General features: G+C 32.6%; 9 protein-coding genes across 18 annotated transcripts; 3 read left to right on the top strand and 6 right to left on the bottom strand.

Annotated features, from left to right (window-relative positions):
- Window positions 1-29724: 29724 nt before the first annotated feature.
- On the bottom strand, window positions 29725-30459 carry LOC139526178 (probable serine/threonine-protein kinase nek1). Its single transcript, XM_071321303.1, has one exon. It carries the CDS (start codon window positions 30457-30459, stop codon window positions 29725-29727), a length of 735 nt encoding a protein of 244 aa, XP_071177404.1.
- Window positions 30460-48515: 18056 nt separating this feature from the next.
- Window positions 48516-76658, bottom strand: LOC139527061 (TRPL translocation defect protein 14-like). The gene is made up of 12 exons (XM_071322324.1): window positions 76492-76658; window positions 66122-66189; window positions 64553-64590; window positions 63617-63654; window positions 62722-62850; window positions 60334-60533; window positions 59751-59828; window positions 58432-58527; window positions 53289-53385; window positions 52494-52585; window positions 51406-51521; window positions 48516-49897 (listed from the first exon to the last, which is right to left on the bottom strand). Exons 1-12 carry the CDS (start codon window positions 76631-76633, stop codon window positions 49711-49713), a joined length of 1281 nt encoding a protein of 426 aa, XP_071178425.1. The 5' UTR covers window positions 76634-76658; the 3' UTR covers window positions 48516-49710.
- Window positions 76659-86820: 10162 nt separating this feature from the next.
- Window positions 86821-116634, top strand: LOC139527059 (E3 ubiquitin-protein ligase TRIM37-like). Of its 4 annotated transcripts, none has more exons than XR_011665251.1 (23): window positions 86821-87166; window positions 90456-90557; window positions 91136-91176; window positions 91707-91829; window positions 93485-93575; window positions 93769-93891; window positions 94654-94777; window positions 95191-95383; window positions 96096-96228; window positions 97135-97211; window positions 99156-99386; window positions 100463-100526; window positions 101125-101343; window positions 102015-102127; window positions 102689-102808; window positions 104191-104273; window positions 106375-106614; window positions 107276-107488; window positions 110279-110438; window positions 111188-111270; window positions 112069-112291; window positions 112713-113048; window positions 113344-116634. XR_011665251.1 is itself a non-coding variant. In XM_071322319.1 (22 exons), the coding sequence occupies exons 1-22, from the start codon at window positions 87119-87121 to the stop codon at window positions 112744-112746; spliced, it is 2838 nt and encodes a 945-aa protein (XP_071178420.1). In that variant the 5' UTR covers window positions 86972-87118; the 3' UTR covers window positions 112747-116634. The 4 variants fall into 4 exon arrangements, 2 of the variants coding, with proteins under 2 accessions (XP_071178420.1, XP_071178422.1); XR_011665252.1 differs by having other exon boundaries at window positions 86987-87166; window positions 107279-107488; XM_071322319.1 differs by having other exon boundaries at window positions 86972-87166; window positions 112713-116634.
- Window positions 116635-120903: 4269 nt separating this feature from the next.
- On the bottom strand, window positions 120904-150322 carry LOC139526177 (uncharacterized). The gene is made up of 8 exons (XM_071321302.1): window positions 149923-150322; window positions 137244-137398; window positions 135316-135515; window positions 134371-134559; window positions 132997-133140; window positions 130960-131053; window positions 124634-125525; window positions 120904-123907 (listed from the first exon to the last, which is right to left on the bottom strand). The coding sequence occupies exons 1-8, from the start codon at window positions 150108-150110 to the stop codon at window positions 123223-123225; spliced, it is 2547 nt and encodes an 848-aa protein (XP_071177403.1). The 5' UTR covers window positions 150111-150322; the 3' UTR covers window positions 120904-123222.
- A 54-nt stretch (window positions 150323-150376) lies between these two features.
- On the top strand, window positions 150377-183002 carry LOC139527060 (uncharacterized). Of its 2 annotated transcripts, none has more exons than XM_071322322.1 (3): window positions 150377-150554; window positions 151759-151833; window positions 181032-183002. In XM_071322322.1, exon 3 carries the CDS (start codon window positions 181049-181051, stop codon window positions 182909-182911), a length of 1863 nt encoding a protein of 620 aa, XP_071178423.1. In that variant the 5' UTR covers window positions 150377-150554; window positions 151759-151833; window positions 181032-181048; the 3' UTR covers window positions 182912-183002. The 2 variants fall into 2 exon arrangements, with proteins under 2 accessions (XP_071178423.1, XP_071178424.1); XM_071322323.1 differs by lacking the exon at window positions 181032-183002 and adding an exon at window positions 165235-169920.
- On the bottom strand, window positions 154618-155178 carry LOC139526176 (zinc finger BED domain-containing protein 4-like). The gene has a single exon (XM_071321301.1). The coding sequence runs from the start codon at window positions 155176-155178 to the stop codon at window positions 154618-154620; it is 561 nt and encodes a 186-aa protein (XP_071177402.1).
- An 11247-nt stretch (window positions 183003-194249) lies between the features above and the next one.
- Window positions 194250-215799, top strand: LOC139527058 (DNA repair protein RAD51 homolog 3-like). 2 transcript variants are annotated; one of them, XM_071322317.1, is made up of 9 exons: window positions 194250-194347; window positions 198768-198835; window positions 206576-206708; window positions 207498-207726; window positions 212348-212514; window positions 213211-213344; window positions 213648-213779; window positions 214637-214828; window positions 215354-215799. In XM_071322317.1, the coding sequence occupies exons 3-9, from the start codon at window positions 206585-206587 to the stop codon at window positions 215444-215446; spliced, it is 1071 nt and encodes a 356-aa protein (XP_071178418.1). In that variant the 5' UTR covers window positions 194250-194347; window positions 198768-198835; window positions 206576-206584; the 3' UTR covers window positions 215447-215799. The 2 variants fall into 2 exon arrangements, with proteins under 2 accessions (XP_071178418.1, XP_071178419.1); XM_071322318.1 differs by having other exon boundaries at window positions 194253-194343.
- A 1505-nt stretch (window positions 215800-217304) lies between these two features.
- On the bottom strand, window positions 217305-232605 carry LOC139527057 (cilia- and flagella-associated protein 119-like). Of its 2 annotated transcripts, XM_071322315.1 has the most exons (10): window positions 232523-232576; window positions 228770-228801; window positions 228325-228390; window positions 226568-226737; window positions 224689-224759; window positions 222927-223043; window positions 221436-221496; window positions 219956-220006; window positions 218441-218542; window positions 217305-217584 (listed from the first exon to the last, which is right to left on the bottom strand). In XM_071322315.1, the coding sequence occupies exons 1-10, from the start codon at window positions 232559-232561 to the stop codon at window positions 217391-217393; spliced, it is 903 nt and encodes a 300-aa protein (XP_071178416.1). In that variant the 5' UTR covers window positions 232562-232576; the 3' UTR covers window positions 217305-217390. The 2 variants fall into 2 exon arrangements, with proteins under 2 accessions (XP_071178416.1, XP_071178417.1); XM_071322316.1 differs by lacking the exon at window positions 219956-220006 and having other exon boundaries at window positions 232523-232605.
- Window positions 232606-236415: 3810 nt separating this feature from the next.
- On the bottom strand, window positions 236416-256072 carry LOC139527056 (RNA-binding protein cabeza-like). Of its 4 annotated transcripts, XM_071322310.1 has the most exons (17): window positions 255980-256072; window positions 251853-251883; window positions 251184-251274; window positions 250271-250394; window positions 249210-249281; window positions 248709-248768; window positions 248140-248409; window positions 247706-247769; window positions 244818-244855; window positions 241495-241518; window positions 240968-241077; window positions 240375-240504; window positions 239731-239829; window positions 238986-239030; window positions 238384-238465; window positions 237450-237755; window positions 236416-236614 (listed from the first exon to the last, which is right to left on the bottom strand). In XM_071322310.1, the coding sequence occupies exons 1-17, from the start codon at window positions 255993-255995 to the stop codon at window positions 236572-236574; spliced, it is 1605 nt and encodes a 534-aa protein (XP_071178411.1). In that variant the 5' UTR covers window positions 255996-256072; the 3' UTR covers window positions 236416-236571. The 4 variants fall into 4 exon arrangements, with proteins under 4 accessions (XP_071178411.1, XP_071178413.1, XP_071178414.1 ...); XM_071322312.1 differs by lacking the exon at window positions 238986-239030; XM_071322313.1 differs by lacking the exon at window positions 249210-249281.
- Between the last annotated feature and the right edge of the window lie 10518 nt (window positions 256073-266590).

The raw sequence follows: 266590 nt of genomic DNA, 5'->3' as shown, positions 1-266590 counted from the left end.
TGTGGTAGATAACATAGAACATTTTACCAAAATAATTGTTGAGAAAGCTGCGGTGAAAAAATTAAAAGGTTCTTTGCTATTGTCGTCATCTCTTAGAAAACTTTTAAGGAATTTTGTCTTGACCCTGGACTCATACGCGTATTCCATTTCCCCTCTTGCTTCGTGTAGCATTCTTCAAAACTATCTATGTATGTATCCCAGACTACATCCACTCTTGTTACAGTTTCCTAATGTTTTCTAATGTAAGGACAGAAGACCAAATCAGCATAAGCGTCAAAGGTACAATATTTTAATGCATGGTTTATTCATATTCACAATAGCTACTCCGTCAATAACTAAAACATCCATCTCTGAATCATCCCTTCGCGTTGTTGTCAATGGTCCTAAATCTAAATACTTACTTAGAAGATTCGATTTGGTTCCGACTGAAATACTTCTTCGCTCATGAAAATTATAGAAATCCGCTAGCATGAAACCAGAATGTGCCATTGCGTCTAGGAACCAAATTGATTATTCTTATGGAGTGTTTACAACCATTTACAATGACGACATATGATGTTCCTGATGTGGATGTTTTAGTTATTGACGGAGCTGCACTTGTGAATGTGCTTATATCAATAGCATCTTGTACCTTTGACGATTATGCTGATTTGGTATTCTGTCCTTACATTAGGAAACACCTCGAAATGTTAAAAAGAGTGAATGTAGTCGTGAATGCATACATCGACAATAGTTTGAAGGCTACTGAAAAAGCAAGAGGGGAAAGGAAATACACAGACTAGTCCAGGGTCAAAACAAATTCCTAAAAATTGGCAAAATTTCTTAGAGATGACGACAATAAGAAAGAGCTTTTCAGTTTTCTCAGCAGCTTACTGGATAATATTCTAAGGAAAAGGTAGATGTAGCAACAAATGCTCACGATGTTCTATTTCATCCACCACGTTATGTATCAAGTTATGCAGCATGTTCACATAAAGAGGCCGACACTAGAATCATGGTGCCTGTGAATGATGCAGTGTAACTCGGGCTTAAACTGATCCTGATTTGAACAGTCGATACTGATGTTGCTGTCATTTCTGTCATTTTGCTATCCCGTTACCTATAGCGGAAAGAAGTGTCAGATATATATCTTTCAATGACCTTTCAAATGCATTACGCATCGAGCGATCACATACAATTCCTCTGTTCCATGCCTTTACCAGTTGTGATACAGTATTTTCGTTTGCTGGAAAGGTCAAAAGACTGTGTGGGAAGACATGGATGGCATTTGAAGATGTGACATTATCATTTAGAATGACGATTGATCACCCAACATCATCATATATGGATTTGATAATGTCATTTATAGAACTATACGTGGTTTTGATATACGAGCGATGCACCAGATGGGGCTAACGAAGCAAGAAAAACATTTTTTTTTGCGCAAAAAGGACCATTAATTGGCTATTCTGCTGACTTGGTCTAGTCTTTTCCAGCATGTAAATTTGCTATATACCAAGGCGATGTGTGTATGGGGAGCAAGCCTGAAAGTAGTTCCTGAGCTAACTAGTCCAGACTCTTATGGATTGTGAAGAGACAAAGATGGTCAATTGGAACAATTTTGAACAGCTCGTTCTGATACCTCGTCATCTTGTCAGGATCCTGTACATTGTGGATGTAAGAAAGGGTGCAGTGGTCGTTGTAAACGTGGGAAATCGGTTCTACTGTGCCTTAGGTAGTGATTGTAAATAGACATATATTAACATGTATATTTGTAATTCTAAAGATCTTTTTATATAATAGTGCTTTAGTGACTTATTCTTCTTAAATCAATCTATCCAAAACTCTACATCGAGGATACAGATTGATAACTCATCTCTGAAATTAACGCAATCTTATTGTATACCGGAAGTGTTAACTTAGTATTAAAATATTTTAAACATAATAGTGAATTAGTTGTATGAGTATAACGTAAGGCAAAAGATAAACAACCGGCATATAAACTACTTTTTTTACATTTTGAAAAACTTGAGTATCTAATTAAAAATTTGATATTTCTATGTTCGCCATATTGGATATTACCAGAAGTAGGGGTTTTAAAGACACATGTCCTATCTATCGTAATCATGATGAGCACCAACAAATGGTTCCTGCACAATGTAATGATAATAGCAATACATTAAAACACATTTTAATTACCCTCCCTAAAAAATACGCTTATTTTAGTACAGTGTCCGCCATATTGGATTTTACCGGAAGTAGGGTTTTAAGAGACATATATTCTATACAATGTACCCAACATTAGCACAAAAAAATGTTTGTGCCGAATATTATGATAGTATCATGATTATAACACATTTTCACATACTAGTACTAGCCTTAGATATCGGGATGATTTAAATATAATGTCCGTCATATTAGATTCTACCGAAAGTGAGAATTTTTTTCAAATGCCTCCCTATCTGAAATAAAAGAGTAAAAGTTGAGAAAGGTTCTCAAAGTTTCATGCTTGTAGCAGGATGTGCACAGGATTTTCCTCAAAGCTGCCGTACTAATTGTCTCTATAGTCAAGTAGGTCTTGATACTTCAATCTCTTTCTTTGGTTGGCATCTTCTATTCGTTCTTCCCATGGCACGGTTAGTTTCGCAGGATTTCCTGTTTTGTTGAGGCTGACCAAATGACGATTCAGGTCTCTGATTTGGAATTGCAATCTGTGCCGGGAATTGTAACTTCTGCTTGAGATCCACCAACATTTGCCAATCAGTTGTTGTTCCCAGTAGACCACTTCCTTCCTCACTCTTCTTCAGATCTGTCTTTTCTCTCCTTCCTTAGCAAAATTGACAAAGGTAAGGCCTTCCTTGTTTTTTCTTGGCTTCCTGGTGTTTCCCTCTAAGGTATCTCTTTTCCCGTCAGGTAAATGGTATCTTTCCAGCATCAACTCAACTAACTTGTGTGGTACTGTCCAATATGCATTCGCTAAATCTAACCAGACAACTACGAGCTCTTCCTTTGAATCTTTCGCTTCTCGAATTATCTGTGATAATACTCTAGTGTGGTCAATACAGCCTGACTCACCTGGTACACCTCCTTTCTGTACTGCAATGTCAATGTAGTTATTGCTCAGCATGTAGTTGGTCATCCTTTTGTCAAGAAAAGCAAGAAATATCTGTCCTTCCACATTTTACTGTGAGATTGTTCTAAACTGTTTCAGTGTCTCTTACATCTATTCCTGTGATATAAAGCACCCTTCTGCCTTGTGCTAACTCTCTGCAAGTTGACCTCTTCTTCAAAAACGTCTTGCATTTGAGGATTATGCCAGGCAATGGGCTAAGCACGAGAAGGAAGACGTAGACACTCTTTCCGAATGGATTAAGGCAGTGAGGTCGTTGATACAAATCAGAATTAAGAAACTGAATGGGTCTATCAATGCCCATGCTACGTCAATCTTTAAAGACCCAAATGATGCAAAAAACCTATCCTACCTCCATGACAAATATGTTGTTGTCCCCGCAGATAAAGCCCCAAACAACATCGTTTTTGTATGTAAAACTCATTACATTAACTGCTTGATAAACGAATTAGGTATTGACAATTCACTTGGAAACTCAACATATACCCTCACGACACTTACCAAAGAGGAAATCCTGGATAATCATAGGTCTGTTCTGTGTTCCTTTGGGATTTCAACCAAAGATGAAGAACTGGATCTGCCATCACTGTATTGGATACCTAAACTACATAAGTGTCCTTACAAACAACGGTATATTGCTGGGTCTTCCAAGTGCTCTTTCTAAATTATTAACATCTATTTTATCAGCAATCAAAGACGGGATTCAAAGTTATTGTGAAACTGCCTATTCTAGAGGGGGCCTGAATCAGATGTGGATACTTAAAAATTCCAAAGATCTTTTAGAGTACATACAATCTAACTCTCTTTCATCTTGTAACAGTATTAAAACATTTGACTTTTCTACTCTGTACACTAGTATTCCACATTCCAAACTAAAAGACAAATTGAAAGAGTTGGTATTGCTTTGCTTCGTAAAAAAGAATGGCCAACGTAGATACAAGTATCTTGTCTTAGGGAGGGATAAATCCTACTTTGTAAAGGATCACTCTGATTCGAACAAAAAATTCTCTGAAACCGATAATATCAAGATGCTTGATTTCTTGATTGACAACATATTTGTTACGTTCGGAGGACGTGTTTTTCAACAGACTGTCGGCATTCCAATGGGAACAAACTGTGCCCCTCTACTTGCCGACTTGTTTCTTTATTATTATGAGGCTGACTTCATGCAGGAACTTCTTAGGAAGAAAGATAAGAAGTTAGCAATATCCTTTAACTCTACTTTTCGCTATATAGATGATGTTCTTTCACTAAATAATTCAAAATTTGGTGACTATGTAGAACGCATCTATCCAATCGAGCTAGAGATAAAGGATACTACAGATACAGTTAAGTCGGTCTCATATGTTGACTTACATCTAGAAATTGACAATGAGGGTCGGTTGAAAACAAAACTTTACGACAAAAGAGATTATTTCAGCTTTCCAATTGTGAACTTTCCATTTCTAAGTAGCAACATTCCAGCAGCACCTGCATACGGGGTATATATCTCCCAATTGATACGATATTCCTGTGCTTGCATTTCCTATCATGATTTTCTTGATAGAGGGTTGCTGCTCACAAGGAAGCTATTAAACCAAGAGTTCCAAATGGTGAAGTTGAAATCATCCCTTCGTAAATTTTACGGACGCCATCACGAGTAGGTTGACCGTTATGGAATAACCGTTTCACAAATGATATCGGATATGTTCCTTACGTCGTAACTACAATCCCCTTCCCTTTCCTGAATGTGACCTACCGAATTAGACTATTTACCGGATTTGTTATCACATAAGCAACACGACGGGTGCCGCATGTAGAGCAGGATCTGCTTACCCTTCCGGAGCACCTGAGATCACCCCTAGTTTTTTGGTGGGGTTCGTGTTGTTTATTCTTTAGTTTTCTATGTTGTGTCGTGTGAGCTGTTGTTTGTTTGTCTTTTTCATTTTTAGCCATGGCGTTGTCAGTTTGTTTTAGATTTATGAGTTTGACTGTCCCTTTGGTATCTTTCGTCCCTCTTTTGCAATTCTCTGACAGTTCATGTATACTTTATGTGGTACTCCGTTTCGACCTGGTGCTGATACTGCTCTTCCTACGTCTTTCAAATTTGGTGGTGTTTCGTCAAAAGCCTGCTCTGGATCTTCCGGGTGTATTAGTTGTTCTATCTCCGGTAGGTCTTCCCCTTAGATATTCTTCTATGTTGTCCTCCTCATTGTATAACACATGGTGGCTGTGGTCGCCATTGTTTTTTATCCTGAACCACCTCCTCCGACTCACCAGGCTGCCCTGTGCGTATTGTTATGCTCTGATTTGGCTTGCATTTCATCTTTTTCATATGTATCTTCAGACCACGTTGATTCTTGCAAACTTTCCCACAGATGCATACATTTCCGTTGTTCAAATTCGTAGTCCTTGTCAAAGTACCAAAATAAAATTCCAAAACTGCATATATTAGATAGCGAAAGGGCCTTGGTGGCCGAGTGGTCTAAATAATTCTTCTTCTGTACTATAAGCCGGTCAACACCGAGGTTTCAAGTTTGAGTTCTACACAAGGCAGGAGCGTGATACTCTAATTTAAATAGACTAGGTTTGACAATTGTCTTGCCAAATGTCTATGGTCCAATATGGGAATTCTAGCATCCCAATGAACGTTCACCGTCCCGAAAATACTAATAATGCTGCAGATAAGAGTACTTCTTATCATATTGTGGAAATGAATAATTATTGAATAATAATTTAATTGAACAGTGTTTCAAATTTAAAAAAAATATTCACTAGAATGTTCTTAATACTCGTTAATGCATTCTTTTTTTATTCGACGTTCTCTTTGTGTGATTTAAAAAAGAGAATAGAAGACAGAAAGTGAAGCAAAGGACAATATAAAAAAGAGACAACAAAATGGGTTAAAAATTTAGAAAAAAATATAGAGTAAAAGGTGAGCTACTATAAATAAATTCATCATAGATACCAGGATACAATTTTGTATTTACGCCGACGCGCGTTTCGTCTACCTAAGACGCATCAGTGACGCTCGAATCCAAGTTTTTAAAAAAAATATATAAAAAGAGAGAAAATTGATTTATAAAATTATGGAAAAAAATAATAATAAATAACGAACGACTGTCTAGGCCATGCTAGACCCTCGTATTAACTATCTCCGAAGGAATCGTTCAGTTGTTATTCTTTAAAAAGCAATATTTTTATTGTTCTCGCAGTGTCGGAAGAATTCTAATGACAACGACCAGAGATAGTTAGACATTGTTTAGTGTTCAATGAGAACAACGAATAACCCTAGTCTGAGATCCTGACACAATAATCTCAATACCGTAAGTGGACTTCCTGTTCCTTATATCTCATAAATTCGACTTCGTTATCAATAACTTGACAATTTCCCTTATAAAGTCAATTGGTGAATACAATCATTTCGCATCTCTATATTCTTATATATGATAAATTCATTTCATTCTATTAACGAAGACACATTTTCATATAAGTAATGCTGGTATTGTAATATGAACAGTGTTCTAACGGATGTTTGGCGTGTCTTGCCAGTCTTGGAATAAAACCAAGCGTAAACAAGTGTTAACCTTGGCCGATTCCAAAAATATCTTTGTTTGACAATCAAACGCAATTAACTGGAACATGTTTTATTAAACTTGAAACATATGAAATATCCTGTGCATTTGTATTGCAATCTATAATTATTTTGACATTCATAATTAGTAAAAACACGTGTTGGCTAAGTAAGAAATAAACGAAATATTCTCGTTATGATTGCAATGATAAATATCAAAGTTGTGCTAAATTATTCATTGCATTTTTTCGATCATTTCGTGCACCATCAAAAAGACACATATGTCAATGTGAACAGGTCATCTTTTTCATTTTTAGTGTTATGTGTTTAAGTTATGAAATTGGCAATTGTACCGAGACTGTGGTTGCTAATCACCCAGACAAAGCTGATCTTTAAAAATGGCTCTTTATGTCTGGATGCTCAAAAGTATGCCATCTATTTATAAAATGTTTGAACTGAAATTCATTAATGCCATTTCGGGGGAACCGAAAAAGATACTTTAGAGAAGTATTATTATTGTCTTACGCTACTTAATGTAATTAAAAAAAAACATTTCAGACAAAACAGTATTTATAACTTACTTAAGATATATTATTAGTTTTGTGCATTGGACACTTCCAAATCATCTCATCGTAGATACCAAGATTGAAATTTTGTATATGCACCAGTCGCGCGTTTCGTCTACAAAAGACGTATCAGTGACGCTCCAATCAAAATAAGTTCAAAAGGCCAAAAAACAGTACGAAGTTGAAGAGCATTGAGGACCAAAAATTCCTAAAAGTTTTGCCAAATACAGCTCAGGTAATATAGTCCTGAGGTAGAAAATACTGAGTATTTCAAAAATTTGAAGTTTTGTAAACCATTAATTTATAGGTCCAAACCATTGTTAACTATATCGCAGTTATTCATCACTGACATGTTAAATATCGTTTATAATCGCAAAATAACCGTTTGAAAAAGATACCAAGGAGACATTCAAAACTCATTACTCGAGATAAAAAAAAAATGACAACACTTGATAAAAGTCATGAATCCGAAACACGACAGGTGCCACTTGTGGAGCAGAATCTTCTCACCCTTCAGGAGCACCTAAGATCACCCCAAGTTTTAGTCGGGTATCTTTAGTTTTCTATGTTGTGTCTTCTGTACTATTATATAAAATATTAATGTATATTTGTCTTTTTATTTAGCCATGGCGTTATCATTTTATTGAAATCAAAGAATGAACAAGAACCGAAACAGTTGAAAAGCTTTATGATAAAAAGCCATGACTAAAAGCAGAGACGAAAAAAGACAAACAAGCTTACAAAACACTACACAGAAAACTAAAAAGTGTTTTATTGTAAATCGACCAATTCACCGACTTTCGACCAACAGGTATTTTAACCGAAATTCTGTTGTGGAATGTTTCGTTATACAAATTACACAATTGAATTATCTCTGTGAATGAAAGTCTCATTTTCCAAATTTTGTAACTTAAAATACCAGGATGAAAAGGAAATTAATAGAGACTTTATCAACATGAAAGCATCAACAGATATACCGCATTCCTTACAATATAAAACAGCATGTTTGCATTTAGAAAATGCTCATAAAAAGAAAATGGTATGCAAGAATCACACTGCTTTTTGACTTTAAAATTTAAGAATATACCTCTCGAATCTTATCATCAAAGCAGAAGAAAAAGAAACTTCTGTGCAATTAAAAACCATATTTCGACAAAAAAAAGTGAAATCCAAATAACCCTTAAAGTTTATAGAATAGTTGACCAGTTAAAACAATGTCAAAATATTTTAAATTTGAAGCATTTCAAAAACCTGAACGGATGTTGGCAATACAATACTTATTTATGGAAGGTTTTGCTAGGATAACAAAAGGATTCAAACTAAAATGAAACTATTGGACTAAACATAATCTGAAATATTTGAAAACAATAAAAGTTCAAGACCTCTTTAAATTTATGTTTTTTATTAAGAAAAATTATAAATGAATTACTATATTATATCTCGTTTAAAATACAAATATGTATTAACCTAGAACTAGAACCAAATTCTTTAAATTGTTTCACTGTTTGAACTTGATTTTATTTTCCTTTAGATATCTCAAAGTATTTCTTTCTTTTTCCTAGGTATAACTTGATATTTATGGCATTTTGCCGCATCACACTTAAATCTACAGGAGAAAAACCATGCCATTGTTTGTCGTAATATGATTTCACATCATTACCAAACCAGTAATTTTTCATGCCGAACAAAAAACAATGGTATTTGTTTTGTTATAAGTCTTCTGTGTGACAATGAAATATTGATGGATTTATTTCGTTTATTTTACCACTTATTATTTCAGATCTATCAATGTTTGTGAGAATAACGCATTCTCTTAGCAGGTATCTTATTCAATTAGTGCCTCTTAGGGAAAAGGAATCTAAAAACCAAACAAAATCCATAACATGAATACCAGAACAGTCTAGGGTGTATGATTAAAGCACACAAAGCGAGATAACTATAACAAAATGTAAAAAAAAAATACAAAAGATAATTATAGATTATCGTTGATCATCTCAACGAGATTGATTTTCTCGATTGAGCTGGTACAGCGAAAGTGAGAAAAGCAATCGAGTTGAGATGACCAATGATAATCTGTTTATCGCTATTTTACCTATGACGGCGTTGTCAATTTCAATGTCAATTTCGTTAGCAACGCCACGTGGCCTCCTTATCTTCTAGCGACAATTTTTCCATCTCAAGCGAGAAGCATGATATGAAAATTATCACCAAAAAATGACCAAAAGAAAAATGCCCAAAATAGCGATAATATGTTTATAATAAGTCTACAGGAAAAGGAAATATCTCTAAGATAGGCTATGCAATATCTGTCACAAGTGTTTCCATTAGAATTCAAATACGTTATTGCTCCATGAAATATGTTTGTACGCTGAAAATTTTATTAGTTCTTTGTTATTCATTGTTTAACGTCTAAAAACCTGTGTCCAGTTTAGGTGTACATGTATTGAACCTCTTTATTAGGTAATATTTTGTGTTTTTGATAGTCAAATTTCATTGACGGTGATATTAATTGTGTTATACATGTTATACACAAGTTCTTCGTTTTATTTGTTGTTAAATATAGAAGCCTGAAAGGAGGTAGAATCATGCATTTATTGCATTGAAGATACGTCAATGTGAATAAAAAGACATCATAACGAATAAAAGTTATTAAAACTGAAAACGATAGTATCAAACTATATTCAAAGCAAAGGCAATGAGACATATGTTCAGAAAATCAGAAAAAAATATATTAACATTTACAGACAGTAAACATCAAATATTCCGGCTATCTGCAGTACTTTGATCTTGTTTTTTTAATCTGACGCAATGCATATTCTAGCAGCGCCGGTATACGGATTATATATCTCCCAATTGATAAGATATTACCGCGCTTGTATTTCCTATCATGATTTCCTTGATGAGGGTATCTGCTCACAAGAAAGCTATTAAACCAAGAGTTCCAAATGTTGAAGTTGAAATCATCCCTTCGTAAATTTTACGGACGTCTTCACGAATTGGTTGACCGTTATGGAATAACTGTTACACTGATGATATAGGATATGTTTCTGACGTCGTAACTACAATCCGCTTTCTTTTTCATGAATGTGACATACCGAATTAGACTATTTATCGGCTGTGTAATTGCATCAGCAACACGACGGGTGTCACATGTGGAGCAGGATCTGCTTAACCTTCCGGATCACCCCCAGTTGTTGGTGGGTTCGTGTTGCTCAGTCTTGAGTTTTTTTATGTTTTGTCTTCAGTACTATTATTTGTCTGTTTGTCTTTTTTATTTGTTGCCATGGCGTTGTCAGTTTATTTTTGATTTATGAATTTGACTGTTTATCTGGTATCTTTCGCCCTTCTTTTAAGGAAGTGAGATGATGATATTTAAGATTTTGTTATATTTACCATGTTATTGTGTCTTTAATTAAAACTGCAAACGTCTTAGAATAAATAACGCAGCATTTATTATATAATAATTTACAGATAATTGATATGAAATATACAAATTACAGACAAAACAAATCTTAATAGTAGAATAATCATTTTACCATACGAATTGTAATTTCAAACATCGTTTTAAGTTTAGACAAGATAGACAAAAAGTTATACATTCTATTAATAATAATGATTACTGCAGCATATTGTATTTTCTAAGTAAGCTCAAATCACTAGTTATGAAGTGGTCTTGAGAATTACGACCAATTGCAAATATCCACAAATTGTAAAGCTGAATGTATGGAGTGGAGTGTATTTTATTTTTTATATCTTTTGGGAAAAGAGGGCATGGTGTCATGAGGCAGCAATTTTACTATAACAACCCGGTTTCTGATACCTAAAATATATAAGTGTCTTGCAGGGATTCCTGGACGTGTAAAGTATTGACACTTTCCTAAAACTGAGTAAGATTTGTAAAATACACCAATTACAACCAGACCTACGTATGCTCTCTTCGGTATTGGTTAATCATATGTAGTTTCCATTCCACAGTCAAGACTTGGAGTGTAGGTACAAAGATAAGTATAATAGAAATGAATTTGTTTTCTGTCATTGCAATGTCAGTTTGATAACAACTTATGGATTTTTTTATTTATTTTTTTTTGTATCTTTTGTATCTCCTTGGATAAGTGCGTTCATGATGCAGATAATTTCAAGCACCTTTAATGATGGCACAAAGATAGATATAATACGTTTATATCTACAAAATTAAACAAAAACAGTAACAAAATGCTATAATAATAAATAGAGCAATGGTCAATTTTATAATGAACTCAAAATGCATTAACCAATAATACCAAATTTAGTGTGTTCCTGTGGCAAGATAAGCTATCTTGGCCGTTTTTGTTCATTCAAAGAAGTATACATAAACAGAGTGGTGTAAGACGTTGATAATTATTTACACCACTAGGTCGATGCCACTGCTGGTGGACGTTTTGTCCTCGAGGGTATCACCAGCCCAGTAGTCAGTACTTCTGTGTTGACATGAATATCAATGATATGATAATTTTTATGAATTTTCAGTTACAAAACTTTAAATTTTTCGAAAAACTAAGGATTTTCTTATCCCAGAAATAGATTACCTTCGCCGTATTTAGCACAACCTTTTGGAATTTTGGGTCTTCAATGCTCTTCAAGTTTTTACTTGTTTGCTTTTACAACTATTTTGATCTGAGCGTCACTGGTGAGTCTTATGTTGACGAAAAGCGCGTCTGGCGTATAAAATTATAATCCTGGTACCTTTGATAACTACTAGTTAAACGTTTATTTGTCTTAATCTTTATGTTCGTATTCTCGACGAATTTCATTGTTGGTGGTTGATTTGATAAAATGTACTGTTCAATATTTTTAGAAATTTCGGTTATATCATTACATTTTTTTTCAGAATGTCGGCCCAAGACTCTGTCAATTTGTAAAAAGAATAAGAACCGGAATTTCATTTGGTTTTTTTTTCAACTTAAACGGTAATATACGGACCTCACACGATTCATAGACATTATATTTGAAATTATCTTGACAAATTTGCCAATCATCATTTCTGGTATTTAGGTAAGTAAAAGCAAATTGTGTTTTAAGTGTTCAACGTCTTCTATTTCAATTATAAGATTATAACAAAGAGAGAAGCTACCTTGGAATTACGTCATATGAATGACATAATTCAATCATTTTATAAAGCAATTACAGATAAATTGTTTGTGTAATACGGTCAACGAAAATATTGATTTATCAGCCTTCCTTGGTGATATCGCTAGCAGTCACGGTTGCAGAAGCTTCATCCAACCCATAATATTTATGACGTCATGTCACATAAAAACATCTACTTGGGGTATATAATAAAGCATATATGATATGGCTTTTTCAATATTATACGCCGTATCAACCCTCAATCAATAATAATCCATCGAACAGAGCTTTTGGAATAATATTGATGTCTCGTTTTTGATACGGATGTGATATTGAAAAAGCCATATGATATTCTCTATTTATTCAATCAATTTTGTTCTTCGTTATCAAATCTTATGTAATATAATGCAGATTGAAAAGCCATTTTATACAGTCTCGATGAAAATAAAAGGATACCCAAATCTTTGATAATTTTACGACATCAAAAGGCCTAACACCATGTATACTGAAGCTTACGAAAAGTTCCGACATTTAAAAGTATCGAACATCCTTTTCGCTCATTATCCATCATAAGACATATTATAAAAATATGAGAAGGAAAATGTGATTCGAAACCTGCTCTCTATATAAATTACCAGTTACCGCTGTAGATATTAAACTAGCAAATAAACTCATCAAAGATACCAGGATTAAGATTTGTTTTTACGCTATACCCGCGTTTCGTCTACAAAAGACTCATCAGTGACGCTAAAATCCAAAAAAGTTTAAAAGGATAAATAAAGTACGACGTTGAAGAACATTGTCAACCAAAATTCCAAAAAGTTTTGCCAAATACAGCTAAGGTAATCTATTCTTGAGGTAGAACAGCCTTAGTATCTTAGAAATTTAAAAGTTTTGTGAATAGTTAATCTATAAATATGACCATATCAATGACATCAGCACAGAAGTGCTGCCTACTGGGCTGGTGATACCCTCGGGGAATTTAAACTACACTAGCACGTTGCAATTGACAGTTAATTGTAAACAAATGGTGTCTTAAGTATGTTTTTGCACGTATAACACAGAAAAACTAGAAAAGGATTGTGAAGGGCAACAAAGTGTTGTCATACTTCAAGAACTGTGATTTTATTACATTTGGGTGATTTTAATTTGCATGTTAAGACATGGGAATGATCAATATTTACATGATAATAAATTATCAGTTATGAGTTCTATGTGCTCATGTCGTTTGTCTGAGTCCTCTACTCACTAACAAGGAGGCGGAGATAGAGTTTCGAGCAGAATAATTTGATATCAAGAGAGATGTGTTTGAATTGTCAACTATCAGATATAGATATGAACCTCGAGCACTGACGAGATATTCTTCGGATCACTTAATAATAATTAATTGTTCATAGTTTAATGCTCGAGATTTTGATGTGTTTTGTCATTTGATTTTGTCATGTGATTATGGACTTTCCGATTGGATTCTCCTATGAGTATTTTTGTGATTTTACTTTTTATATGCAAATTAATTATTTTTTCATTTACATGCGTTACCAGTTAAATAAATACTCGCTAAAAAGTTATGCGTAAAGAAGATCAACTTCACAAATTTGCGCAATGATATGAGACAACTCTCCCTAAGAGACGAAATGACACAGAAATTAAAATATATAAAGACTATTTAGATGAGAAGTAAATATCTAATCATCCATTACTTGTCTTATTTTATTGAAAGACATTTGGGTTTATTTAATAAACAAATCCCTTTTTAAGATAATCTTGAAAATTATGATCATGTTTCAGTCTTTAAAATGTTTCTTTTTGGCATTATTTTCAATTCTCCATCCAACAATCTGGAATTTTTTAGTTTGTTGATTTCTCATCTTTTGCATCACATTTTTAAAATGTAATAAATTTTTGAAATCTTAGTTTGTTGTATTACTTATGTGGCTATATGTTTAAAAAACTTCAAAGGTAAAAAAAAAACATTAATACAGCTAGCATTATATAATTACTTGAAGGTAATTAATAGTTGATGTACAAAACCAAGACGAAACGGAACTTTTATTGAAGTAAAATATTTGTTTCAACTATATTTCGTACATCGTTTTCTTTTGAAGAAACAAATTAATTCGTTCTATTTATAATTATACTTATACTTCGTAAATTATATTATATTTCTGTGTTAGATGAACAGATATGAACAGGTAACTAGTTTGTGTATGACACAGTATGTCATCTGTGAACAATATCGTATAATGATTGCTTAGAGTGTAACAGACTTCTGCCATGTCAAATATTTTGCTAGTCACCATTTAAGATGTTTGTATGTGTTTTTTCTTCTTATGATAGCTTTTGCATAATATGCAACAAACGTATCTTTAAAGAGTATTAACGCCTATCAAAGGTCAACTGATTTTTTTTTTACTTTCTAAGAAATCATATATTTCAAAATGATTTTTAAGGAAATTAGTAGTCTTGAGAACTAAGAACAATTACATTTTTTTTAAACATTCAAAAAAGAGATACTCCAGCTTCCCTATTGTGAACTTTCCATTTCTATGTAGCAACTTTCCATTAGCGCCTGTATACGTAGTATATATCTCCCGATTGTTACGAGAATCCCGAGCTTGTATTTATTATTATAATTTCCTTGATAGAGGGTTGCTGCTAACAAGGAAGCTATTAAACCAAGAGTTCAAAATGGTTTGTAATAACATGAGCAACACGACGGGTGCCACATGTGGAGCAGGATCTGCTTACCCTTCCAGATCACCTGAGATCACCCCCAGTTTTTGCTGGGGTTAAAACTTTGTGTTGCTTAGTCTTTAGTTTTTTAAGTTGTGTCTTGTGTACTATTATTTTTCTGTTTGTTCTTTTCTTTCTTAGTCATGGCGTTGTCAGTTTATTTTTGATCTGTGAGTTCTGGTATCTTTTGCAACCTTTTTTTGTCTTTGGTCGTTTTTTTATCTCTTTTACAAAAAATATGGTATGTTGGAAAAAGTCAGCAATTGTTCTAAAAGATGCCGATTTTATAGATTGTTGCAAAGGTTCTTTAACGTGAACAATCTATGGCACTCCACTTTCGCAAGCTTAGAGTTATTTGACACTATCTCGATGTTATGGGGATGCATATCTATAAATTCGGTACAGCCAAGAGAGGCTCTCATCAGCATCAGTTTTGTTGTTGAGCGGGAGAAGTTAATATATTATGTATCTACAACTAGCCTTGGTGTATATGCCACAAACATAATTCGGCAGAGTAAAGGAAATGAATTGTGTTTGAAAAACATAAAGAAAAATATTATATGTACCTGTTCCGAACCGGAATCATGGCATTTAATTGTTTTCAACGGTTACTATTTGTTATAATTGTTTTTCAATTTTTAATGTGATATAAATCAGGTCGTTGTTTGATTTCTCTGTAAGATAATTTAATATTTTTCATTAGGAGACATTTATTCATGGCTGAATAATGATGGCCGAACGGTGACAAGTTAATGTATACATCATTGTCCGATGGTATATACAGTTATCTCATTGGCTATCTATGTTCTTTTCGTCTTTTTAGCTTTAATACAGAGCAATATAAAAACATATATTAAAAGGATAGTTATCATCATTACAAAAGGGACAGATATTTTACGCAGCCCAAAAAAAACGAAGAAAACATACGAACGCTACTTACAAGAGAGATCGGAATTTAAGCCGTAAGGTTATAAAGTTCTCAATACTCAACATTTTCCCTAATGTATTGAAATGCAAATCCTACTGTAAAAAAAGAAAAGACTGTTAAAAAAAATATGGTTTAAAAGACCAAAACATAGATGTCATAAAACGTAGCAATCCATTAATGCTTTTGGTGACGGTGTTATTTGGGACTAAATTATCATTCTTCTATCGCATGATACATAATCACTTCATATAGCGTATCAGCGTATTTTATAGGAGTAAAACGACAGGTGTCATATGGGGAATAGGATCTGCGTAACCGGCACAACTGAGATCATCCTGGGCTTTTAGGTGATGTTTGTATTCCCCAGCCTTCAGTTTTCTATGTTGTGTTTTGTACAAAAACACACTTGTTGTTTACACTTATATAGATAGTATACATTTATATTGAACACAAAAATAGTAGCAAGATGCGATAAAAAAAATTATGGTCACCTTCATCATATGTAATGTTTTTTTCAATGGCCAAAACATGTCAAAATTGTAATTTAAGAATGAAAATAATTATTCCTACACACGTACTGCTTATTTAGCCTCACAATAGTATATTCTTGTAACTAGCTTTGGACATATTGTCCGTATATCGTTCCTTCAAAGTAGTATACATTTATCGTGTTTTGATCGTTTTTGTTTTATTTACAATTATATTCACGACGAATTTTTTCGTTGATGGTTGATCTGATATGAAGTACTGTTCAATATGTTTTTTATTTTCGTTATATCATCGTTTTGTCACAAAATGACGGCAGAAAACCGCAGTTTCAATTGTCATTTCAACTTTAGCAACAAAATACTGACCACACACGATTCCTAAACATTATATTTGAAATTATCAAAGCGAAATTGTCAACAATTATTAATGGTATCTAAAAGCAAATTTTGTTAATTGTTTGGCATCTTTTATTTCGACTATACAGCTGTGTTAAAGAGAAAATCTACCTAAGAATTACGTAATATGAATTACATAATTTAATATATTTTATCAATGTTGCTCTCAATTACCAAATCTTATGTAATATGAAAGGCAGATTGAAAAGACATTTTTCTTGATGAACATAAAAGCATACCAAAATCATTGATATTTTTACGACATCAAAATGCATTTCAACATTTAAAATTAACGACATGAAAATTCATTAAGGTTTATGACTCTTCTGTAGCCATTTTGTACGATTTTTTCAAACTTTAATTGTATCAATAAAATTGAGAATGGAAATGGGGAATGTGTCAAAGAGACAACAACCCGCCCAAATAAAAAACAACAGCAGAGGGTCACCAACAGGTCTTCAATATAGCGAGAAATTCCCGCACCCGGAGGCGTCCTTCAGCTGGCCCCTAAACAAATATATACTAGTCCAGTGATAATGAACGCCATACTTATTTCCAAATTGTACACAAGAAACTAAAATTAAAATAATACAAGACTAACAAAGGCCAGAGGCTCCTGACTTGGGACAGACGCAAAAATGCGGCGGGGTTAAACATGTTTGTGAGATCTCAACCCTCCTCCTATACCTCTAACCAATGTAGTAAAGTAAACGCATAACAATACGCACATTAAAATTCAGTTCAAGAGAAATCCGAGTCTGATGTCAGAAGATGTAACCAAAGAAAATAAACAAAATGACAATAATACATAAAACTAGATATAACAAATAATAGAGATAGACCATTTTGTACATAAACCAAGGGGAAACTTGATGCAAGCATTATTATTTACTGTTTCATTTTATTTAATAGAAAAGGAGTACTTTGTGGCAAATATACCAAGATTTATAGAAAATTCACAGCCTTTAATACAGAGATTTTGTTATAAAATTGGAAATATAGATTACTAATACTCACTTGCTTTTCTATGATGTGCTAGGGTTTATTTTTTACAAAAAAGTTCTAACCAACCTGTAAATTCCAAAATACCTCGTGTTGAGTCACTAAAGTCGAGAGGACCCTAAAAGGTGTACTTGGTTTGGTCCATATTTTATTTGTTTTAACCAATAACTAAATTTATAAACTTGTTTTAAGGAAATCAATGATGGCACTGCATGCAATAACAGTATATATATCAGTCATCAAATTGCCAAATATGAGAGTACAAGGATAAAGGCTGTGGATTTTCTATGAAATTTCCATATGTTTAGCATTGAATCAACACAAGGGTACATAATCCTTAAGCAGAAATCAAACTACTTTTCTGACTTTGAAAAATACAGAATATCTTTTTAGCTCTCATCAATCCTTATACATGTTAGAAAAAGAAAAGAAGGAAAATGTGAATAAAAACCTGCTCTCTCTTTACATTTTAAAAATCAATAAATCCCATAAATGTGCACCAGTTCAGTTAGCTAAAACCTAAAAATCTGTTCGACATCAATACCTCAACTACCCCAAAGAAAATACACAGTCTATGGAAGAAGCGAATCGATAAAAACTGATATTATATTGATTCACTTATAGGGTCTTTGCATCGGAACTAAACACATTTATTCAAAAACCAGTTGTTGGCATGACACGGGTTATGTTCTTCTCATATATGTTATGATGGTATGATACTAAACCCCTAACGGGAAGGATTGTGCCTGATGTTCATATGATGAAATCATAATCTTTCAGTCAATTTAATTGAAGTCTGGAGCTGGCATGTCAGTTAACTGCTAGCAGTCTGTTGTTATTTATGTATTATTGTCATTTTGTTTATTTTCTTTGGTTACATCTTCTGACATCAGACTCGGACTTCTCTTGAACTGAATGTTAATGTGCGTATTGTTACGTGTTTACTTTTCTACATTGGCTAGAGGTATAGGAGGAGGGTTGAGATCTCACAAACATGTTTAACCCCGCCGCATTTTTGCGCCTGTCCCAAGTCAGGAGCCTCTGGCCTTTGTTAGTCTTGTATTATTTTAATTTTAGTTTCTTGTGTACAATTTGGAAATTAGTATGGCGTTCATTACACTGAACCAGTATATATTTGTTTAGGGGCCAGCTGAAGGACGCCTCCGGGTGCGGGAATTTCTCGCTACATTGAAGACCTGTTGATGACCTTCTGCTGTTGTTTTTTTCTATGGTCGGGTTGTTGTCTCTTTGGCACATTCCCCATTTCCATTCTCAATTTTATTAATCGATAAAAACTTTTCTTATATCAACGTGTGATATTGTCTTATATCAACGAGTTGCATTGTGGGAAATTTCAGACGAATGTTAGCCTTTGTACGAAGAAAGGCAGATTTCTCGGTATAAAGTAATGACTCTATTCTTTAAACAGGGTGACATTTAACACGACATACGTCTGTTGTATAATTTCCATGAATTATTTTATGTAATAATTAGTTATCAAAGGTACCAGGATTATAATGTACTACGCCAGACGCGCGTTTCGTCTACATAAGACTCATCAGTGACGCTCATATCAAAATATTTATAAAGACAAATATGTACGAAGTTGAAGAGCATTGAGGGTCCAAAATTCCAAAAGGTTGTGCCAAATACGGCTAAGGTAATCTATTCCTTGGATAAGAAAATCCTTAGTTTTTCAATAAATTTAAAGTTTTGTAAACAGGAAATTTATAAAAATGACCACATTATTGATATTCATGTCAACACCGAAGTGCTGACTACTGGGCTGGTGATACCCTCGGGGACGACGCGTCCACCAGCAGTGGCATCGACCCAGTGGTGTAAATAGTTATCAAAAGTACCAGGATTATAATTTAGTACGCCAGACGCGCGTTTCGTCTACATAAGACTCATCAGTGACGCTCATATCAAAATATTTATAAAGCCAAATATGTACGAAGTTGAAGAGCATTGAGGGTCCAAAAATCCAAAAATTTGTGCCAAATACGGCTAAGGTAATCTATTCCTGGGATAAGAAAATCCTTAGTTTTTCAATAAATTCAAAGTTTTGTAAACAGGAAATTTTATAAAAATGAGCACATTATTGATATTCACAAGCAAGGTGTATTTAAACGAGAAAATTGAATTGTTGAATAAATGAAACATAAATGCACGATTTGTCCTTTGTAGATGTGCACATTCAATAAATATCATGTAGCAAATTCAATGGAATACAATTGAGACGAATTCAATTGTTTGCTAAGCCAAAATCACCTATAAGTCAAAGATACTGCTATATTTCATTATATCAATACGATGTTTGTCTTATATCATAGCGATGTTTTTAAAATATCAAAAAATTATGAATGCGATACTTTTCTAATATAACTGCTTTAGTTTTCTAATATAAAATGAATACGATGACACGTCACAATGCATGTCAAGAAAACATAATTCATAAACTTAGTTCATGACGACGGACCGGCTTAATGTTTGAGGATCAATATCACTTGATAGTTGAAAGTGTTAACAACCTGTTCAGTCTATTGTTTTCAATCACATGGTTTAACCGACTAATTTTATTTGAAGTGATGATGCAATGGCGGAATTTAAATGCAGTTGTAAATAGTCTACCGACCTATTAGATTCTAATATATGTTCAGCGGTGGATCACGGGTAAGGGTCCGGGGATGGAAACCCCTTTTTTGGCCGATCATTGCATTTGAATGGGGACATATTGTTGGATCTCCCTTTATCCTGGGTTTGGAACCCCCTTTTGAAAACGACTGGATCCACCCTTTAGGTCACACTGCTATAGCCTATCCACATGGGTAATATCGAAATAGACAAAAAATGTCATTACTTAAAAGAAAAAAAAACATTCAATCAAACAATCCATTGCAATCCAATACAGCTCCAAATAACAATGAATATTCAAAAGGTAAAGTAAATATTCCAAACAAATCAAAATGTACAAATGTTGATGTCCCGAACTTTGAAGATACCAACTGAGTAGCCTCAGACTATAAATTGAACGACTTCAGATACAACGAAACTAAAAAACTTGTCAAACAGAAAATGTGTTTATTATTAACATAGAAAAAAAATATTGACAAGGAAAACAGTTCTTTTTGGGATATCAAAGACTTTTCCCGTTGGTAAATCGATATCTCTATGAACATAACCAGCTCGCCGCATGGACGCTCTTTTACATCGCGATGACCGTGAGGGCATTCCGATGTATTGTTGCCACAGAGATTTTACTTTTGTTTTTTATTAGTACCCGATTGTACAAATACACGAACATTTCTTAGTGCAAAATAACAATCCGTATCTATTCTATATTTATAAATATAGATCGTTCAGTGCTGTTTGTTTGGTAATTTTATTGACGTAATCGTTCTTGTACCATCATAACTGTCGTTCCTGTTAAAGCTTTAGAAGTGTGCTAGTTCATTGCACTTAACAAAAGATTCAGCACCTAAATGACGTTTTTGGAGGACTGGAAAGCAGTTATTTATAAGGGGAACTTTTAAAGATTTATAGATATAAGAAGATGGTACATGAGTTCGAATGAGACAACTTTCCATCAAAGTAAAAATGTGTTTCAAGTAAACCATTATAGATCAAAGTAGGGCCTTAAACACGGAGCCTTGACTCACAGCGAAAATAAGAACATAAGAACAAAAAAAAAATACTAGTGTTAAACCATTCAAACAGGAAAACCAACGGTCTAATTTGAATAAAAAATGAGATTTAAAAGTACAGGTCAGATTTTGTCGAATCAATCTGAACGAGGACAATATGATTCATCTTTGTCACAAGTTAGTTTCATTGTTATCAATAAAGAAAGTCTTCCATGCGTGCGTTGCGAGCATATCAGATATATATTATTTTGGTGCGTTCATTATAAAATTTGCTAAATGTTATATATGTGAACAATAATTTTGATACTTAGCTATTTGATTACGACATTGTTTATTAAACCCAAACGGTACTGGCATTTTAAAATTTTTAAAATGGTGGATTGAACCTGATTTTATAGTGCTAAACCTCTCACGTCTATGACAGTCTCATCAAATTCTGTCATATTTACAACGATGCGTGAACAAAACAGACATAATAGGTAAAATTGTCAAAATATAGGTACAGCAGTCAAATATTAATACTAATAAGTACTAATATTGATATAACAAAAACACCGCTATGATATTTTAAAAGTATCGCATTGATATTAGAAATAATAGCATTTGTATATTTATGTATATAAGAAAAACACATCACTTCAAATTTTACACGACCATAAACGTCAGCTTCTAATTAACTTCTGAATGTATATTTAGACTCCATTGTTGTTTATATTTGAACAATAAGTTTTAAAGTTAGTAATTTCTTAATTTTTCGTTGCCAAAAAACAACATTTTCCGCATGGAATGTCTGCATATTTACAATTGATATTAGACAATATCGCTACGTGGTATAAGAAAAGTTTTTATCGATTCGCTTCTTCCATAGACTGATACATGTAGTAAAATCCCTCTTAATTCAGCTTCGTCGGTCAAGCTAAAGTGTAATCTCTGTAAAGAAGCACATATTGATTCCTTCAATAGAATTGCTAAAAGAATGAAACATTAAATTACAATTTGTTTTTAATTTGTTTTAATTTTAATTGAAAGAAATTCAAATTCACTAAATGATTCAACCGAAACCCTTTTATGGGGGAGGGGGGTAAATATTTTACTAATTTTGATTAATTTTGTCATATTTATGTCATCACTAACATTTCTTCTTCCCACCCACAATCTGAAATTCTTTATTTTGTTTATATTTCAGCTGTTGCATCGAATATTTCAAATGAAATATAATGAGAAAGTCTTAAAGTTTGTTGTATCACCATGCCACTGCATGTTCAAATAAACTTCAAACGTCAACAACCATTAATACAGCTATCATTATATAATAACCTACTGATGATTATCATTTGGTATACAAAAAAAAGTAAAATCACAAAAATACTGAACTCCGATGAAAATTCAAAACGGAAATTCCCTCAACAAATTGCAAAATCAAAAGCTCAATATACATCAAACAACTGTCATATTCCTGACGAAAAACACACGCAACAGACGCTTTATTGGAGTAAAATGGTTATTATAACTTCATTTTGTAGATAGTGTTCTTTTGAAATAAATATACACAAAGGTTGTCCGTTCTTTTTATAATTAAGATATGAACTAGGTAAATGTTTTTGTGTACATGTATCACCAGTATGGATACATTTAAATTTAGGCAAATATCAAATATTGATTGCTGAGAATGATGGATTTGTTTTCGCTTAATTGTTGCATGGCTAATGTATAGCGATATACTTCTGTTCCCTTTGTAAACTTCAATCGGTTTTGACAATCACTGTTATGTTACTTGCTGGTTACTTAACCATGTTAACGTTCAGTGAAAATATTTTCAGCAAATTTATACAAATATATTTCGACCAATACGACAGGTCAACTTTGAACTTCCAATAAAACTAGAGGCTCCAATGAGCATACAGCATGTGTAACCTGGAATCATGTTCGCCTCAACAATAACCACGCGTGATCATTGTACAATAGAATATAATTTCTTTCTTTTTTCATGTTATGCAGATTTGTTTTTAATGTACAATTTCTCCCTATCTACTATTATAAACAACTACGTAAAAATCATATTTCCACAATTCTATCTGTGTTTAGTCTTGTTGATAATATTGACTGTTGCCAGTTTCTCTTTATCTTCAATAGTGTTCTGTAGCAAAAAGCGGAAAGTCCTCTTTTTATTAAGATTCAGAGTGGTCATTGTTGAGGCGCACATGGATTCAGGTGACACATACTGTAAGATCATTGTAAATCTACTATATTGTTGGCCTAACATCCCGACATTAGGGAATAAAATGTCGTTTACTGGCAATAACTCCCAGCAACAGTCTACTAAAGATTTGTTGCAAATTGTGTATATCAACATTTCGCTTTTTTTTTTATCGTTATTACTATAATCATGATACGGGCAATAACTCATATAAGGAGTCATCCCATAATTCAGTCAATCGTAAACATGGTAAATATTGTCTTGCCAATCATTTTTTTTTTTTCTAATTTAGAGATTCTCCATATACATAAGTGTTTTCAAGATGATACATAACACTTGCATTGCATTCGTCTATGTAATATTTTTATCAATGACGGGCATGTTATTTGGTAGCCGATATTTTCAAAGACTACGTTTTAATTATATAATTACCTTAATGGGTACATGCACAGTAGTTTCAGGGGACAGCTTTGTTAAAATTAACGGACGACGGACACAAAGTGATGCCAATATGTAACAGATGACGTACGTTAAGTGATCGGTAACGCTCACCTGGCTGTGTGTGCCAGGTGAGTTCAAATCAAGCGAACAATTGACATAATGCGGCACAAATTACGAATCATAGAAAATATATCAAACCTTAAATACCATGTTAGATTTTTTTCCTTGATGAAATCAATAAATTTTTGGATATATTTTATCAACTAAAACACCAATATGTTTAAACTAAAAGTTTAGTTTAAAATCAGGGCTGGGTAGCATTTTAAAGAATAATACTGTAGATAGAATTTCAGACAAATCAGACAGTAATTTTAAGCAGTGTTAAGGCAGTTTGGTCAATATGAACGCGTTTTGACGAAATATTTCTGAAATATATAAGAAATGCAATTGATAGTAGATCATTTTGCAAGGGCTTCTTCTCTTTTTATTACCATGATAAAAATCGATGTTGATTTAATGCAGAGAAAATTCTAGCTAAGCCGATAGCTACTACTGTTGTAAAATAAAGGAACGCATTAGAGGAAACATGGCTTGTATTCCAATTTTTATGCAATGAAGTCACGTACAGGTTGGTTATAGTGCAATTCGAAGTGAATAAAATATTTGCAAGTTAAATGATATCATACAGTTCTATGTACTCATCGCCACAAACATACAGTGTCTTTCCAGATTCATCCAGCCATATGTCAGAGAGATTTTTAATATTCACGCACTCCGAAAGTACCATTTTTATTTGTTCACCGTTTTCAGAAATGACATTAATCGAACCGGTTTCACCTCCAGCAAATATTAATCCCCGGGCACTCAGTGCCAAGCTATTGGTTTTCTTCATTTCGGTATCTTAACAAGAAAATAATTCTGTCCCGTCGACAGAAATACAGCTTACATGAAAATCTTTAGTGGTATACCTGAAGTATTTTCTATTTGGATCCACTGCCAATGCATTCAGCCCGGAACAGTCTGTGTTCGTTTGAAAACACGTGGTCAATGGTTTTGAAGATGAATCCGAAAATTTCCGCAATTCAGTACCAACGATTGCGTAAAAGTTTCCAGCATACATACAAACACCGCCAGTTGATGGAGGATTTCCTTTTATTACCTTCTTTGTGTGGAAACTATTGTCATACAAAACACGTAACAAACAGTTATTGTAAGAAGAGACAAGAAACGAATTATCAGTTGGGTTATATGAAATTCTTTTAGGATCATGACACACTTTATATTTTTGCGTTACTTTTCCCTCATCAAGGTTAAATTCTACTAACTTATATGGTGTGGTACATAAAACTAAACTTTTACTCGAAATGCATACACCTCCTGTTATTTTGTACCCATAGAGATGTATTGTTCGCTTTTTTGATAAATGAATATCTATACTAGAATCAAGAGATTGTAACCCAATTAATGATCTGTTTATTGTCTCCGTTATGGCAATCCTTCCAATACAATCTCGTTGGCTTATTTGTCTCAATATTTCGTCAACGATGAACTGAACTTCAACGTTGCCGCTTACCTTAAGTTGCGTAATTGCTTCCCTCATTTTAAACTCAATTTCGGACTTAGATTTTTCCAGATGAACAAATACCTGGACTGAAGACACATATTTGTTAACAAGATCCGTTGTCCTGTTGATGCTTTGGATGTTCTCAAACAAAGAACTTGAAAACTCGATGTTTGATTGTTGCTTTAATTTTATATCGTCTTGTTGCAGTGCGAGTTCTGTCTTGAAAGAAACTAACAGTTCATCAAGCCTATCTTTCATAGATTGAACATTCTGTGTAGCTGTGTTTTCAATTTCGATAAATGATTCCATAAGTTTTTCTTTATCTCGTTTGCTTTCTTGTAACACCTTGTCTGTAGCATTTTCCTTTATTGTTAAATCCTTTTGAAATTCTTCCAACGCATCTTTATTTATTGAGGGAACTTCTTCTATCGCTTGAACATTGTCACACTTCCTATGTTTTAGTGTTAAACAAAGGACGCACAAAATCTGTTTGTGATCAACGCAATAAGCTTCCACGTGCTAGATTTATGAACTGGACACGAATCCGAAATAACACTTAGATCAATGTCCTGTTTATCCATGCTTATTTGACTGATCTGAACGACGTTATGATCAGCAGAAAATTTCATAACCTTATGTTACTTAATGCATTGTTCACAAAAAGAATCCCTGCAGTCTTGACACCAAAATTTTGCCTCTGACCTTATATTTTGTCGCGAACAAGTGTCACATTCATTTTCATTATCTTTCTTTCCAGATTCCTCCATTGAAGAACTTATCTGAATATCAGGCAGCAATGATACCCACCGCGATAAAGGTATTTCTTGTTTGATCAAAAATATAACTGCTCTACATATGGGACACGAATAATTTGAAGTTTTGAAATCTCCACTGAGTTCTGTCGATGAAAATAATTCATTGATACAAAGTTCACAAAATGTGTGTGGACAAGGTAAACGTTTCAGTATACCTGTACCAGATTAGTTAGGTATAACTAAAAATAGAAATAACACCTGAAAACCAGAAACTGGATCATTGCAAATGTTTTACTCAATCTTCATTTTTTTTATAATTAGTGTTGGGGCATATTGGCCATCGAATTAAATTGTTATTGTCAGTAAAAAAAGACAAAAGATAGACGGTGAAAGAATAAGACTACAAAATAAAAACGGTTTGGTGTCATCCACAAAATGTGAATGCTCAAATCCACAGAAATGATTGTATGCATTTTAGAAATGAAAAAAATCTGACCTGTAACGATTTTGAATTCTCGGCAACGAATTATCGGCAATGAAGTTTTATATGCAAAATTAAACACATTTCAGCATTGAAAGTTTTGATAACGGCTCGAAAAAAATAGAATCAAGGACGTTCTTCGCTCGTCATGATTATTTATATAACCTTATACCATAAAATAAAACGTGCACTAACCACATAAATCTGCAGAACAGCTAAAGAGAAACCAAAAAGCACTACACAAATACCAATTGAAAATATAGAATCATCTATGTAAAACAAACTGTATGATAAACAAACGAGCCTCAAAAATCAGAATGTATGAAATAAGAACTCACCGAAATGTATTGCAATAAAATGTTTTTAATTTATTTGAACACATCATGTTATTTCAAAAGAAGCCAGAAACAAAATTAGTTCTCTCCAATTATGATAGATATAAGTCTAGCATATTCTACACTCACTGTGAGTGGAAGAGCCTATTTGTAATGTAGGAAAAGGCTCTGGGCAGTTTCAACCATAACATACATATCTCAAAATCCTAAATGACTGAATAAAGGTATGATACATGTTGTTTTTCACATAGGAGAGGGAAGTCTTAACCTTCAAATTCAGACGTGCAGCTGGGGTTTGATAAACACCTCCCAATATATAGTTATGCCAAAATCCCTTCGTAAGAATATATTTCAGAAGAAAATCAAATCCCATTTAAGTTTCTATGATGAGTTTATTTTTAACCAGTGGGTCGATGCCACTGCTGTTGGAGATTTATTTCCCCGAGGGTATCACCAGCCCAGTAGTCAGCACTTCTGTGTTGATTTGGGTTATCATTGATATGGTCATAATTATAAATTAACTGTTAACAAAATTTAGAATTTTTGAAATACTAAGGCTTTTCTACCTCAGAAATACATTACCTTAGTTGTATTTGGCAAAACTTTCAGGAGTTTTTGGTCCTCAATGCTCTTCAACTTCGTATTTTATTTGGCCTTTTAACATTTTTTTATTCGAGTGTCGCTTATGAGTCTTTTGTAGACGAAACGCTCGTCTGGGGTAAACATAAAATGTCAATCCTGGTTAGATATATTTAACTATTACGACATCATATTTCAATGAGATGCTAGCAACATAAAATCTGAGACTTATTTTATGATATGAAAAGATCAAAACAATTTTTTTACAGACGATGAACATGTATGACCCGTTTAGAAATAAACATTGATATAATGCCACCGTGAAATTGCGCCCCATTGATATATCTAACCAAAAAAAAAGTACCAGTAGCACGTCTGTGTATACCTTTATAAAGGAAGAGATAGACCCCCTTACAACCCTAACCCCAATATTGTAGCATCAGTAGTTTCAGAGAACATTTATGTAAATATTAAAGGGTGAAGGATGATGATGTTTGATAACTATAACAAACAATGGACTACAAGTGATTAAAATAGCTCACTTGTCCCTTCTTTCAAGCTTATAAAGTAAAATTGCAAAATACCGAGCTCCTAGTAATATTCAAAGCGGAAAGTCCCTAATCATATGGGAAAATCAAAAGCTCCAAAACAAAACCAATAGATAACTGTCATATTCCTGGCTATTGGTACTTTACGGAACGGAACGGAACGGAACGGAATTTCATTTAAGGTATCCAAAGGGGGCATTTATCAAAATTTCGAAAAATCTTTAAAACAAAACAAACTTTAAAATTTCTGTGTTTTACGGTTTTCCATATACAAATAACACAAATGTATACTTAATCTCATCTTCACAGGTGAAATGTGTAATAATGTATAACATCGGGAAATATTCTGTAGATGAATATGTCGGATTGTCCTGATAAATTATCATGGAATTAACGCATTTGCAAATCATGCATTATGATATCTAGACTGACCTCACGTCGTCCTTGATTAGAGACAGTGATCAAGTTGAATCTGATTTAAACTTTTTAATTTATTTTTCCGTTCCGTTCCGTTCCGCAAAGTACCAATTGCTCTGAGGAATTGGTATTTAACGGAAAAAACGGAAACAGACATCTTTAATGTAATTAAAGCAGTATGATAAACAAAATTGTCTGACACCTCTTTTTGCATGAGTGGTATGTGTTTTAGGTAGCATTTTCGACTTGATCAAAAATAAAAAATTTAACACAAAGGCAGGTTACACAAAAAGTCTTTCTCCTTCCATCGGTAATTATATTTTAAAAAAGAGGCCTTCAACAGCCCGTTCCTATGATGATTAGAGACAGTGATCAAGTTGAATCTGATTTAAACTTTTTAATTTATTTTTCCGTTCCGTTCCGTTCCGCAAAGTACCAATTGCTCTGAGGAATTGGTATTTAACGGAATCAACGGAAACAGACATCTATAATGTAATAAAAGCAGTATGATAAAAACAAGTCAGACCCTTCTTTTTTGAATGAGTGGTAAGTGTTTTAGATAGCATTTCGACTTGATCAATATTTAAATAAACAGCTGCGCCATGAGCGCATGATACGCCCGTCGTCTTGTGAAAAAACATAAATCTTTTTTGAATAACACAGGGTTGTACAGGATGTCATGCTTAGTATATCCTGACTCATTCCTTATTCCCGCTCAATAGGAAGATTATACAAGATGTATTTGGAAACCCGACGCAACGTTAGCCTGTTAAGTTTTAAGCAATAGAGATACAGCGTAACATGTGAAAAAAACCCTCTTTTTTTACAAAAAACTCAATAACTCGAAAATATAAAAATGAATCATCACCAAAACAGCACTTACAACACTTCTGTCGCTGGTCTATCGTTGCCACTTTCGATCTCCTTACAATATTCAAAGTGATATGGATACTTGAGATCAGGATTGAGAAGAGTAAACGATATCATGGAATATGACCATATATCCATTTGCTTTAGGTCCTGTAAATCTCGAAGTTTGGTCCCGTCATGAAAAAATATTTCTGGTGCCATGAACACAGGCGTACCTCTAAATACGTTGTTCGTTCTTGTGTGTACCAAAGTTGCTGTCTGAATTAGCTTTGCTCGACTTTCCCCGAATTCTGTCAGCTTTGCAACAACCGGTTTATTCAACCATAAGGTACTTATATCTTTGTTATCTTTGCAATAGTGCTGATTGGAAACCAGTATATTTTCTGGCTTAAGATCTCTGTGTACTATATTGTTATCGTGAAGGTAGGAGAGACCACTACAAACATCTGTTGCAACAAATTGGTGGAGATGTTCAAATCCTTCACGGTCATAGTTATCAATACATTTTAAGAGGTCTCTAAGGGAATGGGTCACAAATTCTTGACCAAATGGTTCAAAATTAAAGGCCAAATATTCCATAATGATGCCATGATTTCCAATTTCGGTTTCTTTATATATAGAATTAAATTTGACAATGTTTTGGTGGTTTAAATTGTTCATGACTCTTGCCTCTTTCAAGAACAATTTTTTACTGTCGGCATCATCCACAATGAGCTCTTTTAGTACATAATCTTTGCCTTGCATTTGGCACAAAGAAATGTGCCCGTAACTTCCACGTCCAATTGTCTTTAGCCTTTTTACATCACTTGGCTTACAGAGCGGCAAACCATCTGTCAAATTTTTATCAAAAATTACAGCAGTCCTTTTTCGAGGGGGAAGCAGCTTGGGTAATTTGAAAGCCGTAATGAATTGCTATCTGCAAATAACCTAAAAAAATTAAATACAATATATCAATTGATGCTTTTAGAGTTCTAGGGATTCCAATGTCTGACCGTACATTTTAAATAAAAACAAGGTTTCCCTCTAAATTGGCGCGTGTACAGATTTTCGTTATAGAGCGGTAAATATACAAATGTGCCACTAGTGCATGATATGCCAATCCAAAATAGAGACTTGAAAAATGCTACCGTGGTTGCCATGTGTAATTAAGTATATTTAATGAACACATTTATCATTGTTTGTCATGTTCCTAACTTGATAAAGGATCAGAGTCTACATATTCTGTATATATTGTTTCCATTTCATCTTTTCTGAACAAGTGAACTTGTCTTTCTTCCTAAGAAGTTCCTGCATGAAGTCAGCCTCATAATAATAAAGAAACAAGTCGGCGAGTAGAGGGGCACAGTTTGTTCCCATTGGAATGCCGACAGTCTGTTGAAAAACACGTCCTCCGAACGTAACAAATACTAGATAACTAGTTAAGATAGCCCTATTATCGACTTCGAAGTAACCGTCTTTGATTTCTAAGAGAATATTAGTATTTGCGGCAAAATCGGTATTAAAACTAAAGTCGTCTACTGTATGTGTTTAAAAGAATGCTAAAAATATAATATGATTCGTTTTTTGTTGCAGACTCTACATCGACTGTCAAGTAAAGCCCTGTTTAATGCTCCTTTCTGGCAAAGATAATAAACGAATATTCAAGTTAATAAATTCTATTCTTCAAAAACACATCTACATGGAATGGTAACAATAAATCAAGAGAACAAATCAACTAACATATCATACAAATACGGAATGCAATCCGCAATACGAAAAACCCCATAACTGGTTAAGGCGAGATAACTCTCTTAAAAGGATGTTATCATTACCAAACGTCTTGACCATAACAAACTGACATATAACACCTGTTCATTGATAATTTGTATTATTCTATGTATTTTTTGTGATTTTGTCCCATGTACATTTTACTTCATAACTCTTTATTAACATACTGTTTGTAGATTTTTTTTACTGATATGTAATAATACGTATCAGTATTACCACCGTAGGTATAGTGTCCGGTTGAGATCGGGTTTTTTCGAGTGATTTGATCGGGTTTTTTCGAGAGCGTCCAGGTTTTTTCGAGAGATTATGACTAAAAATGTAAACAAACAGACATGTTTTCCTTTAACACGTAAAATAAATGCTTAAACTAAATTTACAAGATCAAACAAGTTAAATAAGTATTTGTGATGAAAGGATGTTGCCAACCATACATACTTTGCAGTTAAAAAAGTTTGATTTGGCCTAATAATGCTTTTATGCCAAAATATAGAAAAAAGCAATTTCTATACACATACCAATACAAATTTCAAAGAGCATGCACACATGATGTCTTTATATCCTTACATTTACATATGCTATAACAAAAGTTTTAGTTATTGTAATTAAAAGGCAATTTCAAGGGTATATTCATTTCCATCTGTCCAAGTTTTTTCGAGAGCAGTTCGGGTTTTTTCGAGAACAGTTCAGGTTTTTTCGAGAGATAAACCAATTTCTTACGGTTTAAAATGTGCTATTCAAGTACATTTGAGTTTACAAACGAATGAAAAGTCATCGGTTCTTTCAAAGTTTATAACTAATGCATTACAGCAGTTTGATAATGTTGCATAAGCACATACATTTCATAAAAAAAAAACATAATTTATTTCTATATATTGTTGTTTTGCATTATGAATTGCATGGACACCGGTATGCTTTATACCTATTATATTATTTGGATTAATCAAATCTACCTATGTCTATAGAAAAAAATGTTCACATCATGCATGCTCACTGTATTCAAAGGACACTGGTTAACGTATGGTTAGATCAATCAAACATATTGCCATCCATGTTATTGAAATGACGGAACTAAGCTAGCATGCTGATGTCCAGATAAACATATTGCATAGATCCAAATATACGTATATCGATATGGAATTTATGTGATTTAAAAAATCTGCATTTTAGAGTGCCATGGATTTTAAGCTGAAACTATTCGTAATTTGAACAATCGTTTTGTGGGCACGGTCAAATTTGATTGATATTTAAGTACGCATTGCTTTTGCGCCAATTCTTAAAAGTTGTAGTTTTTCATTTGCGCCAAAAAATAAATATTGCTTCTGCGCCATTGTGCAGGTAAACTAATTAAAAAGTGAAAATATAGAAAATTTAAACAATATCTACGGACACACCAGCTGTCGTCAGGAGATAGGAGAAAAAAACAGAATAAATACGGAATGCACCTCTAGAACCGAAATTTCCCGCTGATATTATAGTAAGACCTTTGCCTATAGATTTTGTAACAGAACAGACTTTTAGTTTTTATAAATACTTTGATTAACAGCAGTTATTATTGTGGTTTTATGACTTTTACTGGCATGAAAATACGGATTTTTTGTGTTATTAAATTTGCTGTTACAAAATGTTAAAAAATATTATAAATTAAGGAATGTATCTCCCTCGTGCAAAGCTCTGATTCCTTTCAAGGATTTGGCTATACTTTTTTGGAACTTTTGGATTATAGCTCTACATCTTTTATATAAGCTTTGGATTTTACATATTTTGGACACGAGCATCACTGAAGAGACATTATTTGTCGAAATGCGCATCTGGTGCAGAAAAATTGGTACCGTTAATGTTATTACTACCACTGGGTCGATGCCTCTGCTGGTGGACTGTTAGTCCCCGAGGGTATCACCAGCCCAGTAGCCAGTACTCCGGTACTGGCATGAAAATACGGATTTTTTGTGTTATTAAATTTGCTGTTACAAAATGTTAAAAAATATTATAAATTAAGGAATGTATCTCCCTCGTGCAAAGCTCTGATTCCTTTCAAGGATTTGGCTATACTTTTTTGGAACTTTTGGATTATAGCTCTACATCTTTTATATAAGCTTTGGATTTTACATATTTTGGACACGAGCATCACTGAAGAGACATTATTTGTCGAAATGCGCATCTGGTGCAGAAAAATTGGTACCGTTAATGTTATTACTACCACTGGGTCGATGCCTCTGCTGGTGGACTGTTAGTCCCCGAGGGTATCACCAGCCCAGTAGCCAGTACTCCGGTACTGGCATGAAAATACGGATTTTTTGTGTTATTAAATTTGCTGTTACAAAATGTTAAAAAATATTATAAATTAAGGAATGTATCTCCCTCGTGCAAAGCTCTGATTCCTTTCAAGGATTTGGCTATACTTTTTTGGAACTTTTGGATTATAGCTCTACATCTTTTATATAAGCTTTGGATTTTACATATTTTGGACACGAGCATCACTGAAGAGACATTATTTGTCGAAATGCGCATCTGGTGCAGAAAAATTGGTACCGTTAATGTTATTACTACCACTGGGTCGATGCCTCTGCTGGTGGACTGTTAGTCCCCGAGGGTATCACCAGCCCAGTAGCCAGTACTCCGGTACTGGCATGAAAATACGGATTTTTTGTGTTATTTAATTTGCTGTTACAAAATGTTAAAAAATATTATAAATTAAGGAATGTATCTCCCTCGTGCAAAGCTCTGATTCCTTTCAAGGATTTGGCTATACTTTTTTGGAACTTTTGGATTATAGCTCTACATCTTTTATATAAGCTTTGGATTTTACATATTTTGGACACGAGCATCACTGAAGAGACATTATTTGTCGAAATGCGCATCTGGTGCAGAAAAATTGGTACCGTTAATGTTATTACTACCACTGGGTCGATGCCTCTGCTGGTGGACTGTTAGTCCCCGAGGGTATCACCAGCCCAGTAGCCAGTACTCCGGTACTGGCATGAAAATACGGATTTTTTGTGTTATTAAATTTGCTGTTACAAAATGTTAAAAAATATTATAAATTAAGGAATGTATCTCCCTCGTGCAAAGCTCTGATTCCTTTCAAGGATTTGGCTATACTTTTTTGGAACTTTTGGATTATAGCTCTACATCTTTTATATAAGCTTTGGATTTTACATATTTTGGACACGAGCATCACTGAAGAGACATTATTTGTCGAAATGCGCATCTGGTGCAGAAAAATTGGTACCGTTAATGTTATTACTACCACTGGGTCGATGCCTCTGCTGGTGGACTGTTAGTCCCCGAGGGTATCACCAGCCCAGTAGCCAGTACTCCGGTACTGGCATGAAAATACGGATTTTTTGTGTTATTTAATTTGCTGTTACAAAATGTTAAAAAATATTATAAATTAAGGAATGTATCTCCCTCGTGCAAAGCTCTGATTCCTTTCAAGGATTTGGCTATACTTTTTTGGAACTTTTGGATTATAGCTCTACATCTTTTATATAAGCTTTGGATTTTACATATTTTGGACACGAGCATCACTGAAGAGACATTATTTGTCGAAATGCGCATCTGGTGCAGAAAAATTGGTACCGTTAATGTTATTACTACCACTGGGTCGATGCCTCTGCTGGTGGACTGTTAGTCCCCGAGGGTATCACCAGCCCAGTAGCCAGTACTCCGGTACTGGCATGAAAATGCGGATTTTTTGTGTTATTAAATTTGCTGTTACAAAATGTTAAAAAATATTATATATTAAGGAATGTATCTCCCTCGTGCAAAGCTCTGATTCCTTTCAAGGATTTGGCTATACTTTTTTGGAACTTTTGGATTATAGCTCTACATCTTTTATATAAGCTTTGGATTTTACATATTTTGGACACGAGCATCACTGAAGAGACATTATTTGTCGAAATGCGCATCTGGTGCAGAAAAATTGGTACCGTTAATGTTATTAAGGAGTTACCATTTTTTATAGTGCTTTGATAAATCCGAAAATGTTTTAACAATTTGCAAACATTTTTTTATTATAGTGTAAACCAGTGTTTAGTGCTCATATTTTTATGAAGATATATTTTAAACATATGTTTTAATATTTATGAGACCTTGTTTCTAATATAAAATTGAGAATGGAAATGGGGATCACTGTTTCTAATCATCTTCGGAAGGCCCCTTTTTTAATTTATAATTACCAATGGAAGTAGAAAGACCTTTTGTCTAACCTGTCTTTGTGTTATTTTTTATACGTCCGTCAATTTTGACGGGACGTATTATGGTTTACAAATGTCCAGTGTCCGTCCGTCCGTCCGTCCGTCCGTCTGTCCGTCTGTCCGGTGTAAACATGTCGCACCGTAACTTGAGAACGACTTATCCAAATTTCATGAAACTTAACATAGTTGTTTCTTATGATGGTCAAATGATCTGTATACTTTTTTGTGAAAATAAGATTACAACTTTTTGAGTTACGGCACTTTGTAACTAAAACAGGGGTGTGTTTTTTTCACATGTCGCACCGTATCTCAAAAACGATTCTTGATTATGGCTTAAAACTTTAAATACTTCTTAGTTATATTAATCTTAATATCTGTATACTTTTTGGTGATGATTCAAATTTCATTTTTGAGTTATTGAGTATTTTGTAAAAAAAAAAAGGGGGGGGTTTACATGTCGCACCATATCTCAAAAACGATTTATGATTATTGCTTAAAACTTTACACACTTCTTTGTTATATTAATCTAAAGATCTGTATACTTTTTGGTGATGATTCATTTTTATATTTTCGAGTTATTGAGTTTTTTGTAAAAAAAGAGGTTTTTTTTTCACATGTTGCGCTGTATCTCTATTGCTTAAAACTTAACAGGCTAATGTTGCGTCGGGTTTCCAAATACATCTTGTACAATCTTCCTATTGAGCGGGAATAAGGAATGAGTCAGGATATACTAAGCATGACATCCTGTACAACCCTGTGTTATTCAAAAAAGATTTATGTTTTTTCACAAGACGACGGGCGTATCATGCGCTCATGGCGCAGCTGTTTATTTAAATATTGATCAAGTCGAAATGCTATCTAAAACACTTACCACTCATTCAAAAAAGAAGGGTCTGACTTGTTTTTATCATACTGCTTTTATTACATTATAGATGTCTGTTTCCGTTGATTCCGTTAAATACCAATTCCTCAGAGCAATTGGTACTTTGCGGAACGGAACGGAACGGAAAAATAAATTTAAAAGTTTAAATCAGATTCAACTTGATCACTGTCTCTTATCATCGTCGGAACGGGCTGTTGAAGGCCTCTTTTTTAAAATATAATTACCGATGGAAGGAGAAAGACTTTTTGTGTAACCTGCCTTTGTGTTAAATTTTTTATTATTGATCAAATCGAAAATGCTATCTAAAACACATACCACTCATGCAAAAAGAGGTGTCAGACAATTTTTTTTATCATACTGCTTTAATTACTTTAAAGATGTCTGTTTCCGTTTTTTCCGTTAAATACCAATTCCTCAGAGCAATTGGTACTTTGCGGAACGGAACGGAACGGAAAAATAAATTAAAAAGTTTAAATCAGATTCAACTTGATCACTGTCTCTAATCATCGTCGGAACGGGCTGTTGAAGGCCTCTTTTTTAAAATATAATTACCGATGGAAGGAGAAAGACTTTTTGTGTAACCTGCCTTTGTGTTAAATTTTTTATTATTGATCAAGTCGAAAATGCTATCTAAAACACATACCACTCATGCAAAAAGAGGTGTCAGACAATTTTTTTTATCATACTGCTTTAATTACATTAAACATGTCTGTTTCCGTTTTTTCCGTTAAATACCAATTCCTCAGAGCAATTGGTACTTTGCGGAACGGAACGGAACGGAAAAATATATTTAAAAGTTTAAATCAGATTCAACTTGATCACTGTCTCTAATCATCGTCGGAACGGGCTGTTGAAGGCCTCTTTTCTAAAATATAATAACCGATGGAAGGAGAAAGACTTTTTGTGTAACCTGCCTTTGTGTTAAATTTTTTATTATTGATCAAGTCGAAAATGCTATCTAAAACACATACCACTCATGCAAAAAGAGGTGTCAGACAATTTTTTTTATCATACTGCTTTAATTACTTTAAAGATGTCTGTTTCCGTTTTTTCCGTTAAATACCAATTCCTCAGAGCAATTGGTACTTTGCGGAACGGAACGGAACGGAAAAATAAATTAAAAAGTTTAAATCAGATTCAACTTGATCACTGTCTCTAATCATCGTCGGAACGGGCTGTTGAAGGCCTCTTTTCTAAAATATAATAACCGATGAAAGGAGAAAGACTTCTTGTGTAACCTGCCTTTGTGTTAAATTTTTTATTATTGATCAAGTCGAAAATGCTATCTAAAACACATACCACTCATGCAAAAAGAGGTGTCAGACAATTTTTTTTATCGTACTGCTTTAATTACATTAAAGATGTCTGTTTCCGTTTTTTCCGTTAAATACCAATTCCTCAGAGCAATTGGTACTTTGCGGAATGGAACGGAACGGAAAAATAAATTAAAAAGTTTAAATCAGATTCAACTTGATCACTGTCTCTAATCATCGTCGGAACGGGCTGTTGAAGGCCTCTTTTTTAAAATATAATTACCGATGGAAGGAGAAAGACTTTTTGTGTAACCTGCCTTTGTGTTAAATTTTTTATTATTGATCATGTCGAAAATGCTATCTAAAACACATACCACTCATGCAAAAAGAGGTGTCAGACAATTTTTTTTATCATACTGCTTTAATTACATTAAAGATGTCTGTTTCCGTTTTTTCCGTTAAATACCAATTCGTCAGAGCAATTGGTACTTTGCGGAACGGAACGGAACGGAAAAATAAATTAAAAAGTTTAAATCAGATTCAACTTGATCACTGTCTCTAATCAAGGACTACGTGAGGTCAGTCTAGATATCATAATGCATGACTTGCAAATGCATTAATTTCATGATAATTTATCAGGACAATCCGACATATTCATCTACAGAATATTTCCCGATGTTATACATTATTACACATTTCACCTGTGAAGATGAGATTAAGTATACATTTGTGTTATTTGTATATGGAAAACCGTAAAACACAGAAATTTTAAAGTTTGTTTTGTTTTAAAGATTTTTCGAAATTTTGATAAATTCCCCCTTTGGATACCTTAAATGAAATTCCGTTCCGTTCCGTTCCGTTCCGTTCCGTTCCGTTCCGTTCCGTTCCGTAAAGTACCAATAGCCATATTCCTGACTTGGTACCAGAATTTTCTGGTATGATGATTCATAGTTTTTTTACCCTGTTGGGCCTTTTTGGATATTGGACATTCAAATTAATAGCTGTTTGGCTTGAATAGTTTATTGCACTGAACAAAAGGGCAAAGTTATGTATTATATATTAATCTTGTGATAGTAGCAAGTTTCAGTGGCAAGACTGATGTATAACAAGAATATGTTTAATGTACATAGATGCCCCACCCATCATTATCATTTTCTATGTTCATTGGACTGTGAAATTGGGGTTAGAACTATAAAATTGGCACAAAATTAGAAAGATCCTATTATAGGGGACATGTTTACTAAGTTTTAAATTGATTGGACTTCAAATTAATCAAAAACTACCTTGACCAAAAACTTGAAGCAGTACAGATTGACGAACTGACGAAGATACAAAACGAAGGTACAGACCAGAAATCATCATGCCCCTCTACTGAAGTAGGTGGGGCATAAAAATAATATTTTTTTCATTGTTATCAAGTTTTATTGATACAGATATATAATTGACTCACATCATGTATTCAAAAGTTTACACAACAAATAATGTATCAACAATTAACATATTAGGAACAGAAATTATCATTCAAATAAATAATCTTGTTATTGAAACACACAGCACACAGAATAACTCTAAAGGTAAGGTTCAATTTCACTATTTTAGGAATTTCTAAAAAATAGCATCTAGTTTTAAGCTTGGCCATTAAAAAACACTCAATATTATTAGATTATCAGATATTTGTGGTTTAATGCAATCAAAAACTAGTTGTATCTGTGTGTCTGACTAATAAACCATTAAACCTTTATCTAATAGATTCATATATCATGGTTAGCACTCTGTAAAATGAAAGACAACTCTAAACCTGAACAAAAAAGAATCAATTTTATAAGACAAACCTCATTAAAACAATACTATTCACAGAATAAGAAAAACTTTCAACATGCATTGACAGGATGAAACAATTGAAACTTGGTATACATGATTAAAGCAATGGATTTTGTAACCTATAAAAATACATTCTTTGGTTCATTTTATTATGGAAAAAACTTGCTTTTGGTAAAAGCTGTTTAATTTGATATCACTTCAATAAGCTTATTCAAATTTTAAAGTATTTCCCTCTGTTTACAATTTAACACCATTGCATGTCTATGCCTTTGTACGATTATAAATATCTTTCTATTTTTTAAATTCATGTAATTAATATAACAACTCATTATTGAAACAAGAAAGTGTCCATAATAAAATGGATGCCCCACTTGCACTATAATTTTCTATGTTCTGTGGACCGTAAATTTGGAGTCAAAACTATAATTTTGCATCATAATTAGAAAGATCATATTACAGGTACATATGTAATAAGTTTCAAGATGATTGAAATTCAACTTCTTTAAAAAAATGCCTGACACACACACAGATGGACGCACAAATACACACAGATCAAAAACATAATGCCCCTCTACTATCTTAGGTCGGGCATAAGTACAATATACCTTTAGTTTTCAGATTTAATGAACTTTGAGTGCATAAGTGATAACTCTATACAGAAATGATTAGTGGGATTAATTTGAATAGAAAATAAAATCTCAACTTATGAGTAATTTTTCAATCTGATAAAAACTCAGACCAGGTGTCAATGTTTCACCTTGGGCTGTTGCAAATATAAACGCATGGGCCAAAGACTCTAGAGTTAGTAAATTGTGAGCAAATGCATTTTCTTCAAAAAATAAGAGTTATATAAGCATTGTTATATCCTTGTATAGAGAAAAGTTTGTACACATGATCATATTTTTTTTATTTTATGTCCTTGTCAGTGGAAATGAGAATAATGAGATACAAAATAATTCAGAGATTTCAATTTGACTGGACGGACAGTAATACAGATTTTTTTCCATATAAAGTTTAAATTCTTCCTTTGGTAAATTATATTAAATTTAATAAATTTATTTTCACCTCTTCAGTAGCATTTAAATCAAAATTGAATTTCATAATCAATGTAACAGCCAATCAATTTGGAGTAAGGTTTAGAATATTTTACGGTATCTAATTTGTCAAATTTTTATGTCCCTATGTTTGTATCATTGCTGCATGCAGAGACAATCACAATGTTGACAGGTTAAATTAAATCTGATTTGATGAATCTGATGTTTCCACATTCTCATACATATAAGTCATATAAACCAATAGGTCTGATATTAATCTCTTTGACAACTATAAAAACATAAGACTCATTGAAGTGATTGTTTTATGAAATCAAATACAAAATATGAACATTTACACTTATCTTAATTTTCTACTTTGGTTATAAAATACTTAACAGTTTCTCTAACTCGTATAAAATCTTTATTAAATTTATATTTGACAAGTCTACAGTTTTTCTTGCTGAAATCCACAAACTTAAACACAACATCAGCAGATACTCAAATGAAATTATCTGGAAATTCAGGAGTTATGTGACATAACTACAAAGCTTGAAATCTGATTGTTTGTTATAATATTTTACTAGAACTCAGCATGTCAAGGTTTGGCAATAACTTCTTTCAAAATATTGTCTGTAGCCAAAGATTTGCAAAAATATATGACATCATTTTCATTCTGAATTTACAGTGTGTGTTTTGTGGAGTATTTTATATACATGAACACTATGGTAATAAATTATGTTGATTCACATATATATACAAATATATAATTTTACAATTATTCTATTCAGATATGAAATTCATTCAGGAGATAATCTAGAAATATACAAGCATTTAATAAAATAATTTCATGCAACTATAATGCCTCTTTGAAAAAAGTTTTCAGATCAAATACAAAACTTCCATGCAAATTTTGATAAAATATATAGTAACTTTTTTACCTTTCTTTATTAATTGATTGACCAATCAAATTGATATTCAAATAAATGGAGAATGTTTTCATTGGATACAGATGATGACCCTGCTTGCAGAAAACGTAATAAAGGGACATAACTAGCTATAGAGACTGAAATATTCTACAATAAATTCTCATGCCTGCTATTGGTGCATATAAGACGTGTATATCTAGTTCGGTAACTTTGTTATAAAATCACTAAAAGAGGAAAAACAGGTGTCAAATAGTCATACCTAATCCTTTAAAAAGATTTATAAACTAAGGATCATAACACAATCGGAGATTTCAGTCAATAAAAAACATACATACAATCCAGTACAATTCATATTTCCATAGAATGTAAGTGATACACAAAACTATTAAAAGTTACCGATATATAACAAATAAGGCTGCCTTAGAAACATTATATAATAAGGGTTGTCTGATTGCCCAGTACATGATACTTAGGAAAAGCAATTTGAAATTGGATGAATGGTTGGATGCACACAGAAACCAACGAGTGTGAAATTCATTCGACGATAAAAAAAAAAAAAGTAGTTCCTTCCTTAAAGTCTTATCACTTATGACTTTAAATGTTACAGCCATTTGTTGAATCTGATCAAATAAGTGATAGCTTCTATAAATCTACATTAAATTAAAAAAAAAATGTTCTACACCGGGATGTTATTTAGGACATTGTAATAAAATTGACAATAGATGACTAGGATGTAGGATCCCTTTTAATATAAGGTTTTTGGAACGGAATTGTAGAGGAAGCTGTCAATTTTAAGAAGCAGGATGACATTTTGGGTTGTCGAGATTGACTTTTATTTTTGTGGGAATTTGGGATCTACACCTATCGAACTCAGGAAGTAATGATTAATTTTTCAGAATCCAGGTAACAATGCTTTATCATCTGGAATTTGGGATGACTCATCCCCTCAATCTTATTAATTTTTTACCTCCTTATTCCCGTCAAGATGAAGCAACTCTGCCAATTAATACTTTCATTTCAAAATTATATAACTTTGAAATGAAATCTAAACATTTAATGATATGAAAATTGACTGATTTGAGACTCTTTTATAGTTATGATATGTGAAGACTTGTCTTATAATGTGAAATAAATGAATAAAAAATTCAAGCACAAAAATGAAAGCAGAAAACAATTCAACAGCAGCAAATGATGAAAATGTAAATAAAAAAGTTATAAATAGACAACATGTGACCTTAGTTCCCACATCATAAAATTAGACAAAGCAATAAAAACAATTTCTTGCTTATAGTTTTCTCTTTGCTAACTAAATGTCAATTTTAATTATTGATTTTTCCCTCCTTATTTTGTTGGAAAAAGTAAACCCTCATATTATACCAACATAGATTTTTCCAGATTTTTTGTTTTTCCTATTTGAACCTTGGAGTCATCTAATAATAACTTTGTATCTTTTCTTCTTTATTCCATTACTTCATGGGAGATATATTTTTTTTTCATTGGTTAATACAATAATCCAAACTGTTTGATATTATCTCTCATGATAGACAGTATCAGGGCCTGTGAATTAGAATTTTGATAAAATGTGTCTTTTTAATAACATATTCATAAAAATGCTAACAGCTGTTCCATTAAATGTGCATAATTGGTGTGTAAATGGTTATTTCATAAAAATTTACATAAATTCCAAATACACAAAAGGATTGAAAGTACATGTTGGTTCTGAAATAAATCTTTGAATGTTTGTGTTTATGCATGGCGTATTAAAATTAATTTCATTTAAGGGGGTTCGCGGGTCTAAATCATTTATATAGGATTTCTCTATATTTTTCTATAAATGAACTTTATCTTATAGTTAATAGAACTAGAGGCTCTAAAGAGCCTGTGTCGCTCACCTTGGTCTATGTGCATATTAAACAAAGGACACAAATGGATTCATGACAAAATTGTATTTTGGTGATGGTGATGTGTTTGAAGTTCTTACTTTACTGAACGATTTTGCTTCTTACAATTATATCTATAATGAACTTTGCCCATTAGTAACAGAGAACTATATTTGGTAAAAATTTACATATATTTACCAAATTAATGAAAATTGTTAAAAATTGACTATAAAGGGCAATAACTCCTTAAGGGGTCAATTGACCATTTAGGTCATGTTGACTTATTTGTAGATCTTACTTTGCTGAACATTATTGCTGTTTACAGTTTATCGCTATCTATAATAGTATTCAAGATAACCAAAAACGGCAAAATTTCCTTAAAAATTACCAATTGGAGGGCAGCAACCCAACAACCAGTTGTCCAATTCATCTGAAAAATTCAGGGCAGATAGATATTGACTTGATTAACAATTTAACTTCTTGTCAGATTTGCTCTAGATGCTTTGAATTCATAGTTATAAGCCAAAAACTGCATTTTACCCCTATGTTCTATTTTTAGCCGTGGCGGCCATCTTGGTTGAATGGCCAGGTCATCGGACACATTTTTCAAACTAGATACCCCAAAGATGATTGTGGCCTAGTAGTTTCAGTGGAGATTTTGTAAAAGATTACTTAGATTTATGAAAAATGGTTAAAGATTGACTATAAAGGGCAATAACTCCTAAAGGGGTCAACTGACCATTTTGGTCATGTTGACTTATTTGTAGATCTTACTTTGCTGAACATTATTGCTGTTTACAATTTATCTCTATCTATAATAATATTCAAGATAATAACCAAAAACAGCAAAATTTCCTCAAAATTACCAATTCAGGGGCAGCAACCCAACAACCGATTGACCGATTCATCTGAAAATTTCAGGGCAGATAGATCTTGACCTGATAAACATTTTTATCCCTGTCAGATTTCCTCAAAATGCTTTGGTTTTTGAGTTATAAGCCAAAAACTGCATTTTACCCCTATGTTCTATTTTTAGCGGTGGCGGCCATCTTGGTTGGTTGACCAGGTCACGCCACACATTTTTTAAACTAGATACCCCAAAGATGATTGTGGCCAAGTTTGGATTAATTTGGCCCAGTAGTTTCAGAGGAGAAGATTTTTGTAAAAGATAAATTTAATTTATGAAAAACGGTTAAAATTGACTATAAAGGGCAATAACTCCTAAACGGGTCAACTGACCATTTTGGTCATGTTGACTTATTTGTAGATCTTACTTTGCTGAACATTATTGCTGTTTACAATTTATCTCTATCTATAATAATATTCAAGATAATAACCAAAAACAGCAAAATTTCCTCAAAATTACCAATTCAGGGACAGCAACCCAACAACCGATTGACTGATTCATCTGAAAATTTCAGGGCAGATAGATCTTGACCTGATAAACATTTTTATCCCGTCAGATTTCCTCAAAATGCTTTGATTTTTGAGTTATAAGCCAAAAACTGCATTTTACCCCTTTGTTCTATTTTTAGCCGTGGCGGCCATCTTGGTTGGTTGACCAGGTCACGCCACACATTTTTTAAACTAGATACCCCAAAGATGATTGTGGCCAAGTTTGGATTAATTTGGCCCAGTAGTTTCAGAGGAGAAGATTTTTGTAAAAGATTACTTTAATTAACGAAAAATGGTTAAAAATTGACTATAAAGGGCAATAACTCCTAAACGGGTCAACTGACCATTTTGGTCATGTTGACTTATTTGTAGATCTTACTTTGCTGAACATTATTGCTGTTTACAGTTTATCTCTATCTATAATAATATTCAAGATAATAACCAAAAACAGCAAAATTTCCTCAAAATTACCAATTCAGGGGCAGCAACCCAACAACCGATTGACCGATTCATCTGAAAATTTCAGGGCAGATAGATCTTGACCTGATAAACATTTTTACCCACGTCAGATTTGCTCTAAATGCTTTGGTTTTTGAGTTATAAGCCAAAAACTGCATTTTACCCCTATGTTCTATTTTTAGCCGTGGCGGCCATCTTGGTTGGTTGACCGGGTCACGCCACACATTTTTTAAACTAGATACCCCAATGATGATTGTGGCCAAGTTTGGTTTGATTTGGCCCCGTAGTTTCAGAGGAGAAGATTTTTGTAAAAGTTAACGACGACGGACGACGACGACGACGGACGACGGACGACAACGGACGACGGACGCCAAGTGATGAGAAAAGCTCACTTGGCCCTTCGGGCCAGGTGAGCTAAAAATAAAATAAAAAAGTGGGGTCACCGTTCATTTGCTCTCACAATCTGCCTTCGAAAGAAGCATACATTTTTGTAAAGGTGGTTGAAGTAATAGGAGAAATATAGGTAATATCGAAATAAAAAAAGAAATTTATTACAGAAATCGCTCAAATTTTACAATAACTTAGTTTAAGTACAGCTTATATGGAAATTATATTAAAAAATATATGTCACCGATGAGTTAAACAAGATATTTCAATTTTAAAGCCAAAACTAGAGGCTCTCAAGAGCCTGTGTCGCTCACCTTGGTCTATGTGCATATTAAACAATGGACACAGATAAATTCATGACATAAATGTGTTTTGGTGATGGTGATGTGTTTGTAGATCTTACTTTACTGAACATTCTTGTTGCTACAATTATCTCAATCTATAATGAACATGGCCCAGTAATTACAGTGGAAAATATTTTCTAAAAATTTACAAAAATTTATGAAAAATGCTAAAAATTAACTATAAAGGGCAATAACTCCTTAAGGGGTCGATTGACTATTTTGGTCATGAAAACTTATTTGCAGATCTTGTTTTGCTGAACATTATTGCTGTTTACAGTTTATCTCTATCTATAATAATATTCAAGATAATAACAAAAAACGGCAAAATTTCCTTAAAATTACCAACTCAGGGCAGTAACCTAACAACAGGTTATCCGATCCATGTGAAAATATCAGGGCAAATAGATCTTGACCTGATAGACAATTTAACACATGTCAGATTTTCTCTAAATGCTTCGGCTTTTGAGTTATAAGCCAAAAACTGCATTTTTAGCCGTGGCAGCCATTTTGGTTGGATGGCCGGGTCACCGGACACATTTTTTTCAATAAGATACCCCAAAGATGATTGTAGCCAAGTTTGGTTCAATTTGGCCCAGTAGTTTCAGAGGAGAAGATTTTTGTAAAAGATTTCTAAGATTTACGAAAAATGGTTAAAAATTGACTATAAAGGTCAATAACTCCGGTCCTATAGGGGTCAACTGACCACTTTGGTCATGTTGACTTATTTGTAAATCTAACTTTGCTGAACATTATTGCTGTTTATAGTTTATCTCTATCTATAATAATATTCAAGATAATAACCAAAAACAGCAAAAATTCCCTAAAATTACCAATTCAGGGGCAGCAACCCAACAATGGGTTGTCGGATTCATCTGAAAATTTGAGGGCAGAAAGATCTTGACCTGATAAACAATTTTACACCCAAGTCAGATTTGCTCTAAATGCTTTGGTTTTTGAGTTATAAGCCAAAAACTGCATTTTACCCCTATGTTCTATTTTTAGCAATGGCGGCCATCTTTGTTGGTTGGGCTGGTCACGCCACACATTTTTTAAACTAGATACCCCAATGATGATTGTGGCCAAGTTTGGTTTAATTTGGCCCAGTAGTTTTAGAGGAGAAGATTTTTGTAAAAGATTACTAAGATTTACGAAAAAATTGTTAAAATTTGACTATAAAGGGCAATAACTCCTAAAGGGGTCAACTGACCATTTCGTTCGTGTTGACATATTTGTAAATCTTACTTTGCTGAACATTATTGCTGTATACAGTTTATCTCTATCTAAAATAATATTCAAGATAATAACCAAAAACAGCAAAATTTCCTTAAAAATACCAATTCAGGGGCAGCAACCCAACAACAGGTTGTCTGATTCATCTGAAAATTTCAGGACAGATAGATCTTGACCTGATTAACACTTTTAACCCACGTCAGATTTGCTCTAAATGCTTTCGTTTTTGAGTTATAAGCCAAAAACTGCATTTTACCCCTATGTTCTATTTTTAGCCATGGCAGCCATCTTGGTTGGTTGGCCGGGTCACGCCACACATTTTTTAAACTAGATACCCCAAAGATGATTTTGGCCAAGCTTGGATTAATTTGGCCCAGTAGTTTCAGAGGAGAAGATTTTTGTAAAAGATTTCTAAGATTTACGAAAAACGGTTAAAAATTGACTATAAAGGTCAATAACTCCTAAAGGGGTCAACTGACCATTTTGGTCATTTTGACTTATTTGTAAATCTAACTTTGCTGAACATTATTGCTGTTTACAGTTTATCTCTATCTATAATAATATTCAAGATAATAACCAAAAACAGCAAAAAATCCCTAAAATTACCGATTCAGGGGCAGCAACCCAACAACAGGTTGTCGGATTCATCTGAAAATTTGAGGGCAGAAAGATCTTGACCTGATAAACAATTTTACCCCATGTCAGATTTGCTCTAAATGCTTTGGTTTTTGAGTTATAAGCCAAAAACTGCATTTTACCCCTATGTTCTATTTTTAGCCATGGCGGCCATCTTGGTTGGTCGGCCGGGTTACGCCACACATTTTTTAAACTAGATACCCCAATGATGATTGTGGCCAAGTTTGGTTTAATTTGGCCCAGTAGTTTCAGAGGAGAAGATTTTTGTAAAAGTTAACGACGACGACGACGACGGACGACGGACGACGGACGACGGACGACGGACGACGGACGCCAAGTGATGGGAAAAGCTCACTTGGCCCTTCGGGCCAGGTGAGCTAAAAAGGCATTTTTCCACCAAAGGGAGATAATTTGGAACTTTTTGAATGATGTATACATTTTAAATGTCATCTGGGGCCAACACGAATTGATTGTTTTGATTGATTTTTGTACCATATGATAAAGTAACAACTACAAAAGGTAATAAATAAAATTTGTAGTGAAAAACAAATGTTTATTTTTTCTGAAATTTTTATACCCTCGAGCCTCCTTAAACTAATATAAAGCCCAAAAAATATTAGATGATTGATTACTTTCAACAACATGCATTGTTAAATTTACAGTTTAAAAATATAATTTCAAACGAACATAAATTTATGAAAAATTCGACAACAAATAATTCTAAAACTACTGCCCTATGAATGATCTTGTAACAAAACGTAACCTTTGTTCAAACAACACAATGATAACAGAGTCTTAGGGATACATGTCACACACAATTAAAATACTGACATATGAATGATACTTGTTCAAATGCTCATTCCTGAAACTTTATGGACGAAATGCTGTTAACATTTATCTGCTTACTGTAAATTCAGAAATTATTGCGTGCGTTTATTATTGCAATTTTGTCATTTTAGACTTAAATGCGATTTTAATTTTTACAATTTTGAGAAAAATCCTGGCTAATTCATATAAAATATTTCAAAATGCGAGTTTAAATTATCGCGTTTACAACTCTGTCACAATTTTCGCAATAATAAAAACCTCCCATTAATTTCTGAATTTACAGTATTAGCAAATTGTAATTACAAAGTATTAATGAAGTTAAATTTTTGGCATGGTACCCCACAGCTTAAATTTTGGTGATCAATATATAAAGTTTTATAAAAGAAATAGAAGTTATAGTAGCCAACACTCAATTTTAGAGGCCATTGGCGAGTCAAACCCTGCTTATTTCAGACCCTGATCAAATGCAAAATAAATTGCACCATATGAAAAACAAGTAACCTGGTTAATTCTTAAACATTCATGTACAAGTCTGTCATACAATCTTCCTGTTTACAAAAGCATCCAGGAATACAGGGGCATTAAAATAATAAAAGCATTGAACAAATCCTTCAGCTTAATGGGAAAGCTCTTAATCAGATCATTTTTAACACCCAAAAAGTTTAGAAAACATACAGAACAAAAGCATTGGAAAGCTAAACTCTATTTTTGGAGGGAACCAAATTGGCCTGGATGTTTTTCTTCTGAACTGTTTGGGAATGAACAAATTTAAACTTAACAAAAATTTGGTAGAAATATATTCCTAGATTTGGTCTTATCTTACAACTTAGTCTTTTATGTCCATTTTGTTAAAGCACCTGGACATAAAAGAACAAAACCAATTTAAAACATATGTTGATATGAGAGACTGAACATTGACAAGATGATTAAAAATATACAAAGACAATCTGAGGATTTTACACGTCTCTACTATCGATTGAAGCATCACTTTTGGTTCGGTCCATTTCTTCTTTTATTGATAAATTAAACATGGAATATTTAGAATTTCCAGTCACTTCCTGTTCAATCTGTAGAAAATCTGGAACTTTTAAGTCATCTCCCTCAAGGGTTGTGTATGTTTCTAGAAGGATCAGTCCTTTACACCTGTAAATAATTACATTAGATTTATGTTTCATTATGATACAGTTATTTTGATTGGCTAACAGCAATTTAAGGTCCTTCTGAAATCAACATTCATTACACAATGGAGATGACACAAGGTCCCACAATAAAATGCACAGGTAAATTAAGGAAAAACTTGATAGAAATTGTGTTTTCATGATCCTAGCTAAAAAAAAAATGTAATTATAAGTATTGAGTGCTTATTTTTGTAACTTCATAGGGGTGTAAAAGCGTTGAATGTGCGTACATTTTTAGGTAGAAGAAGCGCTTCATACAAAATGTACTTCGGTCAACGCTTTTACACCCCAATGAAGTTATAAAAAAGCATTTAATTCTTAAATAAAATATATGCAACTTTATTCATATTTTTATTTTTTAACATTTATTAATTTGATTTCAATCACAAAAGCACAGAAATCATTAGAAATTTTTATTTACTGTGGATTCAATTATTTCAGTGGATTAAAAAAATGGTATATTCATGGATATTTCATTTATAAACTTGTTTTTCCAACGTTGGCATATATGCCTGTATTTAATTTGTACATGTTTGAACATTCATATTTGTTGTTTAACTTTACCCATGAAATATATGAGTATTGGTATTCTAAGATTAATATTGTACACACAGTACTTGTTAGAAATTCTGTATTTGCTTCAATAGTAAAGACAAAACTTATGAAAAAGTATATTGTAAAATTATTGGGAGAAAATTTATATTAAGAGACACTTAATATATGAGCAATACTCCTAGGTATATCTTAAAACTGAAACTAGTTTTCCTTTATGACAGAAAGTAAGTACTAACAAATATTAAATGATTGCAGAAACTAAAATAAGTCTAGTGGTTAATTATCTTCAATCAAATTGAGGAACCATATTGTTCATGAGCGGGTAAATTTGTACCTCTAAATCAGAAAAAAAATATTCAAGTATTCAGTTCTTTTACAGTCTGAAAATAAACTTTATCTTACTTCTTGCTTGTATTATAGCAGTCTCCAATGATTGAATATTTAAATCCTGGAGTAAAATTATGTATGGGTTTTGTTCATAGTAGTTGAAGGCTTCAAGGTAAGCTAGTTGCTTACATTTACATTATTTGACCTCTGGTAGATGATTCTCATTGGCAATCATACCACATCTTTTCTTTTATATATATAAACACCACTTCTTAAATAACTTTCAGGAAACATTATTATTACCAGGTAACACTGGCACTTAAAGTGGTACCTAACACGACAGGTAGATAACTCTGTGAAAATCAGCTAAATGTTTTAATCACACTGTATTGTAGAGGGAATATTAAGATTCTCAATTATTAAAATTAGTGTTTGTCAAAATGCTATAAAACCAACTAAATTTTTTAAAATTTTTACATTTTTGTCAAAGGGTTAAAGTAAACATTTTGTCAAAATTGTATGAAAATTAAACGAGCCAAATTAATATTAGTCAAGGTGTTTGGTACCACCCTAAATTATTTGTTCACTCACCCTGGAGGGCATGGATCTTCATACTCGTCTAGATGGAAGTAATGGTTGTTCCACAGGAAACATGTCCTTTTCTTATATATTGAGTAATGTCTATAATCTCTTTGGGCTAATAAAATCTATAAATACAATTCTAAATCACAACAAATGAAGAAACTAATACAGGGCTATTCCATTTAAATGTATGTAGGACGGTAGCAAAGGAAGTTTAAGAATTGAATGTGGGTCAGGAGTCTTTTTTAAGTATGTGTCTATCAATATAATGTAAAATTATCCAAACTGGTTATTGGTTGTAGGGATATTTTTAAAGTCCCTTCCTACCCTCCCACATACATTTTAATGGAATAGCCCTCACTACATATATGATGAAGAAGATGCATCCACAAAAGTTCTTATGACTCAACAAATAAATAAAGTATTATGGGTTTTACCGGTACTCATTGTTGAAGACCATACGGTGACTTTTTCATACATTATAGTCAAACAGAGGGACAGGACACTTTGTTTCTTGCATATGTTTTTCACTCTTTTTATGTTATAATGTTAATTCTAATGATGAACCTACCAGAAATAAGACTTCATAATCAAATAGGTACCAAGAAAACATTTAAACCATAAGTCAGGAATCTGTTGTTCAGTGGTTGTCGATTGTTGATGTGGTTCATAAGTGTTTCTCGTTTCTTGTTTTTTATATAGATTAGACCAATGGTTTTCCTGTTTGAATAGTTTAACACTTTTTGGGGGCCTTTATAGCTTGCTGTTTTTGGTGTGAGCCAAGGCTCTGTGTTGAAGACGTATTTTGACCTATAATGGTTTTCTTTTATAAATTATGACTTGGATGGAGAGTTGTCTTATTGGCATTCATACCACATCTTCTTATATCTAGGGCTGTTCTACAAACAAACGCATGAGGTACATGGACAGCACTTATTTAAGACCTTGACCACTCAAAAAATAATGTTTTCATCAGTTTTCAAATTATTCTTATAAAATTTGAAAAAAATGCAACCCCCATATATTTAATCTATTTGAGTGCTTCCCATCCCCATTACAAAATATATAAATGATATATATGATTATAAACATCAGACCTCGTAATCTCTACTATTAATGGCCATCCTGAGTTCTACACTTTCTTCATTAATCTCCGGCCGGCGGATAGTATGTGTATATGTCCATTGACCTGAAACACAAATGTTAATATTTACTTTCATTTCAAAATATTTATGATTACACATTTTTTCTTCAACTAAAGGATGTACTAAGGTCATATTTAGGAATTTTTGTCATAAGTTCAAACTCCTTTGGTTTTTTCCCTACAATACAGGGTAAAATATTTTGTTCCATAACTTTTGGTATTTGACTTGTAGTATGTATTTTAAATTCTAGATTATTTGAATTTCACCTAAGTACATCCTTAACCCTTTCCTCCATGGATTTTTTTTCTCTCACATACTTGATTCGCATAGGATTTTTTTATTAAAAAAAAAATAAGGTTTAAAGTTATAATACATTGTGAAAAACAAATATTTCATCAATGAAATTCAAGTCAGAAATTCTCATGAATATATATCCTTTTCATATTGGATACAAACTTTTTTAAGTCTGATGCAGACATTTTGTAGTCAAAGTGTTTCAACTGAGGTACTACACAGGCGTCAAAAGGCGTCATTATGGAGTAAAGGGGATGGCGTCAAAAAGCGTCATTATGGAGGAAAGGGTTAAGATATATGCAATCTTCAAATCTTCTATATTTCATTCAGATGACCTTCCATGCTTTCTGTTTTAATTCAAGAGTACCCAACAGAAATTATTCCTTTCTTTCCTAAATTGTTCACCTTGAAAGATTTATTATATTTTCTCAGCAAAGATAAAAATATACTGACCATTTTGTCCCCTCTTGCGTATTCTGGCCTGCATTTTACGACTAGGTGTGACAAGGTAGTCATGGGTTACCATAAATTTCTGATGGGGAGGGAATATCTAAAATAGAATCAATATACATGTACCATGTTAAATATATTAACTTCAATAATTTAAAAATATAAGTCAGGGGGCCTGTAATTCAGTGGTTGTGATTGGTTGCTGTCTGTCATTTTTTTTCTTTTTCTCTTTTTCATAAAACAAGCTGTGGTATGGGGTTCGCTCATTGTTGAAGGCCATACTGTGACGAATAGTTGTTCATTTCTGTGTCATTTGGTCTCTTGTGGAGCTTTGTCTCATTGGCAATCATACCACATCTTTTTTATATATTGGTCATCTTGATTTTTTTAATTTTTTCATCATGCCTGGCCCTTTCATAGCTTACTATAGGGTATGGGTTTTGTTCGTAGTTGAAGGATGACAATGACCTACAGTTGCTTATATTCTCATGTGTGGGGTGTCTGGTGGATACTTGTCTCAATTGCAATCGTAACCCCTTCATTTTTTTCTTTTTCTTTTCTTTTTCTGTTTAAAGAAATAATTTAAAACCCATGTCAAATAACACCTAAAACACTTCTAAAGGTTCTGATTAGACTTGTAGTCATTCTAACTGGTTTTATTGATTGATAGTTGCTTAATTATCCATGGTTTAATATAACATATATATGATTTAGGACTGTCACATTAAACCTGCTTTGTTCAAGATTTTCAACAAGAAAAACATACTGATGTAATACTGTAAATTGAGAAATAATTGAGAGTAATGGTGATTATCACAATAATAAGAAGTGGCATTCTGATATCTGATACATATATATCAATGCAGGTTTAACCTGCAATCTGAATAATTTATCTGTCCTCCAAAAATAGCAATTATAATAATAAATAATAACGTTGATGACTTTGCAGTCACATAAAAAAATGATGTCTATAAGCTGATAGACAAAAGCACTGTCAGCCAATCAGAAGATGCATTACATCCCAAATTAAATTATTAGTTTATGAATTTACAGTACACCTTCAATAGATATCTTCTGTATTTCTAACTTAAGGTGGTAACTAACACTTTGACTGAAATAAATTTGGCTTGTTTAATTTTCATTAAATTTTGACAAAATATTTACTTGGACCCTTTTTAAAAAAAATATAAAAATTTCAAAAACTTTGAACCACACATTCTCTCGTTAAAATTTCATTGGATACATAACAGTTTGACAAACACTAATTTTTATAATTGAGAAGCTTAATATTTCCTTATCAATACAATGTGATTAAAACGTTTATATGATTTTACAGAGTTATCTCCCTGTGGTGTTAGGTACCACCTTAAAGACATGCATACTTACAGTCCAATCCAGTACACCAGTGACAAGGATTTCATACTTACAGTCCAATCTAGTACACCAATGACAAGGTTTTCATACTTACAGTCCAATCTAGTACACCAATGACAAGGATTTCATACTTACAGTCCAATCCAGTACACCAATGACAAGGATTTCATACTTACAGTCCAATCCAGTACACCAGTGACAAGGAATTCATACTTACAGTCCAATCCAGTACACCAGTGACAAGGATTTCATACTTACAGTCCAATCCAGTACACCAGTGACAAGGATTTCATACTTACTGTCCAATCCAGTACACCAGTGACAAGGAACTTCCTCTTTTTACTGTTGGTACTGAGTCGATCACCGGTATCTATACCCAATCTGTTACACACAGCCTAAATTAGATATACTTACAGTCCAATCCAGTACACCAGTGACAAGGAACCACTTCTTTTACTGTTGGTACTGAGTCGATCACCGGTATCTATACCCAATCTGTTACACACAGCCTAAATTAGATATACTTACTGTCCAATCCAGTACACCAGTGACAAGGAACTTCCTCTTTTTACTGTTGGTACTGAGTCGATCACCGGTATCTATACCCAATCTGTTACACACAGCCTAAATTAGATATACTTACAGTCCAATCCAGTACACCAGTGACAAGGAACTTCCTCTTTTTACTGTTGGTACTGAGTCGATCACCGGTATCTATACCCAATCTGTTACACACAGCCTAAATTAGATATACTTACAGTCCAATCCAGTACACCAGTGACAAGGAACCACTTCTTTTACTGTTGGTACTGAGTCGATCACCGGTATCTATACCCAATCTGTTACACACAGCCTAAATTAGATATACTTACTGTCCAATCCAGTACACCAGTGACAAGGAACTTCCTCTTTTTACTGTTGGTACTGAGTCGATCACCGGTATCTATACCCAATCTGTTACACACAGCCTAAATTAGATATACTTACAGTCCAATCCAGTACACCAGTGACAAGGAACTTCCTCTTTTTACTATTGGTACTGAGTCGATCACCGGTATCTATACCCAATCTGTTACACACAGCCTAAATTAGATATACTTACAGTCCAATCCAGTACACAAGTGACAAGGAACTTCCTCTTTTTACTGTTGGTACTGAGTCGATCACCGGTATCTATACCCAATCTGTTACACACAGCCTAAATTAGATATACTTACAGTCCAATCCAGTACACCAGTGACAAGGAACTTCCTCTTTTTACTGTTGGTACTGAGTCGATCACCTTACAGTCCAATCCAGTACACCAGTGACAAGGAACTTCCTCTTTTTACTGTTGGTACTGAGTCGATCACCGGTATCTATACCCAATCTGTTACACACAGCCTAAATTAGATATACTTACAGTCCAATCCAGTACACCAGTGACAAGGAACTTCCTCTTTTTACTGTTGGTACTGAGTCGATCACCGGTATCTATACCCAATCTGTTACACACAGCCTAAATTAGATATACTTACTGTCCAATCCAGTACACCAGTGACAAGGAACTTCCTCTTTTTACTGTTGGTACTGAGTCGATCACCGGTATCTATACCCAATCTGTTACACACAGCCTAAATTAGATATACTTACTGTCCAATCCAGTACACCAGTGACAAGGAACTTCCTCTTTTTACTGTTGGTACTGAGTCGATCACCGGTATCTATACCCAATCTGTTACACACAGCCTAAATTAGATATACTTACAGTCCAATCCAGTACACCAGTGACAAGGAACTTCCTCTTTTTACTGTTGGTACTGAGTCGATCACCGGTATCTATACCCAATCTGTTACACACAGCCTAAATTAGATATACTTACAGTCCAATCCAGTACACCAGTGACAAGGAACTTCCTCTTTTTACTGTTGGTACTGAGTCGATCACCGGTATCTATACCCAATCTGTTACACACAGCCTAAATTAGATATACTTACTGTCCAATCCAGTACACCAGTGACAAGGAACTTCCTCTTTTTACTATTGGTACTGAGTCGATCACCGGTATCTATACCCAATCTGTTACACACAGCCTAAATTAGATATACTTACAGTCCAATCCAGTACACCAGTGACAAGGAACTTCCTCTTTTTACTGTTGGTACTGAGTCGATCACCGGTATCTATACCCAATCTGTTACACACAGCCTAAATTAGATATACTTACAGTCCAATCCAGTACACCAGTGACAAGGAACTTCCTCTTTTTACTGTTGGTACTGAGTCGATCACCGGTATCTATACCCAATCTGTTACACACAGCCTAAATTAGATATACTTACAGTCCAATCCAGTACACCAGTGACAAGGAACTTCCTCTTTTTACTATTGGTACTGAGTCGATCACCGGTATCTATACCCAATCTGTTACACACAGCCTAAATTAGATATACTTACAGTCCAATCCAGTACACCAGTGACAAGGAACTTCCTCTTTTTACTATTGGTACTGAGTCGATCACCGGTATCTATACCCAATCTGTTACACACAGCCTAAATTAGATATACTTACAGTCCAATCCAGTACACAAGTGACAAGGAACTTCCTCTTTTTACTGTTGGTACTGAGTCGATCACCGGTATCTATACCCAATCTGTTACACACAGCCTAAATTAGATATACTTACAGTCCAATCCAGTACACAAGTGACAAGGAACTTCCTCTTTTTACTGTTGGTACTGAGTCGATCACCGGTATCTATACCCAATCTGTTACACACAGCCTAAATTAGATATACTTACAGTCCAATCCAGTACACCAGTGACAAGGAACTTCCTCTTTTTACTGTTGGTACTGAGTCGATCACCGGTATCTATACCCAATCTGTTACACACAGCCTAAATTAGATATACTTACAGTCCAATCCAGTACACCAGTGACAAGGAACTTCCTCTTTTTACTATTGGTACTGAGTCGATCACCGGTATCTATACCCAATCTGTTACACACAGCCTAAATTAGATATACTTACAGTCCAATCCAGTACACCAGTGACAAGGAACTTCCTCTTTTTACTGTTGGTACTGAGTCGATCACCTTACAGTCCAATCCAGTACACCAGTGACAAGGAACTTCCTCTTTTTACTGTTGGTACTGAGTCGATCACCGGTATCTATACCCAATCTGTTACACACAGCCTAAATTAGATATACTTACAGTCCAATCCAGTACACCAGTGACAAGGAACTTCCTCTTTTTACTGTTGGTACTGAGTCGATCACCGGTATCTATACCCAATCTGTTACACACAGCCTAAATTAGATATACTTACTGTCCAATCCAGTACACCAGTGACAAGGAACTTCCTCTTTTTACTGTTGGTACTGAGTCGATCACCGGTATCTATACCCAATCTGTTACACACAGCCTAAATTAGATATACTTACTGTCCAATCCAGTACACCAGTGACAAGGAACTTCCTCTTTTTACTGTTGGTACTGAGTCGATCACCGGTATCTATACCCAATCTGTTACACACAGCCTAAATTAGATATACTTACAGTCCAATCCAGTACACCAGTGACAAGGAACTTCCTCTTTTTACTGTTGGTACTGAGTCGATCACCGGTATCTATACCCAATCTGTTACACACAGCCTAAATTAGATATACTTACAGTCCAATCCAGTACACCAGTGACAAGGAACTTCCTCTTTTTACTGTTGGTACTGAGTCGATCACCGGTATCTATACCCAATCTGTTACACACAGCCTAAATTAGATATACTTACTGTCCAATCCAGTACACCAGTGACAAGGAACTTCCTCTTTTTACTATTGGTACTGAGTCGATCACTGGTATCTATACCCAATCTGTTACACACAGCCTAAATTAGATATACTTACAGTCCAATCCAGTACACCAGTGACAAGGAACTTCCTCTTTTTACTATTGGTACTGAGTCGATCACCGGTATCTATCCCCAATCTGTTACACACAGCCTAAATGAGACATTTTAATTTTTTCATATTTTTAAATGCAACTATTCTAAACCTATACTTTTTTAACATGTTTAATGAACAAATCATTATTTATAATTGCTATAATATCGTCAAGCGGGTTATTTTCGGGGGGTGTAGAATTTCAGGATTTTCTTTGAATAAGGAACACAAAATATTTTGCCTGATTCAAAAATTGTATCACATCATTGCATGTGTACTCTTAAATTGGTGGAATTCATTTAAGCCATTTGTTCTATCCATGAAAATAAGCCAAAATGTACACCCCAGAAAATAACCCACTATACAGTATAACATGTATAAGACATTCACCTAACATATCATACTGAAAGTAGTCAATCTAGCCATAAAATATTCATTACTTTTAAAATATGTCACATGTATCTTGTCTTCGACTACATTTTTTCATTTTTAAATACATAATAATATATAATAACAGTATTTTGATATACAAATTTTAATGAAATCTTTGTATCAAAGAAAAGATTAAAGTAAAGTTTACACTAATGTACACTGTGGATTCATCATTTTCATGGGTACCATTTTTTTGTGGATACTTAATAAATCTACGGTATTTACAATTATGTCTCTTTGGAATGTACTGCAAAAGATATGGTTTAATTTTTCTTAATAAAAATCCCATCACACAATTGCAACTAGATGTTTCGGAATGACATGAATGGCACCTTCTCATAAAGTTTTAAAAATCTGCAATTTCAATAACACATGTTGACACAAACATGCATGGATTGCATCCAGCTCTCAAGACTAAATACTAGTTTGATGAAAATTTTTCTTGATCAATGTGATCAAATATCAAACCATCTGCAAACAGGAAATGGATGTATTGCTGATCTAACAAGATGAGTTTCAAGAAACGACAGGAAAATCAGCATACAGGGAATGAAACATAACCTTGATCTGTAACTCATCATGGTAGACTCATTGTCATTTTGCTTAGTTTCTTTTGTTACTTACTCTGATATGGGACTCATACTTTTTGTAAACTTATTTTTACTGTCAGATTGCTGTGTGTTTGTTTATTCTACATCAGTCAGACAACCTCACATCCTTTCATTTTTATACTTACTGAGATCATTCTCATTACTTTCCCTTCAAATCCAGTCGTATTGTCTATCACATCATAATACGGATGTCCTACCCATGCCTACAAACAAAACAAAATCAAATTTAAAAATATCTATTTAAAACACATTTTTTCTTCTTTTCTTTTGAGTTTTAATTTTTTCAACATAAAAATCCAGAAACCAGAAACTACTGTTCATAAAATTGAGAATGGAAATGGGGAATATGTCAAAGTGACGACAACCAACCAACAAGCAGACAACATGTATGTTTTCCTGTGAATCATTAGACTACTAGTTTTGATATCTTTTTTAATGTAATTTCTTATACTTCATTGTTTAAAAAAAAATTCATGTAATTCAGAAATTTGTGTGTGGATATATCATTTAGATATATTACAAAAATGCTGAAAGAGGCATTAAACAACAAACAAACCTAGCCAGCTATCTATATGGGTTTTTCTCATTGTTGAAACCTGTACGCTTGCCTCTAATTGCCAACATCCACTTCATTTAAATAGGGTGGATAGTTGTCTTATTGACAATCATACGGTGACACCACATCTATTTAATTTGATATAAACGTACCCCAGCTGTGATTTGGTCTAGTTCTATTGCTTGGTTTATACTCTCGTGTCTAGTCTGATGACCAGCTACAGTGTAAAACATCTCCGCCCCTCGTGCTGCTGATACCATGTGGATAACTTGATTGTATCGATTATCTCTTAACTGGATTTCATTCCAATTGTTGTCAGCTTTCATCTGCGCCCAGTCTTCTGTTGGTAAATCTAACAATATCAAATAATATTGACACTTCATTATTAACTTTAACTTTCACTTTCATTTTAACGTCGTCGATCCAACAATTGTGAAGTAACATCATGTTAACCTTTATGTAACCCCATATAAACCTAATTTTAAGTACTTCAGCCTTTCTTTCATTTAATTGTTCTAAAGACGCCACTATAGTTGGGCTTATTTAAATACATGTTGATACTTAAGGTCACGCATTTTTTTTCTAAAACTTTCCCAGGAAGAGCATGCCAAGCCCTGGCCTAGGAAGATGTCCGACAAAAAGTGAAACTATTAATTTTGAATAAGATATTTCACAGATTTCTAACCAGTTGACTAATTGTCCTTTTTTGACACATTTCACGTTTCTTATATTTTTTTATATTATAAAGATATTTTGCAATCACATTTACATTTCGTGGTATATTCAAACATACTAATAGATGAATAAAAAAACACATTTTTTAAAAGCATGTTTTAAGCTTCAGAGATGCTTGTCATCATCTAACCATAATATTGCCTTTAAGACACATATTATAGTTATATAACAGTGCAATACAGGGAATGTTTTGTAGGAAAAGTTTTTCGGTCAGGATTCTTCTAAAAAAAACTCATATAAATTTACGAAATATATTCTTGGTGTGAACAGAAAGTCCAGTAACATTGCTGTGGGAGAGCTTGCTAGCTGATTTTCCTATTTATTTTACTATTACTTGATCAATATTAAAACATTGTTTACGACTGTGAGGTTTGAAAGAAGGATTATTATTTGATGCAATCATACCTTGTAAACAATTACGTATTTCTTATGTAAAAACATGATACTGACTCTAATATAGATTATATTCCAATAGAGATTAAGTTACCAAATGTGGACTAACCACTTGCTTCTTTGTGTAAGTTTTTAAAAAAAATCTATAGGAAAGTTAGTCGACATTTTGGAATAGACTGAAGGATACTTCAAACAATTTCTCAGAAAAAGGGGAGTAAAGTTCTTTTTTTTTCTATAAAAAAAATGTTTTAAAAAAGGCAGATTTTAAAACTTCAGGTTTTTTAAAACGGAAATAAGCATTCATTCTTTAAAAGTGAGACAGACATTTAAAAAAAAAACATATAGAAAGATCTGAGTGTCTTTGTTTAAATTGCTCACTTGGTAAAGTTGAAGATGAGCTTAATTTCAAGTTTGTTAGAATACCCACTTTGGGAATATTTATTTCAATAAATTGTTAACAATTTTTATAATTCTAAATGCTTCAATAATCTTCTAAATTTTTATGGCTCTTGACCGAAGAAAAATTAAAATGGTGTTGTTATTTTGGCGACTATTATTATTTCAGGAAGATGATGATCGGGTATGAATATTGACACTAACTGATGTCAAATAAATGATTTTGGAATGGCTGTGTTATATAATGTAAAAAAATTTGTTATCCAATATATATTCTATTTTGGCTCTGATTCCGACAAATGCTAATATACTGACACATGTACACTGTGATTTTAATTGTTGTAATTACCAATAAGTCAGTCAAATGTACATAATTGTATGCCCTTTATGGGCTCTATAATTTGGGAAATAAAAATATTCGAATTTTTACTATTTTTATTTTTTTTGAAGTAAACTTTGAAAAAAAATGTGTCGTAGGTAAAACTATTGCTGACAAAATAGGGTTTTCAAGAATGAAATATAAGTGTCAGGAGAGGGTCAGAATGCAGGATTTTGCACCATTTATCAAAAAATTTCCGGGGGCCTTAAGCGGCCCCAGGACCCCTGCCGAAATACCGCCTCTACAAGGCAGGATGATTCGCTTCGCGAATCATACATATTCTGCCGTACCAATAGAAAATTCAGCGCTACGCCTCTGAAACTATACCACCCTATGTCCTGATTTTCATTTTGAAGATCGTCTTCAGGACTGTTTTCATATTCATTTTCAATTTTTAATTTTAGAAAAACAAGTTCATTCTCCTAGAAGTAACATACTTTCCATGAAATTTACCGTTGACGTTGTCTCATCGAAAAGTCGCCGGGTGCAATTTTAACTTAGCAAAATCTGGTCAAAGGGACGTACTTCGTACAAAACGTAGCAATATTTCGCGGAATCCGCTAGACGGCGTTCATTTACTGTTACTTGACCTTAAGTTATTTAGTGTTCCTAGAATATAAGCCTGATGTTTACTTACACGCTGACGCGTCCATTATCCCTCTATCACAGATCACTAAACAATTCTGTGGACATGTGTTGGCAAGTTCAAAATATGTGTCTTCTATCTGTTTCATGGTCCTGATTAAGTTTTCTTGGAATCTGTATGCTGGAAATAAATAAAGTTGTAAATTTCAAAAACAAGCTGTGGTATGATTACAAAGGATAGAACCACCCACCAATAACCAAAAGAAAAGATTGTAAACAATTATAGATCATCATACAGCCTTCAACAAAGAGCAAAACCCATGATATAAAGTAAGCTATAAAAGGGCACAGCATGACAAAACCAGAAACAATTTAAAGTGAAAGTGTGGTAATTTTTGTGAATTTTCATCCATATATATTTTACATGCTTCTTTCCTAGAGAATTATTTTGTGTATTTTAATGTACAAAACATGCTATGACATAGTTTACAATTTTAAGCTATCTTACAGGTACGTTGACCCAGATCCTAATTGACTTGTGATTTGAAAGTTTTCCCAGGGAGGTTGTAGCTTCTGTCACCAATAAAAACTGGCCATCACAGTATAATGAAAGTGGTATAATATACCAACAATACAGGAATAAGGCAATGTCAATGTTGTCACTAAATTGACATAAAGAAGAAGGTATACAACCACTTTCTTAGGCCATCAAATTGTTTAATTTAAAAGACTAGATGTATTATAAATCTATCCAATAACATCCGGCTGATATATATCCACCATAAGTCAGCCAGATTTCACTATTTATATTTTTGAGTGTGTTGTCGTACTTAAACGTCGTATTGTAACTAATATTTCAAAGTATTGAAACTACATTCTGAATAGTGATGACCACATCAAGTCAACATGGATAGGACATGGAATTATAAGACAATATTTCCACTTACCTTCTAGTTTGGACAGATTTGTAAACTTGACACCACCACTGGAAGAAAACCATTACAATGATTAGTCTCATATTAATTTTAGAATGACTGTAAATTTCTTCTTTATGTTAAATATACAAATAAAAACTTAACTCTCCATCTTACATTCATAACAGTATAATTGCACTGGAGCTTAAGGTGGTACCCAACACTTTCACTAAAATTAATCTGGCCCGTTTAATTTTCATAAAATTTTGTCAAAGTATTTACTTTTACCCTTTAACAAAAATGTATATAAAAATTTCAAAAAGTTTTAACCAACTGTTTTGTCAGAAAAATTACACTGGTTATATAGCAGTTTGACAAACACCTATTTTGATCATTGAGAAGCTTAATATTCCTTTTACAACACAATGTAATTAAAACGTTTAGCTGACTTTACAGAGTTATCTCCCTGTAGTGTTAGGTACCACCTTAAAATAAATAATTGAGTAGATTGGCTGACAAACCCTTATTTGACATACTGTCAGTGTGGATTCATTAATATTTGTTGGATACCAGTTTTCGTGAATTTCGTGGGTACAAGGAAACCATGAATTTAAATTTTGAATGAACTACAAATTTTCTAAAGGAATGTATGCAGACTTTGCGAAAACCACGAAATTATATATCCACGAATATGCAAGTTTTCCTCAAACCACTAAAATTTGTACCGATGAAAATAAATGAATCCATCGTATAAACATGTACATCAATCAATTCACTTAAGAAATAATTCCTTCATATCATGCATGCTCTTACCTCTTTTTGACATGGGTATGCATTAATTTGTCATTATCATTATGCTGAGCATTAGCATTAATCTCAGAGAACATTCCATAATTTTAATCATCTTTTATGTTTTTAAAAGCAAGATAAAAATAATGGATTTTAAAATTAATAAGTAGTAATAAGTACCTCATTAAAACCAAAGCTGTTTCTGGTGCTCTGTAAACCTGTAGGCAAACAAAATATTGATGTTAAGTCTAATATTGTCATTATTTTGTAAGAAATTTAGTTGCAAACATATATTTGGTGTCTTTATGGTTGTGTATTTTTTCAATTATTTCAACTTGGCCAAACTGGTTGATTGATTTGCTTAGAGTTCCATATATATCTTGACAAAGTCAAAGTGAATTGGCAAACAAAATTACAAGTTGGAAATTTGTATATGATTATTATCAGGAATTATTTTGGGTATAACAAAGCAATTCTGAAAGTTTGTATTTTGACATGCTTGACATGACAATATTACAAATTTATGATAATGTTCTGCCATTTAACAAGTACATTTTGATAACATGACCTACAAGGCTACAAACCGAGATTTTTTGGGAGACCACATGTTATTTTTGTATGTAATAATTCATACATGTTGTATGTTATTTCTGAAATAGTGTGGTTCATTATGGAATAAAAGTTTATGTGACAAATGACAAAACATGTACATTTCAGGATATACATAATGTTTATTAAACTTGAGGTGAAACAACTAGACAGGGTTAAACAAATAAAATATGATACCAATGCTCTAATCAGACAGATTCTGAATCAAATTTATTCTGTTTTTGAGGTGTTTTTTAAATTTTTCTTTGACATTTCAATTAGGTTCCAGTTGAACCAATTCTAAAGCAGTTTAATTTCAGAGGTAGCTCCAGGCTTTTCAAAAGTAAAAGGCATTGATGGAAATTTGCAGGGCCCGGGGAAAAGATACCTTTAATTTCAATATAAATAAAACCTTAACATTACAATGACAAATATAAAATGATAAAACTGTATTTTTTTTAAATTTACATTAGAGTCAAAATATTACTTATATATAGAAAATACTTTATAATATAACTAATCGCCGTATTTGAATATCAAAAATAAGACAACGCGTGACCAAACGACGCATGGATTAAACGAGTGCACAGCATATATATTCTTTTTATTACATTGGCAAATAGCTTTTTTTTATGAAATTAATGTAGAAAATGTAAGGAACTATATCTTTTTCCTACGCATTGACAATTTGTTTTGATCCGACGTTCTCGACGTCTTGACAACGCCTATTGTTGTATGACGTCAGAGAGTGAAATAACCACGTTTATTTCACATGTGAAATTATCGATTTTTATTGAACTGGGAAATCAATGTAATATATTGCAACCAATGTAATAAATTTAAATAATTAGCTTTAATTCACCTTTTAAGGCTATGGGGTATGGATATTCAACACAATTGTATATAATCTAAAAGGTTTTAATTTTCAATGTTTTGTTCTGATCTCCCACTTTTTTTATCAAGTCTATCTTGTCTTTTTTACTATTTTTTTTTATTACAAAATATTCATATTTGCTTTCAAATCTACAATGAAAAGATAACTTACCTTTTACTTTCTATAACTTTTCTGGATATTTTAGCATTGAATTTGAACATTAAAATATATTTTTGTTTTCCAGTGGCAAATATCTCTTGCATTTTCAGAAACAAGTAAAAACATACCTTCCATCCTAAACTTTCAAAGAATGTACTAAGTCTGGCCTGGCCGGTTGTTTTGCCTCCACAAGGACCTACAAATATAAAGCAAATGAAAAATTATATATTTTGCTACATCTTCATTTTATCAAAAGACACAATTGCTTTAAATTTCTTCCTTTCTAATAAAATTAAAAACTCATATTGTCAATATTGCAAACAAATACTGGCATGACTGGTCTGCTGTTTTTTTCCATAATACCATGTGAAATTACATGTATGTATCTGCAGCTTTCAATTATTGGTGGTGGAATGGAAGAAAGAAATGACAAATAGGATAATACAGCAAGCTTGACCATTGAGTTTCATGCACTTGAAACAGAAAGGACAAGAATGTGTTCATAGTATATAACTTTGATGTCATTTTCAATGTTCAAAGGACTGTGAAATTGGGGTCAAAACTTTAATTTGGCATTAAAATCAGAAAAATCATATCACAGTAATTAACATGCGTTATTATAAAAAAGTTTCAAGTTGATTGGACTTCATATAAAAAACTACCTAGACCTAAAACTTTAACCTGAAGTGGGGACAGGTGGACAAATGAACAGACAGACCAATGATCAAATGGATGGAAGAACAGATGGACGAAAGGCACACAGCTGAAAAGATAATGCACCTAAGTGTCATTATGTGCATGAATATCAATTAATTAAGGTAAGCATGCAATATAGCATGCTCTACACAAATTGTTTTAAAGGGGGGAGTGTTGTATTAACCTCCGGTTCCAGTATAGCCAAGTGTCTGATTATCAGCTCACTTTACATAACTCCCCATTTTTGGCAAATTAGAACAAATTTATAAGATACATTGACAAAATGATGAAACTTTATTAACACTTGCATTTTTTTAGAATTCAGCTAGGTTGAAAAAGTCAGGGGTTAAAAAATCCACTAGCCCGACGCCCGGGACTAGATCATTTACGCCTCGGGCAATTAAAATGTGTAATCCGATATGCCCGACGGACTAGTAACAAAAAATTCTTGACGTTTCCAAAATAGAAAGTGAAAAATCCCTTCATCACTATTCTATGTTAGCCATTTCGATTCAATTAAGTCATCCGGGATTCCAATAATTTGAATTGGTTTGTACAGGTCCTGTTGTACATATATATATATATATATTTTAGAAATAGAACAAATAACTCTGGCTTGTCTGGGTGGCCTGGTATCATGTGTTGATTGCAATTCTCGTACTTTAAATATCGATTTCTCATACCATGGATTGGGGTATTGTACATTGCTTATCGTGCCGAGATTTTCAATAAACGGTATTTGGGGGTATGATGTATTGATTGGTATTGACCTGTCTTGTTGCACAGCTCTTGAGCACGAAACCATGCAACAAAATATTTCTTAATATTTTAGTACAGGAACCCCAGGAACTTCGTCAGTTTCAAAACAAAAAACGGTAGATGAAGGGAGTAACGAGGCTGAAAATTCATCCCCCAAAATGCTAAATACGAGTCGACAGTGAAAAACCGCGGAAAAAAAAATAATAGTGTCCAGGACAGCAGGGCTGTCAAGTCTTTAGCGCGAGACTCACACATGTTCATGCTTATTTGGCGGCATTTTCCTTTGATCTATTGTTTTTTCTCTTTGATCTTTACAATTTGGCCAAAAAATCACGAATTCACTTTCTGAAAAGTTGGCAGAACTGGGACACAATGATTCCCCTGGCAAGGATGGCTGTTGCTGATGAAAAAAAAAAAAACAGACAATGCTCTGTGAATATTGCGGTTAGTTGCCCAAAGCGTGCCAATAAAAAGTCTGCTTTGAATGTGGGAACAACTAAGTTGTGTTAAGCACCAAAAGAATAAATAACAGAACAAAAAATATTAAATACAGTGTATAATGTCTCCTTCAAAACAAAGGACATCCACTTTGTATTATGCAGCAAACTCTTGAATTTTACGGCATACTAGGGCTAGCAGGTCAGTTTTGATGGACTAGCAGTTCTTCCAACAGGGCTAGTAAAATCCTGCTGCCAATAAGTCCTGGGCTAGTTAGCTGTAACAAAATTTTTTAACCCCTGAAAGTACTTTCATTCTATAGAGAATAGAGCACATATACTGTTTTATCTATTTATAAAACAAGATATGTATAACATTTACTCATTAAGAGAAATTCTGGAATAAAATGTAACCACTGTATTTCAAGGGAGACAATCAAATTGATAGAAAAATAAAGCTGTTTTCACATAAAAATGTCTTTTTGTCATGTACATGATGTATATATAATACTTATATATTTTTATAGGTCATTTATATATAGATATATTACCGAAGTAACACAAGAGGCTGCCAAACTGTCAGAGAACCAGGTTTTTAAACCAAATAAGGGCCATAACTCATTAATGACAGAAGTGAAATTTGTCAATATCATACTACTTAACCTGCATTTTGTTGTCAGTTGCAACATATTAATATGTGAAAAGCATTGACTGAAAGGTTCTCAACTTATAACACCAAAATGACTTATCAAGCTATTTTTCAACAAATCAAGAACTTATTTAATTTAAGGTAGCACAATACAAAGATTTTTCATACCCAATCAGACATCTTAAAACTGATGTAATTCAACTCATCTTTCTTTAAATTTTATAAATGAGGTACCAAAAGAAAGAAGAAGGCTTAATCTTTCAAATTGTGATAATTTCATTATGAAATAATTATTACATAATTAATTGTTATGTAATTAGTTGCCATTCTGTGATGTCCATACTTGAATGAATTTAGCTTCTTTGTTCTTCATAGCATCCTAATTTTTTTTATAGATTCTTGCACAACACAGTTTGACCTCCAAAACTGTGTCTCAGATTTTTCCTATTGTATTTCATTCTCTCATAAATCTTCAATGAAGTTTGCAACATCAATTCATTAGAGACCACTAAATTCAATTGGGTATAAAATTTGTTCTATTGATGTTTTTGGAAATCTGAGACACAGTTTTGGAGGTCAAGCTGTGTAGTACAAGAATCTATAAAATATTTTGGGATGCTATGAAGAACAACCAGATGCTCCGCAGGGCGTAGCTTTATACGACCGCAGAGGTTGAACCCTGAACGGTTGGGGCAAGTATGGACACAACATTCAAGCTGGATTCAGCTCTAAATTTGGATTGTGATTAAATAGTTGACACAGCATAGGTTTCTGACACAGAATGAATGTGTTCTAATGAACTTAAAATTTTTGTTTTCTCTTAGAGCAATTCACTATGCTGTTGAATATTAATCCTCTCAAAACAAGAATGTGTCCTCAGTACACGAATGCCCCACTCGCACTATCATTTTCCATGTTCAGTGGACCGTGAAATTGGGGTAAAAACTCTAATTTGGCATTAAAATTAGAAAGATCATATCATAGGGGACATGTGTACTAAGTTTGAAGTCGATTGGACTTAAACTTCATCAAAAACTACCTTGACCAAAAACTTTAACCTGAAGCGGGACAGACGGACGGACGAACGGACGGACGAACGAACGAATGGACAGACGGACGGACGGACGGACGGACGCACAGACCAGAAAACATAATGCCCCTCTACTATCGTAGGTGGGGCATAAAAATGTTTGAAGAAATTTTCTTTTTTATTTATGAAATTTCAAATGAGAAAAATTGAACCCAATTTTTTTAATCACATCCCCCTTTCCCTTATTCCAAAACTAATCTCAATTAAAATTTCTAATGGAGTTTGCAACAATAACTACTCATTTAAATACATCATAAAATATTAAGATGTAAAAAAAACTGCTTGTTATCACTGAATGTTATTTATTATAATTTATCAGTTGGCAGGTTGGTAGTAAAAAGTGAATATACATTGTATATATATATAACAAAGATTTAAGTTGATTCTGGACAAAGAAAGATAACTCCAATTAAAAAAAAATCTTGCTATTGCACAATATTTTGCAATTAGATATTTCTTGCTTACTATTCTGGACAAAGAAAGATAACTCTAATTAAAAAAAAAATTGCTATTTCACAATATTGTACAATTAGATATTTCTTGCCATTGCGCAATACTGTGCAATTGAAAAGACTTGCTATTGCACAATACTTAATATAATAATTTTAGATCCTGATTTGGACCAACTTGAAAACTGGGCCCATAATAAAAAAATCTAAGTACATTTTTGGATTCAGCATATCAAAGAACCCCAAGATTTCAATTTTTGTTGAAATCAGACTAAGTTTAATTTTGGACCCTTTGGACTTTAGTGTAGACCAATTTGAAAACAGGACCAAAAATGAAGAATCTACATACACAGTTAGATTTGGTATATCAAAGAACCCCATTTATTCAATTTTTGATGAAATCAAACAAAGTTTAATTTTGGACCCCGATTTGGACCAACTTGAAAACTGGGCCAATAATCAAGAATCTAAGTACATTTTTAGATTCAGCATATCAAAGAACCTAACTGATTCATTTTTTGTCAAAATCAAACTAAGTTTAATTTTGGACCCTTTGGACCTTAATGTAGACCAATTTGAAAACGGGACCAAAAGTTAAGAATCTACATACACAGTCATGACAGTTAGATTCGGCATATCAAAGAACCCCAATTATTCAATTTTGATGAAATCAAACAAAGTTTAATTTTGGACCCTTTGGGCCCCTTATTCTGTTGGGATCAAAACTCCCAAAATCAATACCAACCTTCCTTTTATGGTCATAAACCTTGTGTTTAAATTTCATAGATTTCTATTCACTTATACTAACGTTATGGTGCGAAAACCAAGAAAAATGCTTCTTTGGGTCCCTTTTTGGCCCCTAATTCCTAAACTGTTGGGACCTAAACTCCCAAAATCAATACCAACCTTCCTTTTGTAGTCATTAACATTGTGTTTAAATTTCATTGATTTCTATTTACTTAAACTAAAGTTATTGTGCGAAAACCAAGAATAATGCTTATTTGGGCCCTTTTTTGGCCCCTAATTCCTAAACTGTTGAAACCTAAACTCCCAAAATCAATCCCAACCGTTCTTTTGTGGTCATAAACCTTGTGTCAAAATTTCATAGATTTCTATTAACTTAAACTAAAGTTATAGTGCGAAAACCAAGAAAATGCTTATTTGGGCCCTTTTTGGCCCCTAATTCCTAAAATGTTGGGACCAAAACTCCCAAAATCAATACCAACCTTCCTTTTGTGGTCATAAACCTTGTGTTAAAATTTCATAGATTTCCATTCACTTTTACTAAAGTTAGAGTGCGAAAACTAAAAGTATTCGGACGCCGGACGACGACGCAGACGACGACGCCAACGTGATAGCAATATACGACGAAAATTTTTTCAAATTTTGCGGTCGTATAAAAACGCTAAATTCATTCAAGTGTGGACATCACAATATAGCAACTAATTACATAATAATTAATTATGTAATAATTATGTCATAATGAAATTATCACAATTTGAAAGATTAATCTTTCTTCTTTCTTTTGGTACCTCATTTATAAAATATAAAGAAGGATAAAATGAATTACATCAGTTTTAAGTTGTCTGATTGGGAGTGAAAAAATCTTTGTATTGTGCTACCTTAACTTCTGAACGATCAGCAAAAGTGAAAAAAAGATCAATAACCATCACGAATATCTGTCCACCAATCCAAAACCTAAATCAACAGACATATTTGAATCATAAAAGCTGATTCAACATTTATTAAGGCCTGTTAAATGCATTTTGGATTTACATTCCGAGGTCTTACAATTTTCCAGAGTATGGTTTTGATGAAGGTGTCTTTAGTTTACCTTACAGCAATTGATGTCCGTTTCTTTGTTAAATTCCCCATTAAAACAAGGAATTATTTGAATCTGGAGTAATTTTTTAAATACATTTCTTATCCATTTTCCAGAAATCAAAATTATTCCAATAAAATTTAAATAATTCCTTGTTTAAGAATATATTTTGAAAATGAATTGTATTGATGTAAGATGAATACATTGCTTTCCCAACATTGTCCAAGATACAATACATTGACCAAATCAATATTGCATTAGTTTCATTAAGAGAAATCAAAATTTTGAGAAAGCCTTAGGTAAAATCTGAGGAATCTACATTACTTCAACTCCTGATGTAAATCAATCATTTTGTCAATAGTGCAACCTGATAAGTAGATTGAATTAATATAAGCTATCAACATGATCAACAATTGTTAAAGTTGAGATACTTTTCTCATGTCTTTTCCATGTTTTTGTGCCAGATGTTATTGTCAGTCTTTAACCATAAATTGGTCAACTAAAAAAGTATCTCAACATGCATATGTACAATGTACCAACAACTTAAACAAGGTTGTACAATGCTTTTCTCAACAATTGAGTACAACATCTATATGGTTAGCAACAGAGCAGTACTTCTTGTTAAATTCTTAGTCCTTAAAGAAACTAATGATGACCTTGGGTAGTGACAGACACTTTCCTATTGTTGGGATACCCTAGATATGCCATGTAGATGTCATTTCAAGTTTTATAGTCTTTCAAGCATGCGTCAATTAAAATATACCCAAAATCTCTTTTCATTCATAGGAATCCGGGGGGGGGGGGGGGGGGGGGGGGGGGTGTTACCATGATCAACAGTGTCAGCTATATATATGTGGTGATTTCTGGGATTTTAAACCGGACATGTTGGGAGGTGTGTTCAACTTATATCTAAGTTTGCCAGTTTTTCTGTTGAAGGTCAGCTCGTCATGCTACCCTGGATTCCTACACCAAATAGACAAATGATAGAGCTGGGTCGCAATATTTATTATATAGCAAAGGGTGCTGAAATTGGTTTTACAACTAACAAACAAATTTCTCTTTATTCATACACTTGTTCTTTGTCTCGCATATCTTACAGTCTAATGCTTGTAGAGTAAAACTAAGGTATTCTTTCTTGCTCTGCTTGTTAATTCAAGCTTTGTAATTAACATTGATATCTTCAACCTATATATATATATAGACTTAATTTAATTTGTATATATCATATATTTAAATTTGATTGGACTTAATCCCAATCACAATTGTACAATATACAAACAAAGAAAGCAAGGTAACCAAAGTCTTGCTTTACATGCATTAGGAAATTAGCTGTAATGCACTTACAGCTTTCCAGCTGGAAAATGAAATCTAGACTGAATGGAAATTAATTTGTGTATTGATTTCCAGACCTTAAGATGACTTTCTTTCATCATTATTATCATCAAGTATTGATTAGGTCATGGAGATATATAAACAGATTTATTGACAGAATGTACCTGTAAATATGTTCTCATTATATTTAATAATCTATAAACCTATATCCATCAATTTTTAATAACTGTTTAGGACAAACACAGATTTACAAATTCCCAAACCAGTTTGACATTAGCAAAGGTCCAGCAAAATTTTGTTTGGTTCAAATATAGAAGGTTTCATAAATAACACATCCAAAAAAATTTACTTTTACAGTCTGCTTTGAAATCAAACCTCAGCCATCCAATTTTCTGGTAAGTCTCATGTAAAGAGGGTGCCGTTACAGTCATGCTCATGTACAATGTATATATCTGTTTAGGGGCCAGCTGAAGGACGCCTCCGGCAGCGGGAATTTCTCGCAACATTGAAGACCTGTTGGTGACCTTCTGCTATTGTCTTTTCTATGATTGGGTTGTTGTCTCTTGGACACATTCCCCATTTCCATTCTCAATTCTATTCAGTGATTCCCTATATAATCAACCAATTTTTTCCCAGAAAAAGAGGGGGGGCTGAAAAACACTTAAAATCCACCGCTGAAGTACTAGGCTGACCATGCTTACATATACAGGTACACTTTGGCACTTTAACAAACCAAAGAAAATGAAAATGTGATATATACTGGAGAAATTTTCTTAAAATATAACGTGAGAGTACCCAAATTGCATCTGTTTAGCAAAAATTAGCAACGAAAATCTTACAAGATTTCATAGACTAAACAATTTGTAATTTTTTATTTGATATTATGCACATCTTTCAACATCGGTAAAAATATTTGTTCAAAGTATTTATCAACAGATGGACTGTTTACTGAAAAAGCAAAATGTACAGGAACGTCGCCATGCAGCGTCATCTTTTTAAAATTAGCAAATACAATATGTTACAAGTATCGATTTCTTAAAAATGAAGAGTAAGCATGGACAAATATCCAATTGTTCAAAATATTTGAAGAAATGAAACATAAGCTCTGTTATTCGACTTTTGACGATGCGAATCTAAGGGTAGATGTAATTTGGGTACTCCTCATTACAGAATCATTATATGCATATGCATTGAAAATCAAATTGGTGTGTCAATATAATAAAGAAGGATAGGGCTACAAAATTAACACAAAATGGAAATTTTTGTCTTGATCATAAAAAAACATAGTTGAAAAAACTGTCAAAATAGGTGCAATTTAAGTACCGTCATGTTATGAATTTTTATCCCATTTGGACAATAATTTAATATATATATATATGTCATGTATGAGGAAATGGGTTTTTTGTTGTTGTTGGGTTGTTGTTTTTTTTGGAGGGGGAGGGGGGTCCAGACTCCTTCATTTTATTCATTACTTCTTTTAAACCATTATTAATCTATTCTTTATATTTGAACACCTCGATTAAGCATTAATCTCTTTTCTTTTTTTACCAATTTTCACAGATTCTTTTTTTATTTTGCCCTTAATTCTTTAACTTTTGTCCTTATTCCCTATTCTGTAAACATAGTAAAACCCCTATCCAATGCAACTTGTCATTAATAGTTCGAACTTCATAGCAAAAATTGGCTGTTTATCATTATGATCATGTTTATACTGTAAATAAACAACAGAACTAATGTAAGATAATAGCCTACATAGCTGTCCATATTATATCATAAATGGATAAGATTGCAATTTAACCTTGAATGCTTAATACGATTCACTATTCTATTTTTAAAAATAAGGTTTCAAGGTGAGCTACAGTTTGTATCTATAACTTTTAAGTTATTATGCAACAAATACATATGCAATGTTACTTTTATTATCTTTAACGTGTTTAACAAAGAATAAAGCTGGTTTCTGATCGTTTTACTTTCATCATGTTCATGACACATCAGCATCATGATCAAACACATCTATTAATGTCTAACCTGGTCATATTTTGCACCTGTACCAAGTCTGGCTATCATTATATGCATAAACCATTTTTAATATTTAAAATTTTTTTTCAGAGTAAAGCATGTAAAGAATGTTGGTAGTTTGGGTGGTTATTTTATCATGTTTATGATTCTTTTTAACCTTTTTATGAATTATTAAAAGCACCACTTAAAACATAGTACAACATGGGCATTAGATGTGAAATTGAAAACATTAATTGATCAGTTGAAATAATTGAAGTATTTTTCTTGGCAACAGATCATTTAACACGTTTAAGGTTAAAAGCATAAAAGTTTGAATAATTATCTGTTATTTAATACTAATAGCAATGAGTTTGGTTTGGTTTTGTCAAAATGAGCCCAAAATTGTGTACATTATTTATTGCAAAACAGTTATTTGATCTCATTCAGTTCCATATGCATGCAACCTTTTGATTTTATCTCAGTGTGATGATTGCACTTGTGTAATGTTTGGTTCCTAGTGGTTACTTGGTCTACATGGTCTAAGAAGCTAAAAGCTGGACAGACAGAACAAAAAACTTGCCCAACTGTAATGTTTCTGTCCTGAGCTCAGCTCTGTCATAAAATTGAATGACATATTTTTACTTGCAACTGTATATATAAATTTCACCTGGAGTTGTTTTTTTTTATTGTTATTGACATGTGGCATGATGTGTGCACTCCATAATTTAAAATGTGGCAGGATAGTCAACCATTTGAAGGTGGCCACTGGAATAACGCATGTAGTGATGTACAAGACAACAAATATAACATATATGTGGAACGTGTATTAAAATCTATACAAGAACGGATAACATAGTAACCATGCAAGGATGTCACGTTACATGGATGTTCATATGGCAACACCAAAGTATAATGTTACATTACGAGAGGTAAAGGTCACTTACTGGAAGAAGAAGACTGGTAGGCAATATGCAAGAACAGAATACATGTCTTTGGATAATCTCATACTACAGTAGTGTCCATAATCATGATAATAATTTCAAAATACATAAATAATGTAAACAAGTAAACAAAATGGTTTTAAACACCATAAATAGAGACCCTCATTTGCTACGTATGTAAATAAAAATTTAAAGTTAAATGTAACTGCAAGGTTGCATAGCTAGACTATTTAGCATGCATAATTTCAGACCACGTGCGCGCGAAGGAATAACATAAATATCATGTTTTACAACATTACACAAAAATAAGGACACTGTGACATACCTCCAGTTAACACCACTTTGTAAACTTTGTTTTTATTATGTCCGATGTCTTGAGACATTATTGCAGCCTCCTGGAAACCCTTTGTCAGCTGTAATTGATGTTGACACACATTTGATAGTAGACGACAAGAATAGCGAAACATCAACAATAATTTGAGAACTATATTTTACAGATCCCAAGACCGACAAAACGAATTTGAGAATTGATACTAGTTCTGAAGTTCGCGAAAATTGAATAAGATTTGGAATGGAATGGGAGTGATCGGGAGTGGGAATGGAGAAAATGGAAATTGGAATGGGAAAAATAGAAATGTGAATAGACGTGGGAAATGGGAAATGGAAATGGAAACGAACATTTTGGAAATGGAAATGGGAAATGGGAAATAGGAAATGGGAAATGGGAAATGGGAAATGGGAAATGGGAATTGGAATGTAAATGAAAAGGTAAATAACAACTTATCAAAACATGTTTTTTCATAAAGTTTTTTTTGTGTTGTCATCCAAAACATATTTGGAAGATTCGTCTAAAGTATTAAAATTCTGACAGGTGCTAGAAATATTCCGTGACAGAGCGTTCAATTAAAATTTGACGATTATCTTCAACCATGTACAAATTATGTTAACAGTAGCACTCAGAAATATATCAAGGGTAAGCACTCTGATTCTTAATCTACACATGGACTTCCTGGCTTTTCTTAAAATGAATGATATCTAAATATTCAATTTCCTTTTGAATGCAATCTTTAAATGAAAAGACATAGTCAAACATAACTTGTAGTGTGAATCTTATAATGATTTATTAACCATTTTGTAATTGTTGTAAAAGATTTAATTAAAGTTGAAAAGCTCAATAATTTAAACATTTGACTGTCTGAGAAATAAAAAAAGTTATATAGAAATCGACAGTGTACAATTCCCAAAATCTGGGAAATAATATACTCAGTCTGACAAATGTACAACTCCTAAATCTGGATATAATATACTGACAGTGGAAAATTTCCAACTTGAGCCGGGACATGATACTGGTATATTGACAGTGTACAATTCCCAGTTACAAAACATGTGTTATACATGTTATAGAGTTAAAGTAGTCTTAAATTTAGTTTAGACAGAGTGTTTACTGTTAATTTCGGGACTTTCATACTTATATATTTGTTGTAGGTCTGAAATACAGATCATCTTATTTTAAATTATTTTACAAACAACTCGAATATTGCTTAGTTACAACAGGATTATTCAAGAAACTGTCAAAAATGACATTTTATAATGATTTTTCAGTCATTGGCGCAATTCCACAGAACTAGTCTACTGTGCATTAAGGGCTCTCCTCATTGTTGAACGCCGTACGATGACCTATAGTTGTTAATTTCTGTGTCCAGTGGCGTATCATGGAAAATTCGTCAAGGGATCCATGGAACCCTTTTTCTCGCCTGGGATTACATCCCGCGAAAATAGAATCCATGTATCGGTTCATTACAGGTTTTTAAAAAAATCCACATTTTCTTAAGTATATATAGGAAGATGTGGTATGAGTGCCAATGAGACAACTCTTCATCCAAGTAACAATTTTTTTAAATAAACCATTATAGGTCAAAATACGGCCTTTAACACGGAACCTCACAGCGAACAGCAAGCTATAAGGGGCCCCAAAAATTACCAGTGTAAAACCATTCAAACTGGAAAATATATTTTGTTGATCTGCAATATTAACTTCTATCCAAGTTTTATGATAGTCTCTGAAGGTTTTCAAATTTATCATGTAAAAAATGATAATCCCAGACCGTCTGTTAATTGCGAAAAGATATGTCAACTGAAAAATGAAAATAAAACTTTCTGAATTTTTTTTCAGACTTCTGCCAAAGGTTCATAAAATTCAATGTAGGTCTGACAACGCAATTGATGTGTAATAAACTTTAACCCAGACTTTATCTACTTGTTAATTTTAAATATAAATTCCTTTTTTATCAGTAAAATACGGGAAAATTAAAAGTTTTATTTCATCACTTGGTCTTGATACTCTTTAGAGTCTTTTGTTCACAAAAGCTTCTGTCCAACTTTCGTAAAATTTCACGAAGGTTTGACAAAGTCAATGATATTCGCGACATAAATGGTTTAGGCTCCATAAAATGCAAACCACATATCGAATCTCAGCAGATAATAAAATGCATTAAACCAAAGGAAAGTTAGTAGAATTCATAGTAGATTCAGACTTTGACAGAAAATGAAAAAATATAAAACACGGTACCATTTGATTGAAAAGTGAATGTCATCACTTTTATTCGCAATTAAAAGCTACTGTCTAGAGAAAGATTTACAAGGCTGATGTGCTTTTAACCAGTTCTTTTTTAATCATTTAGATTAAAATATTTTTTCACCAAAATTCAAGTGTACGTCAGGGCGTTTTAACGTAAACGTAGCTACGCGCTTGAGTCTGTCATACAAGTGCATAAGAGGTTTAGCGCTATAAAACCAGGTTCAATCCACCATTTTCTACATTCGAAAATGCCTGTAACATTGGTGCATTCCATACTATGAGTTTGTTAGAGACAAATTGGAGACAAAACTTTATCATATGAAAATTCACCATTTATTCACGGTATCACTTTAATGCGACTGTCATACAAGTGAAAGGATTAGCGCTATAAAACCAGGTTCAGTCCACCATTTTCTACATTCGAAAATGCCTGTAACAAGCTTGGAATATGACAGTTGTTGTCCATTCGTTTGATGTGTTTTGTCATTTGATTTTTATCATTTGATTACGGACCTCTGTCTTTTTTAATACGCTATATATATTACTATATTAATTTAATCTATACATAATTATGACTCGATTTATTTACTCAGTACTTTACAAAATAAGTTGAATCTTTAATATATATAATATATTAAGCTAGCTGTGTGTGCTGACTTCCTTTAAAACATTAGAAATACAAAAATTTAAATTCAGTGTAAGCATTGGCTTTAATCTGGAATCAATATATATAAGATGTGGACGATTTTCCGCAATCCACGGATCCTAAGAAAGGGGTAAATACGACTTTCATTGGTAAGTTTTAAATTGACAACTATTTCGGGGTTTAGACTTTTTGTAAAATTGCGATTTTTTTTTATCTATAATAAGTGACAATTAATTATAAGACTTTGACAAATTTAGTACTTTCAAATCGTTGTATGAAAAAAAAAAATCATAACTGAAAGGGTTATTGAGTTTAGATTAATTACTTTAATTTGAATTTCTTTCCATCAATGATATGCTTAAATAGAGAAAGATAAACCGAGGAAGATGTTATATTACCTAAATTTTAAATGTTGAATAAACAGAAAATACGTTTCTCTTTCCAATCTTTTATTCTCCCCTCCCCCAAATGTCTTTGTATCTACTGTATTAATTTTTAAGACACGTCCATCTAAATGAAGTCTGATAATCTCCTTGTTTTAAAACAAACTTAAATATGACCCCTTTAAATTCGATCCAAAAATATGGGGAATAGATATTGAAAAAGTCGTTATCAATTCCATTGAGTCTAAAACTAATCCAAATCAGATTTCTTTTATTCGGATGTTCTTAGATACATTTCTTTTTTGGCGGAAATGACCAAAAATTGTTTTAACTATCTTTCTGACTTTAAAACACTGATTTAAGATTTATGTTGTACGCAAAATATAATAATTTTTTTATGTTCTAGCTAAGATGAAAAAAAAGGAATGAGAAACCTTTCTTTTTTCCTATTTTGAAACTACGATGTTTGTTCAAAGTTTTTTGTCGTAATTTCAAGGCAGATGTCGGATTCGGGGATGGGGACGAACATGTCGTTCACCATAGGATTGGACAAAGTATCGTGTTTTGCCTTAAAATCGTCAATATTGTTTTAGTCTCGCTACACTCGGTGATATATTTTTTTAATTTGATAGAATAACGCCCCTGTCAAAATCTAGGAACCGCCCCTAAAGGCCAGTAAAAACAGATTTGAACTGTGCGGTATTATCTGAGGTAGTTAATGCACACCTTTGCTGTGCATTATCCAGATTATAGTATAGTAAGAACAAAGAGATTTTGCCCCATGTCATGTGTTAAGTATTTTTTTTGTCAATTCGTCCATATTGAAATATGTTTCTTCTCTGTTGCGGCATATGAAACAAAGGTTTCATATCGAATGTACTAAATTTGGTGTCCGACGTCTGTAAACGTTTCACTCTTTAAACTTTTATTTGGGACCCACGTAAAAGGATCAATAATTTTTATATAAATCTGTTGTTCTTGTCCATTGTTGAAGTATATGATAAAAAGATCATAACATGTAATTTTTCATATCGCATGTATTATCAGCCCTCGGTCAATATCCGTGAGCCCTCGAGCCATGCGAAAACGTTACGGAAAGGCATGTGATAACAATCGAAGCATGTGATAAACTTTTCATATCAGCCCGCTAAGCACCAATTCTAAAATTCGTTGACGAATTGAAAAATACACCTCAATGATACATGTTCAATACATGCGGAAAAATGCCATGTAATAATCTGATATTATCATATACTTAGACTAAATAACATGTTATATTTACTGTATGATAATATCTTTAAATTAACGTAAATTCCATATTTTAGAATTGGTGCTTAGCGGGCTGATATGAAAAGTTTATCACATGCTTCGATTGCTATCACATGCCTTTCCGTAACGTTTTCGCATGGCATTCCGGTGATACTCGGCAAATTCCGGAAAAATACACCTCAATGATACGTTTTCAGTCAAAACCATTAATTTACAAAGAAGAGTACAACTCAATATTTGGATACTTGAAAGTATATTTTGTAAAATAATTAGAAAAAAAAATAAAATAGATAAATAAATAAATGCATTTTCAAAAGTTTCAAACATAATTTAGAAAGTTACTTTAAAAAAAGTTGACTTTTCCAAATAGTGTTCATTATGTTTATTGTTGATTTTTTTTGGTCGATTAGTCCATATTAAAGGTTAATTTATGATTTTTTTTCTTTCTTCTTTTAATTTCTTCTCTGTTGAGACATATGATAGAAATATTTCATATCGAGTGAACTAAATTTGGAATCCGACGTCCGTGAACTTTTCACTCTTTGAACTTCTATTTGGGAACCACGTAAAAGGATCAATATATGATTCTAGCCATGCGGCTCTTGGGCTGATATTGAACCTAGGGCTGATAATACATGCGATATGAAAAATGCCATGTAATAATCTGATAATATGGAAGGGTAAGCATACAGATCCTTCTGGCTATATATAGTATATTGCACCCGTTGTGTTCCTCATGCTAAAACAAACTCGGGTAATAAGCAGGTCCATAATAACTTTAAACTACCGGTAGGTGTGTCAAAGCGACATGAATGGCCCCGCCTCAAAAAGTTAAAAAAATCTGCAATTTCAATAACACATGTGGACACAAACATCATGGTAGTCTCACATATAAAAAATCACCTCAAAATCTGGAGGCGAATAGAAAAAAAGTCCGTATAACTGTGATTTTCAACAATTTTCAAAGTTGTAAACCCTTAATTTTGGCAAAAATTATAGCGGAGTGGAACGAAACTCTAACTTGATCTGTAACTCATCATGGTTATCTCACATACCAAAAATCAGCCTAATATCTGATTTAGCATTTAGAAGAAAAGTCCGTATAACTGTGATTTTCAAAAAATTCTCAAAGTCCAAAGCCCGTCATTTTGGTAAAAATTAGCAGAGCGGAACGAAACTAAAACTTGATCTGTAACTCATCATGGTTAATTCACATACCAAAAAGCAGCCCAATATCTGAAGGCGTTTAGAAACTACAACTCCGTATACTGAATGGTTTGTTGCGGAATTACGGAATTTCGGAATTACGGAATTACGGAATTTCGGAGTAACGAAATTACGGAATTTCGGAATTACGGAATTACGGACAAGGGTAAAACTATATGGCACCGACAACTTCGTTGCGGGGCCATAAAAACACGCTTTAAGCACGTTAGAGACTTGTTTATATCTATTGAAAAAGCTCCCTTTTTATAAGTATTGCGTAGTTATTGACAATTATTCCTGTATCGTCGATTAAGCTTGGAAAAGGATGGCTACGGTTCTAGGTATCACATCACCAATTACTCCCTCCAATTTAGAACGTATCACGGTAAAAGTAGCCCTACTCTGACACAAAATAGTTCATTTGATGTCATTGTTTACTTAAACTAATCAACAAATTGGTAGAAATGAAACTTTTGGTGAAAGAGAATATATCAAGACCATTTGGAGGTAAAATTTACTTGTTTATGAGTTTGCATTCAAAACTGAGGATTAATGCACTCCATAGTATACTAATTTAAGATTTCCAGAAAACCAGGGGTTATTTTTAGTGGTACCTCTATTCGGAAGACCTCTGCTTTCTTATATGATTTTAAACATTTTTTGAAAATTGGCATGTAGAAAGCTGATACATGTACAATTCAGGATATACCTGGCTGGTTTCTATGAAGTTAAATATTTAGAAAGCTGTGAAAATTGCAAAATTTGGTTGAACAGATAGGGACTTTTAATTGGTGGTATGACACCTTCTGTTTGATTAATGTTCCAGTATTTCTAGTTTGCCATGATAATTAATATAAATTCATTAAACGCATAACGACAAGCTAAAACGACTTGGGAGAGATCCGTTTGCGCCAAAAATGCGTCCTTTTGCGCAACAACTTTTTTTCACCAATGCTACGTTTGCGCCACCTGTTTTAAAATTACATGGTATCATTTGCACCAAAAATAAAACATACGATTAGAAGAAAAATGACTTCTCTCCTTCTTTATTTGGACTTGAAACCGGTAGTTTACACGCAGTTTCCCTTTCTGAAGCATACTTTCTTCTTACTGCTGCTGCATGGGTACTACCCCATTTAACGTGTAACTTCACTTTATTGTCCAAAAAACAAACATTAAAGAATGAACTGCATAAAACAGTTCATGATAATTCCTGCATGTGGAATGCTTCTGATCCATTACTGGTACGTCTTGTGGTAGATATAGTTTCAGCCAATACGGAAGGTGGGAACAAAGCACTGTGTCATCTACATATCCAGACATATGTGGCTAAAACATAATCAGCAAAAGCTGCTATTTACTTCTCTTTTTTTTCATATCTTGTATTAATATTCAGCAAAGCAATACGTTTTCTTCGCTCCCTGTACATGGACTGACTAATGCATCTCACGTCATTTCTCTCCAGATGCTCATCCATGTCATCTTAATGAAGAAATATCTCCGAATATATGATACATTTTAAGCCAAAAAACAAAAAAAATAATGAATATTAATCATTAATATTTATTATCATAGATATATGTACAGGTAAATTGGCGCAAATGAGTTCCGAATATTGGCGCAATTGATACATTTGGAAAACAAAATTTGGCGCAAATGATACCCCTGAAAAACAGTAATTGGCGCAAAAGGACTTTGGGGGTTATCATGTGCTCATGGCTGAACTCTTTATTAGAAATGTCAAATATATCAATGTGGTGAAATTTTTATATGCCAATATAAATGTAAATTTTCTTTTGAGATGTCTGTGCAATTATGTACTGATATTTTTCTTCTACATGAATGATCTCATTACTAGTTAGGAAATAGGCAAGTTGCCCACAATTATATATTTTAAATTCCTAAATTTGTGCCTGGGATGGGTTATTGCAAGAATCTACATAAGTAGTGTGCGTGTTTTTGGCACTATATAGCCTGATGGGGGCAGGCTAGGTCTCCATGGAAAAAATGGATAAAACCCAGTTTGCTGCCTACATTTACTACAAATATACGTGCTTCCTATTCTGTTATATGGATTAGAAATTCTTCTTCCATCCAGAAACGAATTGCAGGCATTAGAAACATTCTACAGAAAAACTCTTAAACAAATTCTATCAATTCCAAGTACAACACCGGTTCCAGCAAATTACATCTTGTCAGGAACAAGTCCTCTAGAAAGTAACATCCACAAGAAAGCCTTGGGAATGTACGCCTCCATATGCAGGTCAGAGAATTTAATTGAAAAAGAAATAGCCGACAGACAATTACGTCTAAAGGGTATAAACGACTGCAGCTAATCTCCAAAATAAGACAGCTATTGGCTATATACGAATTACCATCTGGCATTGAGATATTTGACAATCCTCCAACAAAAAAATGCATGGAAAAATAGGGTGTCTAAATCCATAGACTCTTACTGGAAACGATATATTGTAGACCTTGCAAAACTATACAATAGGATACATTATATTGGTGTTAACCAATACTCCATTGGTGCTCCCCATCCAGCATTATCAAGTGTCACAACATCAACTAGAGATGTCGCAAGATTACCAGTGAAGTTAAAACTATTGACTGGAACATACCAACTACAGAGTACAAGAGCAGCTTTCAACCCAGTGATATTGTTTGCCTTAAATTAATGGAGAATAAAGGCTTTTTCCCCTGAAGAAAAATCCCAATTTGAAAAAAAATGGCTTAAAATTATTCCCCAAAAGACAACTGTTTTCCCAAACAGTGCAGTCTCAGTAGTAATTGTGCATGAATTCAAACTGAAAAAAAAACACACTCATTTATACTTTTTTCATGCATACAATTACTACATGTGCAGATTTGAGGGTCTATTTATGTATCCTCACTGCCAAAAAGGGGTCTTATTTCAAAGCAGGGTTTGACTCTTGAAAGGGGGTCTGTAAATTGAAGTTTCAGTCAAATTCATGGTTTATTCTAAATTTCCCAATTTGATGAAAATTTTGCATATTTTCCCAATAAAAAAGGGTAGAGGTAGTTTTGAAAAAAGCCAACAATATCACTGCAACCAGAATCAAACTTGTAGACCCTACATGCCAGGTCTGCAACTTAGATTCAGAAACACTAGAGCACTTTCTCATCAGATGTAATGCTTTATCATCTATACGCATGTATCTTTTCTGCTTGAATATGATAATCTGCTTAAAATGTCTGTGTGTACTAAGTGCTCCGCCAATAATAAAACAGTAGATACACTATGTATTCTGAACCCGAGTGCTGTATTTTGTGGTTGTGGTTGTAAATGTAACTGTAATCAAAAACTAAACCTGCTACACCTTAGCCGTAAACTATGCTTTTCTTTGCACGTAGGCAGAAATAACATTCTGAACGCTTTGCCTGGTAGCAATAGAAAGGGATTAAGGGCAGCCACCCCTCTGTAAATTTCTGTTCCTAAACAACAAAAACATTTTAAATAGAACAATTGTGAATCTATAATCGACTCCAGTTATTGGAGGTGGTCCTATATAGGACGGAACTACTACAAGAGAAGACAAGACAAGACAGGTAGCATCGGGGACTTCTGTACCCAATTTTGTCACATGATGCTAAAACATCACTTTTTTTTTTATTTCAAGTGATTGATAAAAAATCAATATGATAATAAAAATAAGAATTAATAAAAATAGAAAAATCAACCATAAGTTGTGAAACAAAATGTTCGGTCATTCAACGATAGTTTTAAGGATGTACTTTAATAGGTGAGGTTAGGTAAAAATTAAGAAATTAAGAAATTAAAATTGATACTTTAAGCTGGTAGAGCATCAATTAAGGATAAAGATAAGCTAAAAATATTGATAGGTCATGGACCTCCTTTTCGGGATATTTGAGATTTAAAATATGGCGGGAAAAGGCGGACTTTTACCTTACATTTGCTTTGGTATTATTAGGTCTCAAAACAAAAGAAAGAAAATTAAAAATCTTCTAAAATTTTGGTAAATGACCTTTCATGAGCTATTAAGTCTTGTATGAAAAAATAAATGGGTGTTATGGGCAAAATATTTTACATTGTAGTGTATGGAAAAACACCAAGGAGTCCGAACATTTGACACAAATTCCAAAACCTCACCTAAGTACATCCTTAACGACAAATATATGTGACGTATATAATTTTCTGACGTCAGACACGCGAATCAATGAATGTGTTTGTAGATAGATGTTTTTGTGTTCTGTTAAATTGTCCCCTTTTAAAATTGTTACACGATGATGACTGCTGTACCCGTATTTTGACTATTTTATTTATTGTGTCTGTTTTATAGTTCACGCATCATTGGAAATACAACGGAATTTGCACCATTTTCTACATTTGAAAATGCCTGTACCAAGTCAGGAATATGACAGTTCTTGTCCATTTTTTACGTGTTTTGTTATTTGATTTTGCCATGTAATTATGGACTTTCCGAATTGATTTTCCTCTTAGTTCAGTATTTTTGTGATTTTACTTTTTAAAAGTCGGTGTGTTTGATTGAGTAGTCTTTATTTATTTCGTTTTGTAAGGAAAAGTTTGTAAAATGACTTTCTGTCCGAACCTGCGGCTGCAGAAAAAAAATATCGAAAATATGTTAAAATAATGTTATAAGTATAAAAAGTGATAAATTGCTTTTACTTAAAAAAAGAAATGGTTTGTCAAATCAAATGAATTATTTATAGACGTTTTATTCCCAAACACCTTGCAGACATAACTTTGCTGCTGAACACCTGTTGAGAGGAAAAACAAATATTTTGGCACAAAACCATTTGATAAAAAAATGGTCTGATTAAAACACCTTTACGGTCTTTGAGTGAATAGAGACAGCCGTTATAGATGGCCAGTGGAGGAAGAACAGGGAGAAATGACGGCGACACCGTTGAAGTACACGAAACTTATTTTAATTGTCTCTTCCCTATCAAATTATGCAGAAATTTTTGCATAGTCAGACTGTCAGACTTTAGTCTATGTCATGATCATAATCGTACCACTACCAAATTATGTAGTGGACAAGAATCCTAATACTTCCTTAACTTCTGAGTCCTGATGGCCCCAAATAATTTCAAGATTTAATAACTCTTTAAAGGTCCAAATGGAATATTTGGTGTGTTTACATCATGTGTTCATGCACCTTATCGCTGATTGTCTTTCATTACTGGACATTGCAAAGGTTCTGGTAAATTTTATCGTCACTATTATAGAAAATGTCTGCAACAATGGAAATGTGATTGTTGTATTAATAGACCACTTTCGATTTTGTCGGTCACCAGAAAAAAACTCATCAATTATGCGTGCTTTTATGACGTCAATTACCAGATAGAGGGGATCGCCTGTATCCCTGCACTATAAACGTTCATCAAGCGTCTTAGTGATCGTCATTGTGCAGGATAAGCCAAAAATAATATTTGTTCTGTAGGTACTTAATCATCAAAAATTCCCTAATATAAAAAAGAAAGAAGATAAGGTCTGATTGCCAATGAGACAACTCTCTACTAGAGACCAAATGACACAGAAATCAATAACTATAGGTCACCATATTGCAAGTATTGTTTTTTTCTACTTATGATCAAATATGATTTTGTGAATTTTATGAAATAATAATGGTAAATAAAAAAAAAATTTGTGAAAAAATTACTGGTATGGTATTTATTATAAAGAACAGAATAAGGTTAGAAAATGAGGTACTGATTTGTCTTGGTCCGGAAATGTCTCCTGCCTTGCCAAACTGTCTATCAATCATGTCTACTAAATATGTCTCCTATTGTCATGATTATGTCAAACTGTTTATCAGACTTTGAGCTAAACCTGTCGAGGTGACTAACTGTCCTATAAAGTTACCTTATCTACAAAGCGCAGCATTGATTCGGATCAGTAAGACTGGTTTCTGAGAATAGTATACCTTTCACCTGTTAAAAAGTACCTGACAAAGAACCAGTTAAAAATTATCGATTACAAGTAAACATGTTGAAGAAAAAGGTTTTGCATTTGAATAAACGGGATACAGAAACATGTCAAATGAATATTTGTTTTTTTTGTTTTTTGTTAATAATTATACTTAGTTCATCAAAGTTGGATGAAATTTATTTTCTGCAGAATAATTGTACTTGTCCCGACGGACAATACAAGCTTGATACAGCTTTTACTTGTCCAACCTTTTTTCCTTCTGGTACCGGACAATCGGACAAGCATTATTGTCGAGGCCTGAGATTCTCTCTCATGCTATTTTGGTAATGTCGCAAGGGCCTATAAATCTGTGTTATTTTTCTCACTGACAAATACGATTTTGCAGCATCAATAACAAGAAGTTTTGTACCAGTTTTTGTAAATGTTCAATAAAAATTTATGGAGGGCTATGTGCATGAAGTTAAACACTGAAAAAAATTTAATAACCTAAAATTATAAATCAGTGTTTTCCCTAGGCTATTCATGCATTGCGGTACCACTACGCATAAAATTTATCATACCCACAATGCATCCCTTTATGTGTGAAATTTTCATTATCTTATAATATGAAGCGACAAGTGACAAAACTCTACAGGTGTTTCAAACTCACTGGACTGATAATTGATTATAATTAGATGGAACGCTCCGATTTTACAACCACGTTGATTAGATAGAACAACATTCAAGACTTCGATTACATAATAGAAATCGGGAGTTCAAATTGTTTTAATAATAAATATTATAGCCTGATACAGCTTCCAAATATCCTTCCGCGAAAAATAAAAAAATAAACCTTTTGCAGTATAAATTTTACGTTTTGAAGTCATATAAGTCTGACATCGAAATATTTTTATAAATAGACATCATTGGGTTGAAACATGATGTAATTTTGACCTCCGTAGCAGAGTTCAAAATATTTATGGGTCACCTGAGACTACTAACTATAGTAGTCTCAGGGGTCATTGAATATTCACAATTCAGATCGTATTTGTTTTGATGTCAAAAATTATTTTATTTTTCAAACTGATCTTTCAAACTAGTTTTAATCCAGAGGAAAGTAAAAACATTGCTTGACTGTACCTTAAGTTGAATATCTATATCCAAATTAAATTAATTAGTGCTGTAATCCATGATCACAAATTAAATTGAATGCTTTGTTTAGAATTGTTGAAAGCCATGTGCTTTTTGGCTTTTCAGTTACATTTTATTGTTATTTATAGACAGTAAGAATTTCATTTTGGAAATCATTTTGATTAACTGCTAAGATTATTCATGAAAAATTAATAATTTCTTGGGGTGAAACTGATAATACTTTTTATTATTGAAATAATTTACGTAACATCTAGGGGTATGGAAAGGGGGGCTGTTTTTTTTTTTCAATAATATTACATATATATATAAAGTTAACTAGTCTGAAAATACATGGTTAAATGGATTTTAATTCTGAAAAACTCATGTGGTTTTTTTAAATCCTTTATTATTTTCATCATAATAAGAAACAAGCTACATGTATAAGGTATTTCAAACATATATTTTTGGTTTTTATATAAGAACATTCCAGACTATTAATAAGTATGTACCTGCAGTAAAAACAAACCTGGTATAGCCTAAAAAATTCTACAGGACCATTGAAAAAAACTTTTGGATCCAGGCTGGCCTCGGGAGAAAATGTTAAGTATTGTTCCTGACTGTATTGCAGATTTATGCAAAGTTTTCAAACTGACATGCACAATTCATTTCACTAGTGTAATAAAAATAATTCTACAAAACAAGCCGCGCTCCGCGTTGCAAATTCACCTTTTACCCACCATGCATCAAGAATTTTCTAGGGAAAACACTGTAAATGCCATAGTAATAAACCTTTAACCATGCCTTCTGATGTTTTCTGCTCTTTAAGGTCGTTGTCTCTTTGACTACGATGACATTCTCAATTTTTTTACACATTTTTCGATTCTTAATGTTAACCAAATGTACTAATTTGATTGTATTCAAAGAAGTGCATTTGCCATGATTTGGAATTATGATATAAATTTTCTTCAGATTATTAAGTAACAGTAAATATTCTTGTTGATTTGTACTTGTGCTATTTGGCATGAATTAATATGTTCCTTTTTTTATTAGGACAAAGAGTCTAAAACATGTTAAAGAAATTTCTATCTGTAGAACAAACAAAAAGAACAATCTCCTACCTGAATGATTTAAATTTATTGTATGTAACTTTCTATTGTAGAGTTTGGCAGAGGTGTTTAGATGTTTTATTTGTATGGAAAAGTTGAGGGATGCCAGACTGTGTCCACACTGTTCAAAACTCTGTTGTTTTTCTTGTATCAGGGTAAGTAACTCTGTTGTTTTTCATGCAAAAGAATTAACGAAAAACAAATGATATACAACAACAAATGAAAATCACTAAAAATAGTAAAATTGGGAAATCTCCTCCTTGCTGGTCCACTGACCTGTGTGGGACTAAAGAATCTCACAACTTCAAAGGTTTAAGAGGTTGGCAGGTATGCTAAAGTCCAGGCTCATACAGAATGTTGCTGCATTAAATATGTTTCCTGCCACCAAACCCTCTCCCTAGGCATAACCTGGGTCAGTGCTGTAACAGTACAACATAAGAACAAACTATAAATACATTGAAAAGGTATAAACTCATCAAATTAAATGATACAAAAAAAAATCAACAAAAGAGTGAAAGGTTGGTTTTAAAATTCATAGTCTTATCAATTAAATCAGTGAAAACTAATTTGATGAGTGTTATGATTTGTGTATGTGAATTGCCAGGAAAAAGGATAAAAACATTTTAAGTATTTCCAAAAAGTATTATAATAGGTAGTTGTAGAATCTTTGCTACTGTTAACACATTTATTCAAAATATATATAGTAATTATAAATAAGGAATGTTAATTTCAGAGATGGCTTACAGAACAAAGGTCACAGTGTCCACATTGCAGGTAAGAATATATAAGTTTTAGGATATGAGGGTCTGGTTGGAGAATAGAGAATAATGGCCATGAAAAATAAAAGAATAAGCGAAAAATGAACCAAAATTGAAAAGATAAAGAATTGACTCAATTGAGAAGATTGGGGTAGAAAAATATAAAGAATAACTAGGAAAAATAAAAAAATCTGCAATAAAATACTGAATACACAATTATAACCCTATCCATCTTGTGGTGGAAAGGATTTATTTAGGCTGTGCCTTTATCTGATCCCTTTTTCAAACTGGATGGATTTAAATTGAATCAATTGAGAAGAATGGTGTAGAAAAATATAAAGAATAACTGGGAAAAATAAAAAACATTCTGCAGTAAAATACTGATTAAACAATTATTACTCTATCCATCTTATATGGGATAGGATATATTTAGGTTGAGCCTTTGCCAATCCCTTTGTTTAAACCTGATTGATTTAAATTATGAAGCTTGAAATTGAGTTCTATAGTTTCACAACAATTTCAGAACATTTAATTTATATTTTATAGAGCATCACTCCATATCCATGAGCTTGTAAACTGTAGGTGGGCTGAGGAGGTCACAAATCAGTTAGATTCTCTGAAAGAAAGTGCTCCATCACCCAGTAAAAAAGAAGAACCAGAAAAAGACAAGTAAGATTAGAAATAGGAATGTATTTACTCAAATGACAAGACTTTGTTTAAAGACAAATAGTTAATCCATTTCATTGGTAAAGGTCAAATGTGTTTATTGTATGGTTTAGTACCATGTAATTCAAACTTAAACATTTGCAAGTTATATTGTTATGAAACCTTTATCAAATATATTATATCATATTTTTGATAATTTAATGGCACTAGCTACGAGATGTATAAAAAATCTAATATATTTTTTTTGCTCAATCAAAAATGAAATGCAACTAGTGAAGTAATAATTAGCTTTTAGCAGCCAGTATGGTTCAGTTTTGTCAAACTAAGCTAAAAAAAACATTGATTATGAATTATTCACTTGCAAGTGAATAATTCGACCTCATTGAATCCATATTCATATGAACTTCAATTTAACCCCTTAGCTTGAGTTGGATAACACGTGAATTGTATGTGTAAAGTTATTTAAAGGAAAAGAATGTCAACATTGAAAGTGAAACAAAGATAAATCATTTGATTGACTGATTCGATCCACAAAAATTCATTCTTACGCAGGTAAAACGATGATAAACATTTCTTTTTCATCTATAATATGAAATTAGATAGACCTAGAATAATCCAGCAGCGAGTTTGCTTAATTTATTTATATCTATATTTATATTTACATCGCTTACATGGTCATCGCATGACTTTAGAGGTCAACTCGATAATTAATTAGATGGCATCTGGACTAAAATACTCACGAAATGAAGCTACATATTTTCATGCTCGTGCCCTGTTTATCTTTTGTTTTAGACTTTTAATAGTTTGGATAAATGTTTTACATTGTTATACTGTAAATTCAGAACTTATTGTGAGGTTTTTATTACTGCGACAAATGCGACAGAGTTGTAAACATTGCATTTTGAAATATTTTTTATGAACTAAACAGGATGATTCTCAAAATCAGAAAAAATAAAATCGCATTTAAGTCTAAAATGACAAAATCGCAATAATAAATGCATGCAATAATTTCTGAATTTACAGTAAATAAAATATGAGAATTGATTAAAATCAGTGAACATGAATTTGACAGCAAGTGCCCCTTTAGCCCATGTTACAGATCCTGTGTAGAGTTTTCAGTCTTATAGAAACATTGTCTTATAAGTTATATTTATTATAGTCAAATTGTAGGACTCCATTCCTGTAGTCAAAGTTAATAAATTGTTGTCGAAAAATGATAATTCCTGCTCTGAATGTATATATGATTTAAGAAAGTTTTAGGGATATGATTATTGATTGTCCAGGGATATTATTTTTATGGACAAATACATTAAAATTGTCCCCTGGACTAGTGAATCATCAATCCCTGTTGTAAACAAATAACATAGAATACAATCTGTTAGAAAATTCCATTGCTTTTGTTCTGATATTAGTATATTTTATAATGTTGTAAGTAAGTACTCATGAAGTGACCATATGGTGTTATAAAGGTTTTGACTACCAATGCTAGAAAGGACTGACAGATTTTGGTAGTTTGCAATAGAAATAATATGAAGGACCAGCAGATTTTCTTTAAGAACCACCATAATACTTATATAACATTTATCCAAATCTGTGACAATAGAAGTAACGGTTGTTTAGTTTAATGTCAAGGCTAATGAACCAATAATTTTTTGTAGATGTGACGAACACCACGGAGAGAAATTGAGTGTGTACTGTTGGACCTGTAAACAGAGTATATGTCATCAGTGTGCCCTGTGGGGTGGAACCGTAAGTAAAATGATGTTAGACCCCAGTCCAGGCTTCCTTATCTCAGCTACTTTATTTGCATTCACACATATTATTCATGATTTATCAATTATATTCCCCTTTTATCAAAAGAAGTCATCACAGGATAGGATCAAGGTTTATAGACACGATTTCCACTATCATCATAAAATTAAATATTTGTTCTAATTTTCAGCATTCTGGTCACACATTTAAACCTTTAGATGGTGTGTATGATGAGCATGTGAAGAAAATAACAGATGAATTGAACCAGTTAAAGAGAAGACATGTGGAATTGATCAGTCTCGTACAGGATGTGGTTAGTATCATATTAATACAACAGATTCAGTTTTATTTGTGGGATATCGATTTTTTTAATATTTTGTGGATTAGGGTAAACCATGAATATAAAGTTCAATTAATTACACAGTTATTATAGGCTTGTTTGGAAATTTTACAGAACCTTGACAACAAATATCCATTAAAAACTCAATTTTCCTTCAATTCAAGAAAATTGGTATCCACAAAAATAAATCAATACACTATTTAAGAAAATGGAGGAACTCTTACGAAAAGGATATTTTACTTGTATCATTTGTTATGATAAAATTAGAAACTATGATCAAAAGCAAAGGATTTTTTTCTCTTGTATATTTTAAGTTAATAATATAGACTACAACAAAATTAAAAAATAGTACAAATTTGATACTTACTAGGTTTGCATGTAAAATTTCCTTGATAAAAAATGATTCTTGAGGGCAAACACCAAAAAACATATTAAAGCCATGGCAATTATAAAGGGTCCGTAGAGATTAGAAAAATGTTCTAACTAAAGGTAGTCTTTAATAGATTTAAAGAAAAAAACAGCCTTCAACAACAATAAAGATTTATTGAAAGCCGCTTACAACCAATGAATAAATCACTTTGGCAAACCTATGAATTTAAATATCTATCAAATACAACTCTCCCTCAATCTACAAAAATTAGAATTAATTTATAAAATAAATGAATTCATAGTTTGTCAATTTATGTCTATGAAATTGGATTCATAATTTGAATTAAGATATGTTTTATCTTTTAGGAAAGAAATATTGAAAGTGTAAAGACAGCAAAAGATGAAAGAGTGAGAGAGATAAGGAATGCAGTAGAATTAATGATTGCAAGACTAGAATCACAACTTAAATCTAAACTACTTACATTAATGGGTAATTATATAATTATGTGTAGATTCATTATATTTCCTTGAACACCTATTTTCATGGATTCCCTAGATATAGATGAACCACAAAATTAAGTGTTCAAAGAATTACATATTTTCTTTAAGGTTAAAGGTATGATGTCAAATATTGCTACTGTAAATTCTGAAATAATTGTATGTATTTATTAAAGCAATTTTCATAAACTTAAGATTAATAATTGTGAAGTCCTGCATATAGATATATGTATCAGATATATTAAAGAGCGTGTGTGTCTTTTAACAAATTAATAAAAACAATCCAAAGGAAATTTTACTAGCCCTTTGGGTCATAAAAAAAACCAGAAATGAAAAAAAGTTGATGTCGTGTGTTTAAAATACAATATATACCATTTATTTACATATGTCTTTTTGCTACTTTAGGTCAGAGAAGTCACTTAACACAGGAAACAGAATTACTAGAATCATTAATACAGAAAGTCAATCAAAAGTTAACGACATGTGGCAAGAATGAACTGATCAATATTAGTACTGAACTGGTTGAGATGTTCAAAGAGGTCCAGAGAAAACCAATGGCTTCCTTTGTTACTGCTGCAGTCCCTGCAGACTTTACCAGGTAAGTCCAGAGGAAACCCATGGCTTCCTTTGTTACTGCTGCAGTCCCGGAAGACTCTACCAGGTAAGTCCAGAGGAAACCCATGGCTTCCTTTGTTACTGCTGCAGTCCCTGCAGACTTTACCAGGTAAGTCCAGAGGAAACCCATGGCTTCCTTTGTTACTGCTGCAGTCCCGGAAGACTCTACCAGGTAAGTCCAGAGGAAACCCATGGCTTCCTTTGTTACTGCTGCAGTCCCTGCAGACTTTACCAGGTAAGTCCAGAGGAAACCCATGGCTTCCTTTGTTACTGCTGCAGTCCCTGCAGACTTTACCAGGTAAGTCCACAGGAAACCCATGGCTTCCTTTGTAACTGCTGCAGTCCCTGCAGACTTTACCAGGTAAGTCCAGAGGAAACCCATGGCTTCCTTTGTTACTGCTGCAGTCCCTGCAGACTTTACCAGGTAAGTCCAGAGGAAACCCATAGCTTCCTTTGTTACTGCTGCAGTCCCTGCAGACTTTACCAGGTAAGTGATATAAATCAATGGAGACAGGCTTGTCTATCTGAATCAAGCTGGTGCCAGGGGCTGTCTTAAACTTGCAGTGAGGTTAGATTTTTTTGCTTTGTGTTGAAGGCCTCACTGTGACTTTAAGATTAAGAACAGCAATAAATGCACTGTTCCTATGAAATATGCTAAGAAAATTATGCAATGTGTTTTTGAATTTTATTTTCAGTGAGATAGTACCACCATATGACACCAGTACCTTTGTGATGAAGAACTTCAGTGTATTACAACAGAGAGCAGACCCGGTTTATAGTCAGCCATTAAATGTTTCAGGACTCAGTTGGAGACTGAAAGTATATCCAGTAAGTTTTGAGCTGAAATGACACTTAACATCCCATATTGATACAAACATTTGTATGGATTAACACACTTCTCAACATGATCTTTCAGCATTTTGTTGAACTTAAATATTACATGTTATGTGTGTGAATTCTATAAAGTGTGGTTTACAAAGGAAGATGAACCCTACTTTCATAGACAGAAAAATTTAGGTTTCTGATTATGTAATTCTTTCATCCTGACTTTGGAATTTGCAGACTACGACTGAATTGTTGAGCATCAAGAATCATTGAAATTATACTGTTATATTCCAAAATATACATTAGATAAGGCAGAAGGTGACACCTGCTTAAAAATGAACAATCTGTTTCAATAAGATGTGTCAACTTTAGTTATCTAGTGTTTTTGAAGACTCCCTGGATAGACCAATTCCTGTCTGGTCAAGTTTTTATTAACCTACTGCAAATATCATATTTTCTGCAATATTCATGTTATTTCATTATTTGTTATTATTTGTGTAGTTAAAAGTGACATCTTTCAATGCCAATTTACAGATTAATTCTTTATAGGTCTGAAAAGTTGTTATTTATCTTCCAATGATTATTGTAATATAGGGTTATTGCATGAATATTGGGTAATATTTTCCCGAGTAGAATTTTATATTGCACGAGCTTGCGAGTTCAATATATGATCTACGAGGGACAATATTCCCCAATATTCATGCAATAACCCTTTTATTGTAAATCAATACATGTATAATATTTGAAAGTAAAAGTTGGTTTAAAATAAGATTTTGTCGTTGATGACGTCATGAATTTTGAAGATTTATTGCGTTAGTGCAATAATAGAATTTATTGCACGCTAACTTTTGGTTACTTTCTGTGGGAAATATTATATTGCTATGCAATAATATGTTATATTTCCTTTAGGATGGTAATGGTGTAGTAAGAGGTAATTATCTTTCTGTCTTCCTGGAGCTGTCTGCTGGATTATCAGAAACTTCCAAGTAAGTTAACTCATCTCAAATTTTTTATAAACACACAACTTCTTACGTTTTGCTTATGGGTGTGTCAATATTTATTGGGTACGGGATTGGAGGCACCCAAATTAATCAAATATTGGTGATGTTAAAATTTTGTTATTATAAAATCCATACAATTATAAAATTGTCAGTAAAATGCAAATTATTAGTTTGGTTAACGTTGGAGTCTTAGAAAGTGCCTAGATTACCCTCCGTGCATTTAATCCTTGAATAGACCTTATGCTTTGTCTTGATTTTGTTGACCAATGAAATTTTTTTTTTTTTATGATATTTTCAACAGGTACTGTACATTTAAATTTAGAAATTCTTATGTACATTTATTATTGTGATTTTGTCATTTTAGACTTAAATGCGGATTTAATTTTTGTTGAGCCTGCAACTTTTGTTGCAGAAAGCTCGACATAGGGATAGTGATCCGGCGGCGGCGGCGGCTACGGCGGCGGCATTAGCTCACTTCTTAAAAGCTTTATATTTTAGAAGGTGGAAGACCTGGATGCTTCATACTTTGTATATAGATGCTTCATGTTACGAAGTTTCCGTCAGTCACATGTCTAATGTCCTTGACCTCATTTTCATGGTTCAGTGACCACTTGAAAAAAAAGTTCCAAATTTTTTTAATGTTGAATTCTCTCTTATTATAAGTAATAGGATAACTATATTTGATATGTGCGTACCTTGCAAGGTCCTCGTGTCTGTCAGACAGTTTTCACTTGACCTCGACCTCATTTCATGGATCAGTGAACAAGGTTAAGTTTTGGTGGTCAAGTCCATATCTCAGATACTATAAGCAATAGGGCTAGTATATTCGGTGTATGGAAGGACTGTAAGGTGTACATGTCCAACTGGCAGGTGTCATCTGACCTTGACCTCATTTTCATGGTTCAGTGGTTATAGTTAAATTTTTGTGTTTTGGTCTGTTTTTCTCATACCATATGCAATAGGTCTACTATATTTGTTGTATGGAATGATTGTTAAGTGTACATGTCTAGCAGGCAGATGTCATGTGACCTTGACCTAATTTTCATGGTTCAGTGGTCAAAGTTAAGTTTTTGAGTTTTAGTCTTTTTATCTAATGCTATATGCCATAGGTCAACTATATTTGGTGTATGGAAATATTTTATGATCTTTATGTCAGTCGAGCAGGTTTTATTTAACCGTGACCTCATTTTCACGGTTCATTGCACAGTGTTAAGTTTTTGTGTTTTGGTCTATTTTTCTTAAACTATAAGTAATGTGTCAACTATATATGTTGTATAGAAGCATTGTTAGCTGTACCTGTCTGCCTGGCATGGTTCATCTGACCTGGACCTCTTTTTCAAGGTTCATTGGTCTTTGTTTAGTTATCTTGGTTAATGTTAAGTTTATGTGACAGTTGTAATAAAGCTTAGCTTTATACTTAGGACTATCAACATAATATCAATGATTAATATAGAAGGCGAGACATTTCAGCGTGTGCACTCTTGTTACGATTTTGAGAAAATCCTGTTAAATTCATAAAAATCTTTCAAAAATGCGAGTTTGAATTATTGCATTTACAACTCTGTCGCGTTTTTCACAATAGTAAAAACCTCGCAATAATTTCTGAATTTGTGTTACTTAAATACTATATACATATATAATAGTAAACTAAAATTTTAAAATGGAAAATTTTCCAAAGAAATGATGAATACACACAAGCAATTTTAAAAGAATAAAATAAATATTATGTTAATAAATCCTGCACTCTTTCATTTAATTGAAATAATTTGTATTAATGATTTATTTTTCCAATCGAATTTAAAAACAAGGTTACATTAAAAAATTCTGCACTCAGATAGTATGTACTATACCCTAGTAAGTAGCATTGTATAGCCATGTTAAGTATTTTTTATTTACTAAGTTCATTTATTTCCCATATTTTTTTTACAGATATGAATACAGGGTAGAAATGGTCCATCAAGCTAGTCGTGACTCCAGTAAGAATATCGTCAGAGAATTCGCCTCTGATTTTGAAGTAGGTGAATGCTGGGGTTACAACCGCTTTTTCCGTTTAGATCTTCTTGCCAGCGAAGGATACCTTGATACAGACACTGACACTCTCATCCTTCGATTCCAAGTCAGACCACCAACATTTTATCAAAAATGTAGAGATCAACATTGGTAAGTATTTAAGAAATGATTGTTTTGTTTTGATAAACACATAAAAATAATGAATTAGGTATGATCCTCGATTGTAGGAGGTTGTGGGTTTGATCCCTTGCCCTGTCAGATAAAAGGGGGGAAAATTAGTATTTGCTTCTTTACCTCTGAGCAGGCAGCTTTCAAGAGTTAACATTGGTAAGTATATAAGAAATGATTAGTTTGTTTTGCTAAACACATAGAAAGATGAACATGGGAGTATCCCCTCCTTGAATGAGGGAGTTTGTGGATAAAATCCCTGGCCCTGTAAGACAAAAGAGTTGAAAATTGTTATTTGCTTCTTTACCACTGAACAGGATTAGGAGTAGGAGCAAGGATGGGTAGACTCGGAGAGAGAAAAACATGTCCAGGGTTGAGTTCTATATCAAGGCAGCTACGTAGCGGCTATGTAGCTGCTATCAATACCTATTTAGCAGCTAGTCTATAGCTACAGGTTCAATAGTCAAAATCTACGTAGCACTACGTAGCCGCTACTCTATTGAACGCAACCCAGCTCAGATGACTTGTCTTTTAGCTAACAATTACTTTTTGATATTCACATACATCAGCAATTAGACCATAATGTAAACTGGAAATAGATTGTGAAAATAGAATTGAATCAAATAAAGGACATAAACAACAGAAACAATTTCTTAATAAAGTGAACAAAGTAAACAAAACAAAAACATGAAAATTTATATACTGCAAGTACATGAAATAAAGCAGAATGTTATGCTTATCAGATAAATAAAATAATGCTATGTTCCTTTATATGTTAATAAGATTTTAAAGAACTGTAAATTCAGGAATTTTTGCAATGTTTCTATCATTTGCAATGTGTTTAGATAGGGGTCACAAATATAAAAACTCAGATGTTAAAATTATATAGCATTATTTGAATGCAGCATTTTCTGAAATCACAATGTTACAATCATATTTGTTTTAAAATTTTCAACATATCGCAAGAATAAATACACATAAATATTTCTGAATTTACAGTATTCAATGATTCAAAATATAGTTTTATGATAGATATTACATTTTATCCTTTTTATCAGGTATATAAACCAGTTAGAGTTTTACCAGAGCCAGTATATGACACAGTTAAATGATATGCAGGAGGTATATATTATTATTTCTTAGAATTTCACATTGAATTTGAAACTATGTGTTTATTCAGGTGGCTATCTCCACAAATTATGTGACATTTTGACAAAATAAACTGTACTACACATTCACCAGGTGTTGGTTCACTCTCATAAAATTTATGAAACAAAAAAAGTACATTTGCAAGAACAGGATTAACTTTCATATACTAATCACTACTGTTTGATTAATTGTAGCATGTTACAGGCGATTCATAAATATTCATGGGATACCAATTGTTGTCGTGGATTTCATTGGCATAGGTGAACCACAATTTTTAATATTCAAATTTTATATAGGCTTGTATGGAGAATAAGGCAAAACCTCAAAATCTATTAATTATCCATGAAGATATAATTTTTCCTCAATCTACGAAAATATATTAATCCAAAGTATTGGTAATAAGTTATTGAAACTGCAGCTGTTTTCAGGGGAAAAGTTTCACTATCATTTGACAATAGATACTACCAATTAGCAGCAGACACAACTATTTTCTCTGGAAAATTGACTAACATCTATTGCTTGCTTCAGAACAAAATTTGTGCCACTACAATTCTGTGTGATTTATTTATAGAGATTATTATTGATTGAGATGTCAAGGAGGTCCAAAAGGGGAACATCTGCAGAGTCACCATTACCTTTGATAGAGGCCCATGGTGGGGATAATCCTGCTATAAAACACCCCATACTTCACCCCAAACCTCTACACCCAGGCACAGGATCAGAGATAGAAATAGAACATTCTGACAATGATGATGTGACTTCTGATAATGATACAACAGATTCCAATGAGGTAAATATCCTAAAACTTAGAAATTAATGTATAAAACACCCCATACTGCACCCCTAACCACTACATCCAGGCACAGGATCAAAGATAAGAATACAAAATTTGGACAATGACGATGTGACTTCTGATAATGATAAAAAGATTCTAATGAGGTAAATTACAACTGATTCTAATGAAGTAAATTATTTAAAGCTTTTTGAAAATATTTTGTATTTTGAAGAAAGAAAAAAAAAGAGTCCAATAGAAGCATTTAAAAAAACTGGTGTTGCATATAGCTTCGTCCTAAGTTTTATTTGTTGTGTGGTGTATACTTTTGTTTGTTTTTTTCATCATTTTTATGCCCCATTTATGGGCATTATGTTTTCTGGTCTGTGTGTCTGTTCGTTCGTCCGTCTGTCCCGCTCCAGGTTAAAGTTTTTGGTTGAGGTAGTTTTTGATGAAGTTGAAGTCCAATCAATTTGAAACTTAGTACACATGTTCCCTATGATATGATCTTTCTTATTTCAATGCCAGATTAGAGATTTTACCCCATTTTCACGGTCCACTGAACATAGAAAATGATGGTGCGGATGGGGCATCCATGTACTAGGGACACATTCTTGTTCATATTGAATATCCTTTTTGTATCTTTTGCCTCTGTTTTTTTCAAGGTAAATAATTATTATTGTTTACAGGGTTTGAGTGAAGGAGACATTGATGAATTAGAGAACACTCGAATGGTACTTGAAGAACAAATTCTTGCTCCTGCTGAAAATAATGATGAAAATGATATAGATGAAGAAACAATGTAAGTCTTTACATTTCTAGAAAAAATAGCAATACAAACAATTAACACGTTGAAAGAATGTTAGTTTCAATATTTATATGAAACCACAAAAAAAAACTATGACAGTCTAGATTTTGTAGAAATATCAGCAGAGATGATATTGATAAAGTTAAGAAACTTACAGAAAAAATTAATGAAAGACAAAGCAAAAATGAAGGCAAAGAAAGTTTGTAAGATCCTGTATTTAATTAGAATACAATGAAATACAATGATAAAGAATGAAGAGAAAATGAAATTCTTTGTATTCAGAAAAAATACGGATGAAAATTTAATCATAGAATACTGACAAAGATGAATTGATATATAATTTAAAGGAACACAACAACAAAACTTATAAAGAAAAATAGAAAGATATGTTTAAAACTAAGATGAAGTGAAAATGTGATATTTTGAATTAATAGTTATATTAACAGATGACTATTAAAAGGAAAAATTTAACGGTAATTCCTTAATTTGATTGATAATAGAATACTTAACTTCAGAATAATGTCTGATGTCAATTCTTCCAAATATTTGATTTAGGTCTTTAGACAATGATGTTGAAATCAATATGAGATGGGAGGAAAATGATCTGGACAGAATGGGAGGAGCTCATGGAATCAGTCATAAATCTATTTCTAACATTACCGGTGCAGAAAACAAGTAAGTAGTTAAGTCAGGTTCTGGTGAGAATGAGAGCTCATGGAATTAGTCATAAATCTATTTCTAACATTACCGGTGCAGAAAACAAGTAAGTAGTTAAGTCAGGTTCTGGTGAGAATGAGAGCTCATGGAATTAGTCATAAATCTATTTCTAACATTACCGGTGCAGAAAACAAGTAAGTAGTTAAGTCAGGTTCTGGTGAGAATGAGAGCTCATGGAATTAGTCATAAATCTATTTCTAACATTACCGGTGCAGAAAACAAGTAAGTAGTTAAGTCAGGTTCTGGTGAGAATGAGAGCTCATGGAATTAGTCATAAATCTATTTCTAACATTACCGGTGCAGAAAACAAGTAAGTAGTTAAGTCAGGTTCTGGTGAGAATGAGAGCTCATGGAATTAGTCATAAATCTATTTCTAACATTACCGGTGCAGAAAACAAGTAAGTAGTTAAGTCAGGTTCTGGTGAGAATGAGAGCTCATGGAATTAGTCATAAATCTATTTCTAACATTACCGGTGCAGAAAACAAGTAAGTAGTTAAGTCAGGTTCTGGTGAGAATGAGAGCTCATGGAATTAGTCATAAATCTATTTCTAACATTACCGGTGCAGAAAACAAGTAAGTTGTAAATTCAGGTTCTGGAGAAAATATGATCTCATGGAATCAGCCATAAATTTATTTCTAATAGTATTGGTGCATTGTTTATTTATTTAATTTTTAGGGAGAATATTGCTCAAGGAACAAGTTACAAATTTGTTTCAAGACATCTTGATTTCATCATATAATCTTTAGGCAAGAGCTATGACAAGCCCCAAATTGCATCAACTTACGAAGTTAAGGTTATTCTGAACCAAAACAAAACATGTGTTTCAACAAAAAAGACATTTAAAAAAATACTGAGAGACAAAAATATTCTTTGCATTATATTTACTAGTTTAAAAAAAATACTATACAATCAAACCTGCTTATAAGACCACCTGTATTAAGCAAAAACCTGTGTTAAAAGACCATCAATTTTAGATCCCTCTGTAGTACATTTCATATAGATTGAACCTGTATTAAAAGACCACCTGTCTCAAAAGACCACTTTTTTTGCTCTCCCTTAAGTGGTCTCTTAAAACAGGTTTGACTGTAATTAAATCACTGACAGTTTGATATCATTTTGAGACAGGATAGGAGAGGGATGTCATCTGGAATTGACCAGAAAAATAAATTCTAAATCCTGAATCTTAGATAAATGAATATTTTTTTCCAGAATTAATCATTAATTCCTGAGTTAAAATAAGTGTAAATCATGAATTTCTGCAAAAATAAAAGATCAAACTGGACTCCTGAAAAAAATAGTTCTGCCCTACTTGTCTAATATATTTTATTTTTTTATCAGAAATGAGGATGATGAAGCTTTAATAAGACAGCTGTTTAAAGAAAAGGCATCTGATACCAGACCATGGTCAGCAGCATTTGGAGGTAAATATCAATATATTTTAATTTTATTTGTCTTTTTTGTTGATCATTATTGATAGATATGTAGTATTGACACAACATAAATATATCATGCCTGTATACTGGTATACTAGTAGCCTCTGAGCACATGTATTTTCATATTGTTGCAACATAAGAAAACCATGCATTCAACAAGTAATCATTCATGTAGTCAATGCAGATTAAAAACTAGCAAACTGAATATTTATTCACCAAGTTCACAAAAAAACCCACCAGTTGAGTATTAAAATCTGAAAAAAATAGAACAAGGATACATGACTGCTTGTAATAATATTGTTTAGCAAATGTATTATTACATGTATGCATGGAATATCATTTTTGGAAAATGACGCGTCAGCGGCATTGTTCCGATACCATTGACCAGAACAACAGGAAGTCGATTATTGCCTCCGCCTACCGCACTCAGTTTCATATTTACTGTTTTACAATCTAACTGGTATCTGCTTGTATTCTGCTACAGTCGAACACAGTGTTGTAGTCGGACAGGAACCAGTTTACATACTTTATTTTATTTACAACAAAAATGTTGACCTGTCCATAGAGTACAATAAGCAAGAAATAAGAGAACAAGTTCAATTTCGCAGCTATGTGGTTTGTTTACGTTCTGCATCTTTGTTATTGATATTGTAGAGGGCGCTCTCATCATTTTTCAAACTAATAATTTTAACTCATCCATATTAATAAGTTATTTCTATTTAATATCAAATTAAAACTGATAAATATAAAACTAAACCTTTCATTTCAAATTTCTCTTTTCTTTTCAATGCATTTGAAATAAACTGGTTTCTGCTAGATTGAAACGATCCAAACATAGTAAAAAAGACAACCGTAAACCAGCTTAGAAATTGTAAACTACAAAACGTAATCGGTTATTGTTCATTCCGTTTTGGAGTTTCATACCGACTTATATGGTTTGTATAAGCTTAAGATCCTTCAAACATTAATGTGATAGGTATATTAAAGACTGTTTTACAAAAGGATGGAACTGTTTTATTTTCAAAGTCGTGTTATAGTGATATCTGTCATGTACGGATTTCGACTCTCACCAGTTAATTTCTTCTTTTACATGTGCTTTTTAAACTTCCTGTTGAAACATCGCAAGTTTCAATATTGTTTTTTAAGTGAATTAAACATATTTTAACAATCATGAAGCGTTCTAGAATCATTTTCAAGCAGTTTCTACTTCTGTTTGATGATCGAAAACAGGTTTTCTCAAGAAAATACCACAAACGATCTCAGAGGATTTGAAATGTACAAGTCAAATCGGCACCTAGTTAAATCAGCTTCTAGTCAAATCTGCACCTAATTGAAGTCAATTCTGCATCCAATAATATTTGTTATAATATTTTTTATTCAATTAATTAATACCTTTTACCAAGTACATAGTTAATATGTTGTTGTGTATAAAGGTAAACAACGAAGCCCTTACCCAAGCTGTTGTTTTAACAATGAGACAATTAGAAAATAAAATGGAAAACTATGAGTGAGTTCCTTTCAATAAATCAAACTTTCATGCCAAATAATTAGCAAATTTTTGCTTAAATACTGAAAAAAATTCTGGCAACCCTTTCTTATTTTTACTCTCATTGCTTAAAATACTGTTAAAAATATATATTTAACATGGGTGACGAATTGACTATATCAGGTGTCGATTTAACCAGGTGCCGATTTGACCAGGTGCCAATTTAACCAGGTGCCGGTTTGACTAGAATTCTTTGAAATTACTTGAGTTTCATTAGACCTTTGATAACAGTAACAAAAAGATTATTTACCTAAAATTTTGTGGGAGAAGGGGGTTCGGACTATGTACCAGTGAGAAATATACAAGCCTTTCTGCGGTATTTATTTGTACAATTCAGGTAGTCTTGACCTATTCATTTGTCTTAAAAGCCAGTTGTCATCTTCACTTCACACACACATATATATGCTTACGAGACATGTTGCATTGTTAAACTAATTACGGTATGTGAAAATCAAGACTTGCATAAAAAATATTCCAATATTAGAGACAGTGGCGTCATTTTTCCTCTGAGCTTTCAGCTCTTTGATTGTTTTATTTTACTAGATGGTGCTGGTGACAGATTTGGACTTAGTCCTGACTGGTTTGAGAAAGTCCAAGCTGCTCTGCGTAAGAGGAAAGAGGATAAAACTAAGACGAAGAAGAAGACAGCTTTATCTACAGACAATGTATTAGAACATATACATGCTAGATTCTCAGAACTTGCTGCCTCCACACTGGCAGCTGCTAATGCAGCAGTTACTAACGAAACAGAGGCAAGAGCTTTTGTCAAAAGTGAGAAAAATGGTTAGTATTTTATTAGCATCCTTTTACATGAGGCAGAAGTAGAGACATGTCATCAAAATAATCTTTTGACATTTAAAAGTGTTTTTACAATCTGTTAGTTTATAGGTATATGAATAATAGAACAGTTGTTATCTGTAGGAAGTGGTGCATATCCAAATTTGTCACCCTTAAAAGTTATTTCAATTCAGAATGTGTCCTTTGAGAAATAATCTTTTATGGTTGACAATTCTTGATATTTTCCCATTCCATGGGCCATGATTATATTTAATCAATGAAAAATAACAAAAACTTGAACATCATATTTGAAATCTAAAATTTCGTGTAATATACACTTCCATTTTCTGACACCTTTATGAACCAATAACCATGAGTTTTAAAAAATTCTGTTATAAACCTGTATTTATTACACTTTCTCAGACACATGGAATTGTAATAATAATTCTTTATTTGCAAAACAAACAAAAACCAATTTTGGTTATGGCAAATACATGGAAAAAACAAATAAATAGTAGATTTATAGAGCATTTTAAGTTGTTGGTTAATCATTTTAAGAAATGTATTCACTATGATCTTGAGACTGACAAATAACCAAATACACACACAAATCTTACCTGTGTAATTAGCATAAGGGGAGATAACTTATATTTATCATCTGTTGCAGTAGATAAAAAGTTTAAGATGCCCATACAAGTGCCAGATTCTTCCTCTGGTGATAGATCTGAGCTGACCAGAGTAACTCAAGACAAACCCTCCAAAGGGTCCTCGTGTGAAGACAGACTGCCCGTGGTAAAGAGAATAACAGCAACAATGAATAGACTCTCTCTAGACAATACTGCTAAAAAGGAGGAGAAAAAAGCACCGGTTAAATTATCAGGTATATTTATATGAATCCAGCAAGAGTAGTGGTAACTTATCTACTAGTCAAAAGGCTTAGTCTAAGTAGATTGCAGTGAGGGGCTACTCTACTAAGTGTGGCATGCCAACACAATGCTCAAGCTAGGTCGTCTACAAATGATTACTCACTTGGTTTTATCCTAGGAAAGGCTAGGTAAGATTAGATTTCTGTTGATTCATAAATTTCAGTAGATCTAATTTCATAGAGGAAACATACTATTTTTGTGATTTTAAAGAATTCTTCTTACAAGTCTAAAAGAGACTTGTATTTTGTTAAACACTTACATTTATGACTTACCTATAGTCACTCTGTCTGATTTTAACAGTCTGCACGGTAAGCCACTAGTCCGATACCCCAGACTAGTAAAATTTCATTCGGACTAGTAAATCTTTGCAAAACTTTGTTTTGACCAATAAGAAAAATGTTTGAATAATGGTCTTCGGACTAGTAGTTGAAAAAGTTTTTGGTGCAAACTTATACTATAGCAATGATTTCCAGGGAAAAATTTAAGTACCACATATACAAAATATAATCAATCAACAGTGATTGGTAATTGCTTTTGCTTCACATAAAATAAGGCTGTTTTGCCTAGGAAACAAAATTCATTTAAACTAAGAGTCATAATTTAGTCCAATCTGTTATTTGAATGATGAGGACATCAATATAACTAATAGTACTACCAGCATGGATTCTGATTATATCGCTCATAGATGTTTCCAAGGTAGAAAATATCTAGACAACTCTACATTGCTCTTGGCAATGTAACTCTACATTGCTCTTGGCAATGTACAGATTATTAATTTGTACCTCACTCTTAGATGCAAGTATTATGTTCATGATATTGACTCAAGGTCAGGTTTTTCATGTCCAAGGTCATAACAATTAATTTATTAGGATCATAGATGTAGAGGGTATAAGTATGACTTAAAACAAATGACTAATTTAAGATATTAGGAAGTGTAGATATATTATTCCTTATATTTTTTATTAGTGCACTTTATATAAAAGTAATGATTTAAGGACTATATGTGTATTTTGTATTTTGTTTTCATTTCATTGTTAGTCTAATTTAATCTTTCACATTTATAGTTTTTATACGACCGCAAAATTTGAAAAAATTTTCGTCGTATATTGCTATCACGTTGGCGTTGTCGTCTGCGTCGTCATCGTCGTCGTCGTCGTCGTCGTCGTCGTCGTCCGAATACTTTTAGTTTTCGCACTCTAACTTTAGTAAAAGTGAATGGAAATCTATGAAATTTTAACACAAGGTTTATGACCACAAAAGGAAGGTTGGTATTGATTTTGGGAGTTTTGGTCCCAACATTTTAGGAATTAGGGGCCAAAAAGGGCCCAAATAAGCATTTTCTTGGTTTTCGCACTATAACTTTAGTTTAAGTTAATAGAAATCTATGAAATTTTGACACAAGGTTTATGACCACAAAAGAACGGTTGGGATTGATTTTGGGAGTTTTGGTTTCAACAGTTTAGGAATTAGGGGCCAAAAAAGGGCCCAAATAAGCATTATTCTTGGTTTTCGCACAATAACTTTAGTTTAAGTAAATAGAAATCAATGAAATTTAAACACAATGTTAATGACTACAAAAGGAAGGTTGGTATTGATTTTGAGAGTTTAGGTCCCAACAGTTTAGGAATGAGGGGCCAAAAAGGGACCCAAATAAGCATTTTTCTTGGTTTTCGCACCATAACGTTAGTATAAATAAATAGAAATCTATGAAATTTAAACACAAGGTTTATGACCATAAAAGGAAGGTTGGTATTGATTTTGGGAGTTTTGGTCCAAAAGTTTTGGTCCAAAATTAAACTTTGTTTGATTTCATCAAAATTGAATAATTGGGGTTCTTTGATATGCCGAATCTAACTGTCATGACTGTGTATGTAGATTCTTAACTTTTGGTCCCGTTTTCAAATTGGTCTACATTAAGGTCCAAAGGGTCCAAAATAAAACTTAGTTTGATTTTGACAAAAAATGAATCAGTTAGGTTCTTTGATATGCTGAATCTGAAAATGTACTTAGATTCTTGATTATTGGCCCAGTTTTCAAGTTGGTCCAAATCGGGGTCCAAAATTAAACTTTGTTTGATTTCATCAAAAATTGAATGAATGGGGTTCTTTGATATACCAAATCTAACTTTGTATGTAGATTCTTCATTTTTGGTCCTGTTTTCAAATTGGTCTACACTAAAGTCCAAAGGGTCCAAAATTAAACTTAGTCTGATTTTAACAAAAATTGAAATCTTGGGGTTCTTTGATATGCTGAATCCAAAAATGTACTTAGATTTTTTATTATGGGCCCAGTTTTCAAGTTGGTCCAAATCAGGATCTAAAATTATTATATTAAGTATTGTGCAATAGCAAGTCTTTTCAATTGCACAGTATTGCGCAATGGCAAGAAATATCTAATTGCACAATATTGTGAAATAGCAAATTTTTTTTTAATTAGAGTTATCTTTCTTTGTCCAGGATTAATATTCAACAGCATAGTGAATTGCTCTAAGAGAAAACAAAAATTTTAAGTTCATTAGAACACATTCATTCTGTGTCAGAAACCTATGCTGTGTCAACTATTTAATCACAATCCAAATTTAGAGCTGAATCCAGCTTGAATGTTGTGTCCATACTTGCCCCAACCGTTCAGGGTTCAACCTCTGCGGTCGTATAAAGCTACGCACTGCGGAGCATCTGGTTTTAATGGTTGCAGAAAATTATTGTTTTATGCCTTGTCTGAATTATGAGACTTTGCCATTCTAGATGATAAGACTGAAGCAGACATATCATTGGAGCAGCATTCATTATCCAGTACTTTAGACTTGGAGGAGGTGTCATTGTCAGATTCTTCCTTCGAAGTCATGCAAGATCTTCCATCTCAACCATTCCATAGCTGTGTGTCACTCGCTGTTAGTAAAACTAGGTCAGTAACACCAAAAAAGGTCTCATAACAATTTAATAATAGGTCAAAAAGGGTTCATGTTTCTTAAAAACTACCATACTAAAATTAAATAAAGAAAGGGAATTGCATTTTTCAAAAAAGAAGTTGAGTGTCTAACAACTAGTTAAGATTTGCCAAGTTTGCTAACTTGACACTGGAAGTTACTTGTTTTGAGGATTAGAAGACGAACTTTTTTCATATTCAGCTTCATTTGTCTGGTCCCTGTTTCAAAGGCACAGTTTGCATTAGATTAAAAGGAATTGAAAGGAATATTCTCAATTAAATTAAACTGTAAACAACTTCAAACTAATGACAACAATATTTGACATGATTTTGTTGAATGAAAAATTTCTTTAAAAAATTCAAAAGTGAATAAAATTGAGAATGGAAGGAACAATTATAATACAATATTTCACATCACAATCATTCTTTAGTAGTGTATCAATATTCCATTCCAGAAATCTTGCTTTTGATAAAAAGGTGGGCAGGGTATGGATATAGGTATCACTGTCACTGCAAATCATTGCTAGCTTAGAACTTTTAAATGCCATAACTTGAAAGGATATTAATGATACTTAGAATTGTCATTGCACACCCAAGAGGGCATGTCCTGAATTAATTTGGAAGATCTTTTTGCAAGGTCAAGGTCACAAACTTAGTTAAACTTTCCAACAATATTATTGACATTTTTTATCTGAAAAAAATTAAGATTTAAGATTATTGTTTTTCAGTCAAAGTACAGAAGACCTTAATGGAAACAAGAAGAAGAAAGAAGCAAGTGATAAAACATCTTCTGGTGCAACTAAAGAAAAAGGTATACAAGTAGTTTGTAATGAAAAACATTTTGAGTAGCAAAGGAAGAGGGGTATGATCAACTATAGTTGATTCAGGGTTGCTTTTTATAAGGGGGCATTTTAATAAAAATCTTGAAGATGCCAGCAAAATTGTGGTACAATTGGGCAAGTGTTGACACAAAGAGTTTAAATTTGAGCATGCACGAAAGCATATAAGACACCAATCAATGATTTTGTGGAAATTGTGACTTGATTATAATGTTGTCATAAGTAAAATTGAGAATGGAAATGGGGAATGTGTCAAAGAGACAACAACCTGATCATAGAAAAAACAACAGCAGAAGGTCACCAACAGGTCTTCAATGTAGCGAGAAATTCCTGAACCCGGAGGCGTCCTTCAGCTGGCCCCTAAACAAATATATACTAGTTCAGTGATAATGAACGCCATACTAAATACCAAATTGTACACAAGAAACTAAAATTAAAATAATACAAGACTAGCAAAGGCCAGAGGACAGGCGCAAATATGCGGCGGGGTTTAACATGTTTATGAGATCTCAACCCTCCCCCTATACCTCTAGCCAATGTAGAAAAGTAAACGCATAACAATACGCACATTAAAAGTCAGTTCAAGAGAAGTCCGAGTAAGTGTTTGTTCTATGAGTTTTGTTCCAAACAGAGAAAAGATAATTTGTGGGGAACCCCAGCAGTGACACCTGTACCTTGGCTTGGCAGGATGGAAAGTAGAATAGGAAAATGACAAGTTTATGTAACAACACAGTACTACCATTAGCACTACTTTATTTTTGTAATTTTAGGTCTACCGTGGTCATACAGTTTTCTATCAAAGACATCTAACCCAGATAAAGATAAAAAAGAGGTTACTACATCATCATCTTCCACAATGCCACCGACTTCTTCATCATCCACCGTAACATCTTCATCCTCATCTAAAACTACATCTAATTCAGAGAGTAGGTCTGAATCGGCAGAGGAAAATAGTGCCAATAGTAAATCTGACAGTGGCAATACTGATTCCAAGTAAGTCAAATTAATAGTTATCAAAGGTACCAGGATTATAATTTAATATGCCAGACAAGCGTTTCATCTCCATAAGACTCATCTGTGACGCTCCGACCAAATTAGTTGTAAAGCAAATTAACAGAAATCATTGTTGAAATTTTAATTATTTAATCATCAGGGTTGGTTCCTTATAAAAAAATACTCACACTCAAATTTGAACATTTAATTTCGTAGGTACCAATTTTATAAACTGAATTTTCAAATTTTCTATTTGCTGTTTTATTTAAATTATAGTGAGTGTGGAATATTTTTAAAGAATCTACCATTAGCGTGTTCAGTGATCTAGATCTTTTTTCTGGAGTTGGTCAATTATAAAATCTCATTTAATGAAAAATAAAACTTGTTTCATATATTATTATATGGTACATTTTGTTTTCAGACCAGACAGCGGTGATGATTCAGCTTTAGTGTGATGTTAGATATATATACCAGAGGAATTATGGACAGTTTTTCTCTGTAGCTGATGTATTATGCATATTGTGATATAGTATGGATATTTTCTGTGTTTAGCTTTGGACAAAATTTGTATAAAAATATTAATAGATGTTACTGTGGATTCATTTAATTTTGTAGGTACCAACTTTCTCAGATTGAGGAAAACATGCCTTTTCGTGGATATTTATTTTGTGGTTATAGAAATTTTGTTATTCTTTGAACATTTAAATTAGTGGTTCAACCGTACCCATGAAATCCATGAAAATTGATATGAAAATAAGTAATAATTTAATTTTGGATGTAACTCGTCTTCTGATTGGCTGACGTTATTTTGTTATGAGCCTATAGACATAATTTAGTCATGTGATCATGACGTCATCAACGTTTTTTCATGGTTTTCTACAGTTTTAAATGGCATTTAGAATTAAATTATAAGAAATGACTGTAATATTTTTTCTGTCTATTTGAAATAACAAAAAATGTGGTGCACACTGTTAAATAACCTGCTACGTGCGTTATTCAGTGTGCACCACATTTTTTATGTTATTTCTTCATAGACAGAAAAAATATTACAGTCATTCCTTAAATAAAGAATCAACAGTAGTACATGTAGATGTCAGGATGATCATGATTATGGATTTGATAAGAATGTACTAGTTCGTTTTTAAGCCAAACTTATATGAAAATTCTAAGCATGCTAAGGGAAATAATTGTTGTCTTTGAAAATAAATAATTGGATATTTTTTTTTGTTTCGACAAACAGAGAACAGAGAATATAATAAATTTCAAGGTACCTCCCCATAAAAAGAAAAATCAATAAGTGAAAATCTGCCAAAAGAAGCATAAGACAAGATTGACATTTCCGTGGTTCAGGTTGCTTATTGTCAATAAATTAATTTGTCTGGTCCAATCCACATATTAACTGCTTGAAAAATTGTAGTTAAGTGAAAGCATAATTTAGAGGTTAATAACAGAAGACATATTTAACATTTGAATGTAAAATCCAGTTTTGTATGATACTCTCTCCATTTTTCTCTATTCTTTACTTTATATATTTGACTCATATTTTTCTATTCTGTAAATCCTATCCAAACCTTCATATAGTACCGTATAGGGGGTTATTTTGCGGGTGTATATTTATTAGGTATATGACATACTTTGGCGGATTCAAAACTTTTATCAATACCTTTGCATGTGCAGTCGGCAGAATTTATTAGGGCAATTTTGTTCCATCTACGAAAATGAATGAAAATTTACACCCTGCGAAAATAACCCCCTATATGGTATCCTCTAGTGTCCTTCTGTTGGAACAGATTGAGACTTTTAATGTAAGCTTACAAAGCAATGGGTACCCTGTACCTATAATTTCGTCATATAACAACACATTGTATATCTTGCCAAATTGCTACTTACTATGACTCACAGGAAATGTGTTAATTTTTTTACTGGTATTCTAGGTTTTTCGAAGGAATGCATATATATATAAGATATATATTATAAAGCTAACACTTTTTTGTTCTTTATATTTTTCCGTTTCCTTTATATCCTTATTCTTTTTTTTTTTTTCTCAGGGTTGAACAAATGGCTGAAAAGAATATACATTTGTTATCATTAACTGATTTTTCATATTTGTATTATATATTGATTTTACAGATGTACATGTATTATGTTTTTAGTTTTCTATTGGTTATCAATAGTTTAATGAACAATTTACATTACTTTTGTTATCACTTTTTTATTATTTAACATTTCTTCATACTGTGATTTTTTTGTTTTTATGGGTAGCTGTTTTTCCTGGATTGAAGAACAATTTTCATGGGTACCTAAATTTGTGGTTTTGACAAATTCTCCATGCAAATATAAAGGAAATTTGTAATAGTTATTGAAAAATTGACTTGGTTTAATTTTACCAACAAAATCAGCTAAAACAAACCTCTTAATAATAAAAATGAATCTACAGTATAGGAATTAGATCTTGATAATTTTGAAGAAATGGTGTCATATTAAAATCAAAATCAAATCATACTAGACAAGAACATGTTGATGCTATATAAATATATACCGTGCTATGTACTAGACAGACAAACTGATGCAAAATTTTGACATGATAGTAACAATACAATAGTTTGACTCCAAACCAACCAATCTTTGCTCTTTCTGCTGAATACAGCATGCTTCCATTGGCGGATCCAGAAATTTTCTTAAGTGGGGGCCCACTGACTGCCTAAGAGGGACCTGCTTTGGTCATGCTTCAGTTATTCCCTATATAATCAACCAAATTTTTCACAGGAAAAGGGGGACCCTGGGCCCTCCCCCTAAATCTGCCTCTGGCTTCTTGTAACAGCAGCAAATACCAATTTACATGTCATTGGTTTACCAGGCACACTCAAAGGACAGCTTTTATCAGAACTGATTGGGTAATATCTGCTTCCTTCTTCTTTCCTCTATATCTTCCTCCAATAGTTGGAGTACACCAACCTTACTGAATTAAGGTTGGTTAATCCTTATTGAGTGAATACCGAACTATTTAAAAATAACATTATGTACAGTAAAATCCATGCAAAGATTTATTCTTTTTAAGCCTTTGTCGTGCACCCCGGGTTGCGTTTTTGTAATGTTTACAAAACCAGAAGAAAAGAAATGTACTAAGCTAGATTGTCTTTAAGTAAAATGAGTTCCATGTTAGTAATTTTGTAATTGTTTAAAAAACAAAATGTGATATTGTGTTACTAGAAACAGAATGTTTTGCTTATGTCTTAGTAAACCTGAAGGTATCAAAGAGTACATTGTACAGAGGTCAGTAGTGTTAATCATACTTAATTTATAGAAAATAAAAATTACAGCTGATTGCATTGAGTGTGTAAGTAAATCTAATATCTTTGGTTAGCTTGCTTGCTAGCTGAACCGTGAAGTCATTTTTAGGTAAGGTATACTACCCTCCTTAGTAGACTAGTTCGACAGATAAACAATTTATCTGTCTGTAGGACTAGGCTACTTTAAAAGGAGGGTAGTATACTGTACCTAATAATGACCTCACAGTTCAGCTACCTAGCAAGCTATCCAAAAGATATTACCTTTGCCTACACACTCAATGCAATCAGCTGTAAGTAATTTAATAAGATGAACAAAAGAAATGTATTTATTATTGGTGGTGAAGAAAATAAGATCAAATATATTTATTTTTGGTGGTGTTAAACTATGTGATATACAGATTAAAATATGATATTTTCCAGATCTTCTCCAGTATTTCTTGTTTGACCTCAATCTTTTGATCTTGACTCGGGATATATAGAGTCCATAATGACAGAGGGGTCCAAGTAGATCATCTCAGTGATCACTAACCTGTCACCTCTGAGAGTTATAATCCTGGCAAGGTGTATATGACTGATCTTAATTGACAGGGATTGCAAAGTTTTAGTGGATTTACTCCAAAAACAAGCTTTGATTAAAATTAAGGGTGTAAGGAACTTTATTGATACATCAGGATTCAGACCTTCATTTTTACTGGAATTAGAGATTAATTTTTCTGGGTCCAGGCAAAAATGCTTTATTTTATGAGGAATTTGGGATTCAGCACTGATTTTTTCAGGGATTTCATGATGACACCCCCTCCAACCTTTCCTATTTTATATGGTATGGAAAATGACATGTTATAATCAACCATTTTGTGTAGAATGAGTGCTGTGAATGATAATTTACACAGATAGTGCATAAATTTTATGTTTTGAAAGTTTGAATGTAGATAGCTGCTATATGTTTTGGTAAAGTTTTGTATTGTATTTTGTCATACATTTAGTGCTATGTTTTAAACATTGATCAGTTTATTGTGTAATAATTTTTTTCCAGAATAAAATGTGATAAATATTTTTTGTTTTATGTTTTGAAACAAGTGCAAGTTTTTTGTGATATTTAATATTGTGTATTAATATCCTATGGTATCAAGGAAGTTTGCCAGAATTGCAATACTGGAAGCCTATTGATTTTTCAGGAATATTTTTTTTCATATTTAATTTGCCCATTTCACATGATTTTGTTGTGATTTATAATCCTGTTATTGTCTTTTGTTGCACAGACATAGGGATAACATTCAGTCAAAGAATTGGCCTTAATTATTTTTATATAGCCTTATATTTCAGTAGCAAGAAGACCAGGAAGCTTCATACCTTGTGCCTTATGTTTCGAGGTTAACGTCTGTCATATGTACATTGTCAGTGACTGACTGTCATGATTCAGCGACTGCTTAAAACAAAGTTTTTTTGTCATGTGAATTATTCATTTATTATGTGTACTAGAATAACTGTATTTGGCATATGGGATCCTTGCTATGTCTACATGTCCATTATACAGGGTATACATGACCTTGACCTCATTTCATAGATGAGTAATTGGTGTTATGTTTTTTTATGGTTATTTTTGTTTCTAAAATACTATAAGCAATAGGTCAACTATATATTCTGTGTATTGAATGATTGCATGGTGTTCATGTTGTCTGACATGGTTCATCTGATCTTGACCTCTTTTTTATGGTTCATTGGTAAATGTTCAATTTTCCCAATAAGGTCTGTTTCACAGATAATATAAGCAAAAGTTTTTACTATATTTGGTGTAGTATGAAATTCAAGTACTGGTTATCAGGTGGTCTGCATGTTGATATTTTACAATATCAATACATTGTATAGGCAGCAACCTGATAATTGATTTATCAGTCTGTATTTGCGTCTTTTGGAAATGTTTCTTAGTTTCACCAGCAACCGAAAGTTGATTTGATAAGTTTGGGTCAAACTTATTAACGTCGGTTCAACCCTTTATGACGTCTGATGTGTCCGGGTTAAAGTTATTAAGACTGGGTCAACATATTTGACGTCATAAAGCCGTGATGTTGAATAATATTAAGAGCTGAGCAGAGTGATATAGACAGAGGGAAGTTCAATAATGATTTGTATGGCCCTATGCTGTTCAGCACATAAAAAAACAAATATTTGTGATAGTTTATTCCTGATACAAAACTTGGATAATGTAGGAGTATTATAATAAATGCAACAATAATATAATTGATCATAAAGTGATCTTAACAATAACTTAGGTATAAAAATAACCTACTAACTTATACAAGTCACTGTCTTATAGGATCATCTACACAGATGGTTTTCTCCAGATCCGAAGCCTCAGACATAAAACATAACTCAGTGATTGAGTACAAAATTGGCGCTCAAAACACTAAATCTTGTATTTTGATTGGTTAATGTCCGAGTCTGAGCTCAAAAATTCTTGTAACAGCGAGGTGAGATATATAACTGATTATTGCCATGGTCTACATGCATTTATAAAAATTCAAACAAGGGGACTATATATTTTTAAAAATACATGATTTCAATAAAGGGTTATATATCTAACCTGTAGACTTCTTAGTTTATTTATATAGACCATATAAGACAGGGACTTGTATATTTCTATTGAATGATTGATACAAATCTCAAACAAAAAAGGGACATACTTGAACTTGACAGTAAAAAAACTAGCTACAAAAAACTGAAAATAATTATTGGTAAAAAAAAAAAAAAAAGTAACCGTTAACAAGGTTAAGCTGGGGTAATCAATACTGCAAAAAAGTAAATTTTTTGCATTATTTCGTACCATCATTACTCTAAATACAGAAACTTTTGTGATGTTTTTATTATTGTGACTAATTATTCTCCCTTTTTAGTCCATTTTTCATAAATCATAATAAAAAGTACACATAATAGGTTCTAAAAAAAATAGAAAAAAATAACAAGTTTTTTATATCTTAATTTAAACAGAGACAATATGCTTAAATATACGTTGGTATGTTATACTATGTAAAAATAATAATATACAAAAAAGAAAGAACCTATGCTTGGCAAGTGTTTGGTTGGCAAATTTCTGAAGTGGACCCCATGGGTATACAGGGTTGCACCTCCAGTTGTCTTGCCCATTCTTTTCTCCAGCCATCAGAGGCTAAAACAATATTTACAACAAAAATACTAGATTATTTAATGGACACATTTTTGTACTTAAATTTTGTTCATCAGTTTCCTAGCAATCTTCTTAATTTGTTAAAAGGAAAAAATTCCCAAAGCTAATGAATTGGAATCGTACACTTTCAATATATTATTGCGAACCCTATGATAGTTTTCCATAGATTCACCTGCAAGTTACCTGTCGATTTAAACTTTTGGCAGTTCTATTGTCCCATTTAACAAATACAACAGGTATTGTTCTCTGTGTAGTTTGTTCACTCAGACCTTTAAATTTCTTCTAGGAGAAATATATCACTCATTGATTAATTTACCTGACCAAAAAAATATCTTTTTTTTTTTATTGAAATATTTCTATAAACTCACATAAACTGTATGCAATATTGTATTTATTCAATATATCATTACTATATTTTCAATCTGTTCAATATAAAATCTGGTTTAATAATAACAAGTTTATTTCAGACACATTTTTTAGTATTTTCCAATGAATTTGCATGTTTTTTGTTGTTCATTTATAGACTCATGTTTATCATTAATAATATTCAAATTTTATTTATCAATCACACAAAAATATTGAATATTTGATCAAAAATCAACTTTTAATTTTTGAATCAGTATTAAATATTGAACACATTAAAAACGAGTTATTGGTATTGAATAAATACAACATCACATGCAGTTTTGTGAGTCCTTACTTAGTATTGGTATAAGTATTTTTCCATCATTGACAGTTCAATTTTTTGTTCAGGTAAATTAATCAATGAGTGATATATTTCTCCTAGAAGAAATTTAAAGGTCTGAGTGAACAAACTACACAGAGAACAATACCTGTTGTATTTGTTAAATGGGACAATAGAACTGCCAAAAGTTTAAATCGACAGGTAACTTGCAGGTGAATCTATGGAAAACTATCATAGGGTTCGCAATAATAGGCAATTATGACAAACTGAAAATAAATACAGTTTCCTTAACCCATAAGCAGACTTTTTCTCATCAAAACCCCTCAAAAACAAAACAATAAGGCTTACACCATTTTAACCAAAAAAAAATCACAAAGTACATGTGTACTTAGTACAGGTATAGGTACTATATGGTATATAACGCAGATGAAACTAAAAGTGAATAAAATACTTCAAGCCTCCAGAGTTATAACACAGCAATCCTGGCTGTGGCAGTGTTTTCCCTAGAATTTTATTTGAAGAAAGAGGGATCGACTTCAAGGACTAACTGGGAACTTAAAGATGGGGTTTAAATAATGCATAAACATTTGAGGGGAAAACACTTGGAGCCTGTTCAATATCTAGGAAATTCAGGAAATCTAAAAGGCTGAAAATAAATATAACCTTATCCCTAACAAAAAAAACTGAATCCAATACAATAAACCAAACTTATAAAACCATTGCATGTTATGATGTATATGAGAAAATAACAAATTGCACCAAATGAACATATGTTTACACATAAATATTTATACCTGATAATGAATATACAACAAGTGAAACTGCGAGCTACTGCTCACTGATGATACCCCAGCCGCAAGTGGATAATATTAATAGTGTAAAAATATGCAAGTGTTCGGTAAACAGGAAGTTGTCAAGTGATGAATCTGAAAACGCATCACACGGTATAGCTGACTTATATAAATCCTGAAACCAAATTTCAGAAATCCTTGTATTGTAATTCCTGAGAAAAATGTGACAAAAATTTTCAACTTGGCTATCATGTCTAAAATCATACAAGTGTTCGGTAAACAGGAAGTTTTCGAGAGATGAATCTGAAAACGCATCACACGGTATAGCTGACTTATATAAATCCTGAAACCAAATTTCAGAAATCCTTGTATTGTAGTTCCTGAGAAAAATGTAACGAAAATTTTCAACTTGGCTATCATGTGTAAAATCAGACAAGTGTTCGGTAAACAGGAAGTTGTCAAGTGATGAATCTGAAAACGCATCACACGGTATGGCTGACATATATAAATGTTGATACCAAATTACAGAAAGGGTGGATGTGTAGTTCCTGAGAAAAATGTGACGAAAGTTTCATGGGACAAACTGACTGACGGACTGATGGACGGACGGACTGACAGACAGAGGTAAAACAGTATACCCCCCTTTTTTAAAGCGGGGGTATAAAAATAGTAATAATAATTGACAGATTTTACATTTGTACATTTACAGTAAAAATAACACATATCTGGCCTATACATAGGAATCTATGGTTCTTTACACACTATACACAAAAAATAAGATCCTTGAAACACTTTACAAAAAAAATAAAACCCTTGAAACACTATACACAAAAATCTAAATTCTTACACACTTTACACAAAAATCAGGATTCTTGGAACGCTATACACAAAAATAATGATTCTTGAAACACTATACACAAAAATCAAGATTCTTTGCACATTTAAAATAAAAGTCTATGGTTCTTCAACCACTACAAGTATCATATTTGGTTGATTTGTATTATTAAATGTTCAATTTACTTTTTCATGAACTGTAAAAAAGATTGAATTACAGGTATACACATATATGAAACGTGTACACTAAAACATGTACCTTAATCAAGGCGATATGTCTGCTTTGTAAGTAAAACAAGAGATATTCCATCTACTTGAAAAGGCAATTAAATGACTGCAACACGGCTACATGTGAATGGTTACTAAGAGGTATTGCAACCCAAAAAGAAAGATTTCCAAAAATAATTTCAAGAGATCATCATACGGTACTCTGTGACTAAAAGACTAAAAATGGCTATAGCTATTAAGACAAGAGAGCAATCTTAAGGTCTGCAGTATTTTTAGATCATACAAAGTCATTTAATGGGGAAATGGGCTTCCTTTTCTATGTGTAACTTGAAGGAAAATATACTAATCACACTGTATACCATAATATCAACGGAGTTTCATGAGTACATTGTCTGTATTGGAACTTATCAGAAGTAAACACATTAATTGTTGACTGTGATGTTGATGGTTAAAAAAGAACTACCAATATCGTCTTTCTGCAACAACATGAGCAACATTGTTGAAATTGTGACAAAAATAGCTGGCCACTAAACATGTTAAAATATCTTGAAGAGCATTCCATTTTCATACTTTGATGCTAAATTTGACATCCATGAAAAACACCAAAAATAGACTACAATAGGTATTGATTCGATTAAATAGAATATGATTGCCACATTTAAAATTCTTACAAGAACTTTTTTAGTAATCCAATATGATTGTATTACAAAAATGAAAAAATATTCTTCAAATATCTATGGCACATGATGAAAGTTTTATACAATGACACTTATGGATGGCCTTATCTGATTTATGGCTTGTATTAAATCTGTATCAAAAACAAGCTTAAACATGATTAATTTACCATTTAAATTTCAAAACTAAGTTTTGCGTTATAAATGATAACTTGAGAGCAACTCTGATAAATTTCACACAAACACATGACAAATAATGTTTTTCTACCATGGGTCATGGTTTCTGGTCGCTTTTTTTTCCTTCAATGATAAGGAATCCAATAAATCTCTTATTTCAGGTTTTTCTCACACTCTAGAACTGGTAACCATGCCATACTCATTCAAATTTAATGCTTTATATATAAAGTATTGTCAAAACTAGGGTTTTCCACCATGCTATATAAAATTGTGATTAATGAATTATAAATAAATGTTGAAAAAATTAAAATATGAAAATAAATAAATTTCAAATCTTTGGTAATTTGACATTAAAATTGAAATTTTACACTGATTTGGTACGAAGAATAAATACTAATTATATATGAAACTTAATATTCCATTACATTAAACTATCAAATTATGAACACTTCTTTAATGCTTTTGAAATTTCATATCAATATATAGTGAACTACGGGTATAGAAATGTTTTATTATAAAAAAAAATTCATTTCATTTTTCAAATCCATTTTCCTCTCATTTTGATAAAAATGATATAATCTTTACCAGCAAAAAAGTCTATTATTAAAAGTAAAAAAATAAATAAATCATAATATCTACTAAACAAGACTTGCATAAAATAACTGAATATTTAATGATATAAAATTGAGTTCCGTCAAACACCCAATACAATTCTTACTGGATTATTTCGTGATCACATGTAACATACAAAAATACCCCCCCCCCCTCCCCCCTTTATGAATAGTTTGCATACATCAACTATAGATGTTAAAGGTGCACTTCAAGTTTGACATGTTTGATGCACACTTCGACCCCACACAAAAAAGTTGATACACCAATATTTGAAAAATATCTATAGTATACTTCAATTTTCAAATCACATCAAAATCAAATTGCATATATATATATATGTGTTTATATACCAAATAATGCAAAAATACAGTCTGATCAGTAAATATTTAAAAAAAAAAATCACCAAAATATGAAAAAACTTCAGAGAAAAGAATTTAAGTGCTTGAGTTGCATACTTAATTAGCTTTGTCTATCCTGTAGAAGTCTACGATTATCTAAAGGTGTAGGTGGGGCATCAGACATATTTCCGCTGATCATTTTCCCATGTCTTTTAGGTTTCCAGGTAGATGTGAACTTGGTGCTGGAATGTGGATTAGACTGAGCACCATTGACTTTAATTTTAGGCAGCTTTTGAAGAGATGTATCAGATTTGGATACATGGGCAACTGTTCTACTTGGGCTAATGTCCATGAATTGACCCAATGAATAATTTCCAGAATCTGTTTGACGGAAATCTGGAAAGGACCTTGGCGACTTATATTTATCAATTCCTGAAAGGTCAGGTAAAGATTTGCGTACAGTTATTGGTGTTTCGCTTAACTGAGAATGCAGTGAGTATCTTGGAGTGGAAAATGTCGATGTCTTCCCATAATTCATTTTATAATTGTGAACAGTAGGCTTAGTGATGCCTGTGAAATTCCATATAATGGGAGATAACTCTCTCTGTCGTCTGCTACGTTTACTAAATTGTGAAGATTCATGGTGTTCATGGTCTTTCTTTCTCCTTCTGTGGCTGTGATGATTTTTCTTTGGAGAAAAGATAGATTTGTTAAAATATGGTTCAGAATGCTTGGAGGTCACAGTATACCCTGAGTGTAGTGAGCTATGTTCAGAATCAAATACATTTTCCTTTGGATCATCATACCTGTCAACTCACCCGTTTTTTGCGGGTGACACCCGTTATTTTCACCTCTCACCCGGGAGTTTTTCTTTACCCGGCGGGTCCCGGGAATTTCTAACATTACCCGTTTCACCCGGATTTCTGACCGGAATTGTTTCCGGTATTTAGAAGTAATGCGACCTTCGGTTTTATCGGTCTTTTTCAATGTAACCAAAAGTCAAAATGTAGGACTGTTTACCTGAGCTGTGAAATAGCTTCAGGTTATTCCTGTGGAAAAACTAAAACCACCCAAATAGTAAAGAGGGCCCTTTCAGTTGAAAATAACAAAGTGGTAGTTGAAAACAAGCCAAGATTTTTTGTTTTGTCAAAACTTGCTAAAACATTACTGGTTTTGCCAAACAGCAATGCAGACAGTGAGAGGGCATTTTCTTTAGTAAAGAAAATAGCTACAGAGTGTAGGGCTGATCTTAATAAGGATACACTGTGTGCTCTTCTTTCTTGTAAAATGAATACACATTTGCATTGCTATGAACTGAAACCAAGTGCAGTTCTTTTAAAGAATGCCAAGTCTGCTACTATGGAATATAACAATAGTCTGAAATAAACTTGTATACATGTTCTAACTGTTTCATATACATATTGACTATATAAATTATATGTAAACATATTTTTGTTCTTCAATTGAGCCCGCAAAATGTCGTACGCGTTATGACCTGAGATTTTTTTTCTCAATGCAGGTCATGACCTGACTTTTCATTTTCAGAGGTTGACAGGTATGGATCATGGTTTTCTGACCTGGTATAATGATTATTGTTTACTTTTGAGGGCACATGTGTAACCTCTAATTCTACTTTAGAGGGCACACGTGTAACCTCTAATTCTACTTTAGAGGGCACATGTAAAACCTCTACTTCAGTACTGGTAACATCCATTTTTTGGTGATTTTTTAATGGTGATCCAACTATATGATCTCTCAAATCTGTTACAGAAATAGTTTCAAACTGTTGTCGAAATCCCATTATCGTACTATGCTGGGACTCTAATTTCATTGGTGACGGGACATACGGTTGTCTTTGTTTGTCCATAGCCCTATCGATGATAAAAACTGGTTCCTTTCTCATTAATACTGGTTTCTTTAGAAGAGAACCAGCATAAAAGTCAGTAGATATAAATTCTGATTGGTCCATATCAAAAGTCTCGTTACTGTCACGTGGTGCTTTCCCTGAGGTGCTATCTGATTGGTTGTTAGAATTTTTAGACTTAACTGAGTTATTTCCCTTACCATCTGAACTGGGACTGGCATTATCATTTGAATCAGTTTCTCCCTGAGATTCTGATGTGCCGAAATTAAACAATTGAGGTATTTGTGGAGGACTAATATCAGGCTTAAAGAACACAACAGTTACAGTAATATTATCACTAGATCCTAGATCCTTTGCCGTTAAGACAAGATGTTTTGCTAACCCACTCAACTCTCCATTGACCGACTGAACATATTCATATACGATTTCAACCACCTTATCAAAATTGACGACATCCCATAATCCATCGCATGCTAAAATAAGATAGTCTTCTGTCCCATCTAAATCGACAGTGGTCACGTCTGCATCACTGCTGATAAATTTCTTCTGAGCTAAATCTCCTGAAAAATAAAAGAAGCAGGTACATGTAATGAGTGTCCAGATGATTTTACAATTAAGAGGACTATGGGTATATAAAAGCACAGAATAAAAGGTAAAAAATATAAAGAATAGAGAAAAATAAGCCAAAATAATAAAAGGGGGCACTGAAATATAAAGAATAAAATAAAAGGGTAAATATGAATAATTTATAGAGAAAAGTGGTTAAAAAGTTAATGAATAAAGAAATGAAGGACTCTCTTCGAGACTCTCATGTGTAAGTTTCAAAGCTGATTTTGGTGAAATATCTGAAAAATAAAATATATAGAGAATGTGTCCCCATGGAAGCAGATGACCACCCCGCTTGCATACAACATTATAAAGGTACATAACTCATGAACGATAAAAGTGTTGCTACCCATATTTGTACTTGATCTGAGTTTTGTGGTTATTCTGTATAAGTTTCAATACATTTGGATGAGGAAAACTATTGCTATTTTATATTTATCACGAAATTTACACAAAAATTTACCCTAATTACAATTTTAAAATTTCCAAATATAATATCTGATCGATATGCATACACATTAAAATTATAAGTAAAATATTAACAGACACACAAGTCAATCTAATGCTTTTTTTTTTTATACTAAACAAATTGACTGTAACGTTTGCCATTTGTTACTGTTTGTTCTCAAATTATAATAGATAAATATTGAATCATAAAGTATTATTTTGTTTCCATACTCTAGATCAATTCACTATGACCACATGGAAAAGATTGACTTGACTTTATGACATCATAAAGAAAGAACACAATGGTTGTGCAGAACATACAAAAAGGACTTTTTTTTAATATTTCATAATTATCATTTAAACACATTATAGTCTAAATGAAACCTTTTAGTTTGTAAAGACTGATAAAATATAATATCTAAAATATTGAACAAAATCAAATAAAAGAAATAAATGAATCCAAATGTTGTTATTGCTTGATTATATAAAATATTATGCTTTGTTAGTATATTTTTGCATAAAAATCCCAACATTTAGCTAAATGGCAAATGAAGATTTAAAAGCAAATTTAAATGAACAACTCTCCAATCACAAGAATTAGGTTATTGCGACATTAGTTAGCAAAAATTAACACATTGACATTTTTTAGCATTTAGTCAGTTACACAGTGTGAACTATGGTTTGAACTCCCATTTAGTCAGTTACACAGTGTGAACTATGGTTTGAACTCCCATTTAGTCAGTTACACAGTGCGAACTATGGTTTGAACTCCCATTTAGTCAGTTACACAGTGTGAACTATGGTTTGATCTCCCATTCAGTCAGTTACACAGTGTGAACTATGGTTTGAACTCCCATTTAGTCAGTTACACAGTGTGAACTATGGTTTGATCTCCCATTCAGTCAGTTACACAGTGTGAACTATGGTTTGATCTCCCATTTAGTCAGTTACACAGTGTGAACTATGGTTTGATCTCCCATTTAGTCAGTTACACAGTGTGAACTATGGTTTGATCTCCCATTTAGTCAGTTACACAGTGTGAACTATGGTTTGATCTCCCATTTAGTCAGTTACACAGTGTGAACTATGGTTTGATCTCCCATTTAGTCAGTTACACAGTGTGAACTATGGTTTGATCTCCCATTTAGTCAGTTACACAGTGTGAACTATGGTTTGAACTCCCATTTAGTCAGTTACACAGTGTGAACTATGGTTTGATCTCCCATTTAGTCAGTTACACAGTGTGAACTATGGTTTGATCTCCCATTTAGTCAGTTACAGTGTGAACTATGGTTTGATCTCCCATTTAGTCAGTTACACAGTGTGAACTATGGTTTGATCTCCCATTTAGTCAGTTACACAGTGTGAACTATGGTTTGATCTCCCATTTAGTCAGTTACACAGTGTGAACTATGGTTTGATCTCCCATTTAGTCAGTTACACTGTGAACTATGGTTTGATCTCCCATTTAGTCAGTTACACAGTGTGAACTATGGTTTGATCTCCCATTTAGTCAGTTACACTGTGTGAAACATGGTTTGAACTCCCATTTTCATTGTTTTTCTGTTACTCAATCTTTAGTTGTCTGTGTCTATTATAGAGTTTAAGATTTGTTGTTTTTTTCTTTTTTCAATCTGTGGTGTGTTATTGTCTGCTCTGACTTTTTCAAGACTTATCTTATCACATATAACAGTCAATACTGATGGACAGACGTGAGAGAAAATAGTAATATTGAAAAAAGAAATTATATAAAAAAAAGAAGTCTATAAATGCAAATGGACAGGTGTGAGAGAAAAAAGTATCATACAAAAAAAGAAATTATATAAAAAAAAAATTGTCTATAAAGGGATTTAATTCCTAGAAAAAAAGTCATATTGTAACGAAAAAAGTACAGAAATTTCCTTTTGTGTACCAATCAAAACTTATTCAACATTAGTGAAAGTTTAAACATATATTTTATATATATTCCACCACTGCAACAAGTGTGTTACAATATTTCTCCACACCAGACAGTTAAATTTTAAATATTTAAAGCAAGAGGCTTGCCAATTATAAGCTTTTAAAATAATTTAAATCTAACAGTTGAGAGTGGAGAAATATCATAATACAAAACAAATTACACGAGTTATAAATCTATTTCTCTGATGATTTTCATCCTTCCCTTACAAAGATTTGAAGACAGTTTTGTACTTTTGTACTTTTAATGTGGCGTCATCAGGCATTGTCACCTTTTTCATGAAGACACAATTATAGGAAAATTCAGAAGAAACCAAGAAAATTTGACTTCACATTTAAATTTCAACCAATCATTTGCAGAGGAACAGATATTTCATTAGTGAGGAGAAATATTTTTCTCACACTCTGATCAAGAAATGTGAAAATATTACAAAAAATAAAGAAAAAAATCATCTATCACTAAACCTAATTGTGCATGTAAGTGGTATAAAAAAGGACATTTTGGGTTGAAAGTGTACTGTAAATAATGTGATAAAGATTAATATTATATACTAAAGCATGCCTCAGGGTCTTCAAATCATACAAACAAATAATTTCTCAAACAATCACAAGGAAACACACACAAACACTAATGATGTGAAACCAACATTTGGTATCAATTTAAGTGTGCATGAGACATGTTTGCTCAGGAAAGGTACTACCAGTCCTCTTAGGTCCTTATAATGTATTTTTGACAATTTGGGTCTATGGTGCACACAAATATAATAAGAATCATTGTAAATGAATTACATATGTGGTGGATTTTAATCCAGCTACATGATTAATTTATCCCATGTTTACCAAATATTTTCATTTTTTATTTTTATCACAATCTAGTGTTGTCCCATGGAAACTTTGGCTAGTTTGTTTAAAATACCAACATTTTCAACTTTTGCAGTACAATGTATTGGCATAAAGTATTTATCAACCATTCTTATTAAGGTAGCACAATACAAAGATTTTTTTACTTCCAATCACTAACCTTTAAAATGCTGTAACTTTCTTATGAATGCATAGAAAATAATAAAAGAGGTATATATAGATAGATAAAAGATTAATCTTTTAAATGGTTGCAATATTTTTATTATGCAATCATTATGTAATCAATTATTATGTAATTAGTGGCAAAATCTGGGTCAGTTCACTTGAATGAATTTAGCTCTATCATCTCTTTAAGTATACAGAAAATTTTAACGAAATCTTAATCAACACATCATGGGCTTCAAAAGGGTGTCTCAAATTGTTCTTATGGTATTCCATTCTCTCATAAATCTCTAATTAGTGTAAACATCCTAACCACATAAAAGAAGATAATGTTTGATTAGGTGTAAAATTTGTTTTATACATTCTATCTGAAATCTGAGACACCCTTTTGTAGATAATGGCCATAGGAACAACATATAATAAAATCAACCCTCTAGGGATACCTATGCAGAAGCTAATTTCATTTGAAAGTGGAAATTTGGTGAAAAATATTTTAGACACAGTTAACATTATAATTGGTTACATAATTGTTGCATAATGCTAACATTGCATTAATTTGAAAGAGTAATCTGTTAGCTATCCAAAACTACCACTTGTATAAATTTTCAAGCATTATTAAGAAAGTTACAGCATTTTAAAACTTGGGAGTTGGAGTTATAAAATCTTTGTATTGTGCTACCTTAAGAAACAAAATCCAAAATCTTTTGTCATGCTAGTGGAAATTTTATTCGGGTATTAATGTTATTTTATATTTAGGAGTTTTTATTTTTGCAGACTATTTTCTGTTTTTTTTTCTTTTGTCAAAATCTAATAATTAAACTGTTTAACTATGGGTACAGCTAAATAATAAACTACCAAAAGTCCTTTGCAAAATTTAAAATGTCTGATACATTTGTGCTTATACAAAAAGAAAAACATGAAATATAAAATAGTTATTTAGAAGATTTTTTTTTTATAAACATGCAATCCCCCTGTGAGAACATAAGACATGATAGATATGGTTTAGAATGGCTAAATATGAGAAAAATATAAGTGCAAGCAATCTCAATTTAAAACGCTTTGCTGGGGGTAATAATGCAAGCAATATAAATCCTAAACCAGCATCCAGTATACCTAAGGCTCTTGACACGGACAACATGCCGTTAACTCGCCAGACTCCACCCATGTTTAATACATAACCACCAAGATTTTGTATTCTAACACGCTCATCCTGTAAGAAATTTCATAATTAAAAATCACATAATTAAAGTTTTTTAAGGATTCTATTTTCAAAGTGAAAATTTTCTGAACTTTAAACTCATATAGCAAAAGTAATTTAACATGTTTAATATTCACAAAAGCTAACCAGAATTGTTATTTTTTATTTGTTTTGAATTTGAAGCTCATAAGTACCATTTTTTGTCTAAACTACAAAAGTTTAGTTGTTCATTTCCAAATGTTACTTTTTTAAGGATATCTCTAGTGCATACGTGATCCTGCAGGTCTTACTACAAAGTTAAGTTCAGAAAACTTTAACTCAACATTATTTAAGTATGATGAGAAATTTTGACAAGCATTTTTCTTTAATCCTGCTTTGATTTTTGTTTAGACAATCGAAGACATACCGTGGATTCATTATTATACGTGAGATACCAATTTCTGTTGATTTCGTGAGTTAACACAAACAACAAAAGTTTTAATTTTTGAACTAAAAATCTTTATAGACTTGATTGGAATCTTTGGCTAAATCACGAAATCATTCATCCATGAAAATAAAAAAAATCTCAATCCATCAAGATTGGTATCCAAGAAAATAAATGAAAGACAAAAGTATCAAAACAAATTAAAACAAATTTTTCGTAAAAAAAATCTATAGTTACCGTCAAAATTTCTCATTATACAAAAATAAACATCACCTTGATGCAGATCAATTGAAAATTTGCATCAAATGATTTTCTCAATGGAATATAAGTTAAGAGTTACCTATAGCTCTGGATACAGATAAATTTCCATTAACTCGCCATGTACCCATGAACAGTATACAGCCTCCTAAAGCTTCAATACGAGCTTGTTCATCCTAAAATACATCGTTAATATCAAACAGATCATTCTATCTTTCTTTATAGTGATTCATTCTGATACCATTTCTATGTTTTAATGTTGATAAAGGTTCAAATAATTTAAGGAGGCTCGCGGGAATAAGATTTTCAGAAAAAAAAAAAACTTTTATTTTTCATTACAAATTTTGTTTATTACCTTAAGTAGTTGTTACTTTATCATACGGTTCTAAAATCAATCCAAAAAATCAATTCGTGTTGGCCCTAGGTAACTTTTAAAATGTAAAGATCATTGAAAAAGCTCTAAATTATCTCCCTTTGTTGCAAAAATGCCATTTTTTGGCATTAAAATTGAATTATCTTTTTTAACTCTTCGGTGACCTATATTTATTATTGTTGTTTTCAAATAAGCTGTACATAAACTAAATAATTGTAAAATTTAAGCGATTACTGTAATTTTGTTCTTTTTTATTTCGATATTACCGCTTTTTTTCCTATTAGTTCAACAGAAAAAAAGGACATAAACAAAAATGTATGCTTCTTTCGAAGACAGATTGTGAGCGTAAATGAACGGTGACCCCATTTTTTTATTTCATTTTTCTATTAAATATAAGATAAAGTTCATTTATAGAAAAATATAGCAAAATCCTATATTAAATAAAAAATTTGATTTAGACCCGTGAGCCCCCTTAAACTGAGCTGATGGAATATGGACATGTTGAGTAGTTTATGGATTTAACACTTTTTAAAATTTCATGAAGATCCAATGGTGCAAATTTGAGTATCTGTGGCGAGGTAAACTAAGAATTAAGATGTTCAAAGATTTACACATTTTCTATAGACATATGTGCATAATTGGCAAAACCACCCTAAATCATGAAAACACAGGTTTCCTAAATTCATGAATATGACTGAATCCACAGTGTAGATATATTTTTTTAGAAATTAGCAATTTTTAACAATCCAAGTCCTATAACTCTATAAGGACATATCTATCAATTGTTGTTATCAAAAGAAACCTTGTCTTCATACACTATGCAAAACATTGGTAGAGATCCTTTCAAGCAAAAGTAGACTCCGTGAAATTAGGGACGACATCAAAAGATCAATGTAAGATAAAAAACTTAATTCAAATAGTTTGGGGGTGGGGGGGTTGAACGGCTGTAAGATTTGGTTATCCGACATTGATTTTTACATATATCCATATGGGTCAATCAATTTTTCCCAAATTAAGTTAAGAGGGGGGTGGGGGGGGTCAATGAAAAAAATATGTGAATTAAGTTTTTTATCCTTCATTGAACTTTTGATGTCGTCCCTTAAGGACATTGAACTGATATCTTTAATGGAATCAGACTATAATTAACAGTATGACATAACAATGTTCCATGATGCAAGACTAATACAGATTCTATAAGTTTAATACATTTTCCCCACCAAAACTGAACCATCATATATTGATCTCTTCAACATTGAAGGAAATAAATAGGTTTCCTTTTAATTTTTCATTGTAACAACAAAAGTGTTTGACATTGCCAAACAAAAACTTTCACAAACCTCATTCAGTGAACTTTCACCAAAAATAAAAAAGATTTGAAGTAAAGTTCCAGAATTTTCTTAAATATATTGACCTCATGGTCACTAAAAGCCCACGAAGGAAGTATGAACAAAACATACGAAAAGAACCTCTGTTAAGTTTGGATGTATCTATTCAACATTCTTCATATAACTTCCTGTATATGGACTATACTGTAAACCAACTTATTCTTAGGCTATTTAAATTAATAATTTGCAATGTTTTGCCAACTGTTTAAAGTGATAATCCTTTTATTTCCAACCAAAACTAATTGTTAAAGTATTGGAGTGACTTATAATTGTGATTTTGTTTACTATTTCCAAAAATAATTAAAATAAGTTGGTTAACAGTATTTTAAACAAATCTTATATCGTATCCACTAAGTATTACCTCTCTTTCTGGTTTATGTGGATTCATAACTGTGACTGGTCGTCCATTCTTCACAAGAACAGCTTGAGAATCACCCACCCAGGATATATGTAGTTTACTTTCGTCAATAAAAGCTAAAACTCCGGTAGATCCACTCTTTATCCTCTAGAATATAAAAAAGATTGATAAATTGTTGGTGTTTAAGGCCATTGTTTTCTAATCATGGCAGACAGAGAAACACCAAATTTAGCAGGGAATATTATAGAAAAGATTTGATTTAGTAAACAGTATTACTTCCTTTTAAACAATATCAGAATTTAACATTTAATGAAGACAACCATAACATTTTATTCTTATAGAAATAATTCGCATTGTGCATTTTTTTTAAAAATGATAACTTTTTCATATGATAAATTGTTCACTTGTCCAATATTAAAGCGGGTCAGGTTCTAATTTCTTTTTTTTTCAAACCAGTTTTCTCTATTCTTTATTTATTTAATCCATATTACTCTCTATTCTTTATATTTTAGAACCTTATTATTCTATATTCTTTATTTTTTTCCCTATTTATTCCATCCTTTATTTCCTCCCCCCCCCTTATTTTGCACTTTTTACCCATCATTCTCAGTACTACAAACCCCATCTATACCCTCATTAGAGAATCATATTACAGTTAAGTCGGCCTCATATCTTGACTTACATCTAGAAATTGACAATGAGGGTCGGTTGAAAACAAAACTTTACGACAAAAGAGATGATTTCAGCTTTCCAATTGTGAACTTTCCATTTCTAAGTAGCAACATTCCAGCAGCACCTGCATACGGGGTATATATCTCCCAATTGATACGATATTCCCGTGCTTGCATTTCCTATCATGATTTTCTTGATAGAGGGTTGCTGCTCACAAGGAAGCTATTAAACCAAGAGTTCCAAATGGTGAAGTTGAAATCATCCCTTCGTAAATTTTACGGACGCCATCACGAGTTGGTTGACCGTTATGGAATAACCGTATCACAAATGATATCGGATATGTTCCTTACGTCGTAACTACAATCCCCTTCCCTTTCCTGAATGTGACCTACCGAATTAGACTATTTACCGGATTTGTTATCACATAAGCAACACGACTGGTGCCGCATGTGGAGCAGGATCTGCTTACCCTTCCGGAGCACCTGAGATCACCCCTAGTTTTTTGTGGGGTTCGTGTTGTTTATTCTTTAGTTTTCTATGTTGTGTCATGTGTACTATTGTTTTTCTGTTTGTCTTTTTCATTTTTAGCCATGGCGTTGTCAGTTTGTTTTAGATTTATGAGTTTGACTGTCCCTTTGGTATCTTTCGTCCCTCTTTTAAATCATAAATATCCCATCAGTCGATTTAAATACCCTAAATTATTACCTCTCTAACTGCTTTGACAATAAATTTCTCGTCTGTTGATTTGAATGCTGCTTTCATAGCTCCTGCTGGATCTTTGGGGAACGCACTGTTCTGAACAAAATGGTAAGGTACATGGGCAGCAGCGTAGTTAGCAGCCTCAAGACCAGCATGGCCATCGAACACAGCAAAGAACGACTGGCATTCATTATGCTGGAAATATTATAAACACAATGGTAGTAGTAATATCTATTTTAAAAGCTTCCCAAATTTTAATTTACAGGTATGTTAGTATTTTGTATATTTAATGTAAAATGCTTGTTTACATTGTATTCTAATTCTATTTGTGAGATTTATTGTTCTCATTATTTGTGGTCAGGAGCCTCTGATTCAGTGGTTGTCACTTGTTGCTGTATAACATATTTTTATTTAATTCTCACATTGTTTTTTTTTTACATTTATCATGCCATTAGTTTTCTTGTTTCATATTATTGTGGTTTTTCAGATTTTATTTACCAAAAAACCTTCCAATATTTTTTTTAATAATTACTGTCTTGCAGACTTTTGCAGTCAGGAACCTGATATTCAGTAGTTGTCGTTTGTTGATGTTGTTCATAAATGTTTCTTGTTTTTTATATAGATTAGAGACCATTGGTTTTCCCGTTTGAATGGTTTTAAACTAGTTATTTTTGGGACCCTTTATTAGCTTGCATGTTCTGTGTGAGCCAAGGCTTCGCGTTAAAGACCATACTTATAATGCATATGGTTTACTTTTACAAATTATAACTTGGATGGAAATTTGTCTCACTGGCACTCATACCACATCTTCTTATATCTATTTAATGACTACCTACTTTTAAATCAAACAATGTGTTAAGGTCCGGTAGTAAGATGTGTCGATCTTCCATTCTATTTTACCTTCTAGATATATATATATATATAGTAATGAGTCTACTAATGACTACCTACTTTTAAATCAAACAATGTGTTGAGGTCCGGTAGTAAGACGTGTCGATCTTCCATCTTCCGTCGAGTATTCTTGATTTCATGTGTGCATGCATATAATAACTGTTTAGGGGGACATAACTCTGGTAATTCATCTTTCCACAATTTACAAATATCATGTACACAGTCTATGACAACATTACAAACTTTATTGGCATCTAAAACTGTAAAATAAAATAAAATCATGTTATACCGTATTTGGTCGTGTATAGTCCGCACTTTTTTACCTAAAATATGTAGTTTGTACAAGGGGTGCGGATTATACACAACTATAGACGATTTTTGATTTTTATATTTTTTTTATTTTTTCTTTGAACATGTTGAATATCGTTTTTTCTTCATTAATGTATCTGTGTATATTGGAGTATCTGAAGAACCAAACATAGTAGTATGTTTGTGTCTTAGATAGAAAGTTCAAGCTGTTTTCTTATATATATGAAAAGGCTTTTTCAAGTCAAAATATCAATAGCATATGCATATGCCTGTCCTGTGTCAGGAAACTGTTTTCTTATTGTATAGCAGTAAGGTTGCCTATAATTGCTTAAATCATATGAAAGCTAGTGGATAGTTGTCTGTTTGGTAATCATGCCATCTCCTTATTTGTATGCAGGCCTACATGTACATGATATTAAATGTTCTCCTAACATTAAAGAGTGTTTCTCTCATTTTTCACACTTCCAAGATTAACATGTTCAAGTTTTCAAAAAAAAGAATTTAACCCTCGGCACAATATTCTGAAGGTGCCACATTCCATCCCATTCTCTATCATTTAAGATATATAATTGAAGTAAAAAAACCTGGATAGGCCAAGAAAATATATATACTGACCGACTTTAGAAACGCAACACTAGATTATTATTGTGTTATTTTTGAATGAATGTGTCCCCGTCAACAGCGATGACTGCATGTTACAAACGCCAAAATAATTGTCAGAAAGGTCAACAAATTCTGTCTGACATGTTTTGGGTTCTGTTTTTAAACCTTCTGGTTTTGCATTTGTTCAACCCAATAATTGGTTTTGGCAATTATGCGGTTGGAACTGGAGGCTTTTTAAGGTTTTCCTTCAGTCGATTCTTTGGCAATTCAGTTGATGGGAAACATTTATGTCATTAATCTGTACTCGATGGCACTCGGCAATTTGACTAGCAGTTGACGTTGCCGCCGTAAACATGTCTGTCAAATGACGTTGCGTAATCAAATTCTGTTGACGTTTCATTGTCACTAAACATTTATCTGTTCATTGATGGCCAGCAACAAATCTTGTCTACTTGTATCGTTGTCGGAAGGACAGTTAGACGAGTTTCTGAAGTCATACAGTATGGTTGCAGCACGTTTTTGTTTTAATGTTTGCAGTATTCTAAAGGGGTAATTCAGTTTTTTGTTTCTCAGTCTTGGCAAAATGGAGATGCAACATTTTTAAACTGGTTTAAGTAAGGCAAAGGATTGAAAGAACAGTTTCACAAAGCAAAACAACTGAAATGATCTTTCATGGGTCCAAAATTTCGCTTTAAGAAATTCGTGCAACTTCAAAAACTCGGTATGTTCAATAACCACAGGTAAGTCAGATTTTGATTTTTTGGACGGAGAAAGAAGTATGATAAGCATGCAAAGTAGTTGTAAGAAAATCAAACAAAATTTGGTAAAACAAATTAACAAAATGAGTGTTGCGTTTCTAAAGTCGTTCAGTATATATTACATGTTTCCACTAACCAATCAAATAAGAGTAGGTAGGTAGGCAATATCATTTTTTTACAAATATTTTTTACCTGGTTACTACTAGGGAATCAGTCAGACTTTAACAGAGCTTCAAAATAGCATCAAAAGTGTTAGGGTAGGTAGGGTTAGCGGAAACACATGTATTACTTTTGTCCATACACTTATGTTAAACGAACCTATTTCCCTTTCTTCCGCTATAATATCCGACCCGTCATCCTTCACCTCTTCACATGCTTCTGTCTTTGATTCCTGAAGTTCACTGACATCAATATTCCGTACAAGGTTGAGGACAGACCTGGATATTGCTGCAGTCAAAGTGGGGGGACAGTGGCTGAAATATAAAAATATCCACCACTGAAATTCAAATGTTCAACAAAGTACAATAAAATTGAGAATGGAAATGGGGAATGTGTCAAAGAGACAACAACCCGACCAAATAAAAAACAACAACAGCAGAGGGTCACCAACAGGTCTTCAATGTAGCGAGAAATTCCCGCACCCGGAGGCGTCCTTCAGCTGGCCCCTAAACAAATATATACTAGTCCAGTGATAATGAACGCCATACTAATTTCCAAATTGTACACCAGAAAATGTTTTTATATAGGCTTGTAGGATTGCAGATTTGGTCAAAACCATGAAATCAAATATCCACAAAATTGATTTTTTTTCGGAATTTCCTCAATCCAAGATAATTGGTGACCATCAAAATAAATGAATCCATCATAGCTCTGAATGTAAGATAAGTTTACATGAAAAAAAAGAGAAGATGGCTAGAGGGTTCAATTTATTTTCACTGATATTTTAGTATCAACTAACCAAACCCATTAATTTAGCCATGCATACTTAATTGGGATAGTTTTCATCATACATTTTTCAAAGTTATTCCAGATTCAAATAATTCCTCGTTAAGATTAGAGTTCATGAATCAACCTAGGTAACAGAAATGTCTTAGAACTGATGTCACATCCTCTGAATATCATAATTTCTATTGCTTAAGGTCACATCCACCATTTTATTGCTATTCCTTTGAGTCCTGAATATATTGAAATATTTGCAACAGAATATTTCAACGTTCCGTGTCAAATATTGAAATTAGTTTAAAAACAAACAACAATCAATCATACAGGTAGACCTAAAAATCTTTATTTTAAAACTCAAAAGTTGTTACCACCTGTGAATGCTGGTGATTGATGATGAAGTACATGCATCTGACATCAGACTCAGACTTCTCTTGAACTGAATTTTAATGTGGGTATTGTTATGCGTTTACTTTTCTGCATTGGCTAAAGGTATAGGGGGAGGGTTGAGATCTCATAAACATGTTTAATCCCGCCGCATTTTTGCGCCTGTCCCAAGTCAGGAGCCTCTCTGGCCATTGACATTGTTAGTCTTGTATTATATTTAATTTTAGTTTCTTGTGTACAATTTGGAGTTTAGTATGGCGTTCATTATCACTCAACTAGTATACATGTATATATTTGTTTAGGGGCCAGCTGAAGGACACCTCCAGGTGCCGAAATTTCTCACTGCATTGACGACCTGTTGGTTACCTTCTGCTGTTGTCTTCTCTATGGACGGGTTGTTGTCTCTTTGACACATTCCCCATTTCCATTCTCAATTTTATTTCTTCCTCTATAAAAATGCACTAGACTGTACATATATATAATATATGGATGAAGACTCGAAGCAGTGATATTTTCATAACTTGCAAGAGACTTTTTGTCTAGATTGAACCACCCAATATGTGTACTGTATGTACAACTCTAGTATAGCTCTCATCCAGGAATTATCTTAGGGAGCAACCATTTAACTTTAAGGGAGGGGGGAGGGTTTTTTTTTCTTGATCAGAAAATAATTCAATTTTAAATGCAATCATGCAATCAGATTCTTTTTTTTCTAAATTTCTCACTATAAGGTATGGGGGAAATTTGCATTCAGAATTAAAAAAAAACTGTCATCTGCTTGACCAGAATATATATTTTCATCAAATTGGGGATCAGAATATTTTTTTTAGACAAAAAAAACATAACCCCCCTCCCTTGAATATAAATGGTTGTTCCCTTAATGCTACAGCATCTATTAAGTTTAAGAATGCATCAAATATCACAGGACAACAAAACTGAAAACTCTCAATATATGATACCAGACTCAAAATCAAATTGCTTTGGTAAAGTTTTGATTTTCTTACATTCTTTGAATCTTAATTATAAAGAAATCAGTACAAAGTCTGAGAAACTGTTTGGTAGTTTACATATTAACCTTTAAATTCTAGAAGAAAGAAGTTCAAAGAAAATCTTAGCTGTTGTTAACTTAATCATTTAATGTTGGATGTAAAATTAAGTATCTTTGTTTTGACTTATTAATTCACCGATTTAATTAAATCAAATTTCCAGGTTTCATACTGACACCACATGTAGTAGACATCTGCCCAGATTATGTAATTTAACAATGTTTTAAGATAGTATCAAGTTAATACATATTTACTGGCTAAGGATGTAAACTATCAGTGATCCTTTTCACAATAAAACTTATGTCTGGAATTTTCTGTTGTAAACAAATTTTTCAGAGGAATTAAAGAAATCTGGGTTATTAATTGTATATAAGATTTTTGGGGATGTTTCTACGTATATATATTATTGCGAAATTGCTATAGGAAAGGTTTCACAAAATATAAAACTCACATTTTAAATTTTTTAATTTCTATGTTGCATATCTTTAAATCACAGTGTCTAACTCAAATGATTGTTCCAATGGTTTCATGGGTACAAGAGAACAACAAATTTAAATATTCAACGAAATGCAAATTTTCTAAAGGAATGTTATGCAGAATTTAATGCCAATTAAAACCATGAAATTAAATATCAACGATCATGCAAGTTTTCCTCAAACCACGAAAATTGGTTCCTACCAATATAAAATAAATGAATCCACAGTATTCTGATTCCAGTTTTAAATTATCTTTTATGGATTGCAATGTTTAAGGCATCTCTAATTGAGGAAGTGAAGGACTTTTTTCAGTTCTTCAGGATTTTGCCTTTTATTTTTGATGGAATTCAGGATTTACTATTATCTAAGGACTCTGGATTAATGATAAATTTTACAGCATCTAGGAAAAAAGACTTTATTTTTCAGGAAATTCAGAATTTTTTTGTAAAGAACTCACGAGGACAACCCTCCTAACCCCCTTCCTAATTGGACCTACTTATATAATGTGTCTTTTTAAAACTGAAAAAAGAAGGACATATATATGCTTTCTAAATTGCAGTGGCGATTCCAGAACTTTTCATAAGGGGGGGCCACTCCAGTCATGCTTCAGTGATTCCCTATATAATCAACCAAATTTTTCCCACAAAAGGGGCCCCCACCCCCCTGGATCCACCTATGAATTGTGTCTATTAGTTGCTGTGTCAGCCAGTTATTTTCCCCCATTATCGCTTTTTCCCCCTTCTTTTCATAATTGCCACATGATAATGCTTCAGAGACAGAAAATTTGTAAAATGTCATTTTCCCTTTTTATAACCTTGGCCTAAAAACACTTATTTAAGTAAAATATAAGATTGTTTTCCTGTCTATGTTATAATATGAAAGTTTGTTATGAGTACTTCCTTGTAGGAATGAGTTTATCAGATTATTTTGACACTATACTGACGATTTTACAATGATAATTGATTATTATATAACTTGTCGATTTAAAAAAAAAATGTTGACTCTCCTAAAACCAAAACAAAATGATTTAAAATTATTGTGTAGAAATTCCAAAAGAGAACATATTTTACATTCTCTTTTGAAATTTTAAATAAAAATAATTCAAATTCAAACCCTATAAATTAAGTTGTGAAAGATGAGATGAAATGATTTTGATCAGCAATTTCTTCCACATCATTTATTAAACAAAGGTGAAAGATCATTTAACATACTTTCTATTCACAAATTATACATTATCTATTTTTTATGGTAATTTCTTTTTTCAATCAAATAAAGAATGAATTTATGATAAACTCTGATACACATTACATTTTGTATATATTTGATGTCATTAGTAATTTATTTACTGGCAGTATATACTTATTCAGTTATTTTTCTCTGGTTTAATTTTTTCTATACATGTACATGTAGGGAAATTATGGTCTAAATACATACAAAATTTCAAGGTAAAATTTAATAGCACTGACCTAGAAATCAGATATGTGATCTAACTTAGTCATATCCAGAGTCAGACTGTACGATGTTTTCAGAAACATGGGTCTAATCAAACATGATCAGACAACTCAACTGTTATACTGTTATTTCAGAAATTATTGCGATGTTTTTTCATTGCGAAAAATGAGAATTTTAATTTTATGGATTGTAATTGCAAAATTTTAGCCTCACATTTTGAAATCTTGAATATGAATTAAACAGAATTTTTCTCAATATCACAAAAATTAAAATTGTTATTTCAGAAATTATTGCGATGTTTTTTCATTGCGAAAAATGAGAATTTTAATTTTATGGATTGTATTTTCAAAATTTTAGCCTCACATTTTGAAATCTTGAATATGAATTAAACAGAATTTTTCTCAATATCACAAAAATTAAAATTGCGTTTTACATTAAAATGACAAAATTGAAAAAATAAATGCATGAAATAATTTCTGAATTTACAGTATACCGGTATGACATGCTAGATGAAGTTTATATATTTACATGATGAACTTCATTGAAGTTTTCCGGTTTTTTTTCGGATGATCAATTCATTTGAATGGGGACATATGATTGGAACCCCTTTTCAAAATGGCTTGATCAGCCACTGCTCAAGATACCCTTCTTTAACAAAAAATCTTACACACTACAAGAAAAACTAATAAATTTTTAAAATATTTCGCAGACTCATCCTAATTGAGTGGTACAAATGTAATAAAGACTTTTCTTATGAAAACTTGGCTCTGACTGTTCCCATTATTATCTGATACTGGTATAACATACAAATCCTTTCAGCATCAACAGTAACAAACGAGGTGTAGAAAGATCTATCTGTTTCTAATGTTATTATATAATCTCTTCATGCTAATTATAAGATCAGGTATCCACAGAGAAAACATGTCATCAAAAGATCTATTTCTTGTAAGATCTGGAAAATAAATCATGTATCTGTTTTTTGCATGAGAGAACTTTTTTCTTCTGTTAATTATCATATCAGAGATTTTATGTAATGAAGATTATTTTAAGCTTAACCATATGTTTATTCTTTGACTGCTAATAAGTGCAGCAATTACCAAATTTTTCCAAGAGATTCAAGACATGGGGCATGCAAGTTGGTCAATTTGAAGGCTGATTTTTTGTTTTCCCTGATTTTTACATAGATACATGTATAAGAAGATGGTGCATGGTCATAGTGCCAATGAGACAACTTTCCATCCTATTTACAATTAGTGAAAGTAAACCATTATAGGTCAAAGTATGGCCTTCAACACAGAGCCTTGGCTCACACCGAACAGCAAGCTATAAAGGGCTCTAAAAATGACAAGTATAAATAACAGCTATTGACTGTCTTCAAGGCAGATGGATTGAGTCTCTTAGTCTGTCATAAAAAGGTGTTTTTTTCTCTAGATTAAAAATTAAATGCTAACCTTTTTGCTTTCAATGATTATATAAATCTGCGCAACTTGAGCAGCACCATATTTTGCAGCTCTAACCATTGTGCATGTTGTAAAAATATTCTAGCACTGGACTAGTTAGTAGGTCTGTATCATTGGACTCAATGATACTTATTGATTTTGATTTTATGATTGATTGCTAGTTGCTTAATGCCTTATGCCCAGGGGCAAATATTTCCTACATATTCAGAATAAGAATAAATTAACAATAGATATAATCATGATAATAGTCTGGGTGCCTGAGATGAAGGTTAGAGAAATTAAATATGTACACTGCCACTGGAAAGGAGGTATATTGGAAAGGGACATAATTTTTTCCTGGCAACAGGCCACTTATATAATGGACCCCTTAAAGAGTTGTTGCAATGGTTCAAAACATGGAGAGAGAGTCAGAGCTCTGTAATCCCTTAACACAATTAAGGCTTTGAATTTATCTCTTAATCTGACTGTATGGGCGTTTTCATTTGCTATATTAACCGGTGTTCTAGACGTTTTGATAGATTTTTTTGGTGTTTTAACATGTTGCTATATTAGAATGCTGAAGTCTTATTGAAATATTGTAAACCTATTTTGTTGTTTATGGATATGGTTGTCAAACACTGTCAATTAAAACACTGCACCAATACAATTCCATATTACATGTATGTTCTCTTTTAAAACTATGTCAGAATTTTTGATTACACAATACCAGAATATTCCTGTTATTTGTTTTATGTTGATTAAACACTTGTCAAAAAATGAATGCTATGTTTTATTATTGGCTTTGATAACTATTTCTGTGCACATATGTCAAATAATAATCTCAAAATACAATATTTAGTGGGAATTTTCCTACAGCAACATGTTTGTATAAATTTATATATACATGTACATACAAAATGATACATGTAGCGAAATAATATATGATACACTCTATATATCCAAACAAAATCTCCTGGATGTTCATGTAAATTGTATTTCTATTCTAATTTCTGATGGTATGGAAAAGGGGGAGGGGTAATCTTCAATTCTTTAATTTTTTAACTTTTTAGGGTCATCATTTCAATATGTTTTTATTCTTAAACTACTAGTATTTAGACCATTTTTTTCTATTCTACATTTATTTCTACCCTTAGTCATTCTTTCTATTTCAGCACACCATTATTCTCCATTTTTTCCCTCTATTTTACTCATCATGTTCTTTATATATATATATATACAACTCGTCTAAACATCAACCCAACAATGTTAGATCTGTAAATTTGCTTTCGCAAATTTTTGGTTCTTCCCTCGCCGGGATTTGAACCCATGCTACTGTGATATCGTGACATCAAATCGCCTGCACTGCAGCCGTCCCGCTAGACCACACGACCACCTGGGCTCTCTAAAAAGAGCTTTCGCTGGCCATGTGTTACCTTTCCACGTCAGTTTTAATCTAGCGGCGTACTACAGTACATGATATATAAGGCATGAAGATGTTATTGTTACAGATCAGCTAAATTATCTATAGTAAAGGATCCTACAAATTAATGTAAGATACAGTCACAGAAAATAATTATATTCATAAGTACGTCTGAGTCGGTGACAACCCTACAACAGATGTATCCATCGGATCGCCATCAATGATGGTGATACATGGCTGTGTACATAATGTATATACAACTCGTCTAAACATCAACCCAACAATGTTAGATCTGTAAATTTGCTTTCGCAAATTTTTGGTTCTTCCCTCGCCGGGATTCGAACCCATGCTACTGTGATATCGTGACACCAAATTGCCTGCACTGCAGCCGTCCCGCTAGACCACACGACCACCTGGGCTCTCTAAAAAGAGCTTTCGCTGGCCATGTGTTACCTTTCCACGTCAGTTTTAATCTAGCGGCGTACTACAGTACATGATATATAATTGTTAAGATATATTATTTATTCAAATGTTCTCTTATATCCTTGAGGCATCGTCCCCTGGTATCAACTGCATTCAAGTTACCTATGATGCTTCCTTGTTTGCTTTTGATACAGGTAGGAAAGACACATTTACACACATTTTACATGCCTATGGCCCATAAGGTATCGTCCCCTGGTGTCAGCTGCCTTTAGGAAACCATAATGCTTTCCTATTTGCTGCTGACACAGGATGAGTCATGGACATGTTTAATTTCTACTTTCTTTTTGGCTAATTATTATATATTTAATTGATCCAACTTTTTGTGTACTATACATATGTGATATCTATTTTTCTTTTTTTTTCTTTTTGGGCTGCTTGTTTGTTATCTATATCAACCACACTTGTAATAAAATGCATTATTATTAAAAAAAACCAACATACTATAGATTCTTTATCTACGTATTCTTTAAGAACTTAAATAGTTCTCGTTTAACTTTTTTTTTTTTTTATCTCATTGTTTGTATTGTATTATGAAAAAATTATTGATGTTGTAATGTTTATGCCCTTTGGGGCCCATAATTGGAAATAAAAATATCTTATCTTATCTTATCTTATCTTATAAGGCATGAAGATGTTATTGTTACAGATCAGCTAGATTATCTATAGTAAAGGATCCTACAAATTAATGTAAGATACAGTCACAGAAAATAATTATATTCATAAGTACGTCTGAGTCAGTGACAACCCTACAACAGATGTATCCATCGGATCGCCATCAATGATGGTGATACATGGCTGTGTACATAATGTATATACAACTCGTCTAAACATCAACCCAACAATGTGATCTGTAACAATAACATCTTCATGCCTTATATATCATGTACTGTAGTACGCCGCTAGATTAAAACTGACGTGGAAAGGTAACACATGGCCAGCGAAAGCTCTTTTTAGAGAGCCCAGGTGGTCGTGTGGTCTAGCGGGACGGCTGCAGTGCAGGCGATTTGGTGTCACGATATCACAGTAGCATGGGTTCGAATCCCGGCGAGGGAAGAACCAAAAATTTGCGAAAGCAAATTTACAGATCTAACATTGTTGGGTTGATGTTTAGACGAGTTGTATATATATATATATATATATATATATATATATATATATATATATATATATATATATATATATATATATATATATATTATATATATATATATATATATATATATCTAGAATTATTCTGTGGCACTGGATGTTAAGCAACCAACAATCAATCAATCTTCATTCTGTATTGTAATAACCCCCATTTATGCATCCCTGCAGACCCTCACCCAAATAATTACAGTAAATAGCATGAAATAGTATATGCAATACCTTGAATAAGAATCACTAAGGCTTTTGTATTAATCAAAACCAAAAATTATTTTTTTATTAAAAGGCAAATTTATCAATATTATATCTCAATAGATGTCAATGTACAAGGAAACAGTTTGTCAATGAATCTAATTCCAATCTGAACCTAAGGGTTTGGCTGTACACGTATAACAATAAAGAACTCAAATACAATGCAAGTTCTAGTGGTTATAATTTATAAACGAATAACATTTGAGAATCAAGGTACAGGTCAAGTGTCATGGAGTTATATGACAATAATATTTCATATCCTCAATAATCTAATAAATTTTGAGTTTAAAAATACATGTTTATAATCAAAAACATTTTTTTATCTTTGAATCCAGATAATTTTCTATCTATGTAGGCGGAAATATGCTTGATGATACAGATCAGTTCATATACACCAAAGAGGGTTTAACATGGATCATGTTGATACATATGTTTTATTGCCCATGAATATGATGTATCATTAGTATGAAAAAAAATCAATTCGAATACTCAGTCGGAATAGTGCAAAAAAGTATAATTTGTAAAACTAATAATTTTACATGTTTTAATACGAACTATAAAATTGGGATAAACATGATAAAATGTGAAAATTCATGAATGGTTCCGTGTTTTTCCTTTAACCCTAAACTAGAAAATGCCTGTGATCTGTGACCTACAATACGCCTTTCCTTATATTTTTAGGACAATAATATTCTATGATGGAATGCATACATGTATATGTATATATATACCCTTTTTGTTTCAGTACTTAAAATAAAATTAAGTCTTCAATGTTTTATATGTAACTAGTATTAAAATTAAGAAAAGTCTTTTGATACATGTCATGTACATTTGTACATGTGTGTGTGACATAGTGCTCTGACAACAGAGGAATTTACAAAGAGAAGAAGAAGACACTGTACTATTGGTATCAGTACTGTGGATTAATTTATTTTCGTGGATTAAGGAAAACATGCATTTTCATGGGTATTTGATTTCGTGGTTTAGAAAATCTCTGCATATATCTGTATATACAAAGCCTATAGAAAATGTGTGATTCGTTGAACATTTGAATTCATGGTAACCACGAAAACAACCAAAAATTGGTATCCAACCAATAATAATAAATCCACAGTAATCAGTGGCAGATCCAGGGGGAGGGTTCTTGGGTGGGAACCCCTTCTTTTGGACGATCAATGCATTTGATAAGGTCATATAGTTGGAACCCCCCCTTTTTAGAATGGCTGGATCCACCCCTGGTTATATTAAATATAAAATGGGGAAAACAAAAGACCCTAAAATGGTGTAATTTGTAATCAAATAAATATTAAAATGAATTCTTTGATTCGTCATAGACTCCATTTAAATCATGATGGCTAACAAATTAGACTTTAGTACTATAGATTTCGTGTGCAGTACATGTATGTGGACTGATGATGCTTAACAGTGTTTAAGACAGGGATTGATAACAGTCATCTTTTAATGCTTATCATTGCCCTAGCTTTGATCACTTTAGAGATTGATAAAGCTATTGAAGGGCTGATAAGACAGATTCCGATAATATACATAAATATAAATATGATCAGTTAGAGAAGATGTTGAATACCATCTTGATTAAAGAGTTTAAGACCACGCCCAATGCCCTGGCTGCTTTTAATATTTCAAATGGAACAACAGGGTGCAAATTGAAGTTCTTAGTATGTATATGTATGTAAACTTAATGTACAAAAATGATGTACAAGGGTAGGAATGCCCTTTACCGTCAGGCTTCACACTGTCATTTTTGGCTACCATGGCATAAGAATCAAATTTATCATTAGTCAAAATTTTACCCTGATTAGTCAAAATATTCCTATGATGAATTGTCAGAGGGGTCAAATGATTAATTAAACCTTTATTGTTGGAAAAAAAATAACATAGTTCGTCAAAATCTGTTGATTTTTTCCCCTTAAACTTAATTTGCAACCATCAAATCACCAATTGATGCTGTCTGAGCTTAAATTTACAAAACAATACAGTGTATACAAATCATAATTTATTACAAATCGCCCCACTTTTTCACCTACACGGCGATTCTTTTTAAAAGTGGGGCGTGTAGGGGGAAAAAGTGGGGCAATTAGGTGTGAGCCCATTTGTCCTGCTTTCCTGTACATGCTGTAACTCAGTCGGTTAACACACTGCCTTGTAACACGGTATCGGGATCGTTCGCCCTGATTACATGTTCGCCCTAGGGTCGTTCGCACTGAGTTTGTTCGCCCTGATAGTCCGTTCGCCCTGGGTTCATTCGCCCTATATTCATTTATGATATGTATATATGTTACATCAATGAAGGAAATATAATTATATATATTAAAATTTATGTATATCTATTAAAAGTTAAATACAGAATATTTGCGAAATTTATATTAATTATATAAAATTCTTGGCTGCATTATTACACTTTATTTCATAATTACTTTTAATTACTGTTGATTGAATTTTGATTGCCGATTAGGTGTCATTTGAAACCTTTGATATCACTGATTGTTTTATAAATTGTCTTGTTTTATGTCAAATACTTTGTAGTCTTTGAATTCACAGAAACTTATCCTCGTAACAGCAAGACAACAACTTAGTCTTAAGTTGTTTTACATTTAAAAATACAATGTAGTGCTGAAATTCCGAGAAACTTATATTTCCTAGTAACGTAATTACATACAGATACAAACTTAAATTAGTCCTAATACCTTGAAGTCACAATGATCTTGTAGTCCTGAAATGTACTGAAACTGATGATCACTGATAACCTAGTATAGCAGCTAGCTTTAGACAAGTTAACATGAAACATCGTAAATAATCGGCGAAATTGTAGACTGACTTCAACACACATGACACATTCAATTATATACACACAACGCAACACTATACTAAACAAGAATGTGTCCACAGTACACGGATGCCCCACTCACACTATCATTTTCTATGTTTAAAGGACTGTGAAATTGGAATAAATTCTCTAATTTGGCATTAAAATTAGAATGATCTTATCAAAGGGAACATGTATACTAAGTTTCAAGTTGATTGGACTTCTACTTTATCAAAAACTACCTTGACCAAAAACTTTAACCTGAAATTTGCACTATCATTTTCTATGTTCAGTGAACCGTAAAATTGGGGTAAAAACTCTAATTTGGCATTTAAATTAGAAAGATCATATCATAGGGCACATGTATACTAAGTTTCAAGTTGATTGGACTTCAACTTCATCAAAAACTACCTTGACCAAAAACTTTAACCTGAAATTTGCACTATCATTTTCTATGTTCAGTGAACCGTAAAATTGGGGTCAAAACTCTAATTTGGCATTTAAATTAGAAAGATCATATCATAGGGCACATGTATACTAAGTTTCAAGTTGATTGGACTTCAACTTCATCAAAAACTACCTTGACCAAAAACTTTAACCTGAAGCCAAAAACTTTAACCTGAAATTTGCACTATCATTTTCTATGTTCAGTGAACCGTAAAATTGGGGTCAAAACTCTAATTTGGCATTTAAATTAGAAAGATCATATCATAGGGCACATGTATACTAAGTTTCAAGTTGATTGGACTTCAACTTCATCAAAAACTACCTCGACCAAAAACTTTAACCTGAAGCGGGACAGACGGACGAACGGACGAACGAACAGACGGACGAACGGACGCACAGACCAGAAAACATAATGCCCATAAATGGAGCATAAAAATAAAATCAGGGCGAACGGACTCGGGGCAAACAGGTATTAGGGCGAACCAGAATCAGGGCGGACGGACCCGGATTCTTGTAACACAGAGGTCCCGTTGGAGATGATTTTGTATGCAGAAATTATCATGCTCTCCAGTTACCAAATAGTATGCAGATTGTGAACGTGTGTGGGAGAGTGAGGATGGTGCGAATTTGTATTGGGAGAGAAGGGACCTGAGACCATAATAAAAAGTAACAAAAACTAAACCTACTGTTTGGATAAATAACGAATGCTCCATTCCAAGGTCTCGGCTTCCAATTCATCTGGGGTTAACTGTTGGCTCACAAGTCGGAAAGGAAGGTCTTCACTCTCTTCAGTCTCTACAATTACATTTGTGCAAAAATCTAATAAAAATTTCTTGAAAGATTCGTTGTCATTCGCATACGAACTTTCCATCATGCATTTGCAATATTCGTTGTTTACGCCATCGATGGTTTCCTGTGTTGACAAGTGTTTTTGTGCACTAGATTTGATGATGTCACGAAAAGCGGGAAATTCGTCCACTGTACCGAAAAGTATGATGTCCCTCTACACCTAAAACAAGACGTAGTGCTGTGCTACACAAATCCTGTATAAAAGTTCAGTGTGACAGTTTTTATAATATAAATAAGTTATCATCTGAGCATTTTTTCGTATATATAGTTTATACATAAATGACACAAAAACTATTATAAAAACTGAATCACATGATTTTCATGTTCTTTTGGTTATAACTTGTTTTCGTTCTCTTATCACATCTTAGCCTGGTATCCCGGCCCGATATCGAGCTGTGCGTCGTAAGGTCTGACAAGATTAGCCAGGACCCAGTAGCAGCTAGTCATCAGTCATCAACATTATACTGAGGTATTTTTCTTCTGGTTGCATTTGACATGAACTAAATATTGAAAAAAGTCTGTCTGTCTGTCTGTCTGTCTGTCTGTCTGTCTGTCTGTCTGTCTGTCTGTCTGTCTGTCTGTCTGTCTGTCTGTCTGTCTGTCTGTCTGTCTGTCTGTCTGTCTGTCTGTCTGTCTGTCTGTCTGTCTGTCTGTCTGTCTGTCTGTCTGTCTGTCTGTCTGTCTGTCTGTCTGTCTGTCTGTCTGTCTGTCTGTCTGTCTGTCTGTCTGTCTGTCTGTCTGTCTGTCTGTCTGTCTGTCTGTCTGTCTGTCTGTCTGTCTGTCTGTCTGTCTGTCTGTCTGTCTGTCTGTCTGTCTGTCTGTCTGTCTGTCTGTCTGTCTGTCTGTCTGTCTGTCTGTCTGTCTGTCTGTCTGTCTGTCTGTCTGTCTGTCTGTCTGTCTGTCTGTCTGTCTGTCTGTCTGTCTGTCCGTCCGTCCGTCCGTCCGTCCGTCCGTCCGTCCGTCCGTCCGTCCGTCTGTCTGTCTGTCTGAAAGGAACATGTAAGACTTGCAACAAAATTTTCCACATACACAGTACATGCAAGTTTACGAAAATTTTGTGGCATGTCTTACATGTACCTTTCATACCTTTAGTCTTATTGATAAATCATAATAATCCAGAGTCCAGTTTGAAGGTCATTTAAGCTTCCGTACACCTTCATGCATATTCTGATCATGCTGATTTAATCACATCATGATATCTCATAGGGGTAAACTCTGTAGAAGGAAAATGACAGATATTTTAAGTTCATTTTTTGCAATAACTAATACAAATTTGTCAATTAAAAGTTTTGCTATAATTTCAAAAACATGTTCTATATTGGTATTGTTTTCTAATTTTAATTTGCGTATTTAAGGCAATAGACAGTTTTGGCTTCAACAGTCTACATAAATATTAACTTTATACAGAAAATTTGCCCTTTTAAAATATTAAGTTTTCACAAATATTACAATTTTGATACAAAGTAAAATTATTTCTTAAAACACTGCAAAAAAAATCATTCTGATTGGTATAGTGGTATTGTCATACAATGTCATAAAGTGCATTGAAATGAACTGTTATAGCAAATCCTTGGTTATATAAACATCAAATTCCTACACAAAATGTTATCACACACTGCAGGTGCTTAGCTTAGTGCTTCTTAAAAAAATCTTATTTTTGACATCTTTTTCAGAGGTGAAAGTTTGCTAACAGAATAAAGAAATTATATGAAGATTTATTGAAGACAGTTCTTAATATATTGAATCAGGTAATATTTTATGCTCCAGTCGTAGCCTGTGGGTATTAAGTTCCTCTGAAACTACTGGGCCAAATTTAACCAAACTTAGCCACAATCATTATTAGGGTATCTTGTTTAAAAAATGTGTGGGGTGATCCAGCCAAACAACCAAGATGGCAGCCATGACTATAAATAGAACATAGGGGTAAAATGGGGATTTTGGCTTATTACTCTGAAACCAAAGCATTTAGTGCAAATCTGACAAGGTTAAATTGTGTATCAAGTCAATATTTATCTGCCCTGAAATTAACAGATGAATTGGTCAAAGGGTTGTTGGGTTGCTGCCCCCCAATTGGTAATTTTTGGTGGAAGAAGACGTTAAGTCTTCTGAAGACCTATGGGACCGACTTTAAACTCATTGAGCCTCCGTATGCCGCATTCGTTTCTGTGTATTACAATTTCATAACAACTTATGATTCCTGATACCGATTTTTACACATGATTAAGCATCTGAATCATTTAATTTGTAAATTAGGATTGAAAAACAATCACTATCGTAAATATGACCTTTTTATTTATGTAAATAAATAGATTTCATCTCATCCACATGAAATCCATGAACGTTATTTGTTTACTTGTAACCGGATGTTTTTACTGTAGATATTTGTAGTACGCATGCGTGAATTTGGTATCGGGACAACTCGCCCTGTTTACAAGTTCGCCCTTGAAGTTACTAATTTGCAATCTTGCAGACAAGAAGATTTTGTTTTTAATAAATAAAAAGGATCTATTTCTCATTAAATTTGTGTCTTTAAGTATTGTTTTCCTTGTCATGTGAATTAGATGCCTTTCTACTTCAAATGGTTTGAATCTATTTATAAAATTATTCAAGACTCAGTTGACAAGAGCAGTATGTTACTGTTGGGAGAATTTGATTAAACTCTAAATGCTCATAGAATAAGAAATATAATTGAAACTGAATAATTTATTGCAATATAAATATAAATCCCTTTTGACAAGAGAAATCTGACTTTTGTCAGAAATATTTTTTTCACATGTGTAAAGGTAATCACGTGTGACGGCCATATTGGTTTGTTTACAGATATGTGAAGAAGCCTATAGAACCATGACCTAAACATAAATAGTCTCTGAAAGCGTAAACTTTATGCAATACTATTTTATCAATCATGATTATTTTCATAAATTTAAATTTGATTATTTAAAGAAATAAAATTATAACAATTACGATTTTAGATAAGAGATTCTACTCAGACATGCTTTGATCTATTTATAGCCAAATTAGTTTACCTGTGTGAAAATGTAAATAATTTGTTTACTAAACAAGTAAAGACAAACTATGGATGGAAGATACTAATTTACATAAATATTTCAGGACATTTGATTGATTTTGATAAATATAGGATGTAAAAACTGCAAGTGGAAACAAATTTAATCATTAGCTACATAATCAGCTGATAATTTTTCTCGCAAACATCGTGGTGATGTAACTGATAAAAATCACTCCATCAATCATCCAGCCCTTTCACATATTAAGCAATAGATCTACTTATTATTGTAGAATACTCATTGAATATACATTCATCGTCTAATTGAATATATCGGGTAATCAGATATTTTTAGCTGACATTTTGGGTATCCGATTGTCCGGAGTCTACTGTACTACCATAAACATGATAAAGATAGTAAATAGTATTTTTTCACTAATTTATGTATGTAACAAGCCTTGCTATTTTTATGCTCCATTTATGGGCATTATGTTTTCTGGTCTCTCCGTTCGTCCTGCTTCTGGTTATAAAGTTTATGGTCGAGGTAGTTTTTGATGAAGTTGAAATCCAATCAACTTGAAACTTAGTGCACATGTGTTCCTTATGATATGATCTTCTTAATTTTACTGCCAATTTAAAGATTTTACCTAATTTTCACAGTCCACTGAACATAGAAAATGATTGTACGGATGGGAAATCCATGTACTTATGACCTTTTCTTGTTTGAAGAAAAAAAAATACATCATAACGATAATGGAACAAAGCAGCCTTGGTAAGTGGGGCTGCTTTTGTGGTAATTCAGGTTACCTTTTATTCACCTTCTTCCACCTCAGAGCTATCAGCTCTTTGATTAAAGAAATTTTGCCGTTCTTGGTTATTATCTTGAATACTATTATAGATAGAGATAAACTGTGAACAGCAAAAGTGTTCAGCAAAGTAAGATCTACAAATAAGTCAACATAACCAAAATGGTCATTTGAACCCTTAAGCAGTAATTGCCCTTTATAGTCATTTTTTATCAATTTTCAGTAATTTGGTAAATTTTTGTAAATTTTCACAATATATTTTCCTCTGTAACCATGGTAACTAAAGGGCAAAGTTTATTATAGATAGAGAAAATTGTAAGTAGCAAGAATGTTCAGTAAAGTAAGATCTACAAACACATCACCATCACCAAAACACAATTTTGTCATGATTCCATCTGTGTCCTTTGTTTAATACATGTATGCACCAGACATGGGGTCAATTACATTTGAAAGTAATTAATTACATTCAATTACAATTACAAAATCTTCAATTAAATTACACATTACATTTGACTTTTTTTACCAATGTAATTAATTACATTCCAATTACTTGGCAAATGTAATTAATTACTTCAATTACATTTGAAAGGAAATTTAAGATAAAACATTGAAAACATGCATTTATTCTATGATATGTACATAAGTATTATACATTGCTCTATAGTTATAACAATTAGACAGTGTTCAACTAGTATATACATTTTTGTATTGTGTCATATAACTTATTTAAGCATTTTCCCATTACATTTGACCATCATCAGCTTTTCAAATGTTCCATCAGCCAGTCTGCACCTTTCCGGCCTAAATGTTTTTCCAGCAGTGCTAAATAAGCGTTCAACTGGTGCAGATGTGGCTGGAATAGCTAAATATTGCACTGCTAACTTAGCTAGACGTGGTAAACGTTGACAGTTACTATGCCAATACAAAAGAGGGTCTTTTGACATATCAATACAATTATCTGACAAGTAATCATCCATTTCTGAACTTACAGAAATCCCTGAAGGGTTTCTTTTTCTTTCCACTGATGGGGCTGGCATGAAACTGAAAAGATCATCATTTTTTGCTCGCTTACATGGGGGAGAATTTTGATCACAAGGGGGCTCAGATGATGTAGGGACTTGACTAAGTTTGTCCTTAACAACAGCTAAACACTGATCAATCTGTTCAGTTTCACACCATCTGGTCTTAAATCTTGGGTCTAAAAAGCTAGCAAGAATATATGCTTCATCCTCTACAAACTGAAACAATCTTTCTTCAACAGAAGATTTCAATGATTTTATCATTTTACAATTATAGTCAACTGATATAAGTTTTAACTGGTGTTTTAATCCAAGTGTTACAGGAATTGGCAAGCTATAAGGTTATATTTATTGGTTATTTAAGTCCTTGAATAAAGTTAATTATGTTAAATCAATGTCTTAAAATATCTATCTAAAACTACTAATTAAGGTCAAGACAGTGACTTCCTAGTGGTTTCTTTTAAAATTATGGCATGTGTCTACATTTTTTTTTATCATTCAATACAAAATGAAGAATCTACCATGGTTGTGTTAATACAGAAAGTATACTGTGAAGGCTTTTCTTTGTCAGCTTACAACATTTGTTAAGATTATTGCTTTTAATAATTTTTTGAGAAAACACAAGATTTAATCTTTTGATCCAAAATTTCAAATGTAATTGACTTGTAATTGAAATGTAATTGGAAGGTTGGGATTGATTTTGGGAGTTTTGGTCCCAACATTTTAGGAATTAGGGGCCAAAAAGGGCCCAAATAAGCATTTTCTTGGTTTTCGCACTATAACTTTAGTTTAAGTGAATAGAAATCTATGAAATTTTGACACAAGGTTTATGACCACAAAAGGAAGGTTGGGATTGATTTTGGGAGTTCGGTTCCAACAGTTTAGGAATTAGGGGCCAAAAAAGGGCCCAACTAAGCATTATTTTTGGTTTTCGCACAATTACTTTAGCATAAGTAAATAGAATCAGTGAAATTTAAACACAAGGTTTATGACCACAAAAGGAAGGTTGGGATTGATTTTGGGGGTTGAGGTCCCAACAGTTTAGGAATGAGGGGCCAAAAAGGGGCCCAAATAAGCATTATTCTTGGTTTTCGCACCATAACTTAAGTATAAGTAAATAGAAATCTATGAAATTTAAACACAAGGTTTATGACCATAAAAGGAAGGTTGGGTTTGATTTTGGGAGTTTTGGTCCCAACAGTTTAGGAATAAGGGGCCCAAAGGGTCCAAAATTGAACTTTGTTTGATTTCATCAAAAATTGAATAATTGGGGTTCTTTGACATGCTAAATCTAACTGTGTATGTAGATTCTTAATTTTTGGTCCCGTTTTCAAATTGGTCTACATTAAGGTCCAAAGGGTCCAAAATTAAACTTAGTTTGAGTTTAACAAAAATTGAATCCTTGGGGTTCTTTAATATGTTGAATCTAAAAATGTACTTAGATTTTTGATTATTGGCCCAGTTTTCAAGTTGGTCCAAATCGGGGTCCAAAATTAAACTTTGTTTGATTTCATCAAAAATTGAATAATTGGGGTTCTTTGATATGCCAAATCTAACTGTATGTAGATTTTTAATTTTGGTCCCGTTTTCAAATTGGTCTACATTAAAGTCCAAAGGGTCCAAAATTAAACTAAATTTGATTTTAACAAAAATTGAATTCTTGGACTTTTTGATATGCTGAATCTAAACATGTACTTAGATTTTTGTTTATGGGCCCAGTTTTCAAGTTGGTTCAAATCAGGATCCAAAATTATTATATTAAGTATTGTGCAATAGCAATAAATTTTCAATTGCACAGTATTCAGCAATAGCAAGAAATCTTCAATTGCACAGTATTGTGCAATAGCAAGAAATCTTCAATTGCACAGTATTGTGCAATAGTAAATATTTTCAATTGCACAGTATTGCGCAATAGCAAGAAATATCTAATTGCACAATATTGTGCAATAGCAAGAAATTTTCAATTGATTGGAGTTATCTGTCTTTGTCCAGAATAGTAGTTGAGTCAACTTAAATCATTGTTTTATACAATATACAATGTATATTCACTTTTACTACCAACTGATAAATTAAAACAATCTTTACCATTCAGTGATAACAAGCACCTTTTGTTACATTTTAATATTTTATGATGTATTTAAATGAGTAGTTATTGTAACAGTTGCAAACTCCATTAGAAATTTGAATTGAGATCAGTTTTGGAAAAAGGGAAAGGGGGATGTGAAAAACAATGGGGGGGGGGGGGGGGGTTAAAGTTTTCTCATTTCAGATTTCATAAATAAAAAGAAAATTTCTTCAAACATTTTTTTGAGAGGATTAATATTCAACAGCATAGTGAATTGCTCAAAGGCAAAAAAAATATTTTAAGTTCATTAGACCACATTTATTCTATGTCAGAAACCTATGCTGTGTCAACTATTTAATCACAATCCAAATTTAGAGCTGTATCAAGCTTAAATGTTGTGTCCATACTTGCCCCATTCGTTCAGGGTTCAACCTCTGCGGTCGTATAAAGCTGCACCCTGCAGAGCATCTGGTTGTTTTTTATGCCCCCGCCATAGTGGAGGGGACATTAAGTTTTACCCTTGTCTGGACGTCCCAAAGTTCGTTTCCCTAATCTAACCTTAGATTGCCTCACTATAACTGTTTTTGAGTTATGTCCCTTCATAACTTTATATTATAGATAATTTGTCCTAACTTTTGAGGGTTGTACCTCTACATTCCTATCAGTGAAACCTTGACAGAACTAGGACAAGCTATACAGAGATTAGTAATTAGAGCATGCCCCAGCGCAGAATATAGGAAATATTAAGACAATATTTCTGTAACTCTTATATCAAATACACTATTCAATAGTTTGAGAAATGAATAGATGCAAAAGCTCAATCAAGTAGTTCAAACTATTATGTCAGCAAACAGAACTGAACTAAACGTTGCTGGAAAAGGAGAATTTCACATTTGGATTGATCAACACATATACAGAGGCAGTAGTAGCGGATCTTGCTATTAAGGGTATAATTGGTTTAGATTTTCTGAAGAAAAATCGATGTCTGATTAATTTACAAGAAGAACATATGGTTTGCCATAACCAGGTGATACCACTCACTGAACTTCACTGGACAGCTTGGTTGTTTATAGAGTGTCAGTCCGTGAAGGGATACATGCATACAGCCAGGTACAGAAGGTTAAAAAGTCAGAGGTCACATTATCAAATATCTGTCAACAAAGAATGAAGAAGGCTTAGGAATGATTGAACCCTGTGACAAATTCATAGCAAAGGACAGTGCCTTAATGGCAAGAACTTTGATAAAAGCCTCAGAAACCATACCACTGCGCTTTATGAATGTCTCAAATGTAGTAAAGATATTTAGAGCTGGGACAATTGTTGGAAAAACAAGCCCTGTCAAGGACGTGATAAGTGTCGACAAAAATATTACTGATATACAAAAGGATCAGAACCTAAAAATTGAATTACAAAAATTACTGAGTAATTGCAGCGGAAATCTTAGCCAGGAGCAAAAGCGAGGATTTGAAAATTTTTATTAATGAATACAAAGATCTTTTCAGCATCCAACAGGGACTTGGGTCGAAGTAACTCAATGCGCCACACCATAAATACAGGAAATAATGCACCAGTAAAACAACCGCCTCACCGCACACCTATTTATATGCGAGAGGAAGTCGATAGGTATATCGATGAAAAGCTTCAACATGGAGTATTTTAGCCAACAAACGGTCCGTGGTTGTCTGGGATAGTACTGGTAAAGAAAAAGAATGCCAATCAAGCTTTTGTGTTAGTCTAAACATATTTTATTGTTCCAAAAGACAAATGATTTAGACACAAGTTTTTCAACTTAGTAACGTCTTCTCACTTTTGTGTTGATTATCACAAGGTTAACGATTTAACAGTAAAAGATGCATACCAATTTCCCCTCATCGTCAACTCATTGGAGCAATTATCCGGAAATAAATGGTTCTCTTCTTTAGACCTGTGTTCGGGGTACTGGCAGGTAGAAATGGAAGGGATAGATCGCTCGAAAACTGCATTTGCCTCCCAACAGGGACTGTTTCAATTTAGACACTGAGATGCCATTCGGTCTAGGGGATTATATGTCTAGATTATCTGGACGATATAATTGTTGTAAAATCATTTGAGGAGATGTTCAGGAATCTTAGATCGTTTTTTGATTGGCTAAAGGGGGCTGGCCTAAAGCTATAGCCCAAGAAGTGCACACTATTTGCAAAGAAAGTTAATTTTCTAGGGCATGTCGTTACGGTGGAGGGTTTTGCCACGGACCGAGAAAAGATAAAGACCATCAAAGATTGGCCCATTCCAGTTGATGTGTGCGAACTACGATCATTCTTGGGTATATATGGTTATTACCGGATGTACATAGAAAAATTTGCAAAAATCGCTAAATGTCTCCATCAACTAACTGAAAAGAGATGGAAGTACTTTTGAACAGAAGAATTCCAGAAAGCTTTTGAATTCTTAAAAGGAAAGCTAGCTAAAGCATACATTCTTGCTCATCCAATCTTATCTAGACCATTTATTCTAGACACTGACGCGAGTAATAATGCTATCAGAGCTGTGCTATCACAGGATGGTAAAGAGAGAGTTATTGCTTTTGGAAGCAGAACCCTATCAAAAACAGAACGGAAATATTGTGTCACCAAAAAGAACTTTTAATAGTGGTACACTTTGTCAAAAAAATTGTCATTTTCTGTATGGCCGAACATTAATCGTTCGACCCGACCACATCTCATTGCAATGGCTGTTAAACTAAAAAAAAACGCAGAGGGACAATTAGCAAGATGGCTTGAGGTGTTGAGTATGTATGACATGAAAATAAAACACAGACTAGGAAGTCAGCACCAGAACGCAGATGCGTCAAGTAGGAAACCTTGTAGACAGTGTGGATATAGCTCTGATTGGAAGGCACAACAACTTGCACAGACAGTGTCATCAAAGCCCGATGAATGTGAAAGAGACACGAAGGACGACGCAGAAATATCACTCAAACATCTTCAAGACAATGACAAAAATTTGCAAATTGTAAGACAGAGGATACAAGATGGACACAAGCCAAAGATGACAAATCTAGGAGAGTACAATTATTTATTAAAAGCTTATGGTCGCAGTTTGATAACATGAAGATTCAGGATGAAGTACTTTGCTAAGTGCACAGAGACAGTAACAAAATTAATGTAGAGTGATAGTACCCCTCAAAGGAAAGACGTCGAAATATTTGGAGAAACAGAGGGATGACAAAAGTATATCCTAGTCATTAGCGATTATTACAGCAAATGGACTGAAAGCTTTCCAATGCCTAACATACTTGCATCAACTGTAGCCAATATATTAGTAGTAGAGGTTATTACGTGATTCGGTGTGCCTACTGTATTTCACTCTGACCAAGGTGCTCAGTTCAAGAAATGTGTCAGTTGTTACAGATAGTCAAGACTAGAACCACACCCTATCATCCGAAGTGTGACGGAATGGTAGAGGGATTTAATGGCACATTGGCAAACATGTTGACTGCTTATGTTGATGAACACCATTCGAATAGGAATTGCTTACTGCCCTACGTTATGATGACATATCGATCAGCTCAGCATGGGACCACAGGATGTACGCCTAATCGCATGATCGAAGTTGCTACACCTGTGACCTTATGTACGAGGTACCTGGTTATTTAAAGCAAATTCCACAAAACAAATGGGCATGGGATTTTCAAGAACGAATGGAAGAAGCTCACCACTTTGTTAGAAAACACGAAGGACAGGAAATGGTGAGTCAGAAAAAGTACTGTGACAATCAGCATAGGCGACTGTGCGGTTAATACAGGTAAATACGTGCACCGGTAAACATTAATACAGAGTGTGCGCTGATTAAGCAGTGCACAGGCGGGACAGGTTAGAAAGTGCACGGGATAGTAGTGCACAGGTAGAATACAGCAAAGTTTTGGATAGTGCACAGGATAGCACTGGTTGCTGCTGGACAGATAAAGTCTGTGAAAAGACAGCAACACGTCCAACACCTTACTGGTGGTCGTCAGAGGCCTAATTAACAGGTTAAAGATAGATATATAAGAAACGGTTCATCTTCCTATATCCAGGGGTAAACTCTAGTATGATACCCATAAGTAACCACACCGAGTACGTGACATTTCAATCAAATGTTATGAAACTTATACACAATGCTTATTACCACAAAATACAGATCAAGTTGGAATAACTGTTCTAGAGTTATGTCCCTTTAAAGATGGAGAAATTGCTGAATTTTTCGTTTCCGTTCACTAACTTATACAAAATTTTTATTACCACAAAATACAGATCAAGTTTGATTTTTGAGGCTATCACTGTTATTGTCCTAGAGTTATGCCCCTTTACAAATGTAAAAAATGCTGATTATTTGGGTTTCCATTCTTAAACTTTAGTTTTCCTTGTACAAATGCTATGACACTTATACACAATGCTTATTACCACAAAACATAGATAAAGTTTGAATTTTGGTGGCATCACTTCAACGGTTCTAGAGTTATGCCCCTTTATAAATAGAAAAAATGCTGAATTTTTCGTTTCTTTTCTCTTACTTACGTTTGCCTTAACCTTAAATGTTATGAAACTTATACATAATGGTTATTACTACAAAACTCAGATCAAGTACATATTTGGGTAGTGTCACTATAACTGTTTTTAAGTTATGTCCCTTCATAACTTTATATTATAGATAAGTGGGGGCATCATCTTTCAACCTTTATTGAAAAAAGTTTTAAGGAGGAATCTTCAACTGCACAGTATTGCTCAATAGATTTTTATGATCTTTGTCCATATTTTTTGTGTGTCAGAAATCTATTTATATTATGTCAACTTTTTTTATCACAATCCAAATTCAGACATAATTTTACAAGTTGGAATATTGTGTCCAAATTTGTCCCAACTGTTAAGGGTTGGACCTCTGCAGTCCTATCAGGCTTCGATCACCGAAGCATTTTATTTTGTTTTGGTCTTTTTTTTTTTAAACTATAAGCAATATGTCATCTATATTTATGTATCGAGTAACTGTATGGTGTATATGTCGTGTACAAGTTGCGATTTTGTACAGGTTATAACATGAACAAAAATATTGTACATGTTATAACTTGTATAATGCAAAAATACAAGTTATAACATGTACAAAAGTACCTCATACATGTTATAACCTGTACAAAATATTGCTTAAAAATGGTTTTAACTTGTACAAAATTTAAAATAAAGTAAAATATACATTTAAATTCACCAATGCATAAAGAACAACAATAAATAGACCAGAACGTGTCTTTTTCTGTAGAGGACAATGATCACAAAGTTTCAGAAATATATGTTTCATGGATCTACTCTTTAACATTTTTGGCCTACAACATGACTTACGTAAATTTATAACTCAATTTTTGTTTATAAACTATAAGATCATTGCATGAGGCGAATGTCATTTTGATATGTTTTAAATATATATCCTCTACTTTGAAAGCATGTATTTGTGGCCTTTGGATGTTGTCTGCTCCACGGACAGGTTGTTTTTTTAGACACATACCCCATTTCAATTCTTTGTAAACACATCTATCCTGACTATCCTCTTATGTCTTTTAGTGTCAACTAGAATAAAAGTATTTTACTATTGCCTTCAAAGTGGACACTTACAATTATAATTCATCAAATAAAGATATGTCCATAGATAGTCATAAGAGATCATAAGACATGTCCTAAGACTTATGACAGGTCTTAGGAATGCTTCGTAATACCGACCCCTGGACATTAACTGGGACAACATCCCTAATGCGCCTCGAAATGAGGAACTCAAAAGTCATGTGTAAAGAAAAAATCTCTGTGTAGTGATATTGGATATGTTTCTAATTTTTACAAATGACTGAACTTAACCATTTGTGGTGATTAGGAAAGTAGAGGTACATAGAATAAATGTGTAAAAACTATGGAGCTATAAAATGTGTCCAAAGTATTAAATTTTCAAAGAACTTATTGTGTTAAAAAGTGGATTATTTTACCACAAGGAGCCACATCACAAAAGGATGTTCGGGGTATGCTAATTTACGGGAAAAGTAATCTCATTTTGTACCCCGAAAATTTAACCGCATTTGTGAAAATGTCACAGCTAACTAACGAGCTATCCAAGTTTACGATATGGACTGATCTACAGGAAAAAACGTTACCATTACCGCCTATGTAAAAACAATTAAAGATATTGACCCAACTGTAGCAAAAAGGGACAAACACACTAACATGAAGGAATAATAAAAAAGTTATGAAAATGTTATTGAGGTCAATATCATCTGTTGCGATAATAGAAAAATATCCTTATTTTTTTATTTTGTACAAGTTAAAAACATTTTTAAGCAATATTTTGTACAGGTTATAACATGTATGGGGTACTTTTGTACTCACAAGGAAGCTATTAAACCAAGAGTTCCAAATGGTGAAGTTGAAATCATCGCTTCGTAAAGGAGTTAGTTCGGTAACGGCCATATTTGGCCCCAATTATAATGTTCATAGTTACAAGACAATAAATGCTTTAAGTTGCCTTAAAGACATGTGAGAAAGTTAAACAGAACTGTTTTTGTCAAAGTTTAATTCTAACACGTTGATTTTTACATCCCAAAAAGGTCAAGATAATGGATTTTTGTGAAATTTGACAAAATCAGCTGGATTTCAACCAAATAAAGGACCAGGAAACATAGAGCGCAGGCGTCGACAAGCTTAATATTCAAATACAACATGTGAAATGTCTTCACAAACATTATTTTAAAGGATCTTTGTTGTCGACGTATGCGCTCTATGTTTCCTGTCCAATAATCTATGGAAATTTACCCATTTTCATTGATTTTTTTCGTGAAAATCAATATGAGTACAACTTGTGACGTCATAATGAAACGCAGAAACGTGAAATTTTCAATAAAATGGCTTATATCCTATCTAGTCAATGTATTAGCTATAATTTATCGTGATATTGGTCAATAAATCCGAATTTGAAATTGACGCTAAAAAAGGGGGCCATTTTAGGACCTTATCGAACATACTCCTTTTACGGACGCCATCACGAGTTGGTTGACCGTTATAGAATAACCGTATCACAAATGATATCGGATATATTCCTTACGTCGTAACTACAATCCCCTTCCCTTTCCTGAATGTGACCTACCGAATTAGACTATTTACCTGATTTGTTATCACATAAGCAACACGACGGGTGTCGCATGTGGAGCAGGATCTGCTTACCCTTCCGGAGCACCTGAGATCATCCCTAGTTTTTGGTGGGGTTCGTGTTGTTTATTCTTTAGTTTTCTATGTTGTGTCATGTGTACTATTGTTTTTCTGTTTTTCTGTTTGTCTTTTTTCATTTTTCGCCATGGCGTTGTCAGTTTGTTTTAGATTTATGAGTTTGACTGTCTCTTTGGTATCTTTCGTCCCTCTTTTTGTACATGTTATAACTTGTATTTTTGCATTATACAAGTTATAACATGTACAATATTTTTGTACTTGTTATAACCTGTACAAAATCGCAACTTGTACACGACATATACATGTCTGTATGGCAGTTACAAATGTACATGTACCTGATCTGACCTTGACTTCATTTGCATGTTTCATATGTCAAATTCGCGGTCAATGTAACATCCTAGTTAAGTTTGTTTCTTTGATACTTCTAGTAAAGCAATAGGTCAGCTGTCATTCCAGCATTGTTCATCTGATCTTTACCTCATTTTCATGGTTCATTGATTGTTTGGTCTGTTTCTGAATGCTATCTTTAGATAAGCAATAGGTCAACTAGGATATATTCGTTGTATGGAATTATTGGAAGGTGTACTTTCTGGCTTGGTAAATCTCACCTTGACCACATTTTCTTTAATCATGTTATGTTTATGGGATACTTGAAGTAAAACTTCATAATTAAGACTATCAACATAAACATGATTATATCAATGTAAAGCAAGTGAGACATATCAGCATGTGTACTTTAACTATAACTAAGATTCGAAAAATTTTGATTTTTAAGGCCAAATTAAAATTTTTGTGTCTCCTCCTTTCACATTTTACTCATTGTATAACAGATAGAAAGAAAATGGTAAATTTATATACATACATTGTTCATGATCACTGCACCAAACAAAATGAACAGAGCTTTGTCGGTGTTCTGGATTGTTTCTGAATAATACAGAGTTTAAAAATACTGCATGAGTTCAGTATACATATTTTTCAAAACTAGCTTTGGTTTCATTTTAAGAAATTTATACAAAATGCCAATAAAAACTTCAATTTTTTCAGGAAGTGGACAATTTCAAAATGTTTTGTAATCCATGCAGCAGACGGGACGTGGAATCCAAATCTACAAGTTGGTGCAGTGATTGTGAAGAGGGTTTATGTAGTAAATGTTTAGAGGATCACAGAGTTATTAAACTTACTAAAAGCCATCATGTAGTGGACATGACAGAACAAATATCCCCTGAACATTATAAACTATTGTCCATACCTAACTGTGAAATTCATGAGGAGCTACGGCAAGATATGGTCTGCAAAGATCATGATTTGATCTGTTGTCATCAATGCTTCCAAAGTAGTCACAAGTCATGCAAAAATGTCTCTCATCTTGACATGGCAGCAAAGGGAATCAAGCAATCAGATTGGCTGAAACAATTAGGTCATGATTTAAAAGAAATGACAAAAGTAAGTCACAAAATTATTGAGGAGAGGAAAGTGTCAAAAGAAGAGTTGAAGAATCAAGTACAGAAAATAAAGAAGGAAATAGCCAATATGAAGTCTAAGTTTATTCAGCATATAGATGATTTAGAAAAAGATTTGTTGAGTGAACTTGCAACTGTGGATAAAGATGGAGAAGAAGAGTCAGATAAAGAGAAACAAGAGTTGATGAATATGGAGAAGGAAGTCCAAGCTGATCATACTGCCTTAAAGTTTGTAACCAACAATGGTTCTGAAAGTCAGATATACTCATTTGTTCAACATCAGACAAAGAAACAGACAGAAAGAGAAATGATGCTGCAGAAAATACCACCTAGTTCAAAAGTTCAAATAGAATTAAAGGAGGCTAGTCATCATATTGATGATATCAAGGCATTAGGATACCTGTCAGTTCATCATGAAAATATTGCAAGCCATTGGGAAAAAAAAGAAGTTAAAAAGTGTTCAAAGATAAAGAGAAAGGGAAGCACAGACACTGATTATCCAAATCTTATTTTAGAAAAAGAGCTGTGTATTGATCCCAAAGATTTTCTTCAGGAAAACGAAAGAGCTGAGGACATTACCCTAAATGTTATGTGTGTCACTATTGCAGACGATAATGAAATATTGGTAGCAGGTGTGATCAAACCAGTACATGCAGTAGTAAATGAAGATGAGGAACCAGGTCATAACATACATGTACAAGTACTTAATAAATATGATGAAGACATGAATTATATGCAAAGCTGTTGTTTCAATTCCTCTAAACCTGGTTATGATAGCAGTGTGTATGCTTTAACGTGTGTACCAAAATTAGATCGCATTGTATTGTTAAGTGTCAATCATGATGGACTGAAAATGGTGTTTATAGACAAAAAAACAATGAAAAAAATATGGTGCTTAAAACAACGTATGTATGGATGTTCTGAAAAATTTTTGCTAGCTTCAAATCACAAAGCATTATTTTTATTTGAAAGAAAAGATTACAAAAGTTTTTGTTTATCAACATTTGATGTTGCTGGTCGTAGAATTCAAGAAGTCAACCTCGTTTCATATTTTAAGTCAGTAATTGCTCAACCTGATAACACATTACTGGTAGTATGTGACGAAAGAGTTGTTGTTTCACAGTATGATGGCACAGAAATATTTTCTTTCTTCCCAGAAAAACTGAAAGCTGTTACAGTTGATCAAGGTGGAAACATCTTTATGCTTATGGCTGATGGTATACAAGTGATGCATCCAAAAAAGGACTATATACATATGGCATTTTTTAAATCTGATGAAAAAAATGCTGATAGTCAAATCATTGGATTTAACAGCTTCAACAATGATAGTACCAAATTACTTTTAATGACAGAACGATGTGTAGAGAAACATTCAGGACGTCATGGTAGAAAAAATCCCTCAATGGGTCAAAAGACAGTATACTGTGTAAAACTATTTTCTGAGACATGTACAAATGAATGATTAAGTCTCATTATTATTATGTTATACTGAGCTTTGAGAGATACAAAAAAAGAAATATTGCATTTTGAGGGCAGTGATATTAAAATTCAAGGTATAATAACCAAGATTATTATACTTCAAGAGTTATTTTCCTATATAAAATAAATGAAATAGTTGTGCTATTTCATTCTAAAGACAATTTGCCAGTTACTAGTTTCAAAGGCTATTGCCCCGGTTAATAGTTTCATAATCATCTTTCCCGTACTTTTCCATGCTTATTTTTCATTGGACGATAATGATGTCATTGACTACTCTGCTTGGTTACGTATGCTTTGCAACGTCAAACTCACTCTTATATTGTAAACGGTGGAATCTGTTTGTTTTGATTGTAATTTCACTTACAAGAAGCAATTATAAAAGAGAAAGAAAATCTTCATGGAAATTTTTTAAAAGATCTAAAATATAGTACCTTATTCATAATATGGGTTCGCTCTCCGTATATTAAAAGTGAATTTGCGTTTGGTGTACTTTAACTAGGATTTATAATAAGCACGGAAAGTTTAACACAAGTATTTGTAGTCTTGATTGAAATTAATGAAATATTTATAAATACAAAGCGAATTATAAAAAAAGTAAAGTTCATTATGTGCATGTAAAGTTATGTTACATTTTTTCTTTCTTTCAGATAAGATATATACACTTTTAGAAAATTAGTTATTTAGTATATAAAAACACTTAATGGCTGTGTTGTTCAGTATAATAAAACACCTAATGACTGGTTGTGCGGGTAATAGCAAGTGTGCAAACTTGCTATTACCCTCACACCCAGTCAATAGGTGTATACTATTTATCTGCCAAATTAAGACAAACAAAGTAAGCTACCTGCCATAACACAAGTCGCATATTATAAACATTACTATCATTTTTTACCTTTAAGTTCATTTTTGGTTAAGCATTATTCAAGTCCAGAACAGTCCTAATATCTATAGTTTGTAAATATTCAAGTCCAGAACAGTCCTAATATCTATAGTCTGTAAATATTCAAGTCCAGAACAGTCATAAATTGATAGTCTTTAAACTATTTTTCAAATCATTTGATCAAGTTGATTGTTTTATTTGTTTTTAGACAGAAGTCTCGTATTAGTACTTGCAAATTTCTGGATCGCCATGTAGAATTTATTCATGTTTATTTATCTGCACTTTTACAAAAAAACATTACTTGGGCATTACCAATTAGCTAAGATTTTGACCAAAAAAAATCATGATATGATTTTTTTTTGCTTGCCTGCCCTGAAGGTCATGTCACATTTTTGATAATTTTTACAGAAATCTTCTCTTCTGAATCTACTGGGCCCAATTTAACCAACCTTTGCCTCAATCGTCACTAGAGTATGTTGTTTTAAAAGTTCGTCTAATGACCCCACCTTCCAACTAGGATGGTGGATTTTTCTAAAATTAGAACATAGGGGTAAAGTGGCAGTTTTGTCTATTATTTCGAAATCTTAAATAAATCGAAAAAATGTCACAGTGGCAATAGTGTTCTGAATATTGAACTCATTTTTCATTGAGGTCAAAACTGTCAGACTTCTTATAGGAGTAAATAGCCCTTAAATGACAAAATTTCACCATTTTATTTTCATATGCCTTTTACCTTGAAAACTTTTTTAGAAACTTTAAAATGCAAAAACGATATAATATAATACATAAATATATGTCAATAAAGTCAGTAATTTTTTCTGATTTTGTAAAATATTACATGAATATATGTCAATGAACAATGATGAAGTCAGTGTTTTTTCTTATATTGTAAAATATTACATAATTATGTCAATAAAGTCAGCATTTCTTTCTTATTTTGTAAATTATTACATAAATATATGTACTATATGTATATATACTAGTGGTAGATCAAAGATATTTGGTATGCAGTTGTATTAGTATTGGTACATCTCATTACCATAGAGATTATTTGGCCCGCCCCATCAGTTATGGTCTATTGACTTTGAAACTTATTGTTTTTTCATGTATTAGTTTGTTATAAGGTCACTTTATAAGGAACCACTAGTAGTAGGTAAAGGATAACTAGTATGCAGTTGCATAAACATTGGCATATCTCATTTCCATGGAGATTATTTTGCCCTGCCCCCTCTGTCATGGTATATTGACTTTGAAATTTTTGCTTAGTTTTCATGTATTAGTTTGTGATTAGGTCAGTTTATGGAGAACCACTAGTGGAAGGTCAATGATATTTGGTATGCAGTTGTATTAGCATTGGCACATCTCATTTCCATGGAGATTATTTGGATCCGCTCCCTCAGTTATGGTCTATTGACTTTAAAATTTAAATTATGTTTTGTGTATTAGTTTGTGATTATGTCACTTTATAAGGAAGCACTTGTGATAGGTCCATGATAATAGGTATGCAGTTGCATAAGCATTGGTATATTTCGTTTCCATGGAGATTATTTAGCCCCACCCCTCAGTTATGGTTTATTGACTTTTTTTTGCTTACTTTACATATATTAGTTTGTGGTTTGGTTTGTTGAAAGTAAGTACTTAAGATAAGTGACGTCAATGGTATTTAGTATGCAGTTGTATTAGCATTGGCACATCTTATTTCCATGGATATTGTTAAGCCATGTACCTTCAGTCATGGTTTATTGACTGAATATTTGCAAAACTTTACATTTGTAAATGATGCTATTTAATTTCAACATTTGAATTTTCAAAATTACAAAAAAGCGAGACATGTCTCTGTCAGACTTGGGGTAATTGTAATCGTTAATCAGCCAAAAATCTGATTACATGTAATTTAATTTAATCAATTACTTTTTAGCTCACCTGGCCCGAAGGGCCAAGTGAGCTTTTCCCATCACTTTGCGTCCGGCGTCCGTCGTCGTCGTCGTCCGTCGTCTGTCGTCTGTCGTCCGTCGTCCGTCGTCGTTAACTTTTACAAAAATCTTCTCCTCTGAAACTACTGGGCCAAATTGAACCAAACTTGGCCACAATCATCATTGGGGTATCTAGTTTAAAAAATGTGTGGCGTGACCCGGTCAACCAACCAAGATGGCCGCCACGGCTAAAAATAGAACATAGGGGTAAAATGCAGTTTTTGGCTTATAACTCAAAAACCAAAGCATTTAGAGGAAATCTGACATGGGGTAAATATGTTTATCAGGTCAAGATCTATCTGCCCTGAAATTTTCAGATGAATCGGTCAACCCATTGTTGGGTTGCTGCCCCTGAATTGGTCATTTTGAGGAAATTTTGCTGTTTTTGGTTATTATCTTGAATATTATTATAGATAGAGATAAACTGTAAACAGCAATAATGTTCGGCAAAGTTAGATTTACAAATAAGTCAACATGACCGAAATGGTCAGTTGACCCCTTTAGGAGTTATTGCCCTTTATAGTCAATTTTTAACCATTTTTCATAAATATAAGTAATCTTTTACAAAAATCTTCTCCTCTGAAACTACTGGGCCAAATTAATCCAAACTTGGCCACAATTATCTTTGGGGTATCTAGTTTAAAAAATGTGTGGCGTGACCCGGTCAACCAATCAAGATGGCCGCCACGGCTAAAAATAGAACATAGGGGTAAAATGCAGTTTTTGGCTTATAACTCAAAAACCAAAGCATTTAGAGCAAATCTGATGGGGGTAAAAATGTTTATCAGGTCAAGATCTATCTGCCCTGAAATTTTCAGATGAATCGGTCAACCTGTTGTTGGGTTGCTGCCCCTGAATTGGTAATTTTGAGGAAATTTTTGCCGTTTTTGGTTATTATCTTGAATATTATTATAGATAGAGATAAACTGTAAACAGCAATAATGTTCAGCAAAGTTAGATTTACAAATAAGTCAACATGACCAAAATGGTCAGTTGACCCCTTAAGGAGTTATTGGCCTTTATAGTCAATTTTTAACCATTTTTCATAAATCTAAGTAATCTTTTACAAAAATCTTCTCCTCTGAAACTAATGGGCCAAATTAATCCAAAGTTGGCCACAATTATCTTTGGGGTATCTAGTTTAAAAAATGTGTGGTGTGACCTGGTCAACCAACCAAGATGGCCGCCACGGCTAAAAATAGAACATAGGGGTAAAATGCAGTTTATGGCTTATAACTCAAAAACCAAAACATTTAGAGGAACTCTGACATGGAGTAAAAATGTTTGTCAGGTCAAGATCTATCTGCCCTGAAATTTTCAGATGAATCGGTCAACCTGTTGTTGGGTTGCTGCCCCTGAATTGGTAATTTTGAGGAAATTTTGCTGTTTTTGGTTATTATCTTGAATATTATTATAGATAGAGATCAACTGTAAACAGCAATAATGTTCATCAAAGTAAGATTTACAAATAAGTCAACATGACCGAAATGGTCAGTTGACCCTTTTAGGAGTTATTGCCCTTTATAGTCAATTTTTAACCATTTTTCGTAAATCTTAGTTATCTTTTACAAAAATCTTCTCCTCTGAAACTACTGGGCCAAATTAATTCAAACCTGGCCACAGTCATCTTTGAGGTACCTTGTTTGAAAAATGTGTCCGATGACCTGGCCATCCAACCAAGATGGCCACCACGGCTAAAAATAGAACAGGGGTAAAATGTAGTTTTTTGCCTATAACTCTGAAACCCAAATCATTTAGAGGAAATCTGACAAGGAGTTAAATTGTTAATTAAGTCAATATATATCTGCCCTGAAATATTCAAATGAATAGGACAACTGGTTATTGGGTTGCTGCCCTCCAATTGGTAATTTTTAAAGAAATTTTGCTGTTTTTGGTTATTATCTTGAATACTATTATAGATAGCGATAAACTGTAAACAGCGATAATGTTCATCAAAGTAAGATCTACAAATAAGTCCACCTGACCTAAATGGTCAATTGACCCCTTAAGGAGTTATTGCCCTTTATAGTCAATTTTTAACAATTTTCATTAATTTGGTAAATTTATGTAAATTTTTACCAAATATTTTTCTCTGTTACTAATGGGCAAAGTTCATTATAGATATAATTGTAAGAAGCAAGAATGTTCAGTAAAGTAAGAACTTCAAACACATCACCATCACCAAAATACAATTTTGTCATGAATCCATTTGTGTTCTTTGTTTAATATGCACATAGACCAAGGTGAGCGACACAGGCTCTTTAGAGCCTCTAGTTAAAATACCCTGTTATCCTGATTACTTTTAGATTACATTCTGATTACAATGAAAAAAAATTAAAACAGTGTTTATGGTCAATAAATGAACCTTTTTGTTATTCATATTTGATAAATATTTAACATGTTAAAATAGTTGTGTTTACTTTTAGCATATTAAATGATATGTATACTTTGACAGTAAAAAATAAACTGATACAGTATTGTTAAAGACATTGTGCATATATTCACAATTTAAAGATGTACATATATATTTGATAATAACTGTTCTATTTAAGTAATACTATTCTTTAGTTTAACCCCTAAATTATAATCTTTGTTAATATTGTGATTTTAGTCAACTTTCAATTGACATGTAGGAGACCTATTAAGGTTTGTTTTTATTGCAATTACCAGTTGTGTATAGCTGTAGGGCAGAATATATGATAAAAGATAAATAAGACATTTGAAAACTTATCTAATTAGCACAAACTAAATTAAAGTTGGAAAATTTTTGGTAGATGTTTGAACTGGACATGCAAAATTTAATGATTTCAGCACTTAATTTTTGTTTGCAATTTAATTAAACAATTCTATTAAAATTTTACATTGTCAGTAATTTTTAACTGGTAACTTTATTTCATCAATATCTTAACTCCTAGAAACTGCACCTTGATGTACATATAAAGTCTGAAAGAGGTCAGAAGACCAACATCAAATTCTTTATAGACCTTTATTCAATTGAATTCAAAATATTTCAGAAATAATTGATGATAAAGTGTAATGGGTCATAACCAGTGACATTATGTTCATGTATATATATGTTGTGAATTTTTCGTGGTTTATTGAATAGATGAAGTTTGAAAGTTATTATTTTAAAATGTATCAAATAAATCCTTTGTCAAATATGCTATTGTTATATTAAACGTTTAATTATTCGCATCATTCAGCTTTTTATAATTCATTGTAATCAGATGTAATCATGATTACATTGCCATGATTGCTAAAGTAATCATTAATTTAATCAGATACTTTCAGAAATGATGTAATCGTGAATTTAATTTAATCGTACAAATGACAAAGTAATTGTGATTTAATCATTTACATTGAAAGTAATCAGATCCATCTCTGATCTCTGTGATAACAGTTTATGTAAAATTAAGTCAGTGTTTTTTTCTTATTTTGTAAAAAAATTACATAAATATATGTTAATAAAGTCAGTGTTTTTTCTTATGTTGTAAAATATTACATGAATATATGTCAATGAAGGCAGTGTTTTTCTTATTTTGTAAAATATTACATAAAATATATGTGGTCTGGGTAACACTTATCAAAGTTCTAAAATATCCAAATTCCAAATTGTGTAAAAGTTTTGAAATTTTGAAATTTTAACCAAATAATTAAAATTTTAAAATTCTAAAAATTGTTTTTAAATTTGATAGTTTAGAAATTATTTGATTATTTTGATTTTTGAACACGGCTCTGATTATAATCATTCTTGGTTAGGAATAAATAGCACGAAATATATGAAATCATTTTCAATAACATAATAAATAATTAAAAGATGTCTTTTTTTTATAAAACATATTAGACATCACATGGGATAACAGTGTCGAGAAATTTTAAAGTTGTGCATCTATTAAAAAAATATTTAAACCGGCATCAAATAATTTGATTTATATCTCTAATATAATATTAGAGTTTGAGATAAATAATTCAGAGCTATTTGGTGTCCCAGTGCTAAACATTTAGAAGTAACAGAGAAAACTGACAAACTCATAGTATTTGCCTTTTTGATGTTCCTCATGAAGGTAGATCCAGAAAAAAGCGTTTCGGTCGCATCCAACTTTAAACGTTTTGATTTCTTTTTTATCAATTGCATTGCATTTTATGATTCAATACAGTTCCAAGTAATGATACGGAGGGAAATTCAATACTAAATTTATGGTGTCGCAATGAACGTTGTGCTAGGCGTGCTTCAGCTGGTCCTTAGACAAATAAGTGTACTGGTTCAGTGATGGTTCGGTGATAATAGACGTCCTACTAAACTCCGAAATATAACAATGAAATTAAAATCATAGAAGACAACAAAGGCCAGAGGCTCAAGAATTTGGACAGGCCCAAAAATGCGTCGGGGTTAAACATATTTGTTTACATCACAACCCTACCCCTCTACCTCTAGCCAATGTAGAATAAACAAATACACAGCAATATGCACTTTAAAAGAAATCCAAGTCCTATGTCAGAATAGAAAACAGTAGAAGCTTATCAGAATGACAATGGTGACTGGAAGTTCTCCGCAAGTTCTGACCAGGTGTCAGTACAACTGACGTGGACCAAGACAAAGGCTTAGGAACCAGAGGCATCCTCTAGTAAATCCAAGCCGGCCCTGAAGAGCAAGCCACTCTCCACCAGGAGAAGAGACGCAAAGCGCTTTGACCAGTGGAAGGCAACAAAAACAGCCGTGATACCTGCTGAGCAAGTCCAACAAACTACCAACACACAAACAGAGGCAAGAAACAGCGTAGTTGGACATGTACTAACACCAACTTAGTACAAAGGGGAACCAGTTGGGGTTGTAGTCAATAGGGATATTGTCACCAGTCCCTACAACCCCAACAAGGCCTGCCATGCACCGCCTGGTATTTTACACCTCCACCAGCGCAGTAGGATCGACTATGAAGATGGGTTTGACATCGACCACCCAGACCTACTGCGCACACCACCGCACACATCGCCCGTCTACAATGAACAATCCAAAGAGGCAATACAATCAGCCATACAAGCAGCACGTCCCGATACTCCGTACCAGCAAGACCAACGCAGTCGGAGTAAAATGAAGGCAAAAAGACCGACAGACTCCAGTCTATAGAATAGGTTGCTACAGTCCGCGATATCCAGACAGGATAGTCGGACTCTAAACACCCATACATCATCATCTTCACTGACATATACCAGCTCCAGACCTAAATTAAACTAATTGAAAGATTACGTTTTCATCATATGAATAACAAGCACAATCCCTCCATGTTGTATTTATTGCTAATTTGTTCCTGAACATTCATGAAATATTTGTCACTGGCAACCAAAAACCGATAATTTAAAATAGGTTGTTTATATATACATACAAATCACAAAGAAACTTAGGATTCAACTCTCTCGGGCAAAGTAGCCCTTATAGATGGATTTTGATGTGTTTAACTTTACTTTGGCCTAACACCTCTTCAATTGTTTCGGTTCTTATATTTAGGTGAGTTTTATATATCCAGTTTTCAACGTTCCATAGGTGAACGCTTTACTTAAAATTCCGCGTTTTACATTGTACAGGTTTTTCGAGAGCAACATTTGTGTATGCCCAAAAATGGAAAAATCCATCATCATGATCATGCAGCTGACAGCGTGGCACTCTTTTTACACGCCCCAGTCTGACTGGACATACCTGTGTTCTTTTAATTTGCTTAAAGTTGATTACCGTACGATAACTTAAAAATGCACAAATAACAACTACGGAACAATGATATCCCTTGATACAAAAAAATCCTTTTTCCTTGTGTTTGCTATTTAAAAACAGTGGTTGATTTAGGGACCCAAATGGAGCTACGTATATGATAAATGCATATACTTTTTACAAGCATCAGTCCAAACGTTGTCCAAAGGAGCAACCATTTAACTTCAAAAATTGGGATATGGTTGTTATGTTGAAGTGGAGAAAACAAAAAGAATTTCGCTCTAACAAATTTATCAAGCTTTTCATCGCCTTTAATCAAATGATTTGGTTCAAAATTTAACACTTTAAGACATGGGGAAAATCTGGATTCAGAATATTTTTTTGTCCTGTGCTTGCGCAGAATATTTTTTCACTTCAAATTGGGGATCGTCATGCTATCGACAAAATAAAATGAAAACAAAATGTTTAAAGTTACGACCGAAGCGCTGTTCTGTATCTACCTTCTTAATTAGGAACGCTCATAGCTGAATATTTAGGGCCAACAATTTATAAAGAAACAGAACAGAAATAGTTGATTAAAAACCTAAAGATGAGATCGTTCAAAATGTACACATGGTACATGGAAGGATATATTCATCAGCCGACATGATTGTAGAAAGTAAGAAGTCGTAGAGCAAAACAGAAAAAAATGAAATCAAAATATATAATACAATGTGTAATGAGCCATTTTATTGCTTAAAGTTCAGTAGAAAATATATAAATAGAGACTCGACCTAACCATACTATATTGGCACTGGCTACGGTTAAATGGAAATGTAACAATAATAAAAATATTATTGTTATATTGGAGACTAATTGCCGAAATGCAAAGTTGGGTAAGTAACCGGTTAATTACGAATGTAACAATAATTATTGAGGCTACGATTACATTACCTTATTGCTGAGACTACTATAACACATGTGTTATAGTAGTCTCAGGTTATTGTTACATGAAAAACAGCAATGTACGCTAGATTTATTAACCTTATAGTTTTATTGCTTAATTCTTTCATATGTACTAAATAATACTTGTAATAGTGATAAATAAAGCTACTACTCCAGATAAGGAGTGCCAAAGATGAAAAATATAGTACAATGGTTTCACTTTTAAGTATTTGACTGCACACCTACTCTTATTACTGTCATTATACTTTGAACAATGGATGAAGATATTCCTATTACCAATGTTGTTTAGGGTGAAAATTTTAAAACTTGGGATGCGTTTTAAACGAAACTGAAACAATATCAAGACTCAAATTTCATACAGCTATACAAACTCAGTTCTAAAAAAAATTGTTACATCACGAAAGCAAAGTTTGCTAACTGTAACTTAAATTCTGGGAACTTCTATATGTACATGTATCCATGGAGGACGTAATGTCGTTCATCAAAAATGTGTCGGACTTAAAAATGTAGAAACTGTCATTGTAAATAAAAAATTACAGTAAAGTAATTGTATGTAATAAATATAATTATGTATTGTAAATATAAAATAAATGTATTGAACTTTTATTATTTAGTACATATTAATAGTCCCATCGTACATTGCTGTTTGTCATGTAATAATAACGCAATGTAACCGTAGCCTCAATAATTATTGTTACATTCGTAATTAAACAGGTCCTTACCCAACCATGCATTCCGGCATTTAGTCACCAATGTAACAATAATATTTTTATTATTGTTACATTTTCATGTAACCGTAGCCAGTGCCTACTATATTTGACCTACTGCGAGTTGATCAGTTTTTACTGTTACTCCTAAAATATTGGTTCGGGGGAAACCAGCAAGTGAAATGGTCATTATCAGAGCCGGGCGTCTTGTTTTTATATGAATTCTCGTCTATTGAGAAATATTTTTTTTTGTCATCAAATTTTTCACCGCTTACAACTGTCTGCCTGTGGTTTTATTTTAAAGATTAACTTTTAAGTATCAGTATGTTTTCATTTCATTTTGTTTCGTTTCGTTCCGCTTTTATTTCGTTTTTAAGTTTACTGGTACCCCTATTTTCTCTCCTCTTTTATTTTTGATATCTTAGTCAAAAATTTTAAAAATCAAACTTTCAAAATGTGAAATAATCAAAATTTCACGGTAGGTTTAGTATTTTTAAAGTTTGATCAATTTCTAAACTATCAAATTTAAAAACGATATTTAGAATTTTAATATTTTAAATATTTGGTTAAAGTTTTCAAAATTTCAAAACACAATTTGGAAAAGTGATATTTTAAAACTTTGATCAAAATTCCAAAAGTCTTTTAAAAATATGAAAACTTGTTATAACTTTGAATTGATAAGTGTTACATGGACCATATGTCAATGAAGTCAGTATTTTTTCTAATTTTGTAATATATTACATACATATATGTTAATGAAGTCAGTAATTTTGTCTTATTTTGTAAAATATTACATAAATACATGTCAATGAAGTCTGTAATTTTTTTTGTTTTGTTTTATATATATGATAAAAAATTATAAAAGATAGAGATTTTAAACCACTAATGTGATCAGCAAATCTATATCATGTATATACTTACAAGTCAGTCAATTTTTGCCGATATAGTTTGTCGACTAGTGATTGCATAGGATCCCAGTTAGGGCAACCAGTCCGGTACGCACGAATGTAGTTCTTAAAAAAATATATATAACTTTTGTTATAAATTGTGTAGTGTTATTATTTCACTAGTTCTGTAACTGAATGTAGATTTATTTGAAAGGGTAGGCTTTCTAGTTTGAATTTCTGTAAAAATTTTGATTGATTTAAATGTAATCTGGCGTCAGTACATAGAGTAAATTGCCTAAATTCTAGCCTTTATTCTTCCCCATAAGTAGACAAACTGACCCTGTTGTCGATTAAAACAAAATTTTGCAACGGAATGCCGGTCATGAGGCACTGAGATTGTACTTAGACACTTAAAAATGAATGCCTAACATGAACCAGATGTCCCAAGGTGGCTATCAAAATTATTTATTGAACAGGACCCTATGTATTAACTATGATTTTCAATGCGTTCCAATGGGGCAAATAATTGGGTCCCCGTTCCAAATGAGGATTTTTTTTATCCCCCCTCAACTGAAAATTGGGGGCATATTGTTTTACCCCTGTATGTCCATATGTTCGTCCTTCCATCCATACTTGTGTCTGTTCTTCCGTCTGTCCCATTATAACTCCTCCTGCAGTTTGAAATATATGTCAATGTAGTCTGTACTTTTTTCATATTTTGTAAGTTACATTTTCCTGGTTAAGTTTGTTTCTAAGATGCTAATTAGTTTAGCTGTATTTGATGCATGGAATGATTGTAAGGGGTACATGTCATTCCAGCATAGTTCATCTGACCTTAACCTTATTCTCATGGTTCATTGATTGTTTGGTCTGTTTCTTGAATGCTATTAGCAATCGGTCAACAATGTAGTCGTTGTATTGAATGATTGTACGGTGTACTTTTTAGTTTGGTTTATCTGACCTTGACCTCATTTTATTTAATCATATTTATTGATACTTGCAGTAAAACTTTATAGTAGGACTATGAACATAAACATGATAAAATCAATGTAAACCAAGGGAGACATTCAGCATGTGAACGCTTGTTTAACGTACATTCTACAAATTTAATTTTCAAGTCAAATTAAGGCTTTTATGACTTTACTCCTTTCACAATTTGCTAGTTGTATACCAGCTAGTAGACAATTGGGAAAATGTCCCAAAAATGCTTATATTCACATACTGTTCATGATCACTGCACCATACAAAATGAAGGTTTTCTGAATTGTTTCTGAAAAATCAGAGTTCAAAAATACTGCATGAAAAAAAGTACTTCATTTTTATCAATAAAATTGAGAAAGGAAATGGGGAATGTTTCAAAGCGACAACAACCCGACCATAGAGCAGACAACAGTCGAAGGCCAACAATGGGTCTTAAATGTAGCGAGAATTCCCGCACCCGTAGGTGTCCTTCAGCTGGCCCCTAAAAATATGTATACTAGTACAGTGATAATGGACGTCATACTAAACTCCGAATTATACACAAGAAACTAAAATTAAAAATCATACAAGACGAACAAAGGCCAGAGGCTCCTAACTTGGGACAGGCGCAAAATTGCGGCGGGGTTAAACATGTTTATGAGATCTCAACCCTCACCCTATACCTCTATCCAATGTAGAAAAGTAAATGCATAACAATACGCACATTAAAATTCAGTTCAAGAGAAGTCCGAGTCCGATGTCAAAAGATGTAACAAAAGAAAATAAATAAAATGACAATAATACATAAATAACAACAAACTACTAGCAGTTAACTGACATGCCTGCTCCAGACCTCAATTAAACTGATTGAAAGATTATGTCTTCATCATATGAATATCAGGCACAGTCCCTCCCGTTAGGGGTTTAGTATCATACTATCATAAGATAAATGAGAAGAAAATAACCCGTGTCATGCCAACAACTGTTTTAAAAAAAAATTAAATGTGTTTAGTTCCGATGCAAAGACCCTATAAGTGAATCAATATTAAAGCCAAAATATGCAATCTTTAATGACCTGACAACAGTATCGTAACTATATCCCTTCTTAATAAGTCTGTTTAAAGGTTTTGTAAGCTTTTGAGGTGAATACTGACATTTTTGTGCTTTGTAAAGAATATTACCATAAAAGATTGGATGTGAAATACCTGAACGTATAAGATGTCTGCATGTTGAGTTATATTTACGAATTATTTCCTTATACCGGTGATAAAATGTAGTAAATGTTTTGACCAGTTTAAGATATCGAAAACCCTGATGTAATAATTTTTCAGTAATACATAAATTTCTCTCGCTAAAATCTAATGCGTTGTTACATACACGAATGAATCGTACAAGTTGATATATATAAACACCATAAGGTGGTGACAAGGGAACGTCACCATCTAAAAATGGATAATTAACGATAGGAAATGAAAAATCATCTCCTTTATCATGAATTTTAGTATTAAACTTCCCGTTAATGATATAGATATCAAGATCGTGGAAAGGGCAGTGGTCATTGTTAGTATTAGCTTTATTTAAAGTAAGTTCAACAGGATAAATTTCTTTAGTATACATACTGAAGTCGTCATTATTGAGAGCCAATATGTCATCCAAATATCTAAAAGTATTGTATCATAATTTTTGTATCAAATGTTGTTTCGATGGGTCTTTGTTAATTTGTCATGAATTGTTACTCATAACAATACAAAAACAGGTCCGCAATAAGTGGTGCACAGTTAGTCCCCATTGGTTAAACTAGTTTTCAATTTTTTTTTACAAAATGTTAATAAAAAACTCTTTTTTTCAGGAAGTTGACAGTTTAAAATGTTTTGTAACCCATGCAGCAGACGGGACGTGGAATCCAAATCTACAAGTTGGTGCAGTGATTGTGAAGAGGGTCTATGTAGCAAATGTTTAGAGGATCACAGAGTTATTAAACTTACTAAAAGCCATCATGTAGTGGACATGACAGATCAAATTTCCCCTGAACATTATAAACTGTTGTCCATACCAAACTGTGAAATTCATGAGGACCTACGACAAGATATGGTCTGCAAAGATCACGATTTGATCTGTTGTCATCAATGCTTCCAAAGTAGTCATAAGTCTTGTAAGAATGTTTCTCATCTTGACATGGCAGCAAAGGGAATCAAGCAATCTGATTGGCTGAAAAATATAGGTCATGATTTGAAAGAAATGACAAGAGTTAGTCACAAAATTATTGAAGAAAGAAAAGTGTCAAAGGACGGGTTAAAAAATCAAGTACAGAAAATAAAGAAGGATATAGCCAATATCAAGTCTAAGTTTATTCAGCATATTGATAATTTAGAAAAAAAAATGTTGAGTGAACTTGCAACTGTGGATAAAGATGAAGAAGAAGAGTCAGGAAAGGAGAACCAAGAGTTGATGAATATGGAGAAAGAAGTCCAAGCTGATCAGTCTGCCTTAGAGTTTGTAACCGCCAACGGTTCTGAAAGTCAGATATATTCATTTGCACAAAATCAGTCTGATAAACAAAACGAAAGAGTGAAAAGGCTGAAGAAAATACCACCTAATTCAAAAGTTATTATTGAATTGCATGAAGCCAGTCATGAGATTGAGGCTATCAAATCATTAGGATATCTGTCTGTCAATTATGAAAAAGTTACTTATCCATTAATTGCACAAGGCATGAAACGATCTGATGACCATTTATCAAGAACTGAAAAGAAAGATTTTCCGAATCTCCTGTTAGAAAATGAAGTGAAAATTGAGCCTAAAGATTTCCTTGAAGAAAATGAAGTAGTCGATGATATGGATTTAGAAGTTCACTGTGCAACAGTTACAGATGATAATTATATTATGGTAGCAGGGATACTAAGATTGGTTGTCAATGGAAACTACAAAACAGTCTACCAGCTTGTTAAATATGATGAACACATGAATTTCTTGCAGACATATCGTATCTGCTCATTTGATGAATTTATCTATTGTTCTGATTCTAAAAGACTTCACATAACAGCTGTTCAACAAACAGACATAGTAGTAATTTGTTATGTTAAAAACGGTTGTTGGCAAATGGTATTAATAAAAAAGGCAAAAATGAATAAAATGTTGTCTTTGTATCTTGCTAATCTAGTGAACAATGAGGAAGTGTTGTTAACTTCAAATAGTAAAAGAATTTTTCTATATAAACAACATAATGACGAGGCCACTAGCGATATTCGCTTGTTAACATTTGATGTTCTTGGTCGTCGTATTGGAATATCTGATTTGGACATGAAATTTGAGTCTTTGATTGCACAGCCTAACAACACTTTTATGGGATTATTCAACAACACAGTATATATTGTAAAGGAAGACGGTACAGAAATCATGTCCTATAATCCATCTGGTTTGAGTGCAGTCACAGTGGATCACCATGGTAACGTGTTCATGATAATGACTGATGGTGTCCAAGTGATGCACCCGAAGAAGGACTGTATCCATATAGCATTTTTGGAATCTATTGATAAATATGCCAACCATAAGTTCATTGGATTTCACAGCTTCAATAAAAGACAAACAAAGCTACTTTTAGTGACGGAGTTTAGACCAGCAGATAATAATGATCGGATGGAATATAGAATGTTTGGGAACACTAGCTATAATAGTGTGAGAAGTGTTGTGTGTCATATAAAATTACTCTCTGAGTTACAGATGAATTAGAAGTACTGCAGTGTTGATTTTAATATATATACAAAGATTTTGGACTGGCATATTCATGATATTGAAACTACTTATTAAAGCAATGTACTGTTAAGCATCGATCTGAACAATTTAGTATGGGTTTAATACTTATGAATAAACTAGAGCAAAGTAGACAATTTAATAACTGATATTTTAGAATCATGTATTTTGCAATGTTTTAGTGTCAAAGTTCAAGAAGGAATTTATAACCAATATACATGATATTTATTAATTACCATCAGTACAGGTGAAAAGGATAACAGGAATCAACAAAAAAAAACTGCACAACAGAAAAGAACACACACAACCTAAATCCTTCAAAAAAAATAACAGACATAGAAAAACAAACACACTGTCAAGATTGCCTGGCATGGGACAACTTTCAACCAATGTGTTTAAATCAGTTAAATTTAAATATCAAGACAGTTTATGAGACTTCGATCATCTCATCCAAAAGATCAAGGCAAGCATCTGCCATGAATTATGATACATTTTCTACTCACAAGTCTTTTTCAAAATCAACTCTCAAACCGCTTTATACCTGTCGAAGAAACATTAAGGATTAAAATAATAAGTTTAACCATTATTGAGAAAAATTTCTTAAGGTCAAATTTTCATTGGTTTGTATACTTGTAGACAACTGTGTTTTTCTTCACTGGTACAAGTAGATAATTCAAGAGGTAGAGTTATATCTTGTATACATCCATCTTAAAACCACTAATTCATTGCATCATATTGCTTTCTATGTTAAATTCAGAAGTTTCAAGCATAAATGCTACTTAGTCTTAAGTTTAAATAAAGTGGCAGTCAAGTCATTTCGAAACTAGACCTGATCCTGACTTGTGCTGAAAATTTCCACATGTCATAATGTTCATCCAAAGGAATTGAAATCACCAAAGTTTTATTTGATACGGTCCACTCAGTAATACACAGTTTAAATCACCTATTGTTTCGAGTTGTCTATTGTCCATGTATTGTCCATTTAAATTAATACAACTCACAACGTGTTTTATATGATGGGAGCTTCTCAAACTCTCTTCAAAACTCTTTGACTAGTTTGGCACCTTTTACAGGAACAAAAAGAATGAATAGCAAAATTTAGTTAAGTTTTTAATACTGTGAAACTTATAATCGTTTAAATTTTATTTATCTATAGGTTTAGCCATGTTCTAAAACGTTACCAGGTTCACATGTAAAATATGTCTGTATTTAGAATGACATTTTTGGTGTAAATACAACCATATTAACATAAAGGTTATGCTGAACCTAATTGCATATTAATTTGAGCTCATTTGAACCGGGACGTTTGAAGTACAAAAAGAGTTTTTGTAACCTCTGATCTAAACAATTGGAAAAATGTGCCTTCGAAATCCAATTATAATTTCCTTTATTTGTTATGCCCACTCGTAGACCACGCGAGCATTAAGTGTTACCATTGACCGTCCGTATATCGGTCTTTCCGCCTAATTTTTGTTGCAAAGCTTGAACAATGACATTCTCATCCTCAGCTTCTTTTTATTTTATTATTCAAAAGAAATTTTCAACAAGGGTTCTACAGTGGTCTCAAGACAGTGGTACTTGGGCTTTTATTTGATATCAAAAATATTTTTTCTCGTTCAGTTTTACCCTAGTCCGTCTGAACGACCGTACGTGACGAAATTGAAATCCGTGCTCTAACTTTAGTTTGCCTCCATAGGCGGATCCAGGGGAAGGGGGGGGGGGGCTGCCCCCCTTTTCGTGGGAAAAATTTGGATGATTATATAGGGAATCATTAAAGCATGACTGGGGTGGGCGTTCCCCCTTTATTGATCCGCTACTGGGGCTCTCAACCAAGTTTTATGAAACTTGTACACAATGGTTTAAATAACAATACCGTAACAGACTAAGTTACAATTTTGGTAGCGTCACTTACTTTTCCAGATAAATGCCGTTTACAGATGGATTCCCTTTTATGTTACTTGGAGACAACAGTCGGTATTGGTTGAAGCTGTACGACCTGACCTCATTGATGTTGAATCGGGTGTACCACATGGTTCAGTCCTGTGTCCCGGTCTTTTCCTGTACTACATCAATGATATGCAAGAGGGAGTTGAATCTAGAACAAGATTATTTGCCGACGACACTATCATTGACCTAACTATAACAAGTCAACAGATGCAGATGGCACAACACTGCAAAAGGAACTGAATAAATTAGCAGATTGGAAACATCAATGACTCATGAAGTAGTTTAACCGCAGACGCAAATGCATTGTCATGAATATCAGCAGGAAAAGAAATACCATTCCCAAAGACTGCATCCTACACGTCCATGTACTGAAGAGATTACCAGCTGCAAAATACCTCGGAGTTAGCTTCAGCTCAATTTTAAATTGGAGTATACACATTTACATAATTTCTGTCAAAAGCAAATAAAAATATTGGGTTCTCAAAAAGAATTTAAACATCAACAACAAACAACTGAAAGAATTCACATACACTAGCATACTCAAGCGCATTTTGGGACTCCCATCAACAAAACAACAAGAAAAAAACTTGAGATGGTTAAAGTTGTGGTTGATGTTTGACGGTTTCTAAATTTACTTTGGTGATATTACCACATTGTCCTGCTTTGTTGTTCCACATAATCTGCAATATCTATGGTTTTTAATGATGTAAAGCTATGTGGGACAAGCAAATCCTTTTCTGTTTGGTGTTTAATGGTGGTAATTTTATCTCATTCAGTATGCTAGTAACTGTCGGACCCATGAAATGTACCACAATGTTTCATTCATCCGTGAAAAGGAAAGTTAATTTTGATTTTGGGGTTTATGATGCCTGCCTTGACCTCATTTACATCGTTCATTGGTCAATGTTACGTTTACTGGTTAATTTCGTTATTTTGATACTACTAGAATAAGCAATATGTCAACTGTATATGATGTATTGGATGATTGTGAGGTGTATACGTCCTTCTGGCAATGTTCACCTGACCTTGAATTCATTTTCATGGTTCATTGGTCAATGAGAGTTAAAATTCACAATAACCAATCACGAACAAATTGCTTACAATTCATAAGCAAATCATAAACAAATTGTCAAGAAATTGTTTTGAAATCATTAACAAATCAGAGGTAATTGCTTTCCTACTTCAAGCAAATCACAAACAAATTGTTTTCAAATCGTAAAGAAATTGTAAAGAAATTGCTAACAAATCAGAAGTAAATCATATTCCTACCTCAAGCAAATCATAAACAAATTGTTTTCAAATTATTAAGAAATTATAAACAAAATTGTTATCAAATCTTAAACAAATCAGAAGTAAATCATATATTCCTACCTTAAGCAAATCATAAGCAAATCGTAAATAAATTGGCATAAATAAAAAATTCACAGATTAAATCATTTACATCCAGATCAAAAATATGTTCTGCACCTGAAACCACTAAACTTTTACCTTAAATAGCTACTCATCTAATTGTAAAAAGGAATACTATCTTTGGTTGCGATGAGGGACGAATTGTTCACTTTGTGTAAGTTTCTCTTACTTCTCTCCCGAATTTGACTATAACGAAATTTGAAAAAAAACATGGGCAACCACGTGTACTTAGTAGAATGGTGTCGAATAGATGATGACTCTTAGTCTTGGTACTATTCTGCTATATTGTAATATAGCTTTGCCCATTTTGCCCGGGACCTGGTCAGTAAACATCATGCACAATTAAAACATTAAACTTGCCAGTGTATTATGTCTGCTGTCTCTGGAAGCCAGTCTTTAAATGAATGTTTCGATCTGTTTACACATCTTTTACACATTTTTATTTTGAAAATTAATCCTTACAGTACAAAATTATCATGATGATAATGAGATACTGAAATGCACAGTTTCTAAATTTTAAAGGTTAACGTTTGAATAGTATTAGTTGAATATGTGAAATTATAAATATAGAGATTCCTTACCACCGTCATCTTTCATAAACTGAATAAAACTCCTCATCTTGCAACCTTCTTTGTTCAGTTAATATAGAACAGTATTTGAAATTTGAATTTGACCTAAACCGGAAGTTAGAGAGATAAATAAACAAAGAAAATTGAAATGCATTAACATTTTATTCATTGTAGCAAATCATCAATGAATCACAGCATTCTAGCTAACAAAGTTAACAAATCATTTTCAAATCATTTCATATGATATTCTGTCACGTACTCGGTGTAGTGACTTCTGGGTATCGTACCAGAGTTTACCCCTGGATATTGGAAGATGCACCGTTTCTTAGCTTTCTATCTTTAAACTTGTATTTTGGCCTCTATCACACACTTACAATGTGTGGGACGTGTTGCTGTCTCTGAATAGACCTTGTGTGTCGTCCAGTAACAACCAGTGCTAACCTGTGCACTATTACTATGCTTTATACTTCCTATGCGCTGCTATTCCTGTGCACCACTATCCTGTGCACTATCGGTCTGTTCCACCTGTGCACTGCTTAACCAGTACTCCCTGGTTTATGTTTTACTTGTGCACTTGTTTACCTGTGCACTATAACCGCACAGTCGCATATGCACCTGTTACCCGGTGCGTATGTTCCACTTATATCCTCCTGCAACCTTATTCAGGTACGCAGATAGATTCTTATTCAGAATCTATTTAATCTTTATAAAGTGAAAATTATCCTTCTTACTTCTTCTAGACGTCTGGATTATTCAACAAGCGACTCAGCACATCAGCTTATATACTAAGGTTTTGGACCATACCATTTAATTTGGACGATACCATATGTCTTATTCATATGAGTGTTTATAATTACCTAACCCTTAATGCTAAAACGTTTGAATGACGGCCCTTATGTTTACGACTACCGATCAGAATATTTTCGGGTATGCTAACCATGACCGGTCCGTTACTGATTCTAAATATTATAAATATCCATAGCAATGTAAACAAAACAAAATCGAAAGTAGACAACTGTTCAACTTTCAAACATAACGAGTTCGTATAACAATGTTTCAGCTTGATAAAAGAAATAAGATGAACCCTAGTAAAATAAAACTGATGAACCATGTTCATCACATTTCTAAGTTAACAAATCATAACGAAATCACACCATTCTAGCTTACAAAGTTAACAAATATCTTTCAAATCATTTCATAAGATATTCTTAGTAAACAAATCATAAAGAAATCACAATAAACAGAAACAAATTGCTTACAAATCATACAATAGAAAGAAATCGCAAAGAAATCAATTTTAGGTAATTTGGAAAATTCTGATTTGTTTATGATTTGTTTAATGAATCGCAAGCAAATGGTAATAACAAATCGCAGAATCACGATTTGAAAGAGATTCATTTATTTATTTTTCTGTTTGAGATGGTTTATCTGATCTTGACCTCATTATCCTCTATCATGTTAGGTTTATGTGATAATTCAAGTAAAACTTTTTTTATTTTGATAGGGCAGTTAACATAAAATCAATGTAAAGCACGCAGACTCTATTCTCTAGCTAACTGGATGCCAGTAGGAAATAATTTTTGAAAAGGCATTTTGAAAAATGCATGCATTCAGTACAGTATATTTTTCAAAATATCGTTTGTTTTCAATTTTTTTTTGTAAAAAATTGTTATATGGTAACCACAATTTCTTTTTTTTACAGGAAGTTGACGATTTATAATGTATTGTAATCCATGCAGTAGACGAGACTTGGAATCCAGATCTACAAGTAGGTGCAGTGATTGTGAAGAGGGTTTATGTTGTAAATGTATAGAAGAGTTATTAAACTTACTAAGAACCATCATGTAGTCGACATGACAGAACACATATCCCCTGAACATTATAAACTGTTGTCCATACCTAACTGTGAAATTCATGAGGACCTACGACAAGATATGGTATGTAAAGACCACGATTTGATCTGTTGTCATCAATGCTTCATAAGCAGTCATAAGTCTTTTAAAAAGTCTCTCATCTAGACATGGCATCAAAGGGAATCAAGCAATCTGATTGGCTGAAAAAGTTAGATCATGATTTTAAAGAAATGACCAAAGTAAATTTTAAAATTATTGAGGAAAGAAAAGTGTCAAAGGAAGAGTTGAAATATCAAGTACAGAAAATAAAAAAGAAAATAGCCAATATCAAGTCTAAGTTTATTCAGCATATAGATGATTTAGAAAAAGATTTGTTGAGTGAACTAGCATCTGTTGATAAAGATGGAGAAGAAGAGTCAGAAAAGGAGAAACAAGAGTTGATGAATATGGAGAAGGAAGTCCAAGCTGATAGGACTGCCTTAGAGTTTGTAACCAACAATGGTTCTGAAAGTCAGATATACTCATTTGTTCAAAATCAGTCAGAAAAACAAAAAGAAAGAGTGAAAAAGCTGCAGAAAATACCACCGAATTCAAAAGTTAATATTGAATTGCATGAAGCCAGTCATGAAATAGAGGGTATTAAATCATTAGGATACTTGTCTGTCAATTATGAACATGTTACAAATCCATTCAGTGCACGAGGCTTGACCATATCTGATGAGAGCCTAAAATTATCAAGAACTGAAAAGAAAGATTTTCCAAATCTCATGTTAGAAAAGGAAGTGCAGATTGACCCTAAAGATTTCCTTGAAGAAAATGAAGTAGTCGATGATATGGATTTAAAAGTACACTGGGCCACAGTTACAGATGATAATTATATACTGGTAGCAGGGATGTTAAGATTGGTGGTCAATGAAAACTACGAAACAGTCTTACAGGTTGTCAAATATGATGAACACATGAAATATCTTCAGAGCTTTCATTTTTACTCAGTCGATAAATTTACAAATTACTGCAGAATATATGGCATAACATCTATTAAAAAATCAGATAGAATAGCTATAGTATTTTGTACACAAGATAATAAGAATAAGTTGATTATAAGCAGTTACAAAGCACAATTTAATAAAATAGTGTCTGTGAATATTGACCATGTTGTACCCCAATCATATGGAGTACTAGTATGCTCTTATAGTAAACGAATTTATCTTCACTGTAAAGACAACTACAGGGCCTTTTTATATATCAGTTTTTGATGTTCTTGGTCGTTGTATTCAAGAAAGAATGGATATAAAAAAATCATTTGATTCCTTTTTTATTGTACAACCTGACAACACTTTCTTAGGATTGAAAGATGAGGCATTTTTCATTGTAAAAGAAGATGGCACAGAAATCATATCCTATATCCCAGATCGTTTGAGAGCTGTTACATTGGATTGTCATGGAAACTTGTTCATGGTGATGGCTGATGGTGTCCAAGTTATGCACCCAAAGAAAGAGTGCATCCAATTGGCATTTTATGAAGCTTTTGACAACCATCATTTCATTGGATTTCACAGTTTCAGTAAAAAACGTACCAGGTTACTACTAGTGACAAAAATAATACCTACAGACATGACAGAGAACAAGGAAAGGAAATTTGGAAAAAATCAATCTTTAACAATTAATACATATTGTGTAAATTTTCTGTGTGAGGCATAACTGTATTGTCTAGAACTAGATGGTTAGTCTTTTAAATCAAGACCTTCATCAAATATTGAAAAGAATATTTTGTCAGTCTTTAGTGTTATATTCTAATAACAGTAGAGCAAATGTTATGGCTTTTACAAACATGATAATTAAGCAAATTTATATATATGCTGTTAATTTGAACTTTTAATATCCAATCTTTTTTGTATAGGTAGTCATTGACTGCAAAAAGTGATTTATAATCAATACAAACTACAAAATGTATTGCCTACACAAAAGGAATTAATTTTATGATCATTTATATCAAAGTGCCAGTATGAGCTGCTTCAATAAATCAAATGTCATTATTTAGAATTTATCATCTACAGGGATGCTCACATTTTTTCAAAACGTTTTTCTAAAACCCTGTTGAACCAAAATTGAATGCAGTATCTGGTGCAGAAAAAAACATTTAAAATATCCATCAATGATTTTCTTTTACATTTTTACTTATTTTAGGCATTGCACAAGGTCATGTTTTCCCCTGACAGTCACTGTTGTTGACGTCTTTACACTTAATCCATTGAATGTTGGATGTGTACTGATTGATATTTTTGGTTTAGATACATGATTTTTAGCTCACCTGGCTTGAAGGGTCAAGTGAGATTTTCTCATCACTTGGCGTCTGGCGTCCGACATCCTCATCTGTTAAGTTTTACAAAAACCTTCTCCTCTGAAACTACTGGGCCAAATGAAACCAATCTTGGCCACAATCATCATTATGGTATCTAGTTTAAAAAATGTGTCCGATGACCCCGTCTGCCAATCAACATTGCCGACATGGCTCAAAATAGAACATAGGGTAAAATGCAGTTTTGGGCTTATATCTCAGAAACTAAAGCATTAAGAGCAAATTTTACAATGGATAAACATGTTCATCAGGTTAACATCTATCTGTCCTGAAATTATCAGACGAATCAGATTAGTCTTTGTTGGGTTGCTGCCCCTGAATTAGTAATTTTAAGGAAATTTTTCAGTTTTTGGTTATTATCTAGAATATTATTATAGATTGAGATAAACTGTAAGCAGCAACATAATTGATATTAATTTGTCCTTATTTTTCATATCTCTCAAATAAGGCAGATTTGTTTGATTATTTAGTAATGAAAATTTGTCTGTCCTTAAATTTTTGTGGAACTATATATATTATTAAATGTCTGGATGTAAATTAGTGCAAGTAATGACGATGATTATGCAATGGTTTTGTGGTTCTAGTCCTGCCCAAATTTAAATGTACATGAGCTATATTAAATGAAGAAATATATGTAGCTCTATCATGATGGCATCTATTTGAACTTTCAATATTTCATTTCAATGTAAAAAAAAATGTTGTTTTTTTGTTGTTGAAAAAATCAATGTGTTGCTTTGTGTGTATTCATGTCATGCTGCCAATCAAGGGCCCTTGGTTTGAAAAATAAATATTCTTATTTTTCTCACTACAACATAAAATTACACACTATGAATTACCAATTGAAATGGCTTAACTCAATCAAAAATACATTTTAACAAGAACAAGTATATATGGGTACAGGAGAATTGGAATGGATTTTTTGACGTTTGTACATGTAGTTCCGTAATTTCAAATTATTTCTGGAAATAGTTGGTGGTATTTTAGTTCCAGAATCTATAAATTTAGGGGTTAGGGTTTGGGGGTGTCCGATTCCGAAACCCCGAATATAAAGAAACGAAATTCCGTAGTCCCGAATAAGTAAAGACAAAATCCTGTGTTAAAGGTTCTACCATTCCTCAATAATATCAAATTGGAATATGGAATATTCTTTCAATTTTTAAGGTTAAAGAAACATGGATAAAAACAAATCCATGCATTCATGTTTCATAATTTATTTATATTTCATTTATCTGTAAAGAGAAAGTTTAAAGTTCGTGAAATGAATACGCAGACAGGACTGCCCCCTTGCGATGCCCAGTACTTGATTTATCAAAAGTTGGTGAAACGGAGAAATGAAAACGCAGACAGGACTGCCACCTTCCGAAGACCAGTACTGTATTTGTCAGTCTACTTATCGTTTTTTGATTGTTCTAATGAAGTTATATGCTATACTCAGACTCTGTTGAAAAAAATAGTTTACTAGAATTGTTCCTTCTTTACCTTCAGTGTCGCTTTTCCTTTTTCTGCAACAGCCTGTTTTTAACTCAAGATCCATGATGATTATCGTTACTATAGGTTAATGTAATCGAGAAACATCACCCGTTGAGATGCTTAGTTATATCCAGGAAGAATAGTTTAAAACTAATGATGACAAGTTATAGAAATTAAGGTTGAGACAGAACAACAAATGACTATTATATTTATATATATGTATAAAAAAAAATAATCAGTGTCGAAATTTTAGTGAGGCAATTGCCTCACTTGCCTCAATGGTAGCTACGGCCTTGATCAAAGACAGTTTTCCAACATCTGAACTCACATTGTGCACAAGGCACTTGAGTGAAAATGTTACAAGGCATTTGAGAACAAAGGTTGGCGTAAATGACAAGAACGCAAAACAAATTTTATCAGACCTATTTGGGGATAACGGTCTGATAGAAGCAGATACGACGGTAGATTTTTCCACTAAGGTTACTGATATTGAAAGAAAATATGAAGACCTCGTTGGTCCATATCTTACGCAAAAAGTTATTCCTACTATAAGGGATTACGTGTACAATGCTCGAAAAACAGAGTCGAGAATTCCATTGCAATGGAAAAACAATAATTGTGAATCAATCAATCACATCTTGAAACTAAATCAAGATTGGAAGCCTGAGAAACTTCCAGAGTTAATTAATAAAATTCACAAAGAAATAAAGTTGCAAGAAAGTCTTGTCAATGGCGCACTTTATGGACATGGAGACTTTGAGCTCAGCTCCTCAGTAAGCCATTTTCAATGCACAAAAGCTCTATGGCAGATTAAATCGGAAAAAGAAAAGGCTTTTGCATTGCAAAAATTCTTGACTCATGGGAGAAAGTTAAACGCAATCCCAGAGTCTACCACTTCAACAGATGGTGGGCTGACAATCCCCAAAACAAGTGCATGTGCACGTAAACCTTGCCAACGGAAACGTATTAAAAGTGCTAAAACTACAACTTCAAAAAGGGCAAAAATACAGTGAACCTTAGTGGTAAAAATCTACGGCTTATCAAAATGGGACCACCATGTACAAAATGTATAAAAAAAAAAAAAAAAAAAAAAAAAAAAAAAAAATTATATGGACCCTAATGTAGACTGACCACGTCCTCGTCGTGGGGTCTGGAAACACGCTTAAATAATAAAGATGGCAAAGCGTGGCTGAGAGTTCTACAAATAAAGCATCGAATTGACATAACAAGAGTACACTTAGAGCATAGTATTAAGCAAATGAATCAAAATATTATATTCCATTATGCCCGTTCCATAATTATATATCTCCATTCGTTTATTCATACTTTGACTTTGATGAAAACAGATACATACATTATCTTATACATATTCTTCATATTTAAAAATTAAAAAAAAAGAAGCTCAATCTCTTTCTTCTTCACAAATATTTAATTTCTTCATCTACCAATATACTTATATAAACTTCACAATCTCTTTCTTCCTCACAAATGTTTCCTTTCTTCGTCTATCTATATAATAAAACATTTTAATTAGACATATCTGCTCATATATTTAAAAAAAAACATTAAATACAAATTTCTTTATATCTAATAAAAAAAAATGTTTTCTTGTCGCTAAATAGTCTTCTTGTCGCTTGTTGTCGCTAAAATAATTCTTGTTGTCGCTTCTTGACGCTTGTTGTCGCTAATTAGTGAGACCTTTTGGGGCACTAGTTTTGATGACGTACCTAAAAGCGGGAAATTCGTTCAGTGGACCAGAATTTTTGACCAAAAATAAATACTGTGGACGTAAACAGCATATACGTATGTAAGAAAAATACCTTAAACACTTTGTTGTTGTGCAGTTTATATCCACATTTCGATTTTAGCTAATGTTTTTGTTGTTTCAATTTTATATTTATATACTTTGTGCAGTTGTGTGGAGGATGATCTTCGTGGAAGTCGGGTAAAGAAGCCCCACTTCACACTCGCCCCTAGCTGTGGATTCGAAGCCTTAAGATCCTTGTGATAATCATATTTTTTGACAATTTGCATTCCGAAATTGTCAAAAAAATATCATGAGTACAGAATACATGCTTACTTGCCCAATGATCAACATAATCACACATTTTTCAGGTTTTAATGTCACCCGAGGGCCGAGTGTCAGTAGCCCTCAGTGGTGCAAGACATATCGGACCAAAGGCAACCACCTTCTACATAAAAAAACAACCTTCTATGGACTGGAGACAACTGCAACAGTCAATCAGTCGACAGCTCGGACTGTCTATAATGAGCGACCATTATGTATAAAGGAAAAGAATATAAGGCCATATAATTTTGAAGAAATAAATGATTTAATGAAAAAGACTGTCCAGAATTTAACATACCCCCTACATTGTACACTGCTACCACCTGACAAGGGTATCAAGGGGTTATATATAGAAATTAATTCAGGCATACAATATATATATCACTGACGGAAGCAGGACAAATCAACCCACTGGCAAAACACCCCACACCTTATCGTCCCACTTCTTCACAAACTCGCCCCACTTTTATAAAAATCGCCCCAAACTGGTTTACTAACTCGCCCCACTTTTTAAAAAATCGCCTCACTTGTGAAAAGGGTTAAATCCTGTTAATACTCTAGTTCAGGGAAAGCTTGTTCGCGACCTAGAATTCTGAGTGGGTCAAGCGTTTAATTAAAATTCATGTGAGAATATGTGAGATTTGGTTAACTGGGGGCAAAGTCAAATATGGTACAACCCAATGGCCATTAATATTCGATGTTTATTAGGACACCCGCCGCTTTCCCGTTTACCTGTGAAGTGGTTGAGTGTCATCTGTTTTTTGTTTGTTTATATTTATGTTTAATAAAGTAAAATAAAGAATATTGTGAAAAATTTCGAGACCCAGTGTTTGAAAATTACGGGAGAAAATTGGGAAAGAAATTTGAAGGAAACTTGAAAATTATGGCTTGTAAATAACCAAAACGAAATTTTTAAAGTCCCTGGAAGCTGATAAGAACTTTGAGGAAGTTAATGTGCAGACATATCATCTTTGGCGATTGAAAATAATTTCCAGAAACTTGCTGGTGACGCGTAATGGCAACAGGCATTAATTGCCAAAACAGTATATCATACAACAGTGACACTACATAATTTATTCTTTTAAGCTTGTTTCGGGAGAATATTGATAAACAATTTAAGTCATATGATTGTCATGTAAATTAAAACGGAGCTTTTTGAAAAGTTGTTGCTGGTCATAACACAAAGTCGATAGCATGAATGATATTATGCGATGTATTCAATAAAAAATAACCATGGCTCCATAAATGCTATGTTTTCAATATTGTTTAAATAGTCTGATCATTAAACCTTGGAACAGTATATATGTTCAACCCATAATAAAATAAGTTCCCATAAAATCAAACAGCTACAGGTCGTCATATGGAATTAAACTTAAAGCCACACCCTCATAAGATATATACAATGTCTTTACTCTGACTTGCATTTTGAACAAACAGGTGAATAGTCCACCGCAATGACTATGTAGAAAAAACAGTTCCAACATTCATACATTTGTATATCATTATCATGATCTTGACCTGCATGGGTATGCATTTAACTTGCAACTGGACGATAAAACAAAACGCCGGGTTATTGATGACTGCATGAAAAACTTTAACCTCAGACAAAACATGAAATTAACTGTTCAGGAAAAACGAAGTCCATCTAGTAGTTAAATACATGTACGCAAAAATGAAAATTAATATTTGCAAAATTTTGCCCTGGATAATGTATTTTGGACATAAAGAAGCTTCTGTCCCAATTTCCTGAAATTCCATTATGTTTGACAACGACTTTAATGTAAAACAAAACTTTAACCACAGATCTAGACTGAACCTAAATGCTGACGAAGGAATCTGGGATCGCCAAGTATCGCTTTCGCGAAACTTGTCAAAAAGAAGGATGTATTTTAAAAGATCCAAGTAGGCAGTTATTTCATTCATAAATCTTAAAGATCTCCTTGTTTTCAACAAGACGACAATAGTTGTTTTTTTCTAGGGGGGGGGGGGGTCTTTTTTCTACAGTAATTGTAATAATATAACAATATTTTTTTCACATTTAGTATCATTTTTCTACCTACATGACCTAGTAGCGTGAATTTTCTGACCCAAAAATAGATATACGACAGAACTGTTCATTAAAAGTATGTATTTAAATGCCAAACTATATATACATGTATGTGTGAAAATTTACTTTCTGAAGATACAACAAAAAGATATAAAGTATCTTTTATTCTGTTTATTTAAGATCTTATTAAATCTTATTGAAATTAATTAGATATTCTGTATGCAATATTTTTTATGCTTCACAATATGTCAAAATAAAATGCTAAACTACCCAGATCCCCCTCCTTTAAAAATTGTCAATATCTGATGCATTTGAATTAAGCAAAATAAACTTTATGTAAATTTAATACATGCATCAACAAATGGAAGTGTTTAACGACCTTGACTGTCTATACAGCCCTTGCACGGTCGGTATACACGCATGCAATCAGGGCTAGCATTTTGAACATATATTTTAATGGTACCTAACTGTCAGAACATGATTATCATTATTAAGGGTATATTAATTGTGTCTAACTGTCGTCTAGTGAGATTAATAGTTTAAGGTAAAACTTTATGATACCATATATGGCCTAGGTGTTGATTGACTTTTATTTTTATGACCTTAGATCATTGCCTAAGATAGTTAATGAAATAGCACCCGTACCTTCTTGAATATATAGATGATCTGATAAGTGAATACCACAGCATGAATCTGTCCATTTTTGCGTTAAGGTAACACTCAACATGCTCAAAGTCAGGTGACATATCAAACCGTTCCTTTTGTAATTAAGATTAATTAACATAACGGTCACAATAGTCTGTTTTAATAAGTCAGTGTAATCTTTAGCTTTAGAAGATTGTAACAAACTTTGTATTTATAAACGATATAAACTAGTCTTTGGTTTTGAAATGTACTTAGATTTTCATTGTAATGTAACTATATTAAAAAAATTGTGTAGCGGCACACTTAGATTAAATGTTGAAGTTGGTCGTTATCTAAATACTCAAAGAGAAAATATAATTTGTATATGTTGCAATATGAATGTTTTGGAGGACAAATTTCATTTTGTTTTATCATGTCCAACGTATAGATCTGTGCGTATTTAATTCTAAATCTCTGAATGTAAAACTATATATGCAATTATTTAAATGCAGCTTGGAAAATTAGATCACATTTATTGGGCCATGGAAAAATAATTGATGGTTCCCACTAAACCATCCTGAACGGGTCATTATTTTACCGCCAGGTCATATGATTTTTTTGTAAAAAAAAAAAAAATATAGTTGTTTTTTTTATAAATGATTAATGCATATACCCTAAAATATACAATACAGTTTAACACTAATGCAGTCAATTAAAATTATATAAAATCTACAAGAAACTCTCAAAAGCAGTTCGAAATAAGTAAGAGTCTTGAGTTGCAACCATTCCAAGTTGAAGGAGGGATGTGTGTCAGAGAAATTTTTAACAGACTTTTATTTCAACTCTTGATCTGAATTATTTTAAATTATGGAATTTGCATAATTTCTTGTGCTTGAAATTTTTAATAAGTTCTATGTTTATTCTGTTATAATATTTTGAGTGGCACAATGTATTTTGTATAGATAGTGTTGTGCACGGCACAGTACATTCTATTGAAAATGTGCTATCTTATTTGTAATAGTTAGGGAAGACATCAAAAGTTCAATGAAGGATAAAAAACTTAATTCACATAGTTTTTTTACTGACCCCCACACCCCCCCTCTTAACTTAATTTGTGAAAAATTGATTGACCAATAGGGATATAAGTAAAATCGATTTTGGATTAACAAAACTTGCAGCAATGTTGACCCCCCCACCCCCAAACTATTTGATTTAAGTTTTTTATCCTACATCGATCTTTTGATGTCGTCCCTTAGTGTTGATAATACCTACTGTTTAACTTGATATCAAGATTCAGACACAGGACATATTTTTAACAAGCATCGGCATACAGTTTTGTTTGTTCCTATTATGTTTAATTATATCATGTGTAACAATTATTATTATATTAAATTTTTTTTTACTTCATTCCAACTATCATGACTATGCAGTCTTATTTGTACTTCTTTCAAAAATATTCTATGATATTTATATAAATATATATTTCAGATGTAAAAGGTATGATTACAGAAAAAAGAAGTATGAAGATTTTTTAAAACAGTCCAACATTCCAAAAGGTAAAATATTGGTTTTAGACTAACAAATATAATCCCTTTAATGTTTGAAGATAATTCAGCTGATCTGTGAAAATTCCATCTGCATGTCATATAATGTATAGTGTTATAACGCTAGACAAAAACTGTCGAGGAAAGGTAGCACCCAGCCACAGAAAGCTTTATTATTGTGGAGCCTAGGTCATGTAGGTGGTGGATTGGTCTAGTACGTCAGGCATAGTGCAAGACATTTTGGTGCCAAGATATCTCAGTAGCATCATGAGCATGAGTTCAAATCCTGGCCAGGGAAGGAAAAAAATTTTGCTTCCACAAATTTACAGATTTAACATTGTTGGGCTGTTATTTAAACAATTTTAATAACAGAATATGTTTTCAGCCTTGTATCACCATCACTGGCGATCCAATGGATAAAAACTGTCACAGAGTTGTAACTGGTTTAGACGTACTTATAATATGATCATTGCTGTGACTGCATCTAACATTAATTTGTAATATCCTCTACGATAGATAATTCAGCTGATCTTTAAAAACTCCATCTTCATGCCTTATATATCATGTACTGTGTTACAATGCTAGATTAAAACTGGCGAGGAAAGGTAACCCAAGGCCACCGAAGGCTTTATTATTGTAGAGGCTAGGTGGTCAAGTGATCTAGCTCATAGGGCATAGTGCAAGGTGATTTTGTGCCACAATATCTTGGTAACATGAGATTGAATCACGGCCAGGGAAGTACAAAAATTTGCATCAGCAAATTTACAGATCTGACATTGTTGGGTTAATATTTATAATATATTTAAGTACATCTGAACTGGTGACAACTCGATGGCAGATTTTATCCATCAGATCACCAGTGGTGGTGATACAAGGCTGAAAACACATTCGGTATATAATTTGACTAAATATCAGCCCAGCAATCATGGTAATGTTAAATCTATAAATTTGCGATTCCAAAGTTTGTTTTCCCTGGTTTGGACTTGAACTCATGCTACTGAGGATATCGTGGCACCAAATCGCCTTGCACTATGCCTGACACACTCGACCACCTAGGCTGTACAATAATAAAGACTTTGGTGGTGGGTTGTTACCTTTCCTCATCAGTTCATATATATGTGGGACTAGGCAGAGGCATATTTTTTTTTCTTTAAGGGGGAGGGTCCTTATGGAGCTACATATATAATAAAATGCATTGAGTCTATTTGTTACAAGTATCATTCCAAACATTGGCTTGTCAGGGCCCCCCTTTAACAAAATCTTGGATCTTCATACATAGTTCAGGAACTTAGTGGCCGTAAGAAAGTAACTGTGGGCACTATGACTTCCAGTATATAGGTTTTGAACTTCCTATATCATAATGCTTATATCATCATTATGCCAAAGAAGGACCAATTGTTTGATGAAGTTGTTTACGCTGATGGACCTTCAGTCGACCCCAATGTAACTTATTCTTTAGAAAACCACTTGCATACTCAGATAATATAATAGAGGAAGAGAATTTTACACAATATATAGCAAACCTTTATGATTTACAGTCCAAAATTGAAATGTAATAGTTCTATCAGTGTGGCTCCAAAATGGTCAAATCTCATCTGTGACCTTTGGGGTGTTGCAGACAACCTTCTAAACTGATGTCTCATTTATAATTACCTATGACCTTAAGAAATGTCCAAAACCAACTTGCAAAATTACTATAATACCAGATGTCAATAAAAAAATAAACTTGGTGTTTCAGGCAGTGGAAGATTTTATGATGCATTGTAATCCATGCAGCAGAAGGGATGTGGAATCCAAGTCCACAAGTTGGTGCAGTGATTGTGAAGAGGGTCTGTGTAGTAAATGTTTGGAGGATCACCAAGCAATTACACTTACTGGAAGCCATCATGTTGTAGACATGACGGAACAAATATCCCCTGAATATTATGAAATGTTGTCCACATCTAATTGCAAATGGCATCACGACCTACAGCAAGATGTTGTCTGCAAAGATCATGATGTGATCTGTTGTCGTCAATGCTTCCAAACAAGTCATAAGTCTTGTAAAAATGTCTGTCATCTAAACAGGGCAGCAAAGGGAATCAAGCAATCTGATTGGCTCAAAAAATTAGGCCATGATTTGAAAGAAATGGCAAAAGTCAGTCACAAAATTATTGAGGAAAGAAGGGTGTCGAAAGAAGAGTTAAAAAATCAAATAAAGAAAATAAAGAAGGCAGTATCCAATATCAAGTCCAAGTTTATTCAGCATATAGATGATTTAGAAAAAGATTTGTTGAGTGAACTAGCAACTGTGGATAAAGATGGAGAAGAAGAGTCAGAAAAGGAGAAACAAGAATTGATGAATATGGAGAAGGAAGTACAAGCTGATCATACTGCCTTAGAGTTTGTAACCGCCAATGGTTCTGAAAGTCAGATATACTCATTTGTTCAAAATCAGTCAGAAAAACTAAAAGAAAGAGTGAAAAAGCTGCAGAAAATACCACCGAATTCAAAAGTTAATATTGAATTGCATGAAGCCAGTCATGAAATAGAGGGTATTAAATCATTAGGATACTTGTCTGTCAACTATGAAAAAGTTACTAATCCCTTAAGTGTAGAAAGCTTGATTGATAATGATGAGAGCTTATCTAGAACTGAAAGCAAAGATTTTCCAAATCTTACATTAGAAAAAGAAAAATGGATCGATCCTAAAGACTTCCTTGCAGAAAATGAAAGAGTAGATGATATGGATTTAAATGTACAATGTGCCACAGTTACAGATGATAATTATATACTGGTGGCCGGCATACTAGGATTGGTTATCAATGGAAAGTACAAAACAGTCTTACAGCTTGTTAAATATGATGAACACATGAAATATTTGCAGCAGTACCGTTTCTTTTCACTTGATAGAATCATGTATGATGATGCTAAGATATACGGTATATCATCTATTCAGAATTCAGATAGAGTAGTAATTGTCTATCAGAAAATCTTGAATAGGGAAATGTTATTTGCAAGCAAAGCAAAAATGAAAAAAATAGGGTCTATAAATCTTATCAATTATGGTTATACTTCTTACAAAATGTCTTACATTAATAAAGTGATATTAGGTTCTCACAGCAAAAGGATTTTTCTATATACTCAAGAAAATGCAGAAAAAATGTGCTTATCTGTGTTTGATGTTCTTGGTTGCTGTGTTCAGGAATTGGATTTCGGCTTGCAATTTGATTCCTTCATTGCACAGCCTAACAACACATTTTGGGGATTGTTCAATAGCACACTATATGTTTCAAAAGAAGATGGCACAGAAAGCATGTCATATAGCCCATATGGTTTGAGTGCTGTGACAATCGATCACCATGGTAACCTGTTCATGGTGATGGAGGATGGTATCCAAGTTATGCATCCAAAGAAGAAGTGTGTTCATCTGGCATTTACTGAACCACTTGTTTATAAGGATGATAAGAGTGAGGTTATTGGGTTTCATAGCTTCAATAAAAGTCAAACAAAACTGTTGTTAGTGACAATGATCAGCCCAAAAGATCATAAATTCAGAAATTTTGGAAAAGGAAATGAACGTGTACCGAATAAAGCTTTTCATGTGAAATTGATCTCTGAGGGTGATAAATGAATCGACAAGTTGAAGTACTGCAGTGTTATATACTCTTAGGATTTTTTTATTGAAAATTGTTTAAATGATGGAATAATTAATAAGTGTAACTCTATCATGATGAGTATCACCAGAGTACATAAATTAATAAGTTGATCATGTTGATGGGATTCAGTATTATTATAGTTTTAACAAGTTTTTAGTGATATAAAACTTTTTACACTTAAATATCTAAACAAAATAATTTAAATAAGGCACTGGTTTGAGGTTTTTAGATCATCTTGCCCAATCTGAGGTACTAGTTGCTATTATTTAAAGGTTTTTCAACCCATGACCATATATGCTATTTTAAAAAAAATCTAAACCTTTTATACATGTCATGTATGTTGATCTAAACTTTTTAGTTGAAAAATTGTCCCCAAATACCACCCATCATATTTAGCCTAATTTCATTTGAAATGGATAAAATTTTAACTAAAATGACTGATGAAATAGTTTGTTTCAAAAAATATTCCGACTGAATATCATGGAAAAGTCCTTATTATTGTCATTAGGACTCTTCCAACATTGGTAATCTTCCTTATATCATTAAAATTGAGTAAATTAGACAACCAAACTGGAAGTGAAATGTTGTGTTTGTTGTCTGCCTTCAAGTTGGCTATTTCAATATTCCAATTCCCAGTACACCAGTTTCAATAAACAGTACACTACCAGTAATTCTGGTATAGAGGAATACACAGTTTCCATGGTTGTTTAAATGTATGTTGTTCTTACTTTATTTTCAGATTGTCAGGCAAATTATTGTAGTGTTTTTAAGATTTCTTTGTTGATATTAGTTTACCTGTCAGAGTTACTGAACATCTGTATTTTTTACTGCACTATTAGTGATAGTAGCATTGTAAATAACCAGCAAAGGGAGGCTATTACAAAATGTATATAATCACAATAAACATGATAGTGTATAAGATTTTGCTCTGAAACCTTCAATATAACTTCACGGTTCTCAGTAATGTTCTGGGACATTTTTAGCAGTGAGAAGAAGACATTTTATTGCTGTTTAATTTATCATTCAGTTTCCATGACAATATAGAACAAGACCATGACATAATATTGAGATTAATTGTTTAGCTTTTGCTATATAATGAAATGTTTGCTAAGTGGATACAACATTTTCCGATCTAGGACTCATGATCTTGCCTTAATGAGAACCTAAACTTTAAAATGAAGAACAGCAATAACACTTTTCCTTATGTTTTGTCAAGCTAATGAAAAATTTTGTGTCATGAATTTAAACACTGTTTTATTAAACTTGCGCTAGATCTCTATTGTGGTTTTTATCACTCTAAGAATTCTTTTTAAACTTTAAATGCGGATGTGCTTATTAAAAGGACATCTTGATCTCTTGTCAGACCCTAAAGTTATGCAAATTTAACCTTAGTTTTTGCATGTTTTGTTTTATACTATATGGGTGCCATTAGTGCTACAGTATGCTTCATCATGTTCATCAGATGTCATTAAACTAAATGTAGATTGTAAGATACTAACATAACGATGGCCATAAAAGTAGGACATCTTGGTCTGTTGACAAATCCAAATGTAATGCTCTATTGCACATAGAAAATTTGGTACTATTCTGAAATTTTTAAATTGGAATAGATTACAATAAATACTCATTACATTCCTGTAATTACTGTTAATATATGTGTAATAAAACAATAAAGATAGCTTATAATAATCCTATCTCTTCAACTGGCATCCATCTTTTTTGTAAACTTTATAAAAAAGAAAAAAAAAAAGATTTTTGAAACTGCTGGACCAATTTCAATCAAACTTGAGTTTTATTTTTAAGTATTTATAAGGTATCTAGTATGAAAGTTGTGTATTTGTTCCTGTCATAGCTCAAAATAGACTTTCGCAAAAAAATGCTCAGAATGTGGTCAATCTATCGATACTTCCCATTTTTACCAAAGTTCCCATATATGAGTACTGCAATGTAGTATTTGCTATAAAATTACAATTTTTTTTTAACATTCATGTTATTTTATTATTAAGCAACCTGTGACATAGCAACAATGAGTTTTATTCATGTATTTTATATTTATGTTTTGATCCGTTTTTTTTTTTTTAAATTTTGGGGAGTTCTCAATTTTTTATGCACTTTTTGTTTATTGGTTACTGGTAAAGAAATTACCTTATTTGTTAAAAATGATGTTATTTGTTATAATGTTATTTGTTATAATGTTATTTGTTATAATGTTATTTGTTATTATACAAATGTTATACTGATGGATATAAAGTTATGTTTTTGTTGATCGTTTTAAAATGCTTCTTTTATGCTTTATACTGCCCAATGACTTCAGTAAAGAACAACTGCTTCACAAAAAGGTATCATTTTGAGTTACAGACACAAAATAGAATACTGTTAATTCAGAAATTATTGTCAGCATTTATAAATGCAAATTTGATAGAACCAACCCAAATTTAAGATAAATTATTATAGCAATTTCAGGAAAAACTGCATACAGATATGTGTATCAGATATCATAATGCTGCATGGTTCTTATTATTGGGATACTCACCAAGTTGCATTATTCACATTTATAAATACCTAGCAATGATTTCTGAATTTACAGTATACATTACAAATGTACTTAAAATAACAAACCAACAGTCAATCCCAAACTGTTGAACAGCAGAGGCATATATTAGAAGTAGTAATTCATCTGGATTTCTTTGATAGAGGATTGCTGCTTAAAGAAACCACTTAGATATGGTCCCCGTCAACTAGTCAAATGGCTTTGTATCACCAATAGAAACCACAGGCTATTAATAAATAAGAGCCCTGTCAACTAGTCTATCTGCTTTGTGTGGATCAGCCTGACCAGTGTCTGCCTCACACAAAAATATACAAGCATGTCTCCTGTTGACATATCAGTTTACTTATGGTTTAGCTAAAGTAATATCTTGGGAATTTTTTGGGAAATATCATCATGATCATTCTGTTTTGGTTGATTTGAAAATATTTGGCTGATATGACAATGAGACAGCAGCTCATTAACACAAAAGACATCTAAAAATCAGCATACTATCTTCAACAACAACTGTTATGCAGACTGCATGTGCAACATGCAAAGACCTAAATTTCTTGCATAGATATAAGAAGATGTGGTATATCAGTGCCAATAATACAACTCTTCATCCAATTCACAATGTGTAAAAAGTCTAAAAATTGATTAGTTTACCAGTCAACATACCTTGGAATTATCATCATGCAAATCTTTGTACATGACCATTATTCTAGCCTTAAAATATTCACTTTATTGATGTAAATTTAAAAAAAAAAGATGCAAAAGATGTGTGTAACTGTATCATGCACTCCTGGCATATATGTATGTTAAATGAAACTCTTGCTTTATCAGTTAAAAAGCAAAAGATACAGTAAATAAAATCAATAAAAATCGGTACAGGAAATGATTAATTAATTGATCAATTGGTGTTTAGTGCCACTTTCAACACTTTTGTTTTGTGGTGGTCAGTTTTTATTGGTGGAAGAGGCAAGAGTTCCTGGAGAAAACAACCAACCTTTGGTAGGAAAACTTGCAATCCTAGTCAATTAAGATTGGAGTCCAGTGCACCTGCCCAGTGAAAGATCCAGATTTATGACACTTGATTGTTTGAAAAATTCAAAAAGTTGTGGTTTCTGAGAATACCTTCATGAAGTTTATTAAAATTTTATTGGGCTGTTTTGGACAACTAAAAACAGATAAAGTTGGAATTCCCTGATTTTCACATTTAGAGTTGTAAACTGCTTTACTTTTTATCCAGAAATTAATGTGTGCATTTTTTTTTTATCTGGTGACCCTACACTATTTTCGTAAACATTTTTTTTTCGCATTATCAATCTCTTTTCAGTTTATCTCCACTTGAAAAATTTAGTTACTTTGGATTCATTTTATTTTGTGGATACCAATTTTTCATGGATTGAAAAAACATTATTTTTTCCTGGATATTTGAAATTGTCAGGTTTTTCCGAAATCTGCACATTTTGAACCTTACATAAAAAAGGGTACTTCAATAAAATTTCAACCACAAAATCTACAAAAATTGGTATCCCACAAATAATAATGAGTCCACAAGTACATATTCATATTTATTTCCAGTAATAAGAAATGCAGTCCCAGAGAACTTTGAGCACCTTTCCCATAGCTCCTGTACATAAGACAAAGTTGTGTGCTGCAGGATTTTTAACAGTAGAAGATCTTAAAGACATCAAGCCTTCTGGTCTGTCTAAAGGTAATGTAGTTATAACAGTAGAAGATCTTAAAGACATCAAGCCTTCTGGTCTGTCAAAAGGTAATGCAGTGATAGCAGGTGGGTCTCATTGGGAATTAAGTGTGACACGGGATTGCCGATTTTTTGTAAGCGTGACTCGTGAAAATTATTGTGCCGTGAAAACTGGAAATGAAGTCTAGCGGGACACTGGAAATTCAAAAAAAAATGAAAATTGCTTGCGCACATAGTGTAAGCAAGATACGGGAATCTGACAAAACAGTAAGCGGGATCCGGGATCAGAACCCCCCAATGAGACCCCCTAGCAGTGCCTCAGATCAAATCTAGGAGTGCATTAAAAATCTTCAAACAAGAAAAATCTTAGAAAAATTATGTCATGTTAGTATATTCCAGATAAGATTTTTACTTTTGAAAGAAATGTTATCTGCTGTTAAAAAAAATCATAGATACCAGTGACTGATCAGTTACTGATTTGTTCATGACTTTACGATTAACTTTAATCGTAATATTGTTAGGGAAACTGATCACAGGCTTATTTTGTACGACAGATGCACAATTTGTCTATAAAACTCATCAGTTTGAAAGTCAATTACTGAAGTAATTAATATGTTTATTTGTGAATATTTAAACCTCTAACTTTAAAATATTATGTTCAATTAATTTGCTATTACAATTGGTCCTCTTGAAATTAATGTTATTTAAAAAGAAGGGAACAATTTTATAATTGACTTGAAGATTATTCTTTATGCAATGAATATTTAACTTTGCCTAAAATGACTTTTTTATTTGTAGAAACTGGCATAGGCTTGGAGGAATGTTTGGAAATCATAAAACTTGTTAACGATGACACTACAAAGAAGTCTACAGTAAAATCAGCATTTGATATCTTACAACAGGAGCAGACACTACCACCTATCGTCACATTCTCAGAGCAGATTGATGCCATGTTAGGTGGGGGAGTACCACTGTGTAAGATTACAGAGTTCTGTGGTGCTCCTGGGATAGGAAAGACACAAATGTGGTAACTATAGATGGGAAATATCTTCAAAACAAAATAAGTTTTAGTTTATGTTGTATATAAATGTAGGCTTAGTTTTATTCAAGTACTTTCTAGACCTAGACACTGAGTAATAATAAAACCATTTACTAACTGAATAACAAACATGCTTCACAAAATTTAATATGTTGTTAATAATGACAAAATTGAACATTTCACTTTTATAGTTCAGGAGTTACGGTTCTTGATTCCTTAAAAAAATAGCACATTATGTCATTTCAGTGCAAGAACTTGTGAACCATTCAACAAAACAGATATCAAATTTTAATGTGTTGTAACTGATTACAAAATTGAGATCAAGGTTGATACTGATGATTTTCACTTTTGACCTTCAGGAGTTATGGCCCTTCATTAGGCCACACCAAATTAATTAGTAGTTCTTTGGAAAACCCGCACCTAAATTGCCGAAATTAAAATAAAAAAATAAAAATAAATTTCCCGCACCTCACCTGCCAAAACCAAAAAATAAAAATAAAAATAAAATTCCCGCACGTCGAAAATAAATCCGCATTTTCGACGAACTCGATTCCGGTATTAAAAAAAAATCTTTATCAATTAAGCGTTTGAAAATATGCAGTGTTTGTCATTTGTCAAGCATATTTTTGATTCTGATCAAAAAAGTTGCAAAGATGGAAAACGTGCTGATTGTTTCTGTGGTGAAACATTCAGACAAAAATAACAACAAGGCATACATATTAAAAAATACGGCAACACAAACAAAATGTCGGACATTCAGGGAACTATATCAAGAAGCCATTGAACGATGTAGCGATGCAGGGCCGTAACTAGCTTCTTTTAAAAGTGAGGCAAAATATATTCGCCGAGCGAAGCGAGGCGAAGGGTCTGGAGGCCGCTCAAGGCCCCCAGAAGCTCTGAAAAAAATGACGCAAAATCGTGCATTCTGACCGTTTCCCGGACTCTTTCTCACTCTAAAACGCAATTAATTTTTAGCTATTTTTTCGACAATATTCTTGTCTCAAAGCAAAATATATAGATTCATTGTAAATAAAAACTTTTAGGTTTAAGGGACAACATCAAAAGACCGATATGTAGGATAAAGCAAAAATCGTAATTCTCATAATCATTTTAATACCAGATCTGTCTGTTCTTGTCTTGTATTGTGTTTAGACTTTGGAGAAATTTTTTTATGACTGAATTTAGATACAGTGACAGTGCAGTATTATACTTTAAGTACCGCTTAAGTCGACATTAGGGACCATCTTGACTTTGTTTTATAGTATTAATGATTCTTTCATTGCTGAAGACCCTCAGGCCAGCGACTATCAAGATGAAGAACAGGGATAAAAACCCTGATCATAGATAATTTGTATTTTTTCTATGTATTGACTTTGTGTGCGATTAAGTCCCGTGCACGTTTACTCCATATTCCTTTATTTTGTATTAAAGGGTCTGAACACGACTTAATTGCAAGCGCTTCAATGTAAAAGGTCATATATGGCAATACATTGTTGTTTTTTTCAAATGATTTGATAAGGCGAGATTGGTGGTCTCACTTTAATTTAACCCATGTCAGCTAACTAGTTTTATCTACAAAAAAGAGAGCCAGTTTTGTATTCTTTAATATTAAATTCAATTCTCCATGAAGAAACGACCAATTTTTCTGTGTCCAGTAGCATCGTATCTTCTTAAAATATTTTCTCGCACAGTGTCTGGACATCGGTGGACATGCAACATTGCCAAAAACCACACAACCGTTCACCCGTCATCGTAGATCTAATTTCAAATATTCTTACAATTGAATGTAGTTTTTTCAATTAGACAAAAGGTCCTTCAGTATAAGAAAACTCAAGTTTTAAACAAAATTACTAGATTTACAAAAGAAAATCAACACTTAGACTATAGTCATAAAGTAGGACAATAAATGAACAAAAGACAAACCCGGGTACAGATAAGACACATAACTACAAACAATAGACCATCAACACTGAAAACTAAAAGTAAATTAGAAACATAGATCACGAAAAACATGCAGGGGCGACATCAGAGAGTGAAGAGAACTTGCTTCTTGCAAGACACTCGCCGTGAAAACAATTTGATATGAAGACAAGCTTTTGTTTCAATTTTTTTTTCTTCAAATTTCCAACATGAGGCATTTGCCTCCATGTAGTTACGGCCCTGCGATGCACAAAGTGAGATTATTAATATTAAAAGATCTTAAAACCATACAAATAAGTAAGTCGAACAGTTTAATGAATACATAAAATTATTAACACATAGATTTTGTTTAATCAGGCCTATAGATGATATGCTGAATTGATTCATGTTACCAAACACCATGGACCATGGAAAAAAATAGAAAAACTGGAGAACAACTAATTATTTGAGATCAAACCAGGCACAGATTGTCATTTGTAGTGGTTGTCTATATGTGATTAGTTTGGTTGCATATTCCAAGATCAAATTGGATGCTACAGGGCAAATAAATGTTTGAAATTGTTGTACATGGAGTAGAAATTAAGCCTTTTGTTGGCCCTGTAAATACCCCTACTGATATTTCATTGATACATTTCTTTTGATATGAAAAGATAAGACACCAAAACAGTTGTTGACGGCCATGTGGAGACCTCTGCATTTGTTATTTTTCCTGGTGGATGTTGTGCAGTTCTCAAACTTTAAAATACCCCATATTGTTCCATTTTTATATGTACCTTTTTATAATAATACAAGGTACTGACAAAATGATAAAATTTGATATTTTATACCATTTTTAAAGATGGGTGAAATTGAAAGTTAACTTGTTTAACACAGGATGTTTTGTAAATGAAAAAAAAAATGCATTTCTATTGCAGGATTATAGACTCCATGATGCATCTGGTTGAAATCTTAGTTATAACATAGGCTTATAAATGTAGGTTATGTAGGTATTTCCATGTTGGTATGTTTTGGTGTAATTTATTTTCTGATATTTAATTGTAAAGTAGCACTAGCTAGAACCCCCAGTTTCCACTGTGCTTGGATTGACTGGTTAGTGATCCATATGCATAAACACAAAACACACACCATGCAGTTATGTTACAAGAAGCTAGCTAGCATACTACAGAGGGTGTCTAAGGACCAGAAGGTGCATATACTACAGATGAAAGCAGTGCATATTAAAAGCAGATAGCCATATAAAGTTCATGCATAAAAAAATATGTTCAAAAGTGTATATTTGTGCAGTGTTAATTATATAAACAACAAAACAAAATGAAAAAGAATGCAGAAAGTTGAAATACATATAAAAAGGGAGATAATTTAATTATATCAAATTATGTCCCCTTTCAATTAAGTGAGTTGAAAATTCAGTTGCTTCTTTTAGGTAAAAGATATAAAAATTGAGAGAAAAAAAATATCGCTCGCTCCATATTTCTTCAAAATTTGAGGCGAAGAATTTAAAAATATAAATTTAAATTTCGCTCGCTCGCCCCATTTTTTTTGGGTAAAATCTCAAAGAACTATTAATTAATTTGGTGTGGCCTTACCTATACAATGACACAAATAAATATTGTGAAAACCTGGTTTGCTATTATTTTGACAGCCTCTTGTTATGTCATAATTTAACTTCTGTAGTTTTTATACGACCCCAAAAAAATTTTGGGTTCGTATATTGGTATGTTGTCGTCGTCTGCGTCGTCATCGTCCAAACACTTTGGATTCCGGAAAATAACTTTAGTTTAACTGAATAGATCTTAATGAAATTTCTTCAGAAGGTTCAATACCACAAAAGGAAGGTTGGGATTTATTTTGGGGATGATGGTCCGAACCGTTTAGGAATTAGGGGCCCAAAAGGGGCCAAAACAAGCATTTTTCTAGTTTCAGGATAATAACTTGTTTACCAGTATTTCAATTGCTCTGAAAGTATACTGCAATGTTTTAAATCACAAGTAGAAGGTTTGGATTCATTTAAGGGGTTATGGGGCCAAAGTTTAGGAATTAAGGGCCAAAAAGGGGCCAAAACAAGCATTTTTCTAGTTTCCAGACAATACCTTGTGTGTAATTGCATGGATCTCTCTGAAATTGTACCACAATGTGCCATATAACAAAGGGGAGGCTGGGGATTAAGTTTTGGGTTAATTGCCCAAAATATGTAGGAATTAAGGGCCAAAAAGAAGCATGTTTCTAGTTTCCAAACAATCATGACAATAACTTGTGTTTAAGTGTATGGATCTCTCTGAAATTGTACTACAAGGTTCAATATTACAAAGGAAAGCATGAGATTGAGTTTAAGGGTTATTGCTCCAAGGGGGGGTTTCAATAAATTGGGGGGGGGGGGGGTCTCAGTTTACCATTTTTTTAAGGGATTTTTTTTTTTTCAACATTTTTCAAATTTCAAATTTTGAAAAGTTTCAATAAGAAATATTGAATTGCACAGTATTGTGCAATAGATGCGTTAGATCTTGAACCACATTAATTTTGTGGCAAAAACCTATATTATGTCAAAAATTTGATCACAATCAAAGTTCAGACGGTATCAAGCTTGAATATTGTGACCAAATTTGCCCCAACTGTTCAGGGTTCGACCACTGGGGTCGTATAAAGCTGCGCCCTGCAGAGCACCTGGTTGTATTTTTGTATGTCCTTCCAGCATGCAGTTAGCAGTAGATGTACAGATACCAGAATGTTTTGGAGGTTTGGATGGTGAAGTGGTGTACATTGATACAGAGGGGAGTTTTATTGTGGAGAGATTAGTAGATATCACCACGGCAACCATACAACATTGTCAACAAATTTCTCAGATGGAATCAGATGAAGGTCAGTTTAGACTACAGACTACTGTAAATTCGGAAAATTACTGCCATCCTTTATTATTGCGATTTTTGAAGAATGGAAATAAAATACAAGATTTTATATCCATCTTCAAGAAAATCTGCAAACATATAAATGTACCTGATATCAAAATGTGAGTTCTAACTATTGTGATATTAACCCAGTCAATTCGCAATAATGAAAACCTCGCAGTTTTTGCGTTTTCAATATATAGAATGTTAAATTAATTACCAAATTGAAGGATTCCAATTTTCACAGGTTGTTGGAAAGTCATTAGGTCAATGATATTTTTGCTACCCCATTATGAAGATTGGTACACACAGACTTAATTCTTTTTCAAAGTATTGTACAAAATTGGCTAAAATTTAAACCTAAAAAAATTGAGACAAGGTAGAAACGAAATAATTTGTTGTTGATAAATAGAAGTTTTCTTTGGCTATTTCTCCAAACAAATGCTTATGGAGGTGGAATAAATCTTAAATGAATGTTGATGTCACCATAAATTAACATCATGTACTTCAGTAAGGTGCCAGCACTTAAAGACATACATGTATATACACAAAAAAGGCCAATATTTTGATAGCTCTAGAACTTTACTCTTTTAATAAGTAAACAAACAAACATTTTTTCATAATTATTAAGAGTACAGTTGAAAAAAATGTTAAAACTGTTATTTTTCAGAAACTAAATCCAGTATGTCAGAGTTTACAACAGAGAAAGTATTATCCAGGATACATTACTACAGATGTCATGACTATGTGGAGTTGTTAGCTACAGTTCATCTTCTACCAGATTTTATCAAGGATCATCCTAAGGTTTGTTTTCTCTTTCTACAGTTTTATTTAAAAGGATTATAGTTAGTAGTAAACACAGGATCATCATATGTCAGGAAAAAAATCAGGAATCCCTTTATAGACACCATCAAAGGTCTACCATCATAACCAAATTCTCAAATAAAAAAAATAAAAAACCCAGAATAGATATGAACTTGTGAAGGTTTCAATATTGAGTGAATATTAAGTAAAAAAAAAATGCAAAAATATTGCCAATTATATACACAATAATTATAATTGTTTGACAAAGTATTAATTTAGTGATTATCTGTCCATTATGTACAGGTTAAGCTGGTTGTAGTAGACAGTATAGCTTTCCACTTCAGACATGACTTTGATGATTTTTCATTGAGAACAAGACTGTTAACATCAATGGCACAGAGCTTTATTAAACTGGCAACAGAATATAAAATAGCTGTAAGTATTTGATTAATGTTGTACTTTCATGTGGGAGGAATGAAATTGTTATTGAGCTCCTTTGTAGTCAATCCAACGACCAACATCTGCATAGCTGACAGCCTTTCCAAGTAAGATTTGTCTCTTTTCTGCATATCAGGCAGCCTTTCAAAGTAAGAGCATAATGTATGCAATTGCCAGGATGTTGGTAGTATGCAATTGCCAGGATGTTGGTAGTGTGCAATTGCCAGGATGTTGGTAGTGTCAAAAGATTGAAAATGATCTACGGCCAGATTAAAACAATGTAACCATAACCTGGCCTTTACTTAAGAAATGTGAAATTTCATCGATTTGAAATTTATTTGTTTCCATAGATCTCTATACATTGTCATTCAAGAAAAAACCTATTAAGAGACATTTTGACTTATATCAAGTATCTTACTATTACAGTTAAATTATCAATGGTTAAGAAATTCTTGAAATATGCATTGAAACAGAACAAATAATAAATGAAGGAGTTAACCAAAACAAAAAAAATTAAACTTGATAAATAAAAAAAAATAGTACCTATAAGAATCCAGTATTCATTCATTTTGTTAATAACAATTTCCAACTTTTAAAATGAAAAAAAGAGAGAATTTTGAGATACATTTGTAATCGTTTAAAATTGCATAGAAATTAATATTTAAAGATTTGCTACTGAAAGACTGTCAGAGTAAAACATTTCTTGAAGAGAAGATTTACAGTGGAAGACTCCAGATGTTTAAAATGAAAAATAATGGGAGGCTCCTATTGATATCAATATCAGCAACACCTATATGATTACAACAGGACACCTTTAGAAAAGGGGAGATAAGTCACCATTATTATTATTGTAGGTTGTACTAACTAACCAAATGACTACAAAAGTAAAACATGGAGAGAGTTCACAGTTAGTACCTGCTCTAGGAGAAAGTTGGGGACATGCCAGTACAGTGAGAGTCATTTTATACTGGGAAGGCCAACAAAGATATGCTTGGTTGTATAAATCTCCATTTAAAAAAGAGTCTACAGTTCCTTACCAAGTCACAGTAAGTCTGAAAGGAGGTTATCGGTTGAATCCTTCAACTTAATTTTTTTGAAGAAGAAAAATATATTTGTGAATTTTATACAATCTTCGTTTATTTGTGCTGGTAAATAAATCATTAGTGGCTTCATGATTTTGTATATTATTTTTATTAGGCTTCAAAGGAGAGGTGTATACTTGTTTATGTGTTCGTGTTTCTGTTCATCTTTCTGACAAACAAAATTGGTGTTGTACTCAGGGACAGCAAATCAAGGGTTTCTGAAATTTAGTATTAAGCTTCATGTCAGTATGTTTGCATGTTATACTGTGTGATGCGTTTTCACTTCCATCGCTGATCAAATTCATATTTACCAAAAACTAAGCCATTCATTAATAAACAAAAGCTCTCAGTTCAACATGTTTTCATTATTTTTAAGGATTATGGGGATCTTATAAAATTTGAAAATTTAATTTTATTTGCAAGGAAAATCTAATTCTCAGAGATAAAAAAATGTTTGTTATTGCATAAAAGTATTTTTTCTTGTTACAGATGGGTGGAATTCGAGATATAGTAGAAAGTCAGGATTGTGATAAGAGTGAACACAATCTCCAACAGCCAGCTAAACGACAGAGGGTCACATGATAAAAATGCGTTGAAATGTCTCAATTGAAATGTCAAATGTCAATTATGCCATCCTACTTTATTGTGAAGGTGCGTCTTCACTTGGCCGAAGAAAGGAGATTTTTACAATTATGAACCTAAAGTTTACTACTGCAGTGTAATTACTGTTTATTATGGTGCAAGTTCAGTTATCAACTATATACTGTACTAATGACTAGGTCTATGTTAAGTCCCATTGTAAATACTGTTTATTTTATGCTGTGTGTTCAGTAATAAAGTAAGTACTGGGCTTATGACCAATGTTAGACTTTACTATTAAGAATACTAAATGTTAATTACATTTTGTTGATTATTAAAATCTGTTGAACAATTTTTCTTTTTGTTTAATTTTTTATTAATCTATTGAAGCTAAAGTATTAAAAAGGGAGATAAGTAAAAGTTTTGTGTATTATTACCCCCCGCTTTGAAAAAAAGGGGGGGGGGGGGGGTTATACTGTTTTACCTCTGTCTGTCCATCAGTCCGTGCAATGAATATTTTTCATTGCATTTTTCTCAGGAACTACAATATAAGGATTTCTGAAATTTGGTCTCAGGGTTTATATAAGTCTGCTATACCGTTTGATGTCTTTTCAGATTCATCACTCGACAACTTCCTGTTTACCGAACACTTGTATTATTTAACACATGATGATAACCAAGTTGAAAATTTTCGTCACATTTTTCTCAGGAACTACAATACAAGGATTTCTGAAAGGAGTTGGTCCAGTAAGACCCCTTTTTGGCCCCAAAATATAGCAGTTTTACAAAATTGTTAAAATGTATACTTTTCATTATTTATTGGACAGTAGAATGCTTCTGCTACATAAATATGGGCTGTTTTTGATAATACTATGTTCATATATCGAGTACTAGCACCATTAAGTCATGCTAAATTACTGAAATCTTCACAATTCTAGCATTTTGGTTAAATTTTAGACGGTTTCCGTGTAAAACGAAAGTGGCTGCATTCCTGTTCATCCAAAATATTTAAATGCAAGTTGTATTTGATGATAATACATAACATATATAACACATAACATAACACGTATGCGGCCACTTTCATTTTTGACAAAAACCATCTTAAAAGTGACATTTTCGGCATATTTGGTAGATTTTTCATATATGAGCTTGAATGGGAGCAATTTTAATGAGTAAATTACTTAAAATCTTTCACATAAATTAATTGAATCAAATTAAATAGACACTTAAGTGATTAAAAAGTGGTCAACATCTTTCGTCAGATAAACCTGAAATTTGAGGCCAAAATCAGTCCTTACCGGACCTACTCCTTTGGTTTCAGGATGTATACAAGTCAGCTATACAGTGTGATGCATTTTCAGATTTATCCTTAAGCCTCACACATTATAAAATATGCATTAACCTTTATATGTAAATGCTTCAGTTTAGCAGTTTCTGTTGCTCTTTTTTCCCTGACTATATACCCAGCTACCATCAGATGAAATTATGTTAGCCTTAATTATGTCCATACTATTTTCAACAGTAAAACCAAATAAACTGTGGATTATTTATTAGTCAAGGGATACCCTTTTCTTGGTTTTGTGGGTACCGGTAAATCATGTGAATTTTAATGTTCAAAGATGTACATTATATTCTACTCTTGTGTGCAGACTTTGGCAAAACTACGAAATAAAATAACCTCAAACGTACATTTTTCCTCAAATGCACAAAAAGCTATCCATAAAAATAAATTGACAGTATTTTACCTTCATACTGAATTAATATTTCACACAAAATACTGCAAGGTTCTGAACAACACTTAGTTTTGAGGATAGACAAAATAATTCTCATCAATATCTTATTTTATATAACAGTCAAAATATTATATACTTAATATAATTTTATTTCATTATATGGACAAATAAAAATACAAAATTCAACAAATATAAATAAGTCATTGATAGTCCGCTATTTCTTTTTCCCCTTTGGTGAGCCTCTAGCACCTTTTCCAGATTTTGTCCCTTCTGTAACCTCTAACTTTTTATTGAGACTATCTTCTGTGCTTTTGATTTGTTCTTCAACAGAAGTTTTCATTTTCTTAATTTCGTCAGATAAGTATGTCTGTATCATTGTCCGTAACTCTTTCCTCGCTTGTGATTCTTCTGCAATGTAAAATATTTTTGTGGTGTCAATTCATTTTGAAGTATTTTCTTACAAAATTGATGTTTTTTCATGGTATAATTGCAATATTTTTTTAATGTAAATAATGGGACTGGGCAATTTAAATAATAAGTATATATATACATATATATTTGTATGCAGATTTTCCAAAAATCCCAATAAACAATCTTTCATTTATGTCTCCCTTCAAAAATTGCAATACATGTTGTAATTATGAACACAATAACTTCTGAATTTACAATAGCCTTTACAGTTTTTTCATAATTTGGAATGTATAAAACTGTAACACCTTAAGCATTGCATGGACAGTAAATGGTCAAAATTAATTTAACACCATGACTGATATTAGCTCAATTACATGTAGATTTCATATATAATTTACAACAACAAAATTACGAAAATCAAAATTGTTGTCATGTGAAAGTTCATGTCTTCCTTTGATTACAAAATTTTCGATTCAAACTCCTTATAATTCATGGAGGCAAAACAGTATATGTGCAGTATACATCAATGAAATGAGACAGCTACCAACATTATTCACAAACAAGATAGAAGTTGATAATTGGCTATAAACTATGTCAAGCTACAGAGCAAAAAGTAGGATTTTGATTTTAGAACTAAATCCCAATCACACTTTTATATTTCATATCTGATCTTTATGGTAGAATAGTGAATATCAAAAAAGAAAACTTTCAAAACATTGAACACTAATTTATCAAAGCGACTGGCCAGAGTTAGCTACATTTACTTGTATATAAACACAAAATAAGACTACATGTACCATGACCTATACATGTAACATAGACCAATCAGCAACAATGTTAGATATTTGATTACCTGGTTCAGGAGTTTTCTGTTGTTCTGTAGTTGTCTCCCCTTCTGTTGGTTCAGTGGTCTGTTCAGGGGAAACCTCATCTTCCGGTGGGCTGGTTTCATCAGCTGTAAATGTATATAAATATAAACCTTTGTGTTTAAATGTGAATCAACACACTATCAAATAACACATGTAAATTATGTTTGTTGGTATTACCATTTTTTGTGGTTTGATCAAACAAAAGTAGTTTCATGTATTGCCATAATTTGTATACAAACCTATATTAAATTTGTAGCTTTCTGAAAATTCAAATTCATGGTTTTCGTATACTAATGCACGAAATCTATAAAAAGTGGTATTAAATGAATAAAAGTGAATTAAGTTTATGAACTGCAAGATTGCAAAACATTTAAAATTGTCTTGAATATGCATAAAATAATTTCCACTGGACAGTAAACAATAAATCAATCTATTAAACGAGTAGGTTACATTTTCTTTGAAATTAGTAGAACCTGTATGAGTTCTCTAAGTTTTCATCAATTAAAAAAAATGTTACCATAATAAATTGCAGTATGAATTACAATACTTTGTCAAAGACAAAAATAAATAAATGCTTGGGGAACAATTTTATACTTGCCGGTCTGTTAAAGTGAAAGCTCTGGTCTTCAATACAATACATATTTGTGAATATGTGATTTTCTACTGTTAATATTATAATTCAATTTGGAAGTTTATTTAGGGGATTACTGGATATTAAGGGGAAAATCAGTAATAATACAAAAAAAAATATGTAAATATATGAATATGTTGCAAGATTGGTTTTGGACTTAGACTTGGTGTGATGAGCCCTTCCCAAGCTTCTAAGCCTCATAAAAAATAGTTAATAATTTTTTTAACATTGTATGTGGATTTATTCTAACAGGGGTTAATAACCAAATATGATACATAATAGGTTAATTTCTACATTAATTTCAATTTTGTCATGTAGGAAAAATTAAGAGTTTCACTCGGTGGGACACAAAGCAGTGAATTCTAACTTTAGCATTATCACAAATTGAAATTTTTTATTTCAGTACATTTGTATAATCAAAACAAATATTTTTATGAAAATCAGATCTGAAATTCCAAGGTCCTATATGTATATAGGTCAGAAGGCAGTAGATTAGAAAAAGAAAGGGAAACGAATCGATTCAAATTTTACATTAACAACAAAAGTTGAGTTGTTTTGAGAAAAAAACTAAAAACCTTTGGTTTATTCATCGATAAAATTGAGAATGGAATTGGGGAATATGTCAAAGAGACAACATCTACACTAAATAGCAGACAACAGTGGAAGGCCACCATAGGGTCTTCAATGCAGCATACTGTACTTCTTACAAAAAAGGGGTAAAAAAATAATCTAATTATTGCGGAAATACTGGCTCCTTGCATGCAAATGTTCAACACGCTTTAAGAAACTTTTTTTTTTAAAACTATCTACTTCATAATAATATCTAGCAAAACTCTTTATATTTCCTAGAAGCTATTTCATTCTATACCTGTACCATTGGCAGTATATAAAATAATATCTTCATCACCATCATCATCAGCTAAAATGTTTATAACATTGTTCTAACCATCACTTTCATCTTACGAAGCTTCTCATTCCAATAATTTTTCCTATCATTAAATAATACTTTTGACTCTGGAGAATATAACTTTTGACCAGGTAACAGAACTAATGCCCAAAACTAGTACATTAAATATTTTGGTGCTGACTTGTTACCAACTGGAAATTCTGGTACTCAGTCTAGTAAGAAAACCTAACAGAAGTCAAATTAAGCTTGTGTTCACTGCAATTTGGGTAAAATTAACATTTTTCAAAGATTTTGTTGTGAATAAAATTCAAACTGATTTTTTTCCCCCAAATTGCACTGATTGTAAGTATATTTTACTTCTTTCAGTTGTTCTTACTTGACCAAGTTTAAAATTGCCTTATTTTTTCAAAAATTAAAAGGGTCAGTAAAGCAGAATTGAGATGAGAAACTAAATATTTTTCTTACCCATGGTAAAAAACACAGACATGTTAATACAACTATCAACATACACATATATCCAATATTCATGCAGGAAAAAAAAACTACTAATGAGTTAGATTACATTAATTCATGCATTAACTATTATCCTTTGACAATTTAGATCATAACAATAATATTTAAAAGAAATTCAAACCCCTCAACATCTTTCTGTAATAACCTCTTCTGGTATGCTTGATACAAAGTTTTGGAGGCAAACTATATGTAAATAAATCTTAAGATCCAATACTCATTTAATAATGTCTCAATAGGTAATCTGGAGTCGATTTCACAAAAAAACTTAAAACTAAGATTGGTCTTAAAAGTCATGAACAAATCAGTATACTTACGATCAATCTTAGTCATAAGTTTTTTTGTGAAATCGACTCCTGGACCCTTCGTCATAAAACTTTAATCCTTATTCAGAGTACAAAATTTATGCTCATAACACCAAATTCAACATTTTAATTCGTTGATTTCTGAACCTCAGTACAATAATTAAGCATTGAAGTTATATGACAGCAAGGCATTGTCTACTTATCCAGGCTTTACCCAATGGAGCTGAAAATAATTTTTGTTTTGCTACATAATTTGCCACCTTAAATTGAATGGTAAATATTAGTCCCCGTTTTTTTTTAACATGTAACGGGAACAGTTCACCAGCTGTGATGTCAAGTTCAGAGTCTTTATGATGAGTAAATATATTTTACAAATTTCTATATGATAATCATACCTGAACCCCCCCCCCCCCCCCCCCCTTTTCTGTTAGAAAAAGTGTGGTTAATTATATATGAAAAAAACTGACACATGATTAGAGCGGACAGTCAGTGGGGCCTCCCTTTTAAAAATTTCTGTATCCACCACTGATTGTATAAATTGACTGCACAACTAGCACACCTGCAGTATAAGGACCTTCATTTGAGAAAAGTTATCAAGGAAAGTAACTCTGCATATGACGGCTTACCTTCAGATGGTGGTGGTGTGACAGGTAATCCAACATAAGATAGAGAAAGGTCTAATCTCACCTGTAATAAAAAGTAACATGTGAGCTGTGTTGGATAAAAATTGACCTTATACAAATTAATATCAATACAAGTATCTGTTAACTTATTTTGGGTTGTCAATGGACAAAATCTGTACACAAAGTCTGAAACTATTAGACAATTTAGAAGTTATAAGAACACTTAAGGAATGACCGTCATATTTTTTTCTGTCTATGAAGAAATAACATTAAAAATTTGGTGCCCACTGAATAACGCGCGTAGTGGGTTATTTAACAGTGTGCACCACATTTATTATGTTATTTCGAATAGACAGAAAAAATATTACTGTCAGTCATTTCTTATAATTTAATTCTAAATCCATTTTAAACCGTAGAAAACCATGAAAAAACGTTAATGACGTCACGGTCACATGACTAAATTATGTCTATGGGCTGATAACAAGATACTGTCAGCCAATCAGAAGACGTGTTACATCCAAAATTAAATTATTATAAAATAGAACCAAATTCATCTTTTATTTTGTATTTTGGCCAGTCAAGGTCGTTAAAAACTTCCATTTGTTGTTGCAGCTCATATTATTATTAAAATTGAAAATGGAAATGGAGATGATGTCAAAGAGACACCAAAGAGAAGATACAATGCTTTAAATTTAAAAAGACATTATTGTATTATATGTTAAACTTCTCATTTGGAATGTCCTATGACTGCAACAGAAAAAAATCTTTATAGATATTTTCAAATGACACCTATTCAATATAAAATTATTATGAATAGATTTTTTAAAATTATCGCCTCCTGATATTTTCTAGAACAGCCATTGAAGACACATGTAAGAAATTTCAAAGATCTATATAAATAACTTCTTAATTACAATTTTTTTTTCTCTCCATAAATTTATGATAATCAAAATTTTAATAATCTATGCAGATAAAGAATTCAGAAATTATCGTTGAAAATGTGAATGTATCAAAATCATAATAATAAAATTTTGCAATTCATAATTTCAGTACTAAGTGATTTTCCTTCCTAAAATTTTTACAATAGCCTTATAGTTACATTTCCCTTCCATGTAGTCCAGGATTCTCAATAACAAATATGGTACTGAAGATGAATGAGGGTCTGGTTGGGGGTGGGGTCTGTTATTCTGTAAACATTTAATTTTCACCCCTTTTTTCTCTAATCTTTAAAATATTTTAAAACCCCTTTTTTCTCTAATCTTCATTTTTTTTGCCCCTTATTCTCTAATCTTCATTTTTTTAGGGCATTATTCTTTAATCATTTAACCCCATCCAAACCCTCATGCATGAAATATTTGCCACTGGATATTAAGCAACCAACAATCAATAAATAATAAATGCATGCCATTTTCCAAGCTGTTGCTTTCTTTTTGTATATCATGTTATTGTCCAACTGAGTGAACATTACAAAAGAATAACAAAGTGTATACTTACCAGTGGTGTAAAGGCATATTTGTACATTTTGAAATGTCTGAAGTATGTATTGACTGTATATTCTGTGATTTTTCTGACTTCATCTGCATTAAATAACTCAATACTGTGGGGTGGTCTCTGTAAACAAATGAATAGTTGGTTGTAGGTATAAACTCCTTTAACTTACTATTGTTATTGTTTATATTATGTATGGTGGTCTCTCTCTCTATATATAGGGTCCTATATATCTTTGTCTGGAACATCAATTTAGTATTTCCTATTACATTTTTCAACTTATAAAAATGTATTGTAAATTTTAACAAGATAAAAAGGTTAAAATATGTATAGTTTTAAGTAAAATGAAACCACATTATTAATAAGCTCTATATTGACCAGGCTTGTCAAGTTATGAATAGGTTGAATAGAGATAGCAATTGATTTTATCTTTGTATGACATTTGGTGAGCTGTCTTATTGAATATTTCATATTTAAACATGTGTATATATCTTTTTTTAGCTCACCTGGCCCAAAGGGCCAAGTGAGCTTTTCTAATCACTTGCCGTCCGTCGTCGTTCACTTTTACAAAGATTCTCTCCACAGAAAGTACTGGCCAAATTTAACCAAACTTGGCCACAATCATCATTGGGGTATCTAGTTTCAAAAATGTGTCCCGTGACCCGAGTCAAGATCTATCTGCCCTGAACTTTTCAGATGAATTGGACAACCGGTTGTTTGGTTGCTGCCCCTGAATTGGTAATTTTAAGGAAATTTTGCAGTTTTTGGTTATTATCTTGAATATTATTATAGATAGAGATAATTTGTTAACAGCAATAATGTTCAGCAAAGTAAGATCTACAAATAAATCTTACGACCAAAATGGTCAGTTGACCTCTGAAGGAGTTACTGCCCTTTATAGTCATTTGTTTACAATTTTTTTCAAAATTTTTCAAAAATCTTCTTCTCTGAAACTACTGGGCCATATTTAACCAAACTTAGCCATATTCATTATTAGGGTATCTAGTTTAAAAACTATGTGCAGTGACCCAGCCAACCAACAAAAATGGCGGCCATAGCTTAAAATAGAACATAGGGGTAAAATGTAGATTTTGGCTTATAACTCTGAAACCAAAGCATTTAGAGCAAATTTGACATGGGCTAAATTGTTTATCAAGTCAAGATCTATCTGCCCTGAAATTTTCAGATGAATTGGACAACTGGTTGTTGGGTTGCAGCCCCCCATTGGTAATTTTCAAGGAAATTCTGCTATTTTTGGTTATTATCTTGAATACTATTATAGATAGAGATAAACTGTAAACAGCAATAATGTTCAGCAAAGTAAGATCTACAAATAATTTTAAACGACCAAAATGGTCAGTTGACCCCTTATGGAGTTATTGCCATTTATAGTCAATTTTTAACATTTTTCAATTTTCATTAATTTTGTAAATTTTTGTAAATTTTAATAAAATATTTTCCTCTGTAACTAAAGGGCCAAGTTTATTATAGATAGAGACAATTGTAAGTTGAAAGAATGTTCAGTAAAGTAAGATCACCAAAACACTATTTTGTCATGAATCCATCTGTGTTGTTTGTTTAATATGCACATACATTGTAGACCAAGGTGAGCGACACATGCAGGCTCTTGAGAGCCTCTAGTTGTGTCTTATAAGAATATGTTATTTATTTGTCAGCTAATTCAATTTTATTTGCTCAAGATATACAATATTGTCCTATCTATTTTTCCAAAAATAACAGGATGATTTTCAACAGAAATAAAACTTACGTTGACAGCATGACACAGAACCATTTCTTTAAAATAATTAAATGTCTGGTCTACATTTCCAAATGGAGTCTCTGAAAAATTACAATTGTAAATATCACTATCTTCAATGCATACCCGTAGCCAGGGGGGTTCGAGGGGTTCGAATGAACCCCCCCTTGAAAACAAATAAGCACTGTTAAAGTCAATGTTCTGTTCGAATTGTGACTGTTAAAGTCGAGTTTGTGAGTCCAACGAACCCCCCCTTAAAAATTCCTGGCTACGGGCCTGCAATGCATGTCAAATACAACAATTTCTCTAAGATGGAAATGTTTTCAATAACTGCACTTTTCATTTAACTATTAAAACAACATCATTGCCATGAAAGAAGTGACTCTGTGTCCAAGAAAAGGGGGTTGTAATTATTGGGAAATTTTGTCACACATGGGGCAAAAATTTTTCTGATTTTTTACAAAACAAAAAAGTTTAATCAAACAGAAGGGGGTGGGAGATCTAAAAATGTATGAAATTTTACAGCTATAGATATTTCTGAAGTGGGAAATTATTAATAAAATTTAGAAACTAATAGTAAGGTTGTTGTTGGTCAACTAAATTACCAAGAGAAGACAAATAGTAATACATGTATCTAGAAACAGAACCTTAATATTATATAGGGTTATTGCATGAATATTGGGGAATATTGTCCCGAGTAGAATTTTATATTGCACCAGCTTGCAAGTGCAATATATGTTCTACGAGGGACAATATTCCCCAATATTCATGCAATAACCCTTTTATTGTATAGCAATATAATATTTGAAAGTAAAAATTGGTTTAAACTAAGATTTTGTCATTGATGACGTCATGAATTTTGAAGATTTATTGCACTAGTGCAATATTAGAATTTATTGCACGCTAACTTTTGGTTACCTTCTGTTTGAAATATTATATTGCTATACAATAATATACTTTATTACTATGTGTACAAAACAGTTGTCTTATTTGTAAACACAAAATTAAGAAAACTCAATGGAAGGAAAGATAATTTAGCTCTTTTAGCTAATAAAAATCTTAGAATTATAAAAATCATGTGCTCTAAACTAAAATCTATAATCCGCAATTATCCAGTCAAATATCTTTAAGTCTGAAGGAAATAAATAAAAAAATTACCTCCAAGAAATACTGTATAGCAGGTTATTTTCGTGGGTGTAAAATTTTGTGATTTTCATTAAATAAGATATCAAATTTATTCATTCATAGTGTGTTAATTTACGTTTTTTGATTGAGTTAAGCCTTCCAATTGATATTTTATCGTGTGTTTTTCTATGTTGTTATGTTATGCTATTGTTTCAGAAAAAGGGAGAAGGTTAGGTACCATTAACACTTTTAATCCCGCTGCAAATGTTTGCACCTGTCCTAAGTCAGGAATCTGATGTACAGTAGTTGTCGTTTGTTTATGTAATTTATACGTGTTTCTCGTTTCTCGTTTTTGATATAGATAAGACCTTTGGTTTTCCCACTTGAATGATTTCACACTAGTAATTTTGGGGCCCTTTATAGCTTATTGTTCGATGTGAGCCAAGGCTCTGTGTTGAAGGCCATATATTAACCTATTATGGTTTACTTTTATAAATTGTTATATGGATGAAGAGTTGTCTCATTGGCACTCACACCACATCTTCCTATATCTATTTACGAAAGTATTTGGAGGTTATTATCTTGACGGATTCAAAACTTTTATCAATACCTTTGTATATGTTCACTTTTAATTTAGTGGAATTTATTTTGACGATTTTGTTTTATCCGTGAAAATCTACACCCCACGAAAATTACCTGCAATACGGTATCTTTTACATGTTGATTTTGAATGGCATCAATTCCATAAGAAAATAGATAAACATACCAATACAAACTTCATGGGTCTTCTTCACAATAGAGAACACAGCAGAAGTTTTCTCTCTGTTAAAATTATTTTCTCTGGCAAACATGATTGTATAAAAATACAGATCCATAACAATCCCTGTCTTGATATTGGTCCTAAAGTCGTCCAGGTGGAATATGTCAGCTAAAACTCTGGAAAAACAAGAAAAAATATAGGTATAACTTTATATTGGTCCTAAAGTCGTCCAGGTGGAATATGTCAGCTAAAACTCTGGGAAAACAAGAAGAAATATAGGTATAACTTTATATTGGTCCTAAAGTCATCCAGGTGGAATATGTCAGCTAAAACTCTGGGAAAACAAGAAGAAATATAGGTATAACTTTATATTGGTCCTAAAGTCGTCCAGGTGGAATATGTCAGCTAAAACTCTGGGAAAACAAGAAGAAATATAGGTATAACTTTATATTGGTCCTAAAGTCGTCCAGGTGGAATATGTCAGCTAAAACTCTGGAAAACAAGAAGAAATATAGGTAGAACTTTATATTGGTCCTAAAGTCGTCCAGGTGGAATATGTCAGCTAGAACTCTGGGAAAACAAGAAGAAATATAGGTATAACTTTATATTGGTCCTAAAGTCGTCCAGGTGGAATATGTCAGCTAAAACTCTGGAAAAAAAGAAGAAATATAGGTATAACTTTATATTGGTCCTAAAGTCGTCCAGGTGGAATATGTCAGCTAAAACTCTGGAAAACAAGAAGAAATATAGGTATAACTTTATATTGGTCCTAAAGTCGTCCAGGTGGAATATGTCAGCTAAAACTCTGGAAAAACAAGAAGAAATATAGGTATAACTTTAAGTTATAGATTTTCACTGTGGACTCAATGAACTAGTTTTTACATAGGAACCTTTTGGAATATGTGTTCCTGAAATATGTAAATACATGATAATAAGTTAACATCATCAACAGTTAATATTTTTCAGTTTGAATATGGGAACCTAGAAAGTGGGTTCCTGAAATGTGTTAGTAACCTTTATAGTGTTTCTTCAAATTAACTTGCATTACATGTATGTAACCAATTGAGTCAAATCTCAAATCCTGAGTATACCATGATAATGTTATTTTTATGAATACTAAAAGTACAAATAGTTTAAAATAAATAAGGAGATCAACACATACCAGTAAGTACATTTTAAAGTCATATGAAACGAGTGATTGGTGAAAAATAATGTTTATCCAATTCTGGAACCAATGCATGTATATATCATAAACTTAAGTCTTCTATGCACAATTTATATTTTTTTAAGCATCCATATCGTATAATTGTCAAAAAAATATTCTCTTGGCTGTTATGATGTGAAAATATGGTAGCTAATTAATTGACGTGTTTTAAGCTGTTTACTGGAAGCAAACAATTAATTAACAAGAAAAATGAATTTGGAACAAACAAACTTTAACATGTTATATCAGAAGTAGGATATAGTTATTAATGTTACCTGATGTCATATATTGTTATTTTTCAAATAAACTTATAGGTGATTGTTTTATCACTAAAAGTACATAAAGTACACTTGACTGAAACCAACTAAGGGAGGAAAATGCATAAATGCTTAGTAACAATATTTAAGTGATGTAAATCTGAGAAAATACTTATTTCAAGGCTTGTGTTTCAATATCTTGAAGATGTGTTTCTTTTAATATATGGACAGTTCTTCAAATATTTTCTATAATAATACATGACAAAATTGAGAAACACTTTCTGTATAAGCAATTTACTTACTGCCTAACATGGTCAGAGTTCAATGATTCACTGATGCGATCCACATCATCAACAGTTAAGTCTGCCCTGTAAAATAACAAATAAAAAATGTATCATGGAAAATGTCAAACTTTTTGTCCCTGGTCAGTTTCAACTGTCAATCAACAGACTAGATAATACAATAGACATGCAAACCTGTAATTATCTCCCCTTAGCCACAATTTCTCTGCCATGGTATTGAAATGGGAAATTGTGAAGTTGAATTTTGTTTGAACCAATTTTATTTTAAGGCAATTTTGAACAAGTTGTATATTCTGTAAAAAATGATATGTTAAAACAAAAGAAATTAAAAGTTTTCTCAAGACTGATTCATTGTATATAATTTATATATTAAGTTGACTGCACTATAGTACACCATATAATATGTTTCATCTATGTATGACAGGCTTATAAAAGGTGTACTTACCATACACAAACTTTAGCTCTGTGGTCTCTTGGCTGGAAAAATAAAAATAAAGATCAATATACAATGTTTTATAATTCACAATTTTGAAATTACAATATCTTTTTGTGTTAACCTGATATGGCCCTTTTCACGGTGTTGTTGACTGTTTTCCGAGGTCAATTTAAGCTGTTTCAACCCTCTTTTTTAACTGTTATCAGCATTTTTGCATTTTTTGTTAACTGTTTTTGCTAACATCAAGGTGTTGTTAACTTGTTAACGGACCCCCTACTGCCCCCCCTCATACAAGGTGCACAGCATGTAGTAATTTAAGGAGTTCTAGTGTAGGTATTTTTTTACCAGTACACAAGGAAAATGATTATTCGTCTTCAAATATTATAGTAACGTTGAACTGTTTATTCTATTCTATAAATAATTATGACATTACATTGGAATTACAAAAATTACTGGTGCTTTAAAATAAACTTCACCAAAAAAAAAAAATTCTCCTGATAACCAAGTGCATTTCATGGACCGCTTTGAGGAACATTTCAAATTTCTGAACTTGACTGTCAATGTCTTATTATCAGTATATTGTGTTTTTATTTTGTATTTTTTTGTCTTTTGTAAAAGCTCACAAGAGGTAAATATGTTATTAAATATAATATTTTGTAATAATTGTTATGTGACATGCTGTCTTTAAATAAAACTCTATACATCTACATGTCGTCACTCTAAAAGAGTACATCGACCAATCACTCAAGTATAAAATTTTACTTTGACATCTTCCAACATGACTTTGTCAAATAACAATTAATAAAAATAGTTCCAAATTGTGCTCATTTTATTTTATGTACAGGTGCTGGTTAAAAACATCATCTATCTTTTGAATGTGCTCGTTAGCCACTGCAGAGGAGCTTGGTGAGTTTGGTCTTGAATTCCTCACTGCTCTCAATCTCTAATACTAAGCTCGTCTGGTAGTTTATTCCAGTCTCTGATGGTCCGAGGAAAAAAGCTGTACTTGTAAATATCTTTGTTTGGCCTGATTTGTACATATCTTTTAGTGTTTGGTTGATGGAGTCTTGAAGTTCTTCTTGGTTTTAAAATGTGCGATGGAATTGGAATAGCAACCTTTTCACGGATGGCTTTATGAAAGAGTAATATACGTGCTATTTTTCTTCTTGTTTCTAAAGGTGTCAGGTTCAATTCTTCTAGAAGAGTTGTAACTGTTCCAGGCTCTCTTGAGTATAGTTGCTTTTGATAAAGCGTGCTGCACGACGCTGGACCATCTCAATCTGATATATATGTTTTTGTAGGTGAGGGTCCCATGTGCTGCAAGCGTATTCAAGGTGTGGTCTGACAAGGTGCAAGATAGGCTTGTTTCTTGACTTCCTCTGGACAGGATCCAACATTTCTTCGTATAAAGCCTAGTGCTCTGTTTCCTTTAGTGACAACTTTATTAACTTGTTTGTCCCATGACATTGTGTTGGTAAGTTCAGCTCCTAGGTATGGGTTTGATGATACTGATTCTAGGATATGTCCATTGATGTTGTAGTTGATGGCTTGTCTCTTTTTGGTTATTGTACAAATGGGGTAAGGACATAACATTTTGACGGATTGAAAATCATTTGCCAAGTTTTGGTCCACTTTACCATTTTGTCAAGATCTTCTTGTAGATGTTTGCAATTGTCTTTTGTTAAATTGTTAGTTAAAGTAAGCTATCGTCTGCGAATAGGCGAATCTTTGATGTTATGTCGTTCCCGATGTCATTTATGTATAGAAGGAACAGCAATGGTCCTAAAACTGTTCCCTGTGGTACGCCGGATGTTACTTTAACAGTACTTGAACTTTCTCCTTCCAGTGTGACTTGTTGTTCTCTTTGTGTCAACCATGCTACTAACCAGGCAAGTATGTTTCCGTCAATACCGTATGATTCAAGTTTTTTCAACAACTGCTGGTGTGGTACTGTGTCGAATGCTTTACTGAAGTCTAATATAAGCATGTCGACCTGTTGGTTATTATCCAGATTTCTAGTAATGTCCTCTGCTGTTATGACAAGTTGTGACTCACACAATCTTTTTTGACTTGTCAATTAAAGGACTCTTGAAAGCTACACATGAAATTACTGAGGTCAGTATCATACATGTACGCTTATACTATTTTCTAAAGTTTAATACGGTGTATCTTTGGGAATTTTAGGCATTTCAGCACATGGTTAACTCTGCACCTAATCAAATCAGTAACAGTTATATTCAATTCAGAAAAATTAACATTATACTCAGTCTTCACAACAAACTTTTAAATCTACAGGCCCGGAGCTCAATTTTTGAAAATTTTTAGTTAGATTCTGTTGGCCTGTAGATATGATTTTTACAGGCCCAAGAGCAATTTTACTAGCCTGGGCTGCCACTCAGCGTGAAGACTGTATACTTTGCAAGAATTGTGGAGACTACGTATTTTTCTATATTGTTTTTTTTTTTAAATAATATGGGTACAAAGTCCCCTATCATAGTAGAAAATTCAATAAAAAAAAATCGGGAAAATTTCCCAAATTTTTCATTGTTCTAATGAACTCAGAATTGGTCAAAAAAAAAATTGTCACATTTTTGAATTTCTGGATCTGCGCAGAAATTTACGTCTGTTTCCGGTCTTGTTTGCATGAGACTTTGAATAAAATGTATATTTATCAGTCTAAATAGGGACATAATACTAATTCATTTTAAGAAATTGTTTTTTATAAAAAAAAAAACGTTACCTGATGACAGCGTTTCTTTGTTTACATTGAATATGACGTCATAACATTAACTTAATTAACATCACAAGTAAAATCCTGAACAACAAAACCAAAGTCAGAAACGTTACAGTATTTCCGTTTCTCTTTTAAGGTGGCTCATGGGTACAAAAATTTTAGCAAAAAATTAAACCTTTATTTTTTCATTACAAATTTTATTTATTACACTATTAGTTGTAACTTTATGATATGGTACAAAAAAACAACCCAAAAAATTGATTTGGTTTGGCCCCAAATGACTTTAAAAATTGAAAAAGCTCCAAATTATCTCCCTTTGGTGCAAACATGCCATTTTTTGGCCTTAAATTTGAAATATCTTTTTTAACTCATCGGTGACCTATATTTTTTATTATTATTTTCAAATAAGCTGTACATAAACTAAATAATTGTAAAATTTAAGTGATTTCTTATATTAGGTTATTTTTTTATTTCGATATTTCCTCTTTTTCTCCTATTAGTTCAACAGAAAAAAAGGACATTAACAAAAATGTATGCTTCTTCCAGAGGCAGATTTTAGCTTAAATGAACGGTGACCCCATTTTTTTATTTCATTTTTCTTTTAAGTATATGATAAAGTTCATTTATGAAAAAATATAGCGAAATCCTATATTAGAAAAAAAAATTCATTTATACCCAGGAGCCCCCTTAAACCTGTTAACACGTTTGATATAAAAAAAAAATTTCATACATGATACAGACTTCGTCCCCATTCACAGGTAATGCCTGCATCATATTATCACTCATTACAGGAACATATATATTGTAAGATATATACTGTTCCAAGCTCATGACAAGTCAGCTTATGCTTCTTGTGCATAACAGATGTTTCAATTCTGTTCCTAATTTTTCGTACGGGTGTGGAAAGTATTCAGTAAACCCCACATTGTCATTGACAGAAATTTATGTGTCTGTGTATAAACAGCAGTACATTTTATTAATTTGCATTTTATTTGGATAAGTGAGTAGATGAGGAAACAATCATGTACCTGTATAAGTTTAGGGATTTCTTGAGATTCAAGAAGCATTTTGTAAAAGTTTTTTTTTGTCAGATGTCGGAAGTGCAGTTGCTAGGAGAATGAAAACTTCCGGTATACAATAATAATTGACACAATTCCGGAAAATCATTCATTCCGGAGTTGTAATGATAACGTAAAACCGCACTGTTCACTTATCGATACACATTCGGTTTGCTGATTTAGTTTATTCTGACGGGCATTCATGTTTAGAAGGAGGGGCGTATTTCTTTTAATAAATTGTTTATTCTAAATTTCTTTGTTTTCAAAATTCCAATAGGAAACAAACGTCTTAAAAAATTGGTTTATTGATACAATAATGAATTATATATAATTCTAAAAATTTCTTCAATGCATTTAAAAACAATATTGTTCATTGCAATGTTATACTGGGACTATATTACAGTAGTATAATAATCCGAGGTTAAATTGAAAAAAAAATGATTATGCTAAAAAAAATCTTTGTCCAGAGAGCAAAAAATGATGCATGCAATTTGACACATATGAGACTACTATAATTTTGTTAAAGAAGTCTCAGGTGAAAATCTACAATAAAATGTTACGTTTTCCTAAATTTGGACTTCATTTGTTTAAGGATTTGTTTAAGGTAGCACAATACAAAGATTTTTCATCCCCAATCAGACATCTCTAAACTGATGTAATTCCACTCATCCTTCTTTATATTTTATAAATGAGGTACCAAAAGAAAGAAGAATGGTTAATCTTTCAAATTGTGATATTTTTTTTTTATGACATAAATTATTACATAATTAATTGTTATGTAATTAGTTGCTATATTGTGATGTCCATACTTGAATGAGTTTAGCTTCTTTGTTATTCATAGCATCCTGAATTTTTTTTATAGATTCTTGCACAACACAGTTTGACCTCCTAATACCAATTATCATTAACTTACCACTAGTGATATAAAGTCACCTTATCACAAACTAAAATATGAACCAGGTGCTCCGCAGGGCGCAGCTTTATACGACCGCAGAGGTCGAACCCTGAACAGTTTGGGCAAGTATGGACACAACATTCAAGCTTGATACAGTTCTGAATATGGGTTTCCTACACAAATAAATGTCAAATATATTGCAAAATATTGTGCCATTCAAGATTTCTTCTTAAAATTTTTCAAAAATTTGAAATTTGAAGAAATAAAAACTAATACCACCCCCCTTTTTTTGCAATTAGTCCAAATAGTTATCAAAGGTACCAGGATTATAATTTAGTATGCCAGATGCGCGTTGCGTCTACATAAGACTCATCAGGGACACTCATATCAAAATATTTATAAAGTCAAACAAGTACAAACCCGACTTTCCTTTAAACATAATTTACAAGTAGTGAAAGGTAGGTAAATCCAAACATAACCAACATTGTATGTTAAATGTTTTTGAATTACCTCCATTACACTGCTTTTAAATTGTCTTAATTGTCCATGGACCAGAAAAAAACTAGTTTTTCACCTGAGGGGGTGGGGCCAAATAATCTCCATGGTAATGACGTGCCAATACTAATACAACTGCATACCAAATATCTTTGACCTACCACTAGTGGTTCTTCATAAACTAGACCGAATCACAAACTAATACCTTGTTGACACCATCACTGGAAACAGCATACCAATGTCTCGCTTTTTGACTGTCAAGCGAGACAAAAACTACTTCGACCAAAATCTTCAACCTGAAGCGGGAGACCAGAAAGAGTTAAAAATAAATTTTCAATGTCCTCAGAAACCTAATGATAATAAACATTAGCATAAACATAAACATAAGCATTATGTGGTTGGTTCTATGACTTTTGTGTGAGAGTAACAAAGCCAGTGCTTCACTCTCGTAGCTAAGAAACCCAAAAGGTCGACTGGAATATACTAAAATGGTCATCCTTTGGTCTTGAACTTCTTCATATAGACATCGTTCAGTGGTTTTTTTTTTTTGTGTTTTGGTCTTGTTTTACTTTTCCAGTACCATATTTAATGCATGGAACAATTGTAAGGTGCAGTGCACCATCTAATCTTGACCTAATTTTCTTAGTTTAGTGGTTAAAGTTGTTTTGGTTTTGGTCGGTTGTTTCAATACTGTATGTAATAGCCAATAGGTGAACTATATTTGGTGTTTGAAAATAATTAAAGATTTATGTCATGTTTTACTTGAACTTATTTTACAGTTCATTGCTCAATGTTATCTTTTTAATTTTTTGGTCTGTTTTTGGGATACGATTGCACTCAATTTTTGCAGTCGTATAAAAATAAAACACAATAGGCCCAAGTACATCGTTCATACACTTTTAACCGTGATTGGTTATTTTGTAACTATTCAGATTATGTAAATAACATTTTACATGTGCAGTTGAATTAGTTTTGAAAACAAGAATGTGTCCTCAGTACACGAATGCCCCACTCGCACTATCATTTTCTATGTTCAGTGGACCGTGAAATTGGGGTAAAATCTCTAATTTGGCATTAAAATTAGAAAGATCATATCATAGGGAACATGTGTACCAAGTTTGAAGTCGATTGGACTTCAACTTCATCAAAAACTACCTCGACCAAAAACTTTAACCTGAAGCGGGACAGACGGACGAAGGAACGAACGCACAGACCAGAAAACATAATGCCCCTCTACTATCGGTGGGGCATAATAATATTATCCAGCTACATGTATACATGTGTAAATGAAAACAATGATTCTTATTCTAATTGCAAAAGTTAAACTGTATGGAATGATTGTAACGTGTGTCTGTCAGACCATGACATCATTGGTCAAACAAGTTTTCCTGGTAGAAGTTTGTTTCTAAGATTCATACAATATGCAAAAGGTCAACTTTATTTAAAGAATGTAAAGAACTGTCTAGCTGGGTTCACCTGACCTTGGTCTCACTTTCCTGGTTAGATTTAGTTCTTCGTCTTTGGTCTGCTATAGGTCAGCTATTTTCACAGCATATTTGGTGTATGGAATGATTGTAAGGTGTACTTTGTATTTCATGTTTGGTTTATCAGACCTCGACTTCATTTTTATTGGATCATATAAATTGATGTGATAGTTTTTGTATCGCTTTATACTTAGGACTACCAACATAACATCAATGGTATAAAGTGAAGAAGGTTGAGACATGTCATTGTGTGCACTTTTGTCTTCCTACTTAGACACTGGGTTTCAACATAGAAATTAATGCTTTTTTTTTTTAAATTACGAATAAGCATAAGTGCTAGCTGATTGAAGATTGTTTATGTAATGCAAATATTACATGTTTATTTAGGATTGTCGCCAAGACAAGCCGATAAAAAAAAAGATGGCAAATATATATACAAAAGCTTTAATACATTTCTAATCTTCTTCTTGGCATTTATATACATGTATATATGAAACACATCTTGTTCACATGATTAAACAACAGGATGGAAATATGTCCCACTGACATGGAGGAAAACCCTTAATGAATTATGTCAATTTATCAATGTAAACCGTTTCATTTTCATATATATTAGTACTTCCTTTGGAAAACAGAATACATGAGAACATCATCTGTTCTAGTGGGTATCGCTAAATCAGTTCTTCATGTCAACATAAATCAACCTATTGCAGATCTATCAGTCCGATTATAACCAATGCTTTGCAAGGGGTTAGACATTAAAAATTTAAATTTCGGTAATCATTTGTATGAGATGTCTAATGTTGGTTTCAAATTTTGACATATGTGATGAGTAGCACAATAAACCTTGAAGAGGCCTTTCTAGTTAGGGTTGCTGTCTATTTGGTGTTAACTCGCACGTCTTCTAGTATGTTTAATCCAAACCCTTCAAGTTCTTCATTTCTGACACCCATAAGTGTTAGTAGAACAAAGAACATTCAACAAGTATACAATATAAAAGTTTTACTCATGATATCTTTAGTATAACTGAATGATGTTTTAATGACAATGGCTGGCAAATCTTCATGATGATAAAAAAAAAACATAGTAAAAGAGATAAAATGTGGACAACAATAAAAGTCATGTTTAAGTCAATGTCTAACTATTTAGTATGGCTTTGGTCTTCTGTCACCTCTATCACCACCAGGTCTGAAAAATAAAAATATTTTATCAGTAAATTCAAGCTATTCAGGGTATACAAGCATTTTATATTTATAACCAATAATAAAGTATTTGTTGTGTATATTTTCCCCGGTTAAGGCCACAAAAAAAAATATGTCGGTTTCCTGCTGCCAAGGCAAATAAATCAGGGTCGTCGGTAGGTCGGGATTTAAATTTTTTTTGTTTTTTTTTTGCACTCCCTGTCAGATTTGCAGTCGGTTAAATGTCATGTTTGGTTAGGGTCCTGTACCCCAAAATGATTTAATCCCTTTAAAGAAGCTTTAATCAAGGATTTGTACATACAAATCCTTGCTTCAATTGAATAATCCTCCCAGTGCCAACATTTTTTAAACCTTAATTGTAGCACATTTGTGCTGGGAGCAGCCATTTTGATTGTTTGGGCATAGTAAGATACAGATCTGGATTGGACCGGAAACAATTTTTTTCCAGGTTTGAATAAAAAGATCTAGGGTCGGGGGGTTTGAGTCAGGGTCGATCAGGAAACAGGAAACAGACATATTTTTTTTTTGGCCTAATAGCAATTTGAATATGCTTTATACATTTGAGCTGCATACTAATTTTATTATTCGTAATTATTTCTTGACAATTTTTGTTTTATAAATCTTCCAAAATTTAAATAATGTCAAATTTCTGTGTGTGCTCCAAGATTTTATATCCCACTTTTTTCATGCTATAACACCAAACCAGAAAATAGTTTCATGCATATTAATATTCAAATCAAAATACATAAATTTGTACATGTGCTTTAATTATTCATTTCTATACCAGTATAGAGCAGTTGAAGCCTAAATTAATGTCTAACCTGTCTCGTCCACCTCCACGGTCTCTTCCTCCTCCAAATCCACCGCCTCCTCTGCCTCCACCACCACGTCCACCTCTATCTCCTCCATATCCACCACCCCCTCTGCCACCACCGAATCCTCCACGGCCACCTCTATCACCACCAAATCCACCTCTTCCTCGTCCTCTATCTCCCCCTCTACCACCACCGAACCCTCCTCTACCCCGTCCCCGACTACCACCATCTCCACCTCCCATTCCTTCTGGTCTGGCTGTGTTACATCGGTTACAACTGTCTCTCCAGGCAAAATTGTTGTTACCACAATCACTGAAAAATTTCACAAAATTATTTCAATATTATTTCATTTTCATGCCTTTGTAACTGAACAAGTTTTAATTTCAATGAAACAATTTGTGCATAAAATTTTCCAGTTTGGCTTTTGACATCATTATAAGTAAATGAATATGTCAACTTATACTTCCAACAATATAGATTTGGTTATGTAATCACCAAAATTCTCTGCCGGAAACAATTTCTTGTTTTTAAATAAACTGACATTATGCATTTTATGGACCACAGCTGCTCCTGCATGTACAAATTATCAGGTTGTTTGCGTATTGATTTAGTAAAATACCAGCTGTGTGTCACAAAATGAAGCTACTTGTTGAGTGAGTGCAGTGACCAAGTTCAAAAAGGTTTTATATTGGGTCGAGCAGCTATTATATACAATATCAATATGCAGATAACCAGATAATCGTATCTTATTTGTGTATTTTGCATGATAGAAACAATATGTTTTTTGTTTTCTTCACCAGCAAACCAGTTCAATCTATTCAACATCGCTGACATGTCCAGGTCAACATTTTTGATTTCACAAAGCCGTGATATACAATTTTATTAAGAGCAGAGCAGAATGATAGTCAGTGGGACGACATAAAAATAAATAACATCTTACCCGTTGGGACATGTCCAGTCACCATCTCTGGAAGGTCCACCACTGCCGCCACCTCCTCGGTCACTACCACCACCACCACCACCTAAAATATAAACAAATCAAAGGTTTTAACATGACCATTCATATTTGTAAAGCAACTTTTGGTTAAAGCATATATAGAAAACTGTGTTTCATAAAACCTGTATGCAACTTGTAGAACAAATAACCACCATTCAATCAGAGGAATCTAACAGTATGAAATTATCGCAAATGTCATGTAATCAAGTTAAAATCCTATAATATATTGTCTCTGGGTAAGGCAACTTCCAAATAATCCTATAAAACAATCAAATGTAGAAATTGAGGATTAATCATTTTTCTTTAGATACAATTTTTTGTGGATTTTTCAGTATAAACAAAATCCTTGAATCTAAAGTATCAGAGAAGTATAATTTTTCTTCAAATCAGCAAAACCACCAAATCAATATTCACTACAATACAATTTGTCTTCAATCCACAGAAGAATAAGTATCCCAAACCATTAGTTTGACCCTAGGCACATGTTTTGATCACTTTAACACCTGTAAACAAATGACAATATTTCTGTCATACTTTACCCTTACCTCTTCCTCCTCCATATCCTCCGCCTCCTCCTCGGCCACCACCTCCTGTAAATGCACATATGTCTAGCATGAGGTCTAATTATACGCAATAATAACAGGACGTAACTGCCACTAGAAGTGACTAAAATCATGTTAAAACAAATAATCACTTGCTTGCCTCAACTCTCGAAAGAAAAAATTGGGTTTATCTACATGAATTACCACAAGGGATTAATGAGTTCTAATTATACTTAATATTTCATAACAGGACTTAGAATCACGAGAAAATGATTTAAAATGTAAAATCCCTAAAATCAAGTTAAAATAAAGTATCACTTGCTTGCCCTCAACTCTCGAAAGCAAAAAAAAATAGGGTTCATCTTATATGATCAGCCTGTAAGGCTAGTTCTTTGACACTAAAATTTTGGTATGACCTTATTTTCTTTTGAAACTACAATCTGCCCTAACATGTATAATTTGATCTAAAAATCCTTTCTTTGTCAGTCAATTTACCCCTTATGCTTTTCATTTAATGTCCCTTAACTAAGTTTTCAGAAATTATAAAAGTTGCCAGTTTTTACTTTGTATAGACTTCTCATACATGTTTCATTGCAGATTTCAGCAACCCTTAATGATGAATTTTCAGAAGGAAATATAAGAAACTATTTCTTCCTTTGATTCCAGGACTTTTTTTACTGAACATCCAGCATAAAATATTTGGGCGGGAACAACTTCCGGTGCTTTTATTGATTTTAAATGTTCCTACCTCTTCCTCCACCTCCTCGGCCTCCCCCTCTGGTATCAAAGCTCTTCTGTACTCTTCTAGCTATCTCAACCTTGATAATACCACCATCAAAATCTTTTTCTATAAAAGAACAATATTCATTTCAAAATATGATTCTGGAAAAGGCTAATAATTGGTTTTGTGATCAAATAAAAATACTTTTTAGCAAGACATTTTTTTTGGCATAACCAGTCGCTTATTTAATCCTTTGAAATGAATGTGAGGTTAGAAACCAAACTGAATTCTTTTTTTTATCATGGCTTGTGTCCATTTGATGTATGCAACATAGCTCAATTTTAAAGTATGTTAGTTGACAGGGTATATTTTGTAAGTCCCTTCCTAACCTTCTACAGAGACTGTTTCAGAATTAACTCAGAGGATGCCTAATTTTTTTCATGTATATTCTTATAAACTCGCAAGAGTTTTCAAAATGCAACAACCCATATTTAATTAGAGTGCCTCTCATCTATCAAGGATTAATTTCTTGACTGTCAATAACAATCGTTCTTTAAATCCTTTTCCATATTCTCAAGTCAAAGATCTGCTTAACATCTTTGCTATTCAGTGAGATTGTTTTTCTAGTGCCATCAGAAGATATAAGGGATCATTCTTATAAAGAAACCTACCATTGAACCAGTTGATAGCTGCCTGTGCTGTAGCAGAATCATCATATGTGATGGTTGCCTCTCCTTTTGGTTTACCAGACATTTTATCTTTGTAGATCCATACCTTTGGTTTACCAGTTCTTTTGTCCATCTACCAAAAAAAACAACATCAGTAGATTATAAATTTTTATAGTTACATACAAAGTACCATACAACTTGAAACTTATGTTGTTATGAATCATAGAAATGTATGGATGTATTAGAACATTCAACACTCACATGGTTCCTGATGAATATAAAATGACATTTTCATAAATGATCTCTTTTTGATACAAGTAGAATGTGTAAAATCAACAGAATTTGGACTAAATATATTTTTTTTCCTGTGCTGTTTTTCTTTTTTTCAAGATACTAGGATATCAGAACTTCAATATTTGGCAGGGGAAAGATGTATTGATTTGACGTTGTTTTTTTGGTGTCTCAATGATTTGTGGTCAGTGCCTATGTAATTTTGTATTCATAGGTTAAAGTTCGGTGAAAACTTTTTAAATCTTTATGTACTTTTTATTATATACATGTATATTCAAAAGCAGTATATATATATATATATGTACCTTGATGACACCAATACTTCCAAAATGGTTTACAAGAGCATCTTCAGTGATGGCTTCATTCAATCCAGTAACAAAGATAGTATCTATCATTTCTGTCATTTCACCAGCACCTGGAATGTAAATTATTAGTATGTTAAGTTGTTTTTCTATCAGCTGATGTAGTAAAGAGAAGCGAAACATTTCCAATAAGCATTTGAAAATCAGCGTAAATAGCAAATAAAGCTAGGCCAAAATTTGACCGGGTCAAAAATAAGCGCCCAGGGCAAAAAATTATATTCCTGGTCTGTTTGCAAAGGGTAGACCCGGGGATGTGAAACAGACATTCTGTTTAATATGGCCTAAGAAGCAAACTTACACTTGCAATTAAAAGTATTGGCAAACAAGAAGCAGGTGTCCAATAAATCAACCAAGAGAAAATTTGATGGATATATTACTTTTTACCTTTTTGCACAATCAAAATCTGTTACAGACTTCTTTTTAAACATGTGAAACATTACAGTACGATATATATTTATATATATACTAACCTCCTCTATCTCCACCTCTGTCTCCTGAAAAACAGGTAGGATTTGATTAGCATTTTAGAATCAACTTCATTAAAACCAATATCAATATGCAATATTCACAAGTACTTTTTTCTTCCTCTTTAACATATAAGTAAAACTTTTCCATAAAGACTTATTTTGGAATTCTGATATAAATAATTAAAAAAAAAAATATTTCTAAATTGAAACTAACAAGTGTGTTTTCAAGTGTGTCTTGCATATTAAGATTGGTAATTGGTACCAATATGATTGTAATACAAATCCTGTGTCCAAGCTTTGATAACAAGAACCTGACAACACTATTTTCATTTTTTGTTCTTATTATTGCAACAGCAGACAACCAATACTCCTACATCAACATTTTTAAATGTGTTGGCCATTTTAACATAACTGAGAATCGGGAAAGGTCTGTTAAACACACTGTACAATTAAGCCTCGTCAGATTCTTGAAAGCAAAGCCTGGACACATGGCCTGTATTTTTATCAGATTGATTTTGTACATACATTTGTTAGCAAGATTGAACATACCAAATAAAGTCTACCAAAAATATTGACCACATTCAATAAGTGATAACACAAAAGTTCTATCTGGAATTATCGTTACTATTATACATAACAACCTTTCATGTACAAGATACATAACTCAACAAAAATGTTTTATGTATGTATATGTAGCAACTGGTCGTCAACTTGGAGGTCTTTTTAAAAGTTTAGTGAAAACATGGTATAAATGTATGATTTTAATATAGAAACATTACAAGAGGCTGAATCCCTGTAACTCACTAGAAATGTTTAATATTTCAAGGTTAAGAAATTTGAAGACAATACTTAAAGTAACAAATAGAATTTGTTGGTACAAAAAATACCCAATCTAATACTGGTTTTATTTTCATTGAACAATATGAAATCAGAACTAATTATCAGGGGAATACCAGATTAGTTTTACACTATGAAGGTGAGTTACAGGGTATCCACATATCTTAACAACCCTCTACAAGTCTCATTAGTTAAGTAAATTCTATAAACACGGAAGTTATCTATTAATGATCCATACTATACTAGCACTGAGTTTCTACACCATCACAGTTTTGTCAAATAAAAACAGTTTATTAATATATATAATTTGTAACATAAAAATTGGTGAGTACTGTGGGTTCTTTATTATTCATTGGATGCCAATTTTCGTAGATTTCCCGGGTAGAGGTGAACCAGGAAATTAAATGTTCAATAATTAACAATTCTCTGTAGGTTTGTTATTAACCTTCTGAAAACAAAGAAATAAAATATCCACAAACTTGTAGGGTCGTTTTAACCATGAGAATTGGTACCCACGAAAATAAAAGAATCCACAGTATTAGTATAATAATGGATCAGTAATTGCATTTTTTACAGCTAGTCTTTAATTGAAAAAGAAGTTTAATTTTGGTATGTTCATTGTTATGTAAAAAAAGTACTTATATATATATAGCAACTTAATGTAATTCCAATTAATTTGTCAGATGAAAAGTCTGACCCTTATATTGTAAAACTAATGATTTTTTTCAATCAGAAAGCAAGGTAAAATAGAATAACAAAATTAAGTACTTTTTCATGTTAACTTAATTATAATAATATATAGATAATACACATGTTTTTATATGGATTTCATTGTACAACAGGAGGCAATAAATTAAGAACACATTAGTACTCAACGGTCACACCAATACTTAACCATCTTCCACACTTTTTTATGTGGATTTATTTCATTCAAAGTTATATCAAACCTGTTCGCTCGTTTATATATCAAACCTGTTTAAGGATGGAGTTTTGACCATTTATTATTAAATCTGCCATTTTCCTATCGGTTTATGTTTAATTAATACCAGGTTTAACCTCATACACATTTTCCCTGTTCATATTGTAGGGCCGACATATATATCCAGATTGTACCATAGATTGCGGAGAGATTTAATATTTCCTGACACATATTACTCATACCATATTTTATCATTTCTTATTTTTTTCCCATGACACTTCTCGAGTAAGAACTATGTGTTTTATGACAGTCGATGGTATCACCAACTGATATAGTCCTTTTATATCTACATTTACATTGACAACACTTTATATCATATATAGACGCCCATCTTATTTTCACAGAGCTGATATTTGTTTCAATGTTGCGCTCTGTAAGTGATATTTCTAAATTTCTACTGGCTTCAACAGGCCACACTTTGATTTTTCTTAGTGGTAACATTTGTCTTAACAACTTCAATCTTGATATCTATATCCCATATTATTTTATAACTGCACTTGTCTACATCAACCTTTTGACAAGAACATTATCAACACATCAATTTTCCCTGATTCATATATTTTTATCATGATTCATCAATAATAACTTGCACTATCTTTTCTATTCCTATTTTTTGCATAGCTTTGTGATAATTATCACTTCAAGACCTCATTATACCAGTACTTCTAATTTGTACTCATGATTAATATTCCACTAAATTCAAAGGAATGCTAATCATCTTTCATATAATCTTAAATTGTTCTCCAGTTATAGAATGTACATTATTGTAGTCAGTTCATCACATTTTGTATCTGTAATTGTTTAAATGTCAGTCATCACTTTATCCTCCTCTGAATAAACTTCTGTTGTCTATTCCAATCTATTGATGATTTTCATCACTTGATTCCTCTAGTACTTTAATGTCTAGAATCACTTTAAATTGTAGCAGGCAGGTCCACATTACTCCAGAATTTTCCAACGTTGTTTTGACACAAGAAGCTTTATATTCCATCTTCCAACCTTCATTACTCTACTTCTTCATCCATCATTTATAGTACCAAAATTCAAATTTGTATAATTTAACATAGCCATAAGCAGTTTATTTCAATTTATAATATAAAAGTGGTTTGTTCCTTTTTATGGCAGTGAAATCTTTCAAAGTTTTGAATGTTGGTACATAAATCTCTCTTTCACAAAATTAAGATTAAACAACATAAATACACTATGTATAAAATATAGAGTGAATAAACTTAGTTAGCTTTTTTAAAATGAAATCAGAAAATTTTACTCAATTTTTATTTCTCAATTAGATAAAGATGAATACTTTCTATTTAACCAGTGTATTCACTCAGTTACTTCCCCTGCCCAATAAATATTAACATATCCAACAAAACTACATTAATTATCAAGTAAACAGATGAAGCAATGCAAATGCAGCATCCATTTCTTTTAAGATAGTTGCATGTAATTGCAACACTAAGAGAAAACTTGGAATAATGGTCAGTGACAAAAGCTTGACCTTTGAACTTACCACCACCAAAACCTCTGCTGTACCCTCCACGACTACCACTGAAATATATTGATGGGGTCAGTATCGATCACGCCCACAAGATGTGGACAGATGATACTGCCATATCCTTGTAGATCCAAACAAGGTCTTCTTTTGGTTTTGATGCTAAATACTAAATGTAGACTGTTGCAAAACACTCCCAACCTATCTATTTTCAGACTCCAAATATGACTATTCTATTTTTAGTCCAAATATGACTTTTTTATTATTTCTCAAAATATGACCTTTTTATTATTTGTGTCAACTTCATTTTCATGTTTATCTAAAATAATTAACCTCCATACACTTTAAAATAATATGCTTGTTCATACCCTTTTCAGTGGCTCTGGTATAGGGGAAATATTGTATTATGGTATAATTTATTACTTTTATAATATTTAACGAACTCTTTTATGTTGTACTTAACATAAAAGATTGTATATTTTACGTAACCACCATTAGTATTTTTCAGATAACTGTCATGATTCTCCAATGATTTATACACATATGCTATCAACTAAGGGCTATTCCAGAAAAAAATGTATGGGGGGGTTGGAAGGCACATTATATTAATAATACATGGGTGATTGGTATCAGAGCAACTTTTCACACTATAATTCTCAATTACAATTGTCTGGGTGGCGGGTGCTGACAAAAACTGCCTTCCAACCCCCCCCATACATTTTTTTTCTGGAATAGCCCTAAGACTTTATATCTCGAGTCTTTTTCTTTCAACTCATTCTCCAACTTATCTAATGATCAAGGTGTGAAACCTTTAAAAAAAAAAACCTGCACAATAGTTAAACCTTCAATTCTTAGATATGTAATCTCTTTTCATTTTAACCCAATTTAGTTTACAAATGATGAAAAAAATGATGAAAAAAATGATGAAAAAAATAATTTATCAATTCAAAAGAAAATAAAACTTTTCCGTTATGGATGGATTCTTTAAGACTTACAAAAGAAACAATCAAAAGGTTAATCGATGATTTTACCAACATAAACAAAATAAATGACTTTCTCCCTGATTTCATCTATCTTCAAACCTGACAAAAACCCTGTTACTGTTAGTTTTTATCTGATTTGTGTGTCCCTGCACATTTTCCAAAAGCATTAATGAGAGGCTTAGTTTGGCATCTTCCTAAATGACCCTTTATTCACAAGACGATATTCTATTCTTTTAATATTCTATTCAAAAGAATATCTGCATGCATAAAAAAGAAACATGCCTACATAATGTACCCAATAAAATAAAATTGTACCTCAAGAAAAACCAATTCCACAAATACTGTTTTACAATGGAGATTAACCCAACAAGTGCTGTGGATTATTTTAAACATGTTAAACAATTCAATTGTATATTAAAAGTTTGAAAGTTTAAAATTTAAGTGGCCTCCTAATTTCAGGGTCACTTTCATAGTAAAAACCCTCTTTTCAATTTTCTTAATCTATTGCTCCTAATTTCCAAATGTTTTGGTAGGAGTCAGTTTAAATGGAATTCCCCAAATTAAAAGACTTTAAATAACACCAATATTACCACCAACACTATTATCAAACTGACACTTTGTAGTTTTATTTAATTCGTATGTACCAGAGCCACTTTTATATAACCTGGAATTTTTTATTATTTTTACACCTGAACGGACTCGCTGGAAATGCTAACTACACCTCTTAATAACCTTTGTATAAATATATAACATTTAATCTCAGCTTTATACATTTGTACCAATTAAAGAGACAATCTCATGTTTTTCAAGATCTTGCAGAATATGTTTATTTCTGCTTTAAAGGGTGGTTTTTAAGAATTTCATTTATGAAACCGGCTTTGACTTTGATTTTACAGAGGATAGCTGATTGACCCGTAATTGACTGATTTAGAAATTCAAGAATTCATTAAGGGTTCAGACATAAAACTACCAATAAAATTGGAAAGAAAATGAAAAAATTTAAAGTGGGTTTTAAGAGAGAACATGTAATCTTTTTCAGTGACTGCTGCTTTTCAATAAAAATTATACATTTACAAAATTCCAGAGTCAACTAAATCTTTTTCTTCTATAAACATTGGTTATTTCCTCTGAAAATAAACCCATAGTTTTTTTATTTAGTAAATTGATGCATATTATAATATTTTGAGTACGAATAGAACATCGAGTTATAAAAAAAAAACCTGAACACCAGGACAATGATCAGAATAAAGTTTTGTTACTTGTTAGCTCCAGCGAGTCCTTCTAATTTCATTCACAATACTAATTTGATACCCCCTACATTCTATGCATTTTGCAACAAAGTACACCGTTTATACAACCTTCTATGGTAAACCTGTTGAAAAAATCTTAGGAAATGGCAGAGTTATAGCATGTTTATAAATTATTTTATACATATATATGTGTATGTGTGCAATAACCTGATAATTTAACCCTTGTGATGTTTCAAGATGTATCACAGAACAACCTTTGTAAATAATAATTTTATACCCGAATTCTAATTTGTACTTGCTATGTTTCTAACAATTCAACCAATTATCACTATCAGATACTATTACCCAGGGTGGCTTTTTAAACTAAGTTACCATATAAAGGAATTACCTTTATAAATGTATGGATTGTTCACCCCTAACTTAATAATATAACTATCGCTATAGTAACCAATTCTTCAACCAATAATCACACAAGTGTGGAAAGTATTCTACTAATATTTTTTTTAATGCAAGTTACATATTAGTAACATTCTACTCCTTATTTTTCTATTGTTTAAAACCAATAGTAGCTGTACTGCATACCTCATCAAGCTCATAGGACTCTTAAGAATTTTGTATTTTCCCCCGAATAGTTTTGTTGTTGTTGATCTTAATAATAATATAAGAAACCTACCCTCCACCTCCGTATCCTCCTCCTCCTCCTCCATCTCGGCCACCACCTCCACCGCCTCCTCTTCCTGTAAAAATAAGTCCAAAACATAAATCTCATCTCACGCTTGTCAACACAAAAAAGTGTTACAAAAAGAACAAAATTTGTGAAAGATAGTGGTTCAAAACAATGATAATCAATAACAGAACAGAGATTATTTGAAACTATTAACATGTTTTAATATTTCAGCCAATTTTATATGCCAGATGGAAGATTCTTAATTATTTTACCTAAATCTTCATTAAACGAGTTATTTTTTAAAGATTTTATATATTCAGTCTCATTATTGATCAAAGTGGATTTTTCTGAGAAAAAAATATTTATTTGCAGCTACTTGTAAGATGGAAGCTGTAATTTTGTTGTCTACCAAGAATGATCTGTATAATGACAAGACCTACCTCTGCCTCCACCGTAACCCCCTCCTCCCCCACCACTTCCGTAGGATCCACCAGAACCCCCGTATCCACCTGATCCTCCCCCACTGCCGTAAGAGCTACCACCTCCTTGTGACCCGTAGTCACCACCACTGCCACCTCCTCCACTACCACCACTGTAGCCACCAGTCTGGCCCCCGTAACCACCAGACTGTTGTTCATAGCCAGTGGTAGTGGTAGCCTGTCCACCGTAACCTCCTGAAGAGCCATATGATGAGGTATTTTGTTGGTACCCTGAAACAAGATTTGATATTTTAGCTTTGGTTCACAGTGTGACTAACCTTCCTCCAGAGGAACTAGGGCAACGACAATACATTTGACTTAATTGTGTAGTTGACATATATATACAAGATTATTGTGGTCTCCAATATAAAATACATAACAAACATAACTACACAGCTCTCAGATATATTATTTATTACCTTTAGTTGAAATTCATTCTATAAAAGTACTAAGCCATACTTGGTTCAAAGAAATAGATTTTATATCTGATTTAAATACCTGGTAAAGTATCAATTTATCAATGTTATTACCTTGCTGACCATACTGTGCAGCACCATCTTGTGGCTGTGTTACTCCGTATGCAGATTGATCTACAACGTACAAGATACATACATAACAAAATCACAATATCAAATGTCCATGTCAACAAACGTTTTTTATTTCTCAATTATATTATAAACATTCAAGTGCACAATAAATTTGTTTTATGCAAGGTTCGACATTTGTTGTTTTTAATATGACCATGAAAATAGACATCATTTCCTCCTGAAAATAAGGAAGAGGCTAGATTGAGTATATGTGGATATCACATATTCACAATAGAAAGATTTCTAATTATCAATTTTCTATCTCAATGATCAGGGATAACAAAATAATGTCGACTCTTGTATAACTTTAATTACTAAACACAACACACAATACAATACAATGTCCACCATGTTTGGTTTTACACAACATACACTACATGTCCACCATGTTTGGTTTTTACCAGTCAGTTAACTCCTGCTTTTCACGTTATAGCACTTTATTACCTGTGGTTGCATACTGTTGTTGTCCATACCCTGCAACTCCATAAGCCTGACCACCTCCTTGTGATGCTTGAGCTAAAACATTAATGAATACCCAGTCATTTTTATTTCTAACATTGTTGTTTACCTATTGTGTACATGTAGGTTACCTCAGCTACAAGTTAGGATGACTTTCTGAAAAGTTTTATATAAGATGCTTACAAAAATACATTTCATAGGATATCAGTTCTAGCTTTGTGGTCATACAATTTCTACTACAATATATATATATTAAAGAAAAAACTTCAGCACTAAAAATAACCAATATTATGTTTAAAGAAACAAACAAAGTCAGATATCCTTGTTGCAAATAAAATTCACAATTATTTTGAAAATTGAACTTTGATCTATGCTATTAATATATTTTGTTTAATGCAAAAATTAAAATTTAAGAAGCTCAGATTATATTGAACAGTGAATTTACTTTTGTTTAGTAAGATTGGAAGAGCTTAAGAAAATAAGAACAGTCACCTAGAACTTTACGAAATGGATGTCAAGTTTCCTATGAAAATGTATTTTCAAAAAAACAAATACTTTAGTGTGAAGACAAAATTGGTTTTGTAATATGACTGTTACTAGATCTGTACAAAAGGTAAGTTAAAAACAAATGTGCAGAAATCAAAAAAGAATATTTTCCAATTTAAACAATTCACCATTTTTTTTATATATTAAGGTTTTTAAAAAAAGCAAAAATACAACAAAATTGGAAGGCAAAAACAGCAGAAATATACATGTAGTTACAGAAAAAAGCATCAAGATTTGGAAAGAAGGTAGTGATAGTTTATAGGAATGTATTGTATGTTAATAAAGTTAATTATATGAAGATTGCAATTTGACTCATGAATTTTTAGACACTTTTGTTGCTTGTTCTATATTAACCACAAAAAACTATCACAGAAAGCAAACAATGTTGCTATAGCAATTAATAAAAGGAGACATATTGCAACCCTTAAAGAGAGAACAGATCTAGCGGTGAAAATCTAATTAAAAGGAGACAAGCACAAGCCAAGATGGTGAATATTTACCAGTTGTTTGTCCGTAAGTAGCTGCCTGTCCATAACCGGCTGCCTGAGTAGCTGCTGGTTGTGCTGTCTGTCCATAAGCACTAGCATCATAACCTGTGTAACCTGCAGGCTGCTGGTAGCCAGCCTGAAATGTACAACAAAAGGGTCATAAAGTCATAAAGTTACAGTTTCCACTGTTAGTCACCAGTCACATGCCCCATGCAAGTAAAATTTTATTCGAACTTTCTGACACATAAGAAAAAGGTCTGAATATTGGTTTTCTGATGCAGCAGCTTTTTGGACGTCTAGAAGTGTACAATGTATGATTGGAAGAGCAACACTACAATTAAAAAAAAACACGTGTTTGGAAATTGTGACTTTTTCCAGTTTCAGAAAAACTGTTCAATTAGTCTATTATTTTTAAAAATTAAAGTGGTTTTTTTTTTGCAATATTTTTTATTTAAAGCTTGGGCCTACTTCTATTCGTCAAACTCGGGTAGGTAGAGTTTGTTGAATTTATTGAATGACAACCGAACCCCCGGTTCAGTACACAAAAATAATTAACTTTTCTTGTGATAGTCAACTCGATGGAAGAGTTTTTACTTCGATTCGGAAAGGTTGCTGGCATGTGCATAATCACTGATATTTTATCTCGAGTCAACCCGAATTGGACGAATCAAAGTAGGCCTTGCTGAGTTTGCTCGTCTTAATATAATCACTGGACTAAAATAGATTTGAGAATTATGCAATACCAGTCTTTTCTGATGTTCATTGCCATGATGCAGAGTTCTTGAAATCTTTTTTCCCCTAGTAGTCCTCACTATTATTTCTATTGTACATTGTGTTGGTCCTTTGAAAATTGGTGGTCAACTCTTTAGGACTACAACTTTTCAAGAACTCTGGCCATGTTTCTAATCACAAAACATTTACATACCGGTTGTGTTGGTGGTTGTTGTGTCTGACCATACTGTTGGTATGTAGCTGTTGAGTCAGCTGCTGTTGCTCCGTAACTACCATAGTTGTAGCTGTAAAACAAAACAAAATCTTAACTACTGTAAAATGTTTTTGACAAGAAGATTGTATACACAATTCAGAATAGATGTTTTGTTCCTATACACAGCCATCTTTAAATATTTGGTGACCACCCTAAACCCCTTTTCTACATTGAATTTTTTTTTTTGCATACTTTATTCGCCTAGGATTTTTAACAAAATATCGAAAATATGCTTTGAAGTATTAATGCATTGCAAAAAACAAATATTCCATCAAATAAATTTTAGTCGGATATTAGGATATTATAATGAATATCCTTTTCATTTTCAATACAAATTTTATAAAGTCTGATGCAGACACTTTGTAGTAATTTCAACTGAGGTACTACACAGGCGTCATTATGGAGTAAAGGGGGTGGCGTCAAAAGGCGTCATTATGGAGGAAAAGATTAAGTAAAGATAATTGATTACAGATAAAGTGAAGATATTGGCTAAAACATTTCATATCAGTATAAAAATGAAACAAATGTTGCCATTGCAAATTCTCAAAGAGAAAATTGCTATTGCAATGGATACTAAACACATTGAAATTGATCTTAAGCAAAACTTACTTTGGTGCCCCTCCAGCTGAATAATTATATTCTGCAAATAGAAATAAATACATATATACATATATTTAAATGAATACAAAATCATAACTTTCACTTTACTACAAGCCAAATGTAGACATGTTTTTTTAAATCTTCAATGTCAAATGCAACATATAACCCTAAATATTAACATTTTTTCTCAACTTAGTTAACTTCCTTGGTATGGCATTGTTCTGTAGACTTTAAAAGTGTGGAAGTTAGATTTTTTCCATTTTTTTTGTGAAAGACCATGCTTGACCCAGGGTCATTCAGCATATGGACCATAATTTGATATTCAGCCTTTGGTTTCTTTTTGTATCCTTTTTTATAAGTTCTAAAACTTTAACTTTTATTCTGTGAGTTGTGTTGATGTTAGAATAGTATTAATGGAACAATTGAGTTTTTCGAGAAAAAATTAATACATTTTGATTAACCGTTTACGTGACAGGAAACAAAACAGGAAACCAATCTTTATTTTCTTTATTTTGCACAATATATTTCAAAAAACATAAATGAACACCATTACTAGTGTTACTTGCTTCATGGTAATATTTAAAATCTATTTTCAATGTTAAATTAAATTTTTTTTTAAACGCGACAGGAAACCATAAGAAACCGTAAGCATTTTTTTAGTTTTATTTTATTGCAAAATCTGCTTAAAATGATCTGAACAGTATACTTTTTCTTAAAATCCATCTTAAATGTAACAGTATTATAAAACTCCTAAATATGTGCTTGTTTTGAAAACAATTAGTACAATTTATTCAGGAATTTCCGTATTTTCTTCATTGATACAGGATACCATAATCGTTGTATCTTGATGTTTTAGCCAAAAAAATGTATTTATATTTGGTTTTGAAATTCCAGTTATATACAATTTATTCCAAATCATTGGTAATGTAAAATTCTTTAAATCCAGTAAAGAAAACAACTTTTAACTTGAAATTAGCATCTTTAAAATAGGCACCATGTGATATTTGTGACCTGTACACCATCTACATGGTTTCCACATTTTAACCTACTTTAGTGGGCTAAAATCAATAAAGTACTTCCTTTCAAGTCATGCATGGTAAAAGTTTACTTTTCCTTTGACAAGTTTATTGCGTTTCTGATAAGTGTTTGCAGAACATGAATAAAAAAAAATAATTAAAAATTGTGACAAAGATACCAACTTTGTACATTCCAAGTGTAACGGTACATTAACATGTATTTTTTATTAAATTATCTTTATTCACCTAAAATATCCAGTAATATTTACTGTTGAAGCTAAATCAATCCAACGAACATCGGCACCATGATAAGAGACGTAATTTCGATTGAATTTTCCAAGGACCCTTTACATCGTTATTGGGAAACGAAGTGTGTTAAAACGTTGGTCAAATCTGAAATCGATTTTGTCAAGTCATTGGGCATTTATTTTCACACAAGATCGTATGTAACATTATGCACATAGGAAAAATAATAGACCCCCAGCGCAATCTCTTTGAAAATTGTATTTTCCTTTTTTAAACAAGACGAAACAAGCCTACAGATTATGTTTGCTTACATCCCGTTGGAAACAAATACAATGTTTAGACCTAGTATTTCGTATATCCGGCTGTAAGGGCGTGATCACATGTTAGTCACATGTTTCACGTATGACCTGAAATGATTAGAACTTAACGACAAAAACAATTTTAATAAATAAATGGACTTCTGTTTCGTGTGAAATGTAACGCATAACGATAACGTCATTTTCTAACTTAATTATTACGAAGAACAAAACAAGAATGTAAATCATCTCTGATTTTTTAAATCATTTACCTGTTTGAACATCTCGCGAGAGTTCGTATTTGCATATTGTTGCAAAGAATTCTTTTACAACAAAGCAGATTAAACCATCTAAAATGTGCATTACGAAATGGGAAACCAAAATAACGACAGTGTTCTTACACCTGCTACAGAAATACTTATAGTTCTCGGCATTTTCTTCTCACTATTCTTATTGGTCGATGTTCTTTGTTATTTTAATGCAAAAATTACGAATTTGCCGGTGACGATTATCTATAAATTAGTCAGCGTTATGCACTTCGGACGTGAAAAGTAACGCGAGAAACGACACACAAATACGGTCGTATAATCTTTGAAATTTGTTAATTTCAATTTTTTTTCTAGGGAAGAGTAGCATACACTTGTATGTTGATAAAAATAATGGCATCTTTAGATGTAGTTACAACTTTTCTTACAGTAATTCACATTTTATCACTTTTCTATAGTTATAGGAAACGGAGCCCAATAGCAAATTATGGTCCATATATGATCCATCTACATGTAATACTCCCACTGACCCAGTGTAATCTGTGGGCAACCGATCAAAACAACGCAAGATTGTGAACCCCAAATTCAGCTTTTTTAATGCTGTGATTGTAACATTTCTTTTTGCGAAATGATGGTATACTCTCAGAGGAATATAATGGTCTGAATGCCTTATTTCTATATATAACTGAACTTGTTTATTCATTTCATGACTGAAAAAGCATTGTTTGGTTTGGTGTGAAAAAAATGTGTTACTAAACATTACAAAATTTCTTGATGTCACCAAGCCTATTCTCTGACATCCAAAGCTGGGGCCATGGTATGTCTGAGCTTGTCCAATTTCAAAAAGTTGATGTTACCCTGTTCAAAATACATGCACTGCTTCCTAGCTTCTGGAGCTGTCTGAGGGCATTGGATCCATATAAATCTGGTCTCAATTTGTTCATTATTGAATATTCATTTATCACTTAATTTATGCAAGTTTCGAATCGTCTATCTGCCACCCTTTATTTTCAAATTTGGACACTTATCACAGTGCCCCATCATTTTTGCTTGTTATTAATTTAAACAATTTTAAATTTAAACTGAGCCAATGACTGACTTTTGATAGTCAGATATGGACAATATTACCTTCAACTTAACTTAACCATAACTTATAAGCACGATTACTAGTTCTAGTTGGACTTTATTCATTATTATTTTATTTTATTCAACCCCTTCATCCATGCTGGTAATGAAATTCAACATCAGAAGTGCGATATTAAAGATATTGAAACACCTCACACCAACAAGGATTTTCTAGTTGAATAATTCCAGACTAATATTAAATGGACATCAAGTTACTAAGAGTTCGTGGCCTCAAGACTCAAAATATGCAAATATTTATATTTTTTAACCTCCTTTAAAGGAAATAGATGTTTAACATTTAGTAGCCAGCCATGATACTTCACCTCCTTTACAGGAGATCGGTATTAAGCATTTAGTTCCGACCATGTTACAGTCGGAAGCTCTCGGACATTTAGATAACTTGCATCGTAAATAAACGAGGTGTTACATTATGGTCATTTGCATAAATCATCACTGTTTTCATGTGGTCATGTGATAATCTTTGAAAATGAAAGGCAAAATGAGGAAATCAATGGGTCACTGTGAAAACTGTATAATTATGAGAAAATAAAGGTTGGCAGGTAGGTGAAACTTACATAAATGAAGACATAAATGAAAAATGAACAGATTGATGCCTGATTTATATAATTCCAAGGCCATCAGTCGGCACCAGACGTGACAAGCTGCGCATTTATTTTGGGTGGGCAAATATCCACTTTTTGATACGGGACAAGCTCTGACGTCCCATGGCCCCAGCAAAACAGCCGTTGGACGTCAGAGTAATCTCGGACTACTATAAGACTTAATGTCAGCTCGTTTTTTTTCCTTACATTTTTTTTTAATTTCAGAAAACTTTTCAATTGATTTTATAATACATTTAGACCGGCTTTCTAGTTTTACATCTCGATTGAGGTCCATCAATGCATCATCTTTTTCATAATGCAAGTTAATTAATTTGTAAGTGCTGCGTCTTAACATAACATTGTGTTTCAATTGGCTTCATTAACGCCCGGTGCGATGCCGGCATTTTTGTGCGAAATGTTGACTTGTTACGGCAATTTACCATGATTTGAGCTAAATACTGGTATCGCCCAATACAATTATATCTATCATCGTCTAACAACATAAATATGGGACACAGGGATGACTTTACAAAGCATTTCTTGAGCTAAAACAATAATTTAAGGGTAAAAAGAGTGTTTTCTTACGACTTGCATCCGCCATTGTCTGTTCGTTTTTGTGCAAGAGTCACGTGGTATAGACCGCGTGTGTTTAAGGAACCATGTGACCATACAATTTTTTTAAGAACTTTTAGATTTTGTGAGAAATATATAGATTTTACATATCAATTGGTAAATATTTAACTTGTGTTCTTCAGTACTTAAATTTCTATAATTTATTGCAACAATAATCAATTTATGCGACAACAGAAACTTATCAGTTCGACATTTATCTTTTCATTATCCTGTTGCAGACCTCAATTTCTTTTTGTGAGCATGCGCAACTAGTTTCTAATCAAATTATGAGCAACACACCATAGGAAGGAAAATCAGTTTTAAACAGGGGTGTCATAGGGGACATGTGGTGAAGCGTGTTAGTACGAATTCATGTGTTTATCCATTTTTCAGTTGATCTAAGAAGACTTTCTTAAAATAAATATCAAAAACAAGTAAACAATTGTCATTATTGACATCAAAAACAAAATTCTCTTTTTTAATTTCCGAATTAGCTACGTTTTAGCAAGAATTAAGACGGTAGCTGGGTCATTTTTACGTGTACGCCCGAAACTTGACGAGGGATATGAGGGGTGACAACCGCTCAATGTTAAAGCACCTGCTGGTAGTGGGTTCGAAAGGGACGAAGCCCCCGACAGCTATCGAGAATAAGATACCGTAATATATGCTTCCTGTCAGTAAAAAATCATTGATAGCAACATACTTTTGTATCTAAATGGTTTGTTTGTTTTTGTTAAATTTTGTAATATGTTAACCTATTCATCGTGTTAAACTGGAAGCAAACCTAATGGTTATTGGTTTCAGAGAAAACAAAAAATATTTCTAAGAGGTGCAATATAAAAAAAATCTGGAATACCTAGGATTTCTTCCCACAAAAAGTAAATCAATTTATCATTCATTTAAACATGTTAAAGGGATTTAAAAAATAAACTAAAATTTTCTTTTGATATTTTTTTCTTGATCTGGAATATTTCACGATAATCTATGAAGGTTTATAAATTGAGCATGTAAAACAATTAATTGCGTAACATTCGTAAAGAAGAGTCCGCCTATCTGTCTATCAAAAAAGAACAGAAAAATGATCGAAAACTTATAAAGTGCAGAAAGAAATACGTTTTGTCCTTAAATAAACTCATCATAGATACCAGGACTAAATTTTGTATATATGCCAGACGCGCGTTTCAATTAATTTTATTTTAAAAATTCAAGTGTAATCCCGGTCGTTTTGACGTAAACGTAGCTACGCGCATGTAAACGGGAAGAAAGTCACAGGAAATAAAAGTCAGAAATTTGATAGGACAAAAATTCAAAAATTCGCAATTTATTTGTTGACCATTGTTTGAATGTATAAGATAAAGATCTTGCAATGTTTTCTTTTCATTACATATATTCATTTTAAGTCTCAGAAATTGTTCATAAGTCTTGATAAATGAAAATTTATTAAATTTTAATCATTCAAAAGATATATTTCTTGTTCTTAATGGGGGCTCGCTGGTGTTAATCTTTTATTATTTAAATATAGGATTTCGCATATATTTTTTTTTCTATAAATGGACTTTTGCATACATACTTAATAGAATTATAAAAAGTTTTCATTATACAACTTATGTACATATTCTTTTTTCTGAGGAAAATTCTTTAATTTGTCCACATTTAGAAGAAGTTTACTTATTTTGAATTGCTTGCTTCCAGTAAGCAATTCGCCGACATATTTTCCGTATGCATAGTGACCTGAGCGTAAACCTCCTCGTAAAAATCCGGTGACCGCAATACGCATGGATCTGTCACTAAAATAAACAATTATCTGATTGTACATGTTATGCACGTGTTCAATATCCATGTTTTTTTTTGGTTGATTATCAACTTTAAGGTGACAATCGGTAAATAGTTATCGAAGGTACCAGGATTATAATTTAATACGCCAGACTCGCGTTTCGTCTACATAAAAGTCATCAGTGACGCTCAGATCAAAACAGTTAAAAAGCCAAACAAATACAAAGTTAGAAGAGCATTGAGGATCAAAAATTCCAAAAAGTTGTGTTAAATACGGCTAAGGTAATCTACTCCTGGGGGTAAGAAAATCCTTAGTTTTTTTGAAAAATTCAATTTTGTAAACGGGAAATTTATAAAAATGACCATATAATTGATATTCATGTCAACACTAAAGTGCTGACTACTGGGCTGGTGATACCCTAGGGGACGAAACGTCCACCAGCAGTGGAATCGACCCAGTGGTGTAAATAGTTATCAAAGGTACCAGGATTATATTTTAATACACCAGACGCGCGTTTCGTCTACATAAGACTCACCAGTGACGCTCAGATCAAAACCGTAACAGATAGAAAACTCAGGGTCAAAATTCATAGAACAGAAAAGGGGCAGTGGCAAATATTTCATGTATATTTTGAACACCGAGAGAATTACCCCGGCACCCTTTGCCAAAAAAAACCTTTCTTTTTTCTTATTTGTGCCTTCGGATTTTATGTTTTGAATTGTAGTTTCACTTTCCATATTCGGTATTTATTTAAATGTAAGCTCCACGTGGTAAAAATCACGTGATGCAGGAATATAGTATTTTGGAGTTTGGCTATTTCTTTCTTTTCGGGAAGGGACTCCAAGCAAACAACATGCATGTGTATAACGGCACTGTAGATTTTCGTATTAAATAAAGAAAGTTGCCGGTCCGGTACATGAATAGATTGGTTAGAAAGCAAGGTTTTAATTTTTAATTGGAAAGCTTAATTCGAGGGTTAAACATAGAGAGCACAAAAAAAGGGGGGGAGGTGTTCCACAGGGAATATTTTTTATCTTATGAACTGTACATTTGAAAGGTTTATTATTTTTTTTATTTAATTAAAAAAGAGAAAAACAAATATAAGACAAATTGTGAATGGTCTTTCTTCCTTTCTCCCTTGCCAAGAAATTGCCTCCGTTGAAATACTGCAAACACCCCATAGAGCAAATTACATGGATGATTAATTTTGACCATTTGGTATACGACCGTGTTCTAAGCGACACGTACATGAAGGTCATACATTAATTTCTTGAATGAAATCAAATCTTTAGCTACTAATGACTGCCGTAGGGGGTCGACCGAAATTTTTAGCGAGGATTTCTTGGCATGTTTAAAAAGCCAAACAAATACAAAGTTGGAAGAGCATTGAGGACCCAAATTCCCAAAAAGTTGTGCCAAATACGGCTAAGGTAACCTACTCCTGGGGATGAGAAAATTCTTAGTTTTTCGAAAAATTCTAAGTTTTGTAAACAGGAAATTTATAAAAAATGACCATATAATTGATATTCATGTCAACACCGAAGTGCTGACTGCTGGGCTGGTGATACCGGTAACTACGGCTTCAAAACACGACGATGGGGTTCGTGATCTTTATTTTTTAGTTTTGTATGTTGTGTCATGTGTACTATTGTTTGTCTGTTTGTCTTTTTCATTTTTAGCCATGGCGTTGTCAGTTTATTTTAGATTTCTGAGTTTGACTGTCCCTTTGGTATCTTCGTCCCTCTTTTAACGAGCTGCCATATTTTCTCATTATAACAGACAGAGCGAACAAAAAATGACGATTATACGATATAAATGCGTAAACAATGATAAAATCAAGCACAGTAGACTACGTTTATGATAATATAATAATAATAATAATTCTTTATTTAAAGAGGGTTACACAGTTAGCTGTAAAGCTAATCTTCCCTGAGGCCCTCATAAAATACAATGAAATATAACAAACAATTACAAAATATCAAACAGACACACATACATGAACAATGAATAAAAAATTGTTATGAAATATACAATTTTCAAAACAGGTAAAAGTTACAAATTCATATATGACATGTATAGTATTGGCATCAACAATATCATAAGTTTGAGTAAGTGTGTGAAAATTATTATGCATATAAAAAATGCACAGCTTCTTAATGTTCCATCAAGTAATTTTTTAAATCTTTTTTGAATGAGCTTGTACTTGAGGTTGATTTTTTCAGGGATATTGGTAAGTTATTCCATAAAACAGATCATGAATATATAAAAGATTTCTTATAAAGCTCTGTTTTGGCTTTTGGAACTTGTAAATTTTTGCAAGAGGCATTTCTCAAACGACATTGGTTTATTTCTGGCATTTCTTTAAACTTTTCAGTGAGATATACAGGGGCTTCATTCTTAAGGCATTTATGCATCAAAACAGATTTGTGGTATGAGATTCTGTTCTCTACTGTCATCCATCCAAGCTGTTTAAACAGTGGAGCGGATGATGAAAGTGGATCAGCATCTAAAATAAGTCTTGCAGCCCTTTTTTGCAATTTTATTATTCTGACTAGCTCATTTTTAGCACAACCACTCTAAATAATACAACAATAATCTATCAGTGGGAGAATATAACCATTATAAAATAATTTTCTTAGATCAATATTTAGAAATTTCTTGATTTTAGAGAGTAAAAAAATTCTTGATGAAATTGATGAACATAAGTAATTAATATGGCCTGTCCAGGACAGATTAGAGTCAATTCTAACACCTAAAAGTTTTTCAATTGATGATTTTTGAAGAATATTATTCTCAATAGTTAGAACTGGATCTGCTTGATTTAAACGCAGCCTTTGTCTTGTACCTATAACCATACATTTCGTCTTATCTGAATTTATGAACATGCTATTTTCATGACACCATTTTTCAACACATTGGAGATCATCTTGTACTTTTAATTGCATGTCACCAATAGTCTTTCCTGATGTATGTATAGTTGTGTCATCAGCATACAAGTCTGTATGGCAGTTTTTGATGTGTAATGGAAGGTCATTTATGAACAAAACAAACAAAATGGGACCAAGTATTGAGCCCTGTGGAACACCAAAATTTATAAACTTTTTATTAGAAAACTGATTATTTATATGGACTTGCAGTGTTCTTTCACTCAAATATGATTTTAAAAAATCAACTGTATCTTCATGGAAGCCATAAATCAGAAGTTTTTTACATAGAATTTCATGATCAACAACATCAAAAGCTTTCTTAAAATCCAAGAGGACTGCCAAATTGATATTTTCATTATTCATTTCATGTAGCCATTTATCAATAATATTAATGAGGGCAGTTTGACATGAATGGTTGGGTCTAAAACCAGATTGGGAAGGGTGTAAAATATCAAACTTTGTCAAATATTTATACAGATGTTTTGATACATGTCTCTCAATTAATTTTGATAATGTTGGCAAAACAGATATTGGTCTGTAATTGCTAGCTACATTTTTTTCACCAGATTTGAAAATTGGAGCTACTTTGGCATTTTTTAAAACAGATGGATAAATACCAGTATCAATCATTCGATTAAAAATGTATGTTAAGGAAGATGCTATGAAAGGAGCACTAAGTTTTAAAATCTTAGGACCTATATTGTCAGTACCAGAAGATGTCTTAACATCTAGTTTAGTTATTTCAGCAAATAGTTCTGAAACTTTTACTGGAGGAAGGATGAATTTATTATGCCTTTTTTTCAAGAATGAAATGTATGATTTATACATGCATCGGTTCACAAATTGGATAAGCATTATTTTTTACCAGTCACTCGATTCATATGACTTTAAGAAATGTCACCTAGAACCAAACTGATTTGAGATGAATATATGTTCTAGCTGATGAAATTTACTTTGGAATTTTTATAATGGATATCGTATCACTCCTAGTAGATTTTTTTATTAAATATTTCTAACAATGTTTATTGTAATAAAACATACTTTACACAATTTAAATAATCTCTCTAAAATAAAGATAATAAATAATACTGATCATTTAAAATTCTATATTCTATAGAAAATTGGTACCAATAGTCAGAGTTGTTTCTTCAAAGTAAATTTTTAGCTCAATCCTATGTTTCTTTGTTGAACAGTACTGCACTGCCTAGAACATATCCTACAGAAAAAGGATAAGTTTACCAAAACTATTGACAGAACGTCTTCAATTTTAAAATCATTATTCTTGTAAAAGTCGATTATTAGATTAGCTAGCACTGCTTGTAGCCCTTGCCAAATTTCTCAGGGTTATATAGTTTATAGATTATGGAAATAAACATTTTGAAAAAATAAAATGAGGCTTCTAATCTTCATATTGCTGTTTTAGCTGGTATATTTGTTACAGTGAATTTGTATAATCAGGGATGATGTAGAATCCCTAAAATTTTCAGGGAGTATGTATAATCACTAGAAAAACGTCAGGGATTATACAGAATAACTGAAATGATACTTAAATATATAACACATGAAATATATTAGAAACTAACCATAATACATTAAAATAATAACCTTAATATTATAACGTAAAACGTTAGACATAATATATTAATATTAAAGACACAAAAATATTAAAATGTTAAACACAATATAATTAAATGATAAGCACAATATAATTAAATGATAAGCAAAATATATATAAAATAATCAATATTTTGTTTTTAATACTGACTTTATCAGTAATAATATCTAGCGAGCCCTTTTTGATACTGACTGTATCAGTATTAATAATATCAAGCGATCCCACAAGAGCGGATTGATGAAGTCAGTATGAAAATATTAAATGGCATAATCATTATTCTTTTTATCGTATTGTTTTAGCAATTATTTGTAGGTCGAGAATATGAAATAAAATAAAATTGTCATTAAAACTATTATTATGCGTACAAAAGGTTTGATAAATGTTAATGTTGTACACAATATTTTAAAGATAAACATTTTATTTACAAAATTAATTTGGATGGCACCGACTATTACACATTTCCCTGCTTTTCTACAGGCATATCTATCAAATTCACATCGGTTTTTACCACAATATCAACATTTAACAAAAACCATGTCCTCCATATCGAATAAGTATTTATGGCACGTCTGAGAGAAATATAGTTTTCAGCATAAATACCTGAAGGTACAAATGAAGGGAAATCAGCAACCTCAAACTGATTTCTTGTATTAAAGATCCAAGCAAGGATGTTATGCTTTATGGAAAGGCGATATCCTTCTAATCTTCAGTCTTTTCTTGAATAATGACCATTAGTCTTTTGGGATCTCCTTTTCCTGGCACCACTGGTGGAATTGGTTAGAGATATGCATATGTTGCATTTGTTTTTCCTCTGCAATTTGAATTAACTTTTGAGCATACGTTTTCTTCAACCAAAGAAACATCTGTGCCTGTGCTGAGTTAACTTGTTAGAGACATAATGAGGTTCAACACTTAAATAAAATATAAATCACTTCCGATTCACATCACATAGATCAGGATTGAAAACTGTTTACTTAAAGTTTGAAGGAATAAGAAAAAAATGATAATTTGTCTATGTTAATTTGTTTCATCATCGTTGCAGCTTTTTATCATTGATAATCCCTGTAATCATATAAGGGAATTTGTAGAATAATAATTAAAATTATTAAAATAATTATGTAAAATCACTGGTCATTTTCAGGGAATCTAATGATTTTAGTGATTCTACATAATCCTTGAAAAATCAGGTATTCTACATAATCCCTGATTATACAAATTCACTGTAACATATATTCATATTTATTATATACTTAGAAGTAAATACAGATAAATTGCATGTGTAATACATCGATGGCAAGCGAGCTGTATCAGCCACCCGTGATGATATCGATATCAGCACGGTTGCAAAAGCTTTATCACACCTGTAATCTGTATGACGTCACGTCATCGATTGCAGTCATGTCAAACCTCTTTATCTGTATGACGTCACGTCATCGATTGCAGTCATGTCAAACCTATTTATCTGTATGACGTCATGTCACATAAAAACATCTACTTGAGATATATATATATAATAAAGTGTATATGATATGGCTTTTTCAATACCACACACCGTATCAACCCTCAACCAATATAATCCCTCGAGCAGAGCTCTTGGGATTATATTGGTGTCTCGGGTTGATACGGATGCGATATTGAAAAAGCCATATGATATTCTCTATTTATTAACAAAGTATTGTATATTTAACCTTGCGAATTGGATATTTATATCACAAATGTCAGTTGGTTGGACAAATCTTGTACCTTTAAGTTTTACTCAATAATTTAAAAAATTGCCAGGAATTTGCCAATTGAATAAGTTCATTGTTTTTAAGAAAACATCTATGAATGTATTTTCTTGTTTGACTAGCTAGTTTTTGCACTTATTACTGAAGCTTATTAATTAAAGAGACAATCAAATAAGGGTTTTGACTTATAAAATAACTGATCTTCAATTGCTTTTTCATATGGTTTTCCTCCAGAAAATCTCATTACAATGCATTTTCTCTTGCTTTTATTTGTGTTTCGTCCATATGTAGGCTATTCATGATTTGTCAGATTAAGAAAGTCGTTTAGCTATGCGTCACCGTCCGATCGTGTTGATTGAACGTGTTCGGCTCATCTGGACAAATGTTCGTTCCACTGGGACTGATAGTAATATACTTAAATTATCTAAATGACATTTATACATGTATAATGAAGCCGAAACATAATTTAGGTAAATAAAATTCAGAGTCAAAGAGTGCAGGGCTATCTCAGCGCCCTTAGTATACTTCAGACCCAGTAAAATGATGAAGAAATGTCTACAAAATCATCACATATAATTTCCTTAAATTACTGGATAATTTGTAGAAGATAGTCATCAAAGGTAACAGGATTTTAATTTAGTACGTCAGACGCGCGTTTCGTCTACATATGACTCATCAGCTACTTTGCCATTCTTATAGAGGAATTATACCTTATAAGATGTACCTTTGAAAAAGAGTAGAGTTATAACAGAAACATTTTGTATTGGGACCGACCGTGCAAGTGCTGTATAGACAGTCAAGGTCGTTAAAAACTTCCTTCAGCATTGTAATGGCTCTGAACAAAGTCTTTTTCAAAATATTCAGTAAGTTGAAGAAACGTATACAAAATCATCATCATATAATTACATTTTGATATTCAATTCATTATTCTACTCTCGCACAGTGACATTGTTCATTTTGCATCATCTAATATTCTTGACACGGGATATTATTTCAGCATCTCCGTTACATTCCTCCCTTCTTAAATCTCGAATTACAGCGAAGTTTAATTATGTTAAGCTTTCGAAATAATCTCGCTCTGTCTTTCATCACATCGCTTTTTACACATTTATTTAAGTCTGTAGCATGATGAACTGCTTTCACTTGTATGTAGGAAACGTTTGATCCCCATGACAAGTAAGCTGTGAATATGCAAATGTTTGGCAAATACATTTGCTGAAAATAGAAAACTATATAGTTGAAAGTCAGTTCAAACAAAATGTACACATAACGTTCATACTGCTAATTTTTGCACAGTGATTGAAAATATTCACACAGCTAACCTAGGAACCGGTTCTATTTTCCCAAAAGTCCTATTAGTGGTATTCACCAGTTATAAACACTTACTTCTATATAAGTCTTTCTAGAAACTAAACTTGATATAAAAAAGGAAATACATATTCATGTGATGAATAGATTAAAAATCAAAACATGTTCAGAAAACAAGAGGTAAACTCGCTAGATTTGAGCGATACAGAAACAGGAATGATAAGCTGAGTGCTGTAAAAAGTGGAGGAAGATACCAAACTGACATTCAAAAGTTGCCATGGAAAAAAACCTCCAAATTTGTAACTGTAATTGATAAACAGCCCCCACCCCACCCCTAAAGAAAGAAAGAAAGAAAGAAAGAAAAACCGAACAAAACTTTATTTGTTCCACACGAACAATTCCCAAATTCCCAATTGAAGTCTTCAAATGAAGTAGAGTTTCCGATGTTTGAGATAGAGGCCATTACTAGTAAACAGATATCGTAGAAGGCAGATTTGATATCAATTATCGATACTTTATTTCAGATTACACAGGGGCCTTTAAAAACTGACTTTACGATATAAATGTTGCTCATTGTTGAAGGCCGTACGGTTTATAGATGTCTTGATGGAAATTAAGCCATTTATCCGAGTTAGGATTATTTTTGAACTGATGCTCAATCTCGATATCAACTTTTATCCTCAGGTGACCACAACTATGGTTCGTGAAAATGGTTGAATATGAAAGTTTTACAATAATACATATAAAACAACTATAAATGTGATCTGATTAAATTTTGTCATTTGAAGGTTTGCCGACTAAAAAGTTTAAATGTAAAGAATTTATTCATGATTCAAAAACCTAGGATATTTCAATTGGTATAGAAAGTTAACTGGATTAAATTAGATCGGATGTCTGGATGCCAAGAGAGGGTACCCCACCTCCTTTTCCCCGTGTCAAATTAGAAACACACAAGTGCTTATAAAGTACTCTTTTCTTTGTTTCTTTTTTCATACAATCATGTTTTATGATATTTTTTAAATATTTGCATGATGTTATGGCACACTTTTTTTCTATTTCAGAATATAAAAATCGGATGAAATGCGAAATTATTGATTTGACAGATTATGTATTGCCGTCTGCTTTGGGATCGGCGTATCCTGACAACAAATCAGGTCAGTCGCTTCTGATATGGTTTGATGACTTCAACTATCTTTCACTTACCATAAGCAAGAATTGTGTTAGCCTCGCATT

This window comes from Mytilus edulis, chromosome 6 (assembly GCF_963676685.1).
Source record: "Mytilus edulis chromosome 6, xbMytEdul2.2, whole genome shotgun sequence".
NCBI lineage: Eukaryota > Metazoa > Mollusca > Bivalvia > Mytilida > Mytilidae > Mytilus > Mytilus edulis.
This window is presented reverse-complemented; position numbering and strand designations above follow the sequence as displayed.

Bases quoted from the DNA above. Each gene is read 5' to 3' on its own strand.
- LOC139527061 (XM_071322324.1), bottom strand. From the start codon at position 76,633: ATGTTTCGCTATTCTTGTCGTCTACTATCAAATGTGTGTCAACATCAA. The intron at 66,190-76,491 runs GTATGTCACAGT...TTATATTTGTAG, and splicing joins CAAAGTGGTGTTAACTGGAG to GTCCTTGTGGAGGCAAAACA. The intron at 64,591-66,121 runs GTATGTTTTTAC...GTTTGCCTACAG, and splicing joins TTGAAAGTTTAGGATGGAAG to GTTTACAGAGCACCAGAAAC.
- LOC139527057 (XM_071322315.1), bottom strand. From the start codon at position 232,561: ATGCTTCTTGAATCTCAAGAAATCCCTAAACTTATACAG. The intron at 228,802-232,522 runs GTACATGATTGT...TTATTTTTCCAG, and splicing joins AAATCCCTAAACTTATACAG to CCAAGAGACCACAGAGCTAA. The intron at 223,044-224,688 runs GTAAGTTTTATT...ATTTGTTTACAG, and splicing joins TTCTGTGTCATGCTGTCAAC to AGACCACCCCACAGTATTGA.
- LOC139527056 (XM_071322310.1), bottom strand. The intron at 241,519-244,817 runs GTAAGTTCAAAG...CCTGTTTTTCAG, and splicing joins CAGCAGAGGTTTTGGTGGTG to GAGACAGAGGTGGAGATAGA. The intron at 239,031-239,730 runs GTAGGAACATTT...GTGCATTTACAG, and splicing joins CCGAGGAGGTGGAGGAAGAG to GAGGTGGTGGCCGAGGAGGA.
- LOC139527058 (XM_071322317.1), top strand. From the start codon at position 206,585: ATGCAGTCCCAGAGAACTTTGAGCACCTTTCCCATAGCTCCTGTACAT. The intron at 213,345-213,647 runs GTTTGTTTTCTC...CATTATGTACAG, and splicing joins TTATCAAGGATCATCCTAAG to GTTAAGCTGGTTGTAGTAGA. The intron at 213,780-214,636 runs GTAAGTATTTGA...TTATTATTGTAG, and splicing joins CAACAGAATATAAAATAGCT to GTTGTACTAACTAACCAAAT.
- LOC139527059 (XM_071322319.1), top strand. From the start codon at position 87,119: ATGGCCAGTGGAGGAAGAACAGGGAGAAATGACGGCGACACCGTTGAA. The intron at 93,576-93,768 runs GTAAGTAAAATG...TCTAATTTTCAG, and splicing joins GTGCCCTGTGGGGTGGAACC to CATTCTGGTCACACATTTAA. The intron at 93,892-94,653 runs GTTAGTATCATA...TTTATCTTTTAG, and splicing joins TCAGTCTCGTACAGGATGTG to GAAAGAAATATTGAAAGTGT.
- LOC139527060 (XM_071322322.1), top strand. From the start codon at position 181,049: ATGTTTTGTAACCCATGCAGCAGACGGGACGTGGAATCCAAATCTACA.
- LOC139526178 (XM_071321303.1), bottom strand. From the start codon at position 30,459: ATGCAAGGCAAAGATTATGTACTAAAAGAGCTCATTGTGGATGATGCC.
- LOC139526177 (XM_071321302.1), bottom strand. From the start codon at position 150,110: ATGATGGAAAGTTCGTATGCGAATGACAACGAATCTTTCAAGAAATTT. The intron at 137,399-149,922 runs GTAGGTTTAGTT...TTTATATTTCAG, and splicing joins ATTCGTTATTTATCCAAACA to CCACTGTCCCCCCACTTTGA. The intron at 134,560-135,315 runs GTAGGTAGTCAT...TAATATTTCCAG, and splicing joins ACACATTGTTTGATTTAAAA to CATAATGAATGCCAGTCGTT.
- LOC139526176 (XM_071321301.1), bottom strand. From the start codon at position 155,178: ATGATAAAATCATTGAAATCTTCTGTTGAAGAAAGATTGTTTCAGTTT.